Raw genomic sequence first — 288,358 nt, forward strand, 5'->3', positions numbered from 1 at the left:
GAGAGAGGCAGAGACACAGGCAGAGGGAGAAGAGGCTCCATGCAGGGAGCCCGACGTGGGACTCGATCCTGAGTCTCCAGGATCGAGCCCTGGGCCAAAGGCAGGCGCCAAACCGCTGCGCCACCCAGGGATCCCTCAAACCTGTTTTTTTTTTTTTTTTAATTTTTATTTATTTATGATAGTCACACACAGAGAGAGAGAGAGGCAGAGACACAGGCAGAGGGAGAAGCAGGCTCCATGCACCGGGAGCCCGACGTGGGATTCGATCCCGGGTCTCCAGGATCGCGCCCTGGGCCAAAGGCAGGCGCCAAACCACTGCGCCACCCAGGGATCCCCTCAAACCTGTTTAGAAGCCCTTTTACCACCCACCCCCCAAAAAAAGAAGAAGAAGAAGAAAGAAAAAAGAAAGAAAAAGAAAAAATACTGCCTTTAAAAAAGGCATAATAAAAAAAATCATAATAAGAATCAATACAGGGGTGCCTGGGTAGCTCAGTCGGTAAAGCATCTGCCTTCAGCTCAGGTCCTGATCCCAGGGCCCTGGGGTGGAGCCTCAAGTCAGGCTGCTTCTCTCTCTCCCTCTGCCCCTCTCTACCTCAATTAGTAAAATCATAATAAAAAATTTAAAAAGTAGGGGCGCCTGGGTTGCTCAGCAGTTGAGTATCTGCCTTAGGCCCAGGGAGTGATCCTGTGATTCTAGGGTCCTGGGATCGAGTCCTACATCAGGCTTTCCGTAGGGAGCCTGCCTCTCCCTCTGCCTATGTCTCTGCCTCTCTCTGTGTCTCTCATGAATGAATAAACAAAATCTTTAAAAATTATTTTATTTTATTTATTTATTATTTTTTCCCAAAGATTTATTTATTTATCCATGAGAGACACAGAGAGAGAGAGAGGCAGAGACACAGGCAGAGGGAGAAGCAGGCTCCATGCAGGGAGCCTGACGTGGGACTTCATCCCGGGTCTCCAAGATCACTCCCTGGGCTGAAGGCGGTGCTAAACCGCTGAGCCACCTGGGCTGCCCTAAAAATTACTATTATTTTTTTTTCTAAAAATTATTTTAAATTTAAAAGTCAATATAGGTTTAATAACTGTCAGTTATTATATATTTATGTGGTCAAATTACAACTGAACTAGCCTTATCTGTGTTAGCCTGATGGCCAGGGGCTCCAGCCTCCCTCCAAATCAGGGGTCCTGGGGTGCCTGAGTGGCTCAGTTGCTTAAGCATCTGCCTTGGGCTCAGGTCATGATCTCAGGATCCTGGGATGGAGCCCCGCATCAGGCTCCCAGTTCAGTAGGGAGTCTGTTTCTCCCTCTCCCTCTCCCCTACCTCCCCTTGCTCTTGCGCTCGCTCTCTCTCTCTCTCTCAAATAAATAAAATAAAAAGAAAAGCAAATTGGAGGTCCAGAGCAGGAGACTGTGGACCATGTTCTGGCTGGGTTAGAGGAAAGGAGACTGGAAGTGGTGGTTCTCAGAGCAGGAGGATTAAGCCAGGCTTTAAAAGTAGGTAGAATTTGGAGGGGAGAGGAGAGGGAATTCTAGGCTGTGAGGTGAAACTGGTCCCAACAAGCAGAGTTGGTCACTCAGATGGGTAAGAGGGTGGCATTTGGCAAGTGTGTTGGGGAGTGATGCCCTGGTATTGCCCAGCTTGGGACTGGCCACACTTGGTCTTAGAGTGGTTTCAGGGACATTGAAAGAGGTGTTCCAACAAGGTGGTCTCCTGGCTCCGTGGCCAGCACACACTGGCATTGACAGACACGGGGAGGGCCACTGTAGGCTGTGCTGGGTCCTGGGGATACAATAGGCATGCCTGTTTTCTCTCAACCTAATACCATCCATAGCTCCCCAGGGCCCCTGAGACAAAATTGCTGGGGGGGGGGGGGTGTTCAGCCTGAACCTGCCTCCTAATGGCAGCTGGACATCCCCTGGTAGATGTAGGTCAGGGAGCTGTCTGTGGGGAACTGGACCGGGAGTGACCTCCAAGCTCCATGGATCAGAGTGGGCTGGGCAGTGACTCTGCCCTGGGAGCAGTGGTGGGGGAGTCAATATCCAGGGAGACCTAGGTCTTTTAGCCCAGACCTGATGGTCGAGTTGGGGGAGGAGGCACCCTGAGCTGGGAGATAGGTGTCAAAGGTGTTGTTTCCAAAATGCTAAAGCTGGGCAGCCCTGGCGGCTCAGTGGTTTAGGACCGCCTTCAGCCCAGAGCGTGATCCTGAAGACCTGGGGTTGAGTTCCAGGCTCCCTGCATGGAGCCTGCTTCTCCCTCTGCCTCTCTCTCTCTCTCTCTCTCTCTCTCTGTGACTCTCTCATGAATAAATAAATACAAAATTTAAAAAAATGCTAAAGCTGTCAGGATACCTGGCTGGCTCAGTCAGTTTAACATGGGACTCCCCCCCCCCTTTTTTTTTTAAAGATTTTATTAATTTATTCAGGAGAGACACAGAAGAGAAAGGCAGAGAGATAGGCAGAAGGAGAAGCAGGCTCCATGCAGGGCGCTGGATGTGGGACTCAAATCACCTGAGCCATCCAGGTGTCCCGAGCATGGGACTCTTGATCTTAGGGTTGTAAGTCTGAACCCCATGTTGCCGTGGAGATTACAGAGAAAAATAAAATCTTAAAAAAAAAAAAAAAAAAAGAAAGAAAGCTAAAAGCATCACTCTCATACAATTGGATAAGGAGCATTTGTCAAAGATGTAATGATGGTAAAATTACCAAGATGGTAAAATTGATGCAAAGGGCATTTGAGGAATGTATTTTCCCCCCTCCCAGACCCTCCTGTGAAACTGGCATTTATGTAATCCATTTAAAAGTGCTGGGAGGGCAGCCCTGGTGGCCCAGCGGTTTAGCTCTGCCTTGGCCCAGGGTGTGATCCTGGAGATCCAGGATCGAGTCCCACGTTGGGCTCCATGCAGGGAGCCTGCTTCTCCCTCTGCCTGTGTCTCTGCCTCTCTCTCTCTCTCTCTCTCTCTCCCCGTGTGTCTGAAATCAATCAATCAATCAATCTTTTTTTTTTTTTAAAGATTTATTTATTTATTCATTCAGAGAGAGCGAAGAGAGAGGCAGAGACACAGGCAGAGGGAGAAGCAGGCTCCCCGCAGGAAGCCCGATGTGGGACTCGATCCCGGGTCTCCAGGATCACACCCCAGGCCGCAGGCGGCGCTAAACCGCTGCGCCACCGGGGCTGCCCTCAATCAATCAATCTTAAAAAAATAAATAAATAAAAGTGCTGGGATATGGGACGCCTGGGTGGCCCAGCGGTTTAGTGCCTGCCTTCGGCCCAGGGCGTGGTCCTGGAGTCCTGGGATCGAGTCCCACATCAGGCTCCCTGCATGCAGCCTGCTTCTCCCTCTTCTTGTGTCTCTGCCTCTCTCTCTCATGAATAGATGAATTAAATATTTAAAAAATTAAATACAATAAACATGCTGGGATAAGGGATACCTGGATGGCCCAGCGGTTGAGCATCTGTCTTCATGCTCCGAGCATGATCCTGGGTTTCTGGGATCAAGTCCCAGGGGGAGTCTGCTCCTCCCTCTCCTTCACTCCTGCTCTCTCCCTCATTCTCTCTCAAATAAATAAAATATATTTTTTAAAAAAGCAACTTTTGTTGGAGTTTTCTTTAAGATTTTTATTTACTGGGATCCCTGGGTGGCGCAGCGGTTTGGCGCCTGCCTTTGGCCCAGGGCACGGTCCTGGAGACCCGGGATCGAATCCCATGTCGGGCTCCCGGTGCATGGAGCCCTCTTCTCCCTCTGCCTATGTCTCTGCTTCTCTCTCTCTCTCTCTCTGTGTGACTATCATAAATAAATAAAAATTAAAAATATATATTTTTATTTACTTATTCATGAGTGACACAGAGAGAGACAGAGATAGGAGAGGCATGCAAGTAGCCCGATATGGGACTCAATCCCAGGACTCAGGGATCACGCCCTGAGCAGAAAGCAGATGCTCAACTGCTGAGCCACCCAGGCATCCCTTGTGTTATCTTTTCTATCAAACACAAATCCACAGGTTAACCTGTAACTTCATCAAGGCTGAGCCCTTAAAAGAAAGCAAATAGCAAGGCAAACAAATTTCCTAGAGAGTTAAATAATCTGTAGATGCACTCCTTATACAAGGCAGTCCTGCTCTGGGCCTTATTTCCAGGTTTTGGATGCCTTTTCCTGACACAGGAGATGTGGATCCTTGGCCAGGCCCGGACACATGCTAACACCAAGAATACTTCTCACCCTTTCTGGCCTCAGCCTCTGTAGCAGAGGGGCTTGGACCACACCTTGCACCTTTGACAGTCTCCACCTTCCAAGATTGATTTTACCTCCGAGATTGACCCAAGATCCCCACTTCATTTCATCCCCACCCTACCATTGCCCTGTTCTGGTCCAACTGTCTTCGGTACCTCAGGAAGGTAGTAACACTGATTTCAGAAGGACTTGGAACAGCTGCAATCCCCAGCTCTACCCTCAGGTACTGTATGATTCCATTCATACAGACTCTCTGAGCCTCTATGTTTCTAGTTGGGCAAAGGGTAAGGTAGAGAGGGGACTGTGGCTGCCTCTGCCTGCTGTTCTGCAGCAGCCCCCAGATTTGAGAATTTGAGAATCCTCCTTGCCCTTGATTCCACTGAATGGCATTCAATTCAAATGGACTGAGCCAATGGAAGAGATCTGATAAGCTCCTAGTGGTAGGAGGTGGCAAACAAGCTCTGGTCTCTTAAGATAATGGGAGAGTCAGAGACTTTTTTTTTGATTCAGAAGTTAATAGCTTGGCTGTTGATTGATAATGTCTGTCACGAGTGCAAAAAGTAAATCAGACTGTATGTTGTGTATTTGCCCACCTTAATCTACTCAATACAGCATCCAACAGAGAGTCAGGAAAGCTCAGATTTTTTTTTTTTTTTTTTATTTATGATAATCACACACAGAGAGAGAGAGAAAGAGGCAGAGACACAGGCAGAGGGAGAAGCAGACTCCATGCACCGGGAGCCCGATGTGGGATTCGATCCCGGGTCTCCAGGATCGCGCCCTGGGCCAAAGGCAGGCGCCAAACCGCTGCGCCACCCAGGGATCCCCGAAAGCTCAGATTTTGATCCCAGTTTTGCCACTGCCTTACTGAGTAACCTGAGGAAATTGGCTCCTCTAACCTTTATTTTCCCTAGCTATAAAATGAGAGTTAGAATCTGTCCAGGGTTGATGTGAGGATGGAATAAACATATTGTCAGCGAGGGATGCCTGGGTGGCTCAGCACTTGAATGTCTGCCTTTGGCTCAGGGCATGATCCTGGAGTCTGGGTTCCTGTCCCTCATCAGGCTCCTTGCAGGGAGCCTGCTTCTCCCTCTACCTGTGTCTCTGCCTCTCTCTGTGTCTCTCATGAATAAATAAATAAAATAAAATAAAATAAAAGCCATATTGTCAATTAGTATCTTCACATGGTAAGAAATGGAGAATATGGGGCACCTGGGCAGCTCAGTGTTTGAGCGTCTGCCTTTGGCTGAGGTTGTGACCCCAGGGTCCTGGGATCCAGTTCCTCATCAGGCTCCCCACAGGGAGCCTTCTTCTCCCTCAACCTATATCTCTGCTTCTCTCTGTGTCTCTCATGAATAAATAAAATCTCAAAAAAAAAAAAAAAAGGAAAATACCACTGAGTCTTCCCCAGAATAATGAATACTGGCTTCTATAACAGTGTAGAGATAATGAGACTTCAGGTATGGTATGATCAGGGTTCCGGCTCATTTTCTCTGTGACTCTTCTCGCGTTGTCTTTTCCATAGGTTCGCTCTGTCTACAAGGTGGCCAAATGCCTGCTAGAAGTCCAGGTGGCACATCCACAGGCCACGTGGACTGGCCGGCAGGCTAAGCAACAGCCCTGAGGTTGCTCCTGATTGGGCAATTTCGGTCACATGGCCATCCCTGGATCCCTGATTGTTGTCTGGCTTGGGGGTGGGGGGAGCGGGGAGGTGGGATAGGGTTGTCCCCCAGGCTCAGGAGCTGAGAGGAGGAGTGAAGAGTGGAAAGAAAACCAGCCACAAGGAGGGAACGGATGGATGCTGGGGAGGAGCCCCTGGGGAGCACGGTGGATGGGGAAAGGAGTGCCTGACAAGAACCTCCTCCACGCAGTGGGAGGATGTTGCCTTGGGGCCGGCCTGCCGGGGAGGCGGGGAAGGGGCGCAGCAGCAGAGGTGTGGGGCTGGAGGGACGACTTTGGGGTAGGTGCCTCCGCTGGGAGATTCAGAAGCCACGCCCTGCAGGAAGCCAGGCGGGATCGCAGCCGGGAGCTTGCACCGCCCCCCAGCCGCGCTGCTCTCGGCGGTCTCCGCCTGCAGGAAGCAGGGGTGGGGGCGGCGGCTCGCGGCAGGGGGCCGGGGAGGGCGCAGGTCCGGGACGCGGAGCCGGAGTCCAAAGGGAGGAAGGGCCCCGGAGGCGCCCCCGTCCCAGGCGAGCCCATAGTTGGGGGCGTCCCCCTCGCGGGCGGGGCCCGGGCTCACTCGGATCCCCACCCTGCTGGCTCCCAGGCCCCCCGCCCCTCCCCCACCGAGTGGCCCCGCGCCCGCGCCCTCTCCCCGCCCACAACCCCCCATTGGCTTCCCGGAGCTGGGGCCTCCTCCGATTGGTCCGTCTCCGAGAGGCCACGCCCCCTGCCGGACACCGAGCCTGGGGGCGCGGGAACCCACCTCGCCTCCAAGCGCTCAGGCCCGCGGAACCCGGGGGCGGGCTCCCTCCCGGGCGGGCTCCCTCCCCGCGAGCCCCCGCCCAGACCCCGCGGCACGGCTGAGTCAAGGTCCGCAGCTGCGATCGTGAATTAACAAATGCAGGGACGTTGGCCTTGGGGTGTCCGCCCCCGGAGCTCTATTACCTCCCTGGGACTGACCCCCAAATCCCCCCCCACCACTCCTCCATGTCCCCTTCCTGCCCTTCGTGCTGGGGAGAGGGGGTGGGTGGACTCATTCGATTATTACTTACTTGATGAGCAAACTGAGGCCCAGAGAGGGTAGGTAATCTGACCCAAGTCACTCAACAGTCAAGGGAAGCGGATTCCTAATAATGAGGGGTGGGATAAAGAGGAAAAGCTCGGGGGTGGTGGTGGTGTAATCATCCGTGCCCCCCCCCCCACCTCCAGATTCTCCCCAAACGCACCTGAAACCATCAGCTAAACCAGGGAGGTCTTTAGGCTGTGAAAAAGGTGTCCCCAGGCAAGCACCCAGTCTGCAGGCTGGAGGGGGGAATTTCAATAAAACTTGGCAGTGGTATTTAGAGTCTGGACAGACTTTTTTCCCACCTCTCCCTCCCAGGCAAGTTTAGCCTCCTTGAACTTTACTTTCCTTGTCTGTGAAATGGGATGGTAACAGCTATGAGGATTAAGTGAGATCTGCCCAGTGCCAGGTACACAGTAGAGGCTAGACCTGGAGCATCTTTGGGTACCATGAAGAACATCCTTAGAGCAGGGTGGACCTGTTCAGTGGGGGTCCTGGAGGGGATATGTACATTAGGTTTCCCAGGGGAACTGATGGGCCTGTGGTTCTTAGGTTGTGGGAAGGCCCCAAGCCAGGAGAGAAGGATAGGCTGAGTGTACAGGCTGCTCAGGCAGGGTGGGAATGGGGGTGCCCTTTAGGGCTTGCTGGACAGAGGTGGTGTGAAGGGGAGGATGGAAACAGAGCCTCTCAGTGCCCGGCAAAGATGAGGCTGCGGGTTTGTGAGCAGGTTTGAAGCCTTTAGAATTCCCAGAAGCACCCAAAACTGTTTCAAAGTGGATGGTACTTTTGTTATGTATATATGTTGTATTTTAGAGAGGGAGCTCCATGTGAGCTGGGCAAAGGGCAGAGGGAGAGGGAGCGAGAGAACCCACAAGTAGACTCCCTGCTGAAGACCAGGGGCTCCACCCCAAGATTATGACCTGAAACACTGAACCACCAAAGTGCCCCCTCTTTTTAAATTTCAAAACAAGCACATGCTCCAAGATGCAAGTACAATAGAAAATAATTTTTTCTTGAGAAAACTGGACAGTGAGTTGCCAACCTGATGCCCCCTCTCCCCTTATATTTCAAGGTTCTTTTTTTTTTTTTTTTAAGATTTTATTTATTTATTTATTTATGAGAGACACAGAGAGAGACAGAGGCAGAGACACAGGCAGAGGGAGAAGCAGGCTCCATGCAGGGAACCTGACGTGGGACTAGATCCCAGGACTCCAGGATCACACCATGGGCCGAAGGCAGGCGCTAAACCGCCAGCCACCCAGGAATCCCCTAGGTTTGTTCTTCTATATAAATAGTCACATTAAGGTCACCCAAACCAGGAAGTTAAATACATTACTATGTAACAATACATGACTACCAGCTAATCCTCAGATCCCATTCAAATTTGTCCCAACATACTTTTTTTTCCCCTCCAAAATGTCCTTTATAGCAAAAAAATCTAAACCATGTGTTGCTTTTAGCTGTCAGTATCTACTTGGCTTGCCTCTGGACCCCTTTTAGTCATCCTTGGCTTTCATGACCTTGACAATGTAAAAGGTTACAGAGCAGTTAAAGTCCAAGAGTGCTTTTTTTTTTTTTTTTTAAGATTTTATTTATTTATGAGAGACACAGAGAGAGGCAGAGACACAGGCAGAGGGAGAAGCAGGCACCATGCAGGGAGCCCGATGTGGGACTTGATCCTGGATCTCAGGATCAGGAGGCCCTGAGCCAAAGGCAGAAGCTCAACTGCTGAGCCACCCAGGCATCCCTGTCCGGGAGTGCTTTGGGTTTATCTGACTTTCTCCACAATTTCTTTTTTTTTTTTTTTTAATTTTTATTTATTTACTTATGATAGTCACAGAGAGAGAGAGAGAGAGAGAGAGAGGCAGAGACACAGGCAGAGGGAGAAGCAGGTTCCATGCATCGGAGCCTGATGTGGGATTCGATCCCGGGTCTCCAGGATCGCGCCCTGGGCCAAAGGCAGGCGCCAAACCGCTGCGCCACCCAGGGATCCCTCTCCACAATTTCTGTCTGATTTTGCCTCTTTGGCAGGAATATCCCAGAGGTGATGCTGTGATCTGTTTGTCCCATTTCTGATAGATACTGCTGGCTCTGATGATGCAATTAAAGGAGTATCTGCCAGGATTTCTCCATAGAAAGCTTCTTTTTTTTCTTGGTGAATAATCAATCTTTGGGGGGGGTGTTATTTTAGAAACTATTACATTCCTTATCAAACTTTCAATTTATTTGTCTATATCTCTAGAGAACCACATTTTCCTATTTTATTCAATGGGTTGTAATCTGTTATATAATAATTTTCTTTTTATGGGATCCCTGGGTGGCGCAGCGGTTTGGCGCCTGCCTTTGGCCCAGGGCGCGATCCTGGAGACCCGGGATCGAATCCCACATCAGGCTCCCGGTGCATGGAGCCTGCTTCTCCCTCTGCCTATGTCTCTGCCTCTCTCTCTCTCTCTCTCTGTGACTATCATAAATAAATAAAAAAATTAAAAAAAAATAATTTTCTTTTTGGCTGCTAAAATTGTCTCACATTTGGCCTGTGTGAGTGCCTTCTATGTGGCTCCTGTGTGTTTTAGACATGTCACACTTCTGTTTTTTTAGAGCTTTTATTGAGGTCTGATTGATAGGCAGTCAACTGCACATATTTGAAGTGTAGGATTTGATACGTTTTGACATGTATACTCCTAGGAGCCATCAACACAATTCAGGGAAGGAACATATTCATCACTCCTAAAGTTTCTCTGTGTGCCTTTGTAATCAATCCCTCCCCACTCCACCCCACCCACGTCCTCAGGCAATTGCTGATCTCTCTGTCATCACGGATTAGGTCACATTTTCTAGAATTTTATATATATATTTTTAAAGATTTTATTTATTTATTCATGAGAGACACAGAGACAGAGGCAGAGGGAGAAGTAGGCTCCATGCAGGGAGCCCGATGCGGGACTTGATCCCAGAATTCTGGGATCATGCCTTGAGCCAAAGGCAGATGTCAACCGCTGAGCTACCCAGGCATCTCACATTTTCTAGCATTTTATTTTATTATTATTTTCATTTTCTAGAATTTTAAAGCAATTTTATTTTATTTTTATTTTTTATTTTTTTAAAAGATTTTATTTATTCATGAGAGACACGCAGAGAGAGGCAGAGGGAGAAGCAGGCTCCATGCAGGGAGCCCTACGTTGGACTCGATTCCGGGTCTCCAGGATCACACCCTGGGCTGCAGGCGGCGCTAAACCGCTGCGCCACCAGGGCTGCCCCTTTATTTTATTTTTAAAATTTTAAGTGGGCTCCATGCCCAACGTGGGGCTTGAACTCACGACCTGGAGATCAAGAGTCACATGCTCTACCAACAGAGCCAGGTAGGCACCTCAACATTTTCTAGAATTTTATTTTATTTATTTAAAGATTTTATTTATTTTTTCATGAGAGACACACACAGAGAGGCAGAGACATAGGCAGAGGGAGAAGCAGGCTCCCTGCGGGGAGCCTGATACAGGACATGATCCCAGAACCTCGGGATCACGCCCTGAGCCAAAGGCAGATGCTCAACCGCTGAGACACCCAGGTGCCTAAAGAATTTTGTATGTGTGAAACCATACACACTTTTTTGGTCTGACTTCCTTCATTATAATTCCATTGAGACTCTCCCCCACCCCCCATGATGTCGTGTATATTCATAGTTTGTTCCATGTTTATTGCTGTGTTCTATCCCTGCATCCTTTATTTTAATTGAGAGAAATTCACATTGCATAAAATTAACCACTCAGTACTTAGCGCATTCACAGTGTTGTGCAGACACCACTTCTGATTCTAGAACATTCTCATCACCCCAAAAAAGAACCCCCATGCCTATTATGCAGTCACTCCCCATTCCCTACTAACCTTCTATCCTTGGAAACCACCAAGCTGTTTTCTGTCTCTGTGGATTTATTTATTCTGGAGATTTCGTTCAAATGGAATCCTTGTTGGTGGCTGGCTTTTCTCACGGAGCATCCTGTTCCCCAAGTTCCTCCCCATCGCAGCCCCAATCAGCACGTCATCCCTTCTTGTGGCTGAATGCTATTCCATTGCATGCATACAGCATGTTTTGTTTGTCCTTTTTTCCTGTGATCCACCCTTGGTTTCTTTCCACCTCTTGGTTGTTGTGGGTATCAGTGCTGCTATGACCACCTGTGTGCGAGTTTTGTTTGCACACCCATTTTCAGTTTTTCCAGGTTTTATACCTAGGAGGGTCATGGCTGGGTCATGTGGTCATCCGACCTCCAAGCTCCTCTGTGTCTGCGGTGTTGTACATTCCCACCTGCAGCCTAGGAGGGTTCCAATTTACCCGTGGCGTCCTTGGCAACACTTATTTGCCTTTTTGTTTTGTTTTGTTTTTTTTATTTTTTTTATTTTTTAAAAATTTTTTTTAGAATTTTTATTTATGATAGTCACAGAGAGAGAGAGAGGGGCAGAGACACAGGCAGAGGGAGAAGCAGGCTCCATGCACCGGGAGCCCGACGTGGGATTCGATCCCGGCTCTCCAGGATCGCGCCCTGGGCCAAAGGCAGACGCCAAACCGCTGTGCCACCCAGGGATCCCTGCCTTTTTGTTTTATTAATATGTTCACTCTAGTGGGTGTGAGGTGGTGACTCATGGTGGTTTTGATCTGCATTCTTCTCCCGACCCCATGGCTGAGGATAGAGAGCATCTTTCCATGTGTCTGCCAGTCACTTGTACATCTTTGGGGAATCTTGCATCCTTCTGACAAGTCCTCATTGTTTTACCACAAGATGTCCCAGTAGCTACCAGTTATTTCTCCCAGGGGCCTGGGTCTCTTTTTCAGAGAATAGGGGTGTAGGCACGAGGGGGGCTACGAAATGTGTGCATGTTCACACATACTGCACATTCGCGCACAATTCCTCTGTTGATTGATATTGAAGTTCCTGAGTTTACCGTTGCATCTTGGGGTTCACTCCAGTTTCCTCCATTTCCGTATTTACAGCCCACCTTCGCTGCCAGTGAGAACCTGGCTGCTATTATCCTAATGTTCCTGTTTATGTTCTCTGCCCCCAGATGCAGTCCCATCTCCATGGCCACTGTTGTGCTCCCTCTCCACTTGCAGAGGTCCCCCTCCCTGCTCAGCCACCCTGCCTCCACTGCTTCCTCAACCCACAAGGGCTTGGACACCCCTCCCCTGCCTGGAGATGTGCTCCCCCTCCACTGAGCTCTTTGCCTCTGCCTCTGCCTCTGCAGGGCGCCCTCTCCACCTGCTGGTCTCTAGGCCCTGACACCCTGCTCAGAGCCACAGTGCCCCTGCTGTGTCTGGGTGCCCACCTTGCTCTGCCCCAGCTGATGGCCTCAGGGAATGATTGTAGGACTCAGTTGTTCCAGAAGGGAAAGGAAAGGAGCAGAAGGCAAAGAGAAGGGGAAGGGGGGGGCAGCTCAGGTGGCTCAGAGGTTTAGCACCACCTTCAGCCCAGGGCCTGATCCTGGAGACCTGGGATCCAGTCCCACATTGAGCTCCCTGCATGGAGCCTGCTTCTCCCTCTGCCTTGTGTCTCTGCCTCTCTCTCTCTCTCATTAATAAATAAATAAAATCTTTAAAAAAAGAGAAAGAGAAGGAGAAGGGGTCTCCTCTGTTTCATGCTTCATCTTGAGAACTCACACCAAGTGTGCAATTTATAACCCCCCGGACTTCCTTTCGCTTTAGCGAAATACCCTATCCCCACCCCACACACCTGCAGGTAGACTTGATGGGGGAGGGGGAGTGCAGTACTTGGGCAGAACTTAGGTCTCCATGGGGGAGGGCTGGAAAGAGCAGGGTGGGGATGGGGCACCTTGGGGGAGGGCTGGACCAGGCAGGCGGCCTCTCATCCTCTTAGCTTCCTCTCCAGACAATGGGCTGCCTTCTGCAGCAGGAGATAAGGGTCAAATCCCAGCCTCCGGTCTGCTGCCCAGGAGAGGGCTGCTTCCCCGGGGCTGCCCACGCCCCCACCAGCCTTCAGGGCTTCTGGTCCCCATCACCCTGCGCCTTGGAGACAGGGAGGTTGCTGAGCCCCTGCCCTGGCTCTGGGACTCAATCACTCAAGGAGAATGTTTTCTTTTAGTTTTAGTTTATCTATTCACTATTTATTTTTTTACCTGAGGCTTAAAGTACCTGGAGGACACAGACCTTCTTTACAACTCCGTGTGTGTTGAGAGGTGTGTCTGGGCCAGGACTTCAGCCAGTGAAGCCCAGGACGGGGCTGAGAGGAGGGGGGCTGATGGCTCAGTTCAGGGGGAGAATCTAAAATTTCTCAATAATTTTCATATTGGTTATATGTTGAAATGATCATATTTGAGGCACCTTCATAGGTTAAATAAAATAAATCATTAAAAATTGAGAGCACCTGGGCGGCTCAGTCGGTTAACCATCTGCCTTCGGCTCAGGTCGTGATCTCAGGGCCCTGGGATCCAGTCCCATGTCAGGCTCCCTGCTCAGCGAGGAGTCTGTGCTCAGCGGTTTGTTTATCCTGGAAGCACCAGGGAGCCATGGAAGGCTTGAGCAGGAGTGTGCCATGCTTCAGTTGTCACTGGCAGGAAAATGGTTGGGAGGAGCCAGCCTGGGGTTGAGGCCAGAGAGGAGATGCTGCCCACAAGAAGGGACTCAGCATAGCAGGGATGGAGGCCCCCCACCCCCCCCATTCTGAGAGCTGCAAGAGCCAGCCAAGCAGAATCCAGAGGATGTGCTGGAAAGCAGTTTCCGTTTTGTAGACAGAACTGGCACCACAGGGACCCCTGGGTGGCTACCTTTGGCTCAGGGGGTGATCCCAGGATCTTGGGATGGAGTCCCACATATGGCTCCCTGCAGGGAGCCTGCTTCCCCCTCTGCCTGTGTCTCTGCCTCTCTCTGTGTCTCTCATGAATAAATAGATTTAAAAAATCTTAAAAAAAAATGGCACCATGAGAAGGGCTGGGAGTGGGGAGCGTGAGCAGGGCCAGATACCACCCCACCCCCCACCCCCGCCCTTGAGGGCCACAATCCTGACAGAGGCGCTGTAGGGCCTGACCACACAGTCGTGGGGGCCGTGGTGGAGATTCTCAGCATATCTGGACCATTCGGAGCCGTGCCCCCAGGGGAGGAGGGAGTACCTCTGGGGTTCAGAGGATTAGATACTCCTCCTGCCAGGCCATGCCATCCAGCCCTGGGTGGTAGGCTCTCCATCCACCCTCAGCAGCTCCTCTTCTTGGACGGTGGTGTTCAGAGAGGTACACTGACTTGCCTAGGGAGGCCCAGCAAGTTGGGGTGGGGCCGGGGCCCCCAACCTGGTAAGGAGCTCTCATGCTCTCACTCCCAGTGCCTTGGTTTTCCCTCTGTTTCCTGGGTGAGTGAGGCTGCAGAGGATCCCCTCCTGCTCCATATATGAGTTTCCTGGCACTACCAGAACAAAGCACTCCACGCGGCTGAAAACAACAAGAATTTTCCTTCTGGTTCTGGAGGCCAGAAGCCAGAAATTGGACAATGCTCCCTCTGGAGGCTCTAGATGAGGATCTTTCCTGTCTCTTCCAGCCTCTGGTGGCCAGGCCATCCTGGGTTTGTTGGCCTCCTGACTCCATTTCTCCCCTGTCCTCACATGGTCTTGTCCCCCATGTCCCTCTCCGCCCAAGTCCACTTCTACTTTTTCCTGCAAAGACACTGCCATCCACTGGAGTTAGGGTTGCCCACAATCCAGGATCATTCGAGATCCTTAGCTAGTGACACCTACAAAGACCTGATTTCCAAATAAGGCCACGTTCTGAGATTCCAGGTGGATATAAATTTTGGGAGCAGCCACAGTTCAACACAGTACAGTCCAGATGTGGACCTTGCCATGCTCTGGTTCTCCTTCCTCTTGGCAGCCTCTAGGACCTCCGGCATCAGTTCTATGATCTGTGAGCTTCCCAGGCAAGGACCCAGCTGTTGTGGTGGCCGCCGCATCCCCTCGATCCATCGAGTCTGGATTAGTAAATTTCCTATAAGTGTGTCGCGACACAGACATCACGGATGACTCTTGCAAACAGGAAAGAGCCCTCACAGTGTGACCCCATTTCCTGAAGTCCAAGAACAAAGTCTAGAGTCTGTGAACCTGTATGGGAAATCACGTGCTGATTGTCACTAACTGAATTTAGCATTCCCCTCCTTTGTTTATTTATTTTAAAAGATTTGGGGCAGCCCTGGTGGCGCAGCGGTTTAGAGCCGCCTGCAGCCCGGGGTGTGATCCTGGAGACCCTGGATCGAGTCCCACGTCGGGCTACCTGCATGGAGCCTGCTTCTCTCTGCCTGTGTCTCTGCCTCTCTTTCGCTCTCTCTGAATAAATAAATAAATAAATCTTTAAAAAAAAAAGAAGAACTTTAAAAGATTTTATTTATTTATTCATGAGAGACAGAGAGAGAGAGACAGAGAGAGAGAGAGGCAGAGACACAGGCAGAGGGAGAAGCAGGCTTCATGCAGGGAGCCCGACAAGGATTTCGATCCTAGGTCTCCAGGATCATTCCCTGGACTGAAGGTGGTGCTAAACTGCTGAACCACCCAGGCTGCCCCCCACCCCCCACCCCGCTTCCTTTATGAAAGTGAGCAGCAAATCCTGGTAGGGCCCATGGCTTTGTCATCAACAGCATCACTGATAGCTTCAGCCTGGATTACATTTATTGTGCAAATTTCAGAATATCATTTAGATTCAAGTCATGGTAGTTCTTAAATTCACCTCTAGATATTATTTATTTATTTATTATTATTATTTTATTTTATTTATTCATGACAGACACAGAGAGACAGAGACATAGGCAGAGGGAGAAGCAGGCTCCCTCCCCAGGGAGCCCGATGTGGGACTGGATCCTGGGACTTCAAGATCACGCCCTGAGCTGAAGGCAGACGCTCAATCACTGAGCCACCCAGCTGTCCCTAGATATTATTATTTAGTGAATTATTAAGAAGGATATATATTAGCATATCACATTTTATTTTATTTTATTTTTAAAAAGATTTTATTTATTTACTCATGAGAGACACACAGAGAGAGGCAGAGACAGAAGCAGAGGGAGAAGCAGGCTCCCTGCAGGACCCTGGAATCACAACCTGAGCCAAAGGCAGATGTTTAATTGCTGAGCCATGCAGGCGCCCCAGCATATCACATTAAAAAAAGTATTTATTTGAGAGAGAGAGAGAGCACAAGGGGGGGTGGGCACAGAAGGGCAGAGGGAGAGAGCAGCAGATGCCTCACTGAGCAGGAAGCCCCACGTGGGGCTCGATCCGAGGACCCTGGGATTGTGACCTGAGCTGAAGGCAGATGCTTTTTTTAAAGATTTTATTTATTTATTCATGGGAGATACAGAGAGAGAGAGATAGAGAGAGAAGCAGGCTCCCCGTGGGGATCCCAATGCAGGACTTGATCCTAGGACCCCAGGATCAGGACCTGAGCCAAAGGCAGACACTCAACCACTCAACCACCCAGGTACCCACGAGGCAGATGCTTAACCGACTGAGCCACGCAGGTGGCCCCACATATCACATTGAAACAATATGTTGAGAACTTCGAAGTAACTGATATCCTTTGTAGTCTTATATTTTGTCTTATATGTTTAAAAATATGAGAAGGAGTTCAGAAGTTGTCAAAAGCCTAGTTTAGATATTGTTGGGAAGATGATGTGATGTCTGGAGACTTGGCAGCCATATTTCTACTCTGAGGGGCTCAGCCTGAGGGCAAAGCTGACTCTGTAAGAATGGGAGAGTTGAGGAGTGGGGGAAGTTCCAGGGTCCTTTCCCAGCTGTTGTCAGAATTAACCAAACCTGGAAATTCCCCTCTTCAGGGCTTCCTATTTCTTGTCATTAATTAATAGCTTCCTTTTTTTTTTTTTTTTCTTGCCAACTGAGTCAGAGTTTTCTTTCTTTTGCATTGATGGTACCATGACTGAAAGAGAGTGTTTCCAAAGGCATCCAGGAATGGTCTAGAGAAAGATGGGTGAGGACAGAATCCTGCTGGCCTGTTCGGAACCTTTGCATGAATCAAAGGAAGGTGCTCCTCTGGGTGGATGAAAAAGTGCCCTTGCTGGGGGCTGTGACTTTGGGCAAAAATAAAAGTCCCTTTTCTTTCAGGCTGACACAGCCCACAGGTAAAGGTGAGGAGTTTGTGTAGGGGCCTTAAGCTGGCTTCCACCTTCATGGAGCTTCTGTGTAGGGTACAACCTATGCAACTGTACATGGAAGTCCTAGAAGAAGACCTCCAGGCTGAGGAGAGGAGGTGAGCTTTCTGAAGAGGCCTGTGGCCATGTGGCAAGGGCGGGGCCTGCAATGGTCAGTTCTCATACACAGGCACTTGGGCTGCCTTTGAGGGAGACCCACAAATGGCCTGCACCCATAGTCCCCAACTCCTGTTTCCAGCCCAGTGAGGACCTTGCTTTGTCCACCAGGGACCACCCTGCAAATGTACCTCTTGTTCATGCCCCAAAGCTGCCCTCATCCTCATCTGAATCTGAGGACCCCCACCAATTACCAGATCCTTGTAAAGTGTCCTGGAGGGGCAGCCCTGGTGGCTCAGTGGTTTAGCGCCGCCTTCGGCTCAGGGCGTGATCCTGGAGACCTGGGATCGAGTCCCACATTCGGGCTCCTTGCATGGAGCCTGCTTCTCCCCCTGCCTATTCTCTGCCTTTCTCTCTCTCTGTGTGTCTCTCATGAATAAATAAATAAAATCTTAAAAAAAAAGTGTCCTGGACATGCACTGGGGGGTGGGGTGGGGAGGGTGGGACATAGAGGGGCTGACTGTGCCAGCTCAGGACCCTTGAGCCAGGCAGGTAGTGAAAGATTGCCTCTCCCCCATATGATCATTTCAAATATCCAGGGCTGTTGTGCCCAGACAACTGGCATACCCTGAAATGCCATGCTTTGTGGGCTGACCTCACCCCCAGGCTTTCTCTGGGAAGCAGCCAGAGTGCCGGTCTGGGGGTCACATGCCAGATGATGAAAGTATTGGGGTCTGCAGTCCAAAGTCTGGAAGGTCTGCAGGCCAGGGAGGATTGAGCCAAGAGAGGCCTGGGCAGCAGGGAAGGCTAGGGAGGGTCTGGCCTCCTTTTCTGGCCTCTCCTTTCTGCCCTTCTTTTTGTTGTCTATCTCTCCTGGAGCTGCCAGGCTTCTGGGTGGGCCTAATGGATGCATAGGCAGGGCCTCTCATCCATGCTTCCAACTAGGATGACATGGGTGCCACAGTGGTGGCAAGGGACACAGACCCAGCTCTGCCCCATAGAGTGGCAAGAGGGCAGAAGTCACTAACAGTTTCCGGGTGTCCCAACGCCTATGGGCTCATCTGTTGACCCCTGGGTTGTCCCTCCAGTTCCTGGACTCTGCTCCAGCCTCCTGGGGGCTGCCCAGGCTATGGCAGGGGCCCCAGGGATGCCCAGACCTGCCCCGCCCTCTATGGTAGGCTCAGCTCACACATGGTTTGTTTGTTTATTTACATATAAATTAATTTCAGGGAAGTAAAATGAAGAGTTTAGTTCCTTAGTCCACATTTTAAAAAAATGTTTTATTTATTTATTTATTTATTTATTTTTTAATTTTTTTTTTTATTTATGATAGTCACAGAGAGAGAGAGAGAGAGAGGCAGAGACATAGGCAGAGGGAGAAGCAGGCTCCATGCACCGGGAGCCCGACGTGGGATTCGATCCGGGGTCTCCAGGATCGCGCCCTGGGCCAAAGGCAGGCGCCAAACCGCTGCGCCACCCAGGGATCCCAAATGTTTTATTTATTTATTCACAAGAGACACAGAGAGAGGGAGAGAGAGAGAGGCAGAGACACAGGCAGAGGGAGAAGTAGGCTCCATGCAGGGAGCCCGATGCAGGACTCGATCCCGGGACTCTGGGATCATGCCCTGGGCCAAAGGCAGGCACTAAACCGCTGAGCCACCCAGATATCCCACTTTAGTCCACATTTTGAATACTCAATAGCCACATGGGCGACTGGTGGCTTTGATAGCTGACAGAGCAGATTCTAGAACATTCCATCACCACTGAAAGTTCTATTGCTTGGTGTGGGGCCTGTCTTGACCCCTGGGACACCTAGACCTGGGAGGAATGTGCCATACTCGCTCCAGGGCTGCTGAGGGAAGGAGGCAGGGGATGTTTGAACTGGGTCTCTCTGTCATTTTTCGGGGGGGGGGTATTTTTTTGGGGGGGGTATTTATTTATTTACTTATTTATTTATTAAGCATGAGTGGAGAGAGGGGCAGAGGGAGAGGGAGAGAGAATCTCAAGCAGACTCCATGGCTAGATCTCACGACCCTGAGATCACTACCTGAGCTGAAGTCAAGAGGCAGATGCTTAAATGACTGAGCCACCCAGGTGCCCTATTTTTTTTATTTTTGAGCTGGGTCTTTAGGATGAGTGAGGGCTTTTGGCAGGAGGAGAGTACAGCTGACCCCTAAACCACATGGGGGTTGGCGGCACCCACCACCATGTAGTTGAAAGTCTGCATATAACTTCTGACTCTCCAGAAACATAACTACCAACAGCCTACAGTTGACTGGAAGTCCAACAACATAAACAGTTTATTAACGTATTTTGTCCGCTTGTGCCTGGCTGGCTGGGTCGGAAGAGTCTGTGGCTCTTGATCTCGGAGAGTTGTGAGTTTGAACCCCATGTTGGGTGTAGAGATTACTTAAATAAATAAACCTTTAAAAAAAACCAAAGCACATATTTTAGCTGTTATTTATACACTGTATTCTCACACTAAAGTAAATCAGAGAAAAGAAAATATTATTAAGAAAACCATTAGTTAAAATAAACTTTAAAAACATTTAAATAACAGGGGGGTGCTTGGTTGGCCTGGTTGGTAGAACACATGCCTCTTGATCCCGGGGTCATGAGTTCGAGCCCCACTTTAGGTGTGGAGATTAGTTAAAATAAACTTAAAGAAAGTCATGAGGAAGAGAAAATATATTTACCAAATCCACATATAAGTGGACCCACACAGTTCAAACCCATGTTGTTCAAAGGCCAGCTGCCCAGGGCAGGCTGTGAGCACGGCCACCAGGGCTGAGTGGCCACGGCCCCATGTGGGTGTGAGTGAGTGGAGGGGGAACAGGAGGGGAGGCAGGAGAGGTGGATGGAGGCCAGACCCTGACGCTCTGGGCGCTGAGCACTGGGGAGCCACGGGAGACTCCGAAAGTTGAAAGGGGCACCAGAGCAGCCACCCTGGCTGCCCCAGTGGATGCACTGCGGGCAGCTGTACCAGGGAGATGCGCTTGTTACCATTCTGCACCCACCCACTCCAGCATCAGCAGTTGATCAGAACAGCGCTCAGACCTCACCGAACCAGGGAAGAGCAGACCCTTTGCTCCTCGCAGCCCATTGAGGTGGCTCCGTGCGGGCTCCGGCAGAATGGGTGGCCACTGCATTTGGTAGATGGAGCTGAGGCCAGAGACAGGCCTGTTCTGCTGAGGTTTCACAGCACGGGGGTGGGGGGCTGGCGGGAGCCCTGAAGGATGCAGGCCGTTTGGAGCAGGAGTGGGGTGGTGGCCCGTGTGGGGAGGCTGAGGCTTGCCATGAGCCAGCGGCCTCTCCATGGCCAAGGAATCTGGTCCTGCTCCTGGCAAGGACATCTTGGCAGGAGCGGGGCTCTGCCCGGGGTGCTAATGCCCTCTTAATTAGCCAGGCTCTTGCCAGGCACCTGCCACCACAGCCTCACTCAGCAAAACATGCTTGGGTCTCAGAGCCGGACCAGCGTCTGCCCTGCTGCCAGGTTCGGCATCGTGGGATGGTCTCTGAGCAGCCGCTGAGGCCAATCCAGACCTCTCTCAGGGGATCAACATCCAGGAGGATGAGAGAAATTGAAATGATTTCTAGGGACATGTTTTCAGTAACAGAAATGGGGACAGGCCAGCCTCCAGACTTGTGCTCCAGCCGTGCCTGACTCTGTGCTCCTGAATTCCTGTTCACTCAGAGTAGGCATCGCCTCCTCCTGGAGGCCCTCCTGGACCTCAGGGTTAACTCTGGAAGGCCCCTGCCCCAATAGTTCACCACTTGGGCCACGTCCTGGGCACCAACAGATTGGGTTCCTGCCTTCCAGGGGCTATAGTTATGGCCGGTGGTCACAAATCTTCTGGCAAATCTGAGAGCCACAAGACTGGGACCCTGAAGATGGTACTGCCTTCCTTTTTTTTTTTTTTTTTTTAAAGATTTTTATTTATTTATTCATGATAGTCACAGAGAGAGAGAGAGAGAGGCAGAGACACAGGCAGAGGGAGAAGCAGGCTCCACGCACCGGGAGCCCGACGTGGGATTCGATCCCGGGTCTTCAGGATCGCGCCCTAGGCCAAAGGCAGGCGCCAAACCGCTGCACCACCCGGGGATCCCGGTACTGCCTTCCTTAAAGCTGGACTAGAGCTTTTCTGTTCTGTCCAGGCCTCAGTTGTCCTATTTGTAACCTGAAGGCACTGCAACCAGAGATCAGCAGGGGTGTTTGTAGAGGTGGGGTGACGGGGCGATGGCCTCATTGTACTCTCCTCAGCCATGTCCTGACAGTGCTAGGGTGTAGCCTGTGGCCCTGGGTGGCACAGCTGTCCTGGAGACCCGCCCTGGAATCACTCCCTCCCACTTACAGGACACCCTGGAGGGACACAGGCCGTACCAGGCTGCCTATCGAGGGGGCCCCAGTGACAGCAGAACAACAGATGCCATTCATAGGCTCCAGCTCCAGGCAGGTCATTTATGGTGGGCTGAGCTGTGGACATCTGCGCGTCTATAGCATGGACAGCACTTCTGGCCTTTATGCATTTCTGGGTCCTGTTTCCCTGCTTCTGAGGGAAGGGAAGCCCAGCCCCCACCACACAGCTCTCAGGGCTGCTGGTATGGGGCTCCCAGGACGTCTTCATGGCCCTGTCCTTTCGCAGAAGAGGAACCAAAGCTTCATAGGATCTGTAATCAGCCCAAGAATACCCCAGTGGGTGGAGGGTGGGGTATAAAGGGGGGCAAGCCCTGGACTTTCCGTGACAGTCAAGAGAAGTAGAGCCCTGGGCAGGTAGAGTGTGAGGTCTCCGGCATCTCACTGGGAGGGTGTGAGGCTGCCAAGCTGGATGTGAAGGGGGAGCCCTGGGGTGGGGGTAGTTTTGAGGAGGCTGGAGGCTGGGAGGCTGAGGCTGTAGCTGCCTGGGAGGGAGGGGCCAGGAGGAGCCCCGTGCCAGCTGGCCTGGGCTGTGAGTTGGAAGTCAACAGTCTAGGGCTTGGGTTCACGTCCTGATACTATCTCACTTAGCTGTGTGATTTGCTTGTGTTTTTTAAATTTTTCCCTTAAGGTTAATGGTTTTTTTTTCTTAATTGAGATAAAATTCCTATAACATCCAGCTTACTACTTTAAAGTATAAACTTTGGGCAGCCCCGGTGGCTCAGCGGTTTGGCGCTGCCTTCAGCCCAGGGCGTGATCCTGGAGACCCAGGATTGAGTCCCATGTCAGGCTCCCTGCATGGAGCCTGCTTCTCCCTCTGCCTGTGTCTCTCCCTCTCTCTCTCTCTGTGTCTCTCATGAATAAATAAAATAAAAGTATAAACTTCTGTAACATTTACTGTATTCGCCAGCACCTCCACAGGTACATTTCTCTGGAGGTAGGAATTTCTCGCACCCCAAAAAGAACACTGTACCCATCAAGCAGTTCTTCCCCATTCGCCTGCAGCCACCAATCTGCCTTCTCTCCAGTGTGTTCCTTTAGTTTATCTGTGAAATGGGGAGGACACGCAGCTTGTTGGAGGGTTAAAGCAGATAAAGCTCTCAGCACAACGCCTGGAGCTCCTATGAGAATTAATGCCTGCCTTTCCCACCAGACGGACTCTGTGCCCCTTAAGGGCTGAGCCCAGGGAGAGGGTCCCCAAGGGCTGGTCAAGCTGGCGCCCAACTCTTGGGCTGGGAAGATTCCTGCCAGGAGGACTCATGGGGAGCCCGAGGAGTTGGAGGCCCTGGCTAGGGATGCCTGGGTGGCTCAGTGGTTGAGCGTCTGCCTTTGGTTCAGGGCATGATCCTGGAGTTCTGGGATCGGGCTCCCTGCAGGGAGCCTGCTTCTCCCTCTGCTTATGTCTCTGCTTCTCTCATGAATAAATAAATAAAATCTTAAAAAAAAAATATATATATATAGAGGGTATTATGCTGAGTGAAGTAAGTCAATCGGAGAAGGACAAACATTATATGTTCTCCTTCATTTGGGGAACATAAATAATAGTGAAAGGGAATATAAGGGAAGGGAGAAGAAATGTGTGGGAAATATCAGAAAGGGAGACAGAACGTAAAGACTGCTAACTCTGGGAAACAAACTAGGGGTGGTGGAAGGGGAGGAGGGCGGGGGGTGGGAGTGAATGGGTGATGGGCACTGGGGGTTATTCTGTATGTTGGTAAATTGAACACCAATAAAAAATAAATTAAAAACAAACAAACAAACAAACAAACAAACAAAAATATATATAAAGAAACAATTTAAAAAAAAAAAGACGCCCTAGCTAGTGTGGCTCAGCTCAGGAAGCGGTAGAGATGAGCCTGCTGCTGGTCTAGGCCATCATTCCCCAAATTGAACTGGAAGTGTCAGCTGGGTAGGAATTTCATGACTTACTATCTGCCCTGGTGCAGGGAGCGGTACAGGCAGCCCTGGTGACTGGGAGGGCTCACTGGGAAGAGCCACCAAGGGATAGAAGCAAGATGCAGAGAAAGAAGCCAAAGTCAAGCCAAATATATAAACAAAACCCTCAGAAATAAAGCTGTGCATTCTTGTATCTAAATACCTACAATATCTTCTATCTATCTATCTATCTATCTATCTATCTATCTATCTATCTATCATCTATCTATCAATCATCTATTAACTTACTATTTATCTACCTATCCATCCACCCATCATCGATCTATCCATCTATTTATCTACCTACTATCCATCTATCATCTAACAACCTATCATCTACTCCATCTTTCTATCATCTATCAATCTATCCACCCATCCACCATCCATCCATCAATCCATCCATTCACTATCATCTATCTATCCATCCACCATCTATCCACATATTTATCTACCTATCTATTCATCTACTCTTTTCAAACTCTCATCTATCATCCATTTTTCTTTCTATCATCTATCAATCTATCCATCCATCCATCTGCCCACTATCCATCCATCTATCATTTATCAACCTATCATCTATCTATCCATCTTTCTGCCTACCTATCATCTATCCATCCATTCATTATCTATCTATCTATCTATCTATCTATCTATCTATCTATCATCTATCATCTATCATCTCTCCACCTCTGTCTACTTAATACATTTCCAAATCATCATAGAGAGAGAGGTCTGGTGGGAAGAGGTTGGAACACCATGGGCAGCACACTCACACAGAACTCGGCACAGGTGAACAGAGGGCTGTACAATGTCTCCCAGGTTTTATTATTGTCATGAAAAACTTCACACATACATAAAAAACATTCAAGTATAGTGCACCTGTCTGTGCTGTCCCCTGCTGGCACAGAAATCACATTCCATCTACACACCCCTCCCCTACCATTTTTTTGGAGGGGGGTTGGGTATTTTATATTTTATTTTTATTCTTGGTATGTTTTTCTGAAACCTTTTTCTTTTTTTTTTTTTAAGATTTTATTTATTTATTCATGAGAGACACACACGGCGGGGGGGGGGGGCGGGGGCAGAGACATAGGCAGAGAGAGAGAAACAGGTTCCATGCAGGGAACCCGATGTGGGACTTGATCCGGGATTCCAGGATCACGCCCTGGGCTGAAGGCAGGCACTCAACCGCTGAGACACCCAGGCATCCCTCTGAAACCTTTTTCTATGGATATGTCCAAATATTTATTAAAGTAGAGATGATCATGTAGGGAACCCCACATATCCATCACCCTGTCTGGAATATTTTAAGGCAAATCCCAGGCATTTCTGCCATTTCATGGGCAGAATTTCTGGGAGTGCTTCCGACAGGTAAGGATATTTTATTGTTGTTTTTACAGGACACTGTGCCAGTATTATACCTATCGTTGCATTTTCCTGAGAAATTCTGCTGATACTATTATTCCCATCTGATAGGCAAGGAAACTGAGGCACCAGAGTGAAGTAATTCACTGAAGGTTCCATGGCAAGTGTGTGTCAGAGCCAGGACCTAAGGGACTCCACCATCCACTCCTTGACTTCTGTGCTGGGTGCACGTTGGGATTTGGTCTCAGGAAGCCCTTGCTCATTGGTGGTGGGTGCTGCTTTGCTGGGAAGAGGTCTGGGTCTCTGTGGCTCAGGATCCTCACCTGGGGAACTGGGTTTGGGGTCAGCTGGGCAGCCCTTCTCAGTGGCCTCATTTCCCTTCCCAGATCAGGCACATGGCACAGGTGACCAGCCCAAGAGCAGCTCAGGTCTAGTTCCCGCCAAGCACCTCCGTTCTCCCCATGCCATGCCCTCCTTCCAGGGCAGCTCAGGTGGCGCCTGGGCTCCCGTGGGGCCTGCGGACACAACGACCGTGTTCCTGTCCTTCCCCAGAGGGACCTGAGGCGGGGTCTGCAGACAGCACCGTGTGACCTTGCTGGACATAGTGGTGCCCAGTGTAACTGAGACATGGGGAAGGCCAGCACGGGGAACGCAGCATGGATACAGAGCAGCGGGCGACTTTTGAAAATGCTCTTTTGCTAAACTTGCCTGAGATTTTGCTCCTTTATGGGCTTCACAACCATAATTAGCTATAATAATATATGTATTTTAAGCCAAGAAGCTTCCAGGGCACTGGCTGGCTGAGTCAGAAAGGCATGTGACTCTTGATCTCAAGGTCATGAGTTCAAGCCCCACACTGGGTGTTGAGATTCCTTCTTTCTTTTTTTTTTTTTTTTTTGAGATTTTATTTATTTATTTGACAGAGAGAAAAAGAGAGCACAACCAGGGGAAGTAGCTGGCAGAGGGCGAGGGAGAAGCAGGCTCCCTACTCTGTAGGGACAGAGTGGGACTCTGTGGGACTTGATCCCAGGACCCTGAGATCATGACCTGAGCTGATGACAGCTACTTAACCGTCTTAACCAGGCACCCAGATTTCATAATTATAAATAAATAAATTATTATTATTTAATTTAGTTTAATTTAATTTATTTATTTGTTCATGAGAGACACACAGAGAGAGGCAGAGACATAGGCAGAGAGAGAAGCAGGCTCCCTGTGAGGAGCCCAATGTGGGACTTGATCCCAGGACCCTGGGATCATGCCCCAAGCCAAAGGCAGACGCCTAACCACTGAGCCACCCAGGTGTCCCAAAACAGCCATTGTTTGTTGAGCACTGACCACATGCCAGGCATTGTTTTCTAGGCGCTTGATCTATACAGTCATCAACTATAGTTTCTGCTGTCCTCTCGGCAACTCTTCTAGGGCAGGTGCTGCCACCATGTCCCTTTTAGAGATGGAAAGCCGAGAGCCAGATTATGTGCATTTGAACTCAGGCCGCCACCAAACCCATCTAGACCTGCTGGTCTTTCTATCCCTCAAAAGCATCCCCTGGGAAGGTCCAGACCCACTCCCACCCCTGGCGGGATAGAGAGGCAGGAGCCCTCAACCCCAGCCCCTTTTCTGGCCTCCTGGGGCCAGAGTGGGGAGCTACAGGCTGGAGGGAGCACGTGGCCCGGCCCTGATCCCAGTAGGCGGGTCTCAGCATGCTCCTGCCAGAGCAAGCACCCCACAGCCTTCTGGAAATGCCTACAGCTATTCATCCGCCTCTTCTCTGAGCCTTGGAAGTTGGCCGGAGGTTTGGGGTCTTTCTAATTAGTTGCAAGGCTTCCGGGGACTGGAGTGGGTCCTCAGGGTAGACAGTCAATGCCTGAGCTCCACGTCCCCAGGGACTCTCAGACTCTCCTGAGATGGGGGATTTGTAGCTCTTCTACAAAACAGAAACTGAGGCTCAGAGAGGTTAACTTGCTTAAGGTCGGTCACACAGCTGGTGAGATCCTGGGTTTCAAGCCTAATAGGTAACATCAAAATGAGAAACTCTTGATGTTCTGGCTCTTGAGGGATGGGTTTTGTGGGAGGGAAGACTATGGCCACTGCCTGCCTCAGGTTCCAGGCCCTGCCAGTAAACCCATTTGAGCCACGATGGTGAGGTGACACCATCTTCCACTGGAAGATAAAGAAATCCCTGGAGGGGTTTGCCTGGAGGAAGACAAGGCCCAGACCAACCAGCTGGGGAGCTAGTTCAGTGCTCTTTGCCTCTGGCCCCAAGACCTTGTGGGCAGCTTGTGGTCATGCTGGCATTCCAGGGGCTTGCTTGGCATGTGGGGAATGTCCCAGCAAAAGTCCTGGCCTTAGGAAAAGGAAGTGTTCCTAGAAGGGGGAGGAGAAGGCAGGGGGTGGGTGTCTGCAGGGAATGCCCCCTTTGAGGGAGGAGTGTAAACAGTTGGGGTCCTGAAGGAGGGCTTCTACCTTCCAAACGTTTTCCAGTGTGCCCAGCTCAGCGACCTATGAAGTAGGAACCTGAGGGTATAAAGTAAGGGGCGCCCTAGTCCTGGAGCTGTGACCTGGACCCTGCCCTTCAGGCTGTCAGACCAGGGCTGGTCCCACCTCTGATTAGCCCAGTAAAAGGGTCTGCTAACCCTGCCCTGCCAGAGCGCCTGGGGGCTCAGTCCTTCAGCGACTGCCTTAGCTCAGGTCATGATCTGGGGTCCTGGGATGGGTCCACTGAGTGCGGAGGCTGTTTCTCCTCTCTGCTCCCCTCGCCCTGATTGTGCATGTTCCCTCTCTCTCAAATAAATAAAATAAATAAAATCTTACAAAAACAACATAAAAACCCTGCACTGCCTACCCCACTGCCTGGAAGACCAGAACCCTGAGGCTTCTGCATCCCCAGAATGGGAACAGTAGTCACTCATCTCTGCCGACCTCCTAGAACTATTTTGGGCCAGCAAGGGCTGGGTACTTGGGCCACAGGGAGGTGTCTGGGTGGCCTTCAGGGAAATGTTTTGCAAGGCCTGAGTTGGGTGAGTTGGGGTCTGCAGGCCCCTCCCCCAGCTCTTCTGGCCTGCCTGGACCCCTCTGGCCCGCAGGCCCCTTGGGGTGCGGGTGGGGGGTCTCCCTCCTTCATCGCTCTGCTTGAAGGCCACCTCCTCCAAGCAGCCTCCGGACCGCCTCCACCCAGCACTGATGTGTTCTGTGGTCTTCGCGGTGTCCGTCACAACCTCAAACCCGACTCGCCCTTCTTCCCCCCTATAGGGGCTCAGGATGAGAGGTGCCCCGAGGGGTCCCGGGCTGCGGTGGGGCCCTGGCACCCGGGGGCGCGGGCGGCGGCGCGAGCTGAGGGCGCCGCGGAGGCCGGCGGCGCGGAAGCGGGGGGACGCCGAGGGCGGAACCGCCACCCGCGCCCCTCGGTGCCGGCGCCGCGAGCTTCCCGCGCCCCCTCCCCCGCCGAGCCCCGGGGCGGGGCGGGGGCGGGGCCTCGCGGCGCTGACGTCACCCCGCCTAGAAAGGGGCTCGCGCGCCGCGGGCCGGCTTTGTGGAGCGCTGCGGAGGGTGCGCGCCGGGCTGCGGTCGCGAACAAAGGAGCCGGGCGCCGCCGCGGGGACCCGCCACCGACCTCCCGGGCCGCGCCGGGGCCCTCCCGCCCGCCGCCCGCCGCCACCATGACCGCCAACGGCACCGCCGAGGCCGTGCAGATCCAGTTCGGCCTCATCAACTGCGGCAACAAGTACCTGACGGCCGAGGCGTTCGGGTTCAAGGTGAACGCGTCGGCCAGCAGCCTGAAAAAGAAGCAGATCTGGACGCTGGAGCAGCCTCCCGACGAGGCGGGCAGCGCGGCCGTGTGCCTGCGCAGCCACCTGGGCCGCTACCTGGCGGCGGACAAGGACGGCAACGTGACCTGCGAGCGCGAGGTGCCCGGCCCAGACTGCCGCTTTCTCATCGTGGCGCACGACGACGGCCGCTGGTCGCTGCAGTCCGAGGCGCACCGGCGCTACTTCGGCGGCACAGAGGACCGCCTGTCGTGCTTCGCGCAGACCGTGTCGCCGGCTGAGAAGTGGAGCGTGCACATCGCCATGCACCCGCAGGTCAACATCTACAGCCTGACCCGCAAGCGCTACGCGCACCTGAGCGCGCGGCCAGCGGACGAGATCGCCGTGGACCGCGACGTGCCCTGGGGCGTCGACTCGCTCATCACGCTGGCCTTCCAGGACCAGCGCTACAGCGTGCAGACCGCCGACCACCGCTTCCTGCGCCACGACGGGCGCCTCGTGGCGCGCCCCGAGCCCGCCACCGGCTACACCCTCGAGTTCCGCTCGGGCAAGGTGGCCTTCCGCGACTGCGAAGGCCGCTACCTGGCGCCGTCGGGGCCCAGCGGCACGCTCAAGGCGGGCAAGGCCACCAAGGTGGGCAAGGACGAGCTCTTCGCGCTGGAGCAGAGCTGCGCCCAGGTCGTGCTGCAGGCGGCCAACGAGAGGAACGTGTCCACGCGCCAGGGTGAGTGGGGACGCCGCCCCCCTCCTCTCCCGGGCCTTGCACAAAGCGCACCCCACCCCCGTACCTCCAGCCTCCCGCCCTTTCTCGCCCGCGGCGCCGCTACAATCCCTAGCGACGCCCGGTGCGCCCCCGCTGGGCGCGCCGGCCACCCCGCCTCGTCGCGGGACGTGCGCTCGGGCTGGGAGGAGGGGTCGAGGGGTGGGGCCTTGCCCATCCTTGGGCGCCGCTGCACACCCCCACCCAGCGCTGGGGTTGCGGCTCCCTGGGCCTCGCGTAGGTGCCGCCCTATGTGCTACCCTCCGAACCCCCACAGCCCCCCCCCTTTGGGACTCCCCAAGAGCGCTGATCCAGCTGATTCCCCGGCCCAGCCCTGGGGAAGGGGGGAACGCCCCTCCCCCCTTTCCTCGTACCCCTCCCCTAGTCAGCGGGTCTTTAGCTCACCCGCAGAGGAGAGGGTCGCTACGCGCGCTGGGAGCACCCCCACCCCCAGGGTCCTCCCAGCGCCGGCGGGATGGGGGGAACCTTTGATCGCCGCGGGGTGCGCTTCCACCTTCCAGCCCTCCGGGCCTTTCTCCACCCCCACGTGTAGCCCCGAGGGGTCGGCCTCTGCTAGGGGGTGCACCCCGAGTGTCTGCCCTTCCCCCCAGCCCCTCCTCCCGCGTCTGCCCCGCGCTCGAGGCCGCGGCCTTTGTGAGCAGGGGGGCGGGCTTCTCCAGAGGGCCCTCCCTCGCCCCCTTTGTCCTGCTCGGTCTCTGCAGATGGGAAAACCAGATGCGGGCGGGCGGGGGAGGGGATCGGTTTTCTGCGGGTGCCCCTCCTGAGGACCCCCCGCGCAGTTCCCCGACCAGTGCCCCGGTCCCGAGCTTCTCCTGGAGGCGGCCTCCCTCCTCGCGCCCCGGTCCCGGGACGGCGTGGCGCGGATGGCACCCTGCCAGGCACCCCGCCCTGCGCCCGCCGCACGGCTCCGCTCTGGTGCGCTCAGCTCTGCGGCCATCGGGAGGGCGGACTTAGGGTGAGCCCAGAGACCCCAGCCCGGGTCCCTCGGGAAGCCCCTACCCTCGGATGAACCCATCCCCAAGTGTCCCGCCTGGAACAATTGGCTGAAACTCGATTCGTCCTTTCTCGGGCCTCCCGCTGGCCTGGCCATTTCCTACCCGCCTGCGCGCCAGAAATGAGCCCCCCCACTTTTCCTTCTTAGATTCTCCCCCTGGGTAGTTTCCCTTCCTTCTGGCACCCTCGTCCCTCCTTTGGCAAGGAAGACGGTTGATTCTTTGCAGCCAGAGATCTCACTGGAGGGACCTGTGTGGGGGTCTTGCTCTGCTGAGTGGCAAGTTGGACTCCAGCCTCTGGAGATGGCTGGATGGTCGCTCGCTCAGTGCCCTCCTTCTGGTTTTGTCTTTATCCTGATGGCCACCCTCCTGACTCTGGGCTGGGACCGAGTAGAGGAGCTTGCAGCCTGGAGGGGGTGGAGGCTGGGTGGGGTAATGGCCATGTCTTGTGCCTGAGCTTCCTGATTGATTTGGGCGGTATTATTTCAGTTGTACGGATGAGCCGGTTTGGCCCAGAGAGGGTGAAGCCTTTGCCCAAGGTCACACAGCAAGTAAGCAACGTGCAGAACTGAGTCTGTTTGACTACAGAATAGGCTCTTTTCTGAACCATTCCCGCCATACCTCCCAACCTCCAGGGCACAGTGGGTGGGCCTCTCCTTTCTGGTCTCACACAGTGTTGGTGGGGCAGGATTCCTCACCTGTTCAGCAAACATTGAGCCCCTACCAGGTGAGACATGTTCATTGGTGAACAAATGAGTATTTGTGCCTGGACCCTTCCCTGTTGTAGCTGATGATCTTGACATGATCAGCATTCCAGAGGTGTCGAGCAGAGGCCTGGGGGGGTCTGGAAAGTACATCAGGATTCCAGATTAGACTGGGGGGGGAGCAGCAGGTGTGGGGGAGCGACTTCTGAAGAGGACCTGCAAGCTGACCTGGAAGATGAATGCAAGGCAGCTTATATCAGGCCTGTGGAACAGTGTTGCAGGCAAAAGGCGCAGCTTATGCAAAGGCCCTGAGGCAGGAAGGAGCAGAGAGCCCAGTATGGATAAGAAAAAGCTTGTGAGGTTGGTAGGTGGGACTGGAACAGCCAGTGGGGCCACCAGATCCGTGATGGATACTCACCAAGGCAGGCATGATGCAGGCCTGCTGGCGGCATCCAGTGCCTTCCTTGGGGAAGATGTGGAGGAGCAGGTGACCCTGGCCCTAGCCCTTGGGGCCAGGAGGAGCAGAGCGAGTCTGGGCAGATGCCCTCTCCTCTTTATTAAAGCTTGCTGGGAGAGTCATGGTGTGATTCAGGCTGATGGGGTGGGGGCAGCTGGAAATGGGTCAGAAATGTTGGCTCATCTTTGAGTTTAAAGGTGTAAAGAACAGGGGGAGGGGTCTTTGGGGGCTGAGAGGGGGGCTCTTTTGGCTTCAGATCTTGGGGTCCTCATCTTGTTTTCATCTTAGCTGACCCCAAGGCTTCCTGGTGGGATGGAAGGAAACCAGAAGACCTGGAGCCGCTTTGGGGTGGGGGGCGTGTCTCAGAGGCCATTTTGGACAGGCCTGCGTGGCAAAGGAGGCGGTGTCTGTGCTTCTGACACATGTTGGGAAAAGCCAGCCAGGAAGGAGGAGGATCCTGGGCTTAGCTGGCTGGGGGGATGTGAATCATGCCCACAGGCTTGCACAGGCCTGGTCTGGTGAGGGTGGGGTGCTCCCTGCTGAAGCTGCAACCTGCTCCTTGGCCTCAGTTTCCCCATCTGTAAAGGGCTGGCCCAGGGCTGCCCTGGCTAGTTCTTTAAGCGAGGGTTTGTTTCTGGGAGGAGGCATCTCAGCCACCAGGGAGTGGGGTCCTGACACCTGAGGACTGATGTGACAGGCAGGTCGTATACATTCATCCCAGGTCCTCAGAAATGCTGTAGCTGTGACCACTTCACAAGTGAAGACCTGGCTTGGGCAGGGATGAAGGTTGGCAGGGTTGCTGGGTGAGCAGCACTTCACACCCAGGTTGGGTGTCCTGCTATGCTCCTTGGAAGTCTCACCTGCTCGGGCTCTAGCCATGCTGGACCGCACCTCACCACATTTCCCACTTGGCTTCACAGCCTCCTTGCATCTGGCCAGCTGTGTCCTAGGGCTCCAGGCTCAAGAAATGCCCTTTCCCAGCCACTCAGAGGGACTCAAAGGCGAGGCTGGCTGGCTGGCTGAGAAAGGGCTGGTCAGGCTGGACTTTGCAGGATGTGTAAGAGCTCTCCCGAAGAGGCAGGGCATTTGAGGTAATTCAGTCCCTAATTCCTATGCAAGGAGGAGAAGGGATCTGAAGTGGTCTGGTAGTAGAAAGAGGGGAAGGGAAGTGGGGCCACAGAAGCTTCCAGGCCCCTTCCCCTAAACTAAAGGGGTGGTGGGGAACACCTCTTTTGGACAATCAAGGGGAATTTGGGAACTGCTAAGGCTGAGGGGGATGGAGTGCCCTCTTTGAGCCACCATAGGGAATGACTCAGCCTGGCGACAGGAAAAGCCATGAGGCAGAGGGACAGGCAGGGCGGTGGAGGGGGGGAGGCAGGAGATGTGCTGAGCCCCCGCATCTGCCTCCCCAGCGCTCCTACCACCAGCCCGTGACTCAGTGCTGCTGCTGCTGTTGATGAAAAGAAAAATCCCAAAGAAAACCCTGTTCCCATAGTAACCAAGCTCTAATTAGAGATTCCAAGGCCAAGTGGGGCCTTTCCCCGTCTGGGCAGGGCCTTGGAGCCAGGAGGGGCCCCTCTGGATGTTGGGGAAACACTCCCCCCTGCACCCCTTCCTGTTGAGAATGGAAGACCTGGTGTCAGCTTGGCACCACGCCCCTGAATCCTCCCAACCTCCTGGCAGAAAGGAGACCCTTTTGACGAGGGTGCCTGGTGTCCACTTTGGGTGGCTCCCTAGCTGGCCAAGGCCTCTCCATCAGACTTCCAGGGCTGACGGGGGCAGCTGATGGGGTCTGAGCGGCTGAGTGGCTGAGCAGATGGTGGCGGCTGTGTGGCCCTGGGCGTGGCCTCCTTTTCCTCTGGGGGAAGAGGAAGAGGAAGTCAGTACGGATTCCATGCTCCGAGCATGGGGCTGCCCCCCCTCAGTCTCCCTGAGAAGGAGCCTCCCGACCCCCTACTTTACCCCCAGCTGGGGAGGGGCTGTATTCAGACCAGCCCTTTGAACCAGCAGAGTGAGTGAGGCTGGAGATGGGACCTGTAATCCAGGTCCCTTCCCCCCCCTTTGGCCCCTCTCTCTGGCTATCCCCATCCTGTCTGCTGCTGGAGTGTACCCCGAAGGGCCCTTCCTCATGGCCGATGCACGGGCGCACCGCACGTTGGGCAGGTGATGCCTGCGGCTGGGGTGGGCTGGCTCACGGTGTGGGTCCCTGTAGCAGTGAGGATGGGGCATGTGCACCAGCTTTTGGTGACTCCGGCCCCAAGTTGTGCTCCCCAGAGTGGCCTCAGGATGGTCCCATTCTTGGTGGCTCGGCTGCCCAGGGGCCCAGTCCCCGTTGACCCTCATGCTCGCCCAGTGCTGCGCTGTGGGTGTGTGGGTGGGTGTGGCTCACTGCCCACCTCGCCTCCCAGTAAGTCAGCGGACATCAGGCGGAAGGGCCCCCAGGGGGCCTGGAGGCCTGAGCCCGAGGGCTTCCAGGAGGATCTGGCTCAGGGCCCTGGGTCTGCCAGTCCATAAAGAGGGCATGGCGGGAGGCCTGGGTTTGCCCACTTCCCCTCCTGAGGCTCACCAGGGGACCTCTCTGGGTGACCTTGGACAAGGACACACCATCTCTGTGCCTCAGTCTCCCTTTTCGTGGAGGTGAAGGTCCCCATACCCTGGTGCTGAAGGGGGTTAAGACAGGCTCATGCCCTCAGGTCCTCCACTGGGTGATGGGTGGGTTCCGGGTGGGGAACAGACGATCCCCCATCCCCCATCCTCCATCTGCTCATCCAAAAGGACACCTGCCCCCCCCCCCCATGTTGGTCCCATCTTCCTAAAGGTGTCCAGATCCAAACGGTGACACACACTTTTGAGCTTGGAGTCTAGGTAGCCCACAGAGTGGGTGGATGTCCCTGCTGTCGCAGTGCTTAGAACCCAGGTGCTTGGGGCATGTGAATTTGTTCTATGGAACCAAATATCCTACTTCCAGGTTTTAGCTGGAAGAGGCAACTCAGATAGCAAGACAATGGCCACGGAGATCAGCCCTGCTGGGCAGCAGCGCATGGGAGCACGGAGGCCCCCTCTGGTCTCATCAGATGATTTAGGGATAGGGAAACGAGCGTGAGCATGTTGCCTAGATCCTCTGTAAATCGACATCTGTGGCGTGTGTGTGCGCCTGGGAGAAGGCGAGGAGGGTGTGTTCGCCACTGTTTGCAGTGTGTTCTGGGTGCGGTGGGCATGGGGGTATGTGTGACCTTTTTTTGTTTCTTTGTGTTTTTTTTTTAAATTTTTTTTAAATTTTTATTTATTTATGATAGTCACAGAGAGAGAGAGAGAGAGAGAGAGGCAGAGACACAGGCAGAGGGAGAAGCAGGCTCCATGCACCGGGAGCCCGACGTGGGATTCGATCCCCGGTCTCCAGGATCACGCCCTGGGCCAAAGGCAGGCGCCAAACCGCTGCGCCACCCAGGGATGCCCCTTTTTGTGTTTTTTTTTGAGAGAGGGAGAGGGAGAGGGAGAGGATGCCCACGGGAGGGGAGGGGCAGAGGGAGAGCGAGAGAGTGAATCTCAAGCAGGCTTCGTGGAGACCTGGGGCTCGATCTCATGACCCTGAGACCATGACCTGAGCTGAAATCAAGTCAGAGGCTTTACTGACTGAGCCACCCATGCGCCCGTGTGACTTCATTTTTATCCATTTATGAGTTTTGTAAATTTCCTGAAAGGAAGGCGTGCTATTACATTTTACTCTTAACTTAGACACAGGAACAGGAAGGATATGATATGTTAGTTTCCCCCGGATGCGATATTCCTCCATCTAGCTCCATCTGTCCCTTTATTCTTTGTTTTTGGTTGTATTTAAAGCAAATCCCGGGCAGCCCACGTGGCTCAGTGGTTTAGCACCACCTTCAGCCCAGCATGTGATCCTGGAGTCCTGGGATCGAGTCCCCCGTTGGGCTCCCTGCATGGAGCCTGCTTCTCCCTCTTCCTGTGTCTCTGTCTCTCTCCGTGTCTCCCATGAATAAATAAATAAAATCTTTAAAAAAATAAATAAGTAAAGCAAATCCCTGACATTGGGGCATTTCATCTCGAGGTATTTGTCTATATCTGAAAAATGAGGCCATTTTCTTAAATAACCACGATATGATTAACAATAATTAATCCTTAATATTTAATCCGGGCCACATTAAGATTCTTCCAGTTGGTTCTAGAACATCTTTGTGCGGATGGTTTGTTGGAAGAAAACATTTAGCATCAGAGAAATGATGTGAGGCAGACATAGCCGGCCTTAGTCCTTGCCTGGCCCTCTGCCTGGGTCCTGGGTCCTGCCCCCTGATGTGGAGGCTGGGGGGTCTGGGCAGCTGCTGCCCCCACCCCCCACCTGTGGCAGCCCCATGGGCCCACCAGATCTGGGGCTGCAGGGGTCCCTGTGCCAATGGGAAGCTCTCCCCGCAGGTATGGACCTGTCAGCCAATCAAGACGAGGAGACCGACCAGGAGACTTTCCAGCTCGAGATTGACCGCGACACCAAAAAGTGCGCCTTCCGCACCCACACGGGGAAGTACTGGACGCTGACGGCCACGGGGGGCGTGCAGTCCACTGCCTCCACCAAGTGAGTGCCCCGCCCGCCCAGGCCAGCCCTTCCTGGGGGATGGGGCCCGGGGACCCGGGGCAGCCCCGCCTGACCCTGTCCTGCCACCTCCAGGAACGCCAGCTGCTATTTTGACATTGAGTGGCGTGATCGGCGGATCACACTGCGTGCGTCCAATGGCAAGTTTGTGACAGCCAAGAAGAACGGGCAGCTGGCTGCCTCGGTGGAGACAGCAGGTAGCCACCTGTGGGCACAGCCCAGTCCCGGGTTCTCTGGAGGGTCTGCCCACCTCGTAGCCACTCACCAGCACCTACCCCCGCCTCCCATGGCTGACATGCCCCGTGACCCCAGGCTCCCTGCTTTCCCTCTGTGGGCCACGCCCCGATCATCTCAGTCCCATCCCGTGAGGCTCACTGCCCTTCCCCTTTCCTGGGACAGGGGATTCGGAGCTTTTCCTCATGAAGCTCATCAACCGTCCCATCATTGTGTTCCGTGGGGAGCATGGCTTCATTGGTTGCCGAAAGGTCACGGGCACCCTGGATGCCAACCGCTCCAGCTACGATGTCTTCCAGCTGGAGTTCAATGATGGTGCCTACAACATCAAAGGTGAGTTCTGAGGGGGATGGCTTCAGTGGGGTGCAGGGGCCAGCGTGATGGCACAGGACTCAGACCCTTTGTTTCACTTTGGGGCTCAGTCTGGCTGCCTTGTGACTTGGCTCTGGGGACAGATATCCTGTGGCCACTGGTCCCCTTCCCCTCTTCTCCATGTAGGAGCGAGGACTCCCTGCTCCCCAACCCCCGAGTTAGAGGAAGGGGAGGAGAGCAGAAGGAGACAGGATTCTGGAAAGGGTGGGCAGGGAAGGTCACACACCTGAATTAAGGGACTTCAACCCTGGGTCAGGAGAAGAGGTGCAGACCCCTGTCCGGCATGGGTGGGAGGCTTGAGTGGGCCCAGCACAGAACTCCCCCCACTCTGGAGCCGTGATTGTGGGGTGGGGAGCTGGCCCAGGCTGGGGCCTGATGGGTCTCGCCACCCCCAGACTCCACAGGCAAGTACTGGACAGTGGGCAGTGACTCATCGGTCACCAGCAGCAGCGACACCCCCGTGGACTTCTTCTTCGAATTCTGTGACTACAACAAAGTGGCCATCAAGGTGGGCGGGCGCTACCTGAAGGGGGACCATGCAGGGGTCCTGAAGGCCTGCGCTGAGACCATTGAGCCAGCCACGCTCTGGGAGTACTAGCCCGCTGCCCAGCGCCCCATCCCCGCCCTGCCCACACCCTTCTGCTAATAACTCTCTTCTCCAGGCGGGCTCCGGCGTGGTGACGAGCCCCTTGCCTTTCAAACTGGAAACCCAGCAAGAATGGTGCCCCTACCTGTTGCCCCGGGCCTGGCCCTCGGAGGGATCTCAGACCCTTCTGTCCTCTCTTCTCTGCTGTGGGCGAGGCTGGCACCCCTTTCTTCTGACCTCAGACGACTCTGAGCCTTATTTTCCCAAAGTGGCCAAGAAGAGTGGGGGGCTGGGAGCCTGGCGGGTGTGTAACTGGAATCTCCTGCCCCCTCCCGAGAGCCTCTGCCCCCACTTCCCAGGAACTGGGCCATCGGGGCCCCCCCTGGTGCACCTTCCCTGTGTCTGGGGAAGGCCGCGGGAAGGAGGGGGTGCAACCAGCGAGCGCCTGCTGCTTGCTCCTCTGCACCAAGCAGGCTCACCCTCCGCACATCCTGCTCTGGCCTGGGGCCCTGCTCTCTCTCCTTTCATCCTGGCCTGACTGGAAGCAGAAAATGACCAAATCAGTATTTTTTTTTTTTTTTTTAATGAAGAATTATTGCTGGAAGCACCCAGGCAAGTCTCGTGGTAGCCGCGAGCGATCTTCAAGGGGTCTTGTGGAGGAGTCTTGAAACAGCATCTCCAGGAGTCGGTGCTCTCCTTGTTTGCTAGTTGTGGGGGGACAGGATGCTCCCCTGAGTCCAGAACCTGCCCCTACCTCCCCAGGAGGCTCTCGCTGGCCCCCTCCTTCCTGCCTGCCTAGGCCTCTGTCCCCATCTGGTGGTGCTGAGTCCCCTCGCCGCCTCAGCCAGAACCCCCGGTGTGATCGGTGCTCCCCGTCCGACCGGACTCCTCGGGTCTCGGGGTGGGATGAAGCTGGGCGTCGCCCTCCACCGGGAGCCCCATGGGGAACCCCCAGGCCCCTGGCTCCCAGCCCTGCCCCTGCCAGCTCCCCCTACCAGTTCATCTCTGCCATGCATCTCACTCTGGGTGTCTTGGTCTTTTATTTTTTGTAAGTGTCATTTGTATAACTAAACGCCCATAATAGTAGCTTCAGACTGGAAAAGCAAAATAAAATAATGCGAGTGTGCAGCCCAGAGCTGGCCTGCGTGTCTTGGGGATGAAGGTGGTGGGACGGGGTGTGTGTGTGTGTGTGCGTGCGCATGCCCAGGGTCCCATGGGTGCTCCGAGCAACCTGGACATCTCTAGGAGTGGAGAAGGGCCCTGCAAGGGGTGGACTTTTACACCAGTGTCCCAAGCACATAGTGGGAGCTCTTGGGGTGGGGTTGGGGCAGGGAGGTGGCTGGATCTGGTTCCACAATTTCCCACCTGCAGTATTGGGAGTCCTGGAATAGGTGTGCACTCGGACTGGGCCCTTGCACTGCACACCTGCGTGCACAGGAGGCAGAGATCAAGGTAACATGAACCCATAGATCCAACTTACTCCTGCCTCCACGGATGCACCTTCGACCAGAACTTGGAAGTATGGGGCCCTTGGCTGCCCTCATACATTGCAAGAAGCCTTGTGTGGATCCACCCACACCCCCAAGCACTAGGCTCAGGTGCCCCAGGGGCTTGCCGATTGTGGTCCCAGGGGCCCTCAGGACAGACACAGGTGGGTGCAGATCTTGGAAGGAGTGTGCTGGATGCTATGGTTGGGGGCCAGGATGGGCCCCTACATCAAAGCAGGACCCCCAGGAGCTGGGGGGCCTCTCCATCTGGCAGACAGGAACCTGAGGCCTTCCTGAGCCCACCCCGTGTCCCGGGCCCTTGGCCACCTCCACGTAGCCAGCCCTGCACTAGGTCACGGAGGTCGAGCTTCCCAAGCGGCAGCGCTGTTCCTACAGAGGAGGAGACGGGGGTTCAGAGAGCAAGGCACAGCCTTGCGGGTGGATGGGGGCGCCCCACGGGTGTCCAAGAAGTAGCCGGTGGCCTGGAATGGATGGGGACGTGGCGGGGGGGCGGGGGTGCTGGAGCGGCGCGGCTCCCACCTTGCTGCGGGAGCGGTCAGCGGGGGCGCTGATTGGCTGCCGGTGACGCAACCGGGATCCCTGCGCCGTGATTGGTGCTCCCTGGAGGCGGGAGTCTCGAGATTGACAAGGGCAGATGGCGCCACCGCGAGCTGTTGGGGCCCCGGCGGGGTCCTGGCGGCCAATCCCCCACCCCTGTTAAAGCCAGGCTGGAAGCCAGAAAAGTCTCAATGACGTGGAAGGAACATATGAATCCTCCGGAGCCAAACTCTTCCAGGCCTTGGGGGGAGGTGAGCCCGCTGAACTGGGTTGGGGAGGGGGGCGCGGGGGGGGCGCCCAGTTGGGCAGTTGTACATCCTGCGGGGGAGGTAGGCCCCTGCGCTGCCCGGGAGAGCCCCGCCCACGGAGCAGGAATGAACTGCCCTGGAATGACCCCCAGGGTCCCCTCCGGGAGTCCGAGCCTAGTCTGAATCCCATTCATTCCCAAAAATGGGCACCTGCCACATGGTTGCGCCCTCTGGGAGTCGCGGTGACCGAGGTGCACGGGGTAGTCGGGGAGATGATCACACCTAGGGAAAGAGGACTGGACAAGGGACGGGAGGGACAGTCTGGGCAGAGGGAACAGCATAAGCTGTTCCCGTAGGCCGAAGCCAGGCAGGCGATGAAGTGGAGCCTCCTTGGGTCCCAGCTGGGACCGGGTCTGAGCAAGTGATGCTGATGTCTCCAGACCCACCTGGAGGCAACTGGTATCTTCAGAAGAGGGTAAGACTCTCCTGTGGGCGCATGAGGAGCATCTTGGGGACCAGCCTCACTCCCACACACCCCAGCTCCCCATTCCCTGCTCCGGCCATCAGAACTGGCTCTGAGGCCTGGGCTTGGATTCCAGAGCAGGAGATGCCTTTCTCACTCCTGCCAGAAGAACCCTCCTCGGTTTCCACCTTCACAAGGGCCTGCCCAGCACATCACATGTGACCCCGCGTACACCTGGGTTTCTGCACATGCATGGGCGTGTGCATCTGTGAACACAAAATCCTGGATCCACACAGAGACGTGTGCGGGTGCAGGCACAGACATGCAGATGGACACCCAGATGGGAGTGCACACAGTCCCCCCCCCACCTCGCGGGAACTGAGTACTGATTGCTGGCCAGCGGCTGGGCCTCTGCACCTCAGGGTGCCCACTCCCCTCCAGGCCCTGACTGGCAGGTCTTCCTCACCTCCAGCTGGGTCAACACTTAGCAGGGACTCCCCCAGTTGTGAAGGTGAGTCCCTTCCACGCCTGCCTTGGAGGGTGAGCAAGAGTCCAGGTGAGCAAGAGTCCAGCCTCCATTGCTTTGATGGGGAAACTAAGCCATAGCAGATGCCTAGTAGCCCTGGGCGAGCGCAGTCGTGCTCTGGGTTACTCATCACGGTTAATTATGAGCCCCAAAGATCACAGGAAAAATATTCAATGAAATTAAAGAAAGGAAAAACAAAGAGACAAGCGTTTTTCCCTCCCATGTGTCCGGCCCTGTCAGGGCAGAGGCTGCGGGTGGGCTGGAAACAGAGCAGTATGGCCAGAGTACACAGGCCATCCCAGGGCCTAACCCCAGTCCTGGACCTCCTCATTCCTGTCTGCCAGGGTCCCCACACGTGTGGTCCTTTAAAGGACCCATGTTGGGATGGGACCCGAAGCCCTGGAGCCATCCTTCTGGTGGAGGAGGCCTCCACCCACCAGAGGGTAAGGGGGAGGGGTGGGGTGTGTACAGAGCATTTGGCCTGGGGCCTAAACCCCTTAGTGTACACCCCCCCACCCGGGGGTCACCAGGAGGAGGCTGGTCCTCCAGGAGGTGTGAATAATCTAGACAAAAACTACACAGACAGTGGAGACAGTGAGGAGGGATCTGGACTCCCCTCCACCTCCCTGGGACTCAGGTCTGACCTCTAGGACAGGAGGAAGAGACCCACCTCCCAGGCACCTCCCGTTGGTGCCAGGCACTGGCAGGTGTTCTAAGAGGGTTATGACTTTATTATTATTGTTATTTTAAGAATTAAGGTAATAAAAGCATAGACGATGACATCAGATGGTGTCCAGCTCCAGTCCTCTGCCCCCAGGGGTAATGCTGTTGGTGGTGTCTTTGACTCTCCAGAAAATATTATTATTATTCTAGATTTTATTTATTTATTCATGAGAGACACACACAGAGAGGCAGAGACACAGGCAGAGGGAGAAGCAGGCTCCCTGCAGGAAGCCCGATGCGGGACTCGATCCCAGGATCCTGGGATCATGACTTGAGCCAAAGGCAGACGCTCAACCACTGAGCCCCCCGGGCGCCCCAGGAAAATCTTATTTTCATGTAAAGTATTCACAGATAGCCCTTGCCACGTGCCAGGTCCTAACCCCTTAATAACTCAGTCCCTGTGATGGGCTGAACTGTGTCCCCCTTAAATTCGTGTGCTGAGGCCGGAACTCCCAGTACCTTCCCACGGAATGTGATGGCGCGAGGAGACAGGATATTTCAGGAGGTGATTAAGATTTCAAAAGGTCACTGAGGTGAGCCCCACTCCAGTCTGACCATGTCCTTGTAAGAAGAGGCGATTAGGAGACGAATGTGCACAGAGGGAAGGCGGCGTGAGGCCGGGAGAGAGGCCCAGATCTGGGCCGGTGGACTCCGGGTGGGAAGAAAAGGTGCCCTTTGCCCTGGTGCCCTTGTCCTAGCCCCGCAGGGGAGCGAGTCTTGTGACTCCTACTTATTGGCACAGACACTGAGCCTCAGAGTGGCTCAGTCGGTGAAGGTGAAGCATCTGCCTTCGGCTCAGGTCATGATCCCAGGGTCCTGGGTTCGAGCCCCACATCAGGCTTCCTGATCAGCCTGGAGTCTGCTTCGGCCACTCCCCCTCCCGCTCATGATCTCTCTCTCTCTCTCTCTCATAAATAAATAAAATCTTAAAGTAAAAAAGAAATTGAGGCTCAGGGAGGTTAAGTAAGTTGCTCTGAGGTTGGGGTACAGTGGGGATTTATGTATAAAAACGCAACCCATCTGTGCACGCAGGCAGACACTCATCTGCATGTAATGGCTCCCCCAGAATCAGACAGACAAGCACATTCAAGGCCAAGTGGCTTATTTGGGAGGTGACCCCAGGAAACAGGGAGGGGGAATGTGAGCCTATCAGTCACACAATATTGGTCCCTCCGTCACTGGCTTGTTGACCCGGTGTGGTGTACACGACATTGACCTGTGTGGCTCCCCTGATGGACACTGGCTTCCGCCTTTTGGCTCTGTGAACGCTGGCGATGCGAACATGGGGGTTCACATCTTTCTCTGAGCGCCTGCTTTCTGTTCTTTGGGATTTAGATCCCACAGTGGCCTTCTGTTTCATATGGCCATTCCAATTTTGCCTTTTTTTTTAAAGATGTTATTTACTTATTCATGAGAGACACAGAGAGAGATACAGAGAGAGAGAGGCAGAGACACAGGCAGAGGGAGAAGCAGGCTCCATGCAGGGAGCCTGATGGGGGACTCAATCCCGGGACTCCAGGATCATGCCCTGGGCTGAAGGTGGCAATAAACCGCTGAGCCACCCAGGGATCCCCCTCACTTGACATTTTGATAGATGTGGCCAGCTCGCTTCCCCAAAGACACTCCCCACCCTGCCCCACTGTGGATGAGTGTTTCTTCATGTTCTCCCTCTCCTGGATGGAATTGTTCTGGAAGCTTCTTGCCAGGCTAAGGTGAAAGCGAGGGTCCTGCATGGATCAGTGGTGTAAGGGTCACCTCATGTGGGTTAATTCGTGCTAATGGGGGCACTAATGGAGGGGGGCACTCAGGCTGGGTGGGGCCTCTCCATCTCTTCCTCTTGCCACCTGGCTTCCTTCTTCTCTGGAGCACTGATGGCTGATTTGGGGGACGTAAATAAAAGCCTCCATATCTCCCAAGGCTGTGTCCTGATAAAGTGTCCCCCAAGAGCTGACCCCTGTCCCCTAAGAGCTGACCCAGCTGCAGGTGGGCCTGGAGGGGCTCTGGAGGGGCCCGTGCTGTAGCCCCGCCGCCCCCCACCCGGCCCCAGGTCCTCCTCACACAGACCCCATCTGCAGACGCTGAGCAGCCTGTCCTGGCCGCCCCCTCCTCCTTGGCTCCTGTGCTCTGCGATCCTCAGCCTCCCCAAGTTCCTAGTCTGTCCCCTCCACTCAGGGAGGCCACCAGCTTCTGCCAGGCTGGGACCTGGAGGTTGCCACTCTGCTTCCCCTTCCTCTGTAGCTGTCCTCATGGACCAGGCACTGGGTCATACTCTCCGCATCCACCCTCCTGTCCTACGGAGCCAAGTCCTTGCGGGGCACAGACAGAAACCACGCAAGTCCCACGAAAGGACTCTCCAGGCTGGGACTTCACGTAGTGTGACCTGGGGGTAATGGGCGTGGGGAGGAAAACAGAGGAGGTGGCAGGAGTAGGAAGGAACCCTGCCGGGCCCAGCTCAGCTTCTTTGGGGAGTGGAGGATGTGGGCCTCCTGGTTACGCGGCTGTTCTTCCCCAGGATAAATCCACACCCGGCAAAGGGGTCTCCGGTGTGGGCTGGATGGTGCAGCTGCCTGATGGCCCTGAGAAGGGGTCTGGGAAGTCATTCGGGAAATCACGGAGTCCCCTTCTCCCAGGGACCACTGCCTGCTTTTGTTGTCCAGCACCTGAGTGCCACTGTCCAAGGAGAGGTAAGGCCTGTGATCCTTGTTACTCCGTTACAGCCAGAGTGTCCGTCCTTCCTTCCTTCCTTCCTTCCTTCCTTCCTTCCTTCCTTCCTTCCTTCTTTTTTCTTTTTTTTTTTTTTTTAAAGATTTATTTATTTATTTATTCATGATAGTCACAGAGAGAGAGAGAGAGGCAGAGACACAGGCAGAGGGAGAAGCAGGCTCCATGCACCGGGAGCCCGACGTGGGATTCGATCCCGGGTCTCCAGGATCGCGCTCTGGGCCAAAGGCAGGCGCCAAACCGCTGCGCCACCCAGGGATCCCATCTTTTTTTCTTTCTTTCTTTCTTTCTTTTCTTTCTTTCTTTCTCTTTTCTTTCTCTTTCTTTCTTTCTTTCTTTCTTTCTTCTTTCTTTCTTTTTTTTTTAAATTTTATTTTATTTATGATAGTCACACAGAGAGAGAGAGAGAGAGGCAGAGACACAGGCAGAGGGAGAAGCAGGCTCCATGCACCGGGAGCCCGACGTGGGATTCGATCCCGGGTCTCCAGGATCGCGCTCTGGGCCAAAGGCAGGCGCCAAACCGCTGCGCCACCCAGGGATCCCATCTTTTTTTCTTTCTTTCTTTCTTTCTTTTCTTTCTTTCTTTCTTTCTCTTTTCTTTCTTTTTTTCTTTCTTTCTTTCTTCTTTCTTTCTTTTTTTTTTTAATTTTATTTTATTTATGATAGTCACACAGAGAGAGAGAGAGAGAGGCAGAGACACAGGCAGAGGGAGAAGCAGGCTCCATGCACCGGGAGCCCGATGTGGGATTCGATCCCGGGTCTCCAGGATCGTGCCCTGGGCCAAAGGCAGGCGCCAAACCGCTGCGCCACCCAGGGATCCTCTTCTTTCTTTCTTTCTTTTGTTTCCTTTCTTTCTTTCTCTTTCTTTCTTTCTTTCTTTCTTTCTTTCTTTCTTTCTTTCTTTCTTTCTTTCGTTTTCTTTCTCTTTCTTCTTTCTTTCTCTTTTCTTTCTTTCTTTCTTCTTTCTTTCTTTCTTTTGTTTTCTTTCTTTCTTTCTCTTTCTTCTTTCTTTCTTTCTTTCTTTCTTTCTTTCTTTCTTTCTCCTTCTTTCTTTCTTTCTTTCTTTCTTTCTTTCTTTCTTTCTTTCTTTTGTTTTCTTTCTCTTTCTTCTTTCTTTCTCTTTTCTTTTTTTTTTTTTTTTTTTTTTTTTTTTTTTTTTTTTTTTACGATAGTCACACAGGGAGAGAGAGGCAGAGACACAGGCAGAGGGAGGAGCAGGCTCCATGCACCGGGAGCCCGATGTGGGATTCGATCCCGGGTCTCCAGGATCGCGCCCTGGGCCAAAGGCAGGCGCTAAACCGCTGCGCCACCCAGGGATCCCTCTTTCTCTTTTCTTTCTTTCTTTCTTTCTTTCTTTCTTTTGTTTTCTTTCTTTCTTTCTCTTTCTTCTTTCTTTCTTTCTTTCTTTCTTTCTTTCTTTCTTTCTTTCTTTCTTTCTTTCTTCTTTTCTCTTCTTTTTCTTCTTTCTAAAAAGATTTTCTTTATTTATTCATGAGAGACACAGGGAGAGGCAGAGACACAAGCAGAAGGAGAAGCAGGTTCCCTGCAGGGAGCTTGATCCTGAGCCAAATGCAGACGCTCAACTGCTGAGCCACTCAGGTGCCGCGTTTTCCCCCCTTTCTTAAAACAGCATTATGGACAGATGATTTGCTCACCATATCTTGGGCCCATTTGGAGGGTGCTGCTCAGTGCTTTTGTATCCTCGAGCACTGCGCAGCCATCACTGTGGCCAAACATCCAATCATCTCCAAAAGAAAGACGGTGGTCTTCAGCTACCGCCCCTACCCCTCCAAGGCCCCTCCCGCCCTAAGCCACCACTACTCTACTTTTTGTATCTTTGGGTTTGCTGATTCTGGGCATCTCCTGTAAGTGGAATCCTACAATCTGTGACCTCTTGTCTCTGCTGCTTTCACCAAGCATCATGTTTTCATCCATGTTGTAGCACGGGTCAGCACTTCTTTTTTTTTTTTTTTTTTAATGACCAAATAGTTTTCCATTGCATGGATAGACCACCTTGTATCTGTTCAGCAGTTGATGGACATTAGGATTATTTCCAGTTGGGGGGTGATTATGAATAATAGCTAAATTATCATTGTATTAATACACATCCCAGGAAGCATCTCTGCACCCTGGAAAGCCCAACTCTTGACATCTATGCCTTCAGGACTCCTGTAAAAATCAGCCCATCGTAGCTGGGAGGGCCACTCAGGCTACCCAGCCTGACCCTTCTGTTTTACAGATGGAGAAACAGGCTCCAGCGAGCAGGTGACTTGCCCACCATGACACAGGTGCAAGAAACACTCGCTCACATTTTCTGATTCCAAAACACAACTCGGCTGATATTTCTGTGGCTCCTGTAGGTCACACCGTGTCTTGGCCTACAGTAGTAGCTCACTTCGTGTCCTGCGGAGCCCCTGCTGAGGTGGGTATTTGGAGCCTCATTTTGCAGATTTATTCTTCCAACAACGATTTCTGAGCATCTTGGGCCCTGAGCTGGTGCCAGAGACACAGAGCCAAGCAGAACGGCACTCCTGGTCCTGCGGGAAGGCCGGCAGGGTGGAGAATATTCCACGGCAGGAATGGGCCCGAGATGGCCAGGGTTTCAGGAGGAGAAGCACACAGAGGACTGGGTTGTGGCTCAGAGTGGGGCAATGGCAGAGCTGGGCAGGAACCATGTGTCCCCACATCCTTTGGTGACACCCGGCCTCTAGGACGTTCCAGGTTTCCTTTTTGGCCTTGTTCCCCATCAGAGATGAGAAAGGAGATGTCTGTGGGGGAGGCGTCAGAGTCCCCAGGAGACTGAGGCTGAGCAGGCGAGGAGGACGGCCATGTGGGCGGGGGCACCGTGTAGGCCACGCACTCCATCCCCAGGCCCAGGCCTCCCCAGAGCCCCCAGTGGGTGGCACCGAAGCCTATTGGGGCTGGGGGACCTTACATGGTGACTGTGCCAGGCTGGATCTGTTTGTTCCTTGGGGTGGGTCCCCGGGGGCCCTGGGACGGAGGGCCACCTGGGGGTCTCCATCAGGCTGCAGAGATGCATGTCATCTGCGGAGCACCCTTCCTTTGAGCTGTGGGCACGTGTTTACCTTATGGACAGAGTGACCCTTATAACTCATGTGCTCGTCCATGTGAGCTGCTGGGAAGGGTGAAGCTGCCTTTAGAGACTGGGCCAGGCTGCTTGGCGGAGGCGGGCTTCAAAGCCCCACTTCTGCACTGTGTTCATTTTAATACTGTAACTTTACTTTGTGTTCCAGTTTGGTTTTTCTGCTTGTTTTATGTCATGTGTTTTTTTGGTAAGTGGCCTCAATCTTGACAGAAATGAGAGACTCTGAGAGAGACTGAGAAAGAGAGAACCAGACTTGGGGCAGAGAAAAGAGAGAATAAAGGCCCTCCCCCAGAAGGCTGTGGCCTTGATCTCAGTGTGGTGACATCCTGGGCACAGGGGGATAGCCCACCTTTCCCAGGCCGCGAATGCTTGCCCAGGGCTTGGTTCAGGGTAAGCCTGAGTGGCTGTTTATGGTTCCGTCTCTGCTTGGGAGGCGAGGGCTTCTGGCATCGGGGTGGCTCGTCGATGGGCTTGGCCAGGAGGAGCCAGGTGGGTGGCTTCTGCTCAGGGCTGGCCTCTTGGAGGTCAGCATCGTGCTGGACGGAGGCTCTGGCCATGACTGACGAGAGGCCAGGGCAGAGTAGCCCTTGGGGAGGCCATCTGGAGGTTGCAGTCTCAGCCGAACCCCAGCTGAGAGCAGAGCTGCCTGGTTGAGCCCATCAACCTGCAGCACTGTCAGAATCAGCTCCAGGCTTTCCAGGTTGCCACTGTGGGCTGCGTTTATTTGTTTGTTTTAAATATATTTATTTATTAGAGAAAGAGAGAGAGAGAGAGAAAGTAGGGCAGAGGCAGAGGGAGAAGCAGACTCCCTGCTGAGCCTGGAGCCCGATGCTGGACTCCATCCCAGGGCCCTGAGATCATGACCTGAGCCGAAGGCAGACGCTTCGCCGACTGAGCCCCCCAGGCGCCCCTGTGGACCTGTGGCCTGTGGTTTTTGCAGCAGTGGATGAGAGGCCGGAGACGCAGGGGGCAGCTGGTTCTGGAGGCGGCAAGGCTTTGCAGGGAGGGGCGGAGGGACAGCGCCTGGACAGCACGCATGCAGGGAGTTGCTCCTGGGCACCCAGAAGAACCAGAGGGCCTGAGGGAAGTTTCCCAGGAAGGTCCGAGAAAGGCTGGCCCTTTAGTCCAGTGCCGGGTCCTCCCATGGGTGGGGGCACCAGCTCTTCTCCAGGCTGGCAGACGTGAGCCCCACGGTTTTCCCCTGCTGCCCCGCCCGCCCCTCCACCTGACCTGTAATCAGGGTGGCGCTTGGGGCCTCAGCCTGGGCTGCTGTGGCATCCTCAGGCCTCCAGGACTGGGTCTGCAGTCGGGCACCTTGCTGACAAATGCACTGTCTGGACGGAAGACCTGGGCTCCGCACCTGGCCCTGGAGTGCCCTGGGCCCTACTCCATCGGTGCTGGGACAGGGCCTGAGTGTCAGCGTGGGCCTCCTCTCCCTGCAAGTCCCCGCTGGTGCCAGGGTCCCTGGGACTCTCCACACCCCTCCCAGATGTGTTCTCGCCTGTTGGGCTCCCACCCAGAGGCCAGGCAGCAGCCTCCTCCCAAATCTCCTCCCCCAGGACTCTGCCAAGGCCCTGTGGTGACCCCAACATGCAGGTGCTGAAAATGAGATTCCTGGGAACCGCCAGAACCACCGGCCCTGCAGCCTGCATGTGGCCGGGCCCCGGGTGAGGAGGACAAGTTGTGAGGAGGCGGCCACAATCTCGACTCCAGACACCGTGATGCCTCCCCAGTGCCTGGGCCACCCCCACCGTGTGCCCTGCTCCCAGCTGCCTGGCTTTTAGTTACATGTTTCTTGTTGCCCCAGTTGAGTGACAGGCCCAACCCAGGCTCTCTTGCCCCCTCTCAGCTGCGTGGCGGATGTGTGCCCGTGATTTCTGCGTGGGGCTCGGCGTAGCCCTGGAGGCATTACGGACGTGGGCAGGCGGGTGGGTGGGGGGCGGCAAGGACTGGCCCTGCGGAGTGGTGAGGGGCAGTAGCCCGGGGATGCACATGGGTCTGAACCTGGGGACGACTCTGGGAGTGGATGCCAAAGGGCAGTGGGAAGGGGACCCGATAACAGCTCTCATCATGTGAGAGCCTCCAAGCTCTTCTCTGGCCTTCTCAAATTCTCTCAGCTTGACAAAAAGGTATTGCAGTTATTCCCACTTTGCTTCAAGCAGCAGGCTTCAGTGACCTGCCCAGGGCCCCGCAGGGCTGCACCTGGAGAGCCCACAGGACAGCCTGGGGCCCAGTGTGCCACCCCCACTCAGGGAAGAGGCAGGGCCAGGTGATCCTGGTGACCCTGGTAACAGCCTGTGCTGGCTCCTTGCCCCTCTCATGAGGGTCTTAACTGGCATCATCTAGGGCAAAGCCAAGCCATGGTGGTGATTGGGTCTGGGCGGTCTTGCCAAGATGTGCTGATGAAGGGAGAGGAAACAAGGACAGGAGTTCTTTCTGACTTAATCCTGAGAGGGAAGAGACGAAGATGAGGTTTTAGGTGGGGCGATGTGCCCCCATGGGTCATGAGAACAAAGAGCAGGCTGGCTGGGATAGCTGTGCACCAGCCTGCAGAAATGTGATCCCAAGAAGAAAAGGTTTACAAGCCTGCAGCAAAAGGTTCTAGAAGGATCTAATTAAAAATCGTATTTTGGAAGCACTTGCTCATATCTTGCTAATGCTCATGATAGGATGCAAACCTGCACATCTGGCTTACTGGTTTTATGATACATTATGTATATCACAGAGCAAAATGACCTGGAAGTAAATGCATCCAAATATTATCAGTTGGGGTGCCTGGTGGCTCAGTTTGTTGAGCGACGCTCGATTTCGGCTCAGGTCATGATCTCAGGCTTGTTGAGGCTAGGCCCTGTGATGGGCTCCACCTTCAGTGGGGAGTCTGCTTGCGATTCCCTCTATCTCTCTGTCCCTCCCCTGCTTGTGTGCTAATAAATCTTTTTTTTTTTTTTTTAAAGACGTTATTTATTCATGAGAGACATAGAGAGAGGCAGAGACACAGGCAGAGGGAGAAGCAGGCTCCATGCAGGGAGCCTGATGTGTGACTCGATCCCAGGTCTCCAGGATCAGGCCCTGGGCTGATCACCGCGCCAAACCACTGGGCCACCGGGGCTGCCCTAATGAATCTTTTTTTATTTTTTTATTTTTATTTTATTTATTTTTAAAGATTTTATTTGTTTATGATAGTCACAGAGAGAGAGAGAGAGGCAGAGACACAGGCAGAGGGAGAAGCAGGCTCCATGCAGGGAGCCCGACGTGGGATTCGATCCAGGGTCTCCAGGATCGTGCCCTGGGCCAAAGGCAGGCGCCAAACCGCTGCGCCACCCAGGGATCCCTTTTTTTTTTTTTTAATATTTTATTTATTCATGAGAGACACAGAGAGAGAGGCAGAGACAGCAGAGGGAGAAGCAGGCTCCCTGCAAGAAGCCAGATGTGGGACTCGATCCTGGATCCCGGGATCACATCCTGAGAAGGCACTCAACCAGAGTCACCCAGGTGTCCCCCCCCTTTTAAATTTTATTTATTCATGAAACGAGAGAGGCAGAGGCAGAGGCAGAGAGAGGCATGAAGCAGGCTCCATGTAGGGAGTCTGATGTGGGACTCGATCCCGGGAATCCAGGATCACACCCTGAGCTGAAGGCAGAAGCCCAACAACCACTGAGCCACCCAGGCATCCCTAATAAATAAATCTTTAAAACAGTATTTTCAGTACTTACTTTTGGGTAAGTTGATCCTTTTCTGTATTTTCAAATTTTTCTATTTTAAAACCTTTTAAAAAAATGTTTATTTTTTTAAAGATTTTATTTACTCATGAGAGACACAGGGAGGGAGGGGGGTGGGCAGAGATACAGGCAGAGGGAGAAGCAGACTCCATGCAGGGAGCCCAATATGGGACTTGATCCTAGGACTCTGGGATCATGACTGGAGCCAAAGGCAGACACTCAACTGCTGAGCCACTCAGGCATCCCTATTTTAAAACATTTATGTGTATACATAAATGTGTATGTAATGTATATACATATATCTATCTCTTCAAGGAGAGTAAGTTTGGATGGTACAATTACACATGCATCTGACTAAAAAGCAGTTCCCTTTACAGGGAGATGTGTCCATTCAATTGTCTCCATGAGGTCAGATTCCAGGAGACAGGTCTTCGAGTGGCCGACAGACCATGGCAACAAAGATGTGCCCATGAAGGGTGAGGACGCAGCCCAGGACTGGTGGGTTGACACTTTTTTGTCACGGAGTCTGGAGAGCAATCTGGCAAAAGTCATAGAAATACATACCCCCATTCCTTTTAGGGACAACTCTGCTCCTAGAAAATACATCCTTTGAAACATCCAAGGTGCTCACTGAGGTGTGGAGTGGTGGCAGAAAGTGAGAAGCACCCAAATTTTCCATCAGGATGGCAGAAAGAGAACCAACCAATCAGACAGAGAGGGAGCTCTGTGGTTGTAAAGGAGGGGGGGGGGCGGGAAGGCAGGTCCCATTTAGAGGTGTGGAATCACTTTTATTTTTTTTAAGTAGGCTTCACGCCCAATGTGGGGCTTGAACTCACAACCTTGAGATTGAGAGTCACCTGCTCCACTGAGTCAGCCAGATGCCCCTGGAATCACTGTAGTAACAACCAGGGCGGGAGAACCCACAAGTGGATATGTGCATGGAGCGTGGGGAAGGCAGGAGGAATAGGACCCTGGTTATTTGGGTGGAGTGGAAAATATGGCAGCAGACAGAGAAAACAGCCACTGCCTTGTTCCTTGCTGGGAGCCTGGGACAAATTGACCAGGGCATGGCTGCAAATATATAAAATATGGAACATGTACCAGCACAAGGACAGGATGGATGGCATGGACTAGTTTGAAGCTGGGAATGCATGTAAGTTTTGTCTTGGATTTATTTCACCATACTTGGGACTCTGTTGGGGAGGGCTGTGCCCGAGGGAGGTGGCTCCAGTTGGCAGCAGGAACTCAACGCTGGCTTCCCTGCTCAGATGCTCTGCTCTCAGCTTTGTCTCCTGGTCCTGGAGGGAGGATGACGTGCTTCCTCCCATCCTTTGCTGGGTCCAGCCTCTGCAGGTAGCTTTCCAGGCTAGTCAGTGGCTTGCAGCCCAGACCTGGAAGAGGGGGCTGAGCACACTTTCTGGAAGGGGCCTCTGTGCCAAAAAACAAACCCCCTCCCTTTGTGCTCAATTGTGCCTTGGTAGCCAACCAAGTAGGGTCAGTGTGACACATTGCCCGATCTTCCTTCTGGGAACGGGGGATGGGAGTCTCACTTCTCCCCACAGGGCCAGGTGTTCAGGGACAGGACCAGTAATTCTCCAGCGGCAGCCAGCATCTGCTACCGGGGAGCAGTGGCCTCACAGACCCAAGCACTCCCCTGTAATCCTGTGGGGATGGTGGGCCTGCTGGTGCTATGTGGACAGAGGAGACTGGAGGGAACATAGTGCACAAACATTTATTTACAAAAAGTCCAAGTTACATATGATACAGGCTTTTTACACACAGTAGTTTAAACAGAATTATTTGGATGTATTTTACTACCAGAAGGTACAGAAAAAAATTTAATAAACTAATCACTTTTGCTATTTTTATACAAAGTGACAAGTCATGCTTTTTTTTTTTTTTTTTTTTTTTTTTTAAGTTTTAAAACCTTTGCTAAGTGCAAATACTAGATTCCTCTCTCCAGTTTAAGGCAAGTAGAACAGGACTGTCACTGGGCAGTCTCTGGCTTGGGGAAGCAAACACGGTGGCCCAGGGGGTGTGCCAGGCTGCCTCTGGGATTCCTGCCTCTTCCCCAACACTGGTTGGTCTCTGTGGGTTTTCTCTCCTCACACCTTGCAGCCCCTTGCTGGCTTGTTTGGGGATCACCGTCCCCTCTCTCCCAAGTGGTCTCTAGTGCAGGCTTCTCAAGAAGCCCGGGGGTCCTCTGGGACACAGGCACCCAGAGGGTCACTTTGCAGACAGGTGGGACCTCATACTAGTGTCAGGACTCAGGGCAACGACTTCCACCCAAATAGCAACTGTGCTGCTGCAGACTTGGGAGGTGCTATACAGTCCAGCACAAGGAGGGACATTAGAAACTGGGTGCCCTCAGTTCCCTAGCAGCTGTGCATGGCTAGAAACATCCAGAATTCATCTCAAAGAAAAAGTCCTCAGTTCAGCCTTGGGGGCAAACTAATTATTCTGATCTCTTCCCTCTTGTGCTGGGGGGAATCCTGCCAAGTTCTAGGGGACCTGCTGGATGGCAGTGTCAAGAGGTATGCCACCCACCAGGGGCCTGTCCTATTAGATGCCCAAAGCACTCTGCAAAGCCTGGTGCTCTGGTTGCAGGGGCCCAGGAGATTCTGGTGTGTCTATTTGGTGGGACATCTGCTGAAAGCTCACCACTCTGAGACCCTCCCCAAGGGAGGGTGCACAGGGACCAAGCTATAAAAGGACTTCAGTCCTGTCACCATACCCCGCAGTGCACCCCCCACCAGGGCTCTCCCAGGGCATTGCCCCTCCTTGTGTGTCCCACCCCCCAAATCCAGAGAACTCTGCAAAGCCCTCCCTTGGAGGAAAAGCAGAAGGAAGAACAGGCAACTTAGCAGGTTTCTCCCCATTTTAATCCTTGAAATCCATTAGAATGATGGCAGCAGGTGCCCATGCACAAGAATGCACGGTCCTGGGCATGGCCCTCCGAGATGGGGGGTTTGGCCATTAGGCTCACCCTTTTGAGGTCTGTGTACACACACTAGGAACAGCCATCAGGTATAGCAAGTGAGAGCGGCTGACACTGGGCAACCAGGCAGGGTCACTCCTGTGGAGGGCTCTGCTCTGCACAGCGGGTGCTAACATGGGATGGAGCCTCGGGTGGGCTGGGGCTGCCCAGGAAAAGATGAGTGGTAAGGGGCAGGGATCCCCCCATGCTGACCCAGAGCTAGACTCACCTGACCTCGGGCAAGGGTGGCTCCATAGGTGGGTACTGGTTATAGTCTGGGTCCTCTGTTCCTCTGTGGAAACCCGTAGCTACCACCAAACCTCAGGGGAGAAGCTGCTCATTACCTGGTTGGTGGTAAAGAAGGCTTCCCAACAATTGGGCTGCCTGGGAGAGCCACCAAGCCTGTCACTGGCGCCTTGAAAGGACCTTCTGTTTGGCAAGATTCCGGACCATCCCGCTCTCATCGGCTGCCTGGCATGGGTAACAGATTTGACTTTCCAGAGACTGAACGAGAGAAACTCTAGTAGGCCACAGAAAACCCAGTAAGTTCGAAGTGAGTAAACAGCAAATATTTCTTTAAACTACAGAACAGAACTGATAGCATGAGATGGCTCTCTGTGGTCTCATCTGAGTGGGCCAAGGACAAGAGAGACCTGAATAGTTACGGTGGCAGCAGCCTGGGGTTCTGGATTTGGGGGATAGAGTCTGCAGCTTCCCCACCCTGAGCAATGCTCCCAGGCCTGGGGACATGGCTGTGCCACCACCTCACTGGGATCAACTGGCTTGGAGCAGCAGGGGGCATCTCACTCTGGGTGGGCAGCACTGGGGCAGGGGTGGGGGGATGGGCTGCAGTGTTGGGGCGGGGGTGGGGCAAGAACCCAGCCTTCATGACCTGGTTCAGATGGCTAAGCTCTCTCCAAACTCCCAACTCCCTCCAACTGCTGCTTTAGCTTTATCACGCCTCAGACTGTGCTGCGGTAAGGAAGGCCTACATGGTTAACTGAGAGATGTGTGGGTCTGCCAGGGGGAAGGGACGGACACAAGTACTTCCCCCATCTGTCTGTAGGGATGGGATTAGTAGAGCAGAGAAGGGCTACCTCATGGTAAGGGTCCCTGCACTGCCACTCAGACAAAACTCTCTAGGGAGGCCCCAATGTCCCCTGTATCTCTGGCCTAGCCAGTGCCAGACTGATCCTTTTATAAGTACCTGAGGGCACCCGCCTGCTGGCTGCTCTTCAGGGGACAGTGCCCCTTCCCAGGAAGGAGCAGGAAAAAAACCCAGCCTATCCTTTTGAGAGCTAAGCGCATCATCCCTACTCAGAAGGCATGGCCCTGGGGGGTGAGGTGGGGATCTAGGGAACCCCTGGCCCCGCACAGTCTGGGCTGCTCAGCGGTGGGGCTCCTGGGAGGCAGCGGGGAGCAAAGCTGTCAGAAGCGATGCCGTGGCTGGGGGCCAAAGTGCATAGGCAGGTTGTGCTCCAGAGGCATATGGACGGGAGCAAAGTCGTAGTTGACGCGCACATTGGGCAGAGGGGGCACGTAGGGGGCTGGGACGGGGCCCATGTTGAGAGGGAAGTTGTTGAACATGGGCCGGACAGGTGGCAGGGGGAAGGGCGGGTGCACGAAGGCATAGGGGGGGATCTGTGGTTGGTGCAGGTTCTGTGGGACAGGCCTCGGCAGGGCTTCAATCCTCTGGACTTTCTCTGGAGGCTTCTCCAAGGGGGGCCCGATGCGTTTGAAGGTGTTCTCTGAACAGGAGATGGGATTTAGTAGAGAAAACAAAACCAACTGTGCTTGCATGCAAGATGGGAGCAGGGCTGCATATCCTGACCTCAATCCCACCTCTCCCAAGTTGGGAGCCCAGAGCATGAGCCCAGGCCAGGCATATCTGACCTATGGACACAGGAGAGGTGCCCAGGCCATCGTAAGGCTGATTAGTGTGTGTGTGTGCACCAACCCCCTCAGCTGGCCAAGTGCTCACTCAGGGATCACCCTGGAAGGTGGCAGATTCTATGAGGGACTTTCCTTCAGAGCCAGGACCTGGGTGCCACTCCCAGAAATCCCACATCATTCTTTTGTGACGTCAGAGAGGCCAGGGTGGGCCTATGGTCTTTTTAGTCTAGTTTGGGTTCTATGTCCTTAGCTCAAACCCACCCCTGGGGACCTCCTGACCACCAAGGGGAAATGGGAACTCTCCTATGCTTTCACAGCCTCTACCATATGGAGTTGGATGGATGCCTGGGCAGATCGTGTCTCAATCCACCTGAAGGCCAGCACTCCTTGGGTGAAGGGCCAGCTGTGGAGCCTGTCCCCCGCCCCCTACACACAGAGCACTGGGCACTGGGCCCAAGCTGGGGAAGCGCTTGCCTCCATTCTTTCTCTTCTGCTCCTCTTCAGCCTCCTTCTGGATCTCCTCAATTAGCTTCTCATCGTCTTCCTAGAAGAAAAGCAACAAGATGGTAAGCTTGCTCCAACCAGTTCCATGCAGTGCAGAGACCTCACTGGGACCCGGGGGAGGCCGGCTTGTTCCAGTCAACACACTACTCATTCCCAGACCCCGAGGGTCTCCTTCCTTCATCAGTGGATGATGCTCCCATGAGGAAGCCCACCTGAAAGGCCTGGCTCAGAAGTGGGACTGTATATGGTGGTGGCTGCCTGGGGGAGGGGCAAGAGCCTGCTTTGTTCACTAACTGTAAAGTAAACAGAGGGAGGCCTTTCTGCAGCTCAAGGTGGGCAGGTGTGGGAAGGGGGTGGCTCTGGGGCGGGCAGGGCCTGAGGAGTTTCAGATCCAGAGTCTAGGAACTCTGAGCAAGACACCCTTTTTGGGCAAAGCCCAACAGTCTTCCTGATTCCCTGAACTCAGGTGGACAAATGTCTACTCAGGCCACCTGAGCCCTGAAGCTGGTCTTTAGTTTCTACACGGCTAGTGGGCTGTAGAAGGAACTGTGTTCTGTCAGTGGAATGGTGGTCGGGGGCTGGGGCCTGCATGTGGGAGGAAGGGCACCGCAGTTTAAGAGCATGATGAACGGAGTGGAACATAACCAACTGTGTGGATCTGAACTGAATGACAGGTGGGCTTGTTTCCTGGGGTGTTCCAGCTGCTTCTTCAGGAGTTAGGAACAGTCAAGCTGGGGAGAAGTGTGAGGAGGGCACTAGTGCCCAGGATGGGGGCAGGAGGCACAGAGGAAGTTCCAGTACTTGAGGAGGTGCTTCCTAGACAAGGCACTGGAGTCTCCCCACACAGACAGGTGTGTCCTGGGCTGGAACAGTTTCAGTGATAGCTTTGGATTTTTCACGCTGATCTGAGGCTCTGACCAACTGATGACATCCAGGGAACTTATGAGATGTGAATGGAAGACCACAGAAGCATGTGAGCTGTGAGCATGTGAGCTGGAGGAGCACCCTCCCTGGACCAGTAGAAAGCGTGGCAGCCCTACCTGAGCGATGGACTATCTGGATGTTTACTCAGCACGTTATTAATGTCACCACCAAGACAGCAGTCAGTGATTTCACCATAGAGGTGTGAATCTTGGGGATTTCAAGAGTCAGGAATATCCTTCAATTAGTATGTATTGGATACCTGCTAGTGCTAGACACTATTCTAAGTTTATTGGTTAAACTTCTGATCAACAATGAGACTAAGTCACGCTGATGGAATAAAAAAATAGTTATGTAATATATTCCCCTTGTTTGGTAGACAAAAGAACTTAGGATATAGTCGCTGGAGGCTGTGGGCTCAGGGGGCAATAGTTGAGAGGCCCTGTTAAATTCGCTAACATCCTCCCTCTCTCAGGTGCCAAATGACAGATCAAACTTACTGGTCTCAAGATTCTTTTCACATTCTTTCTGACATCTGGAAATTCTTAATATACAACTGAATCTTTCTCAGCCTCACCCTGCCAGGTGTTCTGAGCCAAGCAAGAGGAAGAGGAGAGAGCTGCCGAGTGCTTATACACATCAGAGAAGTGCTTGCCGGGTGGAACCCTCAAAGGTGCCATGTCTGTTTCCCAAATAACACATGCAAATTCTCCATTAAAAATCCCAAGACATGGTCATCTAGCCTCTCTGTGAATACTCCAGATGGAACAGATTCCTCTACAAAGGAACCACTAAGCCAACTGACGGAAAGGCTCTGGTAACTCAGTGTAGTTTGACACAGTCTTCAGGTCTCCATGTGGATGTAAAGATACATTCTACCAATTATCTAGAGAAGGAGCTGACGAACCTCATTTTTTTAAAAAAAGATTTTATTTATTCATGAGACACACACAGAGAGGCAGAGGGAGAAGCAGGCTCCATGCAGGGAGCCCGACATGGGACTCGATCCTAGGACCCTGGAATTATGACCTGAGTCGAAGGCAGATGCTCAACCACTGAGCCACCTAGGCATCCCCAAACCTCTTTGTTGCCAGTGGAAGGTCCAGGAAAAAAGGATTTTTAATCTAAGAAAAAGGGATCCCTGGGTGGCGCAGCGGTTTGGCGCCTGCCTTTGGCCCAGGGCGTGATCCTGGAGACCCGGGATCGAGTCCCATGTCGGGCTCCTGGTGCATGGAGCCTGCTTCTCCCTCTGCCTGTGTCTCTGCCTCTCTCTCTCTCTCTCTCTCTCTGTGTGACTATCATAAATAAATAAAAATTTAAAAAAAATTAAAAAAAAATCTAAGAAAAAAAAAAAAAGTACTGATCCAGAAAACTGTCCAGTAGAAGAGCAGGGGCTCTGTGGTACCTCCAACTAAGCGAATCTCGGTATCTCATCTACAAAATGGGCTGTTGTAAAGATGGAATGAGCTCAAGTATGTAAAGGACATGTCACGGAGCACTCACTACTAAAGGCAGGAAAGTAATGAAAAACTCAGAAATAAAGATTTTAGAAAGATGCGAAGTTTCAGGAAAAGTGGTAGAGACTGGGGGATACCCCTAACACTTGTCTCTATGGCTTCTTCGTGGGGCAGGCGATGCGCTTCCTGACAATTAGGGCCACTAAGTAAACTCTCAGTTGCAGTTACAGTAAGGGTCAGATGGTTCAGATTTCAACTTCCTCCAACTGCTTGGAGTCACAGGACACTGTTTAGAAACTAAGAATGCAAATGCTTTCAATATTTGTATTTTTAAATTCAGGTTTTGTTAGACTCTATGGGGAAGATTTTTTTAAATAATTTTTAAAAATTTTTATTTATTTATGATAGTCACACAGAGAGAGAGAGAGGCAGAGACATAGGCAGAGGGAGAAGCAGGCTCCATACCGCTGCGCCACCCAGGGATCCCTGGGGAAGATTTCTTACTTCATTTGGGATAGAGGTTCCTTCCCAAACAGTTTCTCTTAAGCATTTAAAGCTCCTCAAGTCAAGGGTGTGAAGGCAGATTGGATCATACATATACTTTAAAAATGGCAAATCTTACTTTATACGTATTTTACTGTGATTTAAAAAGAAATAACGTGGGACACCTAGGTGGCTCAGCAGTTGACGTCTGCCTTCAGCTCAGGGCATGATCCTGGGATCCAGGATCGAGTCCCGCATCAGGCTCCTCCTGTAGGGAGCCTGCTTCTCCCTCTGCCTATGTCTCTGCCTCTCTCTCTTTGTGTCTCTTATGCACGAATAAATAAAATCTTTATAAAAACATTAACAACAAGAGTTAATGAGACAAGCTTTAGAGTTGAATGAGATAAAAAAAAAAAATGAAGACTGATCCCCTTGGTTTGGGCTGAGGGACAGATGGGCTCCCGAGGCCTTTCTGGAGGGGAATTCCCTTGGGGAACATTCTAGGTACACCAAGTGTCATCATTCACAGTGAACCAGGACATTTATGAAAAAGGATTGCCACTCTGCAAATCTAGGACACACCAAGGCTGCTGGAAGTGGGGAACAATAGAAGGAAAGCAGATGAGAGAGCCGGGCATGGGAGCCAGGTCAGCGAAGTACCTGACCTCCAACACCCCCGGAAGGGGCTGAGTCACCCACAGGAAATCCAGGCGTGCTGGAGCGGCTGGCCACCACAGGTCTTATCTTAAAGTAGCACTGGCTTCCTAGAGGACAGGCAGCTGGCGTGATAGGAAGAGCTCCAGTTCTAAGGCTCCACAAAGCTGGGCTGGGTGACCCTATTAACCTCCACAATCTGACATGGAACCCATTCACAGGTTTGCTGTGAGAAGCAAATGATCTTTTACAAAGGGCCCGGCACAGCAGCCGCAAAGCTCACATTTATTGAGGGCTATGTCCCAGCTCCTGTTGTAAGCACTTCACAGAGATGAATCTTCATAACAATTCCACCAGTTAGGTCCTATTAATTAACCTCTATATTACAGACAGGGAAAGAGAGACACAGTGAGGTTCAAATCCAGGCCTTCCACTCTCGAGGCCTGAGCTCTTAACCACATAAACCACAGGTTTCTGAACTGGAGCTTCTGGAGCAGGGACTGCAGGGCCCCTGGAACTCTGCCTGCCCTGCCCCAAGCACTGTCAGAGAGCCTGCCTTGTTCTAGAATAAGTGCATCTTAACCTCCTTGAAATACAAGAGGGTTCCTTTTTCTGGGATGGGCAGAACTCCGAAATCTCTTTTCCACTAAATACAAGAGAATAGGGCGAAACAAACACCTCCATTCAAGACAACAAACAGCCAACACAGCAGAGAAGGGGGTCATTTCCCTGGAAATTTTTAGGGAATTCTTTTCTTGGTCAGCTCACCCACAAGTGAACATATCCCTTAAAAAAAGATCCATTTGGGGTAGCCCCGGTGGCGCAGCAGTTTAGAGCCGCCTGCAGCCCAGGTTGTGGTCCTGGAGACCTGGGATCGAGTCCCACGTTGGGCTCCCTGCATGGAGCCTGCTTCTCCCTCTGCCTGTGTCTCTGCCTCTCTCTCTCTCTGTGTGTCTCTCATGAATAAATAAATAAAATCTTAAAAAAGAAAAAAAAAGATCCATTTGATGGCCTCTGACTGGCTTCCCCTGGCACCAAAGCCAGCACATCTTCTCACCCAGACAGAGCCCACAAACCTTACTTCCTGAGCCAGGAACCCAAGGTGCAGGCCAGGCTCTACTGCTGAGGCCCAAGAGGCCCTACTGGCTCATGGTGGTGGGCTCCCTGTTGCCTCTGTTGGGGCTGCTGTTCTCAGCTCATCTCCAGAGCAGGAACACACACTTTCTTGTGAGACTACCAACTTACTTGCATATCAGTGTCTCATGGAATTCTCTCTTTCTGCCATGAAAGACCAGTGTTTTGATTCTCATACACATTAAAGCAATTTTTTAGGGAAAAAAAAAAAAGTTTAACAGAACACATAAAAAAAAAAAAAAAATCCCCAGTAACTTCTCTCCAGAGAGAACTCCTGGGAATGTCTTAGCCTACTTCCCTCTGGATGTGTTTGTGTCCCCACCTCACTCAGAACTGCACCCCTCCCTGGCCCGGCTCTCTTCTGGAAGGCTGTGCTCTGCACACTCAGGTCCCACTCCTCATGTGTCCTATGCTAGTTCACATGTACACGCTAAGTGTCTCTCCCAGGCATGAGGGGCTGACAAAGATTTTACCTAGAGGAAATAGGCTCTGAGATGCAGTTGCATGCTGAAGATCATGGAGTTGTGAGAAGTGAAATTGAGACCAGCACAGAGCCTGCTGCTCCTTCTGGCAGCCCCCAGGGTACCCGGGCAGCTCTGAACTCTGCAGGCACCAGAGGCTACTCTGCCCTCCACAGGGTCGGGGGCCAAACTGGACCGTCTCGAGGTCCAAGCTCCCCCTTCACACCCTGCCCAACTGGGCCGGTCTGACTGCGGGAAGAACAAATGGTTCTGTTGGTAGTCACCACACTGGACACCCCAAGAGGCCTTAGTGAATGGCCACTGAGGCTGATACGTTCCCCAGCGCTCCTCCATCTGGCCTTTGGGATGGGCTTTAATACAGATCCAGTAAGCCTGGATAACTTCCATTCTGTTGGCATCTGGCCCCTCCTAATCTTGGTGAAAATTTTCACACAGATCCATGGAATGTATATATAAGCAAGACTAGGCTGAAACAGGAGGGAGCAGATACCAGTCAGCGGTCAAGATGTCCCAGGATGGGAGACATGGATCTCAAAAGACCAAGTATAACAGACTACCAGGCCAGGGTCCAAAAGAATCACCTACGCGATTTCTATTGCTACCCATGGCCACCCTGGGAGGGGAGCCCACAGACCACAATCAAATGCAATGAAGACTGTGAAGGAAGCAGGCACAGCACCCACAGTGGGCCAGTGCTCTCCAAACGCAGTGCCGAGGATAAAGGAATACAGCAGAATGGGGTGTGGAGGCTCACTGCCCCGCAGATCTGGAGAATGCCTTAAAAGAAGAAATGAGTGGATTGTGACTTAACAGGAAGGAGGTTCTATTTCCTCTCCCTGAAGTCCTTTGAGCTCAGCAGGACACAAAGTGTTGGCCTGATTCGGAGGACTTGGACACGCCTGCTTCACATGGAGGTGGTGGGGAGCATGGCAAGGGCACGAGGTTGATGGCCGGGGCCAGGCTTCTCCAAAACACAGACTCAGCACGGCAGTGGCTGGCAGGAAGGGAGGCAGAGTCCACCAGAGAGGTTTTAATTAAGAAAAAATGGCCCAAACCCTGACTCTGTAATCTGCCCCTCAACAAGGAAGTTCTGCAGCTCCCCGTGAGCAGCAGGGTCTGGACAGGATGAACTGGAGAAGCTGCAAATGGTTCGAGGAGAAAGAGGTTTCTGCCAATCAGATGCTGACAATAATTGCCAGCACAGGCTGAAGGGCCTTAAAATAGACATGTGAGCACTTGGCCCCAGGCTGCTTTGCCAAAGCTTTGAAAAGTCCCTTTGAGCCCGTTTTCTTCACCATTTCTGATCACCATGGCTGGCCACCCGCTTGCCTGGTGTCCAGCCTCCTGTGACCACGAAGAAGGATGGGTGACTTTTCTTCTTCATTTAACTTTTCCTCCCCTTAAAAAGGTGACGGGGAATTCCAAGTCAACTGCTGCTTCCCTCCTGCAATTTTGGGGGTGGAGTTGGGGCTAGGATCCAGGTCATGTGTGGCCACAGCTGTTGTTAATAAACTTGCAATGATTTCATAAAAGGCTTCCAAAGGGCTGAGGATTTAGTTTCAAATTATTCCCAGATCGGCTGCAGATCTCTGAGGAACACCAGACACTACCCCCAGCTCCAGCTGTCCCCCTGCAACAGGAAATTGGGGGGAGGGTAAAGCGCAGCCCGGAGTGGCACATGCTGTGCAGCTGGGATCTGGAATGGCCCAGTGGGGGGCTGGCTGGACAACGTGCTGGGGAGGAGCAAGGACAGCCAGGCTCTTGGATGGCCTCTGCAGCTATCTCCTCAGGTCAGAGGCCTGATACCCAAAAACCTTTCCATTTAGAGTTCCCTACAGGGACCTGGAGGCAGTGTGGAATGTGGCCATGTTTTGAGTCCTATCAGGGTCAAGTGCTCAGCCTGGTACCTGCGGGCATTCACTGAAGATGACACATAGCTACATGCTGTATTTATTAGACTGAGCCATGCTGCCACCCTTGGTAAAGTCCTCAGGGACACCTAAACCTGATCAAGGTTTGGAGATGCCAGTCGCCCCCCTTCTACCATCAGCAACTCACTCAATGGGGAGAGGGTCCAGCAACAGTCCTACCCCTCTGTGGAGGCCCAGCTGGATCACTGGGCTTAGGATCTACTGGTGAATTGCCAAATTTGTGACCTGTCGCTCCAGGGTGTGGATGGAGACTTCTGGACTATAAGGAACTGACATCTGGTCCAAGACCTGGGCCTGTGTCTCACTTTTACCATGTCACCTGAATCCTGTTTTCTTCATCTGCAGACTGGAAAATTGGTCCTGCCCCCATGTTGTAACAGAAAAGGGGGTATTTAGAAGTGACAGAAATAAGATGCTGAGACAAGCTGTGGAAGCTGCGTTGATGGGGCAATAAGGGGGCTCACATTATCACCTTTCTTTTATAGAAGGTACAGGGGTGCCTGACTGGCTCAGTTGGTAGAGCACGCAGCTCCTGATCTCAGGGTCTGGAGTTCAAAGCTCCACACTGGGCACAGAGCTTACTAAAAAAAAAAAAAGCCCGGGTGGCTTAGCAGTTTAGCACCACCTTCAGCTCGGCGTGATCCTGGAGTCCTGAGATCGAGTCCCATGTTGGGCTCCCTTGCATGGAGCCTTCTGCCTATGTCTCTGCCTCTCTATGTCTCTCATGAATAAATAAATAAAGTCTTAAAAAAAAAAAGGAAACATGCTGAAGCCAAAATCCAGTAATCCAGTTACTGACTTCACCTTTTATCTACCTTTCCCACGGGCCTTCTGTTTCTCCTGGGTCAGCTCTGAAATGCTCTTCTCCCCTCCATTCCTGCAACACTTCCTCTTCCTGGCCACTTAAACACAGATCTCAAAGTTGTGTGGTAACCTCTGCACACCAGTCCCAGCAAGGAGATGTGCTGGAGCCACAGACTCAAGAAGGCAGGTGGGTGGGTTTAAGATGCCAAGAGAAACAGCTTGGGCTGCAGCAGTTCTATGTTTACAGACCACAGTCTTTGTGAAAGTGGGATGACACATTTGCCTTAGAGAGTTATTACAGAATGAAATACATTAGCACAGGTCAATGTCAGGTTCAATTCAATGCAGGCTTGGGAAAAATAAATAAGTCTTTTGGCCAAATGGCTGGGTGGTAATGGTATCAAATTGTAAACTGGTTGTAAAAGCCCTAGGGTTTTATTTGAATCAAACAATCTTTTCTCTTATATTCAAAAATCAAAAAAGTTGTGGAAAACAATTCTGTGCAGTTTCTGGCGACAAACACCCAAGATAAACACTGACTTTGTTTTGTATTTAAAGAAGAAAAATGCTATTAAGAATTCTGCCCCACTTCTTGGATCCAGACTGCCAGGTGACTGCTCTTCCGACCACAGCGTCTAAGGACGAGGCAGGCCATGCTGGCCTCTGCTGCTCACTCAGCTGCTCGCGGACAGGAAAGGGTCAGTGGATGTGGATCCAGTCAAGCACCAGAATACCTTCTCCTACTGCAAAACAGGAGTATGCTCACTTGTGTGTCCACATGTGGCTTTGCATTCTGCCCACCCCCCCCGCCTCCAATCAGAAAACTGTGGTTTGCTTGTTTCTTTTCTAAAATGACATCTTGTTTTTTAAGACCTGTGGTTGAATGTTTTTGGCTTCCTATTGGTAATATAGAAAGCAAGTTACATTCATCATTTTAGTTCTCATACAGAATTCGTTCAGGTTCCCAAGCAATCTCTAGTCATTAAGGGATAAAACTCCACTTCTTTCCAAACCACGGAGGGACGAAGAGATTCTTCCCGGCCTTGCTGGTTAATTAAGCTGGAGAACAGGCTTGGATGACAGGGCGTGCTTTGTTTCCCTGAACTTCTGAATGGCTTTGTGTTCTCAGAAGCCCCAACAGATGCTGGCTTGGAATCCAATCAGTCTCCTGGTGAGAATCAAGGAAATGGGGCTGATCCCAGATTTGATGGGAATGGGACAAATGGAACCAAATCTCTGGTTGTGGCTGCCTGAGGAAATCGGAGGGATTTGTATTTGCTTGATCTTCCTTTTGAACTTTATTCTGAGCAAATACAGAACCTTTCTCAGGGTGGAAGACGACAATTCAACAAGAAAACAAGGGGGCAGTTCATGCTACGGCACCCAAACAAGGTAACAGGACACAAGAAACCTTTAACCAATTCCATGTGTAGAAGTAAGAGGGAGATGGCAGGAGATGGAACAAGAACAAGTGGGAGGAGAAAGAAAAAGTGTACTGGCCAGGAAAAGGCCAGTGGCTCGACACCCTCTGATGAGTAACTCCACTCAGCTCTTTGTTTCTGGAAAGCAACGCAGAGGGGGGAGTACTTTGTAGGAGATGCAGCAAGAGAAAGAATCCTGTTTCCACACATAATTCCTAGAGATGCTCAGACCCCGGCATGCTGGGTGCATGGCAATGAGGAAGTGACTTAGCAGAACTGCCAGGTCCCGGGAAGGTCTGTCCCACAGAAGGCACCATGGATTACCTTGGGGAGCACTTGCAGCTATGGGCTGTCCCTCCTTCCACTGAACCAAACCAACAACAGTCTTTTGCACATTTCATGATTGGATTGTTTGTTTCTTTGCTGTTGAATTTATTGTTTATTTTTTAAAAGATTTTATTTATTTATTCATGAGAGACACACAGAGAGAGGCAGAGACACAGGCAGAAAGAGAAGCAGGCTTCCTGCAGGGAGCCCAATGTGGGACTTGATCTCGGAACTCCAGGATCATGCCTTGGGTAGAAGGCAGGCACTCAACTGCTGAGCTACCCCCAGGCGTCCCTGCTGTTGAGTTTAGTAAGTTCTTAATAGATCTTGGATACTAGCCCTTTATCTGATATGTCATTTGCAAATATCTTCTTCCACTCTGTATGTTGTCTTTTAGTTTTGTTGATTATTTCTTTTGCTGTATGGAAGCTTTTTATCTTAAGTCCCAATAGTTCATTTTTGCTTTTGTTTCCCTTGCCTTCATAGATGTATCTTGCAAGAAGTTGCTGTGGCCAAGTTCAAAAAGGGTGTTGCCGGGATCCCTGGGTGGCGCAGCGGTTTGGCACCTGCCTTTGGCCCAGGGCGCGATCCTGGAGACCCGGGATCGAATCCCACGTCGGGCTCCCGGTGCATGGAGCCTGCTTCTCCCTCTGCCTGTGTCTCTGCTTCTCTCTCTGTGTGACTATCATTAATAAAAAAAAAAGAACTAAAAAGGGTGTTGCCTGTGTTCTCTTCTAGGATTTTGATACAGATGCAGTGAAAAGCCGAGACACCTGCACTGCACCCCAATGTTTATAGCAGCAATGTCCACAATACACAATAGCCAAGCTGTGGAAGGAGCCTTGGTGTCCATCGAAAGATGAATGGATAAAGAAGATGTGGTGTATATATACGGTGGAATATTACTCAGCCATTAGAGATGACAAATACCCACCATTTGCTTCAACGTGGATGGAACTGGAGGGTATTATGCTGAGTGAAGTAAGTCAATTGGAGAAGGACAATCATTATATGGTTTCTTTCATATGGGGAATATAAAAAATAGTGAAAGGGATTATAGGGGAAAGGAGAGAAAATGAGTGGGAAAAATCAGAGAGAGTGAGAGACTCCTAACTCAGGGAAACAAACAAGGGGTAGTAGAAGGGGAGGTTGGCGGGGGGATGGGGTGACTGGGTGATGGGCACTGAGGAGGGCACTTGACGGGATGAGCACTGGGTGTTATACTGTATGTTGGCAATTTGAACTCCAATAAAAAAATATACAAAAAACCAACAAAACAAAAACAAAAATCAAAACAAAAAAAAAACAACAGAAGGATGACCTGTTTGTTTACAGTTTGCCCTTTCCTTCAGTCACTGGGGAGCGGGCAAGGCAGGGGATTGGGGGGCAGGAGGCAGGCTTACTTAGAGCCTCAGGAGGTAGCAGAGCTGTGGAGTAAGAGCAATTCCTAGGTCCCTCAGTCTAATTTTCTGCCCAGTGAGGAGGTGGTTCCTGACAAGCACATACCTGGCTTCCACTGAGGACTCACTGCTTTTCAAACTGGGAGTTCCAAGGATTAAGGTTAGGCCCAAAGAATGGTTTGCTGTGGTTCTCACACAAGGGCCAGCTTGTTACCCTGACACCTCCTCTTAGGCATACTGGAGATATCAGGCACCAGGGGTAAAATTTGGTGGCCAATGATCTTTGCTTTGGCTTATAGAATGCTGGCATGAAACATGTTTTAAAGATACTTGGATTAATGGCCCATCTTTAAAAATCAGGAGATATCAGAATAAAGTACAGATTTCCACCTTCTCCAGAGAATCTGAAGCCATGGTAACCATGAGTACAATTGCACTTGGTGACAATCTGTGGGAGGAAAGTAGCGCCTTGGACAGGGCCTATACCCTCTCCTATTTGCCGCAGTCAGCACCATATCCTACTGCCCCAGACCCAGCCCACTTTACATTCATCAATCACTGATGTTACTATTTGCCCTGTGTAACTTGGGTCTGTGACCTCAGCTACATGCTGCTGGTGTTTTATGTGTAAATCTTCTCTCTCTTTTTTTTTTTCTTTTTTAAAAGAGTTTTTCATTTATTTGAGAGCAAGTGAATGAGCACAAGCAGAATGGGCAGGGGAGGGATGCCTGGACGGCTCAGTCAGGAGTCTCTGCTTTTCTCTCTGTCTCTCATGAATAAATAAAATCTTAAAAAAAAAAAAAAAAAAAAAAAAAGGGAGGGGGCACGGCAGAGGGAGAGGGAGAAGCAGGCTCCTGGCTGAGCAGGAACCTGATGTGGCGCTCAATCCCAGGATCCTGGGATCACAACTGAAGACAGATGTTTAACTGACTGAGCCACTTCGGTATTCCTCATGTTTTTTTTTTTTTTTTAAATGATTGATTGATTTAGAAGAGAGAGAGAGAAGGGAGGGAGGGAGGGAGAGAGAGAGAGAGAGAGAGAGAGAGAGAAAACACCTACAGAGGGAAGGGTAGAGGGAGGAGAGAGAATACACAAGCAGACTCCCCAGCTAAGCTTGGAGCCTGACACAGGGCTCAATCCCAGGACACTGAGATCATGACCTGAGTCAAAATCAAGAGTGGACCGCTTTTTTTTTTTTTTAAAGATTTTATTTATTTACTCATGAGCAACACAGAGAGAGAGAGAGAGAGAGAGGCAGAGACACAGGCAGAGGGAGAAGCAGGCTCCATGCAGAAAGCCCAACGTGGGACTCGATCCTGGGTCTCCAGGATCATGCCCCAGGCTGCAGGAGGCGCCAAACCGCTGCGCCACGGGGGCTGCCCAAGAGTGGATCGCTTAACCGACTAACCACCTAGGTGCCTCTCCATATTTTTTCCTATCTATCTATCTATCTATCTATCTATCTATCTATCTATCATCTATCTATCTAAAGATTTTTTAAAAAACTTATTTATTCATGAGACACACATACAGAGGCAGAGACACAGGCAGAGGGAAAAGCAGGCTCCATGCAGGGAGCCTGATGTGGGACTTGATCCCGGGACTCCAGGATCATGCCCTGAGCCAAAGGTAGACACTCAACCACTGAGCCACCCAGGCGTCCCTTTTCCTACGTTTTATTTTTTCCTACGTTTTAAAACATAGGTATAGGGCAGCCCTCGTGGCTCTGTAGTTTGGTGCCGCCTTCAGCCCAGGGCCTTCCGTTTATTTTACCACTAATGATGCTTATAAATACTGTTTATCAGAGTTTTTGGTGCTTGCCTTATGATCTAGTATACAATCAGTTTTCATAAATATATATTTGAAAAGAACATCTCTTCCCCTGCTGTGTGCAATATTCTATATATGTTCATTAGATCAAGCTTCTTATTTATGTTGTCAAAAAAAGAAAGAAAATGAAAAGGCAGGAGAGTGAGCAAAAATATACACAATACTAAGGACTCATATCCAAAATATACAAAGAACTCTTACATCTCAATTATAAGGAGACAAACAACTCGATTTAAATAATGGATCAAGAGGTAACCTGGCTGGCTCAGTCAGTGGAGCATGTGACTCTTGATCTCAGGGCTGTGAGTTTGAACCCCACATTGGGTGTAGAAATTACTTAAAAATAAAATCTTTTTACGGGGTGCCTGGGTGGCTCAGTCAAGCAGCCAACTCTTGATTTCACCTCAAGTAATAATCTCAGGACCTTGAGATCAAGCCCCTAGTCAGCCTCCATGCTCAGTGGGGAGTCTGCTTGAGATTCTCTCTCCCTCTTCTTTTGTCCCTCCCCATGCACTTTCTCCCTTTCCCTAAAATAAATAAATAAATCTTTAAAAAAATCAAACCTTTGGAAATAATAGGCCCAAAAAAGGGGAAAAAGCCCTAAAACTTCACAAAGGAAGATGTAAAAAGGCTAGTAAGCCCAAGAAAAGATGCACCACACAATTAGCCATCAGGGAAGTGCAAATTAAAACCACACCATGACTATCATAAATAAATAAAAATTAAAAAAAATAAAAAATAAAAAAAATAAAACCACACCAAGGGGCTCCTCGGTGGCTTACTGGCTGAGCATCTGCCTTTGACTCAGGTCATGGTCCCAGGGTCCTGGGATCGAGTCATACATTGAGCTCCCTGTGGGGAGCCTGCTTCTCCCTCTGCCTATGTCTCTGCCTTTCTCTGTCTCTCATGAATAAATGAAATCTTTAAGAAAATTTTAAAAAATAAAACCAGGCCAAACTCTCTTTGCCTGTCTCTCTCTCTCATGAATAAATAAATAAAATATTTAAAAAAATAAAACATAGGTGTATACAGCATCAGTTAAGAAAAAAAAATTTTTTTTTTTTAAATTTTTTTTATTTATTTATTTATGATAGTCTCACAGAGAGAGAGAGAGAGAGGCAGAGACACAGGCAGAGGGAGAAGCAGGCTCCATGCACCGGGAGCCCGACGTGGGATTCGATCCCGGGTCTCCAGGTTCGCGCCCTGGGCCAAAGGCAGGCGCCAAACCGCTGCGCCACCCAGGGATCCCAAGAAAAAAAATTTTTTTAAGTAAACTCTTACCCCCAACTCTATGTGGGGCTTGAATTCACAACCCTGAGATCAAGTCACATGCTTTACTTACTGAACCAGCCAGGCACCCTAGCATCACTTTTTATAGCTGTACACTATACTAATGTGAGTGTCCCACTCCTGGGCTGTTCACTGCTATACTTCTATGTGAGGTTAAACAAAATTCCATCTTGTCTAATCCATTGCTATTTGGGAGCTTTCCGTAATTCACAGCCAAATATAGGGATGTTTATTCATTTCTTATTGAATTGTATCACTCTTTACATATTAATATTTATCTGTATCATATATGTATTACAATTTCCCTCAGGTTTTCATATACCTTTATCTTTTTTTTTTTTTTTTTAAGATTTTATTTATTTATTCATGATAGACACAGAGAGAGAGGCAGAGACACAGGCAGAGGGAGAAGCAGGCTCCATGCAGGGAGCCCGATGTGGGACTTGATCCTGGGTCCCAGGATCACATCCTGGGCCGAAGGCAGGTGCTAAACCGCTGAGCCACCCAGGGATTCTACCTTTATCTTTGTTCATGGTGTCTTTTGTAAAGATGATTTAAGTATTTCTAGTCTGCCCTTGATATAACACTAAGAAGGCTCTTCCCTTCCTAGGGAATGATACAAGTAATTTTCTTTTGCTTTCTTGAAGTACTTCCAAAGCGTTAACCCAGTGCCCCAAAAGAACTAATGAAGCTTTCTCTCTCCACTGATAGCCAGTGTGATCTTGAAAACTTAAATTAGGCCAAGTCACCCCACTGTGTAAGCCCTGCAATAGCTCCCACTGTACCCAGTGAGCCCCATGGCCTGGTTGTGCCTCTATCACTTTCCTCCCCTAGCTCACCACCTGCAAATCATACCAGCCTTCATTCTGGTTCCTGAACAGGCTGAATTGGTTTGGTTTCCTTGGCCTGTCTTGCTCTTCCTCCTCAGGCAGGCCTCTCTGCAAATACTGCCTCCCAGAGAACACATCCAGGTCACTCTATCTAAAGGCAGCTTCCTTCCCTCCCCCACTCCAGCTGCACTCTCCTTCATAGCACTAACTAGAGGAAGGATCCGTTTCAGAGTGTAAACTCCAGGATGATGGGGCTTTTCTGTTCAGTCCTGGCAACACCAAATAGTTAAGAATTGAATTAAATGGGAATTGCAGCAAATGTCTAGATTTTGGAGTGAAGTAACTGTAATATGTAACTGTAATACTAAGTCTTGCCTTTGAGGGAGAAGAGGCTTCTCCACTATCAGGTCATCTTCCCATCCTCAGGGAGAGCTGAGGACTGTCACCAGGCCTCCTTTGGTGTACTTCCTCAGGCCTTTTGTTCACTCCCAGTTAGCAGGATTTTCACTGTTATGCTCAATCTTTTTGGTAGAACAAATCTTGGCACATATTGCATTGCTATCCTCACAGAATTTCTTTTTCTTTTTTTTTTTTAAGATTTTATTTATTTATTCATATATATATAGAGAGAGGCAGAAACATAGGCAGAGGGAGAAGCAGGCTCCCTGTAGGGAGCCTGATGCAGGAGTTGATCCCAGGATCCCGGGATCCCAACCCAAACCAAAGGTAGACGCTCAACCACTGAGCCACCAAGGTGCCCCTCCTTGTCGAGTTTTGAACTTAAAAAAAATTATTTTAACAAGAATTGATACAGTTTCTATTAAAACTTACTTAGGAACAAAGCCTATTTCTCAACCCTCCTGATGTCCTTCAATATAGTTTTATAGTTTTCTTCATATTTGTTAATGGTAATTTCTAAATATTTTACAATTTTTATTTGCTATATAATGTGAATGACATTCTGTATATTTATTTTGTATCTAGCCATCTTTCTACTACTTCTAATAGCTTTCCAGTTGATTATTTGGTCTTTTCTCAGGCGAAAATGATAGATTTGCCTTTCACCATTATATAGTGCTTAGAACAGTGTCTGAAACACAGTGGGTGCCCAATAAACACTGGCATTATGTTCTATTCTTAGTTAACTGAATTGACTAGCAGTTCCAAAACAAAATAGTGGTGATAGTCTTATATTTGATTATTTGGTAATGCATCTATGTACTTCACTATTAACATGCTAAGGACTATTCTGAAATATCCGGTTTAAAAATAACCATCTTGTGATCCCTGGGTGGCGCAGCGGTTTAGCGCCTGCCTTTGGCCCAGGGCGCGATCCTGGAGACCCGGGATCGAGTCCCACATCGGGCTCCCAGTGCATGGAGCCTGCTTCTCCCTCTGCCTATCTCTCTCTCTCTGTGTGACTGTCGTAAATAAATTAAAAAAAAAATTAAAAAAAAAAAACCATCTCTCTAATACTATTCTTTATTTTTAAACCATTTTATTATTAGAGAGAGAGCACGTGCAGAGCAGAGGGAACTGCAGAGGGAAAGGGAGAAGCAGGCAACCCGCTGAGCTGGGAGCCCGATGCAGGGCTCAATCCCAGAACTCCGGGGATCATGACCTGAGCCAAAGGCAGAAACTCAACTGACTGAACCACTCAGGTACCCCTGATACTATTCTTTAAACCTTAAACCAAGAATAGATATTTGAGGGACACCTGAGTGGCAGAGTGGTTGAGCATCTGCCTTTGGCCCAGGGCGTGATCCTGGAGTCCCGGGATCGAGTCCCACATCGGGCTCCCTGCATGGAGCCTACGTCTCCCCTTGCCTATGTCTCTGCCTCTCTCTGTGTCTCTCAAGAATAAATAAATAAAATCTTAAAAAAAAAAAGATATTTGATTTTATTACTTCTTTTCCCATTTAAAGATCTCCTATGGTTAGTTATATTAATAAAACTTTTTTAGAAAGATTTCATTTATTCATGAAAGACAGAGAGAGAGAGAGAGACAGAGACAGAGAGAGACAGAGAAAGGCAGAGGGAGAAGCAGGCTCTATGCAGGGAGCCCGATGCAGGACTCGATCCTGGGACTCCAGGATCACTTCCTGGGCGGAAGGCAGGCACCAAACTGCTGAGCCACTCAGGGATCCCCTATATTAATAAAACTCTTAATACTGAACCATCCCTGCATTTCTGGAACAATCTCACTTGGTTTTTCTTTTTTTTTTTTTAAGATTTTATTTATTTGAGTGAGAGAGAGGGAGAGCACATGCACGCAGAGGGAGAGAAAAAGAATCCCAAGCAGCGCAGAGCCCCATGTGGGGCTCAATTTCATGATCTTGAGATCACTACCTGAGCTGGAACCAAGGCAGAGACACTCAACCAACCGAGGCATCCAGATGCCCCAATGACTTTGGTTGTAGTTTCTATCTGCTGATATTTTAGAGAATTAAAAACCTATACTAAGAAGTTAGAAGGGGGACGCGTAAGTGGCTCAGCGGTTGGGTGGCTGCCTTCAGTTCAGGTTGTGATCCTGGGATCTGGGACTGAGTCCCGTATCAAGCTCCTGCGGGTAGCCTGCTTCTCCCTCTGCCTGTGTCTCTGCCTCTCTTTCTCTGTCTCTCATGAATAAATAAATAAATCTTAAACAAAAAAAAAAAAAAAAAAAAAAAAGAAGGGTCTGTATTTTTCTTTTTTTTTAGGGTTATCTCTGTCTGGTTTTGGTGTTAGCGTTATGTTGGCCTTATACAGACATATGTAAAACTATCTTTTCTTGTCTATGCTCTGGGACTTATTTCAGATGGCACAGAAAAATTATATTCCAAAGGCCTGAAAGAATTTGACCATAAACTGTTTGGATGTCTGCTTTTGAGGGTGTGTAGCTTTCTGATTATTTTCTCATTTTTATCCTGCGCTTATTGGCCCATGTAATTTTCTATCTTTTCATGAGTCATCATGTGTTATGTTTATGTACAATCCCTTTCCTTATGTTATCTGACCAATATTTTCCCCTACAAAGCAACAGGCAGTTATGCATTCACTTACGGTAGGATCGGTCCAGAGAGAGCATCTTGAACACTCCTGGCAAGGGGCTCCTGGTGAGCGAGGATGCTGACAGAAATGGTCATATCCATTGATAGACACTCGACAGAGGTAGCACATCTGGGCACCACAGCGGCAAGACATACGGTTGCAGCCTTCGGATTTGATGAGGCCAGTCCCACACTTGTGGCATTTTCTAATGCGGGCTGCAGTCATTTTTTCTTCACTGAGGAAAGAATACATGAATGGAGACAGCAGGGAAGAGGATGGGAGAGAAAAATACAATGGCCACTAAGTATGTCTTCCCATAGGTGACTGCCTAGCCCTTTTGGGGACATCTGAAGAGTGAAAAGAACCTATGCTTTGGAGTTGAGAAATATATTCTGTTCATTAGTTGTATGACCCTGGGTAAAGTATTCAACTGCTTGGAGACTCAGTTCCCTTATTTTTAAATTAGGAAAACCCAACTTTCTTCATCATGTTTTGAGGATTATTACAGCTAAGACAGAAAGTACCATGGTTCAGTGCCTGACACCTACCATTTAGGAAATGATTATTGTTTGTTATAGGAGTTCCCGTAGGCTTAAAATGGAGAGAGAAAAAAAAACTCCTTAATCATGTGTTTTATATATGTGAAGCTTGCTAATAAAGAGCTAGTAAGCCTAAACCTTTGCTATATACACACTTTGGATTTTATCCATTAAAAAATTATTGCTTTTAAGAGGTGGAGAGAAAGTGAGGAAGGAGTGGGCATGTCCAGTGTGGAGCCTAACTCAAGACTCAATTTCAAGACCCTGAGATAAGGACCTGAGTTGAAATCAAGAGTTGGACACTTAACCGAATGAGACACCCAGATGCCCCCTATCACCTTGGATTTTATTACTCAGTGGGAAGTGGGGAGAGACACAGTTGGGGACAACCCAACAGCTTGTTTATACATTCTTCCTGCTGGCAGTGCCCATCTCCATGTCAAAATCCCACATTTCCAGACTCCCTTTTAGCAAGGCTATCGGCATGTCCTCGAGGAGGAGTCAGTCCTGGCCAATGGGAAGCTTGTAGAAAAGCTACTTGTTTGCAGAAGTACTTTAACTGATATGGAGGGGCAGATGACTAGAGCCGAAAGGACACGTCTTGGCTCTTTGCCAAGAGCTGGCACTGCTGAATTAGTTTCTTCTGAAGTGCACTGTTCCTAATTCTAAAATAACACTTGCTATCCTGGCCTATAACTGTTTATGTATCTATCTTCTCTACTTAGTTGAGTTCCTCAAAGTTGTCAAAAATGCATGCCTATGGAGACTAGGAAAGGCAGGAATGACCCCAATGGTGGAGAAGCCCCCAAACTGGGACTTAACCCACTGTTCTGAGCATGTCTCTTCCTTCCAAGCAGAAACCCAGAGTGGTACCAGGGAAGTCTTTCCCTGCAAAGACTCAACAGCCTGGGGATGAGTTTTGACCTGCAGGCTCTTTCCTCACACTGGGAAAACAGTCTTCTTCCTCCCCTGGCTCCCAGGGTTTCTGCTAAGTAAGGGAAGCCAGGTGAGTCTAGGGTCAGGCAAGTGTTTTTAATTACTGATATTTAGAAGACTGTCAGTTTGCTCCTTAGAAGTTAGATCATGTGCTTAAAAATAGAAATGAATTAGAAAATTGGCTGCTATTCATTTAGGTTTCATTTTTGAATGGCCCAAAATGCAGGAAGGCTCTGGCTTGAAAAGAATTAAAACCCAGTTCAAGTTACAGAAGAACAAATTAGGTCTAAGTTTTGTTGAATAGGAAACATCGTCAAGGAGACAAAGTTTAAATAAAGTGAATTTGTTATTGTCAACTTAATAATATAGCACACATGTTCATGATTTCGGGTTATTCAGCAATTGGGAAGATACTTCTCAATGCTCCCTGTTAAAACTTACAAGGTTCTGAGGCAAAAGTTTCCAGTATTTCCAATATGAAAATCTGTGGTCAAGACACAACTTCAATTTTCTATAGCACAAGTTTTCTATTTAAGAGCATCTTCAAGATTGATGTGTGACTTTAAGCCATTATGCTTTGGGGGCCTGGAGCTGGCTGACTTTTCTCTGGGTAACTGCTATGGTTATAGTGTGGGAGAGGAGTGGATGAAAACAATCAAGGTTAGGGCGCTGGTGGCTCAGTCAGTTAAGTGTCTAATTCTTGCTCTTGGCTTGGATCTTGATCTCATGGTCATGAGTTTGAGCTCTGCGTTTGCTACATTAAAAAAAAAAAAAAAAAAAGAAAAGAAAAGGAACTAAGGTTACAGAGTCCTTTCCTGAAGGCTTGGGAAGAGGGTGCATTTATTTTCTTGCCCCATTCCACTAAGCTGTCAGTCACCCAAGTAATAGTGGATATGGTAGGGGAGAAAAGGCATTCCTAGAAAAATGGAGGAATATACAAAGGGTATCCACCACTCAACAGTGCTCTAACGTTTAAATAGCCGTTCAACACGGCATTTCCACATTCATAAGACCAGTACTAGGTAGGACCAGAATGACTCTGTACCAAAAAAATATTGCTTTTATGGATTGTGGTGACCACCTATCTAGTAACACAAAAGTGCAAAATGGGATGAGGAGAAATCAACGGATTCTTTTGGGATAAGTGGTTTGGGAACTAATTTCTAAACTAGGCAGGAAACAAACAACCCCACAGGATGTGTTTCTGGGCAGAACAGGAAGAGAAGCCTGAACCGCAGCTGTGTCTGCTGACCTTGCGTTCAAACAGGAAGGTTCACTGCCCTCGTCCACATAACCATTCTAGATTCTATAGCTCTGTGAGTATTTGTTCTCACCACTGTTTAACTATGTTGGGAACTTCTGTTTGGGAGTGGTCTTCATTTTTTGCAGCATATACTATTCAAAATGTTAGATGGCTATCCTTTGTGAATATATTTAATTGTAGTAAAATGCACATAAAATTTCCATTTTAGCCATTTCAAAGTGTATAATTTAGGGGCATTTAGTATATTTCCAGTAATGTGCAACCATTCACTGCTATCTAGTTCTAGAACATTTTCATCATCCTCAAAGAAAACTCCATACCTTTTAAGCAGTCACTCTCCACATCCCTCTGCCCCTGACACCCCTAACCTGCCTTCTGTCTCTAATGGACTTGTCTATTCTTTTTGTGTTGTTGTTGTCTATTCTTTATATAGGTAAATATCCAAATGCCCACAGACCTTTCATATACATGGCACCAACAAGAGGTGGTCTTTTTTTTTTTTTTTTTTTTTTTTTTTTTGAGAGGTGGCCTTCTGTGCATGGCTTCTTTCACTGAGGTCTCCGAGGTTCGTCTGGGATGCAGCATGGGCTTTCATTCTCTTTTTATCACTGAGTAATATCCCACTCTGCAGTATACTGAACTTTACTGTTCATCAGTTGAAGGACATTTGGGTTGTTTCCTTCTTTGGCTATTGTGAATCGTGCTGCTAGGAACATTCATGGATAGGTTTTTGTTGGAATACCTGCCTTATCTCATACCACTTATTATGCTGTATTTTATGATTCAGCAATGGTAAATAGCTTATAATACCCTGTGTGTAGTACCCTGCTGTTCCTTATTTTTAACACTTGGCAACTGGCAGGACTCTTTGGCTCTCTGGGCCAGAGAGTAAGGGCTATATTGTGAGGAAAGGAAGTAAAGCCAGTAGAGGACCTTCTCTCTACAAAAAGTAATACCATATTCCTCTGGACATCTTTGAGATCAGTGCTTCAAAGGTACAGGGGTGCTAATTCTCAACACATCTCATTTTACTTGTTTGGCCTATAGAGATAGTGGGTCTTGAAGAACGTTACTGTAAGCCTCATCAGGTGCTGACCCCACTTGCAGCTGCTGTCCAGATGTCATTTCTTACCAGAGCAAATAAATACAGCCTTTGGCAATTGGTATGCAGCCTCTGATCTGGAACACGCTTTCTCTGTCCAAAAACATGGAGAACACCAGAAGCAGTTGGCAAGGACCTTGATCATCTATTGTCCAAAAGGACAACACACTGGTCTTCTATTCAAAAGACATGCAGATAAAACCTGGGTGCATATTCCTATATATATATATATACTCTATATACAGACTAACAGGTACTCCAAGGATACATTAATATGTGTGTGCATGCCAGAAGATGGGAGATAAATCCCTTGAAAATAGAGAGATCTGTAATCTCTCTGATGCTCTGGTGGTCTGGAGGTCAGATGTGTGTATTAGGCTATTCTTTCCAAAGTTAAGCACATGTTACTCTATCTTATATCCCTCACCATGAAGAAAGAAGTTAGACATTTGCGAGGCCTTTCTGGATTTTGGAATTAACATATGATCACACTTGGATGTGCCACTCTGTTCCATTTACTGCTGATACAAAAGGCTGCCAGGTTTAAGTAGGCCCCAGACTAAGACCCTGAATGGAGTGAGTGGCAGGAACTGACAGGATGATCAGGATGGACGTTCTGCTTCAAAAAGTAACCAACTCTTCTCCTGCTAAGAAACCTCTCCTCGCCCATGACCAAGTCCTGGAGTAGTCCAAATGCCTGACCATGGGGCACTGAGAAACGGTTTACAGAGTTGGACAATACTCCATTGCCAACTATAAGTAGAATACATATGACTTGAGAAAATCCTAAAGGCAAGAAGTTATCTATTTAAGTGCTTGTGTCATGTTTGTAAATCAGGGCCTTCTGCTTCAACCAACCAACCAACCAACCAACCAACCAACCAACCAACCGTGAATACTTATGGAAGACTTAAGTGGCAAGAATCATTCTGGGCACTTAGGCAGTTTCATCTTCATAATAAGTAGGTAAAGGAATACTCTGTACTTTACAGATGAAGAAACTGAGGCACAGAAAGACTAGGAAATTTGTTCAAGGGTCTTAACTGTAGCTATCCATGTGATCACTCAATAAATCTATACTGAGTTTTATCAATAAGACATCTTTCTTTGGGGCAAAACAAAGGCTCAGGCGGCAGCAAGAGAAAACCTCCACTTCTCCTAAACCAAACCAGATGTAACTTGTCCATAGTAACAAGATTAATTTTGGGGGGGGAGATGGCTCATAAACTGGCTGAAAAGACAACTCCAAATAAGAAATTGTGAATGTTCTTGGCAATAGCATTAAGTGCTAGACTAAGTATATTGCCTGATAAGGTGACTATTTTGAAGAAAGTAATTTTGGACATGTCCATCACTTTAAGGCCATGCCACTGGTCAGGCCAGTGGCTGCTCTAAATTATAAAGGCTGGCTGATGTGGTAAGTCTAGATTTGAGGAAGCAACGCTAGAGTTTTCTAGTTGGAGTGGCATGTATAATTACTATGGATGTCATCGTCATCGTGTTAGTTTTACATTGTTGCCATAAACTTCATCATGGCTGCGAGGTCCCTTTGCCACGTGAGGTAAAGATATTCATAGGTTCTGGGGATCAGGGGCATGTTTCTGCCCACCACAGTCCGTCCTCTGGCCTCTAAATTCCTATCTACCCTACACCCCTACAGTCACCTCAACCCAGGAACTCAAAGGCCTCAAAACACCATAGTGTCAGCTCCGAGTTCCAAATCTCACTGTCTAAATCAAGTACAGATGAAGGCTCTGGATATGACCCCTTCTGAGACACACTTCCTCTCCAAAAAGGAAGAAAAGGAGGGAAAAAACGAGTCACCATTTATAATCAATTTAGAAATCCAGCTGGGCAAACTCCCTTGTATTTCAGACCCGAGAATCCTCCTCTGTGGTTATGGTGCTACGGAGTAAGCCCTCCTCTTCTCAAAAAAGGTAGCGTGTTTGCAGCTCAGCAGTTTTTAGTCAACTTGCTTCCTTTCTCTAGAATTCTGGGGATCCAGTGACTTTTTTCCTTTCACACTATGTCTTTCAGCCCAAGCTGGCAGTGTCTCTGGTGATATGAATATTCTCATCCACAGCTGGTTCCTAGACAAGCCCATCTCTACTTTGGACTCCTGCTGAGATGGCTGAGGGGTGATGCCTGAGTTTCCTAGAGGCTCCCTCGTTTAACTAAAGAGATCTGAAGGGTCCCCCCCTTGACCTCCTGATAGGGTTTACATGACTGAAGACTTTGACATTTGGAATACATCCTTGGTCTTCTCTCTAGGAGCATGCTTTTCCTGACAGTTAACATCTTAATTCTGGGGTCTTTTATTACCTGGATGGGATGAAGTTTCAGAAACAACTAAATCCTGTTCTTGCCCCTCAATCTCTCCTTCTGCTCAGTTTCCTCTCACCAGTGCTCAGCCTGCAAGTCTCCTCAGCTACATGTCCAGACCCATCATCTACGCCTTTTGCTTTCTGCACGACTACAGATGAGCCAGCTAAGTTTCCCGCCACCGAAATAGGAAAATGTTCTGCGCCTATTCCTAAGTCCTCATCAGCAGACCTTCACAGCCACAGCTCCACAAGGAGTCTATACATGGGCATTCAAGTATTCTCCAAGGCAATTTTGGCTTTGCCCATAATGCTCCTCACTTGCTTCTGAGCCCTCAAGGGGGAGGTTTCTAAAGTCCATATTTCTATTAGTTCAAGGCAATCTAGGCTTTTTTCTATCATGCTTTTCAAAGTTTCTCCAGCCTTTACCCATTGCCCAATTTGAAACCCACTTCCACATTTCTAGGTATTTGTTAGAGCAGCATCCCACTCCTGGCCCCCAAATCTGTGTTAGTCTTCTACTGCTGCTGTAAAAGGCCACAACTTTATTAGCTCAATGTAATATAAATGCATTCTTTTATAGATCTGTAGGTCAGAAGTCCAGCATGGATCTCCTCAAACAAAATCAAGATGTCATTTGGCTATATCACCTACTCTGGAAAAGAATGTTTGCTACTCCTGTGTCAGCAGAATTGTCTTTAGCGTTGTGGGACCGAGATCCTCGTTTTACTTGCTGCCAAATGAATGTTGCTCATTTGTTAGAAACAGCCACATCCCTTGGCTTAAGGCCTTTTTCCTCCAAAGCTGCAGCAGGAGGTGGAGTCCTCACCTATTTCTGAGTCTGTCTGTCACTACACCTCTATCTGACCATAGAAAAGTTCTCTGCTTTTAAGGAGTCATGTGATTATATTGGGCTTACCTGGCTAATCCAGGATCATCTCTCCATCTCAAGGTCCACAACCTTAATCACATCTGGAAAGTCCCTTTGGCCATGTAAAGTAACAGACTCACAGATTCCAGATATTAAATTAAGGCAGGGACATCTTAGGGGGTCATTATCCTGCCTATCAAATTTGTGGCAAAGAACACAGTCAGAAAACCATTTGTCTAGATTTAAAACGCCGCTATGCTAGTTACTACCTGCATGACCACACACAAATTTCTTGGGCTCTGTGCCTGTTGTATCATTCTGTAAACTGAGGATAATAGTACCTACTTATGGTGGATACTGGAAGACTATGAACTGCTCCATATAGTCATTTCCCATTTCATTCTTTTAGTAACAAAACCCACTCCTCACTCTTTGAATTTAAGCTGGACACAAAATCACCTGGCAAGAGATTATGCATGCTATCTGCCTTGAAGCTAGGTTGTGGCCACATGACTCAGTGTAGACCAACAGGTAGAAGCAGAAGTCTTTATTATTTATTTATTTATTTATTTACTCACTCACTCACAAATAAGAGAGAGAGAGAGAGAGAGAGAGAGAGAGAGATATTGAGAGGGGCAGAGACACAGGCAGAGGGAGAAGCAGGCTCCATGCAGGGAGCCCAACGTGGGACTCGATCCCGGGTCTCCAGGATCACACCCCAGGCGGAAGGCAGGCACTAAACCGCTGAGCCGCCCGGGCTGCCCTGAAGCATAAGTCTTCTAATCATACATAGGTGTACGTACACACACACACACACACACACACACTGTTAACAACTTAAAGGCTGCCTGCTTGGTAGCCTGTCTCTTTCTCCTTTTGTATGGACTGGAGTGTAAATGTGGCTACAACCAGTCAGTCATGTTAGACGAGAACACCATCTTAGGGAATGGTGAAGCAATGTGAGAAAGGAACGTGATCTCTGAATGACCTCATGGGAAAGATCTGCCTGGTGAGGCTGGTCTATCATAGGAAACAAGAATGGGCTTCTATATTATTTAAGTCATGTATTCAATGAGTTAATATTTGTAAAGTGCTCAGCCACACAGGGAGTGCTAACCAGTAATGATACTTATTATTACTGACTGCATTATTCTGCATTCTGGAGTCTGTAATTCTGCTTAACGTCTCTGGCCACCAATATCCTATACGAAACATGGATATAAGCAGCATTAGTGCAATCTAATCTACTTAAAATGTGTGACTTGGTTATTCGTTCAGATCATAAGAAGAAGAACAACTAACATTTGTTGAATTTGAATGCTTTAGGCACTGACTGTATTACATCAGACTTCAGGACCAGCTCTACGAGGTTGAAGAGATGAGAAAACAGAAGGGGTTAGGGTCACTTCTGAGGTCACTCTAGATTGGGGTTGGGGTGGCCTCAGAGCTTGGTCCTTCCCACAACACTCACTGCCCCCCTGGCCAAAGGGCAGGCCAATGGGGGAGCGGAGAACCAGTCACAAGCCCCTGAATGAGGTTACTCACATGGAGGTTCGGTACTTGATGTCATCTTTCTCAGCCAGCTCTTCACAGGTAAGGCCATTGTGTTCTTTCCAGAGTCCCTGACACTTCCTACAGGTTTCCTGGGGATAGAGGAGAGACACAAAGCTCCTGGTGAGGAGACACCACAGAAGTTTCTGTTCAACAACAGGAAATGTGAAACGAGTTTCACGTGGCTTGAGTTTTTTTTTTTTTTTTCCTGAGGATGGCTCTCTCTTTCAAGAGGGTTATTTCTAAAGATTTCTCTCAAGAGAAAAGGTAAGAATCAGAAGAAAGCATGGGGAAACTTCTCAGAGCAAAGATTGTGTTGCCCCCATCACCCTATTTGTAGAAGGCCTTCTAAAATGCCAGGAGAGCCACCTGAAAAAAAGCCCACAAAACAAAGAACACAGATATATATGATCTTGGGTTTTTAAAAATGAAATACTTTGAGTTGCTTGAGGGTAGGGTCTGTTTGGCCCTCATTAATTTCTGTAATCCCCACAACCAGTAGTCCAGTGTTGGTCAGGCACAGATTACTTCTGTTGAACTGAAGAATGGTCTAGATTAGGATCACTAAGAGTCCTTAAAGGAGACACCCCCTCAGTCAGCCCTTACTCATAAAACACAGTTATCAACCTCCATAGCTTAACACTGTTTATAAGCATAATTTTTAAAAAGATTTATTTGAGGGATCCCTGGGTGGCGCAGTGGTTTGGCGCCTGCCTTTGGCCCAGGGCGCGATCCTGGAGACCCGGGATCGAATCCCACATCAGGCTCCCGGTGCATGGAGCCTGCTTCTCCCTCTGCCTATGTCTCTGCCTCTCTCTCTTTCTCTCTCTGTGACTATCATAAATAAATAAAAAAAAAAATTTAAAAAAAAAAAAAAAAAAAAAAAAAGATTTATTTGAGAGAGGGAGAGAGAGACAGAGTGTGTGAGCAGGAGGAGCAGAGGGAAAGGGAGAGAGAAACTCAGGCAGACTTCCTGTTGAGCCCAATATGGGGCTTGATCTCATGACCCTGAGATCACAACCTGAGCTGAAAATCTAGAGCCAGAGCCTTAACCATCTGTGTCAGCCAGGTGCCCCTATAAACATGAATTTTTAAAAAATTACTACTTTTTATCCTAAGAACTTTCCTTGGGATGCCTGGGTGGCTCAGCGGTTGAGCATCTGTTTCTGACTCAGGGCAGGATCCCGGAGTCCTGTGATTGAGTCCCACATTGGGCTTCCTGCATGGAGCCTGCTTCTCCCTCTGCCTCTCTATCTGTGTCCCTCATGAAGAAATAAATAAAATCTTTTTTTAAAATTTATTTATTTTTTATTTATGATAGTCACAGAGAGAGAGAGAGAGAGAGAGAGGCAGAGACATAGGCAAAGATTTTTTTAAAATCTTAAAAAAAAAGAAAAAAAAACCTTCCTTGTTTACAAAATATTCACATGTATTAGAAACTCCATCTATAACAATTTACTTAAAAGATTTTACTTATTGATTTGACAGAAAGAGAAAGAGCACAAGCAGGGAGATTGGCAGGTAGAGAGAGAGGAAGAAGAAGCAGGCTCCCCGCTCAGCATGAAGCTTGATTCCAGGACCGGGAATCATGACCTGAGCCAAGGCAAAGGCAAACGCTTAACTGACTGAGCCACCCAGGCGTCCCTATAACAAGAATTTAAAGAAACATTAACCCAATTAAATTTCCATAACTGGAAATAACTACCTTAATAAGTACAATGAAGGATAAGATGGTGTTGTCAGCTTTAACTGGGAACCCAATCTATTCTGGGGAGGGAGATGGTGAAGGTTTGAGGAAATGGAGTCTAAGTTTTTTTTTTTAAAGATTTTATTTATTTATTCATGAGAGATGCAGAGAGAGAGAGAGAGAGAGACAGAGAGAGAAAGAGGCAGAGACACAGGCAGAGGGAGAAACAGGCTCCATGCAGGGAGCCCAACACGGGACTTGATCTTAGGTCTCCAGGATCACACCCTGGGCTGAAGGCAGTGCTAAACTGCTAAGCCACCAGGGCTGCCCAAGTCTGAGTTCTGAAAGATGAGTCAAAGATAGTGAAAGGAGAATCACATTCCAGACAGAGGAAAAGAAAGAGAATACTCTGGCAGATGAAGCTGAGCAAGTGTAGTTCCTGTGGCTGAACTGCAGAGAGTGAAGCCTGCAGGGACCAGTCCATCTGATTGCAATCATCAGTCTAGCCCTTGGTATTAAGCATGTCAGGAAGGCCTCAAGAGGAAGTACCATGATCCGATGTGTGGCTTAAAAGATCACAGTGTATGAGGGGAGCCTGGGTAGCACAGAATGGTATGCACAGTGTAGACGCTATCAATTCTACAAAACAAAGGTGTTGGTGGGGAGAATACAGTGATCTATAAAGTCAATCTGAATGGTTACCTAAAAAATTGGTAGGGCTGATTCTCCCAAGTGGGTGGAAGGCAGGGGTGAGACTTCTTCTTCTTCTTCTTTTTTTTTTTTTAAAGATTTTATTTATTTATTCGTGAGAGAGAGAGAAAGAAGCAGAGACACAGGCAGAGGGAGAAGCAGGCTCCATGCAGGGAGTCCGACGTGGGACTCGATCCTGGGACTCCAGGATCACGCCCTGGGCTGAAGGCAGGCACTAAACCTAGGGATGCCCAGGGGTGAGACTTCTTACTTCAGGCTTTTTTCATCTTTTGAATCTTATACTATATAAATGTACTACCTAACTAAAAAATAAATAAATAACATTGGAAAAGAGAGAGAAATGAAGCAGACTATTTGGGGAGCTGAGAACCTGAACAACCCTTTGGGTAAACAGGCTTCAATCAGTGGAATGGGATGGGTGGGGATAGAGATGAGCCGATCAGAAATTTGATATTACACACCACTGCTTCCAAGGGATGTGATGTTCTTTGGTCTCCTACCTACACTCCCCATCAGTGAACAGAGGCTAAATCAATAGTGACTTAATTATTACATACCAAAATGTAAAGCAGCCCCAAACCTGTTTTGAAAAGACCTTGTGCCTGACTATTCTGGGAAATTGGAGGATAAACAACAGCTGGAATAGATGAGCTGGATCTGGATCTTAAGCTTTTAAACAATACTAATCTAGCCACCCACCAGGAGTAACAGCTTGACAACAATGCATGGCATTTAGTGTTTTTTTTTTTTTTTTTAAGCATTCCTGGTGATGCATTTATTAATTCATGGGACGTTCTTCATAAGGAAGAATCCATTTTCTAAGTGAGACATGGTCTACTGACAGCAAGATGGCCTGGTCAAATGGAGTCAGTTGTGAGCAAGCGCTTATACAATGACACCACTCACTTCCAAAATCACAGTAGTTCTCCAAGTCCCGGGGTGGATTTTCAGCCACAGTGCTTCTCAGTGAAGGGCTCAGGGGTCCCAGAGAATAAAACGGAAATGTCTTTTGAAGAGACTAACTAGCTAGACATTGAAACCCACAATTAAAATAAGGCAGGAGAATAGAAATCTGGGTAAATTTAACATGTGGAGCTTTCTGTGTTGTTTCTTTAAAATGTACCCCTTCTCTCGTAAACTGTGTATTTCACTCAACTGTAATTCTCTCAAGTGCAGCTAGGCTTTGTTCCTAGACTCAACAAATGCTTAAACAACATTACACAGAAGAAACGTTCTTAGACATTTTTAACACAAGGATAATTATATTCTTCAAGATGAGGTTAATGAGAAGATTCTAAGGTAGAGTACACTCTGGAAGGTAGAGTACACTCTGACGTGCAAACTTCAAAACACGCAGACAAGCATATCCCGGCTATCAGATCTGACTGGCACCCGGATGCAGTCATCAAGGGCTGCTGTGGGTCTGGGTTCTTCATGGTATCACATAGGGTGTTTTGGTTAAGTTTTATGCTGCCCCTTTAGTCTTCCAGATGCAGCAAGGTGTTTGGACTATTCACTGAGGTCTCAGCTTTGCAATATAAAGAAAACACTCCATAGCCTCCCTTCACACACTTGTGGCTGCTTAAATACTATTTTATGGGTAAGGCAGAAGATTAAGCTTGGTTTCAGATGACCCTGTCAGGGAGCTGTTGAGTTCTTCATTTAAACAGCTTCCTCAAAGACCAGCAAACACTGCCCTAGTCCTCACCTCGTCTACACACAGCTGGGCTTACTGCTGCTGGCAAAACACTCAAGAGAAGATGAAACCAAGAGTCCAAGTCACCAGACTTTGTCCTCCCTGCTCGCCATCCCTCCAGGCCTATTCTGAAGTTATTTGGTTCTCCCTGCACCCTGCATCTTACTTGATGGACTTCAAGTCTTTTTTTTTTTAATTTTTTAAAAAATATTTTATTTATTTATTCATAGAGACACAGAATGAGAGAGAGGCAGAGACACAGGCAGAGGGAGAAGCAGGCTCCATGCAGGGAGCCCGATGTGGGACTCGATCCTGGGTCTCCAGGATCATACCTCAGGCTGCAGGCGGCGCTAAACCGCTGCGCCATGGGGGCTGCCCGATGGACTTCTAGTCTTGTCTAGGAGTGGAACATAGTAGAAACTGCCTACTTGTTTTGAAATGGTTCCTCCAGCAAAACTTCTAGATCCATGGTCCAGGGTAGAGAAGTTGCTGATCTAGATATGGGGCATGAGGCTGCAGCTGATTCAAACAGAATCTCTGAAACTCAAGCTCTCTGCTTTGCCATCTCAGGCACTCCAAAAATGGGTGGGGCTATAAACCTCAAACCCCTTAAAGCAAAAGATGAGGCCCAGGTACCTGACTATTCACAAATGCTGAGCTAACTCCAGGAGTCACAGGGCCATGTGCATTCAGACCACATATGTCTCTCAGTTGTCAAGGTATTCAGTTCTTCCTCACCTCCAGGTCCAAATGACACATGGACACCAACTAAGAGCAAGAGACCAAGTTTAAGACAGGAACAAAGACCACAAGACTGACGCTGGAACCCTTGGGAACCAATAAAACTGGGCAAACTCAAAGGTTAGTAGAATTGGGGCCTTTCCTTCCTTTAAGGAAATCCAAGAACTTCTATTTTTCCCAGGGCAAGGATGCACACAGTCTCTTGAGGAAGTCAGAGAAGTGAGCAACCCACATGGAGCAGCACAGTGGAGTTAAGTATAATAGTGCACACACAAGGAAGATAGCAGAGAGGGGGAGGAGCTAAGTAAGACAAGGGTTCTTTGAGGAGTTGGCAGCTTCCTGGGACTGAATAAAAGTATCACAAATGATGAGAACACTCAGGACACCAAGACAGTACTCCTCCCATCAGAATTCACATCTCTTTGGAAAGTGCCTTCCCCAGCTACAACAGCCATCAGAGCCAAGTATCTAAAATGCAGAACCAGGTCCCCAAACATTTCAACAATAAAATACACTTAATATGTTAACATTTTAATGAGTACAAAAGGATTTAACATACATCATTAAATAATTTTAAAGTATGATTTTATCCCACCCTCTGAAGTTTTCTCTATCTAAGCATGTTTTGCAACATGTTACAACAGTGGTACATACATATACTTAATAAATAAATAAACATAAACTGGGGGGTGTTCTCTATACAATTCTTCTGATGCAGTGAGCAATCACAATGTAGTGCACCTACTGCTGTAGATACTGGAAAGTCACAGAAGGCATCTAGAAAGGGCAGCAATCTGTCCAAGGGTTATTGTCTTTCTTTTATCCAAAAGATTTTATTTATTCATATGAAAGAGAGAGAGAGAGAGAGAAAAGGGAGAGGGAGATATAGGCTCTCTGCTGAGCAGGGATCTCCCCCTCCCTGACACCACAGTGTGGGTCCCCAGACCCTGGAACCATGAGGCAAACTAAAGGCAGATGCTAAACAGAAGACCAAGCCATCCAGTCACACCTGGGGGCTTGTGTTTCCCTTTGATGAATCAAAGAAGCTAGACCAGAGGTGGGAAGATGGTTGAGCAGCAATTGGAAGAGTCTACAGAAAAGATGAGGGTGCGAAAAGCCTGCAGTGATTCTGGGGTTCTGACTTAGGACACTGCTGGGCTGGTGGAACCATGAACTTGGATCAAGTGATGCAGGAGGAGCATATCTGAGTCAGGGTGGGAGGCAGAGATGAGAATATAATTTAATTCTAGAGAAGCTGATTCTTTTATTTTTTTGGAGAGCAAGAGCAAGAGAGAGAGCACGCATGGGGGTGGTGGGGAGAGGGAGACAAAGAATCCCAAGGAGGTTCCATATTCAGCACAGAACACGATTATGGGGCTCGATCTCATGACCCTGAGATTACGACTGGAGCCAAAACCAAGAGTCAGATGCCCAAATGACTGAGACACCCAGCCCCCCACCTACCTTCTTGAAGCCTGTTTTAGTGAAGAGGAGACATATGAAACAAACAGGACACACAGCTACAACAGCAACGGAAACATTTCAGAGGAATAGCACTAGGTGCTTTAAGGGCAAAATAGCAGTTACATTAACTTGAGGATCAAGAAAGCCTTTTTGAGGATGTGACACTGAAGCCGAGCCCTGAGGCTGTGCAAAGTTAGCCAGGTATAGGGAGAGGATATTCCAGGCAAAGGGAAGGGTGTGTGTGAAGGCTTGGAAATGCAGAAGACCTGTCTCATTGGAGGAATAAATGAAGATGGTCTGGCTGGAGCTCAAGGGGCAAAGAGCTTGGAATGGCCAGTGAATCCTGCTTCCTGCTGCTTTGAGGCTGGTGGGAAGAGTCTGGAAAGCTGGGGTCTGCAAGGGAAATGCAATGATTTGATTTACATTTTCAAAAGATCATGCTGGTTGCACAGGCTGGGAATGGCTCCTGATGGCAGACACAAGGTTGTAGGACCTTACAGCAAGCTCCTCACTAAAACTAGGGCTAATAAATTTTTTTTAAAAAAGATTTTATTTATTTATTTATGACAGACGGGGGTGGGGGGGTGGGGCAGAGACACAGGCAAAGGGAGAAGCAGGCTACATGCAGGGAGCCTGATGTGGGATTCAGTCCCCGGTCTCCAGGATCATACCCCAGGGCTGAAGGCGGCGCCAAACCGCTGGGGCATCAGGGCTGCCCTAAGTAAATAAATTCTAGGGGTACAAGCCCCAGAGTCTGGATTTGATACTTGGCCAGACTTCCTTCATAACCCTCCACAAAAAAGGCTATGACTGGGGAAATGGCAACAGGCCTATCTTTTCTTTTTAGGAATAAGAGAACTACTTTTCCAGTATGGCTTCCAGAAGGAACTTTTAAATTAAATTAATTAATTAATTTTTAAAAAGATTTTATTTATTTATTCATGAGAGAGAGAGAGAGAGAGAGGTGCAGAGACACAGGCAGAGGGAGAAGCAGATTCCATGCAGGGAGCCTAATGTGGGACTCGATTCCGGGACTCTAGGATCATGCCCTGGGCCAAAGGTAGGCGCTAAACTGCTGAGCCACCCAGGGATCCCCTAAATTAAATTTATTTTTAAAGATTTTATTTATTCATTCATGAGAAACACAGAGAGAGAGAGAGGCAGAGGGAGAAGCAGGCTCCCTACAGGGAACCCAATGTGGGACCCGATCCCGGACCCCAGAGAAAGGCAGACTCAACTGCTGAGTCACCCAGGCATTCTGGGACTTTATTTTAAAAAACAGAAGATGGGATCCCTGGGTAGCGCAGCGGTTTGGCGCCTGCCTTTGGCCCAGGGCACGATCCTGGAGACCCGGGATCGAATCCCACGTCGGGCTCCTAGTGCATGGAGCCTGCTTCTCCTTCTGCCTGTGTGTCTGCGCCTCTCTCTCTCTCTGTGACTATCATAAATAAATAAAAATTAAAAAAAAATTAAAAATAAATAAATAAAAAACAGAAGAAAGAGGGGCCCCTGGATGGCTCAGTCAGTTAAGAGACTGCCTCTGGCTCAGGTCATGATCTCAGGGTCTCAGGGGATCGAGTTCTGCATTGGGCTCTCTGCTAACTGGGGAGTCTGCTTCTCCTGCCCCTACCCCTGCTCGTTCTCTCTTGCTCTGACTCTCATTCTCAAATAAATAAATTCTTAAAAAAAAAAGAAAAAAGAAAAAAAAAAGAGCCAAACTGGAAAATCTATTATGTTTTTTAAAAAAAGACTTTAAGAGTGAGAGAGAGCAGCACATGAGACCATACATGAGCACAGAGGGAGAGGGAGAGTAGGAGGGAGAAGAAGCAGGCAGCCCAACACAGGGCTTGATCCTGGGACCCTGAGATCATGACCTGAGCTGAAGGCAGATGCTTAACTGAGCCACCCCAGTGCCCAGTTTTGGCTCTGTACATAGGTTTCCCACTGAAATGTCTATAGAGAAGGGAGCATAATTTAAAAAAATATTTTATTTTTTTCCCTCAAGTTTTTATTTAAATCCAACCACTGATGCCTGGGTGGTTCAGTGGTTGAGCATCTGCCTTCGGCTCAAGTCATGGTCCCAGGGTCCGGGGATCAAGTCCTGCATCGGGCTCCCCACAGAAAGACTGCTTCTCCCTCTGCCTGTGTCTCTGTCTCTCTTCCTCTCTCTGATGAATAAATAAATAAAATCTTAAAAAAAAAAAAAAAATCCAAGTTAGTTAAATGTATAGTGTACTATTGGTTTCAGGAGCAGAATTTAGTGATTCATCACATATACAATACCCAGAGCTCATCATAACAAGTGCCCCTTCATTTTTTTTTTTTAAGATTTTATTTATTTATTTATTTATTTATTTATTTATTTATTTATGAGAGAGAGAGAGAGAGAGAGAGAGACAGAGACAGAGAGGCAGAGACACAAGCAGAGGGAGAAGCAGGCTCCATGCAGGCAGCCCGACATGGGACTCAATCCTGGGTCTCCAGGATCATGTCCGGGGCTGCCCACAAGTGCCCCTTCTTAAAGGCTATTTATCACCTACTTGATCCCCCATCCAATATATTTTTTTAAGATTTATTTATTCATGAGAGAGAGCGAGAGAGGGAGAGAGACAGAGAGGCAGAGACACAGGCAGAGGAAGAAGCAGGCCTCCATGCAGGGAACCTGATGTGGGCCTCGATCCTGGGTCTCCAGGATCACGCCCTGGGCTGAAGGCAGCACTAAACTGCTGAGCCACCCAGGCTGCCCTCCCCCCTCCAAATTTTATCTTAAGTCATCTATACACCCAACCTGGGGCTCAAACCCACAACCCTGAGATCAAGAGTCACATGCTCCACTGACTGAGCCAGTCAGGGCTCATTTATCTTATTTTATTTATTTTATTTTTATTTTTAATTTTTTAAATTTATCTTTTTAAAGATTTAATTATTTGAGAGCGAGTGTGCACAAGGTGGGGAGGGGTAGAGGGAGAGAGAAAGAGAAAATTCCAAGCAGAGTCTGTGCTGAGAACAGAGCCCAACAGGGGGCTCGATCTCATGACCTTGTGATCATGACCTGAACTGAAACTAAGAGTCAAGATGCTTAACTGACCTTGCCACTCAGGTGCCTCAGGAAGGGAACATTTTTTTAAAAAAGATTATTTATTTATTCATGAGAGACACAGAGAAGCAGAGACATAGGCAGAGGGAGAAGCAGGCTCCCTGTGAGGAGCCCGATGTGGGACTTGATCCCAGAACACTGGGATCATGTCCTGAGCCAAAGGCAGATGCTCAACCACTGAGCCACCAGTGTCCTGGAAGGGAGCATCTTTAGCATGTATCCCAAACTCACAAATCCCTCCAGCTACCCCACAGTACTGGCTTAAGGTTCTGAACCTACAGATCTTCCAGTATGCGATGCTTTGCGCATGTGTGCACACACACACACACACACACACACACACACACACACACCTCATTCAATCTTCACAGCAACTCTACAAGGAAGTACTGGACCATTATCCCCATTCTTTTTTTCTTTTTTTTGGGGGGGGGCAGAGAGAGAGGAGAGAATCTCAAACAGGCTCCACACCCAGCATAGAGCCCAACATGGGGCTCAATCTCAGGACCCTGAGATCACAACCTGAGCTGACAGGTGACTTCAGCTGCTGACTGAGTCACCCAGGTGCCTCTCCATTCTTTTTTTTTTTCCTCCTTTATTATTATTATTTTTTAAATTAACCTTTTGTGGGGTTTCCTTTTTTTTTTTTTTTTAAAGACTTTATTTATTCATGACAGAGAGAGAGAGAAAGACAGAAACACAGAGGGAGAAGCAGTCTCCACACAAGGAACCCCATGCGGAACTCTATCCCAGGGCTCCGGGATCATGCCCTGAGCTGAAGGCAGATGCTAAACTGCTGAGCCACCCAGGTGTCCCCTTTTGCCTCCTTTAAAGTAAACAAGAAAAAGGCGGCTCAGAGAGGCAAATTAACTTGTTTAAGGCCACAAAGCTATGGACTCAAATCTGTTTGATTCCAAATCCACTTGCTCTTTCTACTGTGTTCTCACTGCTTGGCAGCATGGTGTTTGCTGGCAAGAACAGATCATTGTTTACTGGAAAACCCAAGGGCACGAGGGTATGAGACAAGCCCTGAAGTTATAATGGGTATCTTGTATGAGAGCAGATGATGAGGGCAACAAGGCTGCAGAGAGCCACACAACAGGGTTTGGAGAACACGGATGACCAGCTGCAGCTGTGCAGGATGCCTGCTTCCCTGTGCTTCCTGGAGAGCTGGGAATGACCCAGTAAGAGGCAGGATGGGCTAGGATTAAACCTGAGGATACCATTTCTTAATGATAATGTAGGAACCTGCTAATCATAGCAATCTCAGACTGGACACATGCGAGGAAGTAGCTTTTCCTGATACCTTTGGCCAGCTACAATGTCTGGTAGGGCACCGGAGGAAGTGTATTTTTAGATTCCCATTAGATATGCAAATAAGCTCAATATAAGTTTTCTACACCAGAACCAACTATCACTTACTTGGTCCTTCTGTCAACCAGCCCCTATGCCTTCATTTGTAAATACTTGCTACTCACTTCCCCAAAGGTGGCCAGGACAATGTTGTACAAACACCTGCTGATGACAGTGCCTGAGACCAGCATACCATCATCACTGCTCTAGGTGATGTTTTGTTCCCAGGGAGACTGGTAAGGGAGAAAAGTTCTGCACTGAAAGGAATGTTAGAACATTCTTCTCCTTCCTTCCCTTGCCCTCTTCAACAAACACCTCCTGAGAGAACCTGCCACTTTGACCAGGCTCTATTCTCAGCCAAGAATCAGTGAAAAAATGAGTCTATATTCCGATAGACAAATAGATAAACATCCACTCTGTAGGAAGACCACGAACACTCTGGGCACGAGTGTGGGTGGGGGGGCTGCCAATGCCACTGGTGTGGACAGCCTTGTGCCCAGTGACGTTCCAATATGAACCTGAAAGGGATTTGGCAGAGTGGAAGCATGGGGGGTGGGGGTGGGGTGGAGTCACCTAGGAGAGGAGAAGAGCTCAGAGAAGCAGCCTTGGGGGCCTCATGGCTGATCCTGAGCTGGGATCCAGGGCCAGCATTGTTGGCCTCCAGTTAGCAACACCCGCCTGACACCCTTAACCTTGCAATGCTCAGCCTAGATGTCCTTTTTCTTTTGGCAACTCCTACCCATCAGTTCTCTTCAAATGCTACTGGCTCTGGGACACCCAAATGACCTGGGCAAGAGTTGGCACTCTTTCCCTGGACTCCTCGAGCACTTGGCTCCCACTAGCTTACAGCACTTTTGTCTTGTAATTATCTGATTACATCACATCTCCTAGGAGCCAAGCACTGCTTGCGGGCAAAGATTGTGCTCTGCTGATCACTACAGACAGACTTGGAATGGAGGATTCAATTAATCTATTTTAAAAAGCACTACCCTCTAAGTGCCTATTCTGTGTCACATGAGGATGCAGTGGTGAATAAACCACCAAAATTCTGGATCACAAGGTGTTTACGGCCTAGCACACTATGTCTCAGGTGTCTTTTGATTTCTAAGGCCATGCACCAGATTTGACCCACACAAGGAAGTGAATGTAAGAAAAACTTCAGAGATGAAGGCTGGCAACAGAAAGCACATTCCTCTTCATGCAGAGTTACAGATATACCTCCCACCCTTACTTCTGGGACTTCTGCATTTTATATATGAAAAAGGCATTTGAAATCTCTTAGTAAATGAGAAAATGACTTCCTTCCCCAAAGAACATTATTATCTCCTCATCAGGTCTTCATATTTATAATCATGCCAAGTACAATGATGATTTCATGAAAAATATCAAGTTCTATATAAGACTCAATTAAAAAAAAACCTTTCAAGTGAGATCATTATAGCTTGTGCCTTAAGGACATGGGTTATGTCTTTCTTATAGTGGTTCCTTTCTTTGCTCCCTTCTAATTCCCTTCCCCAATCCAATGTACAAAACTGTGAAGACCAGTTATTACCAAGAAGCTAATGGCCAAATGCCTGCAGATGGTGCTTGAGAAAGCACCACATCTCCCTTCAGTTATGATGTTCTTCGTTGGCTTTCATCTACAGCTTCAGTCTGTAGAAATGGATATCTCCTTGCATTGGAGGAGAGGTGCTTCACAAACAGCAGTGCCTACTAATTTGTGTCTGGGAGAACCTCTAGTTTAGAGAAAGTCAGGAAGGACTGAAAAACCTGCCAGCTGGCTTTCTCCCTCCCCTGCCCAGGGTCAAGAAGGTCAGTTAGCACCTGAGGTCAAAACACAGGTTCCTAGGGACCCCACCTAACAGAACAAGACAGTCCAGCTTGTCTGGGTCCATCTTTCTTAAAGGACAAACACAATGTGAACATTAATTCTTTTAATGATGTCCTATAATTATCTGACTATATCACATCTCCACAAGCAGCCATGCTCTTACAGGGATTTCTCTTTCCTTAAAAGTAAATCATCCCTCTGAGGCAGAAGAACCTTTTGATTTCTGAATGCAGAAATTCAAATCTGGGCATGGCCAGGTGACACCTGGGCAACAGTACTGAAGAAAAGGCTTCTCTGGGAAAGATTTCACATTGTTCTTATTTTTTGATGGTTATATATGCATACACTAAATTTTTAAAGCATGTATGCCCTCCCATTTCTAGATATGGAAACTGACTTTGAATAAAGAAATCTCTAAACCTTACTCCCACAGATTAGAAAGAAGGCAAGCATTTCTTTTCTTTAGATTCACTAGCATTAGGTAGGTGACAAAGTAGAATGGATGGCTTCAAATTTAGTTTCTGTGCTAATGCTGCCCCCTAGAGATAGAAAGTAAAAAAGGCCCAGAGTCTTCTAGAGTCACCCTGCCTAGGAGAGGGCAATCAATGCTTGAAATATCGACTGGGAAAACCAGCTTCATGATCACGACAGCCGGATTTTTCACTCTACTATGTGACCAGGACTTCTAAGATAAAGTGGGATGTAAATGCTTCCTGGAATAAAGGTAAATTTAATTTTACCTTTACCAGCATAAAAAAAAAAATACCAATTCCCTTACAGAGTCAAATACCAATGACTGTCTCTCTCAAATATCAATTTAACAGAATCACTGGGGTGACATCAATGTCAGGAGGTGGACATTTATATAGAAATTTGGAGACAGGGCAGCCCGGGTGGCACAGTGGTTTAGCGCTGCCTTTAGCCCAAGGCATGATCCTGGAGACCTGGGATTGAGTCCCGCGTCAGGCTTCCTGCATGGAGCCTGCTTCTCCCTCTGCCGGAGTCTCTGCCTTTCTGTGTCTCTCATGAATAAATAAATAAAAAGTCTTAAAAAACAAAAAAGAAATTTGGAGACAAATATGAAAGTTCCTACTAGGTACTATGGCTACTGCTCTAGGCACTGGGGAAGAAAATGAACAAATATAACTCCTGCCTTCATGGGAATTACTGGGGGTAACTTTGTTAAACAAGTGAAATACATGTAAGACAATTTTATGTGCTAAGGAGAAAACTACTGGAAGGAAGAATATTCTGGAGTGCTGAGGTGCAGAGAGCATTCATAATTATAAAGTGGGTGTTTGGGGACGACCTATCTGAAAAGGTGTATGTATGTATGTATGTATGTATGTATGTATTTATTTATTTATTTATGATAGTCACAGAGAGAGAGAGAGAGAGAGAGGCAGAGACACAGGCAGAGGGAGAAGGATCGCGCCCTGGGCCAAAGGCAGGCGCCAAACCACTGCGCCACCCAGGGATCCCTGAAAAGGTGTATTTAAATAAAGATTTTGAGGGGCACCTGGATGGCTCAGTTGGTTAAATGTCTGCCTCCAGTTTGGGTCATGACCCCAGGGTCTTAGGATGGAGCCCCGCGCTGGGCTCCCTGCCTTTCTTTTCTCCCTCTCCATCTGTCTCTCCCCCAGCTCATGTGCTCTCTTGCTCTCTCTCAAATAAATAAAATCTTAAACACATCCCCCCATCCCAAATCAAAGATTTGAGGAAAGTGAGGAAGTGAGTCTTGTGATGTGCTTGGGGAAAGCATTCCAGGCTACTGGAACAGCAAGGAATGTGGAGGGAGCAGCAAGGAGTGAGGTGGTACGGCCAGTAAGAGAAGAGTGGGGTGTCTGGGGCCTGGGAGGCGGTGACAGGGACTGTGGCTTGTACCCAGAGTAAAGAGAGATTGAGTTGAAGAGGATTCTCTCCACAAAGGCCTGAGTAGGTGAGCCCCAAAGAACGCCTATGTGCTGACAGCACCCCTTTCATGGAAAGCTATCCTGCTCTGAGCCACATCATCCCAGGGCCCTGTTCTCCTGCCTTGAGTTTCTGCCTCTGAGAGGGCTGAAAGGGCAGGAGGGCAGGGGTCGTGACTAAGTCCAGTCCAAAGGGGCTTGCTCACAGTAGATGCTCAGCACAATAGTATGAATTTGTGGAACCAAAGTCACTTAAAGCTATGATGTTTATACTATGAATTGCAACACGCTGGTGGGTTATGAAATCATTTTAGTAGATTCTGACAAGTGTTTATTTGTTCATTTATTTTTCAAGCTACAACAGAAAAGAATATATTAGAGTGCATTCCACATGTCAGGTAACTTGTAAAACTACTATTTTGGTTGTATATACAAATATATTTACATACCTATTGGTTTTAAACGATATTCTTACAGTAAGTCACATTCAAAACACTTTGAAAGTCATTAACTTAAGATTCATTGATTCATGAACCAAAAAGTTTATTTTTTAAAAAAAAGATTGATTGATTTATTTTGAAAGAGTGTATATGTGTGCCCAGGGGTGGGGAGGGGGATGAGCAGGGGTAGACGGAAAGAGAATCTCAAGCAGACTCCCTGCTGGATCCCACAACCCCCAAATCATGACCTGAGCCGAAATCAAGAGCCAGATGCTCAACCGACTGAACAACCCGTGTCCTGAACCAAAAAGTTTCTTTAAAGGATGAGAAGCTTTCTCAATAGGACTCCCATGAAGCACTGAGGAATTTAAAATGGCCCCATCTCTGGTTTACCCTGGAGCTAATGCTTTTATAGTAAGGAACAAGGCAGAATAACAGCTTTCATGAGGGCTCATAGCAAAGCAATATATATTAGGAAGTGGTGAATACATCATTTCAAACTATCAAAAATATGGGGCAGCCTGGGTGGCTCAGCGGTTTAGCACCGCCTTCAGCCCAGGGCGTGATCCTGGAGACCTGGGATCGAGTCTCACGTCGGGCTCCCTGCATGGAGCCTGCTTCTCCCTCTGCCTCTCTCTCTCTCTCTGTTTCTCATGAATAAATAAATTAAAAAAAAAAAAAACTATCAAAAATAAACACTGCTAGGACCTGGACAGAAATAACCACAAGCACATCTCATCTTTGTTCACTGCAAGGGCTACTCCTGGGTTTCCTGGGGCTTCTGGGAATCTTGGCCCAGCAGGAGCAGCCAGCAAAACCAGTTCTTCCCTGCTTGGACTCCACAATCACCAAGCCCCAGAAGAGAGGCTCTGGATTTCAGGAAAAATCTTCAAGACTGTATCTTTATTTTCATGTTGTTAGGTAACTGGGCAGGTGGTCTTGAGGGGAGGTAGACAATAAAATTAAAGGCCCTCACACCCCAGATCTCAGAGTAGAAGTTACCCTTGCCCTCAGCATTAAGATGAGAAATGCCACATCTTTTCTGGGGCAGACAAATGGCAAGAGGGCTGAAGGAGCAACACAGTAAACGACACAGGATATATGATCAAAGAGAAGAGCGCTCTAGCCTCATAAGCAGCTTCAACTAACCTGAGGAACAGGAAGATGATACCTGAGGTTAGAAAAAAGGAAAATCAGGAATGTGCCAGTCTGACCACATTCCAAGGGAGAGGGAAGAGCACCAGCTAACTTGGGATCTCTGGCCTTGTCACAGCTACCATCCTGCAGCAGTGACAACTGGCCATGAATGGCTGGACCCCTCCCCTGCCTTGGGCTCCCTCTCAGATGTGCACATAGGGACAGACAGCATGTGCTGGGAGGCCAATTTAAGTGTCTATGTGTTAGTTATATCTGTGACTGAACTAGCATTCTGGTTTCCCTCTCAACCTCAACATGTGGATTTGGTTTGGGCCAGTGGGAGGAAATTCAGCTTCTGGACCAGTAGTGCCAGACAGACCCTTGGCCCTGGCACTTATTTTCTGTGTACACAAGACTCACCAGGGCTACTAATAAAAGATGCAGATCCTGACACTGTGGCCCTGGGTGGGTCCAGGAACTTGTATACAGATCAACTTCTTGGGATACTGTTATAGGAGGCTTTTGGATCCTGTTTTGAGAAGTCCGGTCCCCACTGCAGCACTGCCTCCCTGTGAGGCCTTGCCTGGTGGCTTTCCTCTGGGACAGTTATGACTACTGCTCCCTCAGTGATTTGGTTTCCCACAAGGGAAAAGCAAATAAATGCTAATTAATGTCCTTTACCCAAAAGCCTGTTCGGTTTCCCAATACATATATATGTAGATAATACATCTACTTTTGCCACTTTTTCTTCCTTGCCAAAGTCAGGGAAAAAAAAAAAAAGAAAGAAAGAAAGGTCTTCTGTATCTACTGTCTGCTTTTATCTTAGTCTAGGTCTAAGAATGTGCTGTGAGGCAGAAAAGTAGAGAAACCAGGATCTGCCACTCAAGCCCAGGAAGGAGGGTTATGAAGGCCATGTTGGCAACCCTGTGAATGCCTGGTCTGGCAATGGGCTGGGAGATTTACTCAGCTGGGCTTAAGAAACAGTAAAACAGGGGCACCTGGGTGGGCCAGTCGGTTAAGTGTCTGCCTTTTGCTCAGGTCATGATCCCAGGGTTCTGGGATGGAGCCTGCATCAAGCTCCCTGCTCTGTGGGGAGTCTGCTTCTCCCTCTGCCTACCACTCTCCTTGCACATGTTCTTTCCCCTCTGTCAAATAAATAAAATCTTAAAACAAGAAAAAAAGTAAAATATACTTCAAAATACAATGAAAAAAAGAAACGGAGTCCTACAGCACACACCAATTGTGTAAATGAGAATCATATATGCTCAGACTCTTTCCTTGAAGCACACACACATCTGGGGGATTATACAAAATACTTAAAGTGGGTATCTAAGGGATGGGGGTAGGAGCAGGAATTGAGAGATGAAGAAGAAAAAATAAAGCAAGAGAGGGAGGTCTTGCACAGCTTATTCTGATGGCATACCCTAAGAAGGACTACTGCAGATTTGTGGACATGGGGGTTCTAGCCCTCACCTCTAGACTAAACACATCACCTCCTATGCCCTGGGTTCAAACTGCTATTACTTTTTTTTTTTTTTTTAAAGACTTATTTAAAATTTTATTCATGAGACACACAGTGAGAGAGGCAGAGACCTAGGCAGAGGGAAAGGAGGCTCCCCATGGGGAACCTGATGGGAGACTCAATCCCAGGACTCTGGGATCATGCCCTGAGCCAAGGCAGAAGATGCTCAACCACTGAGCTACCCAAGCATCCCTCAAATTGCTATTATTGCCCTCATCCTCCCTAGCTTTACTTTTTAAAATTTTTATTTTTTGAAGATTTTATTTATTCACGAGAGACAGAGAGGCAGAGACATAGGCAGAGAGAGAAGCAGGCTCCCTAAAAGAAGCCCAATGTGGGGCTTGATCCCAGGACACCAGGATCATGCCCTGAGCCAAAGGCAGACGCTCAACCACTGAACCACCCACCCAGGTGTCCCCTCCCTAGCTTTAAAAACAGGTGTATAATAACTGGATTAACTTTCATATCTGCAAATCAAAAGGCAAAGCATTACGAACAGGGCATAAGCATTTAAGAACAGGTGTATTCTGGGGTGTATCATTCACTAATGTTTCTATTTTGGTTAGGTTTGTGGATTTATTTCACTGACTTAATCTAAAAATGACTCTGTTATAGAATTCAGAAAACTCAGAAAAAACTCTGGATAGTTAAAAATCATTTAGAATTAGCATATACTGAGAAAGATGGGTCCCAACAAGTCAGAGGACCACATGGAATCTCTGATCCTGGGGTATATACATCGTTCTGTGTTTCTTGGACAGCTTTATAAATATTAGGATTTTTTTTTTACACCATTTGGAATGGAATTCTTACAGTGGAGGGAATGTTCAATCTTTTCCACAATGAACTGTGGTAGCAGGAGCTGATCTGAAAAGCCTTTGAAGCATCCAAAATAGTTAGCATTACAATCTGTGATGCTCTATCTTTTCCTGATTATGCACAGTTATAGTGCTGTGGTATATCCATGACTCTGAGCTGTAACTAGGAAAGCCACTGGAGTCTACCAAGATGTGTGGGTAGTCTCTCCCTACCCTGAATATTCCTAGGCCACTGGGCCCTTGGAGTTTTCCAGTTTGGCTGGCTGGCTTTCTTCCCTGCTTTCAAATAACCCCTTTTTGCTGCTGTCTCTATGCTTATCTGACGCACTTCCTCTTTCTCTCCATCTATCTGTTAAAGAGTTGAAAACCATATAACCAAGTATTTTAGAACTGGGCCTCAAAAAAGAATAGATGGATCTAAAGGCAAATCTCTATTGTTCACCTTGGAAGATAGAGCATCATAGATTGTAATGCTAACTATTTTGGATGCTTCAAAGGCTTTTCAGATTAGTTCCTGCTACCACAGTTCAGTGTGGAAGATGAAAAAAGGCAGCCGTGGAAAATTCTTCTTAAAAATGATTGTAAAATCTGCTCTGGCTTGACCTTGATGGACCTTTCTCAACCTGAGTATCTTCATCTACTGGGTCAACACCAGGGGTAGGTGGTGGGCTGGGGATGTGGGGATGGTACTCTCCATCTTGGCAGAAATGTCTGTGGGGACTGTCCCCTCACCTTATTGTTGTTTCTGAGGGTAGATCTTCTAGCCTAGGCAGAGTGCCACTCAGACCAAAACCAGTCTTTAGTTATGATGGTGGAGAAAAGTGCCTATTTCTTCTCATTTTACCAGATGACAAGCTTCTCTCTGGCCGGGACATATTCAATTGGTTCTCATCAACAGGCTTTCTCATGAAACCCAACCCACAGGGTTAGTGCAGCGGGAGACCCAAGGCATGTTACAAAGCCTTTTTAGATCTGGTGTCCAGGTGTCATTATGTTCACTCTAGTTTTTAGGGTCCATGAACTTTAATGAAGCCCTCTGTGAAAAAAATAAAGACAAATACAGCACAAAGATGCAGTATTTAGAATTGTGTTAACATATGTGTGTTTACTAGTGGGGTTAATCAAATGGAGCCTTGATTTATCTGTATTTTCTCATTGAGAAAATGGAAGAACAAGTTGGGGATATGTGACCCACCTAGAATAGCCCACAAAGTAACCCTAGATTGTTATGAAGTGCAGTGTAACACAATTCTAACTTAAATAATCTCAATGACTCACTTTTCCAAAGTGGGGACATGTTTTTCCCCAGGACTCAAGGAGAATGAGTTACTCTTGAGGAAAGCATGACAGGTTTAGATATCATGTAGTGAGTTTTTGAGAACTGCTTGGGAGTTTTGGTCTGAGCCCAGATGTGGGCAGCTCTGGCAAGAGCTGTTTAAAGACACAGCTTGGATGAGTTCACCTGAGGCACATGGGGACAGATGCACAGGTCAGAGCTCCAGGGTGTTCCAAGAGTAGTGCGCAGGGCAGAAAAAGGGAGGACTACCTGGAAGCTTCTCAGTAGGGAGGTTCTTTAAGGTACTAGATTGGGTTCCTAAAAGACAAAGATGATAAAGAAGGGATGCCTCTGTGGCTCAGTTGGTTAGTCTGCTCAGTCTGCCTTCAGCTCAAGCCACAAGCCTGGGGTCCTGGAATGGAGCCCTGCATTGGGCTCCTTGCTCAGCAAGGAACCTGCTTCTCCCTCTCCTTCCACCTGCTGCTCCCCTCGCTTGTGCTTTCTCTGTCAAATAAATGAAATCTTAAAATAAATAAATAAATAAATAAAGGAAAGAGGAGTGAGGGAAATGGATATACACCAGAGACTGGCAGTCTCTATCTTTGGGTACTTGGTAACTCTACATCTATCTTTCTCGGCCTGAGTAGTGAGGTACATCCTACCTACACTTCTCTCTGGTGAAGTTTTATAAAATTTGAGACAGAATTTCCACCATTTTGTAGTCCTAGATTGATAGAATCCGAAACTCTTCCAAGTGTTGAGCTTCTTGGAACCAAGAGAGTTACATACAAGTAATGGGCTTAACTCTGAGTCCCATCCAACCACTAGATAACACTCAGATAATTCTTGGCTCAAATTCTATTAATTATCAATGGGTTAGAACTGTAACATCCATGAAACAGAAGATCACAAGTTAGTAGTAGCAGCTTCCCAGAACCATAAACTTCAGCTCTAACTAAAAAAGGAATTCCTAGGCAGACATTCAGGGTAGAATGTATCAATATAATCTTTCTTGTATAGTTGGGCTCCTGGTGGGTAGTTGTGCCTGGAAGTGGATATAGAGGAAGAATGGAGCCTGCAGTTATTAAGGTTACATGATGACCATTTATGATACCAAGATTTGACAGTGACGTCTGGAAAACTTTGGAATAGAATAGGTTCTTAAAGAAGCGGAGAGAGTCAGGGTGGGAAACAACCAAAGAGAACAGTAAGGTAGGCTGGGGAGGCAGAGTGCTCCCCATCCTTTCTCTGCAGTGGCTGTGTTCTCCCTGGCGCTCCCTGGATAGGGCCTGCACATCTGCATTTCTCTATCTTCCTGGTATTCTCCCTGCTGACCCCTCAATCCTGCTCTTTCTCTAATGTTTCATTTCCCCTTTCAGAACTGGACTTTATGAAAAGGTAGAGGCCTGTCTCCTGAACGTGGCCCCCACCCACTCTGTTGAGCAGTGCAATCCCTCTAGTTGCCTGGTGGTTCTTATTACTGGAGAAAGACATAAACATGTTCTGTTGAAAGGATTTTATGGCTCACCACTCTGAGTAGACAGAGAATGGAGGGAAAAATGATACCTAGGAAGTTAAGGTAAATGGCTTTTGGAGTGTGATGTCAGGTGCGCTTCTGGCTGGTAACTGGAAAGTCCCTTTAACTTCCTTCCATTTTTATTTTTATTTTTAAAGCTCAGGGGCCTTTCCCACCTGCTGTTCCAACTCCTGAAAGAAATGAAGATAACACAATATAGCAGAAAGAGCCCAAGCTTTAGACATTAAGACAATTTGTTACTATTTATGCTAGGCACAGGCTCCCAGTCTCTTCTCAAAGACTTACTCTTCAGATCTCCCAGGAGTGACAAGATAAAATGAGAAAATACATGGCCTTGAGTATGATGCAGTCCCTTTGAATGCTAATTTCACTAGTGGGCTCCACTTTTCCAAGGTACCTCTGACTACTTTGCCATTTCTGTTTCCAACTCTTTAAGGATTACAACAACAGCAATAAACCTGATATTCCCTGGGGCTCATTTTCTGTGCTTGCATGTCATGCAATCTGGGTATGTGTCTGTTTTTTCTTTTTTTCTTTGCTCAGATGGTTTGCAGGGCAGACTCACCATCCACTTACAATATTTACTAGGTGTCCGCTGAAGATGAAGCAGAGTACAGGGAGCCATCAGTGGTGCTTGATGTTATTAAACTGTATCCTCTCTTCATGCTTCAAATATTAGGAACAGCTCTACATAAGAGGGCCTAATCCCTCAGCTGTGACCCTGGCGATACTCTGCCTGGACTACATTTGACCACAAAGCTCTTTTCTTCTGAGTTCAGGGCCTTCCTCACTGCTCAGGGAGTCAAAGACCATTGATAAAGCATTCATCTGCCCTCAGCCACACAGCTCCTGGAAAAGGGATAGGAATCAAGGGTACTACACACTTGTAAAGGTTTTTAGGATGACTTTCCTCCAAAGAACTCCTAGTTCTCCCAAATTCTTTACATTACGAGGAGACAGAATTCTGTCTTCCCAGAAAGAACAAAGGTAAAATAAATTTAAGGGTGTAATCACGTTTGGGGCACCTGGGTAGCTTGGTCGGTTAAGCGTCTGGCTCTTGTTCTCAGCTTGGGTCTTGATCTCGGGGTGGTGAGTTCAAGCCCTGTGCTGGACTTCACACTGGGCGTGAAGCCTACTTAAAAAAAGGGGTGGGTGGGTGGATAATCCACTTTTGATCCTTTTTGCACACTTCAAAATTCATTAATTCTGTTCTGGTATCAATTGAGGTATAATGATGGGCTGTTTAATTCTTGTCAAGCGGGGATCCCTGGGTGGCTCAGCAGTTTAACACCTGCCTCTGGCCCAAGGCGTGATCCTGGAATCCCGAGATCGAGTCCCACGTCAGGCTCCCGGCATGGAGCCTGCTTCTCCCTCTGCCTGTGTCTCTACCTCACTCTCTCTCTCTGTCTCTATGAATAAATAATAATAAAAAATTCTTGTCAAGCAGGAAGAGAAAACCAACACACAGCTTGCTGATGTGTTACTGATGACAGTCCCTTTTCTGTGGTGTTGGAATGAAGGGCCTGGACTTGTCCTTAGTTGGAAGCCAAGAGACAGCACACTTCACAAGTGTTGTTTACATAGCAGGCTTGCAAAGAGAAAAGCTGCTGCCACGCTGGTAGTTTTTCACCTTCTTGTAAAAACAAAAACAAAAACAAAAACAAAACACCCCAACACCACCACCCCCGCCCCATAAAAAAGCACACACGCACACAAATCAAAAAAACCCTCTTTAGAGTAAACAGCAAAGGTGGGCTTTCTTTCAGTCATTACCTCTCACTACTATAGAAGTATGACAAAAAGGAAAGTCTCTCTTGGGTGCAGGAGATATGAGTGGAGTATGTGGGTCAGAGAAGGGAGGGGAAAAAATGTCAGCTTGACATTGTGGCATGATAAGCAGTGCACAGGGGAGAGTCCCAGCCTGGAAGACATAACAACAGGGGCACGAACATGGGTCTCAACAGAGAAACACTTCATGATAAACAGCATGGGTGTGTGCCACTATTCCTCCAATCCATTCTTCCTTTTATTCTTCCAATTCACGAATTTTGACAACTCCAGTTATGGTACAACTGTCTCTCACAAATTTTTATTATGGACACAACACTGGTTAGTATATCACCTATCCAAGGTCTCCAGACACTATTGTTCTTACACTCCTACTCAGATGCCCACATGACTCTTTCTCCAGTTGAAAACTAGTCTTCTCCTTCAGAATATGAGCCATTTGTTTAATTAGTGATTTTTAGTTCTGAGAGACCAAATACTATAAAGAACATTGGAGACCGTTTAACATAGGCAGGTGGCTACAAATGGTTCCCTTAGGGGACATTTACCTAGTCCCTTGCTCCTCAAAGGATGAGCAGCACTGTCCGTACCTGGGAGCTTGTTAGAAATGCAGAATGGGGGATCCCAGGGTGGCGCAGCGGTTTGGCGCCTGCCTTTAGCCCAGGGCGCGATCCTGGAGACCCGGGATCGAATCCCACGTCAGGCTCCCGGTGCATGGAGCCTGCTTCTCCCTCTGCCTATGTCTCTGCCTCTCTCTCTCTCTCTCTCTGTGAGTATCATAAACAAAACAAAACAAAACGAAATGCAGAATGGCAGGCTCCACTCTAGACCTATCAATCAGAATTGCATTCTGACACAAATGCCAGTGATTCTGATATGCAGTGAACTTTAAGAAGCTCTGACCTCTTTTTACACAGGTCTTGTTTTTGTTCATCCTTTTGATGCCTCTTTCAGAAAAATAAAAAATTGGGTTCTTCAGAAGATTGTTTTTCTATTGGCAATTATAGGGAAGCGGACTATATTCATTGCCTATTCTTTTACTCAATGTCCCTGAAATCATCACTCCATCTTGTTTCAAGTGGAAGATGATCAACAGATTCAACAGTAGGACACCAAAAAGGCATCAGAGAGTGAGGTGACAGGAAGGGCTTGGCAGTGAAGTCTGTAACTGTTGATGTTCATAAATCAAAGCCTAAATTTAGCATCAAAATTTAGCAAACACCACTGAAAATGAGATGGCAGACAATGCAGTTTGGAAAGCATGCTCATAAATGATGCTGACAAAGCTTTAGGACTGTAGATACATTGTGTGCACTGAGCACACACTAGCCTGAGCACTGTAGCTGCTTGCCGGTGGCAAGGAGGACCCAGTTATGTGGAGAAATAGCCTTGCCTGATGCCAGGTCATGCTGGGGCAGCTGCCAAGAGGAGATATTTAGGCCCAAGGGAGAATGCTGAGCTCACTGTCTGATGAAGACAAACCATCTTTTATTGGTCTGTTTGCTTATTCTTGGGTGTACGTTTTTGGTCCTGTTAGTTAGAGTGGCTTTTTAAAAAAATATTTTATTTATTTATTCATGAGAGACACAGCGAGCGAGAGAGAGAGAGCGAGCGCGTGCGCAAGAGAGCAAGAGAACGAGAGAGCAAGAGAGAGAGAGAGGCAGAGACACAGGTAGAGGGAGAAGCAGGCTCCATGTAGGGAGCCCGATGTGGGACTCGATCCTGGGACTCCAGGATCACGCCCTGGACTGAAGGCAGGCAGTAAACTGCTGAGCAACCCAGGGATCCCTAAAGTGGCTTTAAAACAAACCTTAGGATGCAACTATCTCAAACACTGTCAGAAAAGTTTGATGAGGGAGAAATGCATCAATAGTGTGTCCCTACCACTCTGACCCCAAAGCATGCTTAATCCCCACTCCTACTTTTTCATTAGTTTCTTCAAATTCAAAAACCTAAAGGTGACCTCTGGAAGCAGACGGGCAAATAAAGTATTGTGAGTGAGTTGCAAATGTGACTTCCCTCTCATCTTTTCCAAGCTGTCTACAAGCCTCATCCACAGCCCCAGCTCTTAGTTCCTGTTACAGGGCCTACCCAGGGAGAATGTGCAGCTGAGGCCACATGAGCAGCTCACCTACAGCTTTCCTAGAGGGCAAGAAACCAGCCCAGGAAGGTGAAGCTGAAGGTCTCCACATTGGGAGCTGTCCCAGTTGCACCCCATCCACGTCCCCTTCCCTAGAAGACTTAGTGATTCCCATGAGCACCTGGCCCTGCAGAAGGCTGCCAGAGTGTAGACTGCTCTGGCACTGCTAGTATCTGTTTTCATTCTTAATTCTTTCCTTACAGCAAATGCTCAAAATAACAACAGATGGACAATAGGATAAAACTTTACTAGAAGCTATTAGCCTTTTGCCATGGTCCCCAAGCTCTGCTCTACTCCGGCTCAAAAGCAACTGCTCCATGTGCCTGGATGAATGCTGGATCTGGAAATACACAAGGGATACATTTGCTAATAACTCTAATTGATTTGTCTTTGGCTTGACCGTAAGCCCAATCTTAACTGGTCCTGCCTTATATTGCTCTCCCAACTATCTGACTCAGTAAAACAAAAAAACAAAAAACCAAAAAAACCCACATCATTTATTTGTGACTGTTATGGAATGAATTGTAGCTCCCCTCCTGAGTTCAGATTCTTAAGTCCTGGCCCAGTACCTTAAAATATGAATCTATTTGGAAATAGGGTTTTTAAAGAGGCAATTAAGTTGACAACAGACACTAAGGGTAGACCCTAATCTTTCTCCATTGAACCTTTTCCATCTGGCTAAAGAGAAAATATGACTGGTGTTCCTTAGAGGAAGAGGAGATGTGGACATGTAGACAGACATCAGAGATACATGTTCACAATGTATAGGCCATACAAGGACACAGGGAGAAGGCGGCACCTGTAAGCCAAGGAAAAAGGTCTTAGAAGAAATCAAACTTGCTGATACCCTGATCTTGGACTTATAAACTCCAAAAATAAAATAAAAATAAAAATAAAAATAAATAAATAAAAAAAATAAATTGTGAAATGTGAAAAAATAAGTTTCTGTTGTTTAAGTCACCCAGCCTGTGGCATTTAGCTATTGCAGTCCTAAAAAAAATAATAAGTAGCCTCCAATGTTAATCAAACACTAGGTGGTGGTGCCTCCAGAGCAGTCGTGATCCCTTCATGCTGCCCTCCTATCTTCTTCATACATGTTGAAGACTAAGTCATGATTCTTGGGGAGACAGATAGAAAATACAGACTGTAGTGACAATGATTAAGTCCCAGAAAACCAAGAATGTCACCAATTTATTTCTAATCCAGGTGAATACATGGCTTCCTGGAAGTAGCTGCCTCTAAATATGTTTTCTTTGGGGGAACATTAATCTTTTTTTTTTTTTTAAATTTTATTTATTTATTTATGATAGTCACACAGTGAGAGAGAGAGGGGCAGAGACACAGGCAGAGAGAGAAGCAGGCTCCATGCACCGGGAGCCCGATGTGGGACTCGATCCCGGGTCCCCAGGATCGCGCCCTGGGCCAAAGGCAGGCGCCAAACCGCTGCGCCACCCAGGGATCCCTGGGGGAACATTAATCTTGTAGTTATATCTGTTAATTAATTAAAAAATTTAAACAAGTAATCTCTATACCCAATGTGGGGCTTAAACTCACAGAAGTATGAGATAAAGAGTTGGATGCTCTATTGACTAAGCCAGCCAGGGATCCCTTTATCAGTTACTTTTGTCTTCACTTAATGTCAAACACTCTCACACTACAAAATGATCAAGTTGGAGAGTTATGTTTGCTAACTTAGTAGAAAGGAGCAAAGCAACCAGCCTTCTTCTTCTTTTTTTAAAAAGATTTATTTATTTATTCATGAGAGACACACAGAGAGAGGCAGAGACACAGGCAAAGCAAGAAGCAGGCTCCATGCAGGGAGCCTGATGTGGGACCCTATCCCGGAACTCTGGGATTACACTCTGAGCCAAAGGCAGACACCCAACCGCTGAGCCACCCAGGTGACCCTAGCAACCAGCCTTCGAATAATTACCCCCAACAAGTGTGGAGTGCTTGCAATGTGAAGAGACAGTTTATGCTACTAACTTTGACAGGTAGGAGATTCTGAGTATGTTTTTCTGGGAATAAAGAATGGTCTCCAGAATTCACAAAATACGTACTGAATTAAATTTGCATTCATCTTACTTTATTTTCCTGCTGGTACCAACAACAAATAGTTAAAATATTTAGGTGTGATTAATTACATCTCTGTCAACCAATATTTACCAAGCAAGCCAGACACTGTGTTAGGAAGTAGAAAAACCATGAATAAGACTCTGTCCCTAACTTCCAGGAGATTGTAAGATTCAAGAAGGGAGTTGTCAAGTAAAAGTGAGATTCAGTTTGCCCAAAGTTTTAAATTTAAGAGAAGCCAGAGACCTGGAATTTTACACAAAACCTGATTTTATATATTGGTAGCTAACTAAAAACTAGCTTATAATGTCAGTGAGGATGAAACAAGCATGGCTAGGAGCTGGATCTCATGGGTGTGTGTGTGTGTGTGTGTCTACTTTACAACTTCTTGGTTTGCACTTTATGGGTGAGGCATAGGATTGAATACGGTTGGGGTGCCAAGGAAACATTCATCCACTGAACTACTATACTCACCAGCCGGTCCCCTGCTCACTTTTAAGGAGGTATCATTGTCATTTTCCTTGACTATCAAGACCATGTTCCCCTCTCTGCCTCTCTCCCTGCCATCCCCTGCCCAAAAGATAAGTACAAGAGTTCCTAGCTACTGTTGTTTGGAAAAGGCCCCTCTGAAAACGACTGTCTTCTCACAGAGTAGACATCACTGGAGAGTAGTGCTGCCTGCTCCTCATGATTAACTCACTTGTTTATTCAATGCTTATGCCAGGTCCTGAGTTAAGTACTAGGATGAGAGAGATGGATTCCACAGTGCTTCTGTTCAGGGACTGGCTAATGCAGTGGGGCACACGGAAGGAGGTCACAGGGTGTTCTAGGTGCTCAGGAGAGGGGTGGGCAGGGCCTGGGAAGATGATCTAGCTGAAGTGTGACAGTTGAAAAGAGTCATCCAGGAGAGGGTAACAAGAATGAAGCGTGAGGATGTGAGACAGTCTGGCTTTATGGAAACTCAAGGCATATGTGAGTGGAACAAGATGCTGAGAGAAGGAACCAGTGTGGAGAGGCTGACCAGAGCCAGTGTAAGGCCTCCGAAGGGGCCTCCCGAGAGCCATGGGGAGCCACTAGAGGGCTTTAATGGAGGGCAATATTGTCAATCAAGTCTTTTTTAGGAAGATCACTCCAGTGCAGGTCTAGAGGATGGAACTGGAGGGAGGCGAATTAAGTGGAAGAATGGTTAGGAAGCTGCTGTGGTAATTCAGGTGAGCAGCACAGCAGGGAGGATAGATGTGAGACAGAGCCTGGTGACAGAGGTGGGAAAGTGGGAGTGAAAGGAGTCAGAGGGAGAGGGGAGGGTAGGGGTCTGAAACAGGAGGTGAGAAGCCAAGGCCCCCCCTTGAAACACGTGGAGCACAGTCTTTGCTTGAGTTTACCTCTCTAGATTCCACCGTTTGACCTTTGGGTATCTCTTGGTCAGAAAATCTGAGAAGTACTGAGATTCCCTGGGCCTTAACCTAAGGAGCTGCAATTTATGGGTCTGTTTTGTCTTAATAAGAGGCATGGGCTGGTCTCTATTAGTCTCTCTGCCCACTCAGGGTGGGACAAGCACACATGTGTAGTATGGCCATTCCCTCCACTCCATCTGGACCCCTTAAGACCAATTTACTAAAAAACCTGTTGCTGAAACAGATGTGGACTCCCTTTAATACTAAGCCCCACCTGTGGGCAGGGCAGTGCTACATCAAATATTAGCACTACCCAAGTGAGGGAAGTGGGTTAAGTACTCAGTGGTTCCTAGGATTCTTCTATGGAGCCCCAAAGTGTCAAACTGTGCCTCTGCCTGCCTGCCTACCTGCCTCCATACGGTAAATGGGGTGGAAAGTATCAACAGGGCTATACGGGCTGGAGAGGGCTTTGTGGAGGCACAGGACAAGTGGTAAAGAGAATGGGGGAGTGTGGTTCAGGGAGAGGTACCTCTGGGAACACATGCAGTCGGGCAGGGGATTGGTCTGGTTTGTGAAAAATAGGAGGAAAGGGCCAGACTTGAAAAAGTGTCAGAAGCCTGAGCTCTGGGGCACCTGGATGGCTCAGTGGTTGAGCATCTGCCTTTGGCTCAGGTCGTGATCCTGGGGTCCTGGGATCGAGTCCCACATTGGACTCCCTGCGGGGACCCTGCTTCTCCCTCTGCTGATGTTTCTGCCTCTCTTTCTGTGTCTCTCATGAATAAATAATATCTTAAAAAAAAAAAAAAAAAAAAAAAAGCCTGAGCTCTAGAAGCCACCGTAGGTTCTCCTTAGGCGACATGAAGGAATAGCAAGGCTGACTTAGCAGTACAGGGCAGCTGGGAGGGAGGAGAGCTGGGGACCGAGTGCAGGAGGCCAGGGCCTCAGTCCAGCATTAGACTCTGGGCCAGGTGGAATGGAAGAATGAAAGGTTCTGAAGAACCTTTTCCATCTGGCTAAAGAGAAAAAACCCCGACAACCCTAAGAAACTACAGCCTATTAGAAAAATCTGTTGGCCCAGGACTCCTTTAAAGCAACATGGATGCAAAAATGGTTGTTAGTGCTTTAAGTATAACACAGCAGAATTCCCATAGTTTAACTGAAAGCCTATTTTTTAAAAAAATTTTTTATTTACTTATTATTATTATTATTTTTTAAAGATTTTATTTATTTATTCATGATAGTCACACAGAGAGAGACAGAGAGGCAGAGACACAGGCAGAGGGAGAAGCAGACTCCATGCACCGGGAGCCTGATGTGGGATTCGATCCGGGGTCTCCAGGATCGCGCCCCGGGCCAAAGGCAGGCGCCAAACCGCTGCGCCACCCAGGGATCCCTGAAAGCTTAATTTTTTATTTTAAGATAACACCACGGAAAGAAGTAATGTCTCCAGACCACTTAGATGAGGTGCCCCTTATTCAGTGCCTGTTAGGAGCGAGTTACTGCCCAGGATGCTTCATGTCCACCCTCTCAGACCCCAGGGCAGTTGTGGGCCTGCATGTAAGGCTCTGCTGGGGAGTGACTTCGCTGGGCTGTCTCTTGGTGGATAGGGAGAGGCAGAGCTCCACAGATCCTGAAGCTCACAGCACCACCTCTACTGAGTTCTGGCTCTAAGGAAACTCCCTTTTCCCCAGCCCCTTAGCCTAGAAGTTTATGTAAACTTTAACACAAAACAAAGCTGTGAGTAAACATGTTGACAGCAGGTGCAGAAAACAAGACAAGTGCTGTCAGCACCACTGCTGGGGAAACTGCTCAGCAGAGCCAGGGAGCTGTGTCCAGTGGAATAGAAGGGTGCCGTCTGCTCCAGACCCACTGCTTTTGTCCAGTGTGCCTGGCTGTGCAGCTCCCACAGCTTTAGGGGTGCTTCTAGGACACAAAAAACACCCTGGGCACCCTGAGAGGGCACAGGACAGGGAGAGGCCCACCTGGAAAGAGTAGCCCTGAGCCGGAAAAACCTGGTCCAATCTAAGACCTTATTTTTATGGAAGAATAGCACTTTAGGCCTAACAACTGGAAAACAAAATAAAGGACTCAGAAACACACAGGACAATATGAGAACCATGACATGCAGAAAAACCACCAGCCTTCCTTAGGTCTCAGGCTGCAAGTGCTTCCCCTCTCACCATTGTCCCATGCTGTGATTTCAAGGCTGACCTTGGGCCTAGGACCAGGTGTGGGTCCAGCTGGGCTGCTCCCACAGGACCAATGACTCTAAGACAATCTCACCAAGGTCCCTATTTCCAGTGGGCAGGGGTTATTGCTTCTTAAAAAACAAACCAAATGAAACCATGTTAAATGACTTTTCTAAGAAACCTAACTAGAGGCCCAAATTAAGTAAAATACCACTAGAGAATCTAATGTGTGCAGCCTTCCCAACCCAACATTTTAAGGGCACTCTAACAGAGCTTATACAGTGTGGAAAAACAAAAAGGATTTTACTTTGTATTATTTCTGAACTGCCAGGCTGTTCATTTCAGAGCAAGCACATATTACTTCGAGACTGCTGAGCATGCATTTCTACTATATCAGTCAAGGAGCAACTGCTCATTTTCCTTTGCCTCTGAACACTATGAGCTCTACTTGCTGTATGTATGTCAATGCCTCCAAATGCTCACTAAAGGTGTGCATTAAAAAAGTTGTATCCATTGTAGGATGTGATTGCTAATGACAGAATCATTCTTTTGGCTTTCGTGCTATTTCCCCAAGCTTTCTACCATTAAGGAAAATAAAATCTAAATAAAATAAAAGAAAAATAAGATGTATAGCATGATTTAAAGGTCCATATATAGTGTTTAGTAGATAATAGTAACAACCCCTTATAAAGGCATTGTTCTAAGCATCTATAGTCAGTATCCTCTGAAATGGAAAGAAATTACTAAGAACCAGTCTGGAATCTGGCCATTCAATTGCTAATATTGAGGGTTAAGAGCCAAACAGCTAATCCCATTCTGGGTGTGTCTGTCATTACCTCACTAACATTTACTGTCCACAGTCCTGGGACAGCTGCTCAGAACATTCCAGGAAAGAATCTGCCCAGGGGGAGGATCACACATGTGGAGGCTATTACATTACTGAATCAGAACTCAGTAAAAATCAGGGAAGAGGACTATTAGAATGGGATGGACCTGGATGGTTTCCTGCTTCCTTTCTGGTTCCTGCATAGGTTGGTTACTCCTTTACCTACATACAATGGCACACAATCTCATTCATGCCCCACCCTCAAAGCAAAACCAAACATGACTATCAGGTCACTCGATTCTACAACTGTTCTTCTATAATTAACTATAATTTCTACCTTCTGCTTTATTCCTATCTTGATCCTGGAGGTACTGGGGTTTCCTCCCAGTTCAGAGATGAGCACTCCAGTGCAGGCTTGCCTGAATGCTTCCCTACTGAGCCAAAGGGCGCTGGCTTGGGAACTGGCGAGCATCCAGCCACAGCCAGAATCTAGGCTTTTTGTGAGGCTCTGGGGCCCTCTGCTGGCTGTCCGCTGTAACTGTTAGTTCCTTACTAACAAAATCACCCTGAGAAACCTACTACCTATCTTGCCGCCATCAACAAGACTTTCATTTAAAATATCCACATGCAGAGAAACACAACACATCTTTATATCATTCCAGCTCCTGCCATGTAAATACTTTATCCAGATCTCATGAACAGGATCCACAGAATATATATATATTTTTAAAATAATGAACGTGCTTTTATTTCTCTCCTAACTTTTAAAATGTGAACATTCTGTAATTTAGTCACAGCCTTTACTTCCAGGTGACTTCTTCATTGGGTCTCAATTCCCTTCTAAACAACAAACTCTTATTCCGGAAGGCAGTTAGCTTTTCATCATTCTTTCTGTCTAGATAACATCCAAGGACAAACCCCATAGGCACAAGTATATGTACCCAGTGGTCACGAACAATCTGAATTACGTTCATCTTAAGTGCTGCAGCCTGGGTAGCTCCAATGACCCCACCGGATCCATAGAATATTAAGGCTTGTGACCAGTCTCAGGAAGGAAACAGCCAATGATCTGCCTGAGATAATCCTCTGATCAGCATCATAGCCTCGCCAAGTACATACCATTAATCGTGTCACACAGACTAGGGGGATTAAGACAGATGAGTGTGACAGGGCTCCCCCATATAACCTGTGGTCAGGAACTCTGGGAAGATCTGAGCACTTTGCCTCAGCCACTTACTAAATAGTGAACACAGGTGGACGGGTGTCTCATCTCTCCCAGCTTGTTTCCAAATCTATAAAATGGGATCTAACAGCCATAGCCCTGTTATTGATTGAATAAGAGAACTCATTTTTAGCATGCACAGCGTGGCGGCACAAAGCAGTGACTATAAACGTTAGCTGCTGTTCTGTGTTGCTACCACTGTCATCACAAGTGCTCATGGCTTGAGCTACAGGGTCTCCTGCTCTTCTAGCACAGTTGCAGAACACTCTGCCCTGGGGTGGGGGTGGGGGTGGTGTGGTGTGTCTCCAGCCATCAGGATAGTAAGGCCCCTCATACAGAAGGTGACAGAGCATATTTCTGGACACCTGCTGACCAAGTGAAAGATGGCTTCTCTAACTTAAAAAGCTGAAGGGAACTGAGAGCTGAGAGAGCACTGAGAGACATAAAGGACTGGGAAGCAGGTCTGCAGAGATAGCTGAGGAGGCCAGATGTTGCCGTGGAGTGTGAGCACCTGGAGACATGGGTGGCACAGGTGGTTTATCAGTTGCTTTCTGATAACTTGGCCCACATAGGGATTGGAAATGGCCCTGAGCAGAGCAACAAGGAAATGTATGGGAACTGTGACTCTAGAATATTAAGACCATTGAGTAAAGCTGCCAATCTATGAAGAGGAGCTTATACAGGGAGCAGGATGAGTGACAACGACCAGCACTGGCTGAATGCTTATGGACTAAGCACTTTCTTACCTCCTCAAGGGTGCTGTTCTCCTCCCCATTCTGCCAGATGAGACTGTGGCACAGGAGGAGGCAGGTGGTGGGAGGCCACACAGCTATGGAGATGGGGCTGGGGTCTCCACACAGGCAAGAGCTGCTCCAGCTAGGCCCACCAACAGTACCCCAAGCTGACAGCCTGTTCTGCCACCGCCTAGGGACTCTGGGCCAATATCTAAGGCCCAGAATGGCATGCCCAGGGAAGTTGGGCAAGGCCTTCTGATGGGGAGAAAGCTGACCGAGAGGCACTCAGCAGTCTTCCTTGCCTGGTACTTCTAAGGGTTGACATCTCTGCCACATGAACAGCTATTTGATAAGGCCTGAGCTCCAGGTGCTGTGGCAATGGATCACAAAATCAATCCACTGACATCAAGCAAGTGAAAGAACATTCCTGGGAGCCTGGGTGGCTCAGTGGTTGGGCGTCTGCCTTTGGCTCAGGGCATGATCTCGGGTCGGGGATTGAGCCCCACATTGGGCTCCCTGTGAGGAGCCTGCTTCTCCCTCAGTCTACGTCTCTGCCTGTGTCTCTCATGAATAAATAATTTTTTTAAAAGAATATCCCCGCCATGGAATCTGCCAGTGGAATGTGCTGCTGCAGGATGCAACTGAAAAAGCAAGCAAGCAAAGCGAAGTGAAGCAGTGAGAAAAGGAGTGTATTTCTGTGTGTGCATTTAAAACACCTGGTCTTACAGTAATAGCTACAGTAGTGCCTTTAGAACTGACCCAGGGGGGCCCCTGGGTGGCTCAGTCCATTTAGTGTCCGACTCTTGATCTCAGGGTCATAAGTTCAAGCCCTGCACTGGGCTTCATACTGGGCAGGGGAGCCTACTTAAAAAAAAAAAAAAAAAAAAAGAACCTACCCAGGAACATCTAGAGCATCACACAGGATCCAGAGCCAGCCCCCATCACACTCTGATAAAGCCAGCAGCCGTTCCCCACCAGCTCCACAAGGCCAGCCTGCCCATGTCTGCCTTTCTGCTGCTGACAGATGGTCTCATGATGAGGGTGGCAGCGTGGCTACATAAGGTGCACAGTCTGTCTTCAGGCTGTGAGCCGTCCTCAACTCCCTGCCTCCAACCTCTTCTCACCTCCAGTCCTTCCTTCAAACTGCTGCCAGAATATCCCTCTGAGACACTGAATGTGATCATGTCGCTCCTGTTTCCCACCCTGGATGGACTTCCCACAAGGAGTGTCCCCCTCCTAGCCACCACCTACCCTCGGAAACACTTTCAATATGTTGCATCCTTTCTGGGAGCCTCTCCTACTTCTCTGCCCTAGCCCTACAGCAGCCTTCCAGGTCTGGTCTTGGAGTCACTTTTTCATGATATCTAACTCTCCAAGGCAAAATCAGTCAGCCCCTCCCTGGCCCCAATGGGCCCAGGCCCTGAAGTCCCCTAAGCAGCGGGCTTGCATCTCCACCTGGCTACACATTTCTTTTTTTTTTATTTTTTTATTTTTTTATTTTTTTTTTAATTTTTTTTTTATTTATTTATGATAGTCACAGAGAGAGAGAGAGAGAGGCAGAGACACAGGCAGAGGGAGAAGCAGGCTCCATACACCGGGAGCCCGACGTGGGATTCGATCCCGGGTCTCCAGGATCGCGCCCTGGGCCAAAGGCAGGCGCCAAACCGCTGCGCCACTCAGGGATCCCTGGCTACACATTTCTAAAACACGAATTAGGATCCTCTTGCCTCCCTCACAAAGCTGTTCTTAGTCTCCCTCTTACCACTAAAGAACATTACCACTCAATAGCTAGTCTTCCAGCTCCACCTTAGATCCCTCCACTCCTGTGTCCAGAAACCACCACTATTTCTGGCTGACCAGAGAAGGAGCTTAGATTTTGGTCCTTATTATTTCTCCAGGACCTGCTATTGTGTCTCCAATAGCCTCTAGGCTTCTGGGAGAAAAACCACTAGCTTTGTTCCAGTGCACATTCTAGTTTATTTCAAGGGTTTTTTCTCAAAGCCTCAAGGGTCAGGCAGGACCCTCAGCACCAAGGACAAGCGTCCTCCTCCTTCCTTAGTCTATCAACTGACCATATCATGAACCTTTCTCTGTCCATGTTACTTGGGAAACACTGACAATGAATCTTGTGACTCAACTTGGGACAGTTTTATCTGGTGAGCTGGCCACAACTTCCATGTGCCACAGACAGCACTGGCTGGCTCGAGTGCATTATTTACTGATCTCAGTGTCCAATCAAGGACCACAGTTCAGTCCTGATTCTACAAATGGGAAACTTCCAAAATGGGAACGGAGAAGACCAAACTCAAAAGGAAGTTCAGAGCCAACATGTGGCCTCAAGGGCGCATGCAGCATCTTCTCAAGAATGTTACAAAGATGACCGAAGGTGACAAACTCAGCCACCATGAACTTTGAGGGAACATGTTCACATATTCTCACAACACAGCTTCACAGGTATATGTGTTTTTGTTCTCTGTTTCTTCACTCCAGCAACTGCTGTCCTCCTGGTAGGGCCAGTCAAGAGATGCCCTCACTTACCAGCAAGCACACCTGTCCACTCAGAGGACAATCATGGTAGATGCTATGCTGCCAGGACAAATGCGTGGGTGGTTTGCCTTTCTAAACTGCAAAGTTGGTGGATCTGGTACTTCAGTGCTGGCCCACACTTGCTTTTGCTCAAAGGTGGACTCTAACATTTTGTTTTGAAATCCTTTGGAAATACCTCAAAAGCTACTGCACAAAGTAGCCCTTCATAGATGTCAGTGTCCCTCTGGAAGGGCAGTCAGTCTCTGAGCTGAAGAACAGACTGTGACATTCTTCCTTTTAAAATAAGCAGGATATACTGGAGGGAAGGTAACTACATGCAACCCTTCTTTTTTTTTTTTTTTTTTTTTTAAAGATTTTATTTATTTATTCATGAGAAGACACAGAGAGAGAGAGAGGCAGAGACACAGGCAGAGCGAGAAGCAGGCTCCATGCAAGGAACCCGATGAGAGACTCGATCCTGGGATTCCAGGATCATGCCCTGGGCCGAAGGCAGGAGCCAAACTGCTGAGCCACCCAGGGATCCCCATGCAACCCCTTTGAAAAGAATTTTGAAGTCTCGAGAAAATGGATTTCTCTTGGACCCAGGAGTCCTATTCTTGGGATCCATCCTAAGGAATAATTCTTAAAAAAAAAAAAAAAAAAAAAAGGCTTTATGTACAAAGCCAAGCACTGAATTATTTGCAGCAGCAACAGTGGAAAACACTTTATACCTTAGACTCAGGGCACATGTAAGTAAACCAAAGCACATCTGACTGGTTTACAAACTGTTTAAGAACACAGGTATTGGGGATCCCTGGGTGGCTCAGTGGTTAAGCATCTGCCTTCAGCCCAGGGCGTGATCCTGGAGTCCCGGGATCGAGTCCCATGTCAGGCTCCCTGCGTGAAGCCTGCTTCTCCTTCTGCCTGTGTCTCTGCCTGCCTCTCTCTCCCCCCCCCACCCCGTGTCTCTCATTAATAAATAAATAAAATCTAAAAAATAAAATAAAATAAAAATAGAGAACACAGGTATTTGTCATGCTTAGTACCAAAAAAAAAAAAAAAAAAGGTTGAGTACGACATGGTACTTACAAAATGATTACAATCAAATGGCAAATAGCAAATGCCAGACCACAAGCTAAAGCTACAGCACCTCACGTTAGGAAGACGGGGACAGGGACCAGAGGGTTATGCGCGAGGCTGAGCAAATCCTGCTCCCTCTGCTTCTTCATCAATAAAAACGAGGAAAGCAAGTACCTGGCAACATCCCCGTAAAGATAAATGAGAAACTGTGTGCGCCCAATAAAAGAGAGCTGCTGTTCTCACATAGTGACAAGAGGGACGGCTAGCACCTCCCACACTCCTTACCACGCCAAGGTAGGTGCAACATTATTTCCTTGTTCTCTGTAAAGTAACATGGGCATCATTATCTTTTTCCCCCCTTAAAGATTTACTTGAGAGAAAGAGAGAATGCTTGTATGTATGCACACAGGGAAGGGACAGAGGAAGAGAGATTGAGTTGTAAGCAGACTCCATGCTGAGTGGTTGTTTCAGTAACCCTGAAAGAAATGTCATTACCCCCATTTTACCAGATGGGGACACTCGGGCTTGTGGGGTGACCCAATCAAGTGGGGGCTGCTGGCATGTCCGGTGGAAGGAGTCACCTAAGGCAGAATAAAGGAAATAGAAGTTTATTGAACTCACTGCAAGGGAGAAGAGGGGAAGCTATCTGCCAGGAGGCAGTGGCAGAGAGGAGCTATCATTAAGAATTAAGTGGGGAATAAGGAGGTATGGGAACATATGGAATTTCCCTTTTCTGGCACCTCTGCCTGGTTACAAGTAGTGCATTGGTCAGCTAGGTAGGGCCTATGGCTACTTCAAGGCAGGTTGCCTATTGGGTCTGTTTGTACTTGGCCTGCTGGTCACTGTGGGTCCTTGTGCCTTACTCATGTTCCCGTTGCTCAAGCCTGTTGCCCAGAAGTGGCCTCTGCCTGGCTCAGAGGTTAAGTCACACCCATAGAGGGCAGAGCCAGCATATCTTTTCAGAAGGTTCTAGTGACATAGTTAAGATAATGAAGCCTGCGGGGGGCACCTGGGTGGCTCTGTCAGTTAAGCAGCTGAATCCTAATTTCAGCTCAGGTCTGCTCTTAGGTCCCTAAGATCCAGCCCCACATATGTTCCCATACCTCTTTATTCCCCGCTTAATTCTTAATGATAGCTCCTCTCTGCCACTGCCTCCTGGCAGATAGCTTCCCCTCTTCTCCCTTGCAGTGAGTTCAATAAACTTCTATCTCCTTTATTCTGCCTTAGGTGACTCCTTCCACCACACGTGCCAGCGGCCCCCACTTGATTGGGTCACCCCACAAGCCCGAGTGTCCCCATCTGGTAAAATGGGGGTAATGACATTTCTTTCAGGGTTACTCTGAAGCCCGGAAATAGTTTTTGTTTTTTTTTAAAGATTTTATTTATTTATTTGAGAAAGAGAGAGAGAGAGAGAGAGAGAGAAGCAGTCTCCCTGCTAAGCAAAGAGCCTGATGTGGGGCTTGATTTTAGGACCCTAAGATCATGATCTGAGCCAAAAGTAGATGCTTTCCTGACTGAGCCAGCCAGGTGCCCCCTGGGAATAGTTTTTAAAGAGCTTAGCACAGCAGCAGTTAATCAATGAATTGTACAATTGTTGGGGGATATGGGGTGCTGGCAGTTGCTCAAAGTTTTGGGACAAAGTCCACAAAAATCTCACAATGAGATGAGCAGATCTTATAGCCTAGTTACTCTGCCATGATCACACAGACAAGAGGATTCTCTAGCTTCATTCTGAAGGGATAGGGAAAGGGCACGGCAGCTTCTGTTTAAGGAAAAATAGTAACATTATGATATGACGAGTTATAATTGTTGAGGATGGCCGTGACTGGGTTAAGGACTAGACAAAAGCAGATGGTGACGTGTGAAGAACAAGAAGGCAGAAAAGCGGGATCCCTGGGTGGCGCAGCGGTTTGGCGCCTGCCTTTGGCCCAGGGCGCGATCCTGGAGACCCGGGATCGAATCCCACATCAGGCTCCCGGTGCATGGAGCCTGCTTCTCCCTCTGCCTGTGTCTCTCTGCCTCTCTCTCTCTATGTGACTATCATAAATAAATAAAAATTAAAAAAAAAAAAAAAAAAAAGAAGGCAGAAAAGCATTCAACCTGGCCAGGATCTGGCACTGATTTGTGATGGCTGAACATGGGGTTCCACTAGCTGGGCTTTCTACACTGAGCCTATGCATTAAAAAACAAAAACAAAGGAAACCATCCTGATTTTCAAACTACTGCCAGTTTTTGTTATTCCAGACCTGCTCAAGGAAGCACCAGCCACCACTCCTGCAGTTTCTGGAAAGCAAGCCTGGCTTATGTTAGTGGCAATGAAGATCACCCCAAGGACTTGTGTAGTAGTGTTCACAGTTCTGCTCAAGGCCCGAGCACCCCTGCCCTGGTTGTTGAGCAGAGGTGAACAGGGCCACCTCTACTGATAATCTTAACAGCTATTCCAATGGGCTCCCAAAGGATATCTGCTCAAGGCACAGAAGCTTTGCTTTTATAGGGTCCTCTCCTATATCAATAAGGAAATGTGAATTCCTGCTGGGGTGGTCTGTAGTTGCTCCCCCACCCCAGGCTCAGGCTGTGCAGGGAAGGGACATCATTCAACACCTTGTCCGCCTGTCCAGGTACCCCTGGTGCTGTTGAGTGGCCAGCTTCTGCTGGCTAAACCTGCGTATCCCCCTCCTCAACCGTGCCACCTTTGTCACTGGTTGCTCATTCCACACTCTGCCTCTTATGGGGAGCCAGACCACAGCAGAAGGAGAGCAGCCTTCAGTCACTGGCCTTAAGAACCAGAGGAGCTCCCTGCAATTGTCATCTGCCACAGATGTAGACACAAGACACAAGGGTGGCTCTGCTGGCAGTGGCAGTCTGAGGTGGAAAGAACTCAATCACCTTGAACAAAGACACCTCCTTCTCTTTGCCTCACATGCTCTCGGACCTCCTCTGCCTTTACAACAAGATGGATAATCACGATCAATTTTAGACCCCTGTCTGGGGACTGAACTCTTTTGGGGCCTGTGCCTGGTCCTCCTCTTCACACAGGCCAGCAGGGTTGAAGGACCCAGGGTACAACAGAGGATTTTTAAATCTCTGGAAGAACAGGGCTGTAAAAATTATTCTGTTATTTTATTGTCTTGGATGCTAAGGGATGCATACTAAACACCGTTACTTTAAGAATACAGCAAGTTAGTTATATGATGAACTTATAGAGGTAACTTCTACTACCTTTCCCTTTCTTTTCCAAACCAAAAGGACAAAGTGATAAGCTGAAAATGAATAGGGTGGGGCTTGGCAGGCAGGGAAGCATGTCTGAGCCCCTCTCCTCTCACAGAGGCATCCAAACAGCAAGTCAAAAGGCTGCAAACGCTGAGCTCAGGGGTAATTAAATCAAATTAATCTTGGGAAAAGAACTTTAAATATTCAAAGCCCCATTAATCCTCATGCCTTGTAATTAAATATGTATGTTAAGAAGGCTTGAACAAAAGCAAAACACTTTCAAAATGTGAATTCTTTACATTCATAGCATTATAATGTGTTCTAAGTACTGATCTTGTAGAAAACTATGTAAAAAATTCAGTCAAGTGCATGTTGTAAAAACAGGGCAGAAAAAATGTAGCTACAATCTCTGGCCATCCTAAGCTTTAGAAAAACGAGCCTTGAGAAACATCTTCACTGTTCTCAAGCTCCACATCATTTGCTGACTGATAACCCTCACTTAGTTTTAACTCTCCCTGGTCCTCAACTCCTTCGGGTCTTGAGGTGGCAGCCCCCGCACAGGTCTTGGAAAACTTCTTTGCTTCTGTTATCCTGGGATCCTCTCTTCTATTTTATTTTCTTGTTAAAAACACATTGATTTGTGTCATCTTGCAGGGATAATCTTCTCTTCGATAACCCCTGAAGATACTGTGGTCACCCTAACCTATTGTGTATCTTGGAGGGAAGACATCCAATTTCTGAAGATTAAAGGTGCAGCCTAAGTCTTACAAACATCCCTTTCTTCAATCCTCAGACAACCCAGTGAGACAGGCAGGTATTATCATGCCCATCCTACAGATGAGGAAACCAAGTTACTAAGAGATTGAAGAACTTGCCTAGATTACATACGTTATGCCCAGAATTTTTTCTTTTTATTAAAGATTTTATTCACTCATGAAAGACAGAGAAAGAGAGGCAGAAACACAGGCAGATGGAGCCTGACGTGGGACTCAATCCTGGGACTCCAGGATCAAACCCTGGGCTGAAGGCAGGCACCAAACCGCTGAGCCATCCAGGGATTCCCTATGCCCAGAATTCTTACTGTCATTCCATAATTAGCATCCTATCATCCTGTTGTTTCTTCTGTTTTCTTTTTCTCTTTTCTGTTTTCTAGCAGGAAAAAAGCAGCTGTTCTGATGAGTTTACTTATGTTTGATGGAACGTAGTGGCTTTTGAAAATGAAACTAGAGAGGTGACTGGAAAGCAAATAAAGACCAGAAGAATCAGTATGTCCAATCAGCAAAGTCTCTGTTTTCTCTGTATTGATTCTGTTCCCTAATTGAGAAAACATACAACACAGATTTGGGCATCAAAAGTTTCTGCTCCATCAATCTCACTTCTGCACGAATACAGGTATGGCCCCTGACAAACGTCTAACATGTGGAAGGAACAGTGCAGTTCAAATGAGTAAGATGGAACTTTACCATCGAAATTGCACGAATCTTTGCAATTCGTGCAAACACGAAAGAACAGTCACTATTCTTCTTTTTTTAAAGATTTTATTTATTTATTCATGAGAGACACACAGAGAGAGGGGCAGAGATATAGGCAGAGAGAGAAGAAGTCTCCATGCAAGGAGCCCAATATGGGACTCAATCTTGGATCCTGGGATCATGTCCTGAGCTGAAGCAGGTGCTCAACTGCTGAGCCACCCAGGCGTCCCATGAGAGTATTCTATTCTATTCTATTCTATTCTATTCTATTCTATTCTATTCTATTTATTTATTTATTTATTTATATTTTTTTATAAAAGATTTTATTTATTAATGAGAGACAGAGAGAGAGAGAGAGAGAGAGTCAGAAACACAGGTAGAGGGAGAAACAGGCTCCATGCAGGGAGCCTGACGTGGGACTCGATCCTGGGTCTCCAGGATCAGGCCCTGGACGGAAGGCAGCGCTAAACCGCTGAGCCACCCGGGCTGCCCACCCCCACGAGAGTATTCTTAACAGAAGACATTCCTGCTTCAGGTCCTGGATTCCTACCTCTGGCCAGTGAGGACACCAGGCCTCATTCTGTCATAAGCACAGAACTGTGTAAAATTGAAAGGCCTTTCCAGCAATGGTTATTCTTTCAATTATTTTACACTGAGAGAAGAGAGTAAAAAACTATAAAAAGCAGACAGTAAATGAAATAGGGTGAGGACTGTATATAATACCAGACACTCACATATCCAAAAGCTACAAATGGAAGCAGGAACTACTGACTGGTTCATTCCAGACGACTGAAGGTCAGGGGGAGGAAGGCTTCAGCTAAAACCCGTTATCTGTCTTAGTGTTGTTGGGTATTTTGTTTTAGTCTCTGTTGATACAGAGATTACTGGTGAGAGCAAGCACACCTAGGTACATGCTACTAAGAAACACAAAAAAGGCATAAATGAAGACAAAGTGCATTCCTCTTATTTCAAGCCTTCCTTCAGCAGTTTGTTTCATTCCAGAAAAAACAACAGATAAATCCTTTACATTTATACAAAAGAATTTAAACACTCACAATGCACACATTTTACCTTGTTTTCACTTAACAGTGAATTTCTTGGAGAGGTCTCCTGACCAGTACCTCCCAAGGTCAATCTTATTTTTTTGGAATGGGTTATGCAAGATTTTGTTGGTGACTCTAGCACTGGGTAATTTTCAATTTATCTATTTCGTATAGTTTTTATTTTTTATCTTTTAATTTTTTAAGATTTTATTTATTTATTCATGAGAGACACAGAGAGAAAGAGAGGCAGAGACACAGGCAGAGGGAGAAGCAGGCTCCATGCAGGGAGCTCAACATGGGACTGGATCCCAGGTCTCTAGGATCACACCTCAGGCTGCAGGCGGTGCTAACCTGCTGTGCCACCGGGGCTGCCCTTCATATGCTTTTTAAAAAAATTATTTATTTGTGTATGTGTGAGAAAGAGCACGCATGCACAAGCTGGGGGGAGAGGCAGAGGGAGAAGCAGACTCCTTGCTGAGCAGGGAGCCCCATGTGGGGCTCGATCCCAATTCCCCCAGAGATCATAACCTGAGCCGAAGGCAGACGCTTCATTGACTAAGCCACCCAGGTGCCCCTATTTCACATCCTTATCAAAAAAGTTGCTTTTGATGAAGTATGACACAGGTCCCTAAATGACAAGTTAACATTACTATGCAGATCACTATGCTTTTTAAAGTAAAATTTAATAGACTCTGACCTCAAATGTTGATTAAATGAGGAGAGAAAAAAAAGTTCAAAGAAACTAGAGAGCTCTTTTTCATCAAGTGGATCTGAAAAGCTCAGGGTATATGGAATTCTGCTGTGGCTCCATCCTTCCTGGAGGAACAGGAAAGCAAGGTGAAGAAACGAATTCCTGGTGCGAGACTTGGACATCAGTGTCCATGCTCACGCTCACCTGAGAGCACACTAGAGAGCCCTGCCACCTCGGGACTCCTGCCATTTCACACAGCCTGCTTCCAGCATCTGGTTGGTATAACACATGGGAAAAGCGACAGGATTTACTTTCAGTTCTGAGAACCATGACTCACCCCAATACTCTGTCAACTATGGCTACATTTGTAGTATTTAAAAAAAAAAAAAAAAGGAAGAACAGGAAGAAGAAAAAGGAAAGGCAAAACATCTCAAGACCAGGAGGCAGGGCACCTAGAAACCTACCACCTCTCAGTTCTGTCAAGTGATCAATAATTCCTCTTTCATAAAGCTGTTTTCAAGAAAAATCTAAGTTTTGTGTCCTCTCAAAATGGTCTTTCATGCTTTTAAATGAAATTAGAAGATATTATTACAAAGTAGTTTTCCTTTCTTCCTGGACTTTCTACAAGCAATGTTTCCATGGCATAAGAAATCTAGTTTCAGGACTGTAATTCCATGATAGTACGTGAGTAAACTAATTTAAATATGCACAGATCTAGAAAGTGGTATGTGAAGGGGCAGGTAACCTATGCCTGCAGAGTTTGATTATATTTTATTTTACTCACATCTATAAAATCCCTTTTTACTTCCTATTCCTCTAGAAGACATGGTCAGTGTTTCTCAGAAGCTGGGCAGGTTTTGGCCAAGTTTCTGAGGTGACATTAAAGGCCTGAGATTTATCAATGTCTGCGGCACAGTGAAATGTTCCCTGAAACATACACCACTCAGGCTGTAGGAGGAGGTGCTGCCCTCACCTCAAAGAAACTGCCACTGCAGTTCACATCGGGCATGTCAACCCACATGTCTTCCACATACATCTGCAACCAAACAACTCCTCCCAAATAAGTAGCTCTGGTGTTATCCTCATTCCACAGAGGAAAGGTGTTGGGAAGGGCCTTGGCTAGCTGAGTGCAGAGTTACATTCAGGACCCTTCTCCTCTGACGATGCTCTACCACCCGGTATTTTGTGAGTCAGGTAAGTGCATGTGCTTGGTCCACCAAGCTCACATCTTCTAACAGCACAGACGAATGCACCTAAGTGTGTAGACCTGCCAAGGAGTCAGGATGGAGGGGACTTAACAGATGGGTAGGCTCACACCTGGAGGTGAAGGGTGGATCCAGGCACAGGGCACAGAGCATGTGGCCCTGAGGGGACAAAGCCAGCCCTCTGCGCTCTCCCTGCCTCTCTGCTGTATTTCCTTCTGGTTCGTACCATCACAGCAAAGAGCCTGTTTTCAAAAGGCTGTTCGGCTAGAGTAAGAATTCCGGATGTTTTTTGTACTGATGGAAACAATACAAATCCCCTTCTCCAACCCTATGCACAGACAGCGAGAGCCTGGGGTGACCGATGTGAAGAGCATTTATTCCCCTCCCGCCAGCAGGGTCTTTACCAGGTCAGCCCGTGGTGAAAGCCCATCTCCACCCTGAACAACGGAGCACAGACACTAAGCAATTTTGCCCGACAGCAGTGTTTTATTGTTATGACACTGTCTTGTGACCCACTTTACTCCCTGCTCCTTACTTCTTGGTTATAAGCAGTAATTAGTAATGTCAGCGTTCTGGCTGGATTGCTCCAGGCCCATTAATAATGCAAGAGTAGGAACAGGATGGATGCGTAAGTGTACAACAGAGGTTTCAAGGTTAAAAGCAGTAATGGAGAGAGCTATGGTGGGGGGCGGGGGTGTGGTGGTGGTGGTGTGCAGGTGGTGTTGTTAGGGGAGGAAGAGAGTATGTGTGTAAGATAGAGGGAGAAGGATGAGGGATAAAGAGAGATATGGAGAGAAAAAGAGATTTAAATCTATTTTTTGAAATGTGCAGCTTCCCTTTAGGGCAATATGTATGGCAAAGCACAACTTCCCAGTGTCCTCAATCAAGCTTGCACTCTCTTCTGGGTGGACACACATTTCTGGCCACCTGGCAGGGAGCATGTCCCTGCTAAGTCTCTGGGACTGGAGAGTTACTAGTGTATGAAATTGAGGTCAGAGGAAAGTATACTAGTATCTTTCAAACATATTTTCGATGTTTTAAATGACTTCTCTTATAAAAGGCAATGCCTAATGCCTGCTTGTTCAGCAGAACTGGTACCTTCCCACTTAATGCTTTTAAAGGAAAGTCAAGACAAGTGATGCAGAACAGGCCCTGGGTTTGGCAGCCAGGCCCTCCCTCATGGAAGACAAGATTGCGTTGTTACGACTGCTTCTGCATCTCTGCAAATCCCCCAAAGCACCACGGTTCCAAGGGGGATTTCAAAAGGTACAATATCCCGACATTCCTGCAAAGAGCTTCACAGAACTGAATGACCACACACAAGCCTGCAAATCATACATGGAAAAGGATTAGAACAGCTATTTGAGAAATAGTCGCTTGGTAGGTGGGGGAGGGGCCACACAGCAAGGCTGACCACCACCCGTGACTCCTGAGCTGCTCCTGTGACTCCTGAGCTGCTATCTTCACTGTCTTTTAAAGTAGAGAAGGATTTGCTACTAAACCTTTTATTTGTACCTCGCATACCAAAAGTGAGCTGTTTTACATACTAGGAAAATAACAACTGTATCTGTTAGTTTCACAACCAAGGGCAGACATTTTAAAAACTGGTCATCGTAATGCTTAGGTGAATCAGAACCCATTCTTACTTGTGAGTCAGAAATAGTCTCTGTGGGAAAAGGAAGCAGCTGGAAGCAGTCTTGAATGGTAACTAATGAAAGCTGTATTTATCCCCATGGGGCTCACTTTGGGGCCATGGTTTTCTCACTGGTTGCATATACTGTCCAGCAGCTCCTGAGCACGTGCTGTAGATGGGGCTCCTGCAGAAAGGCCACTGAGAAGAAAGGCAGAGCTGCCGAGTTCCAGCTTTTTTCACTTGCCCTGAAACCCCACCACCTCACATATAATCTGAGGCCATGCACTTTTTTTGAGGGAGGTGAAGTCGGCCCCCATGACGATCCAGGAAAAATGGCTATAGGCTTGAAAATACATAAGCACAGCTTAAAAATCACATTTCTACTTTTCAAGTTCCCTTAAAACCAATAAAACAAAATCCCTTTGCTTTAAAATTTCAGCGTTGACTGGGTTGATGAAAATGGGTGCATTATTTTTTGAAATGAAGGAGTAATGGATGCATGACCCCCTCCCACCCCCAGTGGGCCTCCACTAAGGCAACTCCTGGGGATCAGTGCAAGAAACTGCCTTTCCGCATGGATTTCCTGTACATGTCAGCACACCTCTCCTGTGCTCATCTGAGACCCACCCGCTGCTCTATATCTGGCTTTTTTCACCTAACAACATATTGGGTGCAGTTCCCTGTTGGCACTACTGGACCCATATCATCCTTTTAGATCTTATGGTACACCATGGGCTGGCTGACTGGAGTTCATGGGCCATATCTGACCGGCTGCCTGTTTTTATGAACATGATCTTCCTGGATCACAGTCATGTTCATTTGTTCTACATTGTCCAGGGTTAGTTGTGAGCTACAAAGGCAGGATGGAGTTGCTGTGACAGACTATATGGTTAGAAAAGCCTCAACTGCCTGCTATTGTGCCCTTCATAGCACAAGCCTGCCATCCCCTGGTGTGTGCCACTGTATGCCTGCACCAAAATATATTTAACTTGTTTCCTGTTGATGAACATTCAAGTGGAAAATTCCTTACTCCTTAAAATTCCTTGTATTCCTTAAGAATAAAATTAAACTCTGTAAATGCTGAGAGGCATTAAGATAGCTGAGGAAGAGACGAGCAGCAACGAGCTGGGAAGAGGTCAGCATGGAGGAGGCGGCTTAAAGAGGGAACTTCAGGGTGAGCTATAACCTCCCAAAGTGTCACTTCCTCTTTTCAGAGGAAGCAAGAGGCGAACTGTAGGTCTTCTGATAAGAGGAAATCCCCCTTTGCTATATCAAAGCTACTCCCTGTGTTTGTGTTTTTCTAAGTTTGGCAAGGCTGCCTGAAGCATACTGTGACCAAATTAGGAAGTGAGCAGGCTGCTGTCTCTAAGCTGGTCACCACATGGCCAGGACGCCCAGGCATGCGTAGACAGTGATGGATGGGAGGGAGAGGCTACATCCAAGAAGGAAATGCTATTTGCTTGAGAAATTAGCCTTATAAAAATTGCACTTAATAAGTGTTCTGTAAGATGAAATTCTCTTGCTGCTGCTGACAACAAAGGCTTCAAAGTTTCTACAAAGACTGAGTGTGACAGGCAGTGGAGACAAATTCTTTTGGGTGTTATTTTGTTTATTCCCACGGCAGTGAGGATATTGAGAAGTAACAGGGAAAAATACACCAATCAGTTCTTTAATAGATTAAGAAGATATTTACTTATACATTGCTGACAAAAAAAAAGAATTTAGACAAGTCATGCTAAAAAAGAATTGTGTAAATACTCCATTTTACCACTGCCTACCTAATTGCTTTATTTGCTTAAACATTAAGGTTTAAACTAATCATATATATATATATGTATATATATATATATATATATATATATATAATTTTTAAAAAGACTTTATTTATTTATTCATGAGGGACACAAAGAGAGAGGCAGAGACACAAGTCGAGAAAGAAGCAGGCTCCCTGTGGGGAACCAGACATGGGACTCGATCCCAGGACCCTAGGATCACATCCTGAACCAAAGGCAGACGCTCAACCAATGAACCATTCAGGCGTCCTTAAACTAATCCTATAGTTTCCAACAAGGTCTAGGAATGTGATACTGAATCATTATACTGAACTTCTTTCTGCCATCTCTGCTCAGTGATATTCTCTTCCAGGAATGACTTCTGAGTTAACTTTTGATTCTGAGCCAATGAGCTGAGAATCTATCCTGACCACCAGTTCTATTTGGGTAATAAAGTTTAAACTTGAAAATCCTTGCTTTCTTCCCAAATTTTCAGATCAGCAAGATTTTTGGACATGGTTTTTATTCCCTGAAGAATGTGCCTGGTTCAGTTCCAACATCCACTATGAAATCAGATGTACAGTTAAGACTTAAGGTAAGTGTAGGGGCGCCTGGGGGGCTTAGTCAGTTAAGCATGTGGCTCAGGTCATGATCTCAGGGTCCTGGGATTGAGCCCTGAGTAGCGTTCTAATCTCAGCAGGGAATCTGCTTGTCCCTCTCCTTTTCTGTTCTTCCCCTGCTCATGCATGCTCCTCTCACTCCAATCAATGAAAATTAAAAAAAAAAAAAAAAAAGGGTTAAGGTAAGTATAAATGACAAAACTTAGTCCTTAGTCCTTCTTTACAGGAAAACTTTTGCAGGAGCCAGGCAAAAAGATGTGGGCACAGTTCCTGGCTCAATCTGAGAACATGCTCTTTCTAGGGCAGTGGGCACTCTGAGAGAAGGCAGAGGCCCAGGGCAGAGGTCTGCGCAGGCGGCCATATTGTGGCATGGGGCTCCTGCTCAATGTATGCTGAGATGGTATTCTGGTTTCTTCACCAGGCTGTTACGGGGTGGGAATTTTGTAGCCACTCTAATGTTGTCAAAATAGCTAAAAGTTTGCTTTCTACCTACTCCTATGATTCTGAACATTTATTTACAATCACCTAGAGTCCATGAATCTTACAGCTAACAACATTACAAAGGATAGATACTTTTTGGAAGGCTCTGGCTGACTGACACATAAATCCACCAATTAAGAACTGTATTTCGGGATGCTCAGGGCATGATCCTGGGGTTTCAGGATCAAGTTCTGCATTGGGCTCCCCTGCTGGAAGCCTGCTTCTCCCTCGGCCTAGGTCTCTGCCTCTCTGTCTCTCTCATGAATAAATAAATAAATAAAATCTTAAAACAAAACAGAACAAAACTGTATTTCTATTAGTCTGGGTCTCTATGGCCCACCATTAGCAGAGGCAAACTGTATACGGATGGACAACTGAGGACATATACAGTTAGAGAGCTATCCCTGAATCCAGAGCCCATGTATAACTGAAAGACAGAAATTGGGTAATTTCCTCAAGCTATATTAACCTCTTCCTTTTATCTCCACAATGAAGGTGTCGGGGCTATACGGTCTCCCAGGTATCCTTTATAAATCTAGCACCTGAAATTACAAATTGAGAAAACCAGATGCCAGTATTACAGAACTACCTGTAGGCAGGCTCAGCGTAGCTTCTCCGAACAGGGTTTGAACTACGCATTCATATTCCCACCATATGAGCATAAGATGCCAAGGATACCCACGCCTGTTCTGACCTCACCCTGCCCAATCAGATGGCATGCCTCCCACTCTCAGCTCTGACTACTGCCGCCACCCTGCAGCCTGGCCTAAGTAGGAGGTGTGCCCGGCAAAAGCACCACTGTGCTCTCTCCCTGGCTGTCTTCTGCTTTCTCACTGCAGTGCAGAAGAACCATGGCTCTACACAAGCTTCATTGCCCTTTTATGGTAGAAAAATGAATTGCTTGCCCAGCAGTGGAGCCGAGAGAGATGACAGAACGGAAAGTTGTCATTTGTTGTGGTTTTGGCAGCAACAGAATAGAGTGTTCTCCTCTCAGCCACCCTTGGATGGACAGTGCACGCCAGGCATTCAGCAGGGGAAAAGCAAACCCCAGCCAAACTGCTCCCAGATGCATTCCTTCCTTGCTCTGCCTGCAAAGGGATGTGTTTATTTATGAAGAGTGTCAAGTCTTATTTTGGTGGAGATGCACTTTTTACAAAACAAGGTTTAAAAAGGCCGTTTGTGTTCTGCTGGAAGATCTAAGCAGAGGTGCTCCAGAAAACATGTTTCCAATCAGACTGCATCCAAGGAACAGCTTCATTTCCTTGCACAATGAGGTTGTGGGACTGGAGCTGGGCAGGGAGGTGACCTTGCTTGAAGGAGGGGCTGCAGCTGTTGCTGAAGCCCAGCCCAGGCCATTCCCTGTCTCCTGCATGGTTCAGAGGGATGGAGGAGTAGCCACTGACTCCAGATAAATACATTCCTGGGAAAACACACCAATATCCAAGTCCCTGGGGTAACAAACAGCAGTTGGTACCAGAGGGCCTTAAATTGTTTGCATTTCTGTCAGGAGGCCCACAGGAAAAAAAAAAAACAAAAAAAAAAAACAGGCCTCACAGCAGCTGGGAAAACATGTTGCAAAAGGAGAATTAGGCAATTCTCTGTATGCACATCGGAGTTAGGGAAATTAAGCTTATCTGAGCGAGAGAAATTAAGCTTATCCAACATGCTTTCAGCTGGAAAACAAGCCTTTTTTAAATGGGTGGGGAAAAACTTGTGATGGTTACATGGTTTCTTCCATATTTAAAGCATCCAAGGACTAAAAAAACAGCTGGAAATGTAGCAAAGCAGCAGTCACTATAGGAGGAGCCATGTGTCTGGTTTTGCAGTAGCCAGCACTGTGGACCCCTCTACCACAGCACCCCCAATCCCACCTCCACTACCAAGAGGGGGGTGTACTCCAGGGACTGCTGGCCTCCTGCACATGTGTGCCTAGGATGTGTCCACTGCCAACCTTGGACTGTCTGCCTCTACCACCACTCTTAACTGCTGCTGTCTCTCCCTTCTGGCCTGGCACCCCAGTCAGCCCCAGAAGACTGGTGTTTCCCTAGGCCAATTCACTCACACTGAGGCCTTCTGGAGAAGACTAAAAGAATGCTAGCACATGTCCACAGCACTGTACAAATGGGCTTTGGGACTAGAGGGTTTGTTAACCAAGGACCATGAGACCACTGTGCATTCCCAGGTCTCGGGTTGCTACGTCACCAGAAGAGACCAGATGTTCCAGCCTCTCCCCACCCCCATGCCCTCTTTCATGGCTCTACAAGGCCCATCCATCCTCCCACCAGCACTTTGATCATACCATTCCTACATCATCCCTACATCAGGGTCACAAGAGCTGTGTGTATGTGTGTGTGGGGGGGTCTGGGATCAAGAGTCAGGCCCCTGTTTTGCACAGCCCTTTTCTATCTGTAGTCTACTTCTCTCCTGCTCTGTTACACACATCTACTGGCTGACCTCTGAACAGTTCTGTCTGAGTCACTCCCTGGCCAGGAATACCGGTCTACCTGTTAGAACTGTCAGGCCAAGATCTAGTTCTCCCACAAAGTGTTTCCAGACTGTCCCCTCCCCTGGCTCCCTCCAGTAGTCCCCATCACCATCTACTACTTAGCTGTCTGCACAAGGAGCTGGCCTTCCTGACCTAGATCTCAGTGTAGGGCTGTCACTGACTCTTGTATTTCTTCGGACATAGTAATGCTAAAAAAAAAATCTGCTAAACAAATGACCAAATTCCAATCAAAGTCCATCAGCCTGTATGCTGAGCAAGCCTATGCTGAGCGAGCAGCTAAGGAACATGTTTAGAGAAGACAGAAGAAATGTAGGGAGAATGGGGCACAAAAGCCTCATTGGCTTCCACACAACTATAGCAAGGCAAAAGTTTTAGGAAGGAGTGAGTCCAAAAGAAGAATTGCACAGCAGACAGGGCCATGGTGACAGAGGCTCGGGGGTGGGGGGTAACCCCTGCCTGGAGAGAAAACTGTTGCTGAGAGAGCTAAGGGGAGGTCAGAGTGGGCACCAGCCCTGGGAGAGAAGAGGCGGCAGCTTTTATGGGAGGGGAGAGGGCTGGGAGCTTAAGATTGTGGCAACTGGAGATGTTTAGAGCAGCAAAATCTCATTGAAGAGGAGAGAGGAAGGGAAAAGGAAAACTGTAGTCAAAGATAAGAGAAGAAAAAGTTGTGATCTACGTCACTCTCTGGGCTAAAATCTCAATCAGCTTCTTGGGTGTAGGGAGCTTTTGAAACTTCAAATGCTTTTCATAGGAATTTCTGATGGAAAATAAAACTGAAAAGTGCTTTTATGAGGCTATAGGGATTTGATATGAGAAACTCAGTCTGTCTCTCTTTGAAAAGCAAATACCAACACCAGTTTGAAAACCCTCAGTATTGGAAACCAGGGACTTTGGACTGGAAGGACACTTGAAAGGTCATCTAGTCTCTTCTCTGGCCTTGAAGCTGCACCATATGCTGGAAGTCATTCCAGAGAAAGGAGTCTATCCAAAGTTGTCCAAAAGCCTCCAGCAGGGCCCTGGCACAGGGCCCCAGGTTCCCAGAACCCGTTTCACTGGTTACATTATAGTCTAGTGATCTTGGAATTCCTGGGAGCGATCTTGAATTCCTGGGTAGCTGAAGTCTTTTTATTCAGGGAAGCTGGAAAACAGTAGGTCCCTACCACTCCTACAGAAGAATCTTACACGAACAGAGAAACCACACACACACACACACACACTAAGCCTTCCCTCCTCCAAGATGATCAGCCCTTTTATCTTCCCACAAAGAGCTGCTGACATTTTTCCTATTATGTAACAAATTTTACTCCTCTCTTAAAAAAAGTGACCATGCTACAGAATTGGACACCTGAGTAAGGGTCTTTCCAGTTCCCAAGAGTAAGATGCCTTCAAAGCAATGAAGTAGGTAAGAACACAGATACAGAAAAGCTAAGTGAAACTAGTTTTTAATATGGTATTTTTAAAATTAACTTTTTATTAAGAAAAAATTTAAATATATAAAAAAGTAGGCAATAAACATGAGTGATGGGTCTCCACATACCCATCTGTCAGGCTTAATAAGGATCATCTCAGGGCCAATCAACTTTTTGTACTCCATCTACTCTCCCATCCTCTTGCCCAGTGTAATTTTATTTTATTTTTTTTTAAGATTTTATTTATTTATTCATGAGAGAAGCAGAGACACAGGCAGAGGGAGAAGCAGGCTCCCCAAGAGGAGCCCGATGTGGGACTCGATCCTGGATCTTGGGATCATGCCCTGAGCCAAAGGCAGACGCTCAACCGCTGAGCCACCCAGGGGTCCCGCCCAGTGTAATTTTAAAGCAAATCTCAGAGGCACATCATTTCATTAGTATCTCCAAAAGATAAGGACTCCTAAAACCACATACCCAAATCACACCTAAAGCTGCACAATACCAAGTAAGGCATCCCTGGATTTTAACTCCTGATATTGTTATCTGCTAGCTGTGACTGACCAGAGAAGGAGCAGAAGTCCCTAAGAGAGACTACTGGTAAGAGCTCTACTGGCATGCCCCTCAACATCTGCCTGTTTAACAAGGTACCAAACCCCCACCTCACAGGACCCCGACGACCACCTTTGCTCTTTCTGATAGAATGACACAAGAATTGTGGTTGTGCTTCTTACCCTGACCTTGGCAGACTGGACTTAGTTTGTCAGCACTGATCTTAGTCACCAAGGTCATTCTGAGCCTGTTTACTCATGGAGCATTAATATGTGGTGCAGATACAGAGCACATAGCTGCCATTCAGTTTCGAGAGATGGCAGGTCTGGCTCCTGTGACAGTGGAGATGAAGGGCAATGGGTGCTGGGTCTGGGCGGTTAATCCCACTTAAAACAGTAAACTGGCAGACAGATACAGACACGCATTTCTAATCGTGGTCCTGGAGGTGGCCATGCAGCCTCTGGGGACTAGAGAGGTGACAGAGGTTCTTCTCATTCTCTGTATGTTTGTTTCAAAGTCAGGGAGGACACTGAATGGTAAAACACCATTTACATTGCTCAGGCACTACACAGCAATAGGAAAATGACCTTGAATCCAACAGCACACACGAGAAATTTCACCCTGCAACAGCTCTGCTCTATGCTTTAAGCATTCCTCTTTGCTCCTGTTTCCCTTGCCCACATTCCTCCTCCCTGACACAGACACCCACAGGGAGATGGGGTGTTTTCATGCCTCTGTTATTACCATAGCAACAATTTCTCTTCTACCTGCAAGGGTGGAAGCCCTGCAGTGTTCTGTGCAGAGAACGCAAAGAGGGGACATGAAGGCATTATGCTCCAACACATAGATGCACACACATGCATGCACGTGTGATGCACATACATACTCCTCCCAAGGACACTGCAATGAGAACTGGTAAAACAATTTTTTTTTTCTTTTTGGTAAAACAAATTAAATCAAAATGCTGACACCTGGTCACACAATTAGTGAATAGATAAAAAAAAAAGGCAAATGACTATAAAGAGATATTTTGTAGATATCAATTCCTGAGGGATTTTTTAACATGAAGATTTCTAAACACTGTGAATCAAAATGCATCTCTCCTTTGATGAGGCCACAGGCACACACACAAAAGCCATTAAGTTATTTTAACAAAATATATGAAGGCACTAAACAAATAATGTGTGGTTTCCAGAAAGAGGCACTTAAAGCTTATGATTCCTATATGGTTTGTGAACAGGGCTAGGCTGAAGTGCCCATACAAGTCTGTTAATTCACAGTCTCTTTCTTTACATACCACAGACAATGTATCTTAGTAGAAACTCAAACAAAAGAGAGACAAGGAAATATGTCCTTTTACTACAAGGACAGTGAAAGGTGAGCAACCCTGACCTCCAGGCCTGCCTGCTACAATAGGGGTTGGTGGAATGGTCAAGATTCAAAGATGAGCACCTTCCCGAGAAGACAAAAAACATAACCCGTGAGTCATGGAGACTAACCATGGACTTTTTATCTTCACTTTGTGACTAATTCTGAGTTCTCTAGCAAAAAGTACTATCGTTTTTCTAGGTCCTTCCTACATTCATCTCTTTAAATATTATTCCCTGAGATGCCAATCCTTTCAGACAGGGATAAATAAAAAAATGTATCAATGAGAAACCCAAGAAGAGGTCGTCACACAGCAGTGCTGTGGACCAAGCAACTGAGACTCACAGGGCAGACCCATGGGTAGCCTTCAATTAGGACACAGTTCTCCCCAAGGTAGCGGAGGTCCTTCTCTGAACCTGAATGATGTGGGCTGAAGTGACAGCTACCATTTCTTACAGAAAGTATTAGCACAAAATTTAGCTTAAAAAAACCTATCCCCTTTCCACTGTGGCATGCTAGTAATAAATGAGTTTTCGGGGCACCTGGGTGGCTCAGTGGTTGAGCGTGTCTGCCTTTGGCTCTCAGGTCATGGTCCTGGGGTCCTGGCACTGAGTCCCACATCGGACTTCCTGCAGACAGCCTGCTTCTCTATGTATTTGCCTTTCTCTGTCTCTCTTATGAATAGATAAATAGAATCTTTAAAAAAAAAAAAAAGTTTTCTGAGTACATGATCTGAAAGGCTAAGTAAGGTATGTGAGGAGTCATTTTTTGGTTCCTCATGGGACCTTACATCTGCCCATGTTAGGGGAATCCCACACTCCTGCAGGAGATTTTACAAATCTGGGAGAGGGTCCTCCTTTCTAGGTATTCCTCACCTGCACGCACTGTTGGCATCAGTCTCCACCTTTCCTGTGCGGCAGCTGTTTCCTGACCTCAGATGTGCAGGCACTGGAGCACATGCTTCTCCTATCTTAGGCTGTTGACTCCTCTGCCCTCACTTTATGAGACCCAGTGGACGCATCACTGACTTTCCCCAGTAGTCTGCAAGGTAGGTGCAACCATTCTCACTGTACAGATGAAAAAACTGTGGCTCAGGGAGGAGATGTATTTACCCTAAGTCTCAAAGCCAAGAAATGGAAGAGCTGGAAGGAAAGCATGAGCCGGTTTAATATCAAAATCTCCTGTGTTCCCTATGACGCCAGACTGTCTCCTGAGCTGTAGCAAAGGTAATGGCCATAGGCACCTTGCCACTTGCAGCTTTGCAGCGCCCAGCCCAGTGCCGGGTCCAGAACAGCACGTCAGTGAATACTTCTCACACAGTGCTCCTCAAGAGAAATCTCAACACTCACAACTCACAACCAGCGTAAGTGGTTGAGCACTGCTGACAGAGGAGGGACACAAAGCCTCTTCATTTTCAACAAGAAGTTCTGTGATTTGTCTCCTGGAAGGGGGTAACATTTTAACCATCTAGAGTAGCTTCCCTGGGTGAGAAAAGAAGCACCAGAATGTTCTCTGGGGGCAAGGCAAAGTAATGCCCACCTCCGGGGGGTGGGGGTGGGGGGACGAGAAAAGAAGTGAACACCCAAGTCCACACCAACAGCTCAGCCTGTCTTGGACCACTTCGGCTCTGAAATGCACTCTTCTGCCTGCTAGAGAGGCAGTGCTAACCTGAGTTTCCAGGGGAGAAGTGGTTGCGCCAGCCCTCTGGAGGGGCAGCTCTGGAAGCACTGCTGGTGCCCCCTTACCAGCCTCCTAGCCTCCTCTAAGGCAGGCCAGGAAGGAGAGGAGGTTGTTTTCACCACTCAGTGCCCAATATCAAGTGACAGAAAACATGAAATATAAGAATAAAAACTACTCCTGTAGGGCTAAAGGGAAGCAAAAATAAGTGTTTTATTCATATTGGCTTTTGTGTTTTACTTGTAGGTATATATTTGTGTATATGTGTGTTATACGTATATTTTTAAAGATTTTTTTATTTTTGAACAACCTCTACGCCCAACGAGGGGCTTAAACTTACGACCCCAAGATGAAAAGTTGCAAGCTCTACTGACTGAGCTAACCAGGTGCCTCCTATGTACTTATGTATATATTTTACCCTTCCTCCCCTTAGGTAGATGTCTATCTCCCTTTTGAATAAGTGTGCAAACAACAAATACGGTATTTATAGGACTTTTATTGGGAAGGTTGGGAAGGAAAAGAGGTAAGCAATATTCTGCCTTTTGTTGTTTTTATTCTTGGGAACACACACACACTGAGAGAATCAGGTTCTCTATTCCTAGTGTTAGATGTGTTAAGATGTCAAGTAATGAATTATCAGCCAGAATCTCCTAAGGATCAAAAAGCCTATGATGAACACATTCACTATGCTGTCTGCTATGAGGAATTTTAAAAACTGAAAAGTGACAAAAACATTAAGTCAAAAATAGAGTTAGATCCTGAAAGCTCATTGCCACGATGCCAGCTCTGCTCTGTGCCTGACTGGAGGATGGCTCACAGGGATGCTGCTTAGGATCTACTCTGGCATTATGTCTGAGGCCGGGAAGCCTCCCTCTGGGTTCTCACCACTGGGTAGATACTATCACTCCACACCTCCATGGCCATTTATTTCGGGTGGCTGTGGGGAACACAGGGAGCTGAGAGCCCTGTGAGGTACTTATCCAACATGGGTGCATACCATGCAGCCTGCGGTCTTAAGCTATTTTGCCAAAACCCTCCAGCTCTGAAGGAAGTGATTCACCTTGTGAGTAGGGGCAGGCCAAATTCCTGAGAGGGAATTCCCACCCCACCCCACTTCTTTTGTGGACTTGCATTATGAAGCATGGACTTCCATGCCAGTGAAAAAGCCCTCATTCTGGGACTTAAAAATCCTTTTGTTACCCATTTGTTTCTTGTCAACATAACTTCCTGAATAAAGATCCTCCCTGATAGTGGGGACAAGAGGATCAAGCTTCATTCATATCTAGATAAATGTAAATGCCTATGCTCAGCACAGGAGTCAGCTGACTGGCTGGGCCTCAAATTATAGTGCTGCTAATAAGTGCCAACCGTCCACTGTCACAGCTGGAGCCGCCCTGGCACTGACAGCTGGTCCAGGCTCATTTACATTCTCTGCACGCAGCCATTCAGCTACTGTAGGCGGCTGCAGATGCCTGTTTTTTAGCAACAAACTGGTTCACTGCAGATGTGAATTTTGGTTATATTTCACTGCTGTAGAGTCGGTAACACTGAATGCTACAAAGGATAAGATAGGGCCTGGAAACAGTAGAAAAAGAGTAAGAAAGAGAAATGAGAAACACAGGGAAAAATGGTGAGAGAGACAAAGGAAAACAAGTACAAGTGACACCGGGAAAAGACAAGTGGTTGTACAGCCACACTCACTCTCTTGGCTTCACTAAGGAACACCAAGCCAGGTGTCCTTCACAGTTCTTTTTGCCTAAAGTCTTACACCCAATGGGTTTCCCTCCTTTAGCGCTTACTTCATGAATAGACTTAAACCTCCACCTTGTAGCTCTGGCCACCTTTCTGGAAAGCTCCATGTACAAACCTCTGAATTTATGGAGCAAAGCTATGGTTTTGGAAAGGTAGAGAAAGACTCAACAGGGAAATTCTGACCCTCAGAATAAATATTCCAGAAGCACTGCTTTCAAATCTCCTTTTATCTAACACTCTGCAGTCCCACACCAAACATTTTCAATTCGTTCCTAAAAACAGCATGCTGAAAACAAACTGGATGAATCCTTTATCTGTGAACACACAGGGCGCAGAGGGCCTTGACAAAAGCATTCCATCATATCAATGAAACAAAGACTCTCTCCCCATTTCATCAAAGATACAGTATCTTATTCTCTTAAGGGATTTTAGAGGAATGATTCCAGGCATTCAAGCCTGCCTCTAGATAATGCATTAATATAAACGCCTCATCTGGAGTGACAAGTTCCTGGAAATCTAACCGGAGCTTAGATTACTGGCAAAGACACTGCAATGAGGAAGCAGATGCCCTTAGTCTCACATGGGCCAAAATCAGTTTGTGGCTTATTTCTTAAAACATTAGCAATCCTCAAGGATTAATGATTGGTTTAGCTACCTAGTTGAAAAGAAACAACGTCATAAGGAGAATTCGTGTAATTGAAAAGGTAAATGCATAGGTTCTAAAAACACGACATCTCTGCTATTAAATTCTGAATGCACATAGTGGTTTGCTTTGGTACTAAGCCTAAAAGAATTCTGTTTATGAGAGTGTCTTGCTGACTGACATACTTCTGAAATGCTCCAGAGAACTGTTCGTGGAGTACCAGTGCCATCTCGTGGTGACTCCTCTCCATAGCACCTAATAAGGAGGGACCAGCTTAGTTCTAATGATGAGGTGAGTGAACTCTCCCCTCCTGGTGAAGGACCCTCTGTCCCTGCCTCAGGTTCCCAAGACAGTTTTACTTTATTTTTCATGGTGGGCTAAATAAACTCTGCAAACCTTACCCTAATGGTGAAAAGTATCCAGAATGTGGATGCTCTCATCTTCAGGGACGGTCAAGTTCTGAAGCACAATTCATTGAGAACATCTTATGATGCATTCTTTTTACTGGAAAATGTTACTAAGGGACATAAATGGAAATATATGGAAATATAAAATTTGAACTTATTAGGACTGACTTTAATGATAAGAATTTCCCCAAACTCATCTAATGAATTTGAGGTGATTCTAAATCAAAATGCTATAAGCACTCTAACTCCTGTGATCTACTTCCTGGATGCCCTGCCATAGGCTTTCCGTGCTCCCAGCTCATTCCCTGTCACCATGGTTCCCTCCTTCCAATGCTTCTTACTCCTGACTACAAAGTTTTCCTCTAGGCTACATCTTGCCTCATGTTCCTCACCCCAGTCACTTTCTAAGTAATTACTGAGCACCTACTATGTGCTAGGCATAAGCAAGACATACACATAGAGTACCTCCATCCTCAAAACTCTACATGTCTAAAACAGAATCAACCGAATTTCTTTTCTCCTGGAATCTTTTTCTATTTGTCTTTTTTTTTTTTTTTTTTTTGAGAGAGGGGAGGGGAGAGGTAAGAGAGGGAGAGAATCCTAAGCAGGCTCCATGCCCAGTGTGGATCCCAATGTGGGACTTGATCCCATGACCCTGAGATCACAACCTGAACCAATCAAGTGTTGGATGCTTAACTGACTAAGCCACCCAGACACCCCTCTTTTTCTATTCTATTTGCAATTGTATGTGAATAGCATCATTACCTACTTAGTGGACCAAACCAGAGAAGTCAGTCATCGGGACTTCTCCCCACCTCTAGTCAGAATTTCTCCTTCTAATCCTATCTTCTCATTACTCTTACTCTTCAAATCTGCTCCTTTTCTCCACCCCCATCATCCATTTTGGTTCTCATGATCTGTATCAGTCAGCACATGCTAGGTTATGTTGTTGGAATAGACTCAAACTTCAGTAGCTCAAAACAGAGACTTATTTCTACATGTTCATCTTGGCAGAAGAAAAAGACACAACGAACCATCAGCTCTCTTTTTTGTTGTGTTAAAAGAACACTTTAGGGCAGCCTGGGTGGCTCAGCGGTTTAGTGCCACCTTCGGCCCAGGGTGTGATCCTGGAGACCTAGGATCGAGTCCCACGTCAGGCTCCCTGCATGTAGCCTGCTTCTTCCTGTGTCTGTGCGCCTTTCTCTCTCTCTCTCATGAATAAATAAATAAAATCTTAAAAAAAAAAAAAAAGGAACACTTTACATGAAACCTGCCCTATGAACAGATCTTCAAGTGTAGAGTACAGTATTGCTAACTACGCATATAATAGCTTTTGTATCTCAGGTGACTGAAATTCCACATCTATTGCATGGCAGCTCCCTCTTTCTGCCTCTCCTGGTCTCTGGCAACCACCATTCTAGTTTCTGCTTCTGTGAGTGACTACATACCTCCAGTATATGGAATCATATGGTATTTTTTTTTTGTGAAGGGCTTATCTCACTAACATAACGTTCTAAAGGTTCACCCATGTTGTAGCATGACGGGATTTCTTTCTTTTAAAATCTTGACTAATGCTCCATCGTATAGAAAGACATTTTCTTTACTCATTCATCCACGGATAGATATTTATGTTGCTTCCATATCTTGGCTATTCTGAACAATAATGCAATGAACATGAATACAAATAGCTCTTCAAGAACCTGTTTTCAATCGACAAATACTCATAAGTATGATTGCTGGATCGTATAGCAGTTTTATTCCTTGATTTTTTTTTTTTTGGATTTTATTTATTTATTCATGACAGAGAGAGGGAGAGAGAGAGAGGAAGAGACACATGCAGAGGGAGAGGGAGAGAAGCAGGCTCCATGCAGGGAGCCCGACATGGGACTCGATCCCGGGTCTCCAGGATCAGGCCCTGGGCTGAAGGCGGCGCTAAACCGCTGAGCCACCCGGGCTGCCCTATTCCTTGATTTTTAAAACAAATTTTATCAATATATCTATCCATCCCCCACCTCCACATCCAGTGTGGAGCCCAATGTGGGGCTTGAACTTACAACCCTGAGATTGAGACCTGAATTGAGATCAAGAGGCAGATACTTAACCAACCAAGCCACCCTGGCACCCCAAGATTTTACTTTTCCCCCCAAAAATGTTCTCAGAATTTTATTTTTAAGTGATCTCTACACCTAATGTGGGGCTAGAACTTACAACCTTGAGATCAAGAGTCACACGTTCCACCAACTGAGCCAGTCAGGCGCCCCTAATTTTAATTTTTGGAGGACACTCAATACTGCTTTGATGCACCATTTTACATTCCCATCAACACTATTTTCTTTTTTCCTTTTTTGTGATAGTGAGCATCCTAGTAAGTGTAAAATGACCTCACTGTGATTTTGATTTGCATTTCCCTGATGATGAGTGATGCTGAGTGCCTTTTCATGTATCTGTTGGCCATGTGTATGTTCTTCTTTGAAGAAATGTCTATTCAAGTCTTTTGCCCATTTTTTAATTGGCTTAATTCTGATTGGTTGTTATTGAATTATAGGAGTTGCTGTGTATTAGATATTAACCCTTTATCAGAGTATTACAGATATTAACCCTTAAGTATTAATTTAGTAATAATTAAGTAGTATTAATTAATTACTTTCTCCCATTCCATAGGCTACCTCTCCATTGTTGATGGTTTCCTTGCTGTGCAAAGGATTTTCAATCTGATGCAGTCCCATCTGTCTGTTTTTGTTGTCTGTGCTTTTAGTGTTATATCCACAAAATCACTGCAGAGACCAAAGGTTAGGAAGTTTCCTATGTTTTAATTTTTAATCCATTTTGATTTTTGTTTGTGGTATATGATAACATCCAATTTTCATTCCTCTGCAGGCACCATTTGTCAAGCAGAATGACCTTTCCCCATGGTGTAATCTCAGTGCCCTTGACTGCATAGGTGTGGGCTTCCTTCTGGGCTCTCTGTTCAGTTCCATGGGTCTGTAGCTGTCTTTATGCCAGTACTATACTATTTTGATTACTGTAGCTGTGTAATAAGCTTTGAAGCCAGGAAGTAAGGGGCCTTCAGCCTTGTTCTTCTTTCTCAAAATTGTTTTGGCTATTTGGGATTCTTGACAGTTCTCTACGAATTTCAGGATTTTTTTTTTTTTCCTGTTTCTGCAAAAAAAGCAGTTGGGATTTTCATAGACTGTGATTAAATCTATAAGTGGCATGGGCAGGTAGGTATGAAATTTTAACAATATCAACTCTCCAATACACTGTGTTAGTTGATTCTAATTGGGACCTATTTGGCTTCTTGAATTAGGATATCCATTTTCTTTTTCCAGATTTTGGAAGTTTTGGGCCATTATTTTTTCAAATAAGCTTTCTGTCTCTTTCTCTCTTCCCCCGAAATTCTTGCAGCGTATACACTGGTTCACTTAATGATGTCCTTCCCATTTGTGCCTCAAGCTTTCCTTATTTTTCATACTACTTCTTTTTTCTTTCTGTTCTTCTGACTAGATAATTTCAATGACCTGTCTTTGAGTTCACTGGTTCTTTCTTCTGCTTGGTCACATCCGATGTTGAATCCCTCTAGTGAAATTTTCTATCAGTAATTGTATTCTTCAGCTCCAATTTTGATTTTTCACAGTATTTTCTTTTTGTTGATATTCTCATTTTGTTCACATATCATTTTCCTGAACTTGTTGAGCATCTTTAGGACGATTATTTTGAATTCTTTGTCAGGTAATTCACATACTTCTTTTTCTTCTGGGTCCTTTCTGGAGATCTACTTTGTTCCTTTGGTTGACCATTTTTCTTCTTGTGTGTCTTGTTGCTTTGTGGTAGGGTCCATGAATTTGAAGAAAGTCACCAGTTCCAGTCTTTACATACTGGCTTTGTATAGGGAAAGATCTTTACCAATCAGCCTAACTACAGATTCCAGGGGCCTTTATTTTGGATGTGTCTTTTCTAGACCTAATGTGTGTAAATTCCCAATTAGAGAAGTTTTGCCCCCCCCCCTTTTTTTTCAGGAGCTATTTATAATCTTTTCCCCTCTGGTGTCTATATATAGTACTGCAGGTACTCTGGAGCTGTTTTAAGCTGTTCCAACTCCTTTTTGTTCTCAGGAGCCCCCAGGCATCTAGAGAATGGCTGGTCTCATCAGTGCTGAAGTGGGCAAGAGAGAAACCAGTTCCTTCAAAAACCTCCTATCCCCAGAAGCTAGAACACTGGATGCATGCTCCACTCTTCCTTTCTCTGAGGGAGAAGCTGCCAAGTTGTATCAATCGCTGCCTCTGTCTGAACTGTGGGTCCTTTGGGGGGCAGCAGCAAGCCTCCCAGCTCTCTTGTATTCTCAGATGCATCCGGGCATCTAGAGTACACAGAGTCCTGTCAGTGCATTGAGTCAGGTGAGACAATAATCAGCCCTTTAGGCAGTACTCCCCAAAGCCAGAACACCAGACACCTGGTCCAACCTTTTCCCTCCTCAGGGAGAAGCCATGAGTTGGGGTTTTCCCCAGTTCTTTCCACAATAAACAGAGAAAGGGCAATGGTGAGCAAGTGTATGTTAGTTTAAAATGTTGTCTTTGGGGGTACCTGGCAGCTCAGTTGGTAGAGCATGTGACTCTTGAATCTCGGGGTTGGGAGTTCAAGCCCCATGTTGGGCATAGAGCATACTTAAAAAAAATTAAAAACGAGTAAATAAATGTTGCCTTTGTTCTTGGCAATCTCCTGAGTCCTGGTGCTCCTTCCTGTCAGTGCTTTAGGGTCAAGAAAGATCAAAGCCGGCCCCTTAGATAGCTGCCCAAGATGTCTGAAAGCTAGATTATACTTGAGTCTTCCCTTTCCCTCCCCTGGGAAGGAGCTAGGATTTAGGGGTTTCTTGCACGTGCAGGTAGGAGGGGCTCTGGCAAGTGAGTTCCATGAATTTTCCTACAGGCTTCAATGCAGCTGGCTATTGAACTATTTGGAATGCGGGAACCTCTTAACTGGTTTCTAAATTTTTCACAAAGGAAACTGGTCTATGTACCGTTGATCAGTGTTTCCATAGGGGGCTGGGAAAGGAGGGTCTGAGGCTACCTACTGTGTGCCACCTTGTTGACACCATCCCAAATTATGTTTTTACCACTTTTTCTGCAAGAGACTGACCTCATCCACACTAACATTTCATTGACCAAAAGAAGCTACACGGTCACCTCCAAGGTCAACAAGGCATGTATATCCCTTCCACTGAGAGGAAGCTGACAGTTTAATGTCTTTGCTTCAGATCTTAAAAGCCATTGGAACACTTTCACTGACATTCCAGGTTGATGTTCTGAAGACACTCACAGGACACTGTTTCAGACACATTTGTGCCCTTATCACTGCCCGTAACTGTCTCTGGAGAATAATGGCCTCACCTTCTCTTTGACATTTCAAATTGTCTATGAGTACTTTTCCTGGTAGGGACTAATTTGGAATCCTCAGAGGAAATGTAGTTCCCAGCTCCATCTTAGCAATTCATGGAGACTCCACAGGAGGTGGCAGTGATGTGCACCTCTCACCTGGACTACACAACAGCCAGAGATCTCGTTACATCAGTTCCCTTGCTGTTCTCCCCTCCACCACCTTAGACTGGTGTTAAAGGCCTATATAACCTAGCCCCATCCAGCATGTGAGCCTTCAGAACACTACTGCTCCTCAGATCTAGAATATTCCAATATCTTCACTCTTCTCCCACCCTTGCCTTTCCTTCCCTTGGCTACTGCTTCTCTAGGCATTCCAGTGCTCAGGGTGCTTAGGTATTTCACTTAGTTCCAAAAGTCAGAGACAATTGGGACAGCTGTTTTAGCCAACAGCCTGTGGTAGGGAGAAATTATTAAACGGACATGTCAGTTCTAAGAGTATGCCCAGACTTTAAAAGAAATGTGAATGCTGAAAACGAAAGAATAAAATTTAGTACATTAGTTTATAGTTTCTTACTCCTTTCCCAAAGATTACTTTTGTTTCTTCACTCCCTCGTAAGGCAGAGATATTATAATGTTCAACTCTGGTCATGCTATTTTATTATTATTATTTTTAAAATTTTTAAAAAATTTATTTACTTGAGAGAGAATATGTGCACAAGCAGGTGGAGGGGCAGGAGGAGAGAGAATCAGGCTCCTTGCTGAGCAAGGAGCCTGATGTAGGCTCTATCCCAGGATCCTGGGATTGTGATCTGAGCTGAAGGCAGATGCTTAACCGCATGAGACACCCAGATGCCTCGGTCATGCTATTTTAGAAAAATGACTTAAAACATACATACATCTAGGTTGATGCTAATATTTAGTAAAAACTGTCAACTATTTACAGTAGTCTGTAATTAGCTGACACATTTTAAGACATTCTTAGCTCACAGAAGAATCTAGTTAAAGAAGATTTTCAGCAGGAAGGTGACTGGATGGCTTTGGTACCCAACACAATCAGTTCTTTTAAGAATAGTTAGTGAATAATCTACCCAATGCAACAGATGCGACCATGATGCCCAGGCCTTCAACCAAAGGAGTGTTGTCTGGACTTTGAAAACAGCAGGAAGAGAGTGTATGTGTGTGTCTGTGCACATGGGGAAGGTTATTTGAACACAACAGGGAGTGAAAAAAACAACCAAGAAAAATGCTGGCACACTGAGAGAAACAAAAAAACCCTTCACATTTTACCTTACAACATCTGGCCTTATAGAAAGAAGGCATACAAGAGGAATCTAGAGCTTTGTGACTGGAATTCCACAGGTGGCCCCCATTTCTGTAACCATGTCAACCATGATTCACAAAGTATTGATCTTCATTTACTTTCATGAAAAGGAACACACACAAATCCTTCTCAGGGGTCAGCACAGAGATAACCAGCAGGTATCTGGCCATTAGTGTAGTCCACAACACCAAAATTCAAATGAATCTAGAAAATAATTTGCTTCCTTACCTTTCTGCAGCGAGGATTGGGACAACTGAACCTCTTCACATCACTGTCCAACAGAGCAGGAAAGCTGCAAGAGGGGCATCTACAATCAAAACAGTAGAAGGAATATTACTCAGAATATTAAATTGGTTCCATGTGACAGCTCATGCTAACGGAGTTTTAAGATGGACAGTCATATCTCCTTACTTTTAACTAAAACACGCACTGAGGCTCTCCTTTGTACTGGCTCTTATCCACAAATGCAGCTGCCAATTTGGGTCCTATCTCAGTGCAAACCACTCAATAAACAAAGACCCCCTATCTTTGTAAGAACAACTTGCACGTCATTTTTCCTTTATCCTCCAACCCATGTGAAATGATTGTACCTGTAAGCCAAGTGATGAAGAGGTACCAAGGAATGTAGTAAAATGTAAATATTTCCAATAATAATAATATTCCCTTATTGCTCCGAAGACAATGCCAGAAGACCTAGAAGATCCAGCTTTGTCACAGAATGTTTATCTCTGATGAAAGTGTTCAGACAGTCTAATGGGCAATGAGGTGACAGATGACACTTTCTAATTCTGAGAACTGACCTGACAAGCTCATCAGCGTAAGCTGCAGTGACTTCTTCTTCAGCTTTCCGTTCATAGTATTTATACAGGATGGTCTGAGGAAGCACCTTCTCCAGCTCACTGGTTGGGAACGAACACGTGCAACTGCCTTCCATGCAGCTGAGTTCTGACTAAATTATAACGTCAGGAGGCCAAAACAAAACAAAACCAAAAAAAAAAAAAAAAAAAAAAAGAAGGAAAGAAAATTCAACTAGATTTTTAGAAAAACAAAACCTCAGTGGTTCAATGCATCCCTCAACAGAAAGCCAATAAACAGTGGTTAAGAAAGAGACCACAAAGTCCATCTCTGATATAGGACCAGAGGGCCTCTCTCAGTGCAAACCACAATTAAGATGGAGAGCAACAAGGAAAATCACGGGATAGTATCTCTCAAGGAAGTATATGTCAGAAGAGAGTTGATTTCCTCCAGAGACCCTAAAAAGACAGGAGGTATAAGGTATCAGGGAAGGCAGAGATAAATGGTGTAAGAGGGGACTGACAAGAATATGGACGAAAAATAAGAAGGTTGTCTGACAAACCTCTGTCCAGATCCTGTCCCCTTCAGATGGTCAGGGGACTAAAACTCTTCCAAGAGAAAGGAAGACAGCCTCTGGGACAGCTGCCCAAGCAGGCCCTAGACATCGCCTTCAAAGCCATCAGTAGCACACTGAGTCCTTCTCACAACACATCACTCCAACTTCCTCTTTTACCTCTCTCATTCATTTTTAAGGACCCTTGTGATTACACTGGGCCCATCTGGATAATTCAGGATGCTCTCCCCATTTCAAGGCCACCTGACCAGCAACCTTAAGTCCCCTCCACCATGTAAGGTAACATTCACAGGTTCTGGGATGATGGGGATATCTCTGGGGGGCCATTAGTCTGCCTACTACAACATCCTGCTAGTAATAGTTACTCTGTTCTTGACTCAACTACAATTGACTTTAGAATAACTGATGTTGAATGATCTGATTATTGGTTATTTTAAAAAATTCTGGTTTTTAATCGTTTGTTAAGACAAAATAAAATAAAATTCCTTTTCATATTTTGTTACGCTGGTATCAAGAGACACTAATTTTGGACAGAGAAATATGACCTTGGACAGTTACTTCTTTTTTATTTTTATTTTTATTTTTTATTTTTTTAATTTTTATTTATTTATGATAGTCACAGAGAGAGAGAGAGAGGCAGAGACATAGGCAGAGGGAGAAGCAGGCTCCATGCACCGAGAGCCTGATGTGGGATTCGATCCCGGGTCTCCAGGATCGTGCCCTGGGCCAAAGGCAGGCGCTAAACCGCTGCGCCACCCAGGAATCCCCAGTTACTTCTTTTTTAAAAAGGCTTCTAGTTATTATTATTTTTTGTCTTTTAAAAAGTGTACTTATTTTTAAGTAACACATGGAGCTCCAACTCATGATCCCAAGATCAAGAGTCACATGCTCTTCTGACTGAACCAGCCAAGTGTCCCCATAGTTATTCGTTTTTTTTAAAAGATATATATATATTTATTCATTCATTCATTCATTCATTCATTCATTCATTCATGAGAGACACACAGAGGCAAAGACATAGGCAGAGGGAAAAGCAGGGTCCCTTCAGGGAGCCCGACGTGGGACCTGATCCCTGCACTGGGGATCATGCCCTGAGCCGAAGGTAGACGCTTAACCACTGAGCCACCCAGGCGTCCTTATTCATTTTAATACAAAGTCCTTAAAAAATTTTATTGGAAAAAAACCAACAATGCACTCTCATTTAATAGCTGCAAGGGTCTCTTTGTTTGTATTACAAAAAGGATTGATGAGTGAAGAAGCTACTGCTCTTGGAGCAGGCACAGGGGCACAGAAGAATGCTGTCACTTCCTGAGAAGAAATCCACCTGGCTTACAACCAACACAATCACACCAGCCAGGGGCTATCTGGCAATCACACACACCCCAGCTTGTCCTAACAGCTCCACCTCATCCCAGAAAGGGCAATTTCATCAGGCAGGTACAGCTACCTATAAATGCAGTCTCATACTCTGTGAGTATTTCCTGTGTGTGGACCTATTACATGATTCTTACCTTTCCAGATCCAAAGACGGCCTCTTGGGCATATCTGATGAGACATTCTTTGCAGAACAAGTGAGCATCTGCACACTGTGTCAGCTCCTCGAATGGAAACTCTCCATAGCAGCAACGGCACTCAATAAGCTGGCCATCCTGTGGGCCATTAGAGACACATGAGACACTATACATGGAGGCAGAGGGGCAACTAGATTTTATATTCCTCTACCCCCAAATACACGCTGAAATCAAAAGCCACCTCTTGAAGGCATAAAACAATGATGAGCTGTTTGCTGCTCTATACATAGCTTGAGGTGCTAGTACAAATATACAAATATGTAACTAAAGATAGAATTTTCACAGGTTTTTATTCTTTGAAGTCATCCTTTGTATAAAGTGATCATATCACGAGTCCCATGGTGCCAGAACTCTAACATTTGTATTCATATGCTAATATGATTACGAGAGGGAGAGGGACAAGTGGCACAAGGGATGTTATCCCAAAAAGCTTCCAAAGTTGGATTTTGCTCTTCTTTTAGAAGGCAGGAGTGTGAGGAGGTTGTTTCAGCCTACAGTGTATATTAACAGACCATTGAAGCTAGCTGGGGCAGCAACCTCCAATACTGTGAGCACCATGAAACTTGTTCTTCTAACGGAAGACAGACCCAGCCCCCAGTCCATTCCCACCATGTCAGAAAAGGCCTCTAGGAGAGGACAGCAGACAGTGTACAAAAGCCACCTGGTCCTGAGGTTAGACATATCTCTTCCTTCTAACTTTTTGACACCAGAATTTTAAATTTTCCTCTAAGAAAATATTCAGTGGATTGCAAGGAATGTTCTTAAAAAGAGAAACAATTCTTGTCATTATCTGTGCTTCAATTCTGAGCCAGTCTGGATTAGGAGTGCCTATTATGGTTCGATCCAACTGTAATTTGGTTGAACCACAAACCCAGCAGATCAACAGGAGATTATATAGGAACCAATATGCCACCAGGAAATGTGATAAAGAAAACAGGTTACGTAAATACCTAGAATAAATGAATTAGTGAGATTTCAAATTACCTTTTGATACTGTTCTTCATTCATCTGCAGGGCAAGCAAAAAGTCTTCATGCTGAAGAACAATACATGCAGATACAAATTTAGTAAAGATGCCACAAACACTTAGCGTTCATTTCCATAAACATAAAAGAACTCTACTAGGAATAATCATCTCTTCAGTTACACAGTTTAGTAGTTTAAAGAGATACCTCAGAGTAAATTTAAAATGCACCAGAAAGCTAAATATAAAAAAGGAAACCAAATATATTCCTGCACGATGCTGCTGGGAATGCAAAACAACACAACCACTGTGACACTTGGCACTAGATAATAATGTCACCTAAGTATTTACTCTTTGATTCATCCACTGCACTTCTAGGAATGTACCCAAAGATACTCTGGGGCAGAAATAGGAAATATTGTATGTTCAAGGTTATTTACCATGGCACTATTTATAATAGCAAGAAACAATGGAAACAACCTTGAATGTCCATCGAGGAGAATAACTGAATCAACACTAGTACTGCAGACAATGTCACTCTAGGCAGTTTTATTTTTTTAAAAGATTTTATTTATTTGAGAGAGAAAGAGAGAGGAGAAACAGAAGCAGGGGGAATAGCAGAGGCGGAGGGAGAAGTAGGCTCCCAGGTGAACAGGCCCGATCCCAGGACCCTGAGATCACCACCTGAGCCCAACACAGATGCTTAACCAACTGAGCCATCCAGGTGCCCCCACACTAGGCAGTTTTTTTTTTCTTTTTAATTATTTTATTTATTTATTCATGAGAGACACAGAGATTGAGAGAGAGAGAGAGAGAGAGAGAGGGCAGAGACACAGGCAGAGGGAGATGCAGGCTCCATGCAGGGAGCCTGATGTGGGACTCGATCCTGGTTCTCCAGGATTAGGCCCTGGGCTGAAGGCGGCGCTAAACTGCTGGGCCTTCCGGGCTGCCCACACTATGCAGTTTTAAAAAGGAAAGAAAAGGGATGCCTGCATGGCTCAGTGGTTGAGTGTCTGCCTTTGGATTCCAGGATCAAGTCTCTCGCATCGGGCTCCTTGCAGGGAGCCTGCTTCTCCCTCTGCCTCTCTCTCTCTCTCTCTCTCTCTTTTTTCTCTCTGTGTCTCTCATGAATAAATAAATAAAATCTTAAAAAAAAAAAAAAAGGAAAAATCTCTGGCTTAAGAGTGATCATCAGGATACACTGCTAAGTTTAAAAGCAAAGGACAGAAAAGTGTGTTTTCAGGTAAGAAAGATAGGTAAAAACAAACCAAACCGCCCCCGCAATCCCACCCCTCCCAATATATTTGCTTTTACATAAAATAAGGAAAGACAATAAAAAACTACTAACAATGGTTATACAGAGGGGCATCTAGCTGCCTCAGTCAGAAGACCATGTCGCTCTTGATCTTGGGATTGTGAATTTGAGCCCCATGCTGGGTGTAGAGATTACTTACATAAACTTAAAAAAATTAAAAATTCAAATCCAAAACAAACAAACAAAAAACAATGGTTATGTATAGAGGGAGTTAGGAAACATAGGAGGAAAGGACAGGGCAGAGGGTAGATCTTTCTGTTCCTTGTTTTATAGTTTTAACTTTCAGAACTAAAAATGTTTTACATAATTTGGGCAGCCCCAGTAGCCCAGTGGTTTAGCGTCGCCTTTGGCCTGGGATAGAGTCCTGGAGACCTGGGATAGAGTCCCACATCGGACTCCCTGCGTGGAGCCTGCTTCTCCCTCTGCCTGTGTCTCTGCCTGCCCCGCCCCCCCACCCCTCGTGTCTGTCATGAATAAATAAATAAAATATTTTAAAAATATATTTCACATAATTAAAGAACAAAATTAGATAAAAACAAAAAACCAATTCCTGGGGTGCCTGGGTGGCTCAGTTGGTTAAGTGTCCAACTCTTTGATTTCTGCTTAGGTGGTGATCTCGGGATCATGGGATCAAGCGGAGAGTCAGGCTCTCTGCTCAGCTCAGAGTCTGCTTGAATTCTCTCTTCCTCTCCCTTGGTCCCTTTCCCTGCTTGCATATATGCGTGTGTACACTCTCTCTCTCAAATAATAAATATTAAAACTGAAAAACCAATACCTTAAAACTTGAAAACTTGTCATTTATCGTATCACAATATCAAAACTTAATTGTTTATCAGGTTAATGGTATAACCACACACTTATTCCAAGTGATTTTATAATATTTTGATTTCATATTCCTCATCTGATATAACCTGACAAGAAAATTATAAATAGGGCAGCCCAGGTGGCTCAGCGGTTTAGTGCTGCCTTCGGCCCAGGGTGTGATCCTGGAGACCTGGGATCAAGTCCTGTGTTGGGCTCCCTGCATGGAACCTGCTTCTCCTTCTGCCTGTGTGTGTCTCTCTCTCGGTCTCTCATGAATAAATAAATAAAATATTTAAAAAATTATAAATAAATCTTAGGCTATATTCAGTAGCCTTTAGTAATAATATTGGGCTGTTGTTTCAGAAATATAAAGTATATAACAAAGAACAACAAAGAATAAGGAAAATAAGTCACTGTTAATATAGAGAATCAAGATTTTCAGCATAAGAGGAAAGTAGTACAAACATAAAAAAGAAAAATCCCTGCAAACCAAATTTGAGACCACAATCTCAGTATGAATTCCCACTAAAAGAAAATAAGGTACATTGCAGAGGTTGTTGAGTCCAGGTCCAGGTCAGGAAACACAGAGTCTGAACTTGGGTCACCTCATGCGCCAGAAAGGAGGGATGCTGTCAGGAACAACTGAGGCACTGACCCAAAGGGGATACTCCTGGGCAGATGTGGAACAATGTGGACAAGGATATGGACTCCAAAGAGTCAACCCAACACTTTAAGCACTTAAAAAAAAAAAAAAAAAAAAAAAAGATTTATTTTTTTAATGAGAGACAGAGAGAGAGAGAGAGAGAGAGAGAGAGGCAGAGACATAGGCAGAGGAAGAAGTAGGCTCCCCACAGGGAATCTGATGTGGGACTTGATCCCGGGACTCCAGGATCACACCCTGGGCTGAAGGCGGTGCTAAACCGCTGAGCCACCCAGGTGTCCCTAGCACTTTTCTGATGAGAAATTAATGACTGCGATGTTCTGATACCATACCATGGAATGTGCCAACATCTGGAAGACCTATATAACTCATGAATCAGTGTTTTACATGATAAAATCACACCAAGTGTGGAAGATCCATTATAGTGCAAGCTACGCTAACAGATTTTAATGTAACAGATGAGAGGTAATGGTGATAGATGGATCAAAAATTCTAATTTCTGCTCAAGATCTAGAATTTTATCATTGGTTATAAATAATCACTTTATTTTTGAGATTAGGCCCAATGCCTACTTCTGAATAATCTATTTTTCTGTTAGCATTTTTTTTCAAGTAAAAATAGTGATTTTTTTTTTTTTTGGGGGGGGGGTGTCTGATTTGGCAGCTTGCAACTCAAAGGCACAAGCACTTGTCAGGCCACCATCACAGGATGCAGTAGAGGTGCTGTGTGGAGATTTCCCATTCTGTCACACAGAGCATCAAAAGGTAATGTTCAAAGGTCAAAATTTGATAAAATAAATAAATTTTACTGTTTCGTTGAAGGCATTATTTTTTTATTATATTATTAATTCATTATTTATTAAATTTTTTTTTAAGAGAGTGCATGCACGTGTGTGCATGAGGGGGGTGGAGAACAGAGGGAGAGGGAGAGAATCTTAAGCAGGCTCCACACCCAGCACAGCACGCTTCCAAACCCAGTTTTGTTTTTTCAAAAGCTTTATAGTTTATTCAAACCAACCACTTCAGAGAGAATACAAATCTTAAAAGACAGTTTTATTCTAAACCCTAAAAGCAAACCAGAACACCTGAAACACACCCCAAATCCATCCTCCTACCTCTGCCATTTCTTTGATTTTCTGCTCATAGAACTCCTGCTCTTGCTGCACAGCTGGAAGAAGGGCACGCCGGTCATAGGACCTACAATGTCGCCGCTTATTTTCCAGAAAGAACATCCTCTTTTCTATTTTTATGTCACCTAGAAGACATGTGACAACGCAAAATCATGCATACAACTGTTGCTAGGAATCCAGGGCAGCCATTTCAGTCTTCTGCAGCCTACTCCTCCTCATACCCTCCAGCAGTACAGTATGTTTTTGACTCTCTGATCATGTTGCCTGCATTTGGGAAAATTTGGCTCCTTACCATTCCCTAACTTACCATAAACATATTTTGATTTTCATGTTTTCTTTTCCCTTGTTATGCTGTAAATGGAATGTTCCTCCCATCCTGGCAATATTACACTGTGTGAATATATTATACTTTATTATCCATTCTACTGAGAACAGCTGGGTTTATAGTTCTGGGTTACTATGAACAGGTTGAATGTGTCTGCAGTTCAGCAGAGCATACACGAAGGAGTGGAAGTGCTGGATCATAGATAGGCATTTTTGCAGCTTTAGAAAACAGTGCCGGTTTTTCAAAGCAGTTGTGCCAATTTACACTCTCTCCCCACTGGCAATGCATCACACCACACATCCTTATTACTTGCACTGTTAGCCTCTAATTTTAGCCATTCTGGTAGGTGCACATGTGTCTGATGAATATTTTTTAAACTTTTTACTTTGAAAACCTTCATAAAGAAAAGCTGAAATAGTACCTAAATCCATTAATATGTAACATTTAGAATAAAAGATAACAGAATGACAAATATTAGACCATGTAATTGGCCCGTTCATTTTTATTTCTGTGGATTTGGTAATTTATATTTTCTAGAAAACTGTCTATCCCACCCAGATCTTCTATTAACTCTCTAAAGTCTCTTCTTCATAGTATCTTTTGGCTTTATCAATATTTACTCTATAATTAGGTTCCTGATACTTCTCCCACTTTATTCTCTTCAACAATTATTTTAGCTATTCCAGTGCCTTGCCTTTCCATATAAATTCTAGGATAAACTTGCCTTTAGCTACCAAAAAGTCTTGCTAGGATTTTGATAGGAATTAAAGTAAGTCTGTTTTACCAATTTGGGGAAGATTTACATCCTTATGATGTTGAGGCTTCCTGCCCAAGATCACTAGCTTTGGTTTCTGCGGTTTTCTAGTTTTTATTACAAGTCTTATACATGTTTTGTTAGATTTAAAGCAAGAATTTAATGGGAGGGGGAAAAATTATAAATAGTACTGTACTTTTAACTTTGATTTCCATATGCTCACTGCCAGTATACAGAAATACAATTGGTTTTTGGAGACTGACTTATACCTTGCAATGATACTAAATTTAATGAGTCTAGAAGTATTCTCAGTAGATTCCTTGGTGTTTCCTCATTGGTTATAACTTCTAGCACACGTTAACTGCAGTAAACAGAAGATATCCTTCTCCTGTTCCCGATTTAAGGGGAAAGGTTTAGCCATTAAACAATATTAGCTTTAGGTTTTATTGTAGAAGTTATCAAATTGAAGAAGTTCCTCTCAAATTCCTAATTTTCTGAGTTTTAGTCAATAGGTGTTAAACATGGTTAAATACTTTTTCTGAATTAATTTATATGGTCATATAATTTTCCTTCAACCTGTTAATATGGTGGATTATACTGTTTTTCAAAATACTAAACCAGCCTTGCACCCCTGGAATACACATGACTTGGTCATGGCACATAATTTTTTTTTTTATGTTGCTAACTTCTATTTGTTGAAATTTTGTTAATAATGACTTCTGCATGTTTATTCATAAGGGATATTGGTCTATAGTTTTTTGAGCTGTCCTTGTCTGCTTTTGTTATCTGGGTTAATACTGACTTCATAAAAGGAATTGGGAAAGTGTTTCCTACTCTTCTATTTTCTAGAAGATATTATACAGAATTAGTGTTAATTCTTTTCCAGTATAACCAAATGAGGCTGGAGATTTCTTTTTTAGGAGACTTAAAATTATGAATTCAATTTCCTGGAGAGCTATGGGGTGCTATTCAAATTACCTATTTCAATATGGGTAAGTCTCGGCATTTTGTGTTTTTAGAGGAATTGGTCCATTTCACTTAAATTGTCAAATTTATGTGTGTAATGTTGTTCACGGTATTCTGCATTGGCTGTCTGTGGAGTCTACTGTAAGATCCCCTATAAAGAGTGAGAATTCTTGATACTGGTAATTTGTCTTTTTTCTTGGTTGGCTTTGTGAGATGGTATGTTTTTTTTTTTTTTTTTTTTTTTTTTGGTATGTTATATTTTTTACTGATGTTCAGTTTACATCCAGATTCTACCCAGACTCTCCATGAGAAGATCATCTACTGGTCAGTTCATAAAATGATAAAAAGAACAGTGGAGGGAGAATCCTGACTCCCTCTTAGAGCCAAGCAATGTATAACCCAAATAGCGGTGCCTGGATGGAAAAATGGCCGAAAATGTGAAAAATTAGATTCTTGAAGCAGGATTTTCAGACTATCGGTACTTGTCAATTGCTGTCAAGGAAGGTTAAGTGTATCTGTAAGTTGTACGTATTAATGCTGTATGTTGTCTCTAACATAGCAGGCTTGTCAGGAGTACTCTGTCTACCCAGACTTGCAAAGAGATTCTGACAAGCTAGAGGAAGCACACAGAGAAGGACAGTCAGAAAGACAAAGCAGCAACAGACAGATTCCAAGTCTTTTCACAGACAAGAACTACACTCATGGCAAGAAATTTCAGGAATGTACATTTAACCTGATATAGAGCTGACCAACAAGGGAGTGGACCATCTTGCAAAGTGGTACTTTCTTTTCTCCACCACTGACAGAAACAAATACGGAATGACTATATATTTGGGATGTCGAGTCTAAACTGAATAAATTTAGCTGAATGAAGAACCACCTACACACTTCCCCCACTTTCTCATTCTTTGGCAAACCTGTGAGAACGTCCATGGGAGAGCACTGAATCAGACTAGCTTGGAGGGGGGGGCGCTCAGCTCAGCACTGTTAAGGAGCTGCTGGTTTTTTCCATGCAGAAGCCACTCTCAGGTGCAGAAGCCACTCTCAGGTGCACAAGCGATCCCTCTGCAGTGAGCAATCAATCTCTGGTCTAGATAATTTTATTAGAGATAAAGCTAATTTTTGTCAGATCTTCAAGACCAGTCCTCCAACCCCCAGCTTGAGTGTGTTCCCAAACACTTTTCCACACATGAATAGAGAATTCACTACACACAATGTTCCGGTCACAGTGGGTAGAAAGAAAGAAGGAGGGCGACAACCACAGCCACTTCTTAAACATACAGATCCCCAAAGCAGGCCACACAGCCAGTTCTTGGGCTAGCCTGGCAGGTGGGCCATGCCACAGCGGCCTTTTTTGGCTGCATGGGAAGGAGAGGGTTCTGCACAGCTGCTTCACATATTTGTCAGCAAAACTCAAAGTTGTCCATTACCTTGTTCAAACTTGAAATCTATATAAGAATACTGATTCATTTCTTTTCTCTTTTTTCTTTTACCACTGGTTTCTGGTGATAGCTCCTGCCATTTTTTAATGGCATCAGAAAAGGCCTAAAAAATTGAGAAATGGAAAAGTTAGTGCTGTAAATGGGACACAAAAATACAAGCAACCCCAAATCTCATTCTGACTCACAGTTTTAGCTAGGTCCCCTGCATAGCTTACCAGAAATAGGCTGTAGCAAAATGAACAGGGAGCATTTCATTATTTTCGCTTTGACTTTCATCAACAGCTACAAGGGCAGAACCAAATGCTTACTGACAAAGGGCAACATAAGAAAACAGCAAGTGTGCAAGCTATCCTTGGCTATGTACAGGGTGGGTCACCTAAGAGATGGCTGGTGAGTCAGACTCTACAGGCATACCCTAAATGGCATACCTCTGGCCAATGGTTCCCCATCTACTTCCCACCAAAACCTTTAAATTCCTTGCAGCTTCATCTGCATCCCCTTTTTGTACAGCACACTGAGGGCAAAAGTCTTATGCCAGTGATGATTCCTTTTGTTCCATATCCTCTGCTTCTTTTAAAATCTTTTCAATTGACATTTCAATTGACTCAAGTCTTTGTCATCTTTAAAAAAAAAAAAAAAAAAAAAAAAATCCCTGGCCTCCTTCTCCTTTCGGGTTCCAGCCAAAACACCCCAGCCCGAACTTGTCAAAGGGACCATCTGTCCATGTTTGCTCATCTCACCTTTGTGCATTTCACAACTTCCTTCAATCCAGGACCGAAGACCCTCTTTCTGCTAGCTTATCTCCTTGGTAACAGGAGGCAAACTCCAGCCCCTATGTTTTAGTCATCTCACCTGGCCTCTCTTGGCAGTACTGAGAACACTGATTTCTACCTGCACCTGGTGTCCCTCCTCCTCTCTGCTGACTCCTCACCACCCTTGGCTCTCTCTCTCCCTGTGCCTACCTCATCCAGGCTGGGGAAGTTGCCCTGCATGTGCTGATGACCCTCATAATCCCACCTCTTTTGGCCATTCAAGGACCCAAATGAATTCTTTGTACTTGGATGTCTCACAGGCCTCACTCAACAGGCTGGAAACTAAATGCTTGAGGATGAATTCATGATTCTTTCCTTCCAAATTAGCTCTTCTACAGCATTCCTCACCCCAGGAAAGGACACTCCCCAAGCCCCCTTACTGAACATCTACTTAAAGAACATTCAGGTTTGTGGTTAAATTTTTCTTGCTCAGGGAGGCCCTCCTGGAGCCTCTCAAGTCCACCCTACGTCCTCCTGTTACAGTTTTTCCAAGCACTTTATGTTTTTCTTTTGAAAGATAATAGTAATGATACATTTATTTGTTGGATTCTGTTTCATGTCATCCCCTCCACTGGATGATGGGCTTCTGGAGGACAGACAAGGTGACCATAGCCCAAGGTGTATCCTTGGCAACCTGTATGGTTTGCATTTCATACTCCTTTGGTGAATAATAAAAGGTTACAGGGATATCTGTGTGTTACAGGAATACTGCTATAGTTAAGTCACATTCTGAATGTTTATCTTAAGGAAACAGCTGTGAGCCCTTCTGGTAAAATGAAAGAAAGAGAAAATGAGTATTTTAGCTACAGAAGAGGGATAGATCATACCTCCACCTTCATCTACCTTCTATCTCTTTTCCAAAGCTCTCAAGTCTGGGAACAGGAAGCGAATCACCATGTGCTGATACACCTCTGCAAGGGAAGCACTCTGTGTGGGCCTCAAGACCCCTCATAACATGTAATTCTCATGGCAACTCTCTGAGGGAGGGGTTCTTTTGCAACAGAGGTAAGTGAGGCTTATAGATAAAGAACCTGCCCCCAGTCAAATTAATTAAAGCTAGCATACGAAATCAGGCCAGTTGCAGAACGAAGGCTCCTTCCTCTCTTTAACATCACCCTATTTTCACAGAGTGGTTCAGAGAAACCCGCCAAGAGCTGGCCAACAGCAGAAGTCATCCTACTACCTCTCCATCTCCCTGATCAACGTCCTCCCTTGCTTTGTTTCTTCTCTTTGGAGTTCTGACTATCCGAGGTGTTCCCCCACAAACCCTTAGGTATCAGTCTTAAAGTCACATGTTTGTACTCCACAGCAAGACCACTAATTTTTAGCAAGTTTTACCTAGAGGTAACAATCCCCATCCTTGAACCAGGGCTATTTGCAAAAACCCAGGAAAAAAGGCAAGACAGGTTATGATGATCTGAATTTTATAAATGAAGTGACTGAAGGACAGATGTCATTTATTTTTTTTATTTTTTTATTTTTTTATTTATTTATGATAGTTACAGAGAGAGAGAGAGGCAGAGACACAGGCAGAGGGAGAAGCAGGCTCCATGCACCGGGAGCCCGATGTGGGATTCGATCCCGGGTCTCCAGGATCGCGCCCTGGGCCAAAGGCAGGCGCCAAACCGCTGCGCCACCCAGGGATCCCCGGACAGATGTCATTTATTAGCAACTAATGAAACGGGAATGTGAACTCATAGCTTGTAACTGGTAGCCCAATGGATCTTCAACCATGCCACACTCCTGTCTGGAAGTGAAATGGGGTCATTACCTCCCATTTAAATACTCTTTCTAGTTAAAAGGAAAAAAAATCCATACTGGCCCATGTCAGGAAACCATATCTTAAAATAAATATTAAAATAAAATTATGTTCTTTCCTTTTGAGAACTGCTAGTTATAATTGACACCTATATACTCAAAGGTACCATGGTTCCTTTTTTTTTTTTTTTTTTTTTTTTTTGCTTCTGCTTAGATTTCTTCTAGTGAAAACATCCTTCCCTTAAGAATCCCTTTTTTCCCTTTTAATCTTCTCAAATAGACTGAAAGCTCTTTGGAAGGAAGCTAATTGGGATCCCTGGGTGGCGCAGCGGTTTGGCGCCTGCCTTTGGCCCAGGGCGTGATCCTGGAGACCCGGGATCGAGTCCCACGTCGGGCTCCCGGTGCATGGAGCCGGCTTCTCCCTCTGCCTGTGTCTCTGCCTCTCTCTCTCTCTCTCTCTATCATAAATAAATAAAAAAAAAAAGGAAGGAAGCTAATTTGTGTTCCACAGATGCTACTACTGTCCTCAGGGCCTAACTGATAACTATCACAAAGTACTCAAACACTCTATCAGGAGGAACACAGGAACAACAAATATTGAAGATGATTTTTCCTTTTATATGTATCTTGCATTTCTTCCTCCAGCTTGCTCACTCTCTCGCAAATCTAATCCCCATGCAGACTCCTGGTTCTGAGAATCAAGGATACAGGTTGCTAGGATTCTTAGGATATTGTGATGGTCAAATTTCCTTTAAGGATCACCTAAAAATACTACAATGGCCATCTGATGAAATAAAAGCTGAGGAGTGGCCAGAGACTCCTTGAAACCTGGTGGAAGTCTGGTCCCAAAACAGAAATGTGTCACGTATATGGAGACAGAATCATTAAAGTACTCCAGGGGAGAAATCTAAGAAGGCTGGAACGATGGGTAGCCCGGGTGGCTCAGCGGTTTAGTGCCACCTTCAGCCCGGGGCCTGATCCTGGAAACCCGGGATCAAGTCCCATGTCAGGCTTCCTGCATGGAGCCTGCTTCTCCCTCTGCCTGTGTCACTGCCTCTCTTTCTCTCTTTGTCTCTCATGAATAAATAAAATCTTAAAAAAAAAAAAAAAAAAAAAAAAGGATGGAACGAGCACCTGTCAGAGGACAGAAGTTAAGGGATGATTATAGAAGACAACACTGTTCACTACTATAAAGCTCCACAAGGGAAGGGGCCTGTGACACTCCCAGTACATGACCACAGCAGGCACTCAACACACTGTCTGAATGTAAGAAATAGTTGTATCTGTGGCAGGATTATTGAGGAAAAAGTTGACAGAGAAATAATTTTCAACCTAGGAGAACTATCAGCCAAGAGTGAGTGTATAAAACAAGACAAACTTATCAGGATCTAGAGCACAGAAGATCAAGCAAGATCCAAAGGCAAAGGGAACTCCCAAGTGGACTACTATACAGAAGCATGGAGGAGAAAGGGAAAAAAATGAATCGAGGATTGATGGACAGGTCTGACAACAGGCAAGCTGACGAAAACAATGTTTTAGAGTTGTCAGACGTGAAAAGACAGTCATAGCATCAAAAACCAAAGCAACAACAACAAAAAAGCAGATGAAAAAAATAGACACAACCAATTTTAACTCCAAGAATAATAGAAAATTCAAGAAAGGATATATTATCCTAGTACATTACTTCCCCTAGCAGTGAACATTTCCACAGTCATAATATAAAAACTTTAAAAACAGATTTAACAAAAACTATGATTCAAAAAGGGGAGTATGTATGGGTAAGATCTAGAGCCCCATCCACCATAAGAAAAAACTAAAATAATTTCTCAAACTAATCAATCAAGTATAAGCATGTGTTCATAAATGTGGAGGTAAATACTAGGAAAAAAATAAACCAGGTAAGAGTTGAGTTGTCTCTGGAGAACAGAGGAAGAACGTGAAGAAAGAGGCTTCAGCCTATGGTTTAAAAAATTACAGATAAGCAGGGAATCCCTGGGTGGCTCAGCGGTTTAGTGCCTGCCTTTGGCCCAGGGCGCGATCCTGGAGTCCTGGGATCGAGTCCCACGTTGGGCTCCCGGCATGGAGCCTGCTTCTCCCTCCTCCTGTGTCTCTGACTCTCTTTCTCTATGTCTATCATAAATAAATAAATACATAAATCTTAAAAAAAAAATTACAGATAAGCATTTTGGCACCAAGTGATTTTTAAAGTTATGGCCACAAATTACTTTGATAAATATTCACTTCAACAAGTGGCTCCCGCCATGAATTTTAAGGATGACCTGTTCCCTCCAGTCTACAAGTTACTCATTTTTGAGAGCACTTTGTCCCTACAAAGCTAACAACCAAAAGAAATATTACTGCAGCTGCAATGTGGTCTCCAAGAAAGCTACCTACAGGATGTGTCCATAAAGAGAGTTGAGCTGAAAAATCTTCAACCACACATGCACTAGAGGGAGAGTTTTTCTGCACCCTGGGCCTCCATATCATAGGCTAGGAGCAAACCAGAGCAGGCCCTCGGGTAACAAGTCCCTCCAGTGTGAATTCAGTGCTATGAACCTAAGGAATCACAGAAGGCTCTTGTGCATTTATAGTATTATTCTAAGGATTGACATTTTTTTTTTTTTTAATTTTATTTATTCACGAGAGACCCAGAGAGAGGCAGAGACACAGGCAGAGAGAGAAGCAGACTCCTTGCAAGGAGCCTAATGTGGAGCTTGATCCCGGGGTCTGGGATCTGGGATCATGCCCTGAGCCAAAGGCAGAGGCTTAGCCACTGAGCCACCCAGGAGTCCGTAAGGACTGACTCTTAAGATCACACTGTAAGGCAGCTACTGTGTAATTTCTATATACAGAAGCTTGACAACATTCCACAGCACACAGAAGGAAGTGCAAAGAGAGGGAACTTATTCCTGAAATCTGATACATACAAAGTGCTGTCATTGATCACTCTACACTATATCCCACCTAATTCTCCCTTTAGCCACATAAAACACCCACTATTCACTGAGAGAACTAAAGCAATGCACATTTAAGACATGTGCTTGGGGCCCCTGGGTGGCTCAGTGGGTTGAGGGGCTGCCTTCAGCTCAGGTCATGATCCTGGGGTCTGGGATGGAGCCCTGTATTGGGCTCCCTGCTCAGTGAGGAGTCTGCATCTCTCTCTCCTTCCGCCCCTCATGCTGGCACTATCTCCAATAAAGAAAATCTAAAATAAAATCTAGGGGATCCCTGGGTGGTGCAGCGGTTTAGCGCCTGCCTTTGGCCCAGGGCGCGATCCTGGAGACCTGGGATCGAATCCCACGTCGGGCTCCCAGTGCATGGAGCCTGCTTCTCCCTCTGCCTGTATCTCTGCCTCTCTCTCTCTCTCTCTCTCTCTCACTGTGTGCCTATCATAAATAAATAAAATAAAATAAAAAATTTAAAAAATAAAATAAAAAAATAAAATAAATAAAATAATAAAATATAAAATAAAATAAAAAATAAAATAAATAAAATAAAATAAAACAAAATAAAATAAAGGCTCATCCTCAAAATTAGAGACCCAAGTGATAGAAACAGAATTAAAATTAAAAAAAAAATCAATCAATCAATCAATCAAAGAATTAAAATTCAAGGAAGGGGGAAATCAAACCTGAGTTTGATCAAGACTCTAGACCTATCAATTTATAGTTAATATAGGGCACAGAAGGACTAGTTAATGATGCTACAGAATACAATGGCAAAATCTAGATCATCAAAACCTTTAAGATAAACAACCCTTTTTTCTTTTCTTTTTTTTTTTTAACAACCCCTTTTTCAACAAATGAATAGCAAGAAAAAGTAAAGGGATAGGGAAAGAGGACTTACAGGTTAAGAGATTTAAGTAACCTATCAACCAACTGCAAGAAATACCTTTTACTTGGAGCTCAGTATGACCAAAGGTTTTTGACACATCTAGAGAAATTTGAAAATGACTGGATAGCTAATAATATTACTTTTTAAGGTGTGATAATGGTATTTTGATTATCTTTTTAAAATCTACCTTTTAGGGCAGCCCTGGTAGCCCAGCGGTTTAGTGCCGCCTTCAGCCCAGGGCCTGATCCTGGAGACCGGGGATCAAATCCCACGTCAGGTTCCCTGCATGGAGCCTGTTTCTCCCTCTGCCTGTGTCTCTGCCTCTCTCTCTCTGTCTCATGAATAAATAAATAAAATCTTAAAAAAAAAAATCTTTTAAAGGTAAACATTGGGGATCCCTGGGTGGCGCAGCGGTTTAGCGCCTGCCTTTGGCCCAGGGCGCGATCCTGGAGATCCGGGATCGAATCCCACGTCGGGCTCCTGGTGCATGGAGCCTGCTTCTCCCTCTGCCTGTGTCTCTGCCTCTCTCTCTCTCTCTCTGTGTGACTATCATAAATAAAAATTAAAAAAATTAAAAAAAAATAAAGGTAAACACTGAAATAGTAGATTAAAGTTTAGATTTAAAGAAAATGAGGGATCTCTGGGTGGCACAGCGGTTTGGCGCCTGCCTTTGGCCCAGGGCGCGATCCTGGAGACCTGGGATCGGATCCCACATCGGGCTCCCGGTGCATGGAGCCTGCTTCTCCCTCTGCCTGTGTCTCTGCCTCTCTCTCTCTCTTTGTCTCTGTGACTATCATAAAAAAAAAAAAAAAAAAATTTAAAAGGGGGAAAATCCAGGGAAATGTGACTGTTTTCAGTGAACACACACATGATCAGGAGACTAAGCTATCATCATGTCTGGGGAATGGCACTGGGAAGATGTGCTATGACCATAATTAGAAAACATCTCTGGGTATGTATGCTTCTTACACCAAGTCCACATGAGCATCACTGTCCAGAGGGCAGGACCCCCATGCACCATTTGCATACAACAGGAAGAGAACGCAACAGGTTTTAGCTTCTGCCAAATAGTATGTATTCTTGGGGCACCTATATTGCGCATCTGCCTTTCTCTAAGGGCGTGATCCTGGGGTCCTGGAATGGAGTCCCCAGCATCAGGCTCTCCGCAGGGAACCTGCTTCTCCTCTGCCTAGGTCTCCACCTCTCTCTGTCTTTCATGAATAAATAAATACAATCTTTTTCTTTTTTTTTTTTTAATACAATCTTTTTCTTAAAAAAAAAAAAATAGCATGGCCCTTTAAATATCCCATATTCATTCAAACAGTCCAACACACCCCATTTCCAGCTACTCACCAAACAGACACCATAAAAAAAAAGTATGACAGGCCAGAAAGACCAGGAAAGGGATAAGGAAGATATAAATAAGAGGTGAGCCACAAAACCCTACAACATCCCAGCCAAATGATAAGAGGGCTGTGAGATGACCAGGGAGAAAGAAGCATCTGATAGCCAAATTCCTTTTACTGGTCCCAGGACAATGGTAGGGACATTGCTAACAGGACCAACCCTGCCCAGGCCACAGGAGCCGCCTTCAGCTGCTGCCCTTTCACTTTTCATCTGGGTTCCCTGGGAGCTCGGCAAAGATGTCCGGAACCCTTGGAGCAATGAAGATGCTAGGAGGTCCTGAACATGAAAGAGCCCTTTCTTTCTTGCAAGTCACTGTTTTTTTGGGAGGGGGAGAGGGGAAAACTCATTCATTTTCAATGACAACACAGCATTCCTTATTTGGCACAAGGAATGAGATTCAGAAATAGAAAGCACTAACTATGTTCCCCTCAGAATAATTTTACCTAAGATTAACCTACAATTAGAGGAGTTTACTGACACCTGCCTGGATCTTCTGGCTATCTATGGGGGAAGAGGCCTAGACTCAGGGTGAGGTCACATTCACCATGGAGACTTGCCTCCAGCTGGAGAGGGAAACAAGGGGAGGTGCTGGAACAAACCTTTCATACCTAGTCATCTTGCCCACCACAGGAACATTCATTATCCTTTGTATCTTCATGGCTAAACCAGAACTTCCCTGCTGCTTTTTTTTAAACTTTTTTTTTTGAAGTAGGCTCCACGCCCAATGTGGCGCTTGAACTCACGACTCTGAGATCAAGAGTCATATGCTTTACTGACTGAGCCAGCCAGGTACCCCCAGAACTTCCCTGCTTCTAATTCATTATTTCTTTTCATCTGAAACCTCCTGATCAGCAAATACCTTTGTCTATTTATCTTCACCCTAACAAACTCCTGGCTCTTTGCCATCACAAACCATCCCAATTTCCACAAGCTGAACTCTTCATTCTGTCATCACAGGAAGAAGCAGCCAAGAAGTGTGTGGCCCCACCAGGAAGACTAAGTAGAGCACCTTTCGGGTGATTGCATAGTGTCCTTTGAGCTCATGCAGGGCCCACTTGATGTCCTGACTACTGAGCATTTTGAAGTCGGCCATCAGGAGGTCAGCAGCTTGGATGAAACAACGCTGGTCAAGAGGAGCCAATTTAGAGTAGTCAAAAAAGTCTATTTTAGGCAACTGAAACGAGAGAGAGAGAGAGAGAGAGAGAGAGTGAGTGAGAGGCACAACATTAGGAGGCCAGATAGGGCCTTTCCCATGAGGGGGTATCACTTCAAGAACTGCTTATTACAAAATAGAATCATTTCCCTTGTATTCATGATTACTTTATAGAGGTTACCAGCCCTGCATAGAGATGAAGAAACTGGTGGTTCAGAGATGTTAACAAGCTGTCTGGAGTCTGGAGACTAGTTGTGCCAGTCAAAACTAGTAATTATAGCTACAGATTTGAGACCCATCTTTTAGCCATATTCTTTCCATAAAAAAATGTTTAGGAAAGACTAGCCTTTCTCTTGCTACAGAAGACATAAAGATAATTTAAAGAATGTATGGGGAATAGAAGGACTGAGTAGTCATGAAGCAGTTCTGATCTAGACTCTCCTTCACCACCTGACACACTAAATTCTAGTTAGGATTACAAATAAAAATGAGTAAGGTTTTAAAAACTCAAACTGTTCACATCTTGATACAGGATTTGGTTATATAAGTGTATGTATGTACTGTATATAAATCTTACATCAAAAGAAAACCTATAAACATACTGAACTCTAGGTGATGAAATAAACGCTGAAGTATGTATGGGGCAGCATATTGATGTTTTTGTGATTTACTCTGAAATGCATCAAAATAAAATGAAATATGTGAGATGTACTGATGGGCAGAGGAGAGGGATGGATATGTGACAAAGTGGATATAATAAAATGTTAACTTTTAATAGTACTGCTGGTAGATATATAGGTGATCAGTGTAAAATTCTTTTGGCTTTACTGTATGTTTGAAAATTTTTAATAAAATATTAAAAAAAAAAAACCAACCTAAATGATACAAAGAATCCTGGCCAATCCTTGTTTCATTTAAAAAATTCGCGGGCAGCCCCGGTGGCGCAGCAGTTTAGCGCTGCCTGCAGCCTGGGGTGTGATCCTGGAGACCCCGGATCGAGTCCCATGTCAGGCTCCCAGCATGGAGCCTGCTTCTCCCTCTGCCTGTGCCTCTGCCCCTTTCTCTCTCTCTGTCTCTATGAATAAATAAATAAAATCTTAAAAAAAAAAAAAATTTGCTTGAGGGACGCCTGGGTGGCTCAGCAGTTGAGAGTCTGCCTTTGGCTTAGGGCGTGATTCCTGGTCCTAGGATTGAGTCCCACATGGGGCTCCCTGTAGGGAGTCTGCTTCTCCCTCTGCCTGTGTCTCTGTCTCTCTCTGTGTGTCTCTCACGAATAAATAAAATCTTTAAAAATAAAAAACTTGCTTTGTAAGACCAAAGGTATGGAGTGGAGCGTGAATTTAACTTTTTGTGGGAGAGAAAAGAGGAAGTTACAACAAAAGAAGTTAAATACAGAATCCAAAGTGGCTGAGGTTGGGAAATCCCACCAAAGAATAAGTATATCCTGAAATCCTATTTTCCTAGCTAGTCTTTAAAAAAATGTGTCCACACAAAGCACTTTATTCCCACAAAGATGAAAAAAGCAGAGCATGTCCAGGTAGAGACTGTAAAACAAAGAGCACAACACTTGCCTTTGTCTCATCCTGGCTGGCAAGCAGGCTGCTACTGGGGTTGATAATGACTCGGTCTTCTCTCTTTGGATAGTCTGGATTTTCCAGAAGAAAATTACAAAGTCTGCAAAAAGAAATGATGTTATTTTCATAGTGCTTCCAAATCCTACACCTGCCGTGATTCAAATACAATGTTCAAAAAATAATGTAACTCATCATACACTCTGACTGGCCTATTAAATTGTTTGCAGATCAGAAATATGAGACAAAAGACAGATATACGCAATTTCTATTTTTGCTTCTGGTTTTAAAAAGCAATAAACATACTAATGAATGCACATTTCTATGAAGTTTTCTATTAGATGTCACTATCATGTATTCACTGAAATTCTTACTGGTTGAACTATATGGAACTAGAGAATTTAGATGAAGAGTATCTACTGTTGTCAGAAAACTATGACCAATAAGGGGTGGGAAAACGTATTCATATTCACTATAAAAAACAGCTGGCTAAAAGTAAATAAATGGAACATAAAAGGCCTTCTGTTAATTCATTAATACTTTTTGTAACCCTATGGTAATATAAGCCCCCATGAAGAATTTGAGTGATACTCAGTTTGCCCAGCTAACTGCAAGGCTGAAGGAACAGACATGTCCGCTTAAGAACGGATTCTCCTCATGCCAAAGCCACAGCCTTATCCCTTTATCACTATCATGAACTACATTTAAGGGTAAGGATATAGAGGTAAGATAACACACGCTGATGTATCATTGTCCAGATTTAACAAATATTAAGCAGCAAGGTTCTTCACCTTGTAACAACCAAACACAGCAACATTCTGAGCTCTTGGGATGATTCCACAGAGATAAGAACAGCCCAGGTAGTATACGGCACTTGCCACTTTAGTAGCAGGAAAGCTCTTGGCTTAAAGAGCTCTGAGGCTTCCCCTCTCTCCTTTCCTTGCTTCTGCAGGTTCTTAGAATGAACACTCCCTGATCCCTGACTCCCATCTTCCCAGGTCTCTCCTGTCCATATCAACAGTGGAACCTTTCATAGCAGGGAGAGGAGAGAAAAAGCACTCCCCTCCAGCTTCTCTTCTCACCCATGGGCTGGCGCCTGGGAAGAGAGTAGTGGAGGGGCATGCTTCTGCAATACCTTCTGCAGGGATTGAGAATTAGCCACCACCAAGAATTGAGCATCCACGGGGCAAGGCCTCAAGTTCTAAACATCTCTGTTCACATGCACATCTGGACATACTACAATCCAGACATGGAGCAGCTCCTCCATTTCAAACATGCCTGTTTGTAATATTTTGGTGAGTGTGGCTACCACAACCCAACAAACTCCAGATATCAGGAACCTGGGGAAAGATAAAAAGGTCATGCAGTGAAGAATCCTCTTTGACAGAATGGCTACGCATGAGTGAAGCCAGTAATCTCCACATGGGGACATGGAGTACATGAAAGACATTCTGTTAGGGTACTGGAAGAAAGTAATACAATTCCTATTTTTAAAATATCATTCTTTAAAATTTTCTACTTTTATGTATTTTTTTTAAAGATTTATTTGTATTTATTTATGATAGACATAGAGACAGGCAGAGGGAGAAGCAGGCTCCATGCAGGGAGCCCGACATGGGACTCAATCCCGGGACTCCAGGAATGCGCCCTGGGCCAAAGGCAGGCGCGAAACTGCTAAGCCACCCAGGGATCCCCTATATATTTTCTAAAGTACATGATACAGTATATGACACAGAGGTAGAATAGGTATAATTTCTAGAAAACAAAATACCAACCATATTTTAGGGGTTCTCTTCTAATTTTTATATTTTTAATATTAGGATCACCTATCGAAAAGCTGCAAGATAAGGAATTCCACATGGTGAAATCAGAGGCTGTCATTCTGTCACATATTTATATTTCAATCTTATGTCGAACCTGTTTATGATGCAATCTTTTTTTTTTTTTTTTTAAGTCATCTGTGTATCTAACATGGGGCTCAAGCTTATGATCCCAAGATCAGGACTTGGGAAACTTTCTACTGACTGAGACAAACCGAGTGCCTCAGAGGCTCTCACTCTGAACTGTCATGGTCATTTCTAGTTTAGGATCTTTACCCTCACCACCAGAACTTTCCTGGAGGCTAAATGACATTCAAGTGGCACAGGTAATTAAATACAGTGTTTCTCTTCTATAGAAATAAACTATAACCAAAGATCAATATTCACAGCCTAGGGGAACTCAGATCTGCCTGTGCGTGTATATTATTTCACACCTGATCTGTCCTGACAAGCTGAACGGTCTCAAGAAAGCTCTCCTACTCAATGAGCTGGGCTGGGACTCCTAGCCTCTACTCCTTAGACAATCGTTGCTGCCTCAATCTAATGATTCATCACATGTGAGTGAAAAGTCTCGGTAACCAGCTCAACGAGTAGATTACTATCACAGGAGTTTCTCTGGTGAATACACCTCTCCTGCTAAAATGGCCAGCTGGTTACGTCTAAAGGTGATTTCAAGACTGCATACAGGGTAGCCCCAAGGGCCGAGCGGTTTGGCGCCACCTTCAGCCCGGGGTATGATCCTAGAGACCCTGCATGGAGCCTGCTTCTCCCTCTGCCTGTGTCTCTGGCTCTCTCTCTCTCTCTCTCTGTGTGTTGTGTCTCTAATGAATAAAATCTTAAAAAAAAAAAAAAAAAAAAAAAAGACTGCATATAGTATGACCAAGAAAGCCACACACAATGCCAGCTTACTCAACATTGCTTTGGGCCTCCTTTTGGGTCTACATGAACAATATTTAGCTTAGCTGTGGAAATTAATGCCTAGTCCCAAGAGCCCAGGGACAAAAGTCATGTCAGGAAATTCAGAAGATGGGAGCCTTGGGGGCTCAGTTGGTGAAGCGTCTGTCTTAGGCTCAGGTCATGATCTCAGGGTTCTGGGATTAAGGCCCACAATGGGCTCCCTGCTCAGCAGGGAGTGTGCTTCTCCCTCTGCATGGCTCTTTCTCAAATCAATCTTTTTTTTTTTTTTTTTAATGGAAACTCAGAAGGCTACAGGTTTGAAAAGATTTAATATAATTACTGCATAGTCCCCTTTCTTTGGGTTTCATAAGAATTTTTATTTTTAAATTTTTAAATTTTTTTTCATAAGAATTTTTATATGTTTAAGAATGAATATTTGCATCTCAGTGATGTGAAAGGCACAGAATATATAAGTCCCTAAAGGATATGCAGGAGACTTAGGAGGTTAAGAGAACAAATTGTCACAGAATCTGTCCATTTGATCCCATTTTACTGATATTTCATAGAAATTAATCTTGCAGATACTTGAAAAATAATATTCATTTGTAAATGAGAGAAACATTAAAGTATATTGTAAATTTCTAAAGGGTTACTTTAATATTTACTATAAATTATTAAAAACCACTTAAACTTGGCATTTCCTATTCATATCAGTATTCTATAGCTACCTGTGTTCAGTTTATACTTAATCATTTATATTTTCCAAACTGAACAAACAAGTACTGTGTTTCATCATCAGGAAACCATGAACAACAAAATAATTCAATGAGACAAGGTGCAAACAATTCAGGCAGGAGAGAAATACAATTAGTAACAAATATATGAAGAATGCCATGCAGCCCATTATCAAAGAAAATATAAAACTAAAACAGCAGGCTACTTTATGCCTAGTTAACACCACCATTATGCATCATCACTGAGAAATTATTAAAGCAACTCACACAAAAAAATAAAAATAAAAAATAAAAAAATAAAGCAACTCACATACATCTCCAACAGCAACATACACTGATACAACCACTGGAAACCTATTTGAAAATGTTTCTCAGACCATGAATTTGTTTATAATGTTTGACCCTAAATTTTAACTTCTAGGGTTTCAGCATACAGAAAGAAAGAAAAGGGAAACTGCCATATGGAGAATAATGTTCATTAGAACATTGGTGAAAATATAAACAAAGCATTTAACAAAGAGGAAAACTCAATAAAACCGTTACTAAAGGTGATCGTTAACATCATAAAGAAAAAAAACGGAGTATTTTACTTAACATAATTTTATAAACAAAATACCCAAAATTACATTTACCCTCTGAAAAAACTGTGTTTGCATTCCAAGAAGAACTAAAAGGTTGCATAAAAATAAAATTAGTTTTTGCTTTGTTTTAAAGATTTTTAATTTATTTATTCATAGAGAGAGAAGCAGAGGCAGAGGCAGAGGAAGAGGGAGAGGCAGGCTCCATGCAGGGAGCCTGATGTGGGACTCAATCCTGGGTCTCCAGGATCACACCCTGGGCTGCAGGCGGCGCTAAACCGCTGCACCACTGGGGCTGCCCCAAATTAGTTTTTTAATTGAGGGGAAGTCTAGGAGATACTTTTTATTGTAAAAATGTACTAGTTATTTCTGTTCAATTTTGCTATGAATCTAAAAATGCTCTACAAAGTTTATTAATTTAAAATAATGTAATTATCAAGTTATTTACATATTAAAATATTTTAAAAGCTTAGAATAACTAGTACTTTCATTTTTAGTAACAGCAGAAACAATCCTCCCAAAGATGAGAAACAAGACCAAAAATTCAGAAATAAAAAATTTCTGCTTGAAAATAACAGCAGCCAACAGGAGGGCAAAGGTGGCCAAATCTGGTCAAGACTGGAGGCTCAGAAAGCATGAACTATGCTTCAAAGGTACATTATTTGTAAAAGCCAAAAAGCAGAAACAATTCAAATGCCTATCAAAAGTAGAGGGAAAAATTACAGTATTTTGATACAAATGGGATACCACATAGTAATGAAAATGAATGAACTATAGTTATACAAAGCATGGATGAATCCCAGAACCAACATGCTGAGTGAAAGATGTCAATCACAAAGTACAGAGACGATGTGAAATCTTCACAAAATCTTCAGTGTTCAAAGATGGTGACTAATGTTCTATTTTTTGAGGATTTCTGGGTGGTAGTTACATGAATGTTTGATTTGTGATAAATGATTAGACTGGCTATCTTTATATTGTGCATTCTTCTATTGTGGATTGTAGTCCACAATAAAAAAGATGAAAAAAATTATGAATATTAAAACAGAAGTCTAAGTAAAAGTGAAACTCCACAGAAGTAAGCTAAACAGAAGCAAGATTTTCCTGAGTGCACTCATCAAGTCATTTATATATTCAAAAGGAAAATAATAATAATAATCATCTTGAGCCCTTAGTTCACAGGGCACACAGGGTAAGAAACAAAAAGCTCACAGACCACAAGAAGCATGCCTTAATACTGATAACAAGTGCATGGAGAGGAAAACAAAATGTCCTCTGAGAATTGGTGAAGACTATAGCCCAGGCCTCATCCAGAACTAAATTCTTCCTATCTCCGTGATCCAAAAACTTGCAGACAACATTCTAAAGTATAAAGCAGTGTTAGACCAACCCTGCCCCTAGGTACATGATGAAAGACAAAGCAAATCCTCCCAAAAGCAATTATTTCTATCAAGACCCCAAGAAATGAGCTCATAGTCAAACCTTACAAATAGCACAGGACACAGTACACCAAGAACGCCAGCAGTAACAATGAGATTCATAAGAATTTCATGTGTTAGAATGCTCACAATCAGAACACAAAGAAGCTATGTTTGTAATGTTTAGAAAACTAAATAGATTGAAAATACAGGGAAAAAATGACACTAGACAAGTGATCATGACAATTATAAAATAAGGATGCCAGGATGAGAATACAGGAAATGGAACTAAAAACACCATGGATGAGTTTAATGGCAGATTACACTCCACTAAAAAGACAATTAGCGGGAGGACAGCTTTGAAGAAATCATCCAAAGTGTATGGCAGAGACAAAGAGATGGGGTTAAGAGTCATAGAGGATAGGGGAGATGTGTGACAGCAGATGGAAGAAAGCAGGATTATGGAGGAGATACTGGCTACCAGTTTTCCAGAACTGAGGAATATCATTAAGCTACCACCTAGGATAGTCTATCTAACTGTATGGCCTTAGCGAGATATGCTTTAAGCACGAAGTAATTATATTTTTTACTTCACTCAGTAATAATCATCAGTAGGAACAGTGGTACTATTATTAGTATAATTTTATTGTATACATATTGTAGTATAAAAATGTATTAATGTTATTAGAAATTAAGTTTTTAGTGGAAAAACACATAAATGTATAATTTAGAAAGAATGAGGGGGAAAAAAAAAACCTTAATGTTAAACTTGAATGGGAAATTATGAACATATGATTTTTAAAACCCGCATTTCCTTGGTCTGTGTGCTTTAAGGGCCAAGAAGTGATAACATGCTAGTAGCAATGATGAGCATGTCTAGCCCTTAGATATCAACCCTCACTCTCAGAAACCTAAGTTTCTTGGAAAAAAGACCACATTCTAGGTTTAGGGGAGAAATGTTCAAGGTAAGCCAGGGCACTTCAGTACTTTACAAAGCAAGGATACGCTCAGACTAATAGGGTCATGTCAAAATGACACAGATGCATCTTAAGAGGCCCCTACTGGTCAAATTCAGGATAATTCAGTACCAAAAACAAGGCTGAAACTGATTGTAAAATACCACTTATTTAAAACCTTTAAGTCCCTAGGAACTCAGAAAAAGAATAAGAAGTAAAGGGGCAAAATCTTAGAGTAGAATGCCAGATCATAATCCAAGTGGTAGATATATGGGTGTTCAATTGTATAGTCTTTCAACCTATGTTAAAAAATACTTGGGGGGGGGGGGGATCAATGACATTAAAAAAAAGTAAGGGAGGGACTGTTCTAGACTAAAAAGCTAAAAGATAAACACAATAGAAAACCACGACTCAATCCTGGTTTAAAAACTGGTTACAATGGCTGTCCTGGACAGAGGATGATAGACAGGGTGGCCACTGGCACCAATAGTGTCTTTGTATGAATCAGAAAAGAGCATTTCCTCTGGCTGCTGACCAGGATAATGGGGCTCCTCTTGTTTGGCCGTGGCCAGGAACAGCTCTCACTTGCACCTCTGGCTGAATGCTACAGTATTGGGCATAATCTTTTGAAGACAGAGGTTTAGGTATACTACCCCTTCTGTTCAACTAACCTAATCTGTATTAATTAACTGAAAATTTTATTAGTTTCAATATTCTGTTCTTTATAAATTACCAACTTTTTCAGCTCTGTAGACTAGAAGGAAAGAATATAAAAGGAAAAGGACTTATTTTGTTCTCCTTGGGACATTGCCATTTTTTGAAAATCACAGTTATCATTCTTATGATAAACACTAAAGAAACACTTCCATACATGTCTCCAAACAGGCAAAGCAGTTGCAGAACATTTTCTGTTACAAATACAGGGAAGAAAATATCTAACAATCTGATCAAAACACAGAATTAACAGAACTAACAATCTGATCAATGCTCAGAATTAACAAAATACCATAACTATGCAGGATTACTTTACTAAAAAGCCCAGAAAAGTCTGTACATGACTAAAATTAGAATTCTTCTAATTTTAGGATTAAAGCAAATATAATTCCAAGTGAAATAAGTCACTCACAAAAGGACAAATACTGTGTTATTCTACTATTATGAAGTCCCTGGAGTAGTTATATTCAGAAAGACAGAAAGTAGAAGTGTTGGTCCCAGGGGCTGAGGGTGGAGAGGGCAAGGAATAAGGAGTTAATGTTTAATGCACACAGTTCCAGTTTGGGAAGATGAAAATGTTCTGGAGACAGTGGCAGTGATTTGTGCAAAAAATGTGGAGATACTCAATGCCGTTGATCTGTATACTTAAAGATGGTAAAAATGGTAGATTAAAAAAAAATTTTTTTATTGGAGTTCAATTTGCCAACATATAGCATAACACTCAGTGCTCATCCCGCCCAGTGCTCATCCCGCCAAATGCCCCCCTCAGTGCCCATCACCCAGTCACCCCAACCCCCTGCCCACCTCCCCTTTCACTACCCCTTGTTCATTTCCCAGAGTTAGGTGTCTCTCATGTTTTGTCACCCTCACTGATATTTTCACTCATTTTCTCTCCTTTCCCTTTATTCCCTTTCACTAATTTTTATATTCCCCAAATGAATGAGACCATATGTTTGTTCTTTTCCGATTGACTTATTTCACTCAGCATAATACCCTCCAGGTCCATCCACGCCGAAGCAAATGGTGGGTATTTGTCGTTTCTAATGGCTGAGTAATATTCCATTGTAAAAATGGTAGATTTTGACATTAAATGTATTCCACCACAATAAAAACAAAAAAGCATGATGGTTTACTTACACATTCAAATCGTAATAATTCTTCAAATGAATTATCTCCTCGATATACCCATTTGCGACATCTGGAAATCTTGCTTCCTGAAAAGGAATAAAAACATTATTTTTTTCATCCATTAGAATGATTTCAAATACCAATAAAAACCAGATGGCAAAAAGTAAATGACCAAAGATGAGAAAAGGGCTGTAAAGTAAGTCTGTGCCCAGGCTTATGTGTCTATATACACTGTGGACTCTAGAGAAAGGATCCTAGAGATTATCTGGTCTTCTGGTACTTTCCTTATCCATTCTTCACTCTTTCAATTAATGATGAACATCTCTGCCCAGGCAAAAGGAGTCTGAAAAGGAGTAAAGTACTACCTCTTAAGATGCACAAGAGCTAGTGTGCCAGATGAAAACACCCAGGGGAAGAAGGGTTAAGAGGGAAGAAGGGTTAAGAGTCTGTTCAAAGGCAAACAGCAAATGAGCCAGAACCCACAGCCCTGCATCACACTCTACATCAGGGATATCCAACAGAACTTCATACAATGGTGGAAATGTTCTATTCTGTGCTTTCCAGTATGGTAGCTCTTCAGCCCCATATGACTATTAGGTACTTTAAATCTGACTAGTACCACTAGAAATGGAATTTTAAATTTAATTGTAAGACATTTAAATTTAAACAGGCACCAGAAACTACCACATTGGACAGTGCAGCTCTAGGTAATCTTATAAACCTGCTTTATGGGTTTGAATTGGGAGTTAACTCAAAACCTTTTTAAAACCAGGGGATTGCTTGTATGACAGCACTAGGGTATCCATGATCTGCAGCTAGAATCCCAGAGTACTTGCTGGGGGGTTAAGGATAGATTAGGAATTCTGATTTAACATTCCTATTTTCAGAGTCTTTCTTCTTCTGTTCTATGTATCCAGCTACAGATCCCTTAGGAAGATGAAGTGCCTCCCCCCACCCCCCATGGCCATGATTTTGCACTAAAAGAAAACTAAGTACATTTAGTGTCTGTATGTAATTATTCACTTAAATAAAATAAAACTTACTGTTTCTTTCACTAAAAGTGCAACGAGTTCTTGATCTACCTCAGTAGCTTCTTGCCCCCAAAGGTTTTCCAAATTGTGCTCCTGAGATCCTTGTAGTGGAAAGGCTGGCCCTGGCTCTTCATCATCTATTGCTAATTGTTGATCTTCAAGCTCTCCCAGAGGATGGGCAGGCTGAGGAGAAGAGGGGCCTGGAATCCCATCTTGCTGGGGTTCTGGCCTTGGAAAAGCTGGCCTTGGAAAAGCCAGCCCTGGGGGTTCATGCTGATACAACAATGGGCCCAGTTCTGCTTCAGGCTGCCGCTCCTGAGGAACAACTTGATTTGTTATCTCACGGGACTGTTGGTTTAGGGATTGGAAGTAAGGATGGTCTAACCAGCAGTCTTCTTCAATGGCCTGATCATCTAGGATAGCAGTCGATTCTTCAAGATTTGATAAAAGCTCTGTCTCCGAATCTTCAGATGACTGGTTCTGAGTGTCCAAAGGATCGCCTTCTGGTAAAAGCAGGCTACTTTCTTCCAAGATCACGATTTTCTGCTCTGATCTCGGGTTGACAATGTCATTTGCAGCTTGGTTATGACTTGGTCCAGGTTTGGGTTCTCTTTCTGTTTGGCTTGGCTTAATGAATTCAGAAACTCCAGGAGGCCCAAGATCCAGAAATTCACCGTAGTCTTCCTCAGAATCATCCTGTGCCCCAGAATCAAACAATGAGCTGTTACACACTGAAAAATAGCCGTTCTTATCTGATTCAAAGGCTGCTCTAGACTTTTTAGGCCTTTCTTCTCCCAATCTTTTGAGATCTTGCCACTGGGCAGCTGGTTTGATGAGATTGGGTCGTGATGTCTGAGGTTTATTTGTCTAAGAAAAAATGAAATTTTAATAATGATTCAATTTCTTTCCTAGGTGTATGTCTCCTTGTGTACTTATGTTGAGCTCTGGAGACAGGACAGGAAAGAAAGAAAACTCAAAACACTCTACCCCACAAAACCTATTTTTCTCTCAACATTTCTCTTAGCACTGAAATCTGATTTCAACTGTTAAGAATCAAAGTAACCATTCATAGACTGGAACCTGAGTTATAGGTGAATTATAATTTCACCTGAGACCACTAAAAAACAACTGTATAGCAAAGGAAATAATGAAAGAATGACAACACAGCAGAGGGATGAGGAGTGTTCAATAAACATGAAAAGAATCTAAACTTCACTAGTAAATTAGCAAAATGCAAATTACAAAAAGATCCCCCAGCCCCCCAATAAGACTGGTAGAGGTTTTAGTTAGATATTATCAAGCACTGATAAGGATGTGGGAAAACTCTCAGGCTATCATTCAGGGCTGAATTCAAGAGGGCAATTTGACCTTATTGATTAAATAAAATGTATATCCTTAGGATATGTCAGTATAACCTTTTCTTATCTATTCTACACTTATGTGTCTAAAAGGGACATATACAAAGATATTCACTGCTACATTGCTTATAACATAAAAAGAAAAAAATCGGAGACATTCTAGTTTATGCCCAAGAGAGTAGGTGAATTGCAATGGATGTCCAATTTTAAGATAGCAGAATTATAGATGCCTCTGACTCTTCTCTGAAATCACCCTGATCCTGAGAAAAGAATGAGACACAGAACTGAAAATCTTTGATGAAAACCAGAAGACATCTGCAATCCCAAAACACAGCATATATGAGGAGGAGCTGACAAATGCAGTGAGTAAAGTACCACCCCAAATTTCAAGGAAGGCAGAGAAAGCTTCAGAAAGGCAGAGTTTTCCAAAGATGGTGGTGTGCCCTGAGGGCAAAACCAATCCCCTGTTTGGAACAAGAGGAACCACCACTCCACTTGACAGGAGTTTCTGAGGAGTTCAGACTGTATGGGAACAGATACCTCTGTGGGGGGTAGCCTGTTAGTGACACAGATGGAGAGAACTTTGAAATGGGTTTCTCTGGAACCAGCAACCTCTGCCAGGTTAAGAATAGATAGCTAAATAAACTTAAGTCCACGTGCACAAACACCCTCTGCCTACACACACACACACACACGTCTGTTGTAAGAGAGAACTCCTGCTAGCCAACAACAGTACCTGAGCCTTTCCCCAACATAACTGCCTACAAAGAGCCGGTCCAGGAAAACTTCAATTGCATTCACAGTTGAGTAAACACCAACTAGAAATTATATAAGATACCCAACTTAAAAAAAAAAAAGAAATGGCAGATGAGTAACACAGAAAATTAGTACTACCCAGGAGGTAAAATAATGACAAAACAGAAACAAGAACACAAAGAAGTAATAAAATAATTAATCTTTAATATAAATGCTTTAAATCATTTCTGAGTAGAAACAAGATAATCATCAAAAGCTGGGAGGTGAAGTGAAGAAGCCAGGGGTCAAAAAATACATTTAAAGCTGATGAATCAATTAATATATGTAAGGACAGCATTTGAAAATATAAAAGTAATACCAGAAGAACTAAAAAGAATAAAACTAAGGATAAAAAGCTTTCCAAAAAGGGGCATCTGGGTGGCTCAGTGGTTAAGCATCTGCCTTTAGCTCAGGGCATGATCCTGGGATCAAGTCCTGAGTCAGCAGGGAGCCTGCTTCTCCCTCTGCCTATGTCTCTGCCTCTGTCTCTCATGAATAAATAAATAAAATCTTTAAAAAATTTAAATAAAAAAAAGTTTAAAAATTATCAGCTAGAACACAGTCCCAAAATAAACAAAAACAAAACCTTCAAAATGCAGGGAACATATAGTGAAAGATTACTATTAAAAAAAAAAAAAAGACTTATTTATTTATTTTTGAGAGAGACAGAACATGCACATGTGTGCATGAGCTGGAGAGAGAAGCAGAGGAAACTCAAGCAGAATCCTGGCTGAGTACAGAGCCCAATGAGGGCTCCACCCCACGACCATAAAATCACAACCGGAGCTGAAGTCCAGAGTTGAATGCTTAACCAAGTAAGCTACTTGGTGGCCCTCAAACATTATTTTTAAAAGCAGTAAAAATGTAAAGCAAAATAAATATTATGAAGAACTAAAAACAAATTATAAAAGCCACCATTAATAAATACCTTGCTGATGCAGTCAGGGGAGTGTGTGACTCCTGATCTTGGGGTTAGGAGTTTGAGCCCCACCTTGGATGCAGCAATTAAATAAATAATTTAATATAAACAAGATCGATTCACCTATTAAATTTAAAAGTCCCTTTAAAAAGAACCCCTAAAGCAAGACCCAACTATATAATCAAGTGATTGGCACACAGTGATTCAGAAAGCACATAGATAAGGACACAAAAGTGGACTTCTGTTTCTAGTTAACAACATGCCAAATCATTCATAATAACCCTTCTGCTGTAAAAGCAAAAACTTGGTCAAAATATCAAAGCAACATCAAACATCTACTTGAAGGATTCTGAGATACAGGAAGCAGGAGGAAGTCCAGCAAAATGTACCCCACATTGGGATAGTTTTCTCCTATAGCTGCATTTGCCAATTCCAGATCCAGCTGAAAATGAGACGACAAACATTTCTGACATCCTTACTGAGGAGCTATGGTCACCAAAGGTGGAATTCAGAACTCACTATGGGAAAGAGTTCTGAGAAATCCCAAGCTCAAGGGTAAACTGGAAATATGCTGGACCTCCCTGGAAATGAATCCTAGAGTTTAGATAGTTTAAATTCCTCTATTTGAAACTGCTAGACCCTCAACCTAGTTTGAGAAACAAATGTTGGACCTCTTTGAAGAAACAGATCATCCAGAACCTCAAATTTTTCATATACGATGATCACTACTCAATAAAAGTAAGTAGGTATATGAGAAGTCAATGCAACATGATAGAAAACCAAACCAAGAGAAGTTAACAGATAAGAGAAACAAACTGACAGAGGCTTCAGAGAGGGAAGCTACCAGACATGGATTCTAAAAAAAAAAAACATACACTGCATGCTTAAGGAAATAAAAGACCAGATTGAGAACTTTAGCAGAGAACTAAAATATATCAGAAAAAAAGAAAGAAAGCAAGAAAGAAACAACCAACCAACCAACCAACCGAAATTTTGTCCGATGGAAAAATTCGGCTAAGACTAGGACAAATGGATGGTATACAGCATTCTAAATGAACAGAGTTGAAGAGAAAATAGTACAATGAATGAGAGGTCAGAAGAAAGCAGCCTGGGGGCGGGGGGTCTGGGTGGCTCAGGAAGTTAAATGTCTTCCTTTGGCTCAGGTCATGATCTTGGGGTCCTGGGATGGAGTCCTGTATCTGGCTCCCTGCTCAGTGGGGTGGCTGCTTCTTTCTCTGCCCCTCCCTACCACTTGTGTGCTTGTTCTCTCTCAAATAAATAAATAAAATCTTAAAAAAAAAAAAAAAAGAAGAAAGCAGCCCAAATAAGGCATAGATACAAAATGATTGAAAATTAGGTAAGAAAATGGTAGAGGTAAAGACTACAGTAAAACCAACTACGTGAGTTCTGAATGAGATAAAAAGCAGTATTTTTTTTTTTTTTTTTAGATTTTATTTATTTACTCATGAGAGACACAGAGAAAGAGGCAGAGACATAGGCAGAGGGAGAAGAGGCTCCCTGTAGGAGCCTGATGCAGGACTCGATCCCAGGACCCCAAGATCATGACCTGATTCAAAGGCAGACACTCAACCACAGAGCCACCCAGGCGTCCCAAGAAACAACACTTGAAAACAAAATACAAATAATCAGGAAGGACAGGGGCTTGATTTATTTTGAAAATCTAAGTAGGATGAATTAAACCGACAGAAACCTAAGAACAGCATAGGAAGACTTTAGAAATCAAATATAAGTTCTTAAAAGCACATACTGCCTTCAAAAGGAAAAATAAGACGGGCTTTTCAACACAAAAATGAGAGACAGAAAACACTGGAATACCACATCCTTAGTGGTAAAAGAAAATAACTACCACATAGAATTTTATGTTTGATGAAAAGATCAGATTTACTGTAAAGGAAATCCTAAGGAGTGCTCCTTATGTAGAAGAAAAATAATCTGCAAAATGCAGAAAGGAATGAAGAGCAACAAAAATATTTGGAGGAGGTAAAGTGAATGCTGATCATATAAAACGAAAGATTGTGTAGATTTAAAAAAATGTATACAGAATAAAAATATATTTTAAATAGTATTTAATTTGGGAAATAAATAGAGTTAAAGTGTTCTACACTCTTTACCCAGGAAGAGTTTAAATTTAAAGCACTAATTTATATAATGCTGAAGCCTCTGTGATGTGAGAAAGCCTGAACAAGCTCTTAAAATACATCATATACATTAGACATGACACCAATGACAACTGACAAAAGAACAAACTGAATTTCATCAATGTTTAAAACTTTTTTTTTTTTTTAAAAGATTTTATTTAGGGATCCCTGGGTGGCGCAGCGGTTTGGCGCCTGCCTTTGGCCCAGGGCGCGATCCTGGAGACCCGGGATCGAATCCCACATCGGGCTCCCGGTGCATGGAGCCTGCTTCTCCCTCTGCCTGTGTCTCTGCCTCTCTCTCTCTCACTGTGTGCCTATCATAAATAAATAAAAAAAAAATTTAAAAAAAAAAATAAAAAAATAAAAGATTTTATTTATTCATGAGAGACACAGAGAGAGAGAGAGAGACAGAGACACAGGCAGAAGGAGAAGCAGGCTCCATGCAGGGAACTCGATGCGGGACTTGATCCTGGGACTTCAGGATCATGCCCTGGGCCGAAGGCAGGTGCTAAACTGCTGAGCCACCCAGGGATCCAAAAAGTTTAAAACTTCTTTGCTTCTAGGACATCACCAAATAATGAAAAGACAGACAATGAGAGAAAATATCCAAAAATCAGGTATAAGGGTACACTACCCATAATATACAAAGATTCAATAATACAAAGACAATCCTGTTTAAAAATGGGTACATGATTTGCATAGGCATTTTTCCAAAGAAGATATGCAAGTGGCTAATAAGCACATCAAAAGAGGCTAAATATGACTAGCCATTGGGAAATGTAAATCAAAACCATGAGATACCACTTCATATCTACAAGGATGGTTGTAATAAAAAAGATACAACTAACAATTGTTTGAGAGAATATGGAGAAACTGAAACCCTTGTACACTGCTGGTGGGAATGTAGGATAGAGCAGCTGCTATGGAAAACAGTCTGGGAGAGTAGACCAGAGTTATCACAGGATTCCTAGGTATAGAGATGCTATGGTCTGAGTCTGAATGTCTGTGTCTCCCTTCCTGACCCTCATGAATGGGATTAGTGCCTTTGTAGAACAGGTTCCAGAGAGATCCTTAGCCTCTTCCACCAAGTGAGGACACAGTGAGAGGTGTTGGCTATGAACCAGAAAGAGGGCCTTCACCAAAACACAACCACACTGTAGCCTTGATCTTGGACTTACCAACCTCCAGAACTGTGAGCAATAAATTTCTGTTGTTTATAAGTTACCCAGTCAGTGTATTTTGTTATAGTAGCTGGAATAGACTAAGACAATAATGAAGGAAGAAAAAAAAAAAAACATGTCCACACAAAAACTGCTACATGAATGTTCATAGCAGCATTAGCATTAACAGGAAAAAGGGGATGTATCCCAAATGTCTTTCAATTTTGATGAATAGATAAACAACATGTGGTACATCCATACAATGGAATATTGTTTGGCAATAAAAAGGAATGAAGCACTGATTTATGCTACATCACAGATGAATCTTAAAGACATTAAGCTAAATGAAAGAAGGCTGTCACAAATAAAACCACATATTATATGATCCCATTCATATGAGATGTCCATAAAAGGCACATGTATACGGACAGAAGTAAATCAGTGGTTGCCTAGGGTGGGGTGCAGAGGATGGTGGGGGGGGATTAGCAATCACGGTTAATAGGCACAGGGTTTCCTTTTGGGATAATGAAAATGTCCTAAAATTGATTGTATTAATGGCTGAAAAACTGTAAATACATGAAAAACTATCGAACTGTATCCTTTTTTTAAAGTAGGCTCCATGCTCAGCATGCAGCACAAGCGGGGCTTGAACTCATGACCCTGAGTGAGATCAAGACCTGAGCTGAGGGCAGCCCTGGTGGCGCAGCGGTTTAGCGCCGCCTGCAGCCCGGGGTGTGATCCTGGAGACCCTGGATCAAGTCCCACATCGGGCTCTCTGTATGATGCCTGCTTCTCCCTCTGCCTGTGTCTCTGCCTCTCTCGCGCTCTCTCTGAATAAATAAATCTTTAAAAGAAAGAAAAAAAAAAAAAAAAGACCTGAGCTGAGATCAAGAGTTGGGAAGTTTAACCAACTGATCCAGCCAGGTGCCCCTGAACTGTACACTTTAAATGGATGAACTGTATGGTATGTGAATTCTATCCCAAAGAAGTTGTTTTAAAAAGGGAGAGATCCTATGAAGAAGCCCTAGTGAGAGCAATGCCTGCCAGCTTCCAGCTGCTCCAGTCCCCTACGGCCCCAGCTTCAGCACTGTGACGACAGCCACACAAGACATCCTAAGCCAGAACCATCCAGCTGAGCCCTTCTCAAATTCCTGATCCACAGAAACAAATGACTGTAGCTGTTTCAAGCCATTAAGTTTTGAGGTAATATATAATGGCAGTAAGTAACCAGAATAATAATATAAAATAATAATGAGTAACCCAAGAAGTCAGTAAAAGGATAAAATAAATGTTAAAGAAGCATATTAAATATGCTAAAGCAGAAGAAAAGCATTCAAAGCAAAAGCAGAAACTAATAAGAGAACAAATGGAAGCACTAGAACATCAATCTCAAAGCAGTTTCTTTGGTAAAGGAAGGAGAAAAGGGAAGGAATGAAGGTAATGTTAGTTCATCAAATTAGGGAAAGAGGACAAAAACACAAGTATACAAAACAGATGGAAGAACCACAGAGGACAGAGAGAATCAGGTTATTTAATTTTATTAAATACACTAAAAAAAAAAAAACTCTAAAGAAATGATTTTGTAGGAAAATATCAGGAACAAAACTGGTACTAAAAGCGACAGAATGGCAGCCCTGGTGGCCCAGCAGTTTAGCACTGCCTTGAGTCCAGGGCGTGATCGTGGAGACCCGAGATTGAGTCCCACGCCGGGTTCCCTGCATGGAGCCTGCTTCTCCCTCTGCCTGTGTCTCTGCCTCATTTTCTCTGTGTCTCTCGTGAATAAATAAATAAAATCTTAAAAAAAAATAAAAGTGACAGAAGGGGCGCCTGGAGCAGCTTGGTAGGTTAAGCATCCGACTCTTAAGTTTCAGCTCAGTTTATAATCTCAGGGTCGTGTGACTGAGCCCAGCGTTGGGCTCCAATACTTAGCTTGGAGTTGGCTTGAGGGTCTCTCGCTCTGCTTCTCCCATACTCTCTAAAATAAAAAAATAAATCTTTAAAAAAAGAAGTGGCAGAAGGTGGCACCTGGGTGGCTCTCTCAGTTCAATGTCCGACTGTTGATTTTGGCTCAGGTCCTGATATCATCATGATTGTTGAGTTTGAGCCCTACATTGGGCTCCATTTTGGGTGTGCAGCCTACTTTAAAAAAAAAAAAAAGTGACAGAAAAATCTAGAAATGTTAATTACCAGAGAGAAACCCAAAATAGTTTCAAAGAACTGGCCTCCAAGATAAACAACAGCCCAAATGCCTGTTGGGTAGTGTAAATCCTACCAAATTTGTAAGGAATAGGTAATGCCAATGTCATTTAAAATAGTATCAAAGCACAGGAGAAAAAAGAAAACTTCTGAATTCTTTTCCTGAAATCTGACTCAATCACATTTATAATAACCCTATCAAAGATAGCATAGGTACACACATATACCTATGGGCCAATATCACTCATGAGATCTATGGAGAAAACCCCAAATAAAATCTTAACAGATGGACTCTAAGGGCTTATTACCATTACATTGTAATACTATTATTACCAAGCAGAGTTTATGGAAGGACAGCAAAACAATTTACATTAATGGAACGAAAAAAATTTTATGATAATCTCTACAAATGCTGAAAGGGAATTTGATAGAATTCTATACTTACTAATAAAAACTTAAAGTAGATGGCTACTTCCTTAACATACTTTAAAAAATTGTACCTCAAGCAAAAAGCCACCATCTCATTTAGTGAAGAAACATTGAAATTGTTCCCATTTATGTCAGTGGGTATTTTTCTCATTCCTATTACAATCATTAAAATTTTTGAGAAGGTATTAATTTAACATAATTAGATAAGATAAAGACAAATATAAAAACTGGAAAGGAAGAAACTGCAAGTATCATTATTTGTAGATAGGTCAGATACCACCCCAAGACAGGTTCATAGGGTCAACTGAAAGACAACTATAGATAATAAAGATAAGATGAAATTAATATAAAATTAATACTAAGACTAATAGACTCCTAAATTAAAAAAAAAAAAAAAAAAAAGTTGGGATACCTGGGTGGCTCTAGTGGTTGAGAGTCTGCCTGTGGCCTAGGGTGTGATCCTGAGAGTCCTGGGATCACAGGGATCAAGTCCCACATTAGGTTCCCTGCATGGAGCCTGTTTCGCCCTCTGCATCTGTCTCTGCCTCCTTCTACGTCTCTCATGAATAAATAAATAAAATTCATTAAAAAAAAAAAAAGTTAAAAGGTACAGGAGAAGAGGAAAGATGCCATTTACAAAAGTGATAGAAAAGATAACCAGGAAGAAAATTAACAAAAAATGTTTAAGATTTAGGGACAACTGGGCGGCTCAGTGTTTAAGTGTCTGCCTTTGGCTCTGGTCATGATCCCAGGGTCCTGGGATCGAATCCCACATCGGCTCCCTGTAGGGAGCCTACTTCTCCCTCTACCTATGTCTCTGCCTCTGTGTCTTTCATGAATAGATCTTTAAAGAAAAAAGTGTTTAAGATTTATAGTAAGAAAAATTCAAAATGCTCTAGCTGAGGGATACAAAGAAAGGTTAGACCAAATGGAATGAGAAAGTTAGAATATATTAAAAATATTATAAATTAATATTATAAAATATTGTTCTGAGTTTAACAGTAAGATTTGTTTTGAATTCATCGATCTGCCTATTGGAGTTAGAAAAGCTGAGGTCAAAATTTATATAAAAATACAAGCACAGGGGTGCCTGGGTGACTCAATGGTTGAGCATCTGCCTTTGGCTCAGGTCATGATTCCAGGGTCCTGGGATTGAGTGCCGCATCTGCTCTCCACAGGGAGTCTGCCTCTCTGTCTCTCATGAATAAATACATAAAATCTTAGAAACAAACAAACAAAAAAAGGTTGCAGTAATTATAAGAGTGCAGAGTAGTGCACGAATAGTCAGAGCAATACTGGAGAAATTGAGAAACAGACCAAACAGAGGGCTTCTAAAGCACGGGGCATGAGGCAGTGTAGAAAGAGGCTGTTCTCAAAGATGCAGGACAACATATACACAGAGCCACAATACAGCAGAAGTGGTGCTCTCAGCTGTCCTACAACAAAGCCCCAACACCCACTGCTACGGGGACAAAGAATCAGATCACTAACTTACAAAAATGCCTCCTCATGGTAAGTTTAAGAAAACTCACTTCTGTCAGGATGACATCATCATCCAGGTCCTCTTCATCGTGTTGCTGAGGAGCTGGGGTGACCAGCATAGGAATCCCTTCCTCATCAGAGGAGTCAGATATGGTAATGGGTCCATCTCTGAGATTGATCCAGTCTAAAAGGAGGCAGAGAACAAGGTTACCAGATGGATATGATCATATTCAGTCTTTTAATTCAATTTTGGGATGAAAAGGGTCAAGCCTAAAGCCAAATTCATGGCTACTAATGTGTTAGCTTATCTATTCAAGCAGCACACCCACCCAAGTATTAATAGCCAGGTTTCTGTGGTAAGCTTTGCCAATAATACATTTTGGGAACCAACAGAAAATCTGACAAGATCATTAACTTTTTCTTATACGATGTTTGAAAAGTCTTTGTGAAATCTTGACTGCCAATTTTTAAAAATGAAAGTATGGTCTCTGACCTCATCTCTATTCCTCCCAGAGAATAAAACATTGTTTTGGAGCACCTGGGTAGTTCGGTCAGTTAAGTGTCTGCCTTTGGCTTGGGTCATGATCCTGGGATCCTGGGTTCGAGCCCCACATGCTCCCTGCTCTGTGGGGAGTCGGCTTCTCCCTGCTCTGTGGGGAGTCGGCTTCTGCCTCTGTCCCTCCCCCTGCTCATGCATGATCGCGCTCTCTCTCACTCTCTCATAAATAAATAAAATCTTAAAAAAAACAAAACATTGTTTTATTCAACTATCTGAAGAAACTTTCACTCAAAAATAGTAAAATTTTCATTTAACATTTAAAATCCCAAAGTTTGCTTACCTTCGCCATAGACCTTAAATATAATACACATAGTTCATGGTTTCAAACAGCCATTAACATCTATGACAGTAAACAACAGAACCTTCCTAATTTCCTTTTTTAAATGTTATTATTGGGCAGCCCCGGTGGCTTAAGGGTTTAGCGCCGTCTTCAGTCCAGGGCGTGATCTTGGAGACCCAGGATCAAGTCCCACATCAGGCTCCCTGCATGGAGCCTGCTTCTCCCTCTGCCTGTGTCTCTGCATCTCTCTCTCTCTCTCTGTATCTCTCATGAATAAATAAATAAAATCTTTAAAAAATAAATAAATAAATTTTATTATTTTTTAAAGATGAGAGAGCACATGAATATTTGAGCAGGGGGAGCAGCAGAGAGAGAGGGAGGAGAAAAGCAGATTCCTTGCTGTGTGTGGAACCCAACATGGTGCTCGATCTCAGGACCCTGAGATCATGACCTCAGCTGAAATGAAGAGTTAGATGCTAAACTGACTGAGCCACCCCGGGGTCCCATCCTTTTAAGTACAAGTAGAGTTAAGGTAACTAACTACCTGGATACAGTAATTATGTTCAAGGTTTCTAACTCTTTTTATTTGAAAAAATAGAGTATGTCTAATATGAATTACTGGATACACAAACTTAATTTCTTCCCGCCTGGCCCATGGGAATGTTAAAGGTTAAAACAGGCAATGAGGAGAAAATGCATTAAGAGTCCTAGAGGGCAGCCTGAGTGGCTCAGTGGTTTAGCGCCGCCTTCAGCTCAGGGTGTGATCCTGAAGACTTGGGATCAAGTCCCAGGTCGGGCTCCCTGTATGGAGCCTGCTTTTCCCTCTGTCTGTGTCTCTGCCTCTCTCTCTCTGTGTCTCTCATGAATAAATGAATAAAATCTTAAAAAAAAAAAAAAAAAAAAAAAGGGTCCTAGAGAAAAGGTTGGGGGGGGGGGGCCTGTGACCACAAGAAGAAAAGATGCGTTATCATTACAAATGTTGAAATTTCTCTATTAAAGGTTTATATCTTTCTCAAGGTTAATATCTCATTTATTTTTATGGCATCCAACAATTTGAAAAGCAATCTAAAGTCAAGTATCTCACTTCATCCCAGTAACACAGCTGTGTTGAGCTAGGGACAGCAGTTTGCTGCATCTAAGGTCAGATCGCCTAGGTTCAAGTCTCTGTTCTACCATATGCCAGCCACGTGATACTATTACCTAACTTCATCAAGCATCCAATTCTTCAACATTAAAAAGGGTTAACAGTGATAGTTTGAGGGGAGAAGGCTCAAACCCACAGCCTGCAATGAGGATAGGCAACCAGAAGTAGCTTACTTCATGAGATAGAATTCTAGATTTTCCTGAGTGTTCTCAATCATTGTATGTCTTTGGTCATTTCTAGTTATTAAATGGTTGTTTTTGACAATTTTTTTTTTGAAGATCCAATTGGCTTTACTAAACATTCATGAATTAGGCAGCACCCCATCTAGCAAGCAGAGTGGAGCTCTGGACAATTTTGTCTAATTTTACCACTGGTTTTGGAGAGAGAATTTGCCAATCTCAGTCAGTCATTCCAAAAAACCCACCCTGTGGAGGTCCATTATGAAAAGACGCTGAGGCAGAGGCACTAGATAGCAGGCACAAGGTCAAGAGAGGAAAGGGGTACCAGTTAAACAGCATAATGAACAAGATCCTGGCTGCCTTCTGCTGTTTAGCTCCCAGAATGCTGGCTGAGAGTCTCAGATTCTATACGCAGAAAACTGTAGATTCCAGTCTAGAAGTACCAGCCCAAGAAAAGAACACTTTATCAACAACCTTGGAAGACCCAATGAAAAAGCTGGCTTGAAACCTATCACCTCACAGTGAAGCCTAATGGTTGACAAGATACTCCCCAACACACCATGTATAACACATTACCCTTTAAAAAATTAACGTACAACAAAGCCTATGAACCAAATGTCTAACTCCATGAATTAATCAAAAGGCCCAAACCTGAGTGACCATCACCAAGGTCAGTAAATACAACACTTCCAGCATACTAATAGCCTCCTAACTCCACAGACTAGTTTTGCTTGTTTGAATATACATTCATTTATTTCTGGCTTTCTTGCAAATAGCAGGTCCATGTATCCAATGTTGGGGCATGTGCTGTAGCTATCTGCTGTACATAATCCACTATAAGACCATATAGTGGATAAGTTGTAAATGGATAAGTTATTTATTTTTCTGTCAATGGACATTTGGATTGGTTCCAGTCTTGGCTATTTTGGATAATACTTTTTTTTTTTTTTTTTTTTTAAGAGAGAGAAAAAGGGGAGGCGGGGGAAGGGCAGAAAGAGAAGGAAAGACTTTTTTTTTTCTTTTTAAAGATTTTTATTTATTTATTCATGAGACACACAGAGAGAGGCAGAGACACAGGCAGTGGGAGAGGCAGGCTCCCTGTGGGGAGCCCAATGTGGGACTAGATCCTGGGCCCCAAGATCAGGCCTCGAGCCGAAGGCAGATACTTAACCGCTAAGCCACCCAGGCATCCCGAAAGATAGACTCTTAAGCAGGCTCCACACCCAATGCAAAGCCTGACTTGGGGCTTGATCCCACGGCCCTGAGATCATGACCTGAGCCACCTAGGTGCCCCTAATGCTGTCTTAAAACATTCTTACACATGTCTCTTGGTATACTCATTTCAGTTGGGTACATTCTAGGAGTGGAAGTGCTGAATCAGGGAAAGCATATGTTCAATTTTTGTGGATGATGCAAACAATTTTCCAAATTGTGCTAATTTAAACTCCCACTAGTAGTGTGGAGTGGGATGGTTCCTGCTACTTTGTGTCCTTATTGGAACACAGCCATGCACATTCACCTATATATCATCTATAGTTGCCTTCACTGTTATAACTTACAATGGTATAGTCAAGTAATTGCCAACAGAGACCATCAGACTTGCAAGGCAAAAATAGTGACTATCTGGACTTTTAAAAGTTTGCCGAGTCCCAGGGATCCCTGGGTGGCTCAGTGGTTTGGCGCCTGCCTTTGGCCCAGGGCGTGATCCTGGAGCCCCGGGATCGAGTCCCACATCAGGCTCCTGGCATGGAGCCTGCTTCTCCCTCCCTCTGCCTCTCTCTCTATGTCTATCATAAATAAGTAAATCTTAAAAAAATAAAAATAAAATAAAATAAAATAAAAGTTTGCCAAGTCTTCATTTATTCAGTTTTCTTCAAACAAGACATTAGATGCATCTCATAAGCTTCAACAGATTGTATTTTCATTATCATGCAATTCAAATTATTTTCTGATTTCCACTGTGATTTTTTTTTTTAAAGATTTTATTTATTTATTCATGAGACACAAAGAGAGAGTGTGCGCGCGAGAGAGTGCAGCAGAGACACAGGTAGAGGGAGAAGCAGGCTCCATGCAGGGAGCCCGACATGGGATTCGATCCCGTGGTCTCCAGGATCATGCCCTGGGCTGAAGGTGGCGCTAATCCACTGAGCCACCTGGGCTGTCCTCTTGAACCATAAGTCGCACTGAAATGTACTCCCATTTTCCACACATACAGGAATTTTCTAATTATATTTCTGTAATTGATTTACAACTTAATTCCAACATGGTTAGAAAATATAATCTATAGGATTTTAATCCTCTCAAACCTGAAACTTGTTTTGTGGCTCAAAATATGGCCAATTTTGTTAAATACATTAGACTCGGTTTTCCATTTATGTCTATTATGTCAAATTTGTTGATCATGTTCTTCCATGTTCTATATTCATACAAATGTTTGTGTATGCTTGCTGTCTGTCAATGAAAGAAACCTGTTAAAACCTTCCATTATGATTGTGGATTTATCCATTTCTTTTAGTTTTGTTAATTTTTGCTTTGTATATTTTGACATCATGTTACTGAGTGTCTAGAGATTTGAACTGTTTTGTCTTTCCAGTGTACTAACCCCTGTACCATTATAAACTCTTTATCTTTATTAATACTTCTGGCTAGGGGCGCCTGGGAGGCTCAGTGGTTGAGTGTCTGCCTTTGGCTTAGGTCGTGATCCTGGGGTTCTGGGATCAAGTCCCACATCGGGCTCTTTGCAGGGAGTCTGCTTCTCCCTTTGCCTATGTCTCTGCCTCTCTCTCTGTGGCTTTCAAGAATAAAATCTAAAAACAAAACAAAACAAAACTTCTGGTTAAAATGTTCACCTTATCTGATAACATATAGACATACCAGCTCTTTTTTGTGCTATTTGCATAATCTTTTTTCATTCCTGTACTTTTCACCTTTATTTTACCTTCATTTTTTTTTTTTAATTTTTTTTTTTTTTATTTATTTATGATAGTCACAGAGAGAGAGAGAGGCAGAGACATAGGCAGAGGGAGAAGCAGGCTCCATGCACCAGGAGCCCGACATGGGATTCGATCCCGGGTCTCCAGGATCGCGCCCTGGGCCAAAGGCAGGCGCCAAACCGCTGCGCCACCCAGGGATCCCTATTTTACCTTCATTTTTAAGCCTATTTTCACTGGGTATAAAATTCTTACAATTAAATACTACTCATCAATTAAAAAGGATTTAATTACTGATACATGCAATGTGGATGAATCTCAAAACATTATAGTGGGCAGAAATGTTCAGGTATAAGGAATATATACTGTATGGTTCGATTTATATGAAACTGTAAAGTGACAAAAAGTAGGTCAGTGGTTTCCTTGGTCCAGGAGTAGGGTGAGGACTGATCGCAGATGGGGCATAAAGGAACATTTCTGGGATGACAGAAATGATGTTCCTTATCATGAGTAAAGGGGATGGTTGTATGGCTATATTCATTTTTCAAAGCTCACTGAACTATATGCTTAAAATGTGTGCATTTAAATAAATTATACCTCAATAAAGAGGATTTAAAAATAAAAAACCTACAGGGGCTGGCATAATAAGAATTATTAATACAGCACATAAAGACAAAACAACTCTGCATGCCTGAAAAAAATCCTCATGCTGGGTGCTAAATACACAAAACTCATCTAACAGAAAAATATACCTTCAAAGTGAATAATCTCCCCCAAAGAATTAGTTGTTTGGACACTCTGTTCAGGTAGATTTAAAATCCAGTTAAAAAAGAGCTACAACATTAATTTGATATACATGTTCAAAAAAATTGGAAATGATCACATACAAATTATGGCTAAGATTTAAAAATTTGTGCATCCAAAAAAATTACGGTTCTCTCACTACCAAGTTAGAATAAACTATTAATAAAATCCTAAAAGAATTAGTACTTCTTTTGCACTCATAATTTACATAGTTTAACCATTTTATTTTTCTCAATTTATCTGCCTAATAAAATCTGCTCAACTTTAAATGCTCTCTGAAAGCCAAGTGTATATAATTTACCCTCTCCTGAGAAAAAAAAATCATCCTCGTAAGCACAAAATATTATCAATGGGAAAAGACAAAAAAAAAAAGTGTAAAATTTCTTCCATGGAATTTTTTTTTTAAAGATTTTATTGGAGAGAGAGGGAGAGAAAGAGAGAGAGAGAATGCATGCACAGGTAAGGAGAGGAGGGAAGGGGAGGGGATGTGGGGGTGGGTGGGGAGAAGCCAACCACTTGCTGAGCAGGGAGCCCAATGTGGGACTCAATCCCAGGATCATGATCTGAGCCTAAGGCAGACACTTAATTAAATGACTGAGCCACCCAGGTGCCCCCTTCCATGGAATTTATACTTGGAAAAATACTTTTCCTACTCAGCAGCATCCATTTTTTCCTTTCAGCCTAGGTGTAAATGTGAATTAGGATTTGACTGGAAACTCCATATGCATTTAGGAATGTTACAGAAATGCAAGCTCCCTTCCCTTTATGAATCAATGAACTTCCCCAAATTTTAAACACTGTAAAATCAAAGAATACATGTTCTAAAATTCCCTATAAGGCAACCAGAATCTTCTGGCAAAAAATAAATCAAGCATCATACTAGGGGGCAAAAATGCTATAGTAGCACTTTCAGATCATACAGACCTGAAGGAGCACTTCTTTGAAGATCTTATTCCTTCAAAAACAGAACTGCCAGTTTCCATACTCCCACCCCTTAAGAGCCAATGACTACACATTCACAGCTCATTTTGGCTTGTTCATTAATAGCTTATTAACTTTTTAAAAGATTTTATTTATTTATTCATTAGAGACACAGAGACAGAGAGAGAGAGACAGGCAGAGGGAGAAGCAGGCTCCATGCAAGGAGCCTGATGTGGGACTTGATCCCGGGACTCCAGGATCACACCCTGGGCTGAAGGCAGGCGCTAGACCACTAAGCCACCCAGGGATCCCAGCTTATTAATTTTTAATTTAATTTTTAAACTTCATTCATACCAGTATATATCACCATTTGACACAAAATTCTAGTCTCATGAGTCCAATACACCAGATGTTCTAAGGTCCAAAAAATGAAGTATCTCTAGGTTCCTCATAGTGCAAAACAGATTCATTTCAAAGGAACTATGACTGTACCATAACGAGAAAAAGCAATGATGAAAGGGAAAAAGAACACTTACCTCGTCCCCTGTGGCAGTGAAAGTTGTTCAAATGAATGACCTCTTCATTATTGTTTCCCTCTGCCATTTTCAAATGCAGACATACACGTATGTGTTTACTAATATTTAAACATGGTAAGTATCTGTTCGAAAGGATCTGAAAAAGAAAAAAAAACCTTAAGAATGCGGGACTGTCAAAACTCTTCCCATGTATTTGGTGAAGGGCATTCTAAGTGATGAAAACATCACTTAAGGAAAAAATAAAAGAATGTGTAACTAAAAGCTAACAGAGGGAGGAAAAAGAATAAAAAAATAAATAACTATTCCAAAAGAACATACAGAAGAGAAATAAAAGATCAAAGAACAGATGGAATGTATAAAGAATAAAAAATATTACTTAAAAAAGCAATTACAGGAACCTATGGAATGGGAGAAAATATTTGCAGTTCTTAATATCTAGTAAGGGGTTAAAACCCAAAATATACAAAGAACTCCTACAACTAAATAGCCAAAAAGCAAATAATCCAATTTTAAAACAGTGATCTAAACAGACATTTTTCCAATAAAATATTCAAATAACCAACAGGTACATGAAAAGGTACTCAATATCAATCACCAGGGAAATGCCAATCAAAACCAAGAGCTATAGCCTCTCACTTATTAGAATGACTTTTACCAAAAGAACAGAGATAACAAATGCTGGTGAGGACACACAGAAAAGGCAGCCCTTGTACTCTACTGGAGAGAATGTAAATTGGTACAGCCACTATGGAAGCTAGTATGGGGGTGTCTCAAAAAATTAAAAATAAGACTACCATATGATCCAGCAATTTCATTTCTGGGTATATATCTGGAAAAAAAGAAATCACTAATGTTGTCAAGATGTCTGCATCTCCATGTTCACTGCAGCATTATTTACAATAGCCAAGACGCATACACAGCCTAAGTGTTCACTCAGTTAATGCATGGTTCAGTTAAGTGTCTACTCTTGGCTTCTGCTCAGGTTATGTTCTCAGGGTCCTGAGACTGAGCCCCATGTTGGGCTCTGCGCTGAGCTTGTCCTTCCCCCTCTGCTCCCTCTCTCATAAATTTAAAAAAAAAAAAAAAAAAAAAAGGAGAAGAAAAGAAAAAGATGCTAGAAAGTGACTACTATTCAGCTGTAAAAGAGGAAAATCCTGCCATATGCAACATGGATGAACTCTGAAGGCATTATACACACTAAGTGAAATGAGGCAGAGAAAGACAAATAGGATCTCACATATTGGAACCCAATAAAACATCCCAAACGTCCCCAAACACCCAAACTCATAAAAAGTGAGATCACATGTGGTTACCTAGATAGGAGAATTGGATGAAGGAGGTCAAAAGGTACAAACTTCCAGTTACAAAATAAATAGGTAATGGGGCCATAAGGTAACATGAGGGCTATAGTTAACACTGTTGTAGGGCACATTTGAAAGCTGCTATGAAAGTAAATCCCGAAAGATCTCATCAAAAGGAAAAAAAACATTTTTCTCTTTTTCTTGGGGGGGAGGGGCTGTCCATATGAGATGATGGACATTAAAACTTACTGAGGTGATCACTTTCCAATTTATTTAAAAGTCAATATCTCATATAACTTAAATAACACTGGAAAATATATTTATGTAACAGACAACATAAGCACTGTTAAGTATAAGAAAAAGCTTTAAAAGGATGGAAAGCAATATCCTGAACATCAAAAACTGTTAAGTTCTTAATTTTTTTAAAAGATTTTATTTATTTATTCATGAGAGAGAGAGAGAGAGGCAGAGACACAGGCAGAGGGAGAAGCAGGCTCCATGCAGGGAGCCCAACATGGGACTCGATCCCAAGACTCCAGGATCACACCCTGGGCCAAAGGCAGGCGCTTAAACTGCTGAGCCACCCGGGCTGCCCTGTTAAGTTCTTAATTTAAGATACTTTATTTTTCAGTCATATAATGTCCATCTGATTTTTAAAATAAATTCCAATTCTATGTTGAAGCTCTCCTCTCAACTATTTAATCTTTTCCCTTTTCCCATGAAAACCTCTATGAGACTAATAAAATTGACCTAAGTGTTAGAGATGAGTAGGGAGATTTCATCCAGTTCAGAGGGTCAACTCACAGAAGATACAATACTAAATGTATAAGAATCTGATAACATATAGCTTCAAAATACGTATAACTGAAGTCGACAGACCTAAGGAAGTAAGACAAATCCACACTTAGAGCTGCACAGAAGACTTGAATAGCACTATCAAACTTGGCCTCATTGACATTTACAGACCACTCCACCCAACAACTGCAGAACACATACTCTTTCCAAGTATATAGGGAACATTATAAAATGGATTATATCCTGAGTCATAAGGCTAGTCTCAACAAACTTCACAGGCTCAAAATCATACAGTATATTGGTACCTGACAACAGTCAGTAAAAGAAGGGTAACTAGTAAATTTCTAAATGCTGGAAATTAAGCAAACTCAACTCATGGGTTAAAGGAGAAATTACCATGAAAATTAGAAACTACTGTATTTCGACTGGATGAACTAAATGATAATGAAAACAAAATACATCAAAATTCATAGGCTAGAGTTAAAGCAGTGTTTAGAGGGCAATTTCTACATCCAAATACTATTTTAAAAAAGAAAAAAGACCAAGAAATCAATGATCAAAGCCCTGATCTTAAGACGCTAGAAAAAGTGTAATCAAACCAGAAAAATAGAAGGCAATTGTTAACAGCAGAAATCAACAGATATAAACATACAGAGAAAAATCCAAACAAAAAGTTGTTTCTCTAAAAAGATAAACTTCTATTATAATTGATCAAGGAAAAGTGGGAGAAAATACAAATAACTATTATCAGGAATGTAAAAGAAAATACCACTACAGATTCTACAATATTAAAGGAATATTATGAATATTTTTATACCAATTAATCTAAATTTTTTTATTAAAGATTTTATTTATTTACTCATGATGGAGAGAGAGAGAGAGACACACACAGGCAGAGGGAGAAGCAGGCTCCGTGCAGGGAGCCCGATGTGGGACACTATCCCGGGTCTCCAGAATCAGGCCCTGGGCTGAAAGTGGCGTTAAACCGCTGAGCCACTGGGGCTGCCCTGAAATTTTGAATGGACAAATTCCTTGAGATACAACTTACCAAAGAAAACTTATTTATAAATTATTTATTTACTTAAGTAATCTCTACACCTACCATGGGGCTCAAACTCACCACCCCAAGATCAAAAGTCACATGCTTTGTGGACTGAGCCAGCTAGGTGTCCCTGAACAAAGAAAATTTTAGGTCTGAACAGAGCTCTACTAAATAAGGAAACTATAGCAGTAATTAATAACTTTCCCACAAAGAATACTAAGTGGAATGAACAACAAAGTCTTTGGATACAAGGCCAATATATAAAAATGAACACTGTACTAGTAAGAAACAATTAGTATTTTCAAAGGATACTCCTTAGAGTAGCATCAAAAACTATCAAACACCAAGGAATAAATGCAACAAAAGATGCGCCAGATCTTTATACAGAAAACTATAAAATATCACTGAGAGAAACCAAAGAACACTAAGTGAGAGACATACCACATTCATGGGTTGGAAAGTTCAATTTTGTAAAGAGGTCAATTCCCCCTTAATTGATCTACAGATTTAATAGAGCCTTAATCAGATTTTATTTTTTAAAAGGTTTTATTTATTTATTCATGAGAGACACGGGGGGGTGGGGGGCAGGGCAGAGACACAGGCAGAGGGAGAAGCAGGCTCCATGCAGGGAGCCCGATGTGGGACTGGATCCCGGGACTCCAGGATCACACCCTGAGCCGAAGGCAGGCGCTCAACCGCTGAGCCACCCAGGTGTCCCCTTAGATTTTTAAAAGTGGGTGTATACTACATGATTCTAAAATCTACAGGAAAATCCAAGGCATTCATAAAGAAAAACGAAAGGTGCAAGATTTACACTATCAGACAGCAAGTCTTATTAATACAAAACTACAGGAATTAAGACCATGTGGTATTGGCAAAAGAAGAGAAAAACAGACCTCTGGAACAGAATCCAGAAACAGATTCATTCATATGTGGATGTTTGACTTATGACAAAAGTAGCACTGCAGAGCAGTGGAAAACATGTTTTTACTGTATGATGCTGTACTAGAAAAGCTATTGGGGGGGGGGAGGTGGAGAATGAGGAACTAGGTCTCTTCCTCATGCCTTAGACAAAAATGACTTTAGGTGAACTCTTGATTTAAATGAACAGGTAAAAAAGTTTCAAGAAAATATCATAAAAAAAAATACTTTCACAAACTTGGGGTTGAGAAGATAGCTTAAACAGGATATATAAAGTACTATCCATATAAGATTGAAACATTGTACATTAAAAACATAAACTTCTATTCACAAAAAAAATTATTAAGAATGAAAAAGGCAAGCCACTGGGAGAAGATATTTGCAATACATAAAACAAAGGGCTCCTATCCAACAAATATAAAGAACACTTAGATGGTAACTGAAAAACACACAAACCAGACAACTTAAAGGAAAAATGGGCTAAAAGATTTGAACTCCCAATGGTGAGTTTACTGAGGAAACCCAAAAGGCCAATAAACAAATGAAAAAGTGCCCAACGTTGTGAGACATCAGAACATAAACTGAAACCATAAGGGAATTCTGGGAAGATGGTAGCACCACAGTTTTTGAACCTACCCAAATTCTCATCTAAAACCAAAAAATTCCAATTTAGGAAAAAACTAAGAAAGAATCACTACAAACTCCCAAATATGAGCCCATGAGAACAAATCACCAAGAGCCACAAGATCTCTGAAGTACCATTTGTGCCTCAGATATCATAGGAAATCATTTGGACCTGAGAAGAGGACAACCCCCAACCAACCAACAGGTATTCACTGAAAAGCACATAGGCAAAACAAAACAAAACAAAACAACATATAGGCCAATCTGAGAAAGCTGTGAACAACAGGAAGGAGTCTGAAAAAAAAAAAAAAAAAAAAGGAAGGAGTCTGAGAAGTTCAAAAAGTGAGTGCAGGGAATGCCACCAAGAAAGAGTGAAGCAGTCTAGGACCCATAAAGTTTCAAGCCTGATCTAGCAGGGCTCCTTTGCAGGATGTGGCCCTACAAATGAGACAAAAAGCCGGGAAGAATAAAATTGAGTCAAGACAGAGACAGTAAAGAGAAAGGAAAGAGAGGGCAGGTCTAATAATAGAGGACAAAGCTAGGAAGTCTCTAAAAGCAAGCTGTCATATTTTGAACACTGTATGAAAAGGGAGTTCTATGAAGAAAAGCTATCCTAAACTACTCTCTTTCTAAAAGTCCGAGAAAACCAATTTCATTAAAAATGAGCAGATTCTGGCTTATAAAATTTCTGCTGAAAAATAAAAATGAGCAAAGAACTGACGTCAAAACTCCTATAAAGAAAAAAAAAAAAAAAGCAGCAGCAAAACATCCTTATAAACAATGAAAACATGCCAGAAAGATGTAACAACCTAAAGGACACTAAGAAAATAATAGATAAAACAACAATATAAATCAGAACTAGAAAACTCAGAAATGGAATAACCGATCTCAGGAAAGAAACAAATTTTAAACAGTTTCAGGAAAGAAGAATAAATTAGAAGGAACACAAGCATGAATAAACACACAACACATGCTGTTTGGTGAAAGAAAAATTTTAAATAGAAAAAGAGATAAAGGAACAAATATTCAGGGCAAAGGCTGTCCACCATCAAAAACAGCAGCTCTCCAATAAATTGAAAGGGAATACTAAAAATTGTAATGGAAAAAAATTTTCCTAAAGTATAAATGTACAGACATTTCAAAAGAATGTAGTAAATACCTAAAAAACAAACAAAACAAAACACACACACACACACAAACCCACCCAAAATGACAACTACCAAGACGTACTTAAAAAAATCCTTTTATGGCTTGGGCGTGAGACATTGAAAAGACAGAAAATTATTAACAGACTTTGACAGTGATGCTTTCTGCCATTAGAAAATGGAATACTTTTTTTTAAAAATGTGAGCCAGACATTTTGTCCAGCAAAAGTAATTTCAAAGAAAAGGTTCACAAATTTACCAACATATAAGAACTTATGTAATATTATTTTTACAGGACCTCCCTGAGGAATTTGACAGAAAAATAAACTTTAGGCAACCAAAATGACTAAAGCACCAACACAAAGACTAGCAGTAAACATTAAATATGTAATTACTTGCATATTACATAAAGCATAACATATGCTATGCTAGCATAGCATAGCTTTATGCTATTAGCATAAAGATTAAACAGGAACTAAAATTAAGCGACATAGTACAATTATAAAAATTATGGGGAGGGGAAGCATATGCAAAACTTTATTTTTTTTTAAAAGATTTATTTATTTATTTATGATAGACAGAGAGAGAGAGAGAGAGAGGCAGAGACACAGGAGGAGGGAGAAGCAGCCTTCATGCCGGGAGCCTGACGCGGGACTTGATCCCAGGACTCCAGGACCGCACCCTGGGCCAAAGGCAGGCGTCAAACCGCTGAGCCACCCAGGGATCCCCCATATGCAAAACTTTAAAGTCATGTAATAATAGCTATGACATTAAGACTTTCACTCTAATACTTTTGTGTATAAAAAAGTTAAAAAGATCAGCAGTTATGGAATATTCTATTAACCCCTGTGCCCTTGAGAATCAAGAATCTCAGTATAAAAAAATTTTTTAAGTAAAATCCCAACAGTCCTAAAATTGAATTATAAATATTTGTGTGAACTCATAAAATATTTTAATTCTGTACAGCCCCCCCCCCCCCCACCAAAGAAAGGACTGAAGACAACAAATTACTTGTAGCAATGAACATCTGTAGTGCCCAAATTACGGTCTTGAAATACTATTTCCCACCAAAAGAAATTAGGGCTTTTTTGTAGAAATTACTAATTCTAATTTTGGAGCAGGAATCTTAACAAAGTGAGCCTACAACACCTTGTATCAAATATCGAGGAAGCTATCAAAAACTATTTCTCAAAGACTGGGACCTGTAAGAATAACAACAACAAAAAAATCCTGAAGAGGCTACCCAGACTGGCCCATCATGGGTCATTTTGAGCTCCAATAAAAATAAGATGGCATGAATCTCTTAAGAAAACATATAAATGAAAACGTTCAAAATTATTTTTAAGGTGGTCATTTTCAAAGTATGATATCAAAAGTAATACAATATCTTTAAAACTGGTAAAAAAACTGTAGCTCAGTTAAGCATCCCACTCAATTTCAGCTGGTCTCAGGGCTGTAAAATCAAGCCCCACCTTGGGCTCTGCACTGGGCGTGAAGCCTGCTTAATATTCTCTCCCCCTCTCCCTCTCTAAAAATAAATACATAAAACACATAAGATAAAGGCAAAGTATTAGGTACTTTCTTGCTTTTCCTATATGAACTGTGTATCACTGGATAACCAAATAGACAAGATAATGGTTTCTTATGAAAGTATTCCAGTATTAATTTTAAAAATTCAAATATCATTTTGCAATCTTCAATGAATTACTGGATCTAGACCTTAAATATCACCAGCTGCTATCACAGAGACAACACCTAAGTGCCTTCTGAGGAAAGAACACTATCTACAGTTTTGTGAAAGAGATGGAACCGAGTTTGGACAAGCATCTGGACCCAGACACATTTTTAGAATAGAGGCTAGAAGAAAACTGAAACTTTGAATTGGACCATAAATATGCAATCCAGACCATGTATTCTCAATGAGAGTGCTTTTACAAAGGTGTGAAAAGATCTTAAGATATGACAGTGATTTGTGACCCTCCAAAATTCAGTCCCACCCAGCAAAATCTTACTCCTTAGTACTTAGTGAGGGAGTACCAGGAAAAAAAGGCTCTATAGGGGAATCATAAGTTTTTAAAAATCTAATGCACATCTAGTTAGGCTCTGGGAAACTACAGGTCAACTGATTCAGGTTCAACAGATAAATTACAAGGAAAAAAGAAAAGGAATGAAAATCCTAGGAACCTTAGATTTAAAAAATACATAAAAAATTTAAAACAGGATTATAGTACCTAGGGATGTACTCTTGAGTGATAAAACCATAAAGAAATACGAGAAAATGATTATGAAAGTTAGACTAATAGCTAATTTTAGGGGGGAAGGAATGAGTTATGATCAGGACAGGATACACAGACGGGGTCTGGGGATGATCTATGTTTTAAACTGGGCGGTGGATACTAGCATCTTATAATAACTTATTAAACCATACATATGTTTTATGTAGTTTTACATATTGGCGTTTTCTTTTTTTTTTTTTTAAGGGTAAGAAAACCCTCATGATGTATTATATACTCAAAGAATTCTTAAAAGTCTGAAAAATTAATGACCAAGTGCCATTGAGGACTTGGAGCAATGGGGAATTTCATATACCACTGGTGGGATAATAAATTGGTACAACCATACAAAAATAAATAAATAAATAAATAAATAAATAAATAAATAAATAAATAAATAAGCAAGCAAGCCAGCCTGATACTTTATCAGAAGTAAAACTTTTATCAGAAGATAAAATGCTCTGTAAAATTGTATGCTTAAGTGTACCAGATCTATGCGTAAGTTCACAGCAACATTTTTCTAAAAGTCAAAAACTAAAAAGGCCTCACATCAATGAAGCAATGAACACCCAGTAGTTCGTTCACACAATTAAAAACTATATAACAAAAATGAAGTCACACACAACATGGATAGACTCAGACACATAATAGTTGAGTGAAGGAATCCAGACATAAGAAAATATACCTCAAATGACTTCATTTAGATGAAGTATAGGCACAGGCCTAAACTCTTTGGGGTCACACACAACAATGGATGGACTCAGACACATAATAGTTGAGTGAAGGAATCCAGACATAAGAAAATATACCTTGAATGACTTCATTTAGATGAAGTATAGGCACAGGCCTAAACTGTTTGGGGTCAAACTTCTTTGTGTGTAATGTATTTCATAATGTTAAAGTTGGGGGGAGGGGAACCATTATAAGAGAAAAAATGTGGTTCCCTCTGGGAAACAGTAGTACTTTGACATTTGAATCATTTTCTTGCTTTACTTTGATGAAAATGAGAAAAATGAAAATAATTAAGAACCAATGTCTCTGGTTCTAAGAAAATCTCAACTTACTTAGACTTCATGGGAAAAACCATATGCTTTAGAAAAAGTAGACTCCAGGCCCTGGCTTCTCATGTCTACCAAGAGTTAACAGTCAAGTAACATCGGTATTTTTCCAACTTAGAGAATACTAAGTTGTGTATCCAGATTTACTTAAAAATTTTACATAACTTTCTGGTATCCTTAAGTGGACAAAAGTATATTTTTAAAAATTACAAATCTCACTTGAAAGAACAATGACATCTATAAATAGCATGGTAGAAAAAAGAGCTCTAATGTCAAATTTGAACTGTATCTATTCAAAACTTTACTTTTCAAATACAATTTTTAAAAAGTATTTTGAACACAATTAAACTAACTAGTTTTTTTTTTAACAACAATGTTCTTTCAATTTTATACTAGAAATCAAAGGGAAATGTGATTCATTCTATATATACTTAATTTAGTTAGGAATATCAAGCTTGTAGTTAAAATAGATTACTAGTGGTACTTTAGAAGCAAGATTCCTCATGAATGAGTGGTACATACAATGGCCCCAAGCTGAGAAAAGGAGCCTGATGAGGGAATATCTACTCCTGACTAGCTTCTCTGCAAAGGTCTTTCAAGTTCCTCACATTTAGTTCTCTCATCTGGGCTTCAGATCAAACTACATAAGCATGAATCCTGGTTTCACCATTTAGTGAATCAATGACTATATAAATTGCTTAATCTCTTAGACTCAGTTAATTTGTAAAATGAGTATAGTTGTTCTAAAATTAATTGAATTAAATATATATATTTACCTTAGTGCCTAGTACCAAGTGTCACATTATGACTTTTACTCTTCCCTAAGAAATGGAAAGAGCTATTCTTACCTTGTAAGGCTGTGTAGGAAATATGAAGCCACTTTGTAAATGGTAAATGCCACCAGAACAGGAGCTTGTTACCACAAGTACACAGTGGATGTACAGTGTTTATTAGCAAGTTGACAACACAGAAAATGTGGGGGGGATGGCTTTATTTTCATCTTCCAGGTTACTTTTGCTAGTCTTATTATAACTATTCACTATTACTTCCTTCTATGAGAAATTGCGATTTTTCCTCTGGAAGTAGCTTCTTCATCAGGCAGCTGAAGAAAATAGCTAAACAAATGTCGAATCCAGAAATGGGAAATGCTACCTAACAAAATAGTTTAGGTCTTGCCTCTTTCTTTTATTGTAAAAATTATCATATGTACATCTGCAGCCATACTCTACAGTCAGTGTATCAGATAATGCTTCCAAATTAGAAACAAAAGTTAGCGTGCTTTTCATCACTTCATTTCCCCTTGGAAAATCTTATGTAGTAAGATTTTCTTATTGTAAAAAGAAAACGAGATGACAATTCCATATTCTCTCCCACCTCCTACAACTGTCCTCATTATCTTTTTTCTTCCTTGGAAGATATATCAACACATGAAAGTTCACATTTAAATTGTGTTCTCCATAGACCCTTGACTAGATCTTTCTTATTCATAGCTGTATTTTCTGTGTCCCACACAGTTGCTGAATGAATGAGTGGCTCCAAAAACACATCTTCCTCTGTCAGAGACTGAAGCTGTTCATCAGAGCCATATATAGCAAGACTCAGGTAACATGGCTTAAGTGACAAGAGTTTATCAGGATTTTCTTCAGTTATAAGTCATTTTCTTCTCATCCTTCTATTCGTGTTACATCTCCATTTTTCCTTCCACATGTTCTTAATATAACACTGCATTGTCCTGGAGTTTTGTAGTGTTCCTGCTTTCCAGAGTAAACTCCAAAAATATGTCTGTCACTTCTGCAGCACTGATTTTAGTGTAATAATACAAGATGTTTCCAATTTAATGAATTAATCTCTTTCAGTATTTCAGGGAAAGGTAGGCAAAGCAGAGCCAGGCACAGGCTGCCCACATCATACCACTCCACAATACCTCTTCCCAGCATGGTTTTTTAAGTGATTATAAGTGAGTATTGCTCTTCATTTAAATTCTACCTTCTCGTTTTAACCATTATTTGATTATTCATGCATTGTAAGCCTATACTAACATTTAATCAACATTAAATCAACACAACAAAAAGTTAATAATGGTTATTTCTAAGTAATAACCTTAATATATATATTTTTCCTTTCTTATATTTTCTGACTTTTCCATATTAAAGGAGAATTATTATTATTTTTTAAAGTAGACTCCATGCCCAGTGTGGAGCCCAACATAGAGCTTGAACTCAGGACCCTGACTGAGGCTAAGACAGAAGTGAGATCAGAGTCAGACCCTTAACTAAGCCACTCAAGCGCCTCTACATTACTATTTAAAATTAAAATACACTAAAGAGTTCAGCAAATATTCATTGTGGTCTTGCCACATGGGATAAAACAGTTGTGGGGCACCTGGGTGGCTCAGTCGGTGGAGCATCCGACTTTGGTTCAGGTTATGATCTCAGTAGGGATACTGGGATCAAGCCCTCCATCAGGCTCTGTGCTCAGTGAGGAGTCGGCTGGTCCCTCTGTCCACCCTCCCTCCGCTCATGTTCTTTCTCTCAAATAAATATTTAAAAAAAATTGTTATGCATCGTTGGGAACACCTACAAAGAAAATCCAACATGGATCTTGCCTCAAAAACCTTGGGAGTACAACCAGCAAATACAAAGTAAGTACACCACAAAATATAAAGAATTAGTGCAATAAAGACACTATTCCAGTTAGACGATGGCAGGAAGTCAGAGAAGCTTAGCCCATATTTAAGCTAAACTGAATACTGTGCTAATTACAAGCTTTGCCTTTAAGCAGCTTCCACCCAGACTCCTGGAGCCCAGAATCACCTTTAAGAAGTTTGACTACTGATGGAGAGATTATATGGAAAGCCCTGACACTACCTGGAGAAAGAAAATGTAGCTGAGCCCAGCTTTCCACCAGTCCCTGACAATGCATGGGAATGAAAAAGCATTTTGGAAGTGGAAGCTTTAGCCCTACTACCTATGCTAGCAACACGTGGATCAGGAAAAAACAGCCCAGATTAGTCCTTCCCAATATCCTAACACAAAATTGTCGACAAAATTGTCATATTAAGTTACTATGTTTGGGAGTGACTTGGTTTTATGCATCCATAGATAACAGAAACACAATTCAAATTTTATTTTCTAACCAGTAAGAAGCAATATAAAGATTTGTACTTTAGGAAAATCAAACTAACTGCAATGTGTAAGACTGAAAAAGACATCTGGTAGCAAGAAACCCAGGAAACAAGAGGCAGCGTAGTATGAACTAGAGAGAACCAGCAAGCAGAGAGAGAGGAAAATGATACAAGATACCAACTAAAGTTAGATTCAACAGAATTTTTGTAGGTAAAGAGCCATGAGGCAAGAAGGAGTCGAAGTTGACCAACATGTTAAGGATACCTAGATGTTGGGTGACTGGAGGATAGCAATACTATTAAGAAAGAACAAAGCAGGTGATGAGTTCAGAGTAGGAAAACGTAATGTGTGTATATTTTAATATGCAGACAAAATGAAAGGTAAAATAGCATCCATAATTACAGATATAATTATGTGGGCAATTAGTCTGGAGTGTTATCAGAGTTTACAAGAATCCTAAAAATCCTCTTATCAGTGTCTTTTTACAATGGGAAAGTTTTTTTTTTTTTTTAAAGATTGTGTTTATTTATTCGAGAGAAAGAGAGAGAGAGAGAGAGAGAGAGAGAGGGGAGAGAGAGAGAGATAGGCACAGGTCTCCAGGATCACACCCTGGGCTGAAGGCGGCACTAAACTGCTGAGCCACCCGGGCTGCCCACAATGGGAAGGGTTTTAACCCAAAAATTAAACTCAGAATCTTCACTAGGTAGGTTAAAGAGTTTAACATATAACCTTATGATTTTCCTCAAATGTCAACCGAAAATTGGTTCAGAAACTGAAATAAGCAAGCACATCCTTATTCACAAGGGGGGGGATCATGGTTTTCAATCTTTTTAGAGGTGAATCCTCTGTGAATTCATAAGCTGCCCCTGCCACCCCAAAAGTGCCTATAGGTTCTACTCTCCCACTTATTTTCATTTGGCACTGAGGTGCTGTTTCTTTTAAATCATAAGATTTCGTCATAGAACCAAAATTTCGTGGCCTGTGAAACGCTGCCTCGTAGGACCATTGCTGACATAGCTAGCCTCACCATACACCTCTCCTCCATTCACCATTCTTTCAGGGCTTGAACGGGCCATGCTCCTTCCTCTTACCTCTGGCTGGCTGATTATTTTTCACTGCCTCTTTCTGACCAAATTAACTCCATTCATCTTTGAGTTTCTTATCTTAAATATCACTTCCTCAGAAATACCTAACCAGGAGGATCCCTGGGTGGCTCAGCAGTTTAGCGCCTGCCTTTGGCCCAGGGCGCGATCCTGGAGTCCCAGGATCGAGTCCCGTGCGTCGGGCTCCCAGCATGGAACCTGCTTCTCCCTCTTCCTGTGTCTCTGCCTCTCTCTCTATGTCTATCATAAATAAATAAATCTTAAAAAAAAAAAGAAACACCTAACCAATCCCCATTGTTCACTCACACAATATATCTCAATCTTTCAAAGTACTTGGCACAATAATAATCTACAAATACTTAGAAAGCTACATTAAATAGCTATCTGCTAAAACAAGTTCCAAGGATGGAGGACCCGACATCTTATTCATTCCATTAGCCGCAGGACATACTGCTTGGCACAAAGTAAATACTCCAGAAGAACTTTTCGAATAAATATCATCTACAGGGATGGCAAAGTAATTAGTAGGAGGAGCATGAGCTATGGAACCAAACTGAATTCAAGTCCCAGCTCTGTGGGAGTTTTTTGACTACTTATTTTTCAGTACCTCGTTTTCTTCCTTTTAAAATAATAACGGAACCCCCATTACTGAAGATTAGAGGAGTTATTACATTAAAAAATGCTTAGAACAATACCTAGCATAGTTACTAGCATCATGTTTGTCTTACTGACAAGAAAAGTAAAATATTGCCAGCTATGAGAATTAGTTATGAGGTCTGAAAAGACCTTAACACAGCCTAGAATATAGCAACTACTCATTAAATAGAAGCCATCAGGGTCAGCAAACTCAGGTGCTCTCATCGACCCTATTTCATAAACTTTCAGTCTTCTTGACTCATATTTCAACTTCCTTTATTAGATTTCTCCATTCGGGCTGGAAGGCAGGTTTAAAAAAAAAAAAACAAAAAAACCTTGCTGCCCGCTAGCCTCTATTTAGGTTTAAGGGGGGAGATCCCAAATCTGGCTCCAGTTCTCCAGCGATTTCCTCAGTTTCACACCAGTCTGTACCCCGAGCCCCAATAAATTACCTATACAACAAATAGAACAAAGCAAGGCTGTTTCTTGGCAGTCTTTTTTCAGGCAAGCGTGCTAAAATTGAGGTCGGTCCTAAAATCTTCCCTGTCTTCTCCCAGTTCCCTGCAGGGTAAAAAAAATCTTCTCTTTGCATTAGCAAAGTGACTTGGATGGACAAGCCATACCCGGGCACTTATCACAACGTACTCGAGTTATTTACAGGGCCCCGGGCTGGTTTACGTGGGACCCCGCAGGCACTGGGGGGGGGGGGGGCGCCGGTGGGCGAGACGGGGGGGTGGGTCTCGCACAGGACTGAAGTGGCCCAAAGTTTTGAGACCGTCGTTCCACGCAGTCTCCAGCCACGTCCCACGCGGGAACGCCGGTCTCGTTCACTGCGCGGCGCTCCAGGCACATTTGTCGGGTTCGCCTTCCCCGCGCTGCAGAGGGTTTTGACGCACTTGCATGTCTTCACGAGGGCTGGGTGGGAGCCGCCGGCTTTCCCGACAAGACGGCGCTCCTGAACCGAGTCGGGAGGGTTGGGGACTGAGGCCCGACGCCCCTGGGCCCCGGGGGGGTGGGGGGGTGAAGGGGGACGCCGGAGTTCAGAGTCCCAGTGCATCACCGCCCGCGCGCTCCAGGCCGCGCTCGGCTCCACCGACGCCGCCTCCCGCGAGGTGCCGCCGGGAAACTCGGGTCTTTCGGCGCGTTCGCCCTCGCGCAGCAGGCCGAGGGACCGGCCCGCGAAACTTCCCGAAGTGGCGGGCGCGGGGGAGCGTCCGCCAGCCGCCGCCGCCTTTGTGGCTCCCGCCTCACCGCCAGCCCCGCTGCTCGCGCCGCCCGGCCCTCGGCGGGGCCCCGCGCGGCTCCGGGCCCGCTCGCCTGCGGGAGGCCGCCGGGCCAGGCCCGCGCCCCCGACTCCGCGGCCCCGCCGCCCCTCACAGCCGAGGCCCCCGCCCCCGCCCCCGCCCCCACCCTGGGGCTTAATGGAGGCGCTGGGCTGAGACGCCACTCGCCTCACGCGGCCTGCCGAGGAGCTGGGCGCGCCCCGCGGCCGACACTTACTCGCCACTCAGCTCGCCGGCTCGCCAAGCGGGCTCGGCGGCTTCTGTCGCCACAGCTTTTAGTCACCAGAAGCGGCCGCCGACAGCTTCGTTGCCGCCGCCGCCGAGGCCGCCGCTGCACTCCTTCCGGCCCCGCCGCGACTTCACCCCGCGCCTGCGCACAGCGCCCCCTCCCGACTAATGACAGGAAGAACCATAGAGGCACGCCGGGTGCTAGGGAGGAGGGGCCTGGGGAGTAAGACCATAGAGAGGGACGTCTGGCCGCTCACCGCCCACTGAGTCTTGACTCCCCCACGAGGTGGGAGGACGAAGGAAACTGAGGGGCCCTTCCCCCAACCTCAGGAAGTGTCGCCTGTCTCCCTAGGGATGAAAAGAGTGGAGGCGGGGGAATGTGGGGTAGGGGGGAGCAGATGCCCATGGAAAGCTATTGGATATGCATTTATTTGCACCCCTTGCCTTTGGCAGGTCATTCATCCAACACCTATTTTTCAAAGAGCTTCCTGTGTGCCAGGCACTGTTGTAGGAATTGGGCATACAACGATATAGAGGGCCCCTGTTCTCCCCAAGTTAATCTTTTAGTGGATAGATATATAACAAACGCACTAAAATACTGGCTCAAGCAGGAAGGGTTGGGGGGGGGGGAACAACACAAGAAAAATAGAGCAGAGGAAGGGGTAGAGAGTGATGGGGATGCCAATGCGGTCATGAAGTCTTCTAAAGAGGGACGTTTGAGCAGAAAACGAAATGACATAAGGAGGTCTTAATCAGAGGAATGCTAGTTAGGAAGAGATTATAGGAGTCTAAATAATACCCAATGGTGACCTTAACTAGTATGGTCAGGAAGGAGGGGGAGGGGGGAATGATCAGAGTAGGGATTTTTTTTTTTTTTTTCAAGTAGAACGGAGAGATTTGCAGATGGATTGGATGTGAGGTGAGAGGGAAAGGGTAACTGCAAGGTTTTTGGAACGTGCAACTGGATGAATGGGGTTTCAGTCATAAATATGGGGGGAGATTGGGAAGAACAGATTTTGGTCAGAGTAGGGAGAAGTAAATGTGTTTTGGACGTGTGAAATTGCCAACGAGACCTTCAAATTAGAGACGTCAGTCAGCATTTGGATATATGAGTCTGCAGCTTCAGAAAGACAGGATCACTCAGGCTAGGGATTTAAACTAGGAATCACTGAGATAGAGATAACGTATGAAGCCATCAGACTAGCTACACTCACACCTAGGTAATGAGTGTAGATAGAGGGGAGAGGACAGCTGAGGACAGACTTCAGGGTCACTTAAACATTTGGAATCTAGAGGATGCTGCGGAGGAAAACCAGGAGAGTATGGTATCTCAGAGGCCCAAGAGACAAAGTGTTTCGACAAGAAGGCAATGATCGGTGTTGCCCAATGCTACTCAGAGACACAGATGATGCAACTGAACCTCAGGGAAATGATAAGGAGGGACCTTAGCTGAGGGCGAGGTCAGGGAAAAGATCTGGGAGAAGATTTGTGAAGGAGAGAGTAGAGAACGAACGATCAGTCGAATGCAGTAGCCTTGCAGGCACTAGAGTTCCATGATCAGAAATTTAAAGTGAGGCCAGGCAGCAAGGATGTGGGTACTTCTCCAGCCACCTACTTAGATGCAGGGGGATAAAAGAAGCTGGAGAGATAGGAAGGGGTCAAAGAGGGGGTATGCTTGACACTGAGATTTTGGAGTTGATACACTTCATAATTGTGAAGCCCAGGGTGCAACTTTGAGTGTGGCTGAGGTAGAAGGGAGGTGCCGATCATCCAAGGGGAGGGATCAAGAAACTAAGGCCTGAGTGTAGATAGATTACTTAAATCCTCAAGAAATATGTCTGAAACGGGGGGGGGGGGGTTGTGCACAGAATAAGACAGGTCTTAAAAGCTTTGATGAATAAGGAAAGACCAATTATACAGGGGAGAGGGGGGTAGGGTCTGATGGTGCATGCCTCTGAAGATTCAGTTAATTGTTGTTGAGTTGCTGGCCCTGCTCCATCTTATCAAGATGCCACAGGTGAGCCCACACCTGCCCTCTCCTTGAACCACAAAACAGCAGAGCAGGAAATGCAACAGTCTTTAACAGACCTCAGACTTATGAGCAGTATGGCAATACTGTAATATTTTTGCCTAAGCTGCCTATTACCCATAAGTAAATCAAGGTGTGAAGCGTAGAACTGAAAATCTGCTTCCTCAAACAAGGACAGGAATCTGGAACTAATAGAACAGTGTAGTTAACTAACTGGAATTAAAATAAAAATTTAAAAAGGGGGATCCCTGGGTGGCTCAGCAGTTTAGTGCCTGCCTTTGGCCCAGGGTGTGATCCTAGAGTCCCGGGATCGAGTCCTGAGTTGGGCTCCCAGCAGGGAGCCTGCTTCTCCCTCTGCCTATGTCTCTGCCTCTCTCTCTCATGAATAAATAAATCAAATCTTAAAAAAAAACAACCTTAAAAAAATTAGAGGTACCTGGCTGGGTCAATCAGTAAAGCATGTGACTCATCCTCAGGGTTGTGAGTTCCTTTTTTTTTTTTTTAATTTTACCCATTTATTCATGGGATACACAGAGAGAGAGGTGGAGAGAGAGGCAGAAACACAGGCAGAGGGAGAAGCAGGCTCCATGCAGGGAGTCCGACGTGGGACTCGATCCCAGGTCTCCAGGATCACGCCCTGGGCTGAAGGCGGCGCTAAACCACTGAGCCACCCGGGCTGCCCAGGGTCGTGAGTTCAAATTCATGTTGGGTATAGAGTGTACTTAAAAAAATAAATTTAACTTAATTTTAAAAAGAGAGAGAAGGATGGAATAGTTTGTGATTAGTCAGAAGTAAGGGGATTTTTGCTCCATGTTTTTAGTTTATGGAAAAATGAAGTTCGATGTCTATAAGAGGAATTTTTTTTTTTTTTTTTTTTTTTTTTTTTGCTTTTAATGTTAACCAGCACCAACTATCAGAAAGGGCAAAAGACATCATTAGAAACAACAAATACCCATCATTTGCTTCGACGTGGATGGAACTGGAGGGTATTATGCTGAGTGAAATAAGTCAATCAGAGAAGGACAAACATAAATAGTGAACGGGAATAAAGGGGAGAGGAGAAAAAATGAGTGGGAAATATCAGAAAGGGAGACAGAACATGAAAGACTCCTAACTCTGGGAAACGAACTAGGGGTGGTGGAAGGGGAGGTGGGCAGGGGGTGGGGGGTGACTAGGTGAAGGGCACTGAGGTGGGCACTTGATGGGATGAGCACTGGGTGTTATTCTATATGTTGGCAAATTGAACACCAAAAAAAATAAATTTATAAAAATTTAAAAAAAGGTAGAACCTCAAAAAAAAAAAAAGGGCAAAAGATATATGCCTGCAGACAAAACTATTGTCAAGAAGAGATGCTTTGCTATTATCCTGGGAAGAAGCATGTGGATTCTATCTATGGAAATTCATATCATGTGTACTGGTTGTATTTCCATGCAGTCATGGAGGAAGGTATGACACCTAGGAGCCCTCTGAGCATTCCAGAAAGTTGGGGCATAACGCATACCCTTTGTGAGTCACTGCAAGACCGCTTCCTTTATTTCATTTTCTGGTTGCAATTAGTTGAATGTGTCTGCCACCTGTAGAATCATTTATAATCATAGAGGACTGCCATTTCCACAATTTGTATATCATCATCACTTTGTTCCCAAGAGCTGCTAAGTATTGCCAGCAGTTTTATCAAGATGAAGCTGTGCTCGTCTGGCCATGGAGGAAATTATTCCTGAACTCTATCTGCTTTCAGAAGCAGTAATTTCCTGCTATTCTAGCACATTGCTTTTTTTTTTTTAATCGCCGTTATTGCAGGATGATTTATACGCAATACAATGCACCCAGTTTAAGTGTACATTTCTGAGTTTTGACAGATTTTTATATGCCCACGCATATAACCACTACCACCACAAGATAGAGATCATTCCTATCACCCCAAAATATTCTCTTGTGCTCCTTCCTTGACCTGCGATAATCCATCTACCACCTTCAGCCTGGGTGCTAGGCAACCACTTATCTGCTTTCTATCATTTTAGATTAGAATTGCTTTTTGTGTAGTTTCAGATAAATGAGATCATAAAGCATGTACACTAGTGTCTGGTTTCTTTTGCTCAACGTATCTTTATTTTCTCAATTATTTTTATTATGGTAAAGTACACATAACAAAATCTTAAATCTTAACCATTTTTAAGTATACATCTCAGTGGTATTAAATATATTCATAATGTATGTCAATCAACCATCATCATACTTCCATCTTCATAACTTTTTTCATTTTGCAAAGCTGAAATTCTACATCCATTCAGCGGTATTCCCTGGCAACCACTGTTCTATTTCTGTCACTATGACTATGATTGCTCTAAGTACCTCACATAAGTGGAATCATACAGTATTTGTCTGTGATTGGCTCACGTCGCTCAGTATAATTCTCAAGTTGATCCATGTTGTAGCATATGTCAGAATTTCCTCCCTTTTTAAGGCTGAATAATATTCTATTGTCTGCATTAACACATTCTGCTTATTCATTCATCTGTCAATGGACACTTGGGTTGCTTTCATGTTTTAGGTATTGTGAATAATGCTGCTGTGGACATGGGTATACAACGATCTCTTGAAAACCCTGCTTTCAATTCTACTGGGTTTATACACAGAGTGGAATTGCTGGATCATACGGTAATTCTATTTTTGGTTTTTGAGGAAACATAGTGTTGTTTTCTACCATCTGACTGTATACAAGGGTTCCACTTTCTCCACACTCTTGCTCATACTCATTATTTTCTGGTTTTTGATAGTAGCCATCTTAATGACTGTGAGGGGATACCTTTTTGTAGTTTTGATTTACATTTTCCTAATGGTTAATGATCTTTAGCATTTTTTCATGGGCTTATTGGCCAGTTGTATATTTTCTTTGGAGAAATGTCCATTTAATCTTTTGGTCATTTTTGTGTGGATTTGTTTGTTTCTTGGGTGTTGGGTTTCAGAAGTTCTCTATATATTCTGAATATTCATCCTTTTTCAGATATGTGATTTCCAAATATTTTCTCTCATTATGTGGGTTGCCCTTTTTTCAACCTGTTGATATTGTCTTTGATGTACACAATTTTTAAATTTTCACAAAGTCCTATTTCTCTATTTTTTCTTTTATTGCCTGTACATTTGGTGTCATAGCCAAGAAATCACTACCAAATTCATGTCATAAAGCTTTTATTCTGTCTTCTCCTAATTATATAGTTTTAGATCTTACATTTGGGTTGATACATTCTAAGTTCATTTCTGTGTATTTATGTAAATGAATTAGGAAATCCATTTTTTTTTTGGTATGTAGGTATGCATTTTTCCCAGAAACATTTGTTGAAAAGACTCTTCTTTCCCCCATCGAATGGTTTTGAAATCCTTGTAAAAAAATCATTTGACCATGGGCAGCTCTGGTGGCTCAGCAGTTTAGCGCTGCTTTTGGCCCAGGGCATGATCCTGTAGACCTGGGATCAAGTCCCACATCAGGCTCCCTGCATGGAGCCTGCTTCTTCCTCTGCCTGTGTCTCTGCCTCTCTCTCTGTGTCTCTCATGAATAAATAAATAAAATCTTTAAAAAAAAATCATTTGACCATGTATTTGAGAATTTATTTCTGGACTCTACTCCATTGGTCTATATATCTTTCTTTGTTTTAATATTTTATTTATTTATTCATGAGATAGAGAGAGAGAGAGAGAGAGAGAGAGAGACAGGCAGAGGGAGATGCCGGCTCCATGCCTGGAGCCCGACATGGGACTCGATCCTGGGTCTCCAGGATCATGCCCTGGGCTGAAGGCAGCGCTAAACCGCTGAGCCACCCGGGCTGCCCTATATGTCTTTCTTTATGCCAAGACCACACAGTTTTGAATACTGTAGCTTTGCAGTGAATTTTGAAATTAGAAAGTGTGATGCCTCCAGGCTTTGTTTTTCTTTCTCAAAATTGCTTTGGCTCTTTAGGGTCCCTTGAAATTCCATATGAATTTTAGGATAGGTTTTTCTGTTTCTATTAAAAAAAATGTCCCTGGGATTTTGATTGAGATTGTATTGAATCTCTAAATTTCAGGACACCTGGGTGGCTCAGCGGTTGAGCGCCTGCCTTTGGCCCAGGGTGTGATTCTGGAGTCCCAGGATTGAGTCCTACATCGGGCTGCCTGTGTGGAGCCTGCTTCTCTCTCTCCCTACATCTCTGCCTCTCTCTCTCAGTGTGTCTCACATGAATAAATCAATAAAATCTTTAAAAAAAGAATCTATAAATTTCTTGTGTAGTATCAATATCTTCACAATATTGTGCTTCCAGTTCATGAACATGAAATGTGCTTTCATTTGGTTACATCATCTTTCAGCAATGTTTTTTAGTTTTCATCAGATGAGACTATGTTGGCTTTTTGTTGTTTTTTTTTTTAGGTTCCTCTATGTTGTTTATATGTGTCAATAGTTTATTTCTTTTGTTGCTGAGTAGAATTCCATCGCATGGATACAGCATAATTTGTTTATTCACTCACCTGTTGATGGGCATTGAGTTGTTTCCAGTTTGGGACTATTTTGAATGAAGCTTTTAGGAAGATTAATGTACATGATTTTGGGTGGCTATGTGTTTTCATTTCTCTGGGTGTGGAATTGATGAATTGTGTATTAAGCGTCCAAGTATTTTCCAAAGTGGTTGTACCATTTTACTTTTCCACTGGCAAGGAATGAGAGTTCCAGGTGCTCCTTATTCTCATCAACAGTTTTTTTTTTTTAAGATTGTATTTATTTATTTGAGAGAGAGAGGGAGAGAGAGCATGAACACAAGGGGGGAGGAACACAAGGGAGAAGCAGACTTCCCACTGAGCAGGGAGCCCATTGCAGGGCTCTATCCCCCAAACCTGAGATCATGACCTGGACCACTGAGATCATGACCTGAGCTGAAGGCAGACGCTTAACTGACTAAGCCACCCAGGTGCCCCTTATCAATAGTCTTTAATTCTAGCCATTGTAATAGATGTATGGTGGTGTATTGGGTGGTTTTATTTTTAAAATTTTTTTTAAATATTTCATTTATTCATGAGAGACAGAGAAAGGCAGAGACATAGGCAGAGGGAGAAGCAGGCTCCCCACAGGGAGCTCAATGTGGGATTCAATCCCAGGACCCTGGGACCATGACCTGAGTCAAAGGCAGATGCTCAGCCAGTAAGCCACCAAGGCGCCCCTTGGTGTGGTTTTATTTTTTTATTTTTTATTTTTTTTAATTTTTATTTATTTATGATAGTCACGGTGTGGTTTTAATTTGCACTTCCCTGATGGCTAATTGTGTGGTGCATCTTTTCTTGTGCCTACTAGCCTTTTTACATCTTCCTTTGTGAAGTTTTAGGGCTTTTTCCCCTTTTTTGGGCCTATTATTTCCAAAGGTTTAATTTTTTTAAAGATTTATTTATTTATTTTAGAGAGGGAGAGGGAGAGGGAGAAAGAGTGCAGGGGGAGGGACAAAAGAAGAGGGAGAGAGAATCTCAAGCAGACTCCCCACTGAGCATGGAGGCTGACTAGAGGCTTGATCTCAAGGTCCTGAGATTATTACTTGAGGTGAAATCAAGAGTTGGCTGCTTGACTGAGCCACCCAGGTACCCCGTAAAAAGATTTTATTTTTAATTAATTTCTACACCCAATGTGGGGTTCAAACTCACAGCCCTGAGATCAAGAGTCACATGCTCCACTGACTGAGCCAGCCAGGTTACCTCTTGATCCATTATTTAAATCGAGTTGTTTGTCTCCTTATAATTGAGATGTAAGAGTTCTTTGTATATTTTGGATATGAGTCCTTAGTATTGTGTATATTTTTGCTCACTCTCCTGCCTTTTCATTTTCTTTCTTTTTTTGACAACATAAATAAGAAGCTTGATCTAATGAACATATATAGAATATTGCACACAGCAGGGGAAGAGATGTTCTTTTCAAATATATATTTATGAAAACTGATTGTATACTAGATCATAAGGCAAGCACCAAAAACTCTGATAAACAGTATTTATAAGCATCATTAGTGGTAAAATAAACGGAATATACTATGTTCCAGAAAAGGATTACCCAATATTCTAAACATCAATTTTCCCCCAAAACGACCTTTAGATACAATGTAATCCCAAATTAAATCCCTACAAGGATTTTGGAGGAATTGGTTAAACCCATTACAAAATTTATACAATAATGCAAAGAGAAAAAAAAAAGGCAAGACACTTCTGATGATGAATAAGGTAAGAGGACTTAACTCCACTGGATTTCAAGATTTACATATATATAGTAAGTAAGACAGCCTGGCAGTAATAGAGACTAGGTCAGTGGAATAGATCAGAAAGCCCCAAAAAAATCCACAGCTGGAAACCTGACATAGGACAGCTGGTATTGCAGGGAAAAAAAGGTTACCCTTATCAATATATGCTCTTGAGGAGTGCCCAAGTGGCTCAGTCGGTTAAGTGTCTGTCTTCAGTTCAGGTCAAGATCCCAGGGTCCTGGGATGAGCCCTGCATTGGGCTCCCTGCTCCGTGGGGAGCCTGCTTCTCGCTTTCCTTCTGCTTGCCACTCTGCCTACTTATGCTCTCTCTCTCTCTCTGTCCAATAAATAAATAAATCTTAAATATATATATATATTTACTTATACACTCTTGAAACAACTGATTATCCATATGGGAAAAAAAAAGAAAACAGATCCCTCTCCCTCTCTCATGCACACACAAAATTCAAAGGCAAAAAAAAAAAAAATATTTCAAAGGCAGATGGATAGAGGGCCTAAATGAGAAAGGCAAAGCTTCTAGAAGAAAATATACTAAAAGAAACAATTCTTCAGGCACCCAGATGATAAAAGGAAAGTTACCATTAGCCAAACTGCATAAACACAAAAACCACCTCTGTTCCCCATGACCTGACCTCTCTTGTTCCTGCTGACATGGTGAGCCTGATACGTGACATTAGTTGCTCTCTACAAATCCCTGTTCTGCACATTGTTACTCAAATGGACTTTCTTGGCCTGGCTCAAGAGGACCACAGTTGCTGTGGAGTGCATAGGGGTACCTGGATTCTCAGTGCCCCGGAGGGTGGGAGGAGGTACCAGCAGGGGCGGGGCAGGACTACCTTTTCATTTTTTTAATAGTGTCTTATGAAGAGTAGAAGTTCTTAGGGGCACCTGGGTGACTCAGCCAGCAAAGTTCAGCTCAGGTCATGATCCCAGGGGTCCTGGGGCCAACTCCCTGCTCAGCAAGGAGTCTGCTTCTCACCCTCCCTCTGCCATTCCCCCTGCTTGTGCTTGCTTGCTCTCTCTCTCTTTCTCAAATAAATAAATAAAATCTTTAAAAAAAAAAAAAACAGAAAAAAAAGCAGAAGTTTTTAGTTTTGGGGCACTTGTGTGGGTCAGTTGGTTAAGTGTCAGACTCTTGATTTCAGCTCAGCTCTTGAATTCAGAGTTGTAAGTTTTAGTCCCTAATCATGCTCCACACTGGACATGGAGCCTACTTTATTTTTTTTTTTTTTTTAATATTTTTTATTTATTTATTTATGATAGTCACACAGAGAGAGAGAGAGAGAGAGAGGCAGAGGGAGAAGCAGGCTCCATGCACCGGGAGCCCGACGTGGGACTCGATCCCGGGTCTCCAGGATCGCGCCCTGGGCCAAAGGCAGGCGCCAAACCGCTGCGCCACCCAGGGATCCCTGGAACCTACTTTAAAAAAAAAAAAAAAGAGTTTTTAGTTTTGATATATATATATATTTAAATTTCCATTTGATTTAAACATTTTCTTATTTCCCTTGTGATTTCTTTGTTGACTCGTGGGTTATTTAGAATTGTGTTTTAAAGTTTTCTATTAGTTGAGGAGTTTTCTAGTTACCTTTCTCTAATTGATTTTTTTTAAAAAGATTTTACCTTTTTGAGAGAGAGAGAGAGCGAGCCCAAGCAGGGGAAATAGCAGGAGAGGAAGAAGCAGGCTCCCTATGGAGCAGGGAGCCTGGTATGGGGCTCGATCCCAGGACCCTGAGATCATGACCTGAGCCAAAGGCAGACACTTAACTGACTGAGCCATCCAGGTGCCCTGATTTTTTTTTTTTTTAAACATGGGGCTTGAACTCACAACCCTGAAATCAAGACCTGAGTTGAGATCAAGAGTCGGACACTTACCTGACTGAGCTACCCAGGTGCCCCTCTAACTGACATTTAATTTCTTTGTGGCTAGAGAACATACTCTGTATACTGTCCAACTTTTAAAAATCCATTAAGATTTGTCACATGGCTGGGGATATTTTGGTACATTTTCCATGTACATGTGGAAAGACTGTGTATTCTGCTGCTCTTCAATGGAATATTCTATGCATGTCAGTTAGGTCAATGTTAAAATCTACACCCTATTGATTTTCCATCCCCTTTTCCTGCAGTTAGTGAGAGTCGAGTTTTATTTTTTTTATTTTTCATTTTTTTTAATTTTTATTTTTTTATGATAGTCACAGAGAGAGAGAGAGGCAGAGACACAGGCAGAGGGAGAAGCAGGCTCCATGCACCGGGAGCCTGATGTGGGATTCGATCCTAGGTCTCCAGGATCGCGCCCTGGGCCAAAGGCAGGCGCTAAACCGCTGCGCCACCCAGGGATCCCGAGAGTCGAGTTTTAAAACCTCTAAGTATAACTGTAGGTTTGTTGACAGCATATAGTTAGGTCTACATTTTTATCCAATCTCACAATCTCTGTCACTTAATTGAAGTGTTCAGACCATTTTAATTTAATATAATTCTTGATGTGATTAGATCTATATCTAGATTGTCTTGCATTTGTTCTCTGTTTGACTCTCAGATTCTTTTTCCTATCTTCTTTTGGATTTAATTGACCAATTTTGAGATTTCCATTTTCTCCCTCTTGTTGGCTTATTAGCTCTTCTACCTGGTATACTATTTAATGATTTCACTAAGGTTTGTAATATGCAGGCTGACCTTATCACAACCCCTCTTCAAATCATGTGATATGACTCTATGTTTTTTTTTTTAATTTTTTTTAATTTTTATTTATTTATGATAGTCACAGAGAGAGAGAGAGAGAGGCAGAGACACAGGCAGAGGGAGAAGCAGGCTCCATGCACCGGGAGCCTGACGTGGGATTCGATCCCGGGTCTCCAGGATCGCGCCCTGGGCCAAAGGCAGGCGCTAAACCACTGCGCCACCCAGGGATCCCTGACTCTATGTTTAATCTGAGACCCTTACAAGAATATACTTCCATCACTCCCTGCATTTTTTTGTGCTTTTATTTCCACATATAAGATGAACTCCACAGTTCTGCCCTTTCGAAAATCATGCCTTGTGATTTCTAGCTGCCTGAGTCTGAGTTCTGATCCCTATCTCTTCCACTCAATAAGGCTCCAGGATTCTGATTAGATTTCCCCTCCTCCTGCCTCTCTGGTCCGGAAATTGCTTCCAGGCAGAAGCTGGGGTGGTTATAGGGCTCAGCTCATTTGTTATCCTACTCTTGCGCATCCAGTACTGTGCTGCATGCTGTCCAATGTCTGAAAACTGCTGTTTCCTATATATACGTCCAGTTTTCCTTCTCCTGAGCAATAATGTTTTTTTAAATCATGGGTTTTATATTGTACTTGTATTGCTTGTATTCATATCAAAATAAATAACCATTAACATGCAAACATGTATCAATTAAAATGATTTTGCCTAGCACTAGTGGTATATGCTTCTGTTTTGGAAAATGCTGAGCTAGTCTAATCTCAAAGTATTATAAATAGGTGGAAATCAGAGGGTGAGGGACATGGCCATGGTCACACAGACTGTTGATGTCTGATTCTGACCTGAAACCCGGGAAGTTTACCAATTTCCAGATGATTTCTACTGCAACCCCCACTCTACACCCCATTGCTCTTTCTTCTCCTTTTTCCACCTCTTTTCACATCCACATTTTAAAAGGAAGCTTCTAGGGGAAGAATCAGATTCTGCAAATATGTCTGGAGTGCCTACACTTTGCCTGTTCATCATTCAGTTACCAGGTCAAACGCTACTTTTCTCATGGAAACAATCTCTGACAATTCGGGGAAGATCAGTTTTCCCCTTGAAACTTTGTAGCCCATTTACCATTTGTAATTATATACAGATTAATGATGAATTATTATTCTATGAACACTTCCTCCTGAGGACAGGGGCTGGGGATGAATTTGTTTTTTTCTTTTTTTTCTATTCCTTACTCTTCTTCTAGTGCACAGTACCCGGCATGTAGAAGCCACTCAATATATATTTGTTGAATAAATTTGATAAAAATAGCATCCATAGAGAAGCTGTAAACCACTCAAGATTCCAAAGAGATGCCTGAGTAAGATCTAATCAGGACTTGCTGATGAACTCCAAAAAACAAAAAATCTGCAGAGCTTGTCCCCAAATAGATCAAAGTGACCCCAGTTTGTGAGGTCTGGTCCTGTATCCCCCTCTGGGGCAGATGATGCCGGCTTATCTTTCAGTCACCAGCTTGGAAAAGTGCCAGGGCACTCTTAAGTCCCCTGAATTAGCCAACGTCATTAGGGGATGTGAGCCTCAGTATTGCCCTGAAATCCAGCCACCGCCCACTGGAAATCCAACCCCATGACTATCATGGGACTCAAGACTTGGGGGGAAGAAGAGGATTGAGAACCAAAGAAGCCATCTTTACACACACCACCCAATGAGAGGACTATCTTGTCAAAGAAAGGCTGTGGAGATGGGCATGCTGACAGTGATCCTGGGAATCTTCCTGCTCATTGGCCATTGGCATGCAGAAGAAGTGGATACAGAACTTTGAAAGACAAAAGCCTTCTTGCTGGCACTCAGAATATCTTGACAGGAGGATGCCCACATAAGAGGCTTGCCCATCAGGACACCAAACTGCTTTTTCCATAGAATGAGATCGTACATCTGTGATTCCCAGTGCTCTACCTGCCCAGGAAAAACTCTGCAGAGCTATCACCATTACCTTGTTCACCTTGAGAACCAACAAGGCACCTGAGAGGTGCTGAAATGATTTCCTTTACACTCTGGCTTGAATTTAATATACGTGACAGATGTCCTGTGTTCAACTTCAGGAGGTAAGAACACCATACATCATCTCTGATAAGGAGCTTAGTATCAAGTTCTTAGTAGGGTGGTGTTGTGGGCAGAGTTGGGTCCCCCACATATTCTTATGTTGACATCCTAATTTCTAGAACCTCAGAATGTGACTCTATTTGGAGATAAGGTCTTTAGAGAGGTAACTAAGTGAAAATGAAGTCATTAGGGTGAGCCTTAATCCACCATGACCGAAGAGATCAGGACATAGACGTGTAGAGAGGGAAAGTAGCCATCTTGTGCCAAGGACAGAGAACTCAGAAGAAACTAACCCTGCCAACATCTTGATCTTGGCCTTCTTAGCTTCCTGAACTGTGAGAAAATAAATTTCTGTTGTCTCAGTTGCCCAGTCTGTGGCAACCAACGGTACTAATCAAGTAAAGAAATGATGAGAAATACTCCCATGGGAAAAACTTTGTTAATAAAGATCATAATGTATATACTAAAAAAAAAAACTGCATCAATATATAATGTAGCAGGGAACTATAGAGACCCCCAGGTGATGACTGATCTGGGGGTGATCATTCCTGGAGGAGGGGTAGAGAGGAAGATTCCGTCTACAGAGGGCAAGGCAAATTCAGGAAGGATGAGCAGTCATTTATTTGGGGGAAGAATTTGGGCTGGGGGAGGAGAGAAGAGGATGAAAGAATATGAAGGATGCTCCTGAGAGCAAAAGTCCTAATGGTGAGAAAGAACACGGGGAGGAGAGGAGCTAGGAGCTGGCAAAGTGAAGCAGGGAGTGGAGAAGGCAGTCGGAGGCAAGCAAAGAGAAAGGCTGGAACCAAATCTCTGAAGACTTTGAATGCCAGGCTGAGGAATCTGAATGTCCTTCTTCGGGCAGACAGAGCACCATGGAAGGGTTGGAAGCCAGTGGAAGTATGCAGATTTCCTTTTAAAAACCTACTTGGAGGGATCTCTGGGTGGCGCAGCGGTTTAGCGCCTGCCTTTGGCCCAGGGCGCGATCCTGGAGACCCGGGATTGAATCCCGCATCGGGCTCCCTGCATGGAGCCTGCTTCTCCCTCTGCCTGTGTCTCTGCCTCTCTCTCTCTCTCTCTCTCTCTCTCTCTCTGTGTGTGTGTGTGTGACTATCATGAATAAATAAATAAAATCTTAAAAAATAAAAACCTACTTGGAGGGGTGTCTGGGTGACTCAGTTGGTCAAGTGTCCAACTCTTGATTTTGGCTCAGTCACGATCACAGGGTTCCAAGATCAAGCCCCACGTCAGGCTCTACACCTAGTGCGAAGTCTGATTAAGATTCTCTCTCTGCCTCTGACCCTCCACCTCTGCTCGCATGTGCATGTATTCTGTCTCTAAAAAAATAATAAATAAAAAAACCCACTTAGAGGATGGCTGTGTCGGCTCAGTAACAGTGAAATCATTGAGTCAGCCCTTCCACTGGGGACAACATAAACAATGTGGATGTCACATAAATAAAATAGCTTTTTAAAATAATCAAAGACCTAACAAGATCTTGAGTCATTAGTGGACTGAGATCTGAAGAGGGCAGCAATCCAGAGGGGTCAATCAGGTATTCAGGGCTGCCTGGGCCTGGGGTCACTCACTGGCCATTTCCCAGGGGAGACTCTGAGGGCTTCATGTGACTAGATAGAGGATGGATGTGCTGACTTGGGAAACTCGACAGATGAGGTACAGAAGAGTTCCATACTGTGGGGCAAAGCCATGAGTTTCAGCCGGGGCTTTCTCAGTTGAGATGCCTGCCCCTGTGAACCCCGGCTGTCCCTCACTGCAAGCGAGCTATACCCTTGTAGTAGAGGGTGCACAAAGGAAGGCGCTTTGGAAAAGCCTGGCAATAAACCTTCCCCTGGGCCCACTTTTGCCTGAACTTGGGGTACCCATGGTGTTTCAACTCTGTTCGTCTCCTTGGTTTGGCACGCTGGCCCTTTTTGGAAAGCAGGCCCCCAGCACGAAACCCTCTTCTACCAGAATTGCACCTTCTCTGCTCTCATGTGAGTCACTTTTAGCATCAGCTTGTCTCTTTTTCGGGGGACTTTTTGGTGCACAAAAGCAGCTGACATATTCCAACGTCCTGAGTTTTTCTTTTTTTCTAAGTTTTTCTTACTAAAGCTCTAATGCTAATTTAAGAAGATGTCCCTGCTTATGTTATGTAAACATTCCAGATCCAGTCCAAAACAGTCATTCCTCTCTAGAAGGCATTTCTCTCATGCCTGTTTGGCATGTAGGAAGTGCTACATAAGTAGTGAAAGAACTGCCGCTGAGATAGCTGCACGAACACATATTTTGCATGTATTTTGTCATTATTACTGCTGGGAACAATATAAATGTTTTGTTCGCAGTTAAGGAGAACTTTCAGGGTTTTTTTGTGGCGTTGGTGGTGGTTTTTGGCAGGGGAAAGCTTTTTTTCACTTGGTACTGCTGTAAATTGTGTCAGAAACACTTCTTAATTTGAGTATAATATACATATAGGAGAGTACACCTATCATGAGCTTGATGAATTTTCACAAAGTGAACCCACTTGTATACCTGATATCCAAAACAAGATAAAGAGCTTGATCAGACCTCCAGAAGCCTCCACCATGCTCTCTTTCAGGCACAATTTACCACTCTAAGGGTAGCTGTCATCCTGATGTTCAAGGCCATGGACCGTTTTCTCTAGGTTTTTGGACTCTGTATTTCCTATATATGTACAAAATTATATTGTATAGGGATGCCTGGGTGGCTCAGTGGTTAAGAATCTGCCTTTGGCTCAGGGTGTGATTGAGTTCTGCTTTGAGATTGAGTTCCACATTGGGATCCCTGCAGGGAGCCTGCTTCTTCCTCTGGCTATGTCTCTGCCTCTCTCTTTCTCTGTGTCTCGCGTGAATAAATAAATAAAATCTCTCTCTAAAAAAAAAGAATTATATTGTATATACTCTTTTGTGCCTGGCTTCTTTCCCTTGACATTATAATTGTGAGGTTCATTCCCATGTAGGTGTAGAAGTCATTCTCATCTTTTAGAGTGGCTCTCAAAGGTGTGGTCTGGAGAGCCCCTCAGAGCTTTCTGGGACTCCAGGAATCTCTGAGGTCAAAACTTTTCATAGTAACACCTGGCATTATTTTCCACTTTTGCTAATGGTGCAAAAGCAATGATGGGTAAGACTGTTAGTGTCTTAGCACAAATCAAGACAATGGCAGTAAACTATACCTATGGTCACTGTATTATTCACTACCACACACTTTCAAGGACAAAAAAAAAATCCAGTTTCACTTAAAAAGTACTTTATTAAAAGCAGTAAAAGTATTGATTTCATTAAATCTGGACCCTTGAGTACATGTCTTTTTCATGCTCTAAATGGTGAGATGGGAATTTGCACAAAATGCAGTGGTTGTCTTGAGGAAAAGCCTTTGCATAATTAGAGTCATGAGCTGAACTGGCCACCTTTTTTTAATGGAACATCATCTTTTAAGAATGGCCAACAAACTATGATTCTTCAGACTTGAGTACTTGCCAGACATTTTCTCAAAAATGAACGAAAGAAAGTAACCATGTATTTATTGCCAGTGATAAAATTTGAGCTTTCAAGAGAAAATTAGAATTTTAGAACATTTATATCCGCCACTGTGAGCTTGACAGTTTCCCAATACTTAAAAAATGTTTTGATGAGATGGGTAGCTATATTAACAAATGTGATTCTCTTATACTTTATGAAATGTGTCAACATTTGGAAAAGCTGCATAACTCAGTGAACAAATATTTTCTAAATGAGCAAAGCCTGATATGACAAAATCATGCATATGTAAAAGATCCATTGTAAAATGCAAGATAAGCCAAAGGATTTATGTATGTTGATATGATTTTAGATTACTTATTGCAATTAGCCTCTTTTTTTTAAGTAACCTCTGTTCGCAACGTGGGGCTTGAACTCATGATTCTGAGATCAAGTCATGTGCTCTACCAATTAAGCCAGCCAAGTGCTCTGCAAATAGCCTTTAAGAAACTACTACATGTCAAGTTTTAGTAAGAAATCAAAGAAAAGGGATCCCTGGGTAGCTCAGCGATTTAGCACCTGCCCTTGGCCCAGGGCATGATCCTGGAGTCCCGGGATCTAGTCCCACATCGGGCTCCCTGTGTGAAGCCTGCTTCTTCCTCTGCCTGTGTCTCTGCCTCTCTCTCTCTATGTGTCTCTCATGAATAAATAAATAAAATCTTTTAAAAAAATCAAAGAAGAATATACACAATTATTTGAAAGGGCTATTAAATTCTCCTTTCCTTTCCAATCATATATATACAGGTATAATTTCTTCACACATTTCAACTCCTTTCCAATCACACACACACACACACATATATATATATATATATATATATATATGTAATTTCTTCACACATTTCAACTAAAACGACGTATTGCAACAGAGTGAATGCAGGAACAGATATGAAAATACAGTTGCTTCCTATAAAATCTGACATTGAAGAGATTTGAGAAAATTCAAAACAATGCCATTCTTTTCACCAATACTGTTTTGGGAGAAGGGGGTTGTTTTGGAAAGTACAGTTATTTTCCATAGCAATAAAAATTTGTTACTCTGTAATGAGTTCATTATTACTTTTTGTTATTTTGTATTCAGTTCATCATTGTTATTTCTAAATGAATCAATAATTCAACATTTAGGGGCACCTGGGTTGAGCACCTGCCTTTGGCTCTGGTCATGGTCCCAGGGTCCTGGGATAAAGTCCCGCATCAGGCTCCCCGCGGGCTCCCCGCGTGCTACCCTAGGCTCCCTGGTCTCTCTGTGTCTCTCATGAATAATAAATAAAATCTTTTTAAAAAATCAACATTTAAAGAACTCCTAGTCTCAATTCCTAATATGGTAAACACTATAGGGCTTTGAGGTCTCAAAATTTGTGTAAAGGGCTTAGGAAGCAAGTACGTTTGAGAAATCATGCTGCATCACATTTTATGAAAGTAAATTTTAACTGCAAAAAGAATTTATTTCCAATTTTTTTTCCAGTTACCTGGGGATAAGGCCAACATTCAATTCTGGGTCCAGCTAGCTAACAGCACTCAGCTGGAGCAGAAGTTGAGAACAACACTGGGTCGTGGGCCACATAGAGGGTACTGGAAACCAGTGTTTCTCTCAGAGTAAGCTCAGTTATGGAAATGGAAACAAAGGACTATAGTAAGTTGTTAGAATAATGACCCGCCCCTCCCCATTGAATCGCATTGCCATACAATTTGCAGTGTGACTTTGCTCTGGCACCCAAGAGATGGAGTCAACTCCACTCCCTGGACCTGAGCTGGCCTTGAGACCGGCAGGATGTCACAGAAGGGACACTGTCAGTGGTCATTTTAATTTATCTTTTTTTAAAAAGATTTTATTTATTTATTTTGACAGAGAGAGAGAGAGAGAGAGAGAGCACAAGCAGGGGGAGCAGCAGAGGGCAAAGGAGAAGCAGGCTTTCAGCACAGAGCCTGATGCAGGATCGATTCCAGGACCCCAGGATCCTGATCTGAGCCCAAGGCAAATACTTAAATCACCTGAGCCAGCCACCCAGGCACCCCGCAGTTGTCATTTTAAAAACATGTCAGACAGAGGAACTTGAACTCTAGAACCAGGTTCCTGGAAGAATGACTAAATGTCTCCTGTGACAGCACTGTCTCTGCCTATCTTGGTGATCTGAGGATGACTTGGCTAGGATGCCAGCCCAGGGTTAAGGGAGAGATGTATTTTTTTTTTTAAGATTTATTTATTTATTTATGATAGACACACACACACAGAGAGAGAGAGAGAGGCAGAGACACAGGCAGAGGGAGAAGCAGGCTCCATGCCGGGAACCTGACATGGAACTCGATCCCGGGACTCCAGGATCGCGCCCCAGGCCAAAGGCAGGTGCTAAACCACTGAGCCACCCAGGGATCCCCATGGGAGAGATGTATTTATCCCCAAAGCCCGAGTTGGCGGATTCTTACTAGATATTGCTCATGATATCAACAAGATAGGAGGAGGGACCTGGGGTTCCAATGCCAATGATAAGATTAGAACAAAGTCACCCAACCCAAGAAGATTCAGGGTCAGTATCAATGCTGTCGCAGAGGGCTGATTTCTTAAATTTTATGAATGGCAGGCTAGTGTTATAGGGATGGGCCAAGTTTGGTAATGCCCAAGGCTGGGTTGTGCAAGCAGAAGTTGTTCTGTGAACACACATTCATGCCCTTTATCTCAGGGATCTCCAGGGTTTCCCCTAGAGGCAGTACTCTTCATTTTGCTTGTTTCCTGGATGTTTACTCTTAAAATCAGTAAGGTTTGCTAGACCATGGAGCTAGCGGGTGGCAGGCCTACATGTGTGCTCTCACTTTGCATAGCCACATTGAGCGTGATAACCTCAATTGAGCATGAGGTTATCACGCTCAATGTGTTCTGGCCTCACCCCAGCTGTGATAGACACATGACAGGAGGGGCTTTCTTCAGCTAGGATCAGCTGTGGACCTTTTCCTGACACGTTCACACTTCCTCTTTTCCCAGGGCCAACTTTTTACCAGAGCACAGTGGTTTGCTGGGAAATGTTTTACAACCTTCTCTCCAGGAAAAATGAATAAATAAAGCTATGACTTCCATTGTTGGATGATTCCCATGGGTAAATTCTTCTACCATAGCTGATTTCACCACCAACTTGATGTCAACTGACTTGCAAAACTCTTAGAAATGCAAAAAGGCGGGCACGTGGGCGGCTCAGTTGGTTGAGTGTCTGCCTTCAGCTCAAGTCATGATCTCAGAGTCCTGGGATCGAGCCCCACATTGAGCTCCCTGCTCAGCAGAGATCCTGCTTCTCCCTCTCCTTCTGCCTCTCCCCCAGCTCGTGCTCTCTCTTTCTCTCACTCTTGCTCACTCTCTCTCTCAAATAAATAAATAAAACTTCTTAAAGAAATGTAAGAGCCAAAAAAAAAAAAAAAAAAAAGAAATGTAAGAGCCATCTCTTGCAGGCTGGTGTGAGCTGGATCCAGCACCTCACGGCCAAGACAGTGGAATCTCCTATTCTTGGAGTCTAAAACTATTCCTGCTGTTTCAGGTCATGTTTCTTATATGCTGGAATAAGCCCTGGTTACCTCTGTGAAATCCCTCCTCTGTCCTCACCTTCCTGCACCTCTCCCTCCCCCCAGTCCACAGCTGCTCCTCAATCCTGGAGTGCTGGCTCCGTCTCCATGAGCACAGCACTTCAGGGGCTTTCTGGAGTCATGAGACTGCACTGCCTGACTTTGCACATCTGCTACCTGAACACATCCAGCATCTGAGAAAAGCTTGGAACTCCTCCCATGGCTGCAAAGAAAGCTCTCCCAACACTGTGGGTGGAGGCCACTGCAACTCATGGCCTCTCACTCTGCTGCATGCTCAGGGGCATTCCACAAGTCCTCATTTGTCCATTTGTCCTTGGTCACCCCTCTGTCACATTTCCCATACCAGCCTCTCCAGTCCTCCATATCTGTTCATGCCTGCCCATTATCTGACCTTATTTTTCCATTACACTCAGGAAAATCACACATTTCCTAGCTCATTTCAGTTGAAAGGCTGTATTGGGATACCCTATATAGATTCCCACCGACTTCCATCATCAAGCCTACCCAGTGATTTCTAGAAGGACCCACTATCACTCCCAACCTTTCTGCTTTGAGAGGGTGCCTTTTTTCTTTTGAAAGGAGGGATGGGCCAAGGGAAAGGGAGATAGAGAATCTTAGGCATGCTTCATGCCCAGCACAGAGCCCAACATGGGGCTCAATCCCACAACCCTGGGATCATGACCCGAACCAAAACCAAGAGTCAGACACTTAACTGACTGAGCTACCCAGGTGCCCCACCTGTTAAACTTTTACTAGCACAATTAAATAATTAGGTAGTCTCCCTTGCAAGGCAATGACTGACTTCCCAACCATTTATCTCATTGCCAAATCTTTCTTTCACTTGCCACTCAATAAAGTCTAAGCCATTTTTCTGCTCTGTGTGAATTTTCCCATTGCTGCTTCAGATCAGGCTTGCTCTACCCCTTTCATAACCTTCTTGGTCACCATCATTAATCAAGTAGAATTTCTGGGGCTGAGATCATTAAAATGGTCTCCACTTCTGGGTCTGAAATTCAAGAATTATGATGACAACTACAAAGGAAGTCAAGCAATATTTAGAACAGAATGTGAATAAAAGCTACTTCATGTCAACATTTGTGCAACACCACAATTACATAATGACAATTGTTTAAACACATTTAGGGAGAAAACCAAAAAAGCTAAATGATGAACTTGAGAGGCAAACTCAAAGCAGCGAGAAGAAAAAAATAATAAATACAGGGACAACTCAGGAATCAATCATAGAGATATTAGAAGGGAAAAAAAGAAAAGATTCTTTGAAACTTTGATTTTTTTGAAAAAAAAAAAAGATGAACTTAGCTCTGATCAAGAAAAGAGTTTGTGTTCAAATGGATTATAGACCCAACAAAAGTTTATATATTTTTGTTTTTATATATGTTTATGTACATGTATAAGTTTATATATATTAATAATGTTCCTATATATTCATGCCTATAATTTTATATATAGTTTATATATTTATATACTATAATTATAATATATAAATTATAGGTACATATATAGGAATATTATTTATATACAACATATTTTAAATATATATACATATATATAAACATATATATAAGTAAACTTGAAAATTTAGAGGACATGGTATGTTGTTTTCTGTTCTTCTTAAAGACTTGGAGATAAGAATTGAAATGCAAGTGGCATTTTTGGGATGTGAGCTTAAATAATATCCACTGGGGAAAGGAGGATGGGACAGAAAAGAAAGCTAAAGACATGCTATCAAGCCAGTTACCACTGGAGCTTCATCCCATCAGGGACTTCAGAGAGACAACGCAGAATGCATCTCAGAGTTAGTCTGCTCAAAGGATGAAGAGGTTGGGGTTTTTATTCAGCAACTTGCCATCTGTCTTTGCTAGAAGGCTGCTTCCAGGGGCATTTTCTCTCCAGCACTCCTGCTTTCATTGTGCATGGTCCAGGTATGCTCCCTCAAGCAGCCAGTAGAAGGGCTCTTAGGCAGAGAGGTACAGGGTTTTTACAGCAAGCAGCCTTGGAGTGTAGAGGTGAATGTCAATGTGTCGCCAGTGAAGCACAGAGAGCTCATCCTTCAGGTCACATTTGATCCTGTCACTGATTCTTCAAAGTGGTAGCTGGTCATGATTTCAAAAAAAAAAAAAAAAAAAAATGGAGGGGGGAAGCTTAAAACAGGCTTACTGGGCTAGGCTACAATCTCTATGACTGCAACTGGTGTTTTGACATTTGTGGTCTCCCTCTTCTTCCACCCCATCCCTCACCCCAGCCAACACATCTGTTGGTTGACGTTGATTTCTGGGTAGGGTAGCTCTCATTCCAAAGGGGTCTGAGCCTCTGCTTACCAGGCCATTGTTGGGTCTTTGTTATTGCTAGTTCTTGATTATCCCTAGGTGTAGACACCAAAGAGGTAATCTAGTGCATCCATTGAGTTCACACACATTTCATTCCTGCTCCCAACACATACCAGCAACTGCATCTTCTTAGGATCATCAGGGCCTAGTATCTCTGCCAGTGGAGTAAGCCCTTTTTTTGCCTGCCGGTCTATTGGCATATGGAGCCCCAAATGACCAGGTGGCAGTCATATCTTCTGGTTAAGTAGAATCCCCTGGTATAAACATCTCCACTCCCCAGCTCCCAGGATCCAGGACCTGGAATCTAGCAGAGCCTATAACTGTTAGGACAAAAAAACAAATCCCCAAGCAGGACTCAGGTCCCTTCTACTTCTACCCTTTGGCTCGCAGACCCATTCATTTTTTTAAAAATTGAGGTAATAGTCGTATAACATAAAATTAACTTACTTTCCTCAGGCTCCTGTTTGACCAGACAAGCCATTTGCTGTTTTCAGGGGTCCATGTATATGGATCCCTCAGGTCACTGCTCCTTGCACGCCACATTACCAGCAAATGCACTGCTTGAAATTCCCACTCATTTGGAGGAGTTCCCGTCACTGCCTTATTTCAGGGTCACCTCTCAACAATACAGCAGTGTGGAGATGGTCCTATTTCAGATTGCACCAACAGTAAACCAGGCTTAGTGATCCCTCTTCCATCATCTGGTTGTAGATAGTCCCCCAATTAGGCCATAGAAATGAGTTGAAGGAGAAGCATTGTTGCAACAAAGGTAGGTGATGTGGGAATCAGTCTGGCTTCCTTATTCGTGTAACTTATTTTTGCTCCCTGAACCTGCTCAGGCCTACCTAGAATATACCATTTCCATCCCAGGATGGATTGTTGCTTTGCCCACTCAAGTTTATGACTAGGTGGCTCTGGTCATGCACAATGCATGATGTGCAGCTCTGGTCTTCAATTCACTTGATGCTCCATGGTCAAGTGCTTAGTCTCTGCTACGATCCAGTAGCATGCAAAGAGATGCCTTTGAATTATGAATGTACAGAAGATAGCCAAACTTTTTTTCTAGGATCCTATGTATCTGGGCTGTGGCTTTTAAAAAATATATTTAATTTATTTATTCATGAGAGACACGCAGAGAGAGGCAGAGACGTAGGCAGAGGGAGAAACAGGCTCCATGCAGGGAGCCCGATGTTGGACTCGATTCCGTGACTCCGGGATCATGCTCTGAGCCAAAGGCAGACGCTCAACTGCTGAGCCACCCAGGCGTCCCATGAGCTGCAGCTTTTCCACCAGGGCTTGCCAGAGACTCCCCATACTGTTGCTATCTCTAGCATTGTGGACTCCACCATGGATACATGGAGCACCACAGGCTATGACCTGTAATATAGATCAAAGGCTCAGGCCGTAGGGCCTTTGGACCCCAGCCTGGACCTGCTACAGAGCGCTTTCTTGCTCAGGCTGCACTAAAAAATGTCAGCCTTCTGAGTCCCCTAAAAAAAACAAATTATAGCACTGTTCTCAAGTGTGTCATGTGCTGTCTCCAAAATCTAGAGAGGCCTATCAAGTGCTCGGCCTCTTTCTTAACAGTAGGAGTTAAAAATGTATAACTTGTCTTTTATTCAGCAATACAGCACTGTCTTGAGTAACATAGCTGTCTACTTTATCCATTAGAAACCTTAGCATATGAATCATAGTCCTTTCAAATTTTCGGTGTGCTGATTCCAACCTTCCTGTTTGTGGGTTTCTGCAGTGGCAAGCTTGATTCTTTCTCTCTGTTCACCTGTGTGTCTGGCTAATTTGGGGGGCAGTGGCTTTCCCTACAAACCCACTTCTCTGATAGATCTAAGAAAAATCGTTGTTCTTAGTTTGTTCAGCTATTTGTTAGAATGGGATGATACCTTCCAAGCTCCTTGTGTGCCAGGCTGAAGGCAGAGTCCTGTCTGCCTGTTAGTAGGCAGTTTGTCCACATTTATGTAAATGTGGAAGTTTGTGGGGATCTGGTGAGGCAGAGTTGGTGGGTCGTCCCCCTCCCCCCCCCCCCCCCCCCCGCCAATTTTCCTCATTGGCTATGTTCTTTAGGAGCAGGAAGACTGGAAGCCAATCTGTCCCCATGCTCCTCGCACACAAAGATGGTTTTTCCCCAATGCCTAAATGTGGCAGGACCTGGGCTAACCTCTGGGAATGCAGTGGCGAATAAGACCCTGTCCCTCCCTCCTGGCACTTGCCTTCCTGCATGCCTGGAGGGGATACACTCATCCTTCAAGTGCCAACCTCACCCGCTCCCTGCTCTGTAAATGTTAGCTGACGGAGTGCTCCCACGGAGTACTGTGAGTCATCGCCCCGCTCCAGAGTTCTTGGTGCTGAATTAGGACCAGATGCATACACAAGGTAGAACAGATACCAGGAAGAGGCGTCATACCTCTCCAGATCCTATGTTTACTTTTCATAGTGATTCATCCTGTGACCTGGAGAGATGCTGTAAGGCCAGGAGCTCAAGGCGCTCTGACTGCAGAGAAATATTTTCCCATTACCATCTGCAACTCCAGCTAATAAAAGAGGAGGTCATTCCTTGCACACCAACCTCAGAGGCAGAAGGACGATGTCATCTTCCTTAGGAAGACACATCAAGAGATAAATGAATGGGAAATTCTTGCCTCAGCTCTGTGGTCTTTGGTATCAACATATCTACATTTTTCTCTTGCAGACTTGTTCTGCCTCCATCAATCAAACAACCCTCCTTTGTTCCTCATAGTGCAGGACAAAGCTTCGGATTTGAAATCAGCCCCCAAAATCAGCAGCCAAAATGGACACTCACAGGCTTATCCTCTCTGAATCAACACTTTATTAAAAACAATACAAATAAAGAATACACACAACAATATGAAGGCTATCTGAACAGTAAATGACATTTTGGAGGGGGAGTTTTATTTGTCTTTCTAAGGGGTTGGACTATGTGGGTGCTATTGCCACTGGGCCCCAAAGGATCGTGACTTTGTGTGTCTCTGTTGCCATGGGGAAGGGATTATATGATTCACATGCACAGCATGTTCTGTTGCTGAGGTAATCACAGGCATCTTCACCCTCTCTCTCAGGGCCTGCTTTATTAGCCATGGGGACAAAATAGTCTTGTGGTCTCAGGTGCTGAGAGAGAAGGGAAAAATCAGCTTTGTGGGAAGTTTTTGCAGGCAATGAAAAATTCTACTTGCTGGTTGACCTGGGTGGTCCCCTGGTTATAGCTGGAAACATGAATGGCATGGCTGCAGGTGTCTTCAGAAATCAAGTTCCAGGGTACAAGTTAATGACTGTCATTTCACAGCAGCCTGCTGGCATCATGGTGAGGTGGTAGCGGGACTCAGAAGGCTCGAGTGCTCCAGAGGCTGTCAGAACCTTCCAGACCCACTGTACCATGGTGGATGAGACATGAGGGAAAAGAAGCATGAGTGAAATTTCTGAGTGATGGACAACTGTCTCTCCTGACTGAGTTTTAGCTACATAGGTATATTTGTTAAAACTCGTCAGCTGGCACCCTTATGTTCTGTGCATTCATCTAAAATGTAAATTTTATCTCAATGAAAACAATATTTCAGATGAGATGGGGAGGCAGCAGCCTGGGAGAACCATCAGAGAATAGTCCGGGGTCTCTAAACTTTTTTCCTACAGAGAAGAGATAGTCTAGGATTAGCTACAGTGTGTGTTGCCTGCTTTTTCAAGGCAGGGCGTGATGTCTGGGCTCTTGTCTCATGTGTACATTGACTACCCGCCCCCTAGAGCCCCTGAGGATGATCATGTCAGCCTCCTTCCCCTCAGCCCAGGACCTCCGAGCATAATTCCATGTTGCTCCCTCCCCCTTCCAAGGCAGGGAAAGGTGTCAGTTGGGAGGGCATCGCATTGGAGGAGGAGTTATGGGAGCCCTGTTCTAGTCCCCACCTGGTCTCTAACTCACCAAACACTAACCTCTCCAGGCTGCAGGTCAGCCCAGGTGTGTAGCGGCTAGCAGAACTCAGGGCCACTTCGAGCCCACTGGAGGTGTCCGTACCAAGGAGAGTAGGAGTTCTGCAGTGGAGGAGTCTGGAGGATGCCTAACTTATAAACAATGGGCAGAATGACAAATATTTGCTGCTGTCAGGCGCTTAGGGGCCTCTGTGGCTTCTGTTTTGGGGGGAATCAAGACACAAATCAGTCGTGTGTGTTTGTGGAGGTGGGACCATTTTAGAACGAGGTGGTCAGGTCAAATTCTATCTTTGCCACTTCGGAGCTTGTATGATCTGACCAAGTCATTTATTTTGTTTCTCCCACATCTCCAAGTATTCAGTGCCAAAGTTCTTTGAGTCTTGGTTTACACAACTATAAAATGAAAAGCACAATAATAAAAATTCGGAGCAGGAGAAGAAGGCAGGGGAGAAGTTAATGTCTTAGAGAGACTGTAGAATTGCCCACAGCCTGGATTTTGTGGTGTCACCTGACCTATTTTTCTGCTACCCCGTTTTTCCTATAATGTGGGTAATTAGATCCACAGGGTTGGCCAGGTGTTTTGTTTTATTTTGTTTTTTTGTTTGTTTGTTTGTTTGTTTTCAGGACTACTCACAGCTGATTTTGTCTACAACCGTATAGATGAACAGAATGTCTTTCTTTCTTTCTTTCTTTCTTTCTTTCTTTCTTTCTTTTTCTTTTTTTTAAGATTTTATTTGTCTACTTGAGAGAAAGAGAGAGTGAGAGAGAGCACAGTGAGAGAAGCAGAGGAAGAAACAGATTCCCCGTTGAGTGGGGAGCCCAATGTGGGGCTTGATCCAGAGACTCTGGGATCATGACCTGAGCCAAAAGCAGACGCTTAATTGACTGGGCCACCCAGGTGCCCCTTTCTCATTTTTTTTTTAAGATGTCAGCAGGAGTTGGTGATCATTGCTAAGGGTTTATTAGGGATTGCAAGATGATAAATACTATGATTCTATCAGTTCTTAATTTACAGATTACCCTTGATCAGTTATTTGGTTACCCAAGGGTACTATTTATATAAGAATAACAAGATAATTTCTCCTCCTATATATACCCATACTAAAAATAATGACTTGGTCTCCTAATATCTTCCAAAGGTAATTAATACATATAATAATACATATTCTTTTTAAGGGGTATTTCCCTCAAATGAGTTTTAAGTTCATAGGTTAGAAATCCTAGACAACTGGTATCTTGAAGAAGAAATGAAGAAAGTTTTCTGTTTCATTCCTACTCTATCTGCTCTCCTGCCCTTTTGCTCTGGGTCAAGGCTGAAAGTCCAGGTATCACTATAGAGCACAGTCCTTCAGCGTGCTGGGTTTGGGTTCCGAAAGCCTGAATTTTTATTTATTTGTTTGTTTATTTTTTTAAGATTTTTTTTAAATTTTTATTTTTTTATTTTTTATTATTTTAAGATTCCATTTATTTATTCATGAGAGACACAGGGAGAGAGAGAGAGGCAGAGACACAGGCAGAGGGAGAAGCAGGCTCCATGTAGGGAGCCCGACGTGGGACTGGATCCCAGGGCTCCAGGATCACGCCCTGGACCAAAGGTGGCGCCAAATCGCTGAGCCACCCGGAATGTCCTTTTTAAAAGATTTTATGTATTTATTTATTCATGAGAGACACAGAGAGAGGCAGATTCATAGGCAGAGAAAGAAGCAGGCTCTATGCAGGAAGCCTGATGTGGGACTCAATCCTGGGACTCTGGGATCATGCCCTGAGCCAAAGGCAGACACTCAACCCCTGAGCCACCCAGGCGTCCCAGAAAGCTTGAATTTTTAATCTTGGCTTCTAACTGCGTGAGTTTGCACAAGCCCTTTCATTCCCTCTAAACACTCATTTGTAAATTAGAGATTCTAACCGTACCTATCTTGCAGGGTTGTAGTGAGAATCTAACAAATCCTGGTGGGAACAGTAGAGCATCCGGTGCTGGCAAGGAATCAGCTCGCAGGAATCAGGATCCGGGGTGTGGTGACACGGCAGGGCAGGCTCATGGGATGCCATTTGACCCAGGAAAGGGGTTAAGGACTTCAGATTTTATTTTATTTTATTTTTTTAAGATTTATTTACTTATTTGAGAGAGAGAGAGATTGGGGGGGTTGGAGTAGAGGGAGAGGGAGAGACAGAATCTCAATCAGACTCCCTGCTGATCTCATGACCCTAAGATCATGACCTGAGCCAAAATCAAGCGTCGGATTCTCAACCAACTGCACCACCCAGGTGCCCCTGGATGTCAAATTCTAAGCTCCTGCGATGACAGTAACTTTGCTGGCATTTTCTTGATTGTGTGGGTGAGGGGCTCAGGCTGTGGTTATTTCTTTTTCTTGACATCATCCTTGATACCACTTTCTCACCCCACAGCAAACTTATTAGCAAATCCTGTTGACTCAGATTTCAAAATATAACACATATTATACCTAAACTATGTTATATATTTAAGGATTATCTTTAAATATCCAACCTGATCTCAGAACATCTACTCGTATGACTGTAACAGATGTACTTGGATTATGACAATAGCCCTCTAAGTCAGGGTCAGCAGACTACCTACCGACTGTGGGCCAAATTATTAGCTCATATCATTTGCACACTTTGGATGGATTGTTTATCTTTCATGGCTTTATATATAGGCAGCAGTCATATATTCTGGCTACTAATTATTTGTCTACCATGTGTTTTGCAACCATCATCCCCCAACCTTTAGCTTACTGTCTAAAATTATTTATGGTGATACTGGTATGTAATTTTTCACATTTTAAAAATTATCAATTTACTAAATTTCAAGGTCCTGATGATTATTCAGTCTTGCTTCATGCAACTTTTTTTTTAATCAATAAAATATTTAAAGAGTAGTTTTAGGTTCACAGCATGGAAAGTATAGGGAGTTTCTGTTACGCTCTGTTCTCACACATGCATAATATCCCCTACTATTGCCATTCGGTATCACAGTGGTACACATGTGACAATCGATGAACCCACAGTGACACATCATAATCACTCAAAGTCTATAACTTGTATTAGGGTTCAAGGTAAATTGACATTCTACAGGTTCGATTAAATGTATAATGACACATATCTACCACTCTGGTATCATACAAAATTGTTTCACTGCCTTAAAATTCCTCTGTTCTCCACCTATTCATCCCTGCTTCCCTTCTAACCCCTAGTGAGGTCTGATTTTTTTATTGTCTTCATAGTTTCATCTTTTCCATAATGTCATATATTTGGAATCATATCATATGCAGGCTTTTCAGATTGGCTTCTTTCACTTGGTAGTGTGTACTTAAGGTCCTTCCATGGTTTTTCATGGCTTGATAGTGCATTTCTCTTTTAGTATTGGATAATATTCCATTGTCTGGATGGGCCACAGTTATCTATGCATTCACCTACTGAAGAACATCTTAATTGTTTCCAGGTTTTGGCAATTATGAATGAAAGCTGCTATAAATCAGGTCTTTGGCCTTAAGTTTTCAACTCCATTGGATAGATGCCAAAGAGCATGATTGATGGATCATATGGTAACTGCCAAACTGTCTTCCAAAGTGGCTGCACCATTTTGCGTTTCCACCAGCAGAAAGAGAGTTCCTATTGCTCCACATCTTCACCAGCATTTGGTGTTGTCAGTGCTGGATTTTGACCATTCTCAGAGATGTGCAATGGTATCTTGTTGTTTTAATTTGTGATTATGTAATCACATATGTGTGCAGGGTGTGTCTATTCACAACAAATCCCTCAATTTTGTTTGAGAAAGTCTTTGGTCTGATAATATGACATTCCAGCCATATCTCCCATTCAAGTACTAATCAGGCCGGACCCTGCTTAGCTTCCGCATTTCTGCCACATCTGGTTCTTGTTCTGATGATTATTCAGTCTCTTCAAACTGTTTTCTGCCTTTTAGTATGCCTTGTAATTTTGTCTTGATGGCTAGACATGACACACTTGGTAAAAACTCTGCTGTGACAGGCCTTTACTAATGGGGTGGGAAGGTGTCGTGGAGGGGGAGCATTAGTCTAATGATTGGATCTCAGGTTTTTTAGCCAGCCTGTGCCTCTGGACTGTTCCTCATGGCTGTTCAGTCCGCCTCCCCCGTCGGGTGGGATAGTATAGTTGGGGCGGGCTGGAGCTGAGTATTTCCTTTCCTCCATTGGCATCTACCCAATGGAGTTGAAAACTTACGGCCATACAAAGACCTGATTTACAGCAGCTTTTATTCATAATTGCCAAAACCTGGAAGCAATCAAGATGTTCTTCAGTAGGTGAATGTATAGATAACTGTGGCCCATCCAGACAATGGAATATTATCCAATGCTAAAAGAGAAATGCAAATGGAGGCTGGAGCGAGCTTGAGCTGAGTATTTCCATTCCTTGGGTCAATTAGGCTCTGATAAAAACCCCAGTAGATTAGGCTCTTGTTAACTAGTTTCTCCTGAGGGCAGGCTTTGTTAAGAAGAAAAGAATCCTCTGGTGTATTTCAAAATGGTTACCTTTCCCTTCCCCTTGCAAGAAGCATGAGGCAATTTTCCTCCCATAGTTCCTGTGATGCACCTGGTGGAACTCCTGAGGTAAAAGTCATGAAAGTGTGCCCCTTCCCAAGGCTCGGACTCTCAGACCTGTCCACACTGAGTTGCCAGCAATTTATCAACTACAGTTCGAGTTTTCTTTTCTTTTGAAGATTTTATTTATTTATTCATGAGACACACACACATACAGAGGCAGAGACATAGGCAGAGGGAGAAGCAGGCTCCATGCAGGGAGCTGATGTGATACTCCATCCCAGGACCCCAGGATCACGCCCTGAGCCAAAGGCAGATGCTCAACCACTGAGCCATCCAAGTGCCCCTACAGTTGGAGTTTTCTTCACCCAGACTGGTTCATGTGGAGGTTTTTGCTCTTGTAAGTTGCGATTCTCTGAATCTACCTGCTTGTCTATTTCTTCAATTTGGGTGTCAATGGCTTGCCCTGTGACATCATGTCTTCAATAGGTCTAAGCAGAGTTGTTCATTTTTTGGTTTGTTCAGTTTTTAACTTGTTGTTAGGATGGAGTGGCAACTTTTTCTTTCTTTCTTTCTTTCTTTCTTTCTTTCTTTCTTTCTTTTTTTTTTTTTTTTTTGAGTGGCAACTTCTAAGCCCCTTAATGTGTTATGTATTTGTAAACATACAGTTGACTTGGGATCTTGGAAAAACTGGGACCACAGTAGCCTCAGGGGAGAACTGATCCACCTTGGAGATGCTGAAGGAAGCATTCATTTTAGTGGAAGATAATGCAGATTTTATTTTTTAAATATTGTATTTATTTATTTATTCATGAAAGATAGAGAGAGGAAGAGGCATAGGTAGAGGGAGAAGCAGGCTTCTCACAGGGAGCCCGATGTGGGACTAGATTGCCAGATGTGGGATCATGTCCTGAGGAGGACAAAGGCAGACGCTCAACCACCGAGCCACACAGGCATCCCAATAGTGCAGACTTTAAAGAAGGAAGGCAGATTCTATGCAGGCCCCTGAGACCCACAGAGTTGGGGCTATGCAGAATTTTTAAAGTAAGGGGTAAGAGATTTAGTTATTTAAATTGTTTTAAGAAGGAGGAGATTTCACCATGGGAAATTAATTGCTCAGCTGAAACTTGATATCAGGAGTTCATAATACTGAAATTTTGATAATAAGAATAACTGGGACTTTTTATAGCATTGGCGTTGTGTTATTTTTAACTGTGCTGTCACTGGCTGTTTGATTGTTATTGGTTGTCTCAAAAAGCATGGGGCTACCTTCTCATCGGGGTGAGTTTCCATATTCGGAAAGAGATTTGATGCTGACCCTGAGATCTGGAGCTGCTATCGGGGGTAATATTTCCCAAGGGATGAGCAACAAACTTTGTTGTGCTGTTGCATTAGGGATTCTAGATCCCATTCCCAAATGGGGATTCTAAAGGAACCATGGAAGATGGCCCAGGCCTCAGCCATGGAATAAGGAAAGCAGATCTACCTGGCAAGCCACATACTCTAGACTCAAGTTTCTCATGATTTAAATCTCTGGTCTGATGAAGTTTTAACTCTTTGGCCAATTTACAAAAGCTACTTGATTGTATTAAACTAGTGGTTCTCAATTTGAGGCAATTTTTCCTTCCTGCCCCCACCCCACCACTCCAGGGACATTTGGCCATGTCCGGAGATGTTTTTGGCAGTCATAAATGTGGAGGGTGCTGCTGGCATCTAGGTGATGCTAACATCCTACAATGCACAGGACTAGCCCCCCTACAATAAAGAATTCTTTGGCCCCAAATGTCAATAGTGCTGGGGTTAAGAAACTTCCTCAATGGTATGTGTTTAGAAGTAAAATTGCTGGGACATGGTGTACATTCATGCCATCTTTACTACAGCATAATAAAGTGTTGCCCCATGGAGTTGTATCAATATCCATTCTGACCAGTAATGAGTGTTCCAATGGTTTTATGGCCTTGCTCATCTTTGATGCTGCCAGGGCCAACCTGGTGGTGTGTAGTTTGCTTTTCCTTGATCATTACTAATGTTGAACACCTTTTCATATCCTTAAACACTCATTTGGATTTTCTCTTCCGGAAAATATCTGTTCAAGTTTTTTAATGATGACTTCTCCCTGTTGCATCATCTTTTTTTTCTTTTTTCTTGATGATTTCTAGGAATTCTTAACTCTTCAGCTGAGTCTATCTTTGTAAGGTATATGTATAATATCTTCTCCTGTGCTATGGCTGATTCATTCATCCTCTTTATGGTGTCGTTACTCTTGATGCAATCTTGCCAATCTATTCCTTTATAGTTAATGCTTTTTGTGTTTTTCATAGGAAACCACTTTCCTCCTTCTAAAATTGTGAAGATACTCTATATTTTTTTAATTTATTTTTTAAGTAATCTCCATGCCCAAAGTGGGCCTTGAACTCATGACCCCAAGATCAAGAGTCACACACTCTATTGACTGAGGCAGCTGAAAATCATGAAGATTTTCTATATCTTCTCAAAGTGATATAGTTCTGTTTCTCACAGTGAGGTCTTTTGGATTTTTTACTCTCTCTCTCTTTTTTTATTTTATCAGTTTATTCCTCCAATCTTATGACCATTGTCTTTCTAATTGCTTTGAGTTCAGTTTGCTGTTTCTTTTCTAAAATTCTTAATATGGAACTACAAAAATATTACACACAGAGAAAGAATAAAGCCAACTTCTATGCAGAAGAATAAATCCAGCAAGTCAGAAGAAAGAAAAATGACATTTTTTTAAGTGGTGACAGAAAAAATAAAACTGTGTTGGACAATCGTTCCTTCTATATCCAGGGAAAATATCTTTCAAAACTGAAGGTAAACTTCTGTTTCCAGTGAAGATAGTGTAACAGAAATCAGATTTATCCTTCCATCTGAAAAAAACAAAAACAAAAACAAAAAACTAACCAAAATATATGAAACAATTACTTGGGAGACATTGGACACCAGGCAGTGAACAGTGTTTCCTGAGGGTGGTGAATAAATGAGGGGTTGCCCCAGGCCTGGGAGAGTTTTCAGGGTTGGGTACAAAGAGAGTAATCTGGGTGAATCCCAGTGGACTCCCTGAGTTGAGGAGCTAGACCTAAGAGCCCAGGGAGACCAAAGTAGTTGGCACAGAGTGCCAGAGAATGCTAGATATGATGTCCTATAGTATCACTGGAAGGTAGATCATGAGAAGTTAAAATGGATACTGTGAATTGAAACCAACTACTAAAAATTTTTTTAATAATAAAAATAAAATTAAGAGTTATAGCTAACAAACCGACAAAAAGATAAAGTGTAATTGTTATATGTGGGGCGATAATGATTCGGTGGTAGAAGGATTCACCTGAGGCAGAACCAAGGAGAGAGAAATTTATTGAATTTTCTGCAAGGGAGCAGAGGGCAGGACAGCAGAGGGCAGGTTATCTGCCAGGAGATAGGTAGGGGAGGGCCAGAGTTAATGGGGGGAGTGAGGAGGTTTGGGAATATATGGAATTTCCCTTTTTTGATAACTGGGCCTCGTTGCAAGTTAGCAAATTGGTCAGCTAGGGCCTACAACTACTTCAAGGCAGGTTGCCCGCTGGGTCTGTTTACACTGTGCCTGCTGGTCACTGTGGGCCCTTGTGCCTTGCTCACATTCCCATTGCTCAAGACTGTTGCCTAAGAGTGGTCTCTACACTATAGACTGAACGTGTGTCTCCCCCACCCCGCACCCCCACTGCTCAAATTCCTTTGTTGAAATCTAACCCTCAATGTGATTGTATTAGGATGTGAGGTCTTTGGGAGGTCATGAGGGCAGAGCTGTCATAAGTGGAATTTGTGCCTTATAAAAGAGACCCCAGAGAGCTCCCTCCCAATTCCCACCATGTAAAGACACAGTGAGAAGACCTGAGTCTATAAACCTGTAAACAGGTCTTCCCTAGACACTGAATCTGTCACCACCTTTGTCTTGGACTTCCAAGTCTCCAAAACTAGGAGAAATAATTGTCTGCTGTTTATAAGCCTCCTAGTCTATGATATTCTGTTCTAACAGCCAATGGACTAAACAGGAATCATTAAAAAAAAAAATCTATCTAAAAAAAGGCAGGGAAATATGGAAAGGATAAAAAGCAAGTAGGACAAATAGAAACCAAATAGCAAGATGAGAGATTTAAACCCAAACATATTAATAACCATATTAAATGTGAATGGCCTTTGTATGGTTTTATATGATTACACAGAGGCAAGAGATTATATGGAAGAATAAGTACTAGGCTATTTACATTTGTTATTTGGGAATATGGGGGCAGGGGTGTCAGCTTTCTCTCTCTATGTGTATTGTTTGGTTTGTTACAGCACACACTTCTTATGCTCTTCAAATAAATTGAAAAACACGAAAATCTATAATCAGAGCAGTTAGATCCCCTTGTCTCCAGCTCTATCCAGCATATCTGGCTAGCTATTACTGCTTATCATTTTCAATCCCATCCCTAGAAGATTAAATTTTGTCCTCTGGTGAAATGGAGAAAACAAATAAAATTCAACACTATCTACAGTCTAACTCTATGAGGTGGGGGGAGACTCATGGTTAATATCACAATCTGCTTCACTTGTTTGGCTGGCATTCTCTGTGACATCCTGCATGTTCTCTTATCTCCTATGGCAGAGACTGCTCATTATCTCCCAATATCTGTTCTCTGCTTCTAAAGTAATAAATCCTCAATTTTTAGCTGGGAACATTGCCCTCCTTGAATAAAGACTTCATTTCCCAGTCTTCTCTGTAGACAGGAGTGGTCATATGATTTACATCTGTGCAATGAGGTGTGCACAGAAGTGACCTGTGCCTCTTTTGGATTGTACCCTAAAAGAAAGATCATTCTATGTACTTCCTATTCCTTCTTACTGCTGGGTGAGGGACAGATGTGGTGTTGGCCATCTCAGAGGGTAGAGGAGTAATCTAGAAGGAACTCAGTTTTCTAACTCCTTTGGAGCTGCCCAGAGGGGTTTATGAGAAAAAAAAAAAAAGTCATCTATGATTTTGTTAAGGTGCTGTTCTTTTAGCAGCTCTATTTACAGAGGTTTTATCCACATCCTAGATAATGTAGCTCCAGGGACCCCTGAGTGGCTCGGTGGTTGAGCATTTGCCTTTGGTTCGGTGGTGATCCTGTCCTGGGTGCTGGAACTGAGTCCTGCACTGGGTTCCCTGCCGGGAGCCTGCTTCTCCCTCTGCCTATGTTTCTGCCTCTGTCTCTGTGTGTCTCATGAACAAATAAATAAAATCTTTAAAAAAATAATGTAGCTCCATCCATTTTTAGTTCTCCTTTGTAATTAGCATTGGGATACTCCTGAATGGAATGCTCCCATTTATTTTATTATTTTTATTTTTTATTTTATTTTATTTTTTTAAGATTTTATTTATTTATTCATGAGAGACATAGAGAAGCAGAGACACAGGCAGAGGGAGAACAAGACTCCATGCAGGGAGCCTAATGCAGGACTCGATCCTGGGACTCCAAGATCACGCCCTGAGCCAAAGGCAGACTCAACCACTGAGCCATCCAGGTGTCCCTATTTTATTATTTTTAAAAAGATTTTATTTATTTATTTATTTATTTATTTATTTATTTATTTGAGAGAGAGAGGAGAGGCAGAGAGAGAGAGAATCTTAAGCAGACCCTGTGCTTAGCACGGAACCCGAGGTGGAGCTCCATCTCATGACCCCAAGATCACCACCCCAATCAAAATCAAGAAGCTTAACCAACTGAGCCACCCAGGTGCCCCTGCTCCCATTTATTTGAAAGTAGTTTCCTTGTAATCTTGATGAAGATAACTCTAAGACTTATTTCCTCTCTAATCAGAGAAGAAAAGAAAAAATGGAATTCATAAACAAACCTAAAGCTTTGTCTTTGGAGAAAAAAAGAAAACAAGTGATAAATCTCCGGTTGTGCTAATCAATACAAAAGAGATACCAATTCTGGGAAAATTCTCTAAAAATTTAAAGTAATTTAAAGTAATAGGCTTAGTAAAAAACTTAGTAAAAAACTTGAAAATGCTGAATTAAAAAACAATTTGGAAAAAATACGCATTACCAAAATCAGTTTAACAGGAAGTAAAGAACAAAAGACATGAAACCCTCAAAGAATAATCCTATAAAAGTTTCTACACTCAGAAGGTTCGTAAATGGATCTTCCTGAATGTTTTTTTAACAGGATAATTTCTACTCTTTGTAACTTTCTGTAGAACAAAAGCTATAAAGCTTTGCTGAATCTGCAAAGGACTCAAAATCCCTGATGCCCAAGCCTGAACAGGAAGTAGAAACAAAAAAGAAGCAACCTAAAAAAAAAAAAATAAAAAAATAAAAAAAAAAAAAAAGAAGCAACCTCATGTTACAAAACAATAGGATTAGTTTTTTTTTTTTTTTTTAAAAAGCATAAACTGAATCTAACAATATATTCCAGAAGTTCTTATAGGCTGTATCCAATATGCAAAATTAATTCATTGATATGAAACTTACTATTTGAATATATTAATAGTTTAAATTTAGATAATTTTAATATATATATATTTTAAAGTCACTCAATAAAGTTCTTTGCCCGAACCTCTCTCTCACACACAATACATGTATGTCGTAAACAATATTTTAGACCAATGTCATACTTGGTTGGTCCAACTCTATAGGCAATTCCAGCAGCCTTGTTTTTTTGTTTTTTTTTTTTTAACAGATTGTATTTATTCATGAAAGACACCCAGAGAGAGGCAGAGACATAGGCAAAGGGAGAAGCAGGCTCCCTGCAGGGAGTTTGATGGGGGATTTCATCCCAGGACTCTGGGATCATGCCCTGAGCTGAAGGCAGACACTCAACCACTGAGCCACCAAGGTGGCTCTCAATTCCAGCGACCTTGTAAAATAAATACAATTTGTTGGCACTATTTTGTAACAACATAGAATATCCCAAAGCATTAAGCTTTCATAACTTTAGCAGTATAAATGCTACCAGTGTATGAAAAGCATCATTTTAAGCTTTAACATTCTTTTACCTTCACTTACTTTGTGATTTTGAATAAAAAATGTTCAACGGCCAAGTATGAGGGGAATCCCACACAAAAGAGTTGCTGGCCAGAATAAACAGAATCTATACGAAAATATTGACAATTAATTATATCTCTGAAAATAAACTAGCCAGATGAGAACAGGCAAAGGCTATTTATTCAGAGCTTGCTCCGTGGGAGGAATCAGTGACTGTTACTGACTGGCGTTTTGGCAGAAACTCAAAGGCAGGCAGGGGAATGGGAAAGTTTCACAGTGGGGACAAAAGGCAGGCTTCCAAAAATGCCTTCCCTGGAGGCTGATGATAGGAGGGACAGGAGGAAGCCTTAGGCAGGCGACCTGGAGGTGGGGCATCCCATGTGATGGGTTAAGGGTGTTAATCGGTTTTGTCTGTGGTTGGTCCTGAGTTTGAGCTGAGGACAAACGTTAGGAAGGCTGTCAGCTATGGATGGGGTCCGGGTGGTTTGGGGCTGTTATAGAGGTGACTGTTCATCTTCCTGGATTGTTGCTGGAGCTCCGGGTCTGGCTTCCCGGGCTGTTGACTGTGGATGAGGCAGGTTCTGGGCAGCTTGCAGGGGTGGTAGGTCAGAGTCCCAGCTGGACATGTGGTCTGGCCGTGGTCCACCTGTATGCTCAGTATCTCGCTTGTATAACTTCATGATTACCGTGAGCGGCAGACATTAATATTTAGGCTGAGAGTTCCTTGAGACCTGAGAATTATTTCAAGGGTTCCCCCAGAGTGAAAATATTGAGAAAGGCTGCCTCTGATTCCTCATCTGTGAAATGGGGATAATGATACCTATTTCGGGACTGTAATAAGGACTGAAGGATAGGAGGCTTTTGGTGTTTTGTTTTGTTTTGTATTTTACAAAATCAAGTGCCCTACATGGAACCCCTCAGGTAGCAGTAGACTTTCTGGGAGGAGGCGTGCAGACTAGCCCAGGTTGGCGTCTAAATGGGTGGCCAAGAGTGGACAGCGATAACCCATCCTTCAACAGGGTGCCGGGCTGTGCACAGCCCAGACCCGGACTGCCGCTGGCAACAATGTGGGACAGGGTGCATTCGCTCACAGCGCACAGGTCCACCGGGCACCCACAGCGCGGTGCCCACTCGCCCATACCTGCCACCCCGTGGCCGGAAACGCCTGCACCGCCAGCCGGAAGTATCTCACCGCGGAGGCTCTCGGGAATTGTAGTTCCGTCCAGTCCAGGGGCGTCTCGGCTGTGTCTGGAGGTCTCCGAGAGCGGTCTGCGCACTTCCGGACCCCAGGCTGGGCTTGCTGTGGTCGGTGCCTCGGACCCGGCCGGTTCTGAGGCCCCCGCTGCATCTAGGCCTGGCGATTCCCTCCGCCCGAGCGGTAGAGAGGGCACGTGTGGCAGAGCCACGGCTGCAGAGCTGGCGGACGCTGGGAGGGGTGCTGTGCTCGGGGGTCCGGTGGGCGGCTCCGTCTGACGTCTGCTGGGGAGGGTCGGGGTTCCTGTCTGGTTTGGGGCGGGGGCCGTGGGCAGGCTGGTCTCACTGCTTTTCTGTCGTCCTGCAGCCCAGTCTTGTCGGAGCCCACAGTCCGCAACGGGCTTAGCGCGGTGGACCCAGTGACAGCCTTGGCCCGGGTGAGCTGAGGGCCACCTCTGCCCCCGAATGGTCACCCCTCTTTCCTGACAGTGGATTTGTTTCTGTCCCTTGACCTGGAGCTTCTCTGCCCATCCAGGTCCCTGAGCTCTGCTGGCGCGCCCGGGCCTCCTGTGGCCGAGGAGGGAGAGGGGCCCCCCTTTCTTTCCCACCCTCCATCACACCTTCGGACCCCTCATCGCAGCCAACGGTAGGCTCTGAGCTATGAGGGCAAGGAAGGAAGGATGTGGAATGATTGGTATTTCATGGATCTTCGGTGTCGGTCTTCATCCGACAAACATTTGTTGAGTGTCTGGGTCAGGCACTGGGGAAGCACCCTCCTTGGCTAGAGCCCTATGGAGGTGTCAGTCCCAGGACCACCAAGGTGTAGGTGCTCTGATAGTCATCCCTACTGGATGAACGGACACCCAGGCAGGAGGTCAGTTCCTTCTGGGGGAGCCGTGACTGAAGATCACACTTAAAATAAGGTCTCCTTAGGTGAAAGGGGGCAAAAGGATTAGGGGTAAGGAAGAGCCTATGTAAAGGTAATAGGCATGAAACGTGTGGGTACTGCTGGGTTTTGCACCATGGAAGAGCCTAGGTGGGGTGTGTGGTGAGGCTGGAGGTGGTTTCAGAGAGCACATCAAGCTGGGCTAGCGGTACGGACTGGATCCTATTAGCGCCCTAAGTATTTTAGGCAAGGCAGTGGCATGGTGAAATTTGTCTTTTGGTGTTAATATACCAGCAGTGAGTAGGATTGCTAGGAACTCAGTTAAGTTCATAGGAAACGTGAATAGAGGGATGTATCTCAGGTTTGTGAAGCTGTGCCAGTGTTGGCAAGGGTGAGTGAGAGAAGGTGGGGCTGTGGCGAGTGCATCCCCTTGCTGACTGTGGAGGAAGGGATGGGGTAGACCCGGTTCAGTGTAGTCTGTTCTTTCCCCACACTCAATGGAGAGATGGGGCCACAATGAGGATGCCAAGTGATACAGAGATAGAGGTGGATAGTCTTTCTTCGAGACTTTTTTATTCCAGATAGGACACACTTGAGCTGGGGTATGGTAGGGGAAGTGAAAGCTGTACTATAGTTTTAAGTCTTGATAAGGCATATCAGTTGTTTCCATTATGACTTGAACTTGGGTCGTATTGAATTAGGGTTTCTTCTATTACAACCCGTGATCCTTCTTTGCTATGTTTGCTATGTTTGAGTAGTGATGTGGAAAAGATCTCAAAAGTAAAGCAAAGTGGAAAAAAAAGAAGAGAAGTTTCTGTAATCATTGTTTATACTGAGCAAATGTTAAATTTGTTTGCTTTTCTTAAGAACTAAAACCTTATGAATACCAGCTTTTTTTTTTTTTTTTTTTTTTTTTACCATTGGAGCTCTTAATATCACTCTTCGTTCCAGTTCCCTTCCTCTCTGGGTAACAACACTTGAGATTGCTTTATTCTTACATGTTATTTACTTACTAGATGTGGTCATAAACAATATATTGTGTGTTCGTTACCTTTGCCTGTATTTATTTTGCTTTGTCCTTTTCTTATTTATTTTTAGTATTTTTTTCATATATTCCACAGACAATCCATTTATGGCTTATGCACATGGCAAAAATCTTGAATAGATATTGCCTGGGCCTGGTGTTTCCTTGATGGGTGTATTTTTGAGTACCAATCCATTTTATTGAATGTTTAATGTTTTTTCCCCCCAGTTCTCTGTTGCTTTGTCAATTTTTGGACTTCATATTTTTCTAGGAAATTGTCCAGTTTAATTTCAGATTTACGGCATTAAATTGCCTATAGTGATCTCATAACTGAAAAAAAACTCTCTGCTATATCTGAAATTGTCTTTTTTCATGTCTAAAAATTACATCTTTGGCTTCTCTTGTTTTCTTGATCAATGGTGCTGCACTTTGTCTATTTTACCAGTTTTAAATACAAACCAGTTACTTTATGAGTTCTAATCTTTTCAGAGAATTGATTGTAGTTTTTTCTTGGCAATTTTTTATTTGGGCACAACTTTCAGACTTAAAGAAACGTCACAGTGGTAGAACAGTATAGAGGATTTCTGAACACTTTTAATCTAAATTTCTGGAATATGAACATTTTACCACATTTGTCTAGGGGGCTTAAGCAATTTCAAGGCCAATTAAATAAAAAGAGAAAAAGATATGCCCTTATGACCAGGAGCCCATGCAAGCTTCATTTAAGCATGCATGTGAGGTAGAGATCCCTCACAGCATGAGACCATCTGGAGGCTGAGGCCCAAGTGCTGCTTCCCAGGAGGGAGGAGGACAAGCATACCCCTGAGTATCTCTGGGTCAGAGGTGCTAAGGGTCTCTATAGCCACATGGTGTATTTTATCTATGGCTACCAGATGCTGGGTACAGTTGCATGGGGTAGGCAAAGCAGGCAGGTTCTAAATGACTAAAAATCTGTGTATATTTGGGTGATCTTTAACACAACTGCATGTGTTAACATTTGAGTTTGGTGCTGCCAGTCTTTTTGAGCTCCTGGTCTCAGCCTGCTAAGAGTCACTCCACAGAGGCCATTGCCATCCTTGGCTCATTCATATACAACTTGCTTTCTCCTTCTTTCCCTCTCTCCTCCATATATACATGTGTGTAAATACTTTGTGTACATTTCCCCAAAACAGGGCCATTCTGTCACACAGCCACAGGATAATGAGCAAAACTAGGAAATTAGTATTGATGCAATACGATTGTCCACGGATCTTACTTAGATTTCACCTGTTGTCTCAGGAAGACCCTTTCTAGCTTGGGAGATCTCAGATCATGCATTGCTTTTCTTCCTCCCACATCCCTTTGTCATCTTTTCTCTGGAACAGTTCCCAAATCTTTCATTGTCTTCAATAGAGTGATATTTTAGAGGAGTCCAGGCCAGTTATTTTGTGGAACGTTCCTCAATGTAGATTTGTCTAATGTCTCGCCATGATTAGATTCAGGTAATACATTTGTGGCAGGATTTTTTTTTTTTAAACCTGTTCTGGTCTTTCTTTGATTTCTTCTTTTAAAATCTCTGCTCACACTGGTTTATGTCTTTTGGGTTTGCTTTTTTTCTGTGCTAGTCTCCTGCAATAAGTGTCATTAATTTTCCTTTTTTTCTAATGCAGATCTTAGGACTGTAATTTTTTAAGTGTGTGTAACTAGGCCCCAGTTTTGATATGTAATATTTTTGTAGTCGTTGTTGTGAATGAATCTGCATTCTTATTATTTTCCAGTTGTATTGCTTTTTGGTAGAGTGGCATCCATGCAATGTTGATTTTTTTTTTTTTTTGCAATGTTGATTTTTAACATATATGTTGAGGTTTATTCTTAGCTTTTTGGAGTCAATTTTTTTTTTAAGATTTTAGTTATTTATTCATAGAGACAGAGAGAGAGGCAGAGACACAGGCAGAGGGAGAAGCAGGCATCACACAGAGAGCCCGATGTGGGACTCGATCCAGGGTCTCCAGGATCACTCCCTGGGCCGCAGGCGGCGCTAAACCACTGCGCCACTGGGACTGCCCTTTTTTTTTTTTTTTTTTAATTTTTTTTATTTATTTATTCATGATAGTCACAGAGAGAGAGAGAGAGGCAGAGACACAGGCAGAGGGAGAAGCAGGCTCCATGCACCGGGAGCCCGACGTGGGACTCGATCCTGAGTCTCCAGGATCGCGCCCTGGGCCAAAGGCAGGCGCCAAACCGCTGCGCCACCCAGGGATCCCTTTTCTTTTAAAGTGGAGTCAATTTTTATAACCATCCCAGATGTGCTTAAAAAGAATGTATATTCTCTGATTATCAAGTACATTCTTCTGACTGATCCCATAGGTCTAGCTTTTAAGTTGTCATTCAGATGTTGAATACTTTCTATTTATTTTTTGTATCTGGAATCTTTGTTTCTGAAAACATTCACTAGAACCTTTTCACTGTGGTAAAGGATTTGTCAGGTTCCTGTTTGCACGTGTGCTTGTTTCACGTGTGTTTGAGCTACAAAGGCATCCTGTACATGTGTTGTTGTGCACAGACCTGAGATGGAGTTGGCTTCTGCCGCCTTGCATTTGTCCCTACGATGGATTGTTCTTTCTTGCTATTTGTATGTCTCATATCTTTTTTCTTTTTTAAATGAATGCTGGGCATTGTGTGTAGGAGTGGAGACCTCTGCTCCAGTGTCGCTGTGTGTGGGGCTGGGAGGCTGGAGGTTGCATGCAACGTGAGTGGTCAGGAGTTGACAGGGCTGGCATTTACTGTTGCTCTGGTTACTGTCAGGCCCCTGCTGGCCTCACATTTCTCCGGCTGCTCTGTGCTTAGGTGGGTGGTGGGAGGGAGCAGGCTGGTTACTGTTCCCCCACTGCGACCTTCTCCTAGTGCTGATGCTCCTGCTTATTCTTCATTGCTGCCTGGGCCCTGGGTCCCTGAGTGCGGGTGCAGGAGGTACTTGTCAGAGATGCTGCCCCTCCCCCATGGGGTAGGAGGCCTGGAGACTCTGAACCTAGAACATATACCTCTCCCTTCCCATGGGAGAGGGTTTTTTTCTCCCTTTTCTCTGCCAGGAGCCATAGGTCTTACCTATGCTCTGGGAGCAACAGGTTTTGTTGCCTTTCCCTTGGTGGCAGTATAAGGCTTTGTTCCTCAGAAGAGAAGTTTCTGGAAGGATGGGGCTTTCCTGTGTTTCTCCCAATGGCAGCCATTCCACTCCAGACCTTTGCTACCCAGGGAGTCTCTGTGGACTGTGGCCCAGCCCTAAGCCTTCCTTTAGCACCGAGCCAGCGGCAGGGCTGTGTACCAGATTACCACAAATTCAGTGATTTAAAGCAGCACCCGTTGTCACCTGGCAGCTCAGCACAGTGGGGGCACATGGCTGGCTGGGGCTCTGCTCAGATCTCCCAGGGCAAGAATCAAAGTGTAGGAAGGCAGGCCTCTTCCCAGGGACTCTGGGTAGAGAGTCTGTCCCAGGCTCACAAAGGGGTGGGGGAAGGGGGGTTCCAGGTCCAGAGGTTTGAAGCCCAAGGCCCCTGATTTCTGGCTTGCTGTCCGCTGAGGTTTCTCTCAGCTCTTCCCACGGGGTGGCATGGGGTCCTTCTGTGTTTCCACCCTCTCTGCCCCCAGTGAAAGGTAAATGTCCTGCTGATGTTTTCACATGAGTCTCACCATACTGTCTGTTTATTTGCAGGTGTTCTTAATATCTTGCAAAGGCGTAGTATCAGGCTGGGACAAGGTGGCTCAGTCCTGTCTGCACATTCCAGCCCCTTCCTACCCCCAGACAGTCTGGAAGCAGGAGCTGAGCCTCCAGCCCACGGGTAAGTTCTCAGCAGGAGAGCAGAGCTTTGCCAGACCTCAAGCCCCAAACGCCCCACTGGTAGGATGATTCTTGTAAAGGTGACCCACGGGAGCAGCAGTCTACTTTGGAAGCAAGGCTCCCTCTCTGAGGTCCCCCTTGTAGCTTAGCACTGAAGCTGGAGATCCACGCCCCCAGAAAAGCGTCCCTAAAACAGCTGGGGACCTGCTTGCTGACTGTGAATTTGGGGGATGCCATCATATCAGGGGATCATCTAGGATTTGGTTTAGGGGAAGGTTTACTAGGAGAGGGGATCCCCTGCTTTAGGGTGTGAGAAGCAGGAACGAGGGAAGGGATCCCCATGACTCCTGGAGGAGAGAGCAGCCCCCTGCCCCCTATCCCGGCCCGGATCTCTCTACATGTGGTGCATTCACTGTCCCTCTGTCCCGCCTCCTCGCTCCCCTCTCCTGCCCCACACTCCAGCACTTCCGAGACTATAGACCCTCCTCATGTAGTCAAGGCATAGAAGTTGCTTTCTTAACCTAAGAGTATTTCATTTTTCCTTCACATGTTAAAGACGAAAGAAAATGCGCGTGAGAGAGGTGTTCAGAGCCACCCAGCTCAGTAGAGGCCGAGCCAGCACTAGCGCCCAGGGCTCCCAACGCCAGGCGGGGGCTTCCTCCCGCGCGCCTCGGGTCATCGCTAAAACCCGCCCCTTCCCACCTCCACCCATTCAGACCCTCCCACGGATTTCCTCTCCTCCCGGGGAAGGACTCTGATAGGCGGTCCTGGAGAGAAAACCCAGTAAGATGATATATGTATATTTTTATGAACTATTTCAATATTGAACAGTGAACACATGTTTATTGTCTAAAAAAAAAATCAAAAATGCCACTATGTCAAAACAAGCAGGTCCTACCATGCAAAGGTCACGTTGTTAACATTCTGTGTGTTTTGTACAGAATTTTTTCTTTGTATGTTTTTACAAAAACCCATCCCACGTGCTGACATTGATGTACACTGGCAGGAAGCAGAGTAGAGTGTCCTCATGGACCCATGCTGGGGAATCTGCCTTCCTGTCCTCATTTCCCGGGGCCACCCTGACAAAGTGCCACACCCTGGGGTGGCTGGAAGCACAGAGATTACATCTGTAATCTTTCTCCACTCCAGAGGCCAGGAGGCCAGAGGTGCAGGTGTCAGTGGGGGCCAGTTCCTTCTGAGACCAGGATGGGGCACCTGCTCCAGGCTCTCCCCAGCTTCTGGGAATTTGCTGGCAGTCCTTGGTGCATCTGACTTCATCTTCCCTGACATTCGTCCTGTGTGAGGCCCTGGGCCCCAATATCCCCTTTTCACAAGGACGCCAGTCATACTGGGTTGGGTTGGGGCCCGCCCTCACAATCATCTACAGACTGTTTCTAAACAAGGCCACATTCAGAGATCCTGAGGGCTAGGATCCCTGACATTTCTTCTTGGGGGACAAAGTTCAAGCCAGAATATGTCCTTGCCGGGGTGATTGGCCAGGTAACCCCGAGCGGTTCAGTTCCTAGAAGCTATGATAAAGAACCATCTCTCTTTGCTGCCAGTGGTCTAATGAACAGTTCATGTTCCCGTCCAGGTCCAGTTTCAAGCTTTCCTCTCTCCCTGGGGGGCTGCAGGTCTTCATCCCCAGATGGAGGGCCTGCAATCTCTTCTGTCTCTGCGACTCCTTAACCCTCTCATCGGCCAGCTTCTTTCTCCATGGTGGGGGTAGGGGGGCAGGAGGAGGAGAAATGAAGAAAAGGACCACCAACATTTCCTTGCTTGGTGCTTTTTGGTAGCTCCACATTCTACCACACAGGAGGCCACCTGATGGCTTTTTGGGGGTGCAGAGCCTGTGACACAGGCAGGGGCTCTCTGGCAGACCTTGGTGCCTGGCTCCTGGCTCCTTGGTACAGCTTCTCAGGGCTGGCTCTTGGTGCCCGGCAGGCAGCCTGCTCGTGGCATGTCCTTGCTGTAGAGTTCATGCCCACCTACCTTCCTGCCCTCCACCCAGGCCCCCCCCAACCTAGCTGCACCGGAAACCCTCACACCCTGATTCCAACACCTGCACTCCATACAGGCCGCTCCCATTCCTACTCCCTCTCCTCCCCTGGCCACCAGGGTGGCCCTCTGCCAGCCTCTACCTTAGGAGTTCCTTGGCTTCAAGGCTGCCTCCTACTGCTGGGCTCTTGCATGCACAGATCTGCCCCCCCCTCCCCCCCGGAGCGCTTGTTCCCCACTCTGTTGAACCACCACATGCCCGAGAGTTTCTGCAGCCAGGCACACATCCTCTTTTTGCAGGCTCCTTCTGGTTCTCTTGCCACCACCCCTCTTGGCATGGGACAGAAGCAAAACCTTCAGTAGACACCTCTCCTTCAACCCTTCCTTCTCTAAAGGGAGGCATCTGTTAGGTTGGGTCCAGCAGCTCCCCCGGAGAATTTGGGGTGTTTGGGAATTTAGCTAAAACTCCAGGCACCTGGGAAAAGCCCATCCACCTACCTGTTACCCATCTGTGGAATCATGTGCTTATGGATTACATACCTTCATTCTCCCCGTTATTGATATAGCCAGAAGCTATTTCCATGTTATATGATTATTTGTGTGATAGTTTAAATGGATTCATAGCATGGCATGCTTTAATTGTATCAACATTGATTAACTAATCTCTTATTTTTAAACACTTAGGTAGTCTCCAATTTAAAAAAAAAACACACACCCTCAATTCTTTATGGAGTTTCTGTAATTCTAGAGTTTTAGTGTCTCTGCAGACTTCCTGGACCCAACTCCCGTGTGTCTCTGTCCTGAGTAGGAACATACCTAAGACCAACCTCGTGTGTGTTCAGGAGAGAGATAGGTGTGGGGTCCAGTTGATGCTTCCAGCCACAGTATATTTGCTCCTAAACCTTCGTGTTCCTGTTCCCTGGCAAAATGAGGAAAGGAGGAGGGCTCAGGAGAAGCCATCAGATCTTGTCCCATATTTGGTAAGTGGCAGAGCCAGACCGGGACCACTTCCCGGGCAGAGGTCCGCACAGGGCAGCCAGGGCGGTTCTTACTAGCAATGACCGTGGACACACCGCAGAGAAGTACTCGGAACCCAGCAGGTCTGGGATGGGCCGGAGGGCATCCCAGGCCTTGCTTGCCAGAGCTAAACTCCATTCAAATCGACTCTGCCTTAAGGAACACATTTTTATATTTTCCTGTGAGTTGTCCTAAATGTCTGCCAGGGGCCCAACCGGTGACAAGCTTTGGGTTAGAAGCTTAGCACATGATGGATATTTTTAAAAAATAACTTTTATATATGAAGTGCTTGTTTGTCAGAGAAAAAGTTAGGAAATTCACCTAAGGACAAAGAAAGCATTTGAAAGTGGTTATAACCCAACTACCCAGAGCGAACTGCTGCTAGCTTTTTGTCCTTCATTGTTTCAGAGATTGTTCTGCGTGAGTGTGTGTGTTCACGTCTGTGTGTGGGAGATCAAATGGTTTTTAGCCATGTTTTTCAGTGATCAGTATGCTATCACTCAGTTTTCTAATATTTTATTTCCATTAGCTACATAACAGTTCATTTCCCTTGGAGAGGTAGTGTGTTTATTTAACTGGCCCTCCTCTGTTGGGTATTCAGTTATTTTCTGTTTGTTTTTTTTTTTTTTTTCAGAGTTTTAACAAAATGTAATAAATATCTTGGTGGCTAGCTCTATGTCTAAAGTCATGACTGTTTCTTCAGAGTAAATTTCTATTAATTAAATTTCTGGGGAATGAGGGGAAGGGTTAGTAACTTGCATACTGGTGATGAAGACACAGATACATATGTGGATTAAGTAGAAAAGAAAAACCCATATTGAACCCTCACAAGGTTGGGTCCCCATCACATGCCAAGGCAAGAGCGTTGTGTGATGGTGGGTCCCTGGGGGAAGCCTGTCACTCCCACTGCCTGGAGGTGGGGGTGGCGGCAACAGATTCAGAGGCTGGGGGTGAGTTTGGCCTCTCACATTGTTTCCTCTCCCCACCCCGATCTCTGCTTCCTTAGGTATCTGCTTTTCCCAGCCCACAAGGGAAGGACCATGTGCCAGGTGAGTGTGGCATTTTTAAAGATTTATTTATTAGAGAGAGAGAGAGGGAGAGAGAGAGAGAGAGCATGAACAGGAGGAAGGGCAGAAGGAGAGAGAAGGGAAGCAGACCCCCCTCCTGAGTGGGGAGTCCAGCTTGGTGCTCGATCCCAGGACCCTGAGATCATGACCTGAGGCAAAATGAAGGGTCTGGCACTTAACCGACTGAGCACGCCCCCAGGCGTCCCATGGCATTTATTTTATCCTGCACTCTGCCTTACCAAGGGTTTTGGGGAGCTTATAAGAACACATCCAATAAAAACAATGCAAACAGGACCTAGGATCACTGAAGATGGGAAGTGGGTAGATGGAGGGATGCCCACGAATCTGCTGGTGTAATGAGTTGCCCTGTAAACTTGTGTCTGACACTTTATATAAAGACAGATTCTGTCCAATATATGACTTGTGTTGTCCACTTTGGACAAGCATGTCAACTTGTCAGAGGAAATAATGGTTCTTTGGTATTTAGGGGCTTAGTGATGGGCCCTGGCACATGAGTTAGCAGGCGGGGTCCTGAGTAAGGACAACACCGAGGCAGATGTGCTGGCAGGTCTCCTGTGACTTTTTCCCCATATAAACGGTGGGTCTTAATGTCAGTGCACAAAGCTGTGGTTGTGGTTGCCCAAGGAATCAAAAATACTCAGTTCTCTGCTAACAGCCTTGTGATATCAGATTGGCCTGTTGTGCACAGGAAGGAATAAGTAGCACATCCTGCAAATTATTTTTCATCGTAGTGTTCTGACACAGATGGAGAGCAAACAACTCAGTTTCAGTCTTTGGCAGGAGCATGGGGGGAAGATGATCGGAGCGCTCCTGGCCTCTTCTCCTGGGGTCCGAGCTTCTTCACGACTTTGACCTCAGACATCTGCCCTTGCCCTCCTTTCTCATGGGGTCATTGTGATCTTCAATGATGTTTGCTCCCAGCCCGTCTGCATCCTCAAATTAGTCCTTAAGGGGCCCCTCTCTTTGCCCTAGGCCCATGAGCGCATGAACGGCAAGTGTGTTGGCCAGCATCCGTCACATTACAGGAGGCCAGGAACCCAGCTAGAACTGCTTTAGGGCAAACCCCAAATCTAGGCAGTACCTGGACTGGGAGGAGCAGGTGTGCAGCTGGGACTCAGACAGTCACAGCTAGGAACTCAGGTGTCACCTGGAATCTTTCCGGTCCCTTCCCTCTGTTTCTGTGACTTCCTTCTCATACCAGTGTCATCGGTGTGGCTCACACCCCAAAGTTACCAGTTCTGCCAGAGAAATGGACCAAGTTCCTTCTTGTAGAGCCAGTTTGCACGGTCTTTGGGAGAGATTCAGATTGGCCCAGCTTAGTCCATGTCTAAGGCGGAGAGGCTGGGGCTGTGGTGGGGTGCCGCCAGGAGCAGCACCTGCTCAGGGTGCCAGAGGGAGATTGCTAGCCCCGGAGGAAGCCGAGGCCTTGCGGGCAAACATTGTAGTTGTCCACTCGAGGAAGAAAGACCTTCATGGGGTCTCAGGTTCTGGCTTGGGGAACCTGTTTTTTAATGAGAGTATATGTTCCTAAAGAGCGGAGACCGTCTGGATGTTTGACACCAGAAACATCTGGGCATAGGACCGGTATGAGAGGGTTGGAAATGAAGCGGCAGCTCCACGGCCTTCTCAGAAGACAGAGCCGGCTGCATCTTGAGGCTGTCAGACCTGTGCTAGGGCTGGAGGTTTCATCTGTGCCTTTTGGGGAAGCTGTTGTTTTATAAGAAACTAGGTCTCACTGCGGCCTGCCCCTCAGGGCAATTGGCAAACAAATACTGATAATAAAAGTTATAAAGCTCTACCTGTTGAGCGCTTACACGCTGGTCTCTGTGTTTTCCATGTTATTTCACAAATGAACTTGTGAGATAGGTGTTATTAATCCCTTCTCCCATTTTACAGATGGACAAATAGAGGTTGGAGATACTAAGTGAGTTGCCGGGGATCTCACGTCTTTTGGGCGATGAAGTTAGGATGTGTGGAATGTGGACAGACAGATAGGCAGATCTAGAGCGGAGACCTCGGTGATTGAACTGTACCGTAGCTTTATCTGCCCGACACATAACCGCAGCCGAGGAACCCAGCAGTACTTGTGTCCAGACCTGCACTGTCCTGTATGGTAGCCAGCGGCCACAGGTGGATACCAAGCACCCGAAGAGTGGCCAGTAGGGCTGGGGACCTGAATTTTTCATTTACACTTAAATTTTGTTTTATTTATTTTTTTATTGGAGTTCAATTTGCCAACATTTAGCATAACACCCAGTGGTCATCCTGCCAAGTGCCCCCCTCAGTACTAATCACCCAGTCACCCCTTATTATTTTTTAAGGATTTATTTGTTTATCTGAGGGAAAGGGAAAGGGAGAAAGAAACCCAAGCTGACTCCATGCTGGATGTGGAGTGCCGAACTGACGTGGGACTTGATCCCACAACCCCAAGATCAGACATGAGCTGAAACCACGAGTTGGACACTTAACCAACGGTGCCACACAGGCACCCCTCCACTTAAATTTTGAAACAGAACCAAAGTAAACTACTTTCCCATCAAACACAATTTTATTGTTTTTATAGGACTACATTTCATGAAAGTGAAGTTGGAAATGTGTCTGAATTGAGATGTACTGTAATGTAAAAAACACCCACCAGATTTTGAATATATGGTATTAAAAAAGAATGAAAAGTATATCAGTAATTTAAAAATAATTGTATATTGAAATAATATTCTAGATATGTTAGACTAAGATCTTACTAAATATTCATTTCCTTTTTTACTTAAAGATGACTAGAAAATTCTATTTCTTAAACCACCTTATTGAGGTATGATTGACATGCAAAACTGTATGCACAGCTTGATGAGTTCTTTTTTTTTTTTTTAAGATTTTATTTTTTTATTCAAGAGAGAGAGGGAGAGCAAGAGAGCACCAGTGAGGGGAGAGGCAGAAGGAAAGGGAGAAGCAGGCTCTCTTCTGATGCAGGACTTGATCCCATGACCCTGGGATCATGACCTGAGCCGAAGGCAGACGCTTAATGGACTGAACCACCCAGGCTCCCCAGTTTGATGAGTTCAGAGATAAGTGTACACCCATGAAACCATCATCACAGACTTAAATCCATCACCTGCAAAAGTTTCTTCCAGCACCCTTTTAAAATGTATGTATTTTTTTTCTTTTTGTGGTAGGAGCATTTAACGTAAGATATGCCATCTCAGCAAATTTTTGAGCATGCGATGCAGGATGGTTAACTCTAGACACTATGCTGTACAGTAGATCTTCAGACCTTACTCATCTTCCATAATAAACATTGTATCCCTAATCAGCACCTCCCCACTTCCCTGCCCCTCACAACACCCAGTACCCACCATGCTATGCCCTGGTTCTAGGAATTTAGCCATTATAGAATCTTTATAAAAAATCTGCATATAGAAGGAATCATGCAGTATCTGCCCTCCTGTGTCCGACTTATTTCATTCAGCATAATGTCCTCCACATTCATCCGTGTTGTCCAAAATGAAGGGATTTCCTTCTTTCTTGTGGTTGATATTTCTCATGGCTAATAGCATGTGTACACATCATCCGTCCATCCACTGATGGACACTTAGGCAGTTTCCATCTCTAAGCTACTGTGAAGTCTTTTTTTTTTAATTTTTATTTATTTATGATAGTCACAGAGAGAGAGAGAGAGAGAGAGAGGCAGAGACACAGGCAGAGGGAGAAGCAGGCTCCATGCACCGGGAGCCCGATGTGGGATTTGATCCTGGGTCTCCAGGACCGCGCCTTGGGCCAAAGGCAAGCGCCAAACCGCTGCGCCACCCAGGGATCCCTCTAAGCTACTGTGAATAAGGCTACAAGGAGCATGAGAATGCAGATCTATCTTTGAGACCCACTTCAGTAAGATTCAGTAAGATCACATCAACTTCGAGCAGAGATACATTTACTTCTTCCTTCCTGATTTGGATGCCTTTTATTTATTTTTCTTGACAGATTGCTCTGGCCAGACTTCCAGTATTGTGTTGAATAGGAGAGGCAAGAACGGGCATCCTTGCCTTCTTCAGGTCTTAGAGGGAAAGCTTTCTACCACTAAGTATGATGTTAACTGTGGGCTTTTCTTTTTTTTTTTTTTTAAGATTTTATTTATTTATTCATGAGAGACAAAAGGAGAGAGAGGCAGAGACATGTAGAGGGAGAGGCAGGCTTCATGTAGGGAGCCCAATGTGGGACTCTATCCTGGGACTCCAGGATCATACCCTGAGTGAAAGGCAGATGCTCAACCGCTGAGCCACCCAGGTGGGACTGTGGGCTTTTCATAAATGGCCTTTATCATGTTAAGTTCTTTCTATTCTTAGTTTGCTGAGAGCTTTGAATTGTGAAAAGGTGTTGACGTTTGTGAAATGATGCTTTTTATGCAGCTGTTGAGCTGATTTTTTATTTTATCATTTATTCTATTAATGTAGTGTCTCACATGGATTTTCATGTATCGAACCATGCTTGCATCCTAGGGATAAATCCTATTTGGTCATGGTGTCTTTTACCGTGCTGTTGAATTTGATGTGCTAATATTTTGTTAAGGATTTTTGAGTCTATGTTTATCAGGGATATTGGCCTATAGTTTTCTTTTTGTGTGATGTCTTAGTTTAGGTATCAGAACAATGCTGGCCTCATAAAATAAATCTGTTTTTTTTTTTTTTTAAGAAGGATTGATATTATTGTTTAAAATTTTGGTAGAATTCACCTATAAAGTTCCTGGGCTTTTCTTTTTTAGGAATTTTTAGTTACTTGTTCATTCTCTTATCTGTTACTGGTATGCTCAGACTTTCTGTATCTTCTTCATTCAGTATTGGTAGCTTGTAGTTTTTTTAGAATTGTATTCATTTCTTCTAGGTTGTCCAATTAGTTGGCACAGAATTGTCTATCTTAATGTTCCTTTTTATTTCTGTGGCATCAACTATAATGTCTCCTCTTTCATTTCTGATTTTATTTATTCCAGTCTTCTCTTTTTCTTAGGCTAGCTAGGGGTTTGTCAGTTTTGTTTATCATTTCAAAAAAACAAGTTTTAGTTTTGTTTATTTTTTCTATTATTTTTCTGTTCTCCATTTCATTTATTTCTGCTCTAATCTTTATTAATTTCTTCTGCCAATTTGAGGTGTAGTTTGTTCTTTTTCCAGAGGTGCAAAGTTAGATTGTTTATTTGCGATCTTTTTTCTTTTTTAAGATTTTATTTATTTATCCATGAGAGACACACAGAGAGAGGCAGAGACATAGGTGGAAGGAGAAGCAGATTCCTCACAGGGAGCATGATGGCGGGACTTGATCCCTAGACCTCGAGATCACACCCTGAGCCAAAGGCAAACACTCAACCACTGAGCCACTCAGGCATCCCTCTTTTTTCTTTTCTTCCTTTTTTTTTTTTTTTTTAAGATTTTATTCATTTATTCATGAGAGATACACAGAGAGAGAGGGAGAGAAAGAGAGGCAGAGACACAGGCAGAGAGAGAAGCAGGTTCCATATAGGGAGCCTGATACGGGACTTGATCCTGGGACTCCAGGACCACGCCCTAGGCCAAAGGCAGGAGCTAAACTGCTAAGCCACCCAGGGATCTTTTTTAATGTAGCTATTCATTTCTATAAACTTCCCTTAGTATTGCTTTTGCTGCATCCCATAAGTTTGGTCTGTTTTCATCTGTCTTAAGATATTTTATAATTTCCTTTTTAATTTCTTCTGTGACTCACTAGTATTTAAGGATGTGTTAATTATCGATATTGAAAAATTTTCCCCTTTTCTTTCTATTATTGATTTCTAGTTTCATTTCATTGTCATTGGAAAAGATACTTGGACTGATTTCAGTCTTAATTTTGTTAAGAATTGTTTTGTGACGGCCTGTGATTCATCCTGGAGAACATTCTGTGTGCTGCTCTTGACAAGAATGAGTATTCTGCTGCTATGGGGTAGAATGTTCCATAATTATCTTTTAGGGCTATTTAGTCTATAGTATTGTTCCTTTCTACTGTTTTCTTGTTGATTTTTTGTCTACCTTACCTGTCCTTTATTGAGAGTGGGCTATCTAAGTCTCTTACTAATATTGTAGTACTTTGTTTCTCCCTTGTGATTAGTCAGTGTTTGCTTTATATATTTAGGCCCTTTGATGTTGGGTGCATATGTATTTAAAATTGTTATACCTTCCTGTTGAGTGGACCCTTATATAAGGACTTTCTGTGTCTATTGTTTTTCTTTCTTTGTCTATTGTGACAGCGTTTGACCTAAAGGCTATTTTTGTCTGATAAAAGTATACCTAGACCAGCTCTCTTTTGATTACCATTGCATGACTTGGAATATCTTTCTTCACCTTTTCACTTTTACCCAATATGTGTCCTGAAGTCTAAAGTGAGTCTCTTGTAGAAAGCATATACTTCAGTTTCTTTTTTTGTTGTTGTTGTTTTTTTTTTTTAACCCATTCAGCCCACTCTATGTTTTAATTTAGGGAGTTGAGTTTATTTATATTAAAGTAATTACTGGTAGGTAAAGACTTACTATTGCCACTTTGTTCATTGTTTTCTGTTCTGTAGTTTCCTTGTTCTTCTCTCTTCCTCTCTTGTCTTTATTGTGGTTTGGATCTCTTATAGTGATAATGTTTTGATTCTTTTTTATATTTGTGTATCTATTATAGATTTTTTGTGGTTACCATGAGGCTTGCATTGAATATTTTATAGTTCTAGCAGTCTGTTTTAGCCTGAAAATAACTTCAATTGCATATGCCAACTCTATACTTTACTTCTTACACATTCATACTTTGTTGTTTATGTCAGATTTTACTTGCTTTTATAGTGTTTCGATGAATAAATCTATGGTTATTGTTATTCTTATACTTTTGCCATTTAAATTCCATACTTATGTTAATGATTTACATGCTGTTATAGCATTACTACATTCAGTACAAATTAATTTGTTGTTTCGGTCCTTAATCCATCCAGAGAGAGAAGATGAAGGAGAAGGGGAAGGAGAGCCAAGCTCTGTTCTGTGTTTGTGGAATCCTTTCTCTGTTTTCCTCTTGTTGCTACCTTAATTTTGATCATATCTCATGTCATTGATTATAATTGTAGTTATTCACTCCCTCCCAGTCATTCCCTACCTTTTTGAAAAAAATTATTTTGTTTTATCTCTTCTTGGCCTTTTTTTTTTTAAGAGATCTTTATTTATTCATGAGAGACACAAGGAGAGTGAGAGAGAGAGAGAGAGAGGCAGAGACACAGGCAGAGGGAGAAGCAGGCTCCATGCAGGGAGCCCGAAATGGGACTCGATCCCTGGTCTCCGGGATCACACCCCCCGCTGCAGGCGGCACTAAACCGCTGAGCCACTGGGGCTGCCCTTTCCCCTTTTTTTTTAAAGATTTTATTTATTTATTCATGAGAGACACACACACACACACAGAGAGAGAGAGAGAGAGAGAGAGAGAGAGAGGCAGAGATGCAGGCAGAGGGAGGAGCAGGCTCCATGGAGGGAGCCCAACATGGGACTCGATCCCAGGTCCCCAGGATCACGCCCTGGACTGAAGGCGGCGCTAAACCACTGAGCCACTGGGGCTGCCCTCCCTACCTTTTTCTACATCAGATCATCTTTTGTAGCTCCCCTCCTTAAATACCATACTTAAATCCCCATTGCCTTATAGGAGAAAAACTGTTTGTCTTGTGATCTGTTTGCGCACATGCACTCTCATACACACACACATTATATTCTACATTGTCATTCCCAAGTATTTGCAATTCCTACCAGAATTTTCTGTGACTCCTTACCTTTGCTCATGCCATGCCTCTTGGTAGGAAATATCCTTCAGACATCAGGACACACTATTGACTTTTTATGATTCTGCTCAAAGGCACCCTCCAATGAAGCTTAACTTGATATCAGGACATAGAATTTGACTACTGTCTTTGTGTCTGTTCTGTCCTTAATATACTTCCAGAAGCTTCTGGTGTAATCATACCATATGGAAGTCTTCTGTTTACCTTGCTCCACCAGCCTCCGAATGCCTTCAGAATAGGAGAAATGTCACTTTCAGCTTTCAACCCCAACCACCAGGCCGAATGCCATTACCATACCAAATCTTCAATAGATGCTTACACACTGAATGAAAGAGTGAATGAATAAATAGAGATTCAGAAGTGAGATCTTTTCTAATGATCTTTTTTTCTTTTCTCTTCCACAAAATGTAATACAGAGTTAGGGGCGTGCTAAGCTTCCACTTAACATGGGGAAACCTGACATCAAAGGTGCTAAGATCCATCACCTCTACACCTTTGGTACTCTGTGTTGAGCATTCCAGATTAATCAAGACTGTGTTGTTTCAGGGGTCGTTGTCGTTCAGAGATGTGGCTGTGGGCTTCACCCGAAAGGAATGGCAACAGCTCGACCCTACACAGAGGATGCTGTACCGGGACGTAATGCTGGAGAACTACAGCCACCTGGTCTCCGTGGGTGAGAAAAGCTTCCTGTGTCTCCCGATTCTGTCTGAGTTCCTTTCTCTTCTCAGTTATGCAAAACCCCTTATGTACTAAGCATATTTGGCCTTGGGTTTCAGTGGTCAACAAGTCTGGCTCTCATCTCACCTGCATTATTTGTGAATTTACCTTCCAAGTGAAATGCCTGTTCTTCAGCCAAGATGTAAATGTTTATTGTGCCACCTGAACCTTCTACTTCCTTAGATGGCCCTAGTGGCTCAGCACAAATCCTCATAAGCAGGGATATTTCTCATTAACAGGATGTCAAGTCACCAAACCAGCTGTGATCTCCAGGTTGGAGCAAGGGCAAGAACCATGGATGGAAGAGGAGGAAATCCTCAGATGGAGCTTTCCAGGTGAGAGAGCAGCAGCTTACAGGGTGGGCAGTGACATCCGGTTGGTCATAGAGCAGAACTTCGGATATGTTTTTGTTTCAGGCAACTCTTCTTAAAAGCCTTGGGTGTTTGCCAGCAGCTGCAGACCATTGGTCCAAGACCTTGAGATGCCCTACATAACTCATGCTACCTATACATATCACACATCCATACATGATTGTTGTTCTTTCCCTGGGTTTAAGAGAAAGACCTATCCTGTTTTTATTTATTCTTTTATTCAACCCCACCATTCCCATCTGAGACCTGCCTTGCTCAGTTTTTCTCTAGAAGCTTCAGTTACACTTTCCCCCATGGTTATGAAACAGACTTCCTCATGTTTTCATGGACTTGTAGATGGCCCCTATTTTAAAATAACTTCTTTGTGCCACTCATTTTATTTTAGTGATCTTTTCTTATACTGTGAAATGCTTTAAAAACTTAATTTCTCCCTTTTATGTGACTTTAAATTCGTCTTCTTTCAAAACTATGGAATATGGCCCCATTTTGCTTAATAGGTCATAAATGAAACTCCTTTATCCCCATCCCAGTATAATCCCATGAGGAGAAGAGCTTTTATCTTATTTGTCCTTATTCTGTGAGACACACATGGTAGACATTGATTAACAGCCCCTTCCTTCCACAAGGGTTTTTTATCAAGCATTTGTTCAGGGAAGTTGTTACTAATCAGGGGTGCACACCAGAATCACCTGTGGAGCTTTAAAAATACCCTGCGGCCAGGTCCCCACTGGGAGCGTCCTGGTGGGGAAGATTAGTAGGCATTGATTTTGTCCCTTAGGAATTCAGCAGTATGACTAAAGGAACTTCAGCATTTTTAAACCAAGGAGCTTCATGGTGGCTTTGGGTGTGGGTGTCAGAGGTGAAACAGCAGGTACAGTTTGTGGTTTAAAATGTAAATGAAAATCAAAGCAAATGAGTATCTCAGCACAGGATACAGAATCCAACATTTAATAACCTCAGTAGGTGCCACGGTGACATGAACACCAACATGCCCACTGGCTTCTCTTGTACTCCCTTTTACTTGTGTCTTCACCTTCTTCCCAAATGACTGTGTCAAACTTATTAATAGCAGAGCTGCTTATGTTTATTGTCTGTTTTATCCCTATTTCCAGTATCCCAGTTTTTCCTTTCAAAAGCCAAGGGATGGGGTGCTTAAGTGGCTCAGTCGGTTGGGCATTCGACTATTGATTCAGCTTGGGTTGTGATCTCAGGGTTGGGATCGAGCCCCATACTGAGCTCTGTGCTTGGCACAGAGTCTGCTTGGGATTCTCTCTCCCTCTGCCTCTTTCCCTCCCACTCGTGCTCACTTGCTCTCACTTTCTCTCTAAAATAAATAAGTATATCTTCTAAAAAAAAAAAAAGCCAAGGGACTAGGATGTGTTTGTTGTATGTTCATGATGGTGATGATTGAATCTCGGCAGTTAGGTCTGAAACTTTTTATGAAATAATTTAGTTCTGTGACATGGTCCTAGAAAGATTAACAAGTTTGTGGCATTATTTTTTTTCCCTAGAAGAAATTTTGCAAGCTGACCACCAAGTAGGTAGACCCCAGGGACACCAAAACAAACTTCTGAGGCACATTGCAATCCTTGACAAGCAAGAACTAGCCAAGAAAGGGTATCACGGATGTAGCACAATTGAAAAAACAGTCTTTCAGGACACAAACCAGGCTCCCTCAAAGCAGCCAGCCCATACCTGTGACTCATGTGGAATGAGTTTGCCATGTAATGTAGCCGTTAGCCCTAATGCCTACCTCGCCAGAAGGAGATTTGAGTGTGATGGACAGGGGAACTTATTTCTGTACTCTAAGCTCGAAACACCCCCTTCTGGAGTCCAGCCACGTGAGTGTGACAGGTGCCGGAATGCCCTCAGCCGTGACCAGGCCCTTCGTGCCCACCAGGGTGCTGGCAGTGCCGAGAAAGCCCACAGGTGTCCCCAGTGTGGGAAAGGCTTCTCCTGTGAACCGGAACTCATTGTGCACCGGAGGGTTCATGGGGGTGAGCAGCCCTCTGCACCTGGTGCACAGGGCCTCAGCTGCAAGAAGGAGGTTTGCCTCCCCAGACGCCGGGGAAATCATACCAAAGAGAAACCCGGGGGGGACAGCGGTGGTGGGAAGACACTGCCCCAGAAGATAAGCATATCGGTGCCGGTCGCAGTGCTTGCCGGAGGGAAGCCCTACAAGTGCTCCGAGTGTGAGAAGATCTTCTCCCATAAGTCCCGTCTCATTGAGCACCACCGGTCCCACACCGGGGAGAAGCCCTACGGCTGCAAAGAGTGCGGGAAGTCTTTCTCGCGAAAGTCGTGCCTCATCATCCACTACCGCATCCACACCGGCGAGAAGCCCTATGGCTGTGGCGAGTGTGGGAAAGCCTTCTTCCAGAAGTCTCACCTCATCCTGCATCAGAGGACTCACACAGGGGAGAAGCCCTACAAGTGCAGCGAGTGTGGGAAAGCCTTCTCGCAGAACTCCTGCCTTATCATCCACAAGAGAACTCATATGGGCAAGAAGCCGTACGAGTGCTCAGAGTGTGGGAAGACCTTCTCCCAGAAGGCGAACCTCATTCGCCACCACAGAATCCACACCAGGGAGAAACTGTATGGGTGAAGGGAGAGTGCGGGCTTTGTCCCGAGTCCCAGCCCACCTGGGAATATGAACCCCTGGATGTTCTGAGTGTGGAAAACCTTTCATCAGGGAGTCCAGTGCCACTGTGTGCAGAGATTCATACCGAGGTGAAATTCTTCCAGTCTGTGGAGAATTAAGAAGAGCCCATCTCTTACAACTAACAGTAGAAGGGTAATGATGCTCTAGAGTGTTATATTTTTATAAGATATGCCTCATTATAAAATCTATCTGAATTACCTGTGGCTAATGAGCTTTGAAGTCCGTGAATAAAGTAAATCATTAAGACAACAGATCTAATAAACATCAGAACAGTCCCAGGGCACAAAGAGGGCTTACGTCCCTGAGCATGCTGCATAGAAAGAATCTGCTTTATTTTTAAACTGCATCGCTAATTAAACATAAGTGTGAGCCTGTGGGCACACACACCGGAATATACAGAATGACAGCTGTCAGACTCCCCTAAATCACACCCTTTTGTCTTCATAATGTACATTATACCTAGAAAAGTAGGAGTTTATTCTTAAACCAGGAGTCCAGACACCATACCAACATCTCATTTATTTTTGTTTGTTTGTTTGCTGGCAAGCATTACAGGGCCCCCTACCCCCGGATCTGGAAACCAGCAGGTTCATGACATCTCATCACCTCTCCATCGTCTAGTTCACAATTAGGTTTCATATTAAATGTGTAAGGTTAGAACTCCCTTTTCTGGCAATATATCAGACCACCCAAGGTGAAAGCCATTTTATCAGAAATGACGAATAATAGAGAACATTCTTTTAAATGCATAGTTCAAATTGACCACCAATAAAAAATAAATTTATTAAAAATAAATAAATAAATAAATAAATAAATAAATAAATAAATGCATAGTTCAGCTGGCAAGAATGGCGTTACCAGGTGTCAGAGAGCTGAACTGAACTGAGAGCCAAAGATTAAGTTTAGGGGCTGAAGCTGGAGCTGCCCTGTGGTTGTAACTTGGTTGACCCCAAAGCTTGGGTGTTCAAGACCAAAGGAGGACATGAAGCAAGGCCTTGGGGCATGTGAGGCAGACCGTGGGTACTGAAGTAACTTACAAATTCAGAGATTTCAGAAGTCGCTCCGTACAGGAAAAGGGTGGACTAGCAGCAAAATCTCACTTGGGTGGGAAGCTTGTCTTTCCATGGGCTCTGATGGGGGAAGATTTGCCCTGATGACTCATCAGCCCTGACCACCCCATGTGAGTCAGAGTTTGGAATTCACCCTATTCCTGTCCCAGTTTTAAAACTGACCAGTGAATAGAGAAATTGGCCCTGTCTTTGGAACAAATGACAGAAGCAAACAAAATACCTTTTAGAGGGAGACACCCTCAACCCATGTCCACCAGGATTCTGATGGACAAACCCAACATGAGTTCATAATCCAAAACTACAAAGCATGAGGAACCGGGCTGCCGCGGGAGTCAGCGAACACATGAACAAAATAACATCCAGGATTTTAGGGTCATAGAAACACATGAACCTCTATAACAATAGCTCCCTTCACAAATGATTAAAAACAAAAAGTTGAAACCACGTGAAAGCAAGGCACAAAGACAGATAATGGGTTTCTTTGGAAAGGGGACCCCACAGAGTGTAGAAATGAGTACTGGCATTGCGATGTGAACATCACAATACTCAGCTGCAGAGAGAAGGAACAGAAAAGTAGAGCGAAGCAAAGTCATAGGATTCAGTCTACAGAGAGGCACTTAAAGTGAGAAGAGCAAGCAGGAGTTCCCAAAAGACAAAATAGAGGAAGAAAAGTATTCAGAGAAAACACGGCTCAAGTCTGACAAGACACATGCACTCGTAGATTCAGGCGGCACAGTATGTGCCCAGGTGGATGAGCCGTAAATCTGCGTGGTAGACACACACCTGTCGAGAGCTGCTGAGCTACTTGATAGTATCACTGCTCTGCACCTGCGTGGTCTGGCTGAGCAGTCTGTGGGGACCTGACTCATGGTGGCCCCCAGATGGCAGCCGCAGAGCCACAAGCGAATGTCAGGTCCCCATGTGGCTTTTCCCCCCATGCTCGTGAGTGCCGTCTCCCCTGCTTATCAGCACCTGTCCGCCTTATGTGCTCCTTAGCCAAGACCCCTGTGGAGCTTACCTAAACCCTGCTTTTCTGGTTTGAATTGACCAGTGTGGTCCTAGCCCGGGGACTCTAATAAAGACATGTGCCGCGGGTCCAGTCTCTCTCTGCTTTCTGCCTTGACGTCCTTGTGTGGCCCCTTGAGGCCTGTTGTGTACTCCCCCCACCCCAGGACCCCGTGAATAATAAACTTCTCTGTCTCAGTTTCTGTTGTGGCCTGTTGTTGAACCCGCTGACCACCAGCACCTGTGCTCCTGTTAACACACACTAGTTTAACAAAGTCCTCACAACAGGCCGCAGGAATGGATGGTAGCGTCATGCTGGCAGCTGACTGGGGCGAATGCCTTTTAGCAGCAACTGGCTGGCTCCCTGGCTCCCCAGGTGGGTAGTTCCATCTGTGGGCCCCACAAGGCTACTGCCCATGCAGAGTGCTGCTCCTTCCCATCCCAAAGGGCGAGCTAGGAAAGAAGCAACCAAAGTCCTGGACTTCAGAGTATCGCCATAGGGGCTGGTTGAAGATGCTGTGGGTTTATCTTCCACCTGTTAACGCCCCGCAGAGGGTGAGTCCCCTCAGCAGGTGTGGGACTTGGAGTGTGCTTCCCCACCTGAGCACCTACCCGGCCAAGGCTCTTAGGTCCTGACCAGGACAGGAGTGGCAACTCCGCCCAAGTGTGGGCTACGAAAGAGGGCCCTGTGTGCCCTTGAGGACAGAGACTCCCCTTCCCTGACAGCTGTGCTCACAGGTGGCACCGGGCCTCCTAGTCTTGCCTCATGCCATAGGGGCCTCTCGCTCAGGGAAGACACAGCTCTCCCTGCAAAGGTAAATGCAGCCGGGGCCTGCGGTTCCTCTGTTGCTCTTCACCTTACTGCTGTCACACCTTGTCCTTCAACCCTGTGGGATATTGTGGACCTCACCGTAGCACGTGGTGGCACAGGATCTAGTGGCGTGATGCAAACAGTCCAAGTACCATCTACAAGGCCTGAGCGAGTTAGCAAGCTCCTTGTGGAAGGAAAAGCCCACAGAAGTGGCCCTGGACTGGTCAGCCTGCAGAGCACCAGTGCATCAGGGCTGAGGGCCCGGGGGTTCAGCCCATGACCTGTCACCATCATGCTGGTGCAAGTCCACTCCCGTCCTGGGGAGGCCGATTGGGACACCGTGGAGAGGGAAGTGGCCATGGGGGACATCCACTGCAGATCTTTCCAGTAATAATCTGAAGGTCAGATCAGTGGGGAATAGAGAATCTGAAACTGAGAAAAAATCTCATATTTGAAAGCTGCTAAGAGGGTAAATCTTAAAAGTTCTCATCAGAAGGGGAAGAAATGTGGTAAAAGTGAGATGATATTAACTGCACTTTGGTGATCATTTTACAATATATGCATCTATCAAATCATTGTGTTGTACACCTGAAACTAATGTCACATTACATGTCTATTATATCTCAATAAATAGATGAAAAAAGAACCCCAAACTTGAAACTACGTGTCTCCAGACTCGTGAAATATTCTAAAAGATTTTATTACAGCTGGAGGGATTAGGAGAGTTGGCTGGATGCTGAGTTGTTCATACCGCCCCAGAGATGTGGCCAGAGGCCCACTGTGTGCAACCGTTCACCAGGCCCTGGGGACCTAGGGCCACTACCCACAGATGCAGGGCGGCCTGTCCCCTCCTTAGAAAGGTGACAAAGGCTCCCAATCCACCACACCTGCTTCTGCTTTCGCCTGAGGGAGGCCTGCAAGCTAGTCAAATGTAAACAGCTCCTTAGTTGTGGCTCCCACCCTAATCCCACCCTAATGATGCAGGTGCAGCCTGCATCATAGGATCCCTGGTGGACCCCTCCCCTCTGAGCCTACCCCCAACTCAGGAGATGAATTAGAGCAAAATCAGCACAGCACACAACCACAGAGGGCCACAGACCCCTTAAAAATACAAGACCTTCTCATACCTGGAGGATTCGGGGGCGGGGGGGGGGGGTTGGTGGCACATCTAGTGCCTTTCAGCCAGAACTTCTGTGCACAAGAGGACATCCTGTTCTTCTAGGACCCGCCTGAGGGAGACACAGAGGTGAGAAAGCAGGTGGCATGGGAAGACAGAGGGACAAGAGACCCTGTCATGAGTCACCGGAGGCTGTTGATAACTCCATTCTTGAACCTCCATGTGGCCTGCAGATTCCGTTCTCCCCAGGCTCCGAACCAGCCTCCATAGGTGTGCTATTTCTCCAGCCAACAGGCAGGGCTAGGTAGGCAGACTCTGCTTGCACTGGTTCTGCTTCTCAGACTTGGAGTGTCTAAATGGAGTCTACAGGGAATGTTTTCAGGCAAAGTTCCCTCCCACAGAATCTAGGACTCTGACCCTGGTGCAATCAGGTCTACCAAGTTTTCTGTTACTATGCCAAGGTACTAGCCTGCTGCTTCCAGGGCTCCTTGCATTGATTGCTAAGTTGGACCCGACAATCTGGGGTTAAGGTTTTCAGCGAGCTCTGACACTCTGAGGACAGACCCCAGAAGAGGACTCTGTCTTATAGATTCTTTTCCTTGGTTGGACTCAAGAGCTATGCCGTAGCCCATATGTGAGAGCCCCAGACAACCCAGGAGCTTTGCCTATGGTTTACTTCTCCCATCAGATATTTATTAAGAACCTCCCAAGTTCATGGATCTCGAACTAGAAGAATAGGGTGTGAGATCTGGCTTTAAAGAGCTCAAACTAGGGGATCCCTGGGTGGCGCAGCGGTTTGGCGCCTGCCTTTGGCCCAGGGCGCGATCCTGGAGACCCGGGATCGAGTTCCACGTCGGGCTCCCGGTGCATGGAGCCTGCTTCTCCCTCTGCCTATGTCTCTGCCTCTCTCTCTCTCTCTCTGTGTGTGTGTGTGACTATCATAAATTAAAAAAAAAAAATTAAAAAAAAAATAAAGAGCTCAAACTATAGTTTTGTGGGGGGCCTGAGTAGGTGAGTGGGAAGTGAAGCTGGTGCTGAAATTTTATTTTGGAGTCACAGTAGTTGTCACTGAGGGAAGGAAGGCATTTTCATAGGTGGAACAAGAGGAAAAGAGTGGGCACAGCAGGGGCATAAAGCATGAGCAAAGGCTTGCCTGACTTGGCTAACAGTTGAACCAGCTATAGTTTATTTTACATACAACGAAGTGCACAGATCTGAAGCCAGCATCTTCATGAAGATTCGAACACATGTATACCCGTGTCATTAGCAGCCAGGTCAGAATATAGAACTGCTCCAGTGCCCGATCTCCCAGTGCCTGGGCCAACCCAGACCCTTCCCCCAGGTCATATCAACCAGCACAGAGATTCTGTCATCCACCCTTATGCGTTGGGAGGCACTAGGTGTGTACTCTGTGTCTCATTTCTTATACTTGGTATTAGGTCTGTGTCTGCTAGCAGGAAGACTTCATTCTTTCTCGTTGCCGTGTAGAATTCTGCTGCACAAATATGCCACAAGTTGTTGTGTCTTTTTTTTTTTTAAGACTTTCTTATTCATGAGAGACACACAGAGGGAGGCAGAGACATAGGCAGAGAGAGAAGCAGGCTCCTTGCGGGGAGTCTGATATGGGACTCGATCCCAGGACCTGGGGTCATGCCTTGAGCCAAAGGCAGATGCTCAACCACTGAGCCACCAGGGTGCCCTTCTATTCTTTTTTTAAGATTTCATTTATTGGAGAGAGAGCACAAGCAGGAAGAGGGGAGGGCAGAGGGAGAAGTAAGCTCTCCACTGATCAGGGAGCCCAATATAGGGCTACATCCCAGGATCCCGGGATCACAACCTGAGCCAAAGGCGGACGTTTAACTGACTGAGCCATCCAGACGCCCCCCAACTTTTTTTTTTTTTTTTTTTTTTTTTTGGGAAAGAGAATAGGGAGGGGAAGGACAGGGTGAGGGGAGAGAGAAAGAATCTTAAGCAGACTCCATACCCAGTGTGGAGCCTGATGGGGTGCTTGATCTCATGACCCTGAGATCATGACCTGAGTCAAAATCAATAGTCAGACACTAAACTGACTGAGCCACCCAGGTAACCCCTCTTTTTAAAAAATACGCTCCACGCCCAGCATGGAGTCCAGTGTGGGGCTTGAACTCATGACACTGACATCATGACCCGAGCCGAGATCAACAGTCAGACACTTAAACAACTGAACCACCCAGGTGCCCCATCTTTGTGTCTATTCCATGTTCATGGACATTTGGATTGTTTTCAGTTTTGGTCTACTATAAATAATGCAGCCATAAACTTCTTGTGCAGTAGTACTCATTTCTCTTCAAAAGATACTGTGTAGCCAGAGTTCAGAGAAGTTGTTCTTAACCAGGGCTGATTTTGCCCCTTGGGTGATGTTTGGCAATCTCTGATGACATTTTTGATCACTGAGGGGGATCAGTGGTGCGCTGCTGGTTTCTAGTGGGTGGAGACAGGGGCTGCTGAACATCCTACAGTGCACAGCCATCAACAGGAACTGTTGAGCTTGGAATGGTCATAGAAACCAAAGAATGAGGCTGTGGTCCGACTCTGGAGTCCTCGTAGGCTGTACTCGGGCACATGTCCAGTAGGTGCCGCAGATGGCTCTGGAATGGTGAGGCTCCCCCTCAGTGAGGGAGACTTCAGGACAGACGCGGCCTGGCATGGTGTTAGTTGCCCTCAGCCTGGTGGACGGTCCCTGGCGTCCTGCCGCTGAGCACCCGCTGCAGGGCACCCTGCACATCGCGATTCCGCAGCGTGTAGATGGCCGGGTAGAGCAGTGGTGTGAGGTTGATGTAGATGAGCGAGACCAGCTTGTCCTCCTCCAGGGAGCGGCTGCTCAGGGGCCTGGCGTACATGGCCGTGGCGCAGCCGTAGTGCAGCACGGCCACCGTGAGGTGCGACGCCACCGTGTTGAACGCCTTGCGGCGGCCCGCAGATCCCCCAACGCCCAGGATGACCACCAGCACCCTGGTATAGGAAAGCAGGATCAGGGCCAGAGGCAGCACCAGCAGCAGCAGGCAAGCTGCCAGCAGCACCCGCTCCTGCAGCTGCCGGTCCCCACAGGCCAGCAGCAGCACCGCCGGGAGGTCACAGAAGACGTGGTTCACTAAGCCCCCCTGGCAGAAGGGCAGCTGGAAAATGGCCGTGGTGAGCCCCAAGGCCAGGATCGAGCCCCCGGCACAGCAGGAGGCCAGGAGGCCCCAGCAGAGCGCCGTGCTCATGAGCTGGGGGTAGTAGAGGGGGCGGCAGATGGCCAGGTAGCGGTCCAGGGCCATGGCGGCCAGCAGCAGGCACTCGGCGCCCCCCAGCGCCACAAAGAGGCCCATCTGCGCGGCGCACGTGGAGCGGGCCACGGCCAGGCCTGCGGGCGGCAGCAGGAAGCCGGCGAGCATGCGCGGAGTCAGCGCCAGCGTGTAGGCCACCTCCACGGCGGACAGCGCTCCCAGGAAGAAGTACATGGGGCAGTGCAGGGCAGGCTCCGCCACAGCCAGGCCCAGGATGAGCAGGTTTCCCGCCAGCGTGGCCAGGTAGAGCGGCAGCAGGAAGGCGAAGAGCAGCAGCCGCAGCCCCTGGGGCCACCCGGAGAAACCCAGGATCACGAACTCGGCTGGGGCCGTCCAGTTGGACGCGGGCCAGGAGCTCATGTCGGGACCTGCGGGAGGACAGGCGTCCGCGCCAGAGAGGGGGCTCGCGGTGACGCTTCCCGAAAACACGGGGCCTTCACCCTCCGAGGCTCGGCCCCCTCGCCCCGCCCCAGGGACGCCCCAGGGACGCCCCAGGGACGCCAGCGCCTTCTGCGGGGTTTGCCACAGCCCGGTGAACTCCCCGAACGTCCTGCAGGAATTCAGAGGTCTGGAGCCGCCGTCTGCTCTCCTGCCCACCCGGCCCCCAGCTCTGCCCAGCGTCCTTGTTTTTTTTTTTTTTTTTTTCTAAGATTTTATTTAACACAGAGAGAGAGTGCAAGCAAGGGGAGCAGCAGGCAGAGGCAGAGGGAGAGGGAGAAGCCCCCGCTGAGCAGGGAGCCCGGGGTGGGGCTCAATCCCAGGACCCTGGGACGTGACCGGAGCGGAAGGCAGAGGCCTAACGGCTGAGCCCCAGGCGCTCCCAGCATCGCAGCAGCCGAGGAGCCAGCCCTCGGGGAGGAAGGCCAGGAGGGCCTCACCTGAGTGGACCGTGGCCCGAGGGCTCAGAGTTCCGAAGGAACAGGCTCTTTCCTGAGCGGCCGGTTCGGGGTATGGAGATGGTTGTTCCTGGGACGGAGCTCCCAGGTGAGGGGCCCGCAGCCCCGGAGCGCCCCGCCCGCAGAGGCCCGTCCCTGGGGAAGCGGCACCCCCGCTCTCGGCGGATAGGCCACGCGCCCTCCCGTCCTCACCGGCCCTGGCCACTGTCCTTCACTGTCCTTTGTTTGACTTCCGTGTTCTAGCTCTCCCCCGAGCTGGACTCGGGACACCCCCATGGTGATCCTGGGCCCTCGGTTCTGACTCCATCCCAGGGGAGGGTGTGCCCCTGCTCCATGTTACGCAGCCTCCGTGAACAACAGCACCCACGCCCGGCCTAAGCTGCGCGGGCAGCCCGACCCCCACGGGCCCCTCCTCCTCTCTTAGGACAGCATTGCCACCTGCACGTCCTGCCAACACTTCCAACTCCATCTGTCCCTAAGTCATGAATCATTTCTCTGGGAAACTTCCTCGACCTTCCGTGATTGGACTAGCCTCGCGCCCAAGTCCAAAGTCAGAAGTCACGGTGGGGGCACCTGGGTGGCTCCGGCTGAGTCTCAGGGTCCTGGGACCGAGCTGTGTCGGGCTCCCTGCTCAGCGGGGAGTCTGCTTTTCCTTCTCCCTCTGCCCCGGATTGCGCTCTCTCTCTCAAATAAAATCTTAAAGAAAAAGAAGTCACTGATCCAAAAATAATAATAATAATAATAAATCCAAAAATAAATAAATAAATAAATCCAAAAAAAAAAGAAGTCACTGTGGATGAACCCCCTCCTGCACCCCACACCTCCGGGATCGCTTCCCTTTTCTCTCACCCCTCCCGGTTTCTCTCCCCCCAGAGATCCCGGGGGACCCCAGCGGCCCTACAGTCTCCAGCGCCGCCAACCCCAGCGACGCTCCAAACAACAGATGACAATTTTTCGCTTAACTCTCCCTTCCTTCTTTGCCGACGGGGTTTGGCCCCAAGTCCTTGGCCCAGCTCACACACTTCTTCCGCCCTTCGTCGTGTGACTTTGGGCTCCCACCCTGCTGCACGCTGGCACCACGGGGTTCTGGGTGGATGCGTGACTCGCATGTCCTGAGCAGACCTGTCCCTGCAGGTGGTGACGGGGGTGCTTCCTGGGACGCCCTGCAGTCCCCACATCACCTACAGACAAGAGCTGGGCTGAAGTCACACGCTATGTCTGGGTGAGGACCCCTGCCCCCCAGGCAGCTTCGGTGTCATCCACTCATCCCACGGTTGTCATGGCAACACCATGAAACTCGGTCTCCTCGAATTGAAGATATGAGTCATGTTTGTTGTTCACTGATTTAGCGAGGGAATTAATCCCCGTTTCTCAGCAAATGTCTGCCTCCTGTGTCCCTGTGATGTCCCTTCACGACAGACAGTTGTCCCCACCTTCTGCGGGTTCCTCCCCTAAAGTGCTCCTCAGCATTTGTCATTAGAGTTGCTGTCGACCTGAGAGGGAGTCCACGTTCCTGGTCATCTTCAAGGCCAGTGCCCCCCTCAGAATTACCGGGGGTCCTGTTCACTGGCCGCCCCACCATCAAAGGTGCTGCTATTCCCTTAATTTGCTCAACTAAGAGACACATTCTTCTCATCTTTCTCTTCTCACACCTAATCCTTAAAACTGGACCCCTTGGAGACCTTATGCAAGCTCACCTTACCTGAGGGGCCTCAACTGGCTAGACCGAGTTGCTGTCGCACGTGTCACCCCACGGTGGATGTCCATCAAAGCCCGTCCATCGCCCTCCTGGGCCCGTGCTGGTGCTGGTGTGCGTACCCCACCGTCCTTGAGCGGGGCTCCCTCTCCTCCCGGAAGGCTGTTTGCTGGGGCCTCCAGCCCACGTCTACAGAGCCCACACCTACAGCCACCGCACCGTGGACTGAACCCCATCCTTGGCCATGGCTGGGTGATGGCGAGGGGGCCACAGTGTGTCAGCCTCTTTCCTCACCCATGAGATGAGAGTTGGACGCAGACAATCTTCAGTTTCTCAAAGTTCCGATATTGTAAGGTTTTACCGAAAGCTGTGTGTGTGGCAATGTTCGTATGCCCAAGGTAAACCATTTTTTAAAGATGTTTTGATGTTTTAGGAGCCCATTCAAGGAGTCTGAAGGGCACTATCTTAATCTAGAACACTAGGTCAGCAAAGGAGGCGTTAGACTAGGCCTGCTGTTGTCAATTTATGGATCTTCGAAGAGCCTCAGGCCAGGGTACATATCAAAACAGCTCTTCCTAGCCATCGTGTGTGTGTGTGTGTGTGTGTGTGTGTGTGTGTTCTTTCCCACGCACATGTGCAGTGTGTGTGGCACGGTGGGGTGCCTTCTGCATCACCCGCCCAGCCCTGGGGTGGCCTCAGATAACAGGGATGCCCGGGGTTGAGTGAGGAGCTGTGGTTTCCAGTTCGTCTGTGATGTTAGGGCCCAAGCCCCAACCTCCCTGTGGGACTGACTCCTCGTCTGTCCCCGTTGATGGGAGTCGCAGGCCCTGTGGCCCTGGGAGTGCCTCAGGAGGTGATGTTGTAGTTCCGCCCCCAGCAGGAGTCCATCCCTGTTTCTCTTGGAGTCACAATGGCTCAGTGGCACCTTGGGGTTCACACACACCTGTTCCGTCTCAGCTGCTTCACCAACCAGCACAGAGAGCATAGAGTTTTAACCTCGTGCAACCCCAGCAGCCTCCTCAGCCCCACAGGACTATAGTGAAGGTGGACACGTGTAACGTCCAGAAGGCACACAGCCCTCCCTGCACACAGGAACCGCTGGGGAACGTATCGCTGACACGTGCCGAGTCCTGTCGTGTGCTTCCTGCTCCTCGTGCGTCACTCACATTCTGCCCCGGCCCAAGATCTCCAGAGAGACCAGGCAGCGAGTGGCAGAGAGGAGAGGGATGTGCAGAGGCCAGGGTGGCAGAGGCAGATGGCAGACCAATGTCACCTGGCCTATGTGTCCTGATGCCAAGACCCCGAAGCCTTCAAGGGCCTGGGCTCTGTTCCTTTCCTTCAGACCCTCCACCCCCACCCATACTGCAGCTCTTCCTCCAAGGCCTCCTGGAAAGTTGTCCAGGGTCACTGACATCAATTCCAACTTCACTTTGCTGGCAACAGCCCCCCATTCCCAGACTCGGGGCCACCAGGCCCCAAATTGCAGCCTGAATTAAATCCTTGGCTCCTCAGCTGGACGGGCACCTTGCTCACCCTGCTGCCCCGGAGGAAATAGGTGTCACAGCAGTGACACTGGGAGGGGAGAGATCTAGTCTGGCCTGAGCAGGTGACCCAAATCCTGGGTGGAAGAAGTGCAAGTTCCGGCCATCATGACATGGAGGCCTTGCTGGTTGCCCCATCTCCTGCCCGTGCCTTTCCCACAAGCCACATAGCAGCCTGGACGTGCCACCGTCTCGGGCTCCTCCCTGACCTTGCACACCTTCTCCCTATCAGAGTGCCCTTCCCCACCTGGAATGCTACTCACCCCTCACAGCCCAGATCAAACAGCGGTTCCTCTCTGGATGCAAATGATAAAACAGCAGTAGGCTGTAGGAGGACTTTGCAGAAAGTGGGGAACAGTTCGACTGCACCACACCATTTCCCCCTCTTCTCCCATGATCCCAGGGACGCTCGCAGTAAGAAAAGTTACTTAATAGGTTTCCCTGGGCCCACTTAGGGGTCTGGCTTCATCCAAAGCCCCAGGGTCTCGTTAGTGATCTTCGCCCCAGACCCAGCAGTGCCTGAGGAGCCCGGCGGTCTCAGAAGGCTGGGAGCTGAGGGATGAGTGAGGAGGATGACTTGGGAAATCTGAACTGGGGTGTCCTGCGAGACTCTGAAACTTCTGGGCCAAGGGGATGGAGGCCACCTCCCTGAAGAGCTGGAGCCGCCACAGCAGGAGCTGGAGGTAAACTGGGATGGGGGCAAGAGTAACACAAAGCTCCCCGGAGAGCGAAGAGGAATGTGCCTGATTTCTCCACTTTTCCCCAAAGTTTGGACTAATGGGTGGCCAGCAGTCTGGAGATCTTGGAATGGGGTGACAGGTGGAGTGGATGGAGGAGGCACCTTCACCACCACCACCACTGAAAAATACCCCAAAGTGCCAAGCAACAAAACCCAACAACACAGACCTGTCGTGTTCTCACTGCCCATTTGTAGAGACAACCACGACTTGGCAAAGTACACAAATTTGTATCCTGCTGTTCTCATTTAACATTGAATTATACATGTTTTCCATTTGCTACACAGTCTTCTTAACTATTCTAGGCATTAATTTTGTTAACTTTTTAAAATATGAAATATAAAAAATAAATAAATAAAAAAAATAAAATATGAAATACGTGGTTCAAAATTCAAAGGTTGTAAAAGAATGGTCTGCCCCAAGAACCCTGCCTCTAAACTCACCCAGAGGCAACAGCTTTTATCAGGTCCGTTCCTCCTTACAGAGATATTCTAGGTACATATGGGATAGGCACACGTGTGTGTTAATTTGCTACTTTCTAAAACTAAGATTTGTTTTAGAGAGAGAGCCCAAGTGAGTGGGAGGGGGGTGGAGGAGCAGAGACAGAATCTTCAAGCAGACTCCCTGCTGAGCGCAGAGCCCAAGGGGGGTTGGCTCAATCTCAGGACCCTGAGATCATGACCTGAGCTGAAACCAGAGATATTTAACTGACTGAGCCACGCAGGCACTACTAGATGTCACCACTTATTGAACAAGTCCCTGCTGAAGGATATTTAGATGATTTTTTATCTTTGGCCGTTACAACCAATACTGTAATAAATATCCTTGTCTACATGGTATTTGGCATGTGCACAATTAGGCTCAATCAGTGTGCGCATTTTTTAAAAAAGGTTATTTACTTGAGAGAGAGAGCAGGAGCAGCGGGTAGGAACAGAGGGAGAGGGAGAAGCAGGCTCCCTGCTGAGCAGAGAGCTCAATGCAGGGCTCGAGCCTGGACCCCTAGATCGTGACCTGAGCTGAAGGCAGATGCTTAACCAACTGACCCACCCAGGCACCTCAGGTTTGTGCATTTTAAATTGCCTTATTTTGTTAGTTATTGACATGTTACTTTCCGTCCTTATTATAGCACTAACTGCTCCCATCTGGAATATATGAAAACACCTGCTCCTCCTCCATATCTCCACCAACACAATGCTGTCACATTGTTTGTCATTGATTTGGTAGAGATGGGTGTCTCAGCATAATTTTAATTTATATTTCTCTGTGAGTGAGGTTGACCTTTTCCTATTTTAAAACACGTTTGTATTTTCTTGCACTGTTCACTTATATTCTTTCCCATTTTTTCTATTTGCTTGTGGTTCCTAGCTTCTTATTGATTATAAGCCATTTTTAATATACATATTAAAGGAATTCAACTTTGCCTGTAGTAGGAATCATAAATCTCTTTCCTGGTTCGCTACACATCTTCTGATGTTTATGGTGGATTTCGCTGTGGAGAATTGTTTCATTTCACTGTAGTCAGATTCATCATATTTTCTTTTGTAGTTTCTGGGTTGCACATCATGCTCGAAACACTCTTAAAATAAAAATTATTTCTCCACCTTTTCTTCTCAAACATTTGTGGTTTGATTCTTTTTAAACAATTAAGAAAAAAACAAAAAAAAAATCACATGCTTAATTTATATGCAATTTACCCTGTAAAGATGTGGGGTAGGAATCCAATGTTTGTTTGTTTGTTTGTTTTACCAGGTATTAGTCATCATTTAAAACAAAAGCATAGGGGATCCCTGGGTGGCTCAGAGGTTTGGCGCCTGCCTTCAGGGTGCAATCCTGGAGTCCTGGGATCGAGTCCCGCATCGGGCTCCCGGCATGGAGC

At 45.3% G+C, this 288,358-nt stretch overlaps 5 protein-coding genes and 2 long non-coding RNA genes across 19 annotated transcripts; 4 read left to right on the top strand and 3 right to left on the bottom strand.

The window, feature by feature from the left end:
- The first annotated feature begins 28,453 nt into the window (after positions 1-28,453).
- FSCN1 (fascin actin-bundling protein 1) lies at positions 28,454-38,540 on the top strand. The gene is made up of 5 exons (XM_077907693.1): positions 28,454-29,399; positions 36,041-36,197; positions 36,291-36,412; positions 36,615-36,782; positions 37,217-38,540. Exons 1-5 carry the CDS (start codon positions 28,568-28,570, stop codon positions 37,417-37,419), a joined length of 1,482 nt encoding a protein of 493 aa, XP_077763819.1. The 5' UTR covers positions 28,454-28,567; the 3' UTR covers positions 37,420-38,540.
- Positions 38,541-39,528: 988 nt separating this feature from the next.
- On the top strand, positions 39,529-67,272 carry LOC144319500 (uncharacterized). The gene is made up of 4 exons (XR_013385319.1): positions 39,529-39,703; positions 43,925-44,096; positions 56,146-56,394; positions 66,685-67,272. It is a non-coding gene; the product is annotated as an uncharacterized LOC144319500 (long non-coding RNA).
- RNF216 (ring finger protein 216) lies at positions 52,677-213,879 on the bottom strand. Of its 7 annotated transcripts, none has more exons than XM_077907694.1 (18): positions 213,717-213,878; positions 198,194-198,329; positions 190,891-191,024; positions 180,355-181,209; positions 179,321-179,397; positions 171,067-171,169; positions 169,352-169,516; positions 160,520-160,634; positions 157,030-157,169; positions 153,157-153,207; positions 152,113-152,250; positions 150,033-150,181; positions 149,461-149,539; positions 82,905-83,002; positions 78,198-78,260; positions 74,339-74,561; positions 56,303-56,372; positions 52,677-55,683 (listed from the first exon to the last, which is right to left on the bottom strand). In XM_077907694.1, the coding sequence occupies exons 2-18, from the start codon at positions 198,258-198,260 to the stop codon at positions 55,364-55,366; spliced, it is 2,847 nt and encodes a 948-aa protein (XP_077763820.1). In that variant the 5' UTR covers positions 198,261-198,329; positions 213,717-213,878; the 3' UTR covers positions 52,677-55,363. The 7 variants fall into 7 exon arrangements, with proteins under 7 accessions (XP_077763820.1, XP_077763823.1, XP_077763822.1 ...); XM_077907697.1 differs by having other exon boundaries at positions 180,355-181,038; positions 213,717-213,877; XM_077907696.1 differs by lacking the exon at positions 169,352-169,516.
- Positions 115,264-115,564, bottom strand: LOC144318167 (NADH dehydrogenase [ubiquinone] 1 beta subcomplex subunit 1). The gene has a single exon (XM_077904946.1). It carries the CDS (start codon positions 115,512-115,514, stop codon positions 115,341-115,343), a length of 174 nt encoding a protein of 57 aa, XP_077761072.1. The 5' UTR covers positions 115,515-115,564; the 3' UTR covers positions 115,264-115,340.
- LOC144319499 (uncharacterized) lies at positions 130,433-169,485 on the top strand. 7 transcript variants are annotated; one of them, XR_013385314.1, is made up of 10 exons: positions 137,475-137,607; positions 137,995-138,172; positions 139,036-139,108; positions 140,171-140,260; positions 142,334-142,423; positions 145,201-145,328; positions 146,652-146,933; positions 149,471-150,880; positions 162,207-162,348; positions 169,300-169,485. It is a non-coding gene; the product is annotated as an uncharacterized LOC144319499 (long non-coding RNA). The 7 variants fall into 7 exon arrangements; XR_013385316.1 differs by lacking the exons at positions 137,475-137,607; positions 137,995-138,172; positions 139,036-139,108 and adding exons at positions 130,433-130,530; positions 131,625-131,723; XR_013385315.1 differs by lacking the exons at positions 137,995-138,172; positions 139,036-139,108 and adding an exon at positions 162,472-162,616 and having other exon boundaries at positions 137,470-137,607.
- Positions 213,880-252,971: 39,092 nt separating the features above from the next.
- Positions 252,972-277,847, top strand: ZNF12 (zinc finger protein 12). The gene is made up of 9 exons (XM_077907703.1): positions 252,972-253,200; positions 253,307-253,376; positions 253,475-253,585; positions 254,777-254,792; positions 258,538-258,664; positions 262,685-262,727; positions 271,098-271,224; positions 271,508-271,603; positions 273,151-277,847. The coding sequence occupies exons 6-9, from the start codon at positions 262,719-262,721 to the stop codon at positions 274,242-274,244; spliced, it is 1,326 nt and encodes a 441-aa protein (XP_077763829.1). The 5' UTR covers positions 252,972-253,200; positions 253,307-253,376; positions 253,475-253,585; positions 254,777-254,792; positions 258,538-258,664; positions 262,685-262,718; the 3' UTR covers positions 274,245-277,847.
- Positions 277,848-279,483: 1,636 nt separating this feature from the next.
- On the bottom strand, positions 279,484-281,972 carry LOC144319505 (olfactory receptor 10AC1-like). The gene has a single exon (XM_077907704.1). The coding sequence runs from the start codon at positions 281,970-281,972 to the stop codon at positions 280,995-280,997; it is 978 nt and encodes a 325-aa protein (XP_077763830.1). The 3' UTR covers positions 279,484-280,994.
- Between the last annotated feature and the right edge of the window lie 6,386 nt (positions 281,973-288,358).

Source organism: Canis aureus, chromosome 8, assembly GCF_053574225.1.
Source record: "Canis aureus isolate CA01 chromosome 8, VMU_Caureus_v.1.0, whole genome shotgun sequence".
Lineage (NCBI taxonomy): Eukaryota > Metazoa > Chordata > Mammalia > Carnivora > Canidae > Canis > Canis aureus.

Bases quoted from the DNA above. Each gene is read 5' to 3' on its own strand.
- ZNF12 (XM_077907703.1), top strand. The intron at 271,225-271,507 runs GTGAGAAAAGCT...TCTCATTAACAG, and splicing joins CAGCCACCTGGTCTCCGTGG to GATGTCAAGTCACCAAACCA. The intron at 271,604-273,150 runs GTGAGAGAGCAG...TTTTTTCCCTAG, and splicing joins CCTCAGATGGAGCTTTCCAG to AAGAAATTTTGCAAGCTGAC.
- LOC144319505 (XM_077907704.1), bottom strand. From the start codon at position 281,972: ATGAGCTCCTGGCCCGCGTCCAACTGGACGGCCCCAGCCGAGTTCGTG.
- RNF216 (XM_077907694.1), bottom strand. From the start codon at position 198,260: ATGGCAGAGGGAAACAATAATGAAGAGGTCATTCATTTGAACAACTTT. The intron at 153,208-157,029 runs GTAGGAGGATGG...ATTGTTCTTCAG, and splicing joins AAATCAAAGAAATGGCAGAG to CATGAAGACTTTTTGCTTGC. The intron at 55,684-56,302 runs GCAAGCGCTTCC...TCTCCTGTTCAG, and splicing joins GCAGAAGAGAAAGAATGGAG to AGAACACCTTCAAACGCATC.
- FSCN1 (XM_077907693.1), top strand. From the start codon at position 28,568: ATGACCGCCAACGGCACCGCCGAGGCCGTGCAGATCCAGTTCGGCCTC. The intron at 29,400-36,040 runs GTGAGTGGGGAC...CTCTCCCCGCAG, and splicing joins GAACGTGTCCACGCGCCAGG to GTATGGACCTGTCAGCCAAT. The intron at 36,198-36,290 runs GTGAGTGCCCCG...TGCCACCTCCAG, and splicing joins CAGTCCACTGCCTCCACCAA to GAACGCCAGCTGCTATTTTG.
- LOC144318167 (XM_077904946.1), bottom strand. From the start codon at position 115,514: ATGAACGTAATTCAGATTGTTCGTGACCACTGGGTACATATACTTGTG.